This window comes from Sciurus carolinensis, chromosome 4 (assembly GCF_902686445.1).
Source record: "Sciurus carolinensis chromosome 4, mSciCar1.2, whole genome shotgun sequence".
Taxonomy (NCBI): domain Eukaryota; kingdom Metazoa; phylum Chordata; class Mammalia; order Rodentia; family Sciuridae; genus Sciurus; species Sciurus carolinensis.
In genome coordinates, this window is record NC_062216.1 from 173,567,252 (window position 1) to 173,818,469 (window position 251,218).

A 251,218-nucleotide genomic window follows, 5' to 3' on the forward strand; every position below is an offset into this window, starting at 1 on the left:
ACAGATAGGGCCACCGGCACTGTGGCCTGCAGCCACAGCCTGTCCTGGACCTCACACTAGCCCCACGGGACAGGGCACTTGTGGCTACAAGACCCTGAGGACGGGACGCAGCTCAGACACACCCTCCAGGGGCCTCGTGCCTGTTTCCTGCTCGCACAAACCAAACCACCCTGGCCAACAACGGGAGCTGGGTGGTTGGGTTGGCAGCGCCTGGCACCCAGGGCCACTGTCACCCTGTGACCTGAGCTTGCAGCACACACCAGTGCAGCCAGAGCTGAGCCTAACTGTCTGGAGTCCAGGCACACGCAGAGGCTGCCCTGGCTTCCGCCCATCACAGATCAGACCTATGGGGGAGGCAGCTGCACCTCACACGCCCCCGCCTCCCAGCAGGACGGCACAGAGTGGCACCTCCGACCCCTGCAGCTGAGCCGCGGGCTCCCCCGAGCACCGCCTGCCCTTGGCCCACGAGTCCTTGCGGAATCTGAGGAAGGCCCTGGATCCCACGAAGCATGTGTGATTGATGGGCCTGTGGGCACAGGGCCAGGTAAGCAGCACCTGGCCTCCAGCTAGTGGGGTGGGGGCTCCCTAGCCCAGCCCCGACGGGGGTGGGCAGGACAGGAGCAGGTGCCACCTTGCACTGTGGGTTTGGGAGTCATGGGCAGAGGTCGCATGGAGCTTCTCAGAACCTTCTCCTGCTGGGGGGTGCTGCAGACCTGAGTGGGGGGCAGTGGGGTCAATGCCAGCCCTTCTGGTTCACCTTCCTGAAGAGGGTCAAGGGTTTCTAACGTGAGGGTACCAACTTAATAAAGTGCTGCTGCAGACCAAGTTACCTGCTTAAAACCCACCAGCACCAGCAACTGGTATGATGAAAGGGTGGGGCGAGGGCACCATGCCCATGACAGGGTCCGGTCGGCCAGCAGCGGGCTGGAGGGGTGTCCTGGGGCAGGCCCCCACGTCCTCCTGCCCCCATGCAGCCCTGTGCGGAGCTGGGCCCAGACCCCAGGCTCCAACCTCACCCTGGGCCCCTTGGGGCTCATACCTCTGCAGCTCCCCGGGGCCGCCCTGGGGGGTATGGATGGCGCCAGGCCTCACCTTGCTCACAGTTCTTCCCCCCGTAGCGGAGCGGACACTTGCACAGGTACGTGCTCCACCTGTTGACACAGGTGCCCCCGTTCTGGCACCAGGTCCCGTCACAGAAGTTCCTCTGAGCAGCACAGCCTGGCAACAGAGCACACGGCCTGGCCTCAGCCGGGACGGAGCGGAGTGGAGCCCGAGGAGCCAGCTGGTCTCCCGCACCAAGCCATGCAGACAGAAAAGGCCAGAGAGCCAGGCCTGGCCAGGACCGCTGGCCATGGAGAGCTCTGTCCTTGTCCAACCACGTACCCGCCCTGGTGCCGTTGTTGGCGATGAACCCAGCCATGTCCACACTGCTGCCGTCGATGGACAGGTTCTGCATGCAGCCCACGAACTGCCGGTTGTGCACGGGGAAGGCCTCGGGCAGGTTAGGGACACCTCCCAGCAGCAGAGGGCCCGTCAGGTCCAGTGACCTGGGGGGGTAAAGCCGTCCTGTGATGTCAGAGAGCGAGAGGCAGCCACAGCCTCGGGCTCTGCTGCAAAGTCACTGTGGCCTCTGCCTCCAGAACTGCTTCCAGGGTGGACGGTGCAGGCAGGAGTCCAGAGGAGGTGACCAGAGGTGAGAACCTGCAGGCGGAGACTGCCCGGGGCCACCTGGCTCTTCCCGCCTCTCGGGGCCCGTTTCCTCTCGGTCACACCCAGGCAAGCTGGCTGCTTCAGGCTCTCCGTGACTACCCACTGGTCCATGCACAGGGCCGGGGGAGGTGGGCCGGTGAGGCGACTCTACGTCCCCCGCCCCAAGACCCTCCAGGAGACAGAAGCCCGGCCCCACCAGTGCAGCCGTGTGCCCTCGGGCCAGGACACTAACTTCCAGGACACAGCCGTTGGGGCTGGGGGAACTGGCCATTCTGGGCCTGCATCAATCAGATCCTTAGTCCACACCAGGTTCACCTAAATGCAACTCCAGAGGTCCCAGGGTCCACCTGCACATGGCCAGCAACAGGTCCAGAGGGGCCCCTGCTCACCTGTGGGGCTGGCGTTACCAAGCATGGGGATGGCCGTAGTGTCCCGGAGTTAAAGGGAGTCCTACGAAGCCTCCAGGATCTATAAGGCCACTTCCAGCTAATGGTGGCTCGGAGTCTAGGGACAAGTGCTGGCCAGGGTAAAGCCAGGGATCCAGTGGAGACAGGGCAGGGTGGGCCTCAGATACACTGAGGGGCCTTATTCTAGAAGGTTCTGATTTCTCAGAGGGAAGGTGCCCTAACCAGGGGGTCAAGGTGATGCCAGGCTGGACTGGGCCCAGGGTGACCGGTGTTTGCAGCAGCAGCAGCCGGGGCCGGGACACCCAGGGTGCCCCCAGGACTCACTTCTTGGAGCCGCTCTGAGTGCCCTGGGCAGCACAGCTGTAGTTCCCCACGTAGCTCCCGAAGTGCACAGCCACGGCCGCGTCACAGCTGTCCACGGTCACCACGGCCACCTTCTCTCCGGACGGCCCGTGGGGCAGGCCCAGGTGGCCGATGTTGGGCTGCAGGTAGAGAAGGCACAGACTGGGTCAGCGCTGCCACCTGGAACCTTCTGCAGGTCCCCAGCCTGGCACCACCGCGGAGGGAGGAGGGCCTGCAGGGCCCGTGGGCACCAGGGCCGGAGCCCCAGCCTGTTCTAGGCGAGTTCCCCAAACCTGGGACACAGGCGCAAAGAGCCCGCGTCCAGGCCCTGCACGGAGCCTCGGAACGTGAAGCCTGGGAAGCAGGGCTGTGGCAGTGGCTAAGAGCCGCAGCAGGGCCCCTGCGAGGTGGCTGGGGTCTGCGCAGAACAGACACACCGGAGGTCGCCAGGTGAGGCAGAGGCTGGAGGGTTTCTCTGTGTGCGAGATAAGGACTTGATACCAGAAAACCAGCCCTCTTTGTGTTACAGGGACTTTGAGGGTGAGGGCAACATGAGACACGTGAAAGTCCTGGGTAAATCCAGGAAGGCTTTGATGCCTCAGGGGAGGAAACACCAGGTCCGCTGAGCCACTGGGAGCGTCTGCCTGTGCATTCCGCGGGTCCCACCAGCCGGCAGAAGCTCTGCCCCCGCTGGCCAACCCGGGCTGCCTGGCTGTGCAGACACGAGGCCCTCGGGGAGGGAGAGCCCCCCGCGGGGCGAGCCCCATGTCGCCTCCGGAGCTTGTAATTTGCGTGTTTGGGGATGGGCGTGAGGCTTCTGTCGGCGGGACACAACCAGCATTTACCCTTGGGAGGCTCTGATGAGCCGAGGCTGCTGGTTACCAAACTGCAACTGCGGCAAACGGCTGCTTGTAATCAGCACCCGGGACCCGCGCCAGGGCGGGGAGCACCGCGGGGGAGGCCAAATAACCACGTCTGGATCGGCAGGCCGCTGACAGGGCGTCCCGCTGCCGACACCTGACTGCAGGTCTGTGGTCAGCACAGCACAGGGCGCAGGCGTAGGGAGCCACCTCCGAGAGCCACGGCCCGCCCCTGCTTGATGCCCCTCCAGGAAAGGGATGGGTGGAGCCTCTGGTCCAAGAACTGGGCATTGGGGGTCATAAGTGGGACAGCCCAAGGGTGGCGTGGGCTGAGGGCAGAGGGAACCTGCAGGGTCAGGGGCCTGGCCCGGCTCCGCGGGGCCGCAAGCTAGGTGTCCTGCTCAACCCCTCCTCATGCTGCCCCAGGACAGCAGCTGGGGACAGCAATCCAAATGTCCCACATTTGCATCTCTGTCCAGCACAGACTGACCACCCAGCGTGTGGTTGAACCAGCAAGCACGGAGGGCAAAGGTGGCAGGAAGCCACGGGACAGGTGACACAGGACCACACAGGGGCTGCCCAGGGCTGACCTGGCCACCGTCAGTCCCAGATACATGCCAGGGAGCTGGACACAGGATGCAAATGGGACCTGGCTCATGCTGGACACAGCACCACGCAACCGTGTGCCCATCAGCAGGAGTATGGGGCCAAGGCTGTGGCCCAGCCACACGGGGGGTGGTCACTCAGTCACAAGCAGGAACATGGCACCAGCACACAGTGGAATGTGGACAAACCAAGACAGTGCTGAGTGAAAGGGACAGTCACACAGGCCCAAGACCCCTCCACAAAACGCCCTGAGCAGACACATTCAGAGGCACAGGCAGACCGAGGCAGGCAGGAGCTAGGGGCGGGCGTGTCCTGCCAGCATTTGTCCTGGACCCTGAGGGAGCAGCCGCAGCACCACATGCCGAGAGCCACTTTGAAAACAGACCTTTGGTTATGGGCCACGTACATTTCACCTCAACGGGGAACATGGTTCCTGAAGGGGCCCTGCACCTGCAGGCTGCCTGGTCACTTTGCCTGGACGACCTTGGGAGGATGCAGCCCCATGTTTGCCTGTGACATGTGGTAAAGCACGTCAAGTGACCTCCCTGCCTGGGCTGCCCAGTGACAAGACGCAGCGTGAGACAAATGTCCCCTGTGAGGGCTGTGGCGTGTGGACGATGTGCCAGCAGCCTGATGGGGAAGGAGACGGAGATGTAGCGGGGTTCCAGGCTGGGCTCAGGCTGGACTCGGGCTGGACTTGGGCTGGACTCGGGCTGGACTGGGCTGGACTCGGGCTGGGCTCAGGGCTGGACTTGGGCTGGACTCGGGCTGGGCTCAGGGCTGGACTTGGGCTGGGCTCGGGCTGGGCTCAGGCTGGGCTTGGGTTGGGCTCAGGACTCCAAGGTGGTCTTGGGATGCCTGCCTTTGTCAAAGGGACACAGAAAGAAGCCAGGATGCAGCTCAGTCGCAGAGCACTTGTCTGGCGTGTGTGAGGCCTGGGCTCAGGCTCCAGGACACAATGGCAAAAAAACCCAGTTCTTAAAAACAAAAGCAAGCCACGGTGCGTGGCACTGGTGGGCCAGGGGAAAGGACACGCGCAGCACCGGCTGCTCCCCCACAGAAGCACTTCCAGCGGCTCCCCCAGCAGTTCAGCCAGAGGGCATGCTGGGTGGTGCGCTGGCCCAGAGCAGGAGGGGACGAAGACCAAGCCAGAGACCCGCTTTCCAGCTCTCAGGAAGCAGTCTCGAAGGTGACACACGCCTGCACGGAGAAGGAGCGAGCCTGTCTCTCTTGTTCCGAAGTAGAAGGGTGCCGGGCACAGGATCTGCCCTCCTGGGGCTCGGCTGTCAGGCGAGGCAGGTGCCTGGGCCTGGAGGACCAGCCCAGGCCCACACTGCCCGTCAGGGGACTCATCAGCCCTGGGCCTCGTGCCAGGGACAGACGATCCAGAAGCCAGACCAGGATGCTCAGGGGCTGAGCAAAGCAGGGGTCGCCCCAACGGAGGTGGGAAGCAGCTGAGGAGGAGCACGTGGAGTGAGGAGGGGCATGTGGAGCAGCCCCTGGGGCCAGGCCCTCGAGGTGCCACCTGCCCACACAGGCTGCCCTGAGCAGGACACTTCACGGGGCCAGTGGAAACCGGCCAGCGAGACTGACCGCCCCGCTGCTCCTTCCTCCACCCAAGAAGGCCTGAGGGCCACTGCGCGGGTCAAGCAGAGTCCTGAGAGGTCGAGCCTCAGATCTGCCCAGGGCGGGATTCCTGGCGCAGGCGGTCACTCCGCCTGGCCCCTGGTCATCTCTGCCAGCGTATTTTCTTCCCCGTGTGGCCCACCCCCCGCTGGTGCCCACTCAGACGCCCAGGCGGCCACAGGGGGTTTTTGTGTGCGCACAAAAGCTTGGGTCCTCGCCGGGCGCTCACATTTCTGCCGCCTTTTAACCTGCTGCAGACAATTCCACGTCGGGAGGCGGACGGGGTACGGTTTCAGTGCAGGGAGGGGGCACAGGGTGCCCGGGAAACCAGACACCAGCAGGGCGAGCCCCAGGACGTGAGTGGATTCACGCTCGGTGTCAGGGGCGATTAGCTGGCGCTCACGTCGCAGAACTCACAGAGGGCTGGACCTCGTGAGGGACGCCCGTGAAGAGTGGAGGCCTGGTGCTGGCACCGAATGGGCTGTCATGTACAGAGGTCAACCTGGGAAGCGGGCAAGACCCTGGGCCGGCCCTGGCACGAGAGGACAGGCTCCAGAGGCAGCTGGGCTGGTGGGAAACTGGTGGGCCTCCCAAGGAGAAAGCCCCTCCTCAGGCCTGCAGGGCCCCAACCTACTCCCAGGCCTCTGGCTGGCCTTCACTGGAACACAGACTCCCGAGCCCAGGAGGCCTGGCCAGGAGCCCCACACTCGGTCAGTGTCTCTCGCCAGGTAGGGTGGTCCACCCCAAACCACACACGACTGGGGTAGAGGAGGAGGCAGGAGAGGGAGGGCCGGACATGCAGGTGTACCCTGACCCTGATACCCCAGCCCTGCCACCACCTGCTCCTGGTTCTTCTACAGGCACTTCCTCAATACTCCCTGTCTCTCCTTGGTCTCCCCACCAGAACACAAGTCCCACAGCAGGGCTGTCACCTGCTCCCACCACAGAATCCCCAGGGTCTGGGACAGGGCTGGCAGAGCCAGGGGAGGATGAACAGGCACCAGCACTCAGGGAACGTCAGGGGGACGAAGAGCCATGGGCCTAGGCCAGTGTCTCAAGGGGGAGAGACAGCCAGAGCTTCCCGGCACTCAGCGCAGCGCTGGCTTCTCACCAGGATGGAAGGTGCTTCGCCCAGTACTGTGCTGGCCGAGGACCTGGAGGTGGGTGGACCAGACCCCAAGTCCACCTGGGCTGCCTCTGCCACCCTTGGGTGGACCTGCTTCTGCCTCCTCCGGTCAACCAGGCCACCAGCGCACACCTGGGGTCCTCAAAAACTAAGTCACGCGTGAGGCACAAAATGAAAGGCAGGTGCTGACGATGCAGCTCAGAGGCAGACACACAGAGCCGGAGCAGCATGAGGGCCGGGCTCCCTCAGCAGGCCCCACGCTCCGAGGGCCCGGGGCTCCACACAGCGACCTTTGCTCTGCACCAGACCCAACAGGCCCAGCACCAGGCCCGCCGAGCCTGACCCAAATTTCAAAAAGAAGCCCCAGGGTCCATGTGGGGGCTGGGCCCCTGGAGCACAGCAGGCTCTTGGCTCGGCTAGAGCCTCACTCCCCACAAACAAGGCCCAGTCGGGTCTTGGACTAGACACAGCACCATCTTGGGAGGTCAAGACAACACGGTCCCTCTCCTGGGGTTGTGTAGACAGAGTTGCTTGGTCCACACTGGGGACCCTTAGGTACCCCATAAAAGAAGACCCACCACATGTGGGAGACACGAACCTCAGTGTCGGTTCCTCCAGCAGAGGAACGAAGCAGAGGGGGCCCTCCTGGGCAGCAGCCCCCAGGGCCACCATCAGGGCACCGGCCAGGGCTGGACCCTGAGCTCAGTTGCACAGGCTGGCCGCCCAGTGTCTGGGAGGGGGGCGGAGCTTGGGGAGGAGGATGCACAGGTCAGTTCAGCTTCCCAAAAGCTACCACCCGGCTCAGAAGTGTGCACACACTCCGCACACTCACTGAACACGCGTGCTTTGTTACACTGGCTGCACATGCACACTCCTTCACGCTCACTGCACACAGATCTCCTTCACACTGGCTGCACACGCACACTCCTTCACACTGGTTGCACACGCACACTCCTTCACGCTGGCTGCACACGCACACTCCTTCACACTGGTTGCACACGCACACTCCTTCACACTTGCTGCACACGCACACTCCTTTACACTCGCTGCATGCAGCTCTCCTTCACATTGGCTGCACACGCCCACTCCTTCACACTGGTTGCACACGCACACTCCTTCACGCTGGCTGCACATGCACACTCCTTCACACTCGCTGCACACAGTTCTCCTTCACGCTGGCTGCACACACACACTCCATACTCGCTGCACACGCACACTCCTTCACACTGCCTGCACATGCACACGTCTTCACGCTCACTGCACACAGCTCTCCTTCATACTCACTGCACACGCACACTCCTTCATGCTGGCTGCACACGCACACTCCTTCACACTCGCTGCACGCAGCTCTCCTTCACATTGGCTGCACACGCCCACTCCTTCACACTGGTTGCACACGCACACTCCTTCACGCTGGCTGCACACGCACACTCCTTCACGCTGGCTGCACACGCACACTCCTTCACGCTGGCTGCACACGCACACTCCTTCACACTCGCTGCACACAGCTCTCCTTCACAATCACTGCACATGCACACGCCTTCACGCTGGCTGCACATGCACACTCCACACTTGCTAACACTTACACAAGTATATGCACACTCACTAGGAGACACACTGTACACGCACAGATTCATGCACACTTACATGCACACACTCTGACAAAGTTCTGGCCTGCTGCTAGGGCCTCAGGCCCCTCTCTGTCCCCCTCTGGGCAGTGACCCCTGAACCTCCCATCTCGGTCACCTCTCTGAGCCGCCCCTTCCTCCCCGTCTGTGGGTCACTGAGACCTATGTGGTGGCATGTTGAGGGCTGGCAGCAAGTGTGGCTGGAAGAGCAGAGAGGAGAGGAGATGGGAGAGGGCAGGGGCACCTCCAGCCCAGGGTGCTCCACGAGAGCCCGGCACCTGCGAGCGAACCTGGCCTGTGCCCCCTCCTCCAGCAGTGCTGTGTGGGCTGAGGCCCATGGCCTGGCCTGGGTGGGCATCCATCAGGGCACGCTGCCCAGTGCCTGGTGGCAGGGGCCTGGGGAGGGTACGAGTGGAGGGGGTGGGCTGGGAAGGGCGAGAGGCGGCGCGGGGAGGAAAAGCGGCCACTGGCCAGGCGGGAAGACCCAGCGAAGGGTTGCCCAGCCCCGGCAACTTTCCACAACAGGGTTTGGGCCACAGGCCACGGGTGGGGCTGCTCTCCTCCCAGGGGACCATCACGTTTCCACGGCAGGTGGCTTTTCACCATCTGACGAGGTCTTGTTTAGGAAAGGAAGCCGGGGCAAGAAGGGGGTGTCCGCCTGGCACTGCGGGGCAGGATCCCCACGCTCTCACAGGGCGCCTGGCCCCTTGGGGCCCGCGGCTGGCTTTCATTACCCGCCGTGCTCGGCTTCAAGGGACGCATTTAGCATTCCAAGCCTGAGATGAACGATAAGGGTGTTTCAGACACCACCCGGAGACCGCTGGGATTCGGTGGAATGTCACCCGTATGGAAATGTCGATACTCGATATTTATGGGATCCCCTGGCCCAGAGGAGACATGCTGCACGGCAGGAAGCACAGCTGGAAGGGACGGAGAGCCATCCTGTGGTCACTGAACCGGGGCGTGCTCCCACGCACTCCCACTAAGCACGCTGCGCCCCCTCTGCTGCCTATGCAGGTGGCAAGGTGAAGAGCCCCCACCTGGGGGCTTCCTGAAGCTCAGCGAGCTTCTCTACCCAGCAGTCTTCAAACCTGGCAGCTTGAGGACACAAACGTCAAAACGGAAACGGCTTGCACATGCGTGACCCGGTGGCAAACGTCAAAACGGAAACAGCTCGCACATGCGTGACCCGGTGGCTCCTGCCCCACTGGCAGCTCGGGCACCTCCATCCACTCCGTAGCCTTGGGACTCAGGGCTCCTCCAGGGAGCCCATCACTCAGCCCTGGAAGCCGGTGTGGCCTCAGGACTCAGACACTGACCTGAGCAGATGCGACACGCAAGCCCTGGAAAGTGCCAGTGCACTTGGCAGCCACAGGGAGAGCCCGGCCAGCCTGCAGGAGGACAGGACCCCGGCAGCCACCTCGACACCCTGGGCACAGGGGCGAGGCTACCAGGACAGCCCAGCTGAACCACGCAGACCGGAAGCACGGCTGACTGAGCTGCCGCGCCACGTGGGTTGACAGGAGCAGCGGCGAGACGCCGCACCGTGGGGGCTGTGGCCAGCAGAGGCCACCTGGAAGGTGCCATTAACGGGCTCAGGTTTGTGGAGAGGGCAGGAAGATCTTCAAAGGACAATTCGCACACACCTGCGTGCGTCCTGTATCTTTTCATCTAGAGATTTGAGGTCACTCTCAGTCCACCCAACTACAAAGAGGACCAGAACTCCACGCCCGGCACCCGATTCCAAACCAAGTGGCACCAAGCCCAGACACGAGGCTGATGTCCAGGGCGTCCCCTCCCGAGCCCCCTGCCCAGCCCGGGGGGACGGCTTTCTCAGGAGGCTGTCTGGAGACGCCAGGTCTCCAGCACTCGGCTGCCCCTCCTTCCCAACCCAGGGTGGTCAAACCTGCTGTTTCACCTGTCACCACTTGAGGCCACCTGTCCCCAGTTGGAGCCGTTATGAGTCCAGATGCTCTAAACACACGTGTGGGCTTCTGCGAGAACAAGAGTCATGTCGGAAGGGTCACTGGTCTGAAGGAGTTTTTGTTTCTTCCTTTGATTTTTGGTACCGGGGATTGAACCCAGGGCTGCTCTGAGCTACATTCCCAGCCCTTGAGATGGGGTCTCACTGAGTTGCTTAGGGCTCACTCGGTTGCTGAGGCTGGTCTTGAACTTGCAATCCTCCTGCCTCAGCCTCCCGAGCTGCTGGGATTGCAGGAATGCGCCACCATACCCAGTGGGTAACAGGTTTTTAACGCCAGGAAAGTGCCTGGCATGCAGCAGGCACACCATAAATGTTTGATGGAGCAAGGACAGGAGGAAGTGAGGGGGGAGGGGCAGGGCTGGGGGCAGGACTGCAGTGAGTCACCAGGGAGGCCACTCAGCCCTGACGGTGGCGAACCTGCAGGAACCAGGAAGACTGTCCAGTGTCTGTGTGGAGACCCAGTGTTTCCTGGAACACAGGACGTGCCCTGCCCCAGGTGCCATGGGGCTGGGGTCACAAGCGGCCCTCCTGGGGACCTTGGGATGTCACATGCAGCATGAACAAGGTGGACAGCAGAAGGTTTGCACCCCGGCCAGGGCGAGCAGTTCCCAAGGACACTGTCTAGAGCGCACCCTGCGGTCATGGAAACCTTGTGCCCCACGCCATCCGGAATCGCCTGGACCCAGAGAAACCATGCTGGGTAAGGGGGCAAGCACCCTGCAGAGAGCGGGCCTCTAGCTGTGCATGGCCACTATGGGAACCATGGCACTGCAGTGATGTCCCCAGGCAGGGGCCCCTCTCCAAATGCCTCCTGCCCTGGAGGACAACCTGCCGCCAAAACGCCCAAGCTGCCTTCACGCCTTGACCACCCCTGATCCCGTCTTCTGAGCCTCCTGCCCGCTGACTCTGCTCTCCAGCCCAGCACTTCTCCAGCAGGACAAATGTCCCTCATGGGACTTTGGCCAGTGACTGGGGATATTCTGTTTTTCACTCTAACTGGTGTCTAGCAGCTAGTGGCCAGGGACACCACCCAGGACAGGCCTTCCAAAAAAAAGATCATCCCCCAGCACCCAAAAAAAAAAAAAAATCATCCAACACCAAACACCGATAGTGCGGGGGCGGAGACACCAGCTCTGCCCGTCCTCCTACGTCCCTTCTTCGCGCAAGCCCCCCGGGCCGCCCCTGCCCACACACCCCAAGCACACCCCAGGCCCCTGGGGGCCGCGCTGCCCAAGTCTCAGCCAGGCACACGCCTTGCCCGGCATGCCCTCACTTCCAAGCAGGCCAGGCACAGCTGACTCTGGGGGACACTCCATGGCACCTGGCCAAGGCAGGCAGGCACTGTCCTTTCCCCAGGATCCTGTTAGATAGCTTGTGCCCCCGAAGGCTCCCGGCGAGGGGTGTGGACGCAAGTCCTCAGACGGCCAGCAGACGTCCTCAGGGAGGAAGGCGGCCCTGGGATGGTCCAGCCGGGCTGTCCAGTCCAGGAAGGGCAGAGAGACACTCGCCAGAGCTGTTTCCACCAGGCCAGCCCTTCTCCGGGGCCACACACACCCTGGATGCTGAAGGGTGAAGCAGCAAGCGCTGAGAAGACCCGAGTTCCAAGTGTGAAGAAATGATTTTCAATGCTTTACACCAACTGTCTCCTGGTGGCTGAAGTTCTTAACTGTCTTTCACAGAAGACTCAGGGACAGTGTTCATCAGCCAAGGGGCGATGGCCACAAACACTCCGGATCACCTCCCTGGTGGCCGCAGGTACAGGTGGGGAGGGGCTCAATGGGCAGTCAGAGCTCTGCCTCTGAAAAGGTCCTCCGGGAACAGGGTCCAACGCCACCGCTTGGGTCTTGGTGAAGGTGAATGAGTGGATAGGTCTTCTCGTTGAAAATGTCATCAGGCAGAAAGAAAAAGTACACAGTGCCTACTCCCAGCCAGGGAGGAATGGGGAGGGGTTACCTGGCCTCTGCTTCCAGATGACCTCAGCCAATGGGAGCCAGCAGGAGGCTAGAGGGAGGGAGGCCGCCAGGGGCCCCAGCTGGCCACATCCCTCACTGGTGATGGTCACGGCCCTTCTCAAATGGCTTCAGGCCACCACCCTTTCCTTCCAGGTCCCATCCTGTCCGCTCTCCTTGTTCCTCCAGGACTGAGGGTCATTACGCCTACACGGCCCCTGCCATCAGCCCTAGGTCCACACTGTCCCTTGTCGATGCCATGCCCTGCCCACCCCTTTGTAAATAACCCTGTAGGGACCATCCTGTTCACGTGCTCCATCTGTTTCCCACGGGAACCCCGACCACTAAGCCAGCCTGGAGGATACCAGGCCCCTGACACCAGCAGGCACAGGGAGGGTCCCTGAAGCTGCCCAGCAGGACACGGGTGGCCCTGGAGATGGAGCTCGCTCCCTACACCAGCACGTCCAGGATGGAGCCCAAGCACAGCCGACGTGAGTCGGGAGAAGTGTGCTGGGGAGGGCGGGTCAGTGCGAGGGCAGGGAGAGCGGCCTGGACGCCCCTGCCCAGCGTTCCTCCCACAGCCTTTGACCGCCCACAACAAACACAGCCGCAGCGACAGTGGTAAGAGCCGCAGCTCTGAGAACCACACAGGAGCAGCGCGGCCCCACAGACAGCGGCTCCCAAGCCCTACTCGGCTTCCTGGTGGGACCCACCCAGGCACAGAGCGGAGGCCCAACAGCGTCTGGGAAATGGGCTGCTTTCCTACCTAGAACGACCTCCAGCCAGAGGGGATGGGCCAGGCCAGGGCTGCGCTCGGGAGCCGCCGACAGGACCCGGCCCTGCACAGGGACGCCTGGACCCCGTGATCCACTTCCACCTGTCGATCCTCCTGCCTGGCGAGCCCCTCTTCCCTCGGGGACGCCCTGGGGCCCCCTGAGATGGCAAGCTCACTCCTCTGAGCTGCCTAGAGGCTGAGAAGGCAGGCGGGTGCCTGGCTGACGCCCCTGGTGTTCCACAGGGCCAAAGATGGTGAATGGACCCTGGGCAGAGGTGCCGGCTCGAGTCCTACCAGGCCACAGGACACGCGGCTGCCTTGGTCGCTACCAGACGGTGTCCAGCAGCGCTCTGAGGGGCAGCGGAGGCTGATCAGCCTCCCCACTCAGCCCACCCTGGATCTGCTCCTGATCCGAGCAGGAAGGAAAGCGCCCCGTGCAAAGTGCCTGCTGGACTCCTGACGTGGGACTCAGTCCCCACCATCCCTCTAGTCCCGATGAGCTTACGCCTGCTGGAAGCACACGTGGGTGTGAATGTCCTTCAGGAGCAGGCCTGACGGGCAGGCTGTGCCCACAGGAAGGGCAGGGCTGAGGTGGGCACACCGGGTGGCCCAGCAGATGCTCTGAAACTCGTCAGCTATCTGCCCTGGAGCAGGGGGCCAGCGAGGGGCTTGTGCAGGACAAACGCCAGGACCCATGTGGGCGGGAATGCAGACCCCTCGTCTTCACCCTGGGCCAGGTGTGCCTGGCCTCGGGAGCTCTGCTGCCTGCTGGGCACACGGATTCTGCCAGACCCGGGGAAGCTGCCTGGGTGACACGGACAGAAAATGGAGGCCCCACCTATCTGGGCTGCTCGTTGGAACAGACCCGGGCCTGGCACCAGGCTGAGTAGTCACTGAGCTCAGGGGATGCTCGGGGGGTGCCAGTGTCCCGAGACGGAATCATCTGTCACCCTGTGCCCATGGAGGAGCCTGTCCTTTAGGCCAGAGGACAGACCTCCTGGGGTGGGGGAGCAGGTCCCCCCCTTCCCTTGGGGGTCCCACGGATGCTGTGGAAAGCCAGGAGCTCACTCTCAGGGCAGTGCCAATGGGAAGCAGAGCCTCGGGATGGCCGCTGGGGAGGATGGTCCTGCATGGACACCATGGACGAAACACCCAGACCAGGCTTTCCACCCGAGCCTGGGAGAGGCCGCAGGAAGAGCCGGGCTCCGCATCCCTGCCTCCCCCAGCCACCCACGCCCCTGGGCACCGGGCAGGCGTCCTTCATGCAGCTCTGCCTGTCCCAGTCTCGAGAGCCTTCAGTCCTGAAACAGGACACGGAGGCCAGACGGACGGCACAGGCGGAGGAGCCCGCCTCCCCCACCAGGAGCCACGCTGCGCCTCAGGAGGCCACGGCCTGCCCACGCCACGGCCCCTGGTGGGAAGAGAGCAGGAGCTCCTGGGCCTGCGGGAGCCAGACCCACCCAGGCACTGCCACTTCCTGCTCCTCAATGTCCCCAGCACACACAGCCCCAGGTCCCAGCAGACCGTCCCCTACGCCCCCGTCCTGGAGGAGGCTGCAGAACCTGCCCTGCACCACCACACCAAGTGGCAGGCAGCCAGGGACAGACGAGAGCTGTGGCCACCACGCAGGTGACCCCTTCTGGGAACCTGCCTGGGGTCACTGGAACCAGATGGGATGTCCAGGACAGATGCAAGGGGCAGCCTTAGGAGGTGGAGAGACAGCAATGACCAGCAGAAGAAAGAGCAAGAGGCAGGGTCAAGGGAGGGGGACACCACCCCAGGGGTGTCAAGGCCTGAAATGCAGCGGATGGGATGCCCCGAAGTGACCTCTCAGGAGGGAGGCGCCCCAGCACCCCAGGAACATTCCTGCTCGGCAGCTGCGTCCAGCAGCCTGGAATCTTACACAGCGATGGCTCCAGCTGGCTCTGGTCCCTACCCAGGTGCAGTGTTTCCAGGTGGCTGTCACTTGCTGCTGCCCTAGCGCAGGGCTTGGGTGGGCTCACCAGACCCTCCAGGGACGCTTACGCCCTCAATCAGTCCCCACAGCACGTGCTGTTAAGTTTCAGAGAACAGATGTCCCGGGCAGAGATGGCGCCCGGGCCTCGTCAGCCCTGCCGCGGTGCCTCCTACCTTGTTGTAGTACTGCACCTGCACCGAGTGCCAGCGCCCGTCGCTCACGCCTCCAGGGACTTGCGGCGCCACCGTGGTGGTGGTCTCACCTGCACAGAGGGCGACCAGAGAGAAGGCAGGTTAGCAGGGTCCCGCGGGAACCTCGCGCGGAGCGTCCAGCTGCTGGACAGACACACACGCACCCTCCCTGGGGCACCTGCCGAGGGGGCGCCGCCCCCACCCCCGAGGCCCCGCACGCTCCATACGCAGGCACACGGCCCTCCCGCCATCATGCCTCCCATGGCCCACTGCTGTGCTCCCTTCCAATTGTGATTCTGTGCCTTTTCTACGTAGGGGAAATGGAAGGCAGCGTGCAGAAGGGCCGAGTCCCCAGACGCACACCAGCAGCCGGCACAGGGCCTCCCCTCCCGCACCGCGCTCTGCAGCCGCCAGCACCGAGGCCCACACAGCTGTCCCCTCCGCCATAGTAACTACGGCCAGCACCTTCCCAGCCACAGGACGCTCCCTGAGGTCCTGAGCACTTCCCCTACGCACCCTGGTCCTGGGGCACTTAGGACACCCCCTCCCACAAGACCCGGCCTTGGTGGGGCCCGTGGTGCTCGGCAGTGCCTCTCTGGGCCTCTCGGGTCTGGCGCACAGTCCTAGCTAAGCAGCAGCTGGGAGGAAGGAGTACGGCTTGCACAAAAGGACAGGGTGGGCGAGGTCAGGCCCCCACCCCCACAGGGACGCCACGCCCAGAGAACCACAGGACATTCTGGAAGGGCCTGGCAGGGGCCTGTGGAGAGCCGCGGCAGCCCCTCCCGGAGCCTGCGGGGCCATGGCCGTCTCTCCTACTGCGGGCGACTGCGACATGGGTGTTCCGCTTGGTCACTCCAACATCTACGCCTGAAATCTCAGGGCCAGGGCTCCAGGCAGCCGCACCTCTGGGCTGGCCTGGTGGACCTCCAGGCAGAGGAAGAGCAGCCACGACTCGCCCCGAAGATCATCTGCTAAGGTCTGGACCTGGACTGTCCCCCAAAGGCACTCGTGTGCACGGCTTCCAGCCATTGGGATACTGGAAAGTGGTGGAGTCCTCTGGAGGGGGGCCTTGTGGGTGGAGGCTGGGTCACTGGGGTTGTGCCTTCGAAGGGAAAGGCGGGGCCCACCCTTTCCTTGGTTTCCTGTGCCAGGAGGCAGGCACTTCCTCTGCCAGGTGCTCCTGCCATGAGGTGCAGCCTTGCCACAGGCCTGAAGCAATGGGTTCGATTAACCATGACCAAACTAAACCTCTCCCCTTTGTAAGTTGTTCATCTCAGGTGCTGTGTCACAATGATGGAAAGCAGGCTAACACGTCACCTGTGCCAGAAAAACACAGTCCTTCAGACTGTTGGGCTAAACAGCCACCTGCAAAAGGACACCTCTTTAAAGTCTGGGTCAGCTTTTAATCTGCAGGCTGGGGTCAGCTCAGGGGTGCTTGCCTAGCACCCGGGTACAATCCCCAGCACCACACCCACGTTCTCCTCTGCAGACGCGGCGCACGTGATTGAATGAGTCCTCGATTTGGGAGGCAGCAGCTGTGCCCTCCTGGGAAGGACAGCTTTGTGCCTCTGGACTGCTTCTGTAGGACGGTCCCTGGCAGAGTCGGGCTGGCGCAGTGAGCAGCCAGGGCGCCGGGGACGAGGGGCCTACCTGCGGAGAAGGTGAGCTGCACCTGCTCGTCCACGACCTCCAGGGCGATGAAGTCGTGCCTCTCGTTGAAGCGGCCGTTGTACAGCAGCAGGGCGTTCTTGTCCTGGGTGGCGAACCTGCCGGCAAGCGAAAGCACATCACGTGACAAGGCCCCGGGGCCAATGGGCCACTGAGGAGTGGCCAGGCTAGCCGAGTGGGGGAGACCCTGGCACCAGCTCCGCCTTCACATCAGCAGCTGACAGCCCATCAAACCTGACTAGTAAACAAACTCGGGGACCCTGGTGAGCACAGCGTGCAGAACGTGGGCCGTCACGTGCACACCCGTGCTAGAGGGAGACACGTGGCCAGCACACCAGCCACAGGCGGGACAGAGAACGCACACACATCTTCCACCACTGGAAACAGATCCCCAGGTGCACAGGGCGCAGGGCATGGCCCTGCTCACACAAGGACGCGGCAGCTGAAGGAGCGCCACAGGGCTTCCCCTGGGTCCCATCACCTCTCCCAAGTCACACTGGTGTCTATGCTCCCAAATGTAGGTTAAAAGGACTCCAGGGCCTTTGCACCTGCAGCTCCCTCTGCCAGTTACAATCCTCCCCAGCTATGCAGGTCCCTGAGGGGGTTGGTCCACCTGCATCTTCTTTACCAGTTTTAGCAGGATTTCACCCCTGCCCATCAGTCCATCGCTTCGTTCACTGCTGCTGTTTGTGCATAAGAACGCGTGATCCTGAAGAGGGAGGACTGTGACGCTCCCCACGGCCACGCCTGGGCCCCAGGGCCCCACTGTGCCGTGGAGAACTCACCAATCAACAAATGGGCGAGGGCGTGAGTGGACGAAGGGACGTGTCCCGTGGCAGACCCCAGAGCCAGGGCTTCCACACAGCAGGGGCCAAGCAGCACGGCCCCTCCCGGGGAGCACCCTCCCACCGCTGTGGGGCACAGACCAGGCCCCAGCCCTCCCCTGGCCCGAGGTTGTACCATCTGTCCTGCAGCGTAGCCTGCACCTGCCTCCTGCCTGGCTGTTCCATGAACACGCTGCCCAGCCCACCCACACCAGCTCGGCCACCGGCCAGCACAGAGGACAAGCCTGCAGGGCAAGGCCCACAGCACACTGGACACTCGGCCACAGGAATGGGCGGGCACCATGCTGCCCGGGCCGTGGCAGACCGGCCAAGGGGCCACCTGGTTCTGCAGGCTTGACTGTGCCATCCAGCGCTGGCCAGCAGCGTGGGCCATGGCCCCCCAGTAGCCACAGTGCTGGGGACGAGGAGGGGGACAGAGCCAGGGAGGGAGCAGAAACTGAGGCTCCAAGGGGCCGGGGAGGAAAGAGTCACACCTTGGCCAGAAGGCTGAAACGAAGGCTGGACCTGGCCAGCCCCTAGCAGCGCCCAGCTCAGGATCAAGAGGGGCCCAGCAGCCTGCCCAGGACCACGGCCCCGCATGGGGTTCCGGGCGGTCCTGGCCTTTGAGCTTCCACGGCTGAAGTCAGGCATGTACGAAGGCCCACAGTCGACCCTCCACATCTCTCGTAGGGAAGCTCCACGTGAGGGCGACTGGGCCTCCCCTGGGGCCAGCGGGGGCACTTAGCTACACACCGGAACTCTTCACTTGCTCTCTGCCAACGGACATCCTGGGTCGGCTTCCAGCACTTTCCTGGCACCCACGTCCCCCTCTGGCACCAGGACCTCTGGTCACCTGTGAGGTCAGCCTCCAGTGGGGTCATCGTCCTACAGCTCACCATGTACCAGTGGTCACTGAGGGCTGCTGGCCACACCCGGGGGACAGGAGGCCACAACTATAGGTCCAAACCACATGCCCCAAACTCACAAGTCCCAGACCACAGTCCTCTGCCAGAGGCACGGGGCCCGACGTGGGGGCGTCACAGAGCCCCTTTTAACCACCGCACAGGAGGGAGCGGTGGGGACCCCACGGCAGGGCCCTCTGAGAGGCTGTGCCGTGGGGATGGCCTTCTGGGCAGATGGCAGGGACTCCGTCTTCAGAGCAGGCAGAGGCGTGGCCCCCGCCAGGACCTTGTGAGCCCAGCTTGCTGGGCACAGAGGAGGCACAGGGTGACGTCATGTCCATCAGGTGGTACCAGCTGCACTGCACACCTCCATCCAGGGAGGACCCGAGCGACCCCCGCTGCCCACCCCAGGGGCCTGGTCCTCAGCAGCTGCAGGGAAGAGCCGGCTGTGGGCGGGGTCCCAGTGGGGTCCCACCCAAGAGGAGGAGACTGCACCCTGCTCAGGAGACAGGCCCTGGGGACGCGTCTGAGGACGCGCCCTGCTCTACAGAGGACACCTCAGAGCCTTTAAAACAGAAAGGAAGGATTTCTTAAAATGCACCTGAATCTAAACACCCCGGGGAAGAAAACCAGAACAGAGTGACGGCCACAGCGCCCCCGCTGCGGGCCAGGCAGGGTGCAAGCGAGCAGGCCGTCCGGCTACGCAGCCTGGGCCTGGCTGCTCCGCGGCCGTCCCTCACATCTGGACACCTGGACGTCAGGTGGGTGGGAGGGAACGGCCGGGCCAGCTTCCAGGCTGCCGTCGCTGCTGGATCTCCTGTTGTGGACACTGGCCCAGGCCCTGTGCTGCAGCCAGCGCTGACCAGAGCCGCTCACCCGCAGACCCAGGTTCTAGCAGAGGAGACGCCCCGAGCCCTCGCCCAGGCGCAGGGCGGCACTCACGCGAGGGAGATGGTGAAGTGGAAGCGCTGCCGCAGGCCCCGGAAGGTGACGAAGGACCGCGGCGGGAAGCTCCTGGCGCTGACCTCGCAGTAGGGCCGCTGGTACTCGCCAGGGGGGCACACACAGTGGAAGCCGCCGATGAGCAGGTTCACGCAGGTGCCCCCGTTTTTGCACACGCCGTTGGCACAGCGGCCCGAGCGGGCGTTCACCTGGCAGTGGTCTCCTGGGGACAAGAGGCAGGGGAGAGGAGGTCACGTGGAGGCCGAGGGACAGCAGCAGGCCACAGGGGCTCACAGAGCCACAGAATCGGGAAGACGAGCTGGAGGAGAGGAGCGCTCCCCCAGGGCGAGTGCCCAGTGCCCAGGCCTTGGGGCAGCTCACTGCCCAGGGCCTCGCCCTGCGGGACCGACTCCTCACGCCACGGCAGCACCTGGCTCCCAGGTGGCCTGGGAGTGCAGGGCCATCAGGCTTTCTAAGTGCAGCCAGGAGGTCTCCACTGAGGGGGTCAGGAGGGAGGCCTGCGGGGCCCTGGAGTGCAGTGTGATGGACAGGCAGCACGGAACCCCAGGCGCTCTGCGGGCGAGTCGACTGCCCACTGCAGAGGCGCCTAGCCCCCCGCTGCACTGTGCCTGGGCAGTGCTGACCACGAGTGCTGACCCGAGTCCTTGCCAGGACTGGAGGCATGCCACAAGCTCTGGGCCCCGGGCCCCTCCTGAGGGGCTTCCTGCCGCCCGCCCTCCCTGCAGCTCTCAGACCCCTGGCCAGACCGGCCAACACCGGGTTCCAACTTGGCGATCACATCTGTCTCTCCCACCAGCTCATGGCTTCCCTGAGGGTGGGCGCCACCCCAACAGCCTAATCTCCCCACTTCAGGAAGGTTCCGGAAGTTTTTCCCGGGGAACCTGCAGCTGATCACCTGTCTTTCCAAGGCCCAACCAGAAGGGTTCTGGTCTCAGCAGGGCAGCCACCTCAGCACAGGTGGCATCTGGACCCGTGGCCACATCGTGGGCCAGCAGCTGGGTGGTGCTCCCTCGTCAGTGGAGGTGACGACCCCACTGCACCTGCCTCCTTCACCCCTGCCAGGGCGGGGACGTTGATCAGAGACCCCTCACCTCACAACAGGAAATTACCCAGCAGGCTTCTTCCCAGGTAATTGATTTTTAAATGAATTCGTTTTAAAATAAAAGTGTTCTATTCACCTACAAAGTCAGTGCACAAGATCTGGCACGAGGAGCAGGAGTCTCCAGCGGCTTCTAGTGCATCCTCCAGGGAAAAACAGGGGAAAACAGCAGGGACCCCACCCCAGCACGGGTCCTTGGGATCTGACCCTTAAGGGCTGCTGGTACTGGGTTACATCAAAACTCAAGCCACCCATTCCCGCCGATGGCCATGCAGGCGATTTGTGACTTTCTTTAATGGCAAATATCCTTTTCTTTCCAATAACCTCCTTGTTCATAAACTTCCATGTTCTGAGTCTCCAGACAAAATCCCCCGCAGTGCTGGGTCACAGGGCATGTTTGATGACATTTTGGCAGACATTTTGGCAGACATTTCTAAACCGCCCTCTTTAAGAGGCTGCATAAGCTTACATGCCCACCCATAGGAAGGAGGCCTGGTAGGCGGTGATGGAGTCGCTGGGCAGCACCCAGAAGGGCCGAGTGCTGGGCTATGGAGAGGGTTGCTATCAAGCAAGTTTGGCTTCCCCCGTTCACTCTTGCTGTGTGGCTGCTCACTCTTGGTCCACATGATGCCATCTGCCATGTTGTGACATGCCCAGCATCTCACGAGAAGTCAAACACATGGGGCCACCAAGCTTGGGCTTTCAAGCCCCAGAACTATGCATTTTCTTTTTGAAGTACCAGCCTCAGTTTTGTTATAGCAACAAACTTGATCTTGGACTGGTCAGATGTCTCAGTCTGCGAGGGCAGATGCCACAGACTGGGCCACTTGAACGACAGAGTTTACCTCACCGTCTGGAGGCTGGAAGTCCAAGATCAAGGTGCTGGCCAGCTGGGCTCCTGGTGAGGACTCTGGCTTGCAAATGGCAGCAGTGTCCTCATGTGGCAGAGAGGGAGGGAAGGAGGGACACAGGGCACACTCTCTGCCTGTCTCTTCTCATGAGGACACTAATCCCATCTTGAGAACCCCGCCCTTGTGACCCCATTTAACCTTAATTAACCCTTCAAGTGGAGTGGAACCAGGATCAGGGGAGCCGGCTGGGCCACGAGCATCCACTCCACAGTGGACAAATGCAAGACAACAGGAACCGGACAGGATGGCAGAGGACTTCATGATCCGTTCTTATGAACAGAAATCAGGCTGAGGGAGAGTACCGTGGGGACCCCGATGTCCCCCAGGACCAAGGCTGGGGCACTGTGTGGACGGCTCTCCACTGGGATCCTGCCCTCAGACGCCTTCCAACAGGCCTCAGCTTACAAAGCTGCCCCACCCAAGGCAACAGTGCCCACGCCGTGAGACCCTCACCCAAGAGCTGCTCGGGGCACACACAGTGACCACAGGCCCAGTGCAGGCCATCGCTGAAGGGCTGACCCGGGCAGCTGACCTCTGTTCAGCCCAGTCCAGTCTGCCCCTCACCCAGGCCCACGAGTAGTTCCCGAGAAGGTTCCAGCACACACCTGCCACCTTAGATCCCGGAGGCCAAGCTCAGCCAATGTGGAGTCCCAACCACAATGTAAGGATCACCCCAAGAGCGGAAGGCGCTAGTCTGCAATCGGGACAGTCACAGGGACAAGCAGCACTTCCCACAGCTCTGTGCCCTCTCCTCTCCTGAAACTGCCCCTCTTCGTGAGCAGGTCATGACCCCAACAATGTACAGCTGGTCTGAGCCTCCTAAAGCCAGGAGGCAGCTGGGCGTGGTGGCACACACCAGTAACCTCAGGGACTGGGGAGCTGAGGCAGGGGCTCATGGCCAGCCTAGGCAACTTAGTCAGACCCTGTCCCAAAAATAAAAAGGGCTGGGGAAGTGGCTCAGAGGTAGGTAGAGCACCCCGGGGTTCAATCCCTAGTACCAAAAAACAAACTGCCCACCAAGGGGAGAGCTGGGGCTGCTGACCTGCCGAATTTCACGACCATGCAGGGGCCACCGTGCCAAGACCTCAGGGCTGCAGGCTGCTGTCAGGCCCAGGCCAGGTGGGCGCTTTCTCCCCACCAGCAAGCAGGGCAGGGCCCCACCAGGGGACAGGAGCAGACAGCTGCCCACCCTGCAGGGCTGAAGCGAAAGGGAAGCAGCCGGGGGCCAGTCCTGGGGCCTCACCTGGGCTCTGCCGTCCACGGACCGCCCCTCCTCCAGCCACCGCTGGCAACGGGGCTCTGCTCTCAAGGGTGCTGGGCCCAGGCACGCACTCACACACGTGCACCCTGCAGCCTCCCACAGCCCACACACACACCCAGAGCTTTGCACATGCACACACACGCTTACACACGTGACCCGTTTCACAGGTGCTAGTCTCTACCCTCAGTCATGCACCTGCTCACACCTACACTCATGCTGACCCATCTGCACACCCTGTGTCTCTTCCTCACATGCACAACCATTCACCACAACTGCACATTCACCCTGGCAGACCCTGCCACACACCACTCACGCACACTCACGTACACACTTTCACACACTCAAATGCACACACTCGTGCATACATGTGCACACTTGCACACCCACACATGCACACTTGTGCACATGCACTCGTGTATACACATGCTGCACTCACACAGGAATTTGCTTACGCATATACACACACATGCACACACAGGCACACACTCAAGCATACACAGCAGCACACTCACACACACTTGCAGACAGTCATGCATACGCACATGCACACATGCACACAGGCACACACACTCACACACACACATTCATGAATACACACATGCACACTGGCACACAGGCACACACACGCTCACACACACACACACACACTCATGAATACACATGTGCACACTGGCACACAGGCACACACACACACACACTCATGCATACACACATGCACACAGGCACACACACACTCACACACACACACACACTCATGCATACGCACATGCACACATGCACACAGACACACACACACACTCATGAATACACACATGCACACATGCACATAGGCACACACACACTCTCACACACACACACACCCATGAATACACACATGCACACAGGCGCACACACACACACACACACACTCATGCATACACACATGCACACTGGCACACAGGCACACACACGCTCACACACATACACACACTCATGCATACGCACATGCACACATGCACACAGGCACACTCCGGTCCCCCTCAGGTGGGCAGTCTGCAGCCTTAGCATGTTCCGTGCTTTGGTCTCAGCTTCGGGCTTCAGACACTTGAAACTCTCAATTCTACTGACAAACGCGAGACACTGGGAGGGTCTGCTTTGCGGCATTCCACGTGAGCCCTTTGGTGGCCACGCATGGCACTTTCTGGAAAACAAGCCTGCCCTCCAAGGACAGGCAGACTGTGTCCACTGAGCCCTGAGGACACACAGGGCCTCAGGGCCCCTCACCTGCCAGGTCAGAGCCCTCAGGATCCAGGCTGGGGACCTTCAACGTACCCAGGAAAAGAAGGCCAGCCCTTGACGCCCAGCCCCTTGGCCTCCAGTCCTGCCCAGTCTCTGATCACACATGGAACCCCATGGTCTTCCGGCTGGAGCACCTGGGGAGTGCTCCCTCTCCAAAGGCCAGGATCTCCTCCACACAGCAGGAAGGATGGTGGCCGGGGACACAGTTGTCCTTCATGGGCTGGAACTCAAGACTGGCGGTCCTGCTTCCAGACTAGGGTCTCGGCAGCAATGGGGCCACATGTTCTCAGACTGTCCCTGTGGGGTCACATGTAGGGACACTAGATCCCCAGCTGCCTGTAAAGCTGGTGTCCAACAGAAAGGCCACAGTGAACCCAGGGGAGCACTCCGTCCCCCACGTAGGCAGTCTTGCCGTTTTGAATGTGTGGCCGAGAACTCCAGGTCTCCACGAAGGGGCCGGGCTGGTTCCAGGATCGAGTCTTCTACTCGTTTCTCTCACTTCTAGTCTAGAGAGCTCGGGCGTCGCCGAGGGCTGCGTGACACAGGCCAGGAACTGAACACCACAGACACGCACTGTCACAGGTCCGGAGTCCAAGGCCAGCTGTGGGCAGTGACGGGCCCGCACGAGGACGCTGCTGGCTCTCCCAGCTTCAGGTGGGGCTTCTGGCATCTCTCCGGTCTCCACCTCCGAGAGCACGGCCATTGTCCCGTGTCAGATCCCCTCTCCTTCCTCTTACAAAGACATCGGCCATTCAGCCGAGGGGTCAGCCCAAGTTCTGATGATTTCATCTTGGGTCAGTGCTCATTCCGTCTGGAAAGACGCTGTTTCCAAATGGGGCCACATTCCAAATGAGGTGTGGACACAGGCTCTGGGGGCCTTCTGCGTTGGTCCCAGACTTGCAACAGCGGCCAACGCAGTGGCCAGAGACACTGCTGGGCCCTTCCCCGAGGAAGGAAGGCGGCCAGGGACACAGCTGTCCTTCACGCTGTGGTGACGGGCTGGAACTCGAGACTACCTGAGTCTGAGTCCCCAGGCTGTGGTTCCTCTCCTCAGGGAATGGCCTCCCCAGCCAGCAGCCCTTGCCACTGAGCACCCCAACTCCTTCTCCCCTTGGACCTGGGGCACCTTGAACCCAGACTTTCCTCCCCAAGCTGGTTCTCCTAGGGGCCCACATCTGAGGTGGGGTTCCCTGGTCCATCCAGGAGGCAGGTCCTGGGCCTCAGAGCCATCTGCCTGCCCCCGGCCCGGTCCCCGACGGTGCTCCCTGTGGACTCCCAGCCCTCACCCACCCTGCACCTTCAACCTGCACCCTGGCCCACATGCCCTCCTCGCGGATCCTGCACCCGGCCACCTTACCGATCTGCTTGCTCTGCCCAGGACGTGGGGACAGCCCTCGGAATGCCAGTCTCGTTTCAGTCCCACTGGCTTAGACCCACACTCAGAGCCCCCGACGCACCACCCACCCCACGCCAGCCTCACTGCCTCCCTCTGCCAGGCCATGGGGACCCCCAAGTTAGCACCAGTGGCCCTGCAGCACCCTGGGCTGTCCACTGGTATCAGCGATGGGAACCCAGCCAACCGCACCCACCCCGAGTCCTCTCCCCTGGTCTCTGCACGTGGCTGCCCAGGACCTGAAGGCCACCCTGTGTCCCCTCCCCACCCCTGTCCTCATCTGGGGCATGCCCCTTCGGAGAGCCTCAGGGCCTCCTGAGCGGGTGCCAGGCGCCAGGACACAGGGCCCAGGACGGCTCCTTTCTGCAGGACGTGCGTCCTACCCTGCCCACTTCCCTGGGCCTCCTCTGCTGGTCTCCCCAGGCCCTGTGGAGGCAGCTGCAGTGTCTGTTCAGGGACAGATCTAAGAATGTGGAGCACACAGTGGGCACCTGGTGTGTGCTGGACGGGTGCCCAGGGGGAGGGGGCGGCTGGGGAGAGCCAGACCTGCAGCAGGCCCTGGAGTGCTGGGGGGGTGAGGTCACGGAACGCCCCAGTTCCGAGGCGGGGAATGCTGGACTGGCATCGAAGCCACGAGATCGCGAGACCTACCTGACCCAGACACTGGAATCACACAGCACAGGAAGACGCTGGTGTGAAGAGCAGCTGGCTGCATGGTAACCCCGCCCACTTCACCAAGGGCAGCGCGACCGGAGCCTCCAGACTTGAGGTGAGCCGGACCAGCCTCATCTCTGGGTCCTGGTACCTTCATCAGGCAGAATGCAGGTCCCCAGGGGCCCTCGGTGGGGCCTGCTACAGAGTCCACTCCAGTGGCCGTGCATGGGGACCCCTCCGACGGCAGCCACTCCGGCTGACCTGTGTCAACGCTCCTCCCTGAGCACAGCCTACGGGCAGCAGGGCGCTTCGCCTGGCCCCCAGGACCTGACCCACTGCCTTTGTGAGCACGTCCCCACGGTCAACCTCAAAGCGCCAGCCCGATGGCGCAGCTCAGAGTTGAGGAGAGATGCACCAGGACAGCCGCCTGGGTCGACCCGGTGCGCCGAGCTCTCTCGTTTCCCACGCGGACGTGAAGTTAAGGAAACAACGAAGCCTCCCAGCCTTGCTTACGACGGAGATGTGCTCACTGTCCAATTCCAGGACTTCTCGTTCAAACCGAAGCCCGCGTGCCCTGCACCCTGCGTGCTGTGGACCACTCACAGCCTCCCGCCAGCGGCACCCCCGTTACAGCTGCACCCCAAGCCCAGGTCGTGTGCACTGTCACTGGGCACCTGCTTCACACCAGGTTTGGGGCAAGTGGTGAGGGAGGGGACTCTTCTCCCTGCCAGAGACGGGGCTGGAATGCCAGAGCCACCACTTTCCACCTAAGGAATCTGGGGTCTGGTCACGCCCAGCCCCTCGGGGCTCGAGCAGCTGCTGGGTGTGCGCCTGGTCTGGTCTGTGGTGAGGAGGAGGCGCCCCGATGGCTTGGCCTTGTTCTGGAGGCGGGGGCAGAGGGCAGGGCAGGGGAGCCAGGCGGCATGCCGGGGACGGGCACATCAGGTCCAGGAGCGGACAGGGAGGGCCTGAGCTGGGCAGGCGCTGGTGTGTGCTGAGTGAGGAAAGCACTTGGGACTTGCTCCCAGGGCTGCTCCAGAGCAGGCAGAGGAGCAGGCCCAGCACAGCCGCGGGACACAGCCGTCCAGACGTCGGGACTGGACGCACCCCAGGAGGGGGAGGGCAGCTGTGCCCACCTAAGACCTTAAGTAAATAGAAAGACAATTCCCTTCCAGTCCAGGAAAGAGCTGAAGGCTCTGAACTAGAAAAACCAGAATTTCCAACAGCAGAAGGAATAAGATGTGGGCACGAGGCATAAGAGGACCGGGAAGCCTGAAGCTCAGGCAAGGAAGGAGCAGGGACCAGGCACAGGCGAGGATTTGGATCAGGTGACCAAGGAGACCCGCAAAACCCGGAGTGGGTGGGAGCCCAAGAGCCCAGTCCTCACGCAGGACTTAAGGACACAGATCGGACTCCCAGGTTCACACAGGTTACGGCCGGCAGAGCAGCAGGAGGCAGAAGCCTCGCTGCCACAGGAAGCATGGAGGTGGCGAGGCCAGGGAAGAGCACAGAGCCTGTGAGTGTCCGCCAGAATGACTGACTGCCCACGCTGTCCACCCACCACCTGCTGGACTGCCCAGCGTGGGCGCCGGGGCTACGAGAGAGAGCGAACCAGACCACTGCCCCGCAGAGCGCCCATCTGGGCAAAAATGTCACTTTCAGGAGAAGTGAAAATACAGGCGAGGAGTCTTACAGCAGCCGGGAAGAGTGGAGGGGAGCAGGCAGGCTGCGGGGCTGGGGTCCCTCAGGGCCCATCCACATCAGAGGCCCCTCGAGCACAGCTGAGGCGGAATTCGAACCCAGAACTCCTGCCCACCACAGCGGACTGGACCAGCTGAGGAAGCGCCTCCAGTCGCCTAGCAGGCACCCGTCCCCGGCAGGCACACACTCCCGCACCCCTGCGGGCACACACGGGCGGCGGTTCCGCTGCACAGCAGGCCAAGCCCCAGCCCCGGCCCCCATCCTGCCAACCGCAGCCCACACCTGCAAGCCCGCCCCACACAGGGGCTGATGGCAAAGTCCCAGTGGCTATGACCTGGGCAAGGCCACCTGAGCCACAGAAGAGGAGGGGAGCCGGCTGCTCCATGGGCAGGCTGACCTAGGACGGCAGACAGGCAGAAAGGATAGGGCCGTGCCCGCCATCCATGGCCGTCACCAGGACTGCACATGGAGCTAAGAATGGTCGAGGCCACTCCAGGGTCCAGGCCTCACTCCCTGGTTGTGGAGATGTGGGAATGCAGCCTCCAAGACGTCGGAGGCCACACAGCCACAGGGCCAGGAGCGTGCATGGAACCCAGCCCTGCCTCAGCATCCACACCGGGGCCAGCACAAGGTGCCGTGCAGGGGACGCAGGAGGCCGATCACAGGGCCTCAGCTCCCCTTCCACCCAACCCCTGAAGCCCCACTGCAGGGACAGAGGCTTCCTGAACAGGCTCCCGACCAGTGCCTCAGATTCCCTGGCTGTAAATCATCCCCTTGGCAGAATCCTGGCCCTCTGCCTGCAGGCCAGGGTGAGGGAGCATAGCCCCAGAGGTCAGAGGCTGCCCTCAGCCCCCGTCCTCTCCTCTTCCTGCCCCTGAGTTTCCAGCTGTGTTTGACTTTCTCACCTCCTGGGGACCTGAGGCACCTGCTCCTGAGGCTCCTGCCTGAAGCACACCCTGGGCCACCTGGCCCTCCCCACCCAGGAAGGCAGCCAGGAGAGGCCAGGTGAGGACCCAGCGCCTGCCCGCTCCCACCCCACACCCCTGGAAGACGAGGCTGTGGCTTGGCCAAGGCCAGCCTCCTCCGATGACTTCATCTTCCTCTTTGAAGCAAATTCCCAGAACTTCAGACACACCCGTTTTTCAAAATGCCTTCCAGAGGCAGAGTCCTGCTTCCACCACAGACTGCGTCCCTGACTCACAGGGGACACCTGTGTAGTTGAGGGTGGAGGCCCTGCCGAATCCCATGACTGGGGATTTTAACTCTCCTGGTGCTCAAAGCAGTGCCCGATCAGAAAATTCCAGAACATGCTCAGCCATTCCCAACCTGGCATCCCACTGGGGACACAGCTTCTCAGGGAAGGGCACTGTTCCCAACCTCCATCCTCTGATGCCACTGTGAGGTGGGAACAGCCAAAGGTGGCCCCAAAGACACTGCCACATCCCCTCCCCTAGAGTCTGGGGACAAGAACTGATCAAATTAGGATCTGGAGAAGGGAAGCCTGGTGACCAGGGGCCTCTGAAGGCACAGGGAACTTTCTAAGATCTGAATGAAAGTGTTAGTGCAATGTTAAATGGCAGCTCTTATCAGTCAGGATCCCACCAGAGAAACAGGCTGAGGAACATGTGTGTACGCAGAGACAGACAGAGATAAGGAGAGAGACACAGAGAGAAAGAGAGATAGGGAAAGACAGACAGAGACAGACAGGAAGAGAGAGACAGAAATAGAGATAAAGAGAGACAGAGAGGGAGAGACAGAAGGAGGGAAAGGAACAGAGACAGAAAGGGGACAAAGAGAGAAACAGAGACACAGAGCAATGTGTCTCTGGGGCTGGCTGCAGTCTGGCACGCAGGGCAGGTCAGGAGGTGATGCTGCAGCCCATGGAGGGAATTTCTGGGTGGCTGCCAGGCCTGGCTGCCGGGGGGAGGGGTGGGCACAGGATAAGACCACACCAGGGAGCAGCCAGGCAGCAGCATGGGGGCCTGGACAGGGCTGTCCAGCTGCTATCCGTGTGTCTAGACCCAGCATCACCCCAGAACGGCAGCTCAGGACCCAGGGCCCCGCCCACCGGGGAGAAGGAAGGAGAGCCAACCCTGGGGACAGGGTGCCTGCGGCAAAGGCAGCGAGAGTTCTTAGCAGCCCAGGAGCAGCCACCTGCCCTCGTCACATGGGGGGCACACGCCCCAGAGGGTCTTGCTAGCCCTGCCCAGTGGACCGGACGGGAACTGGGCAGGACAGAGGACTTGTCCACACCAGGGAGAGGGCTCAGGAGGGGCAACGGGCCAAAAGAGAACTGTGTCCCCGAGGTCCTCTGGTGTCACCATTCTCGGGTCAGAGGTTTAAACTGGACTTCCCCAGAAACCCAGTGGCCAGAGCTCCATGCAGTGGCCGGAGAAACAGCAAGGACAGCCAGGCCCCTGCACAGCCCTAAGGAAGAGGCCTGTGACACTCTGCTTCCATCAGCAGATACTCACTGAGCACTGAGTACCCGGCAGGCGTCAGTGGGTCAGCAAAATGACGGACCCCTGAAGATGTCCCCGCCCTAAGCCTGGTGGCCTGAGTACATGGGACCTTGCTGCAAAAGGCCCCCTGCAGATGGGACCATGCTAAGGCTGTCCTGGGTGATGGGTGGGCTCAGGCCAGCAGGAGGGCCTGGGGGGTCAGAGACATGAGGACAGAGACGGAGTGACCTGAGGAAAGGGCACAGGACCTCAGGTGGCCTCTGGAGGCCAGAAAGGAAACAGAGGGGCCCCAGAGGCTTCAGAAGGAAGCAGGCCTGCGGACACCTGGCTCCTGGACGTGCGCTCAGGCCAGAGGGAAGCACCTGTGCAGTTTTAAACCACTCATCTGTGGAAACTTGTTCCGGCAGCTAGGGGACAGCAGGTGGAGGGACAGAACCCCAGAATCCGCTCGGTGGCTCTCCAGAGACTCTGCAGACACCCACCAGCTGCAGCCAGGCCCCCCGGGCAGGGAGCCCCAGCAGCCGCCTCTCTCCATCCTGGTGCCATCAGTGAACATGGGGCCCAAGCAGCTCCACAGCGGGGCCTTCGTGGCCCAGGTCTGTGCTCCACCCCTACTAGCACCATCCCACACGAGGTTGCAGTCCTGGTCCTTGCTGAGTGCTAGTCACACGCCCCTGCAGGCCAGCATGGTGGCCCTGGGAATCCTCCTGCCCTGGGTTTAAATCCCTCATAAGAGAGCAAAGTTCAGGAACCTGTCTTCCAGCAGACCATCAAGACGGAGCCCCAGGGCCCTGAGGTGGGATGGATTATGTTCCCCAGAAGGACGAATGCAAGTCCTGCTAACTCCCTATACCTGGGAGTGGACCTCGTGTGGACGGGCTCTTGCAGGTAAAATCAAGTTGAGATGACGCCACACTGGATTTGGGGGGGCTTTACTCCAATAGCTGGTGTCCTCTTAAGAAGAGGGGAACTGGGACACCGTCAAAGAGAAGGCACCAGGAGGTCCGTGGCAGAGGTGGGCCCAGGGACACCTGGGGCCACCAGGAGCCGAGCAGAGGCAGGAGGCATCCTCCCCAGGAGCCTTGAGAGGGACCGTGTCCCACATTGATCTTGGACTTCTGGCCCCAGACTGCACGAAGCCACAGTCCAGGTGTCTGAGCCCCGTAGGCAGCAGCACAGGGCAAGTAGCCTTGTTCAAAATATTTGGGACCAGAAGCACCTCTACTTCAGATTTCGAGATTTTGGAGTATTGTCACGTACATGATGCGACATCTTGGGGCTGGGACCCAAGTCTCAACAGGAAACTCATTTATATTACACAGGGTGTTGGCACTGCCATGTTGTGCCTGTGACCAGTCACGTGAGGTCAGGCATGGAAGCGCCCACTGTGGCATCGTGTCAGTACCCGAGAGGTTCTGGGGTTTGGATCAGGGTGCTCTGCCTGGACTTGGTCGCGGCAGCCACAGCAAGTTAACAAGAGTACCGAGGGGAGGCCAGTCGGCATGGGGCTCAGGGTTGATGCAAAGCCCAGCTGTGGGAAGTAAGCCAGGGAGAGAACGGGAGCCACCTGCCAGGCCCGTCTACCCTCCATCGCTCAGTCCGTGACAGCGGAAAGCCAAGTTGCCCAGGAACACAGTAACAGAGCACCAGGGACAGCGCAGCCTGGCCTCTGGAATGAGCCGGAAATAAAGCAGGTGACAGGCGCCAAGGAGGGAACCTTGAAGTAACCCCAAAGAGCCAGCACCACTGGGACTCCCACGCATTGACCCACAGCGGTTAGATCCCGCCTGCCAAGTCCCAGCACTGTGGGTCACAAGCCCAGGGACAGCCGATGGCAGGCTCTGCTCGGCGGCTCTTCTGTTCCCAGGATTTGCGGAAACTCTCTGAATGCAGATAAGCAGCCCAGGGATCCTAAAAGCAGTGGTGAAGAACAAACTTGACCCTAACCAAGAAGACCTGGCCCACAAGTGCCCCCAGGAGAAGCCCCACGGCCACCTCTACCCAGATTCAGGGTGAAAGACAGGGACAGGCTGGCCACCACTCCCTTCCCGGATCTGAATGCCAGCTGGGCCGAGTCTGCGGGAAACCCAGCCTCCCCAGTGATACCAGAGCTGCCACTCAGGAATGCGCCCCACGGGGATGTGACTGGTGATTAGTCACCTTCCACTCAGCCTCAGGAGGTGAGAGGGGGGCGGTCCTGTTGGGCGGGGGTTCCAGCTCACAGCCCAGCCTGGCCAGTCACGTGCCTACAGTGTAGTCAGAAGGGCCCCAGTGTCCCAGGGAGGGACACAGGAGACAGTCTCTCCTTCCAGCTCAGGGACAAAAGCAGCAAAGGTGCCACTGACCACAGCACAAAATGATGGCGAACCTGACGACATGTCTTTGGCCTGCACGGGGAATGGGGCAGTTCCCTGGGGACACGGTGTCCACCCTGCACCTCATACTGTGCACAGGTGCCGGCAGCCTGAAGACCAGGGTCTGTCCTCAGGAAGCATCCAGTGCAGACGGAAGGGACAGGGACCAGAGGGAACCCGGGGAAGCCCTGGGGGAGAGTGCACGGGAAGTGCAGGGTCCTGCAGAAGGTCGGCGTGAGCTGAGGGGAAAGCCAGGGGCAGCGGGATCACGGTGGGGCTGGACCTGAGTGCCACAGCCCCAGAGGGCTGACTGGACTTCAAACCAGAGCACGGGGTGTCGGGAAGCTTGTGCATGGCCCTGGCGGGGCCTGAGCAGGTCTCGGGGGCACACTCTGGGCTCTGTGAAGACAGATCAGAGGGGCAGCAGGAGGCCAGTCAGGAGGTGACAAGGCAAATGCATGTGGACTCAAGGGGCTGACTGTAAACAGAATCACCAGGACCAGGCGACAGACCAAACACGGGGTCAGCACAAGTGAGCCGAAATGAGGGACTGGAGGGGAAGCCTTAGGATCAGAGCAAGGAACACATAGACCCTGCGCTGCAGACGCCTGCTGGACACCAGGAGGCAGACACAGGAGGCTGGATCCCAAGGAGGCCAGCCTCGCAGAGCAGCGTGTGAAGCTGACCAGCAGGCAGAGGGATGAGAGACCCTGGGTCATCTGCAGCCTGGCATTGGTAAAAGCCACCCCAGGGCTGTCAAAGGCCCCCACCCCAAGGGCTGTCACAGACATGTGGGAAAGGCAGAGAGCACTGCCCAAAGGGTCAGGTGCCCTCAGAGACCACTGGAGTCTCCAACGTTAGAGGGAGAGATCAAGTTGTGTAGCTGGGGACAGTGTGCCCAGAGCAAAACCAGACCTCACCAAGGCCCCAGGCTGGTCTGGACGTGAGGAGTGAGTGCCTGCGGGCAGGAGTCGTTTCCTCACCACCCCTGGCTGCCCGCTGGCCATGGCTCTTCCCTGGTGAGGCCTGGTGTCCAGTGCAGAGCAGCCACCTCCACAGAGTGCTGCCAAACAAAGGAAGCAAGAGACAGGCGGCAACGGAAGTCCCACCACTCGCCCTCAAGGAACCCGGTGCTGACCATCGTCACTCAGCCTTGGGGTCAGCAGCACAAGGCCTGGCCACGTGGACACTGGACGGGATTGCTCTCTTGTGGAGGGCACCCTGTGCATTGTGGGGTGCCGAGCAGCAACCCTACCACAGCACCGACCTCTAACAACCCAAGTCTTCATGTCAAATGTCCCTGAGGAGCAAAATCTCCCCCAGCCAGGAGCCTCTGGGCAAAATACGTTCATGTTCTAGACCTCAGTTTCTCCATTTCTGAAATGGGGCACTGGGCGGACGTGAGAGTGGTGTAGAAAACTCACGTAGAATCTTCTAGAATAGCCAGCAACACCACCACACACCCAAGGAACACTGGCTGCAAGTCACACCACACGGAGACACTGACATGAAGACAAGCAAATCCCCCAGGAGCAAAGGTGGCACTCAGGAGGCCAGGGGAGGCCTCCAGAGGGTGGAGAGACCCTCTAGAACCTTCCAGAGCAGGGACAGACCCCACACACATCTGGAAGGGGGCACATGATGGACGAGGCAGAAGGAACAGTTTTTAGACAGATGGAGGGCAGAGGGGAAGCCGGGAGACAGGAAGAACACGTCCAGGTCCGGATCAAGAGAAGGCCAGTGGGAGGCCATGGCCTTCCTAAGGGACTCAGTGAAATCAAAACACCAAGACTGCAGGCAGAGGATGAAGGGAACAGGCGTGCACCTGCCACTCGGTTGTTCCGGGACAGCAGCAGACCAAGAAATGGGGAAAGTGTCCCTATAAGTCCAAACTGCCCACACCTAAGTGTGCTTGATCCTGCTCCTTCCAAAGAGTGGGACCATTGCTGACCCGGCCGCCAGCCCAGCAGAGCTTCATTCACCGAGACACCTCAAGGTGACTGGCAGTCCTCTTCCCCTGCAAAGTCCAGGGGTCTGGGAATGTCCCTAAGGCCAAGATGGACCCAGAAACTCAGGAGGGCTGTCAGGAGCATCTTCTCCAATGGGAAACGCATGGCGCTCCTCCCGGGGTTAACTGACGCCTTCCTTCTACCGCCCCTGCTGGGTCTCCCGTCCTGCAACACAGGAAGCTGACGCTTTCAGAGCCCTTTGGGCTGATTCCAACCACAGCCGCAAGGCCCGGCGCTCAGCTTCCAGGGAGAGAGTAATGGAAGCCCTCGACGACAGCCTGGCTTTCATCACACGCGCAGGAGTGCAATTACCTCAGCCCAGAAAACCAGCGCTTCAAAGGCAGAAGGAGGAGAGGAGGAAGAGGCCGAGGAAAAAGAACCGGCCTTAATTAGTCTTATCTCGGGGGAAACACGGACCATGCTCTCAGCACCCAAGAGAGTCAAATGAGCCTCCTGCCAATCGCTGTGCGTCACGGGTCTCACTGGTGATGACAGGCTTGGCCAGTCCCTCGCGATTCTTCCAGAAATGACTCCCAAGATGGAAAGGAAACTTGAGAACATCTAAGCCAATCGACTCCGCCCCGCAGGCCAAGCCGTCTGCCGAGGGGACCCCGGGTCCACGGGTCCCTGGCGGCCTCCGCTCGCCCGTGTGGCCACATCCTGTGCATCTCCAGCAGGCCTGTCTTAACACAGTGAGACGCAACTCCCTACAGATGGGGGGCTGCCTGAGGGGTTCCCTCGACCAACAAAAGTGCAGAAAGCACAGATCAACGGGGTCACCCACTCCAAAGGGCAGGGCAAGGTCTGAGGCATACAGCAGGCACCCCGTACCTAGTTGTGGCACAGAGAAAGGCCACGTAGTGGCTGACCCCCTGGAGGCCAGCGCTTTCTCAGGCACAGTGGCCACGGCTTCTCGTCTGAAACAGGACAGTCCGTGAAGTGCCCCTCTCTGGCTCTCAGGGTGGAAGGAAAGGGAGTACAGGGGCGCCGGCCCCCAGCGGCTTCCCAATCAGAGGAGGCTAGTCACACAAGCTGGCTCGGGCATCCTGTTGGGCACTCTGGAAGAGGCGGAGATGGCCTGCATGTCCACGGGGCAGGAGGGGCCGAAGGGATACCCCACCATGTCCTGAAGGTGGCAGGAAACGGGCTGCCCCACGCTCCGAGCAGAGGAGCCTCCACTCTGGAGCGGGATGCGGGGCGTCTCTGCCTGCCTTCCCGCTCACTGCAAGCTGGGAATCGAGGATCAGCACACGGTGGGACGGGCAGGAGATGTCTGGGCCGTGCTGGCAGCCGTCCAGCCAGGCAGGGGTGCAGAGAACACAGGACGCAAGCCGTCCTCCCTCCCCATGTCGCCACATCACAACCAACCCGGTGCAGACGCGCCAGCCCCCAGCCCCATCCTGCCAGGCTCCAGGGCTGGTTTTCCCTCCTGGCCTGACGCACAGACCTCAGGCGCTGGTCCTTCCTCTCCCTTTACACTCTTCCTGCTCCCTAAGTACCTGCTAATACCTCCAGCCCTCGGCATATGCTCCATAAACTCCAGCTATGCGCCTGGTAAAACCCCCAGCCCTGGCGGGCAACGACTTCCCCTGTGTTCACACCAAACTGGTTAACCACGGATACAGCCACAGAAGGGGCTGGAAGTCACCTCTGGTGCAGATCAAGTCCCACGTATCCCCAGGAGTCTCCCAAAGAGACAGACCAACCAACGTCAGAAACACCAAAATCCCCTTTTTCAAACAGGCAGTGATTTTACATGAACCCCGAAGCCCAGAGCGCACCGTGAAGGACCTGCTTTGTGGCCTCTGAGGCAGGCTGTTTGGTTCAAGAGCAACCGCTGGCTGCCTGGGGAGCAGCTGGCCTTTGCATGAGTCAGGAGGCACTGAGTTGTGCCCTTCAGAGGTGGGGAAGGCGAGTCATTTTGCCCCATGACAAGGAGGCATGAAGACCGCGGGAGCCTCCCTCGGGACCCGCGTGGCGGGGGCTCAGGACTTCCACCTGGTTCCACGCTGCACTCACCAACCACACCCCAAACCTGGAATGACGTGTTTGGGACACTCAGAAGCAGTGCATGGCCTCCTGCCCCCGGTATCTCGGGGGGACCTTGCAGTGTGGCCTGTCCCCATCCTCCTGAAGGGGCAGCCTCGGGCTCGCGGGGAGTGGATGAGACCTCAGCGTCGGGCAGAAGGGCCTTTGTGCCCACTGCAGACTGAGCCGGAGCCACTCCTCGGCCACCTCCAGGCGCCCGAGGCCCCACCTGGGCCTAGCCCCTGTCCTGTGACCAGGTCCCCAAGAGGGAAGCGGACAGAGGAGCCTCGGAACCCCCACAGGGAGCCAGGAACGTGTGCAGAGCAAGCGGGCCCCCGGACACCTACCCGTGAAGTCCTCGAAGCACTCACAGGTGTAGCCGCCCTCGCGGCTCCGGCAGCGGCCGTTGGCGCCGCACGGGCTGGAGTAGCAGAGGTCGATCTCAGTCTCGCAGTAGTCGCCGGTGAAGCCGGACGGGCAGCGGCAGCGCAGGCCGTTGACGGGGTGGATGGGCCGGAAGAGCACGGTGCGGGAGCTGATGAAGGGGGCCGAGCTATCGAAGCGCAGCACGGACACGCACTTCATGTAGTTCTCACAGGGCTCGCGCAGGCAGATGTTGTCGTCGAAGGGCAGCACGCGCTGCGCCGAGATGGTGGTCAGCAGCGTCCGGTTCAGGTAGATCTGCTCCTGCAGGTCCTCGGAGGGGAAGAACCTCCCCCGCACGCCCCCGGGCAGCAGCGCCGAGAAGGTCACGTTGAGGATGTTGGCGCTGACGTCCGTGTCGTTCTGGATGTTGAAGACAAAGATGTCGTCCTTGGTGGTGGACAGCACCGTGGCCACCCCTTCCACAAACAGGGACAGCAGCGGGGAGAGGAACTTCTCCTGGGACATGTTCTCCAGGCGGACGGTGATGCTGTTGGTCAGCATGTCGTCCGTGATGATGGTGACGCGCAGGGTGCAGAGGGCCGTGACGCTGTGGATGCCATCTGTGGGACACAAGGAAGCCAGCGGTCACACGACGCCTGGGGGCAGAGCTCCTGCTGGCCGCCCTGGGAACAGCCAAGAGCACTCAGCAGAGGAGAGGCCCCGTTCCGCCCCGACCTCCTGCTTCCCCAGCCCCTCCTTCCTTGCCCTGACACCCACACCGCCAAGGGCACAGCCCACCACGTCCCTCCTCTGCTCAGAAGCCCTCAGTGGCCCCCAAACTGTGAAGTGGGGCATCCCAGGGACCACCCTGATTCGGGGATCTGGGGGTTCACAGGCCTCACTCCGATCACAGGAAGACACAGACCCTGGCCACCAGGCCCTCCCACCCCACCCAACCTGCCCTCTGCCCGCATTTCTGCCCTTCCTCCCCAGCCAGCTCCAACCCCGCGGTGTGCTGCCAGCCTGCACGGGTGCCAGGAACAGTCCCACCCAGACGCACCATCGGGCCCACCCCACAGGCGGGGACGCTCGGCCAACACTGCTCTGGAAAGGCACACAAGGCCACGCTGAGACTCGGCCGGCACGGGAACCAACCACAGAGACAGAGCTTGGCACTCAGACCAAGAGGGAAGACGGCTCTGGTTATGGAGCCGCACAACACAGTTCCAAGCCCAGAACCAGCCTCCAGGGTGGCCATGCTGTCTGTGGGCTCCCAGGCGCAGGGCAGCGGAGGTGAGCCTGCCCCAGCGGCCTGTGCCTGTCCCAGGCCCGCCTGGCACCTGAGAAAACCTGCAGGCTCACATCGAGGGGGTGCAGCCTCCACACTGTGCTGCCTGAGCCCCCCTGCCTGAGGCCCGAGCCCCTGCCGGAGTCCTCTCAGCCTCCAAGAGGCAGAGCCAGGCGGGAACTGAGGAGGGCAGAGTCTCTGCCACTTGTTTCCAGGAAGCAGCGGGAGAGACTTGGAGCATTCGGAGGATCCGCCAGGTGACAACCCTGTGAGGCCCATCACCGCGGCATGTCCCTGCGAGGCATGCAGCACGCCAGGAGGGAGGAGAGGGCCTTCTGCGTCCACGGGGCCTGCAGCCACGGCTGATGCTGCGCCACAAGGGATCCCAAGTCCCACAACTTGTCCACACAGCGAAGAAACATCAGTACCCCAGTCACGACTGTGTCCAGGAGCTTTGTCACAGGAAACCTGAGATTCTAGGAGACCCCCACAGGAGCCACCTCGTCCCCCTCTGTGCCTGGGCAGTGGCCACACCTTCATCCCAGCAACTCAGGAGCCGAAGAGGAGGATGGCACGTTCCAGGCCAGCCTCAGTGACTCAGCCTCCCTGTCTGTCAGTAAGCGTCTGGCTCCGTGGTTAAGCGTCCCCGGGTTCAATCCCCAGCGCCAAAAATACCAACAGAAACAGGTGGCAACTGAGATGCAGAGAAGCCACGGGTCCAAGACGCATGGCCGGCTGGAGGGGTGCCCGGCATCCTCCCCAGTATCAACACCGCTGCTTGGTGAGCCCCCGCTCAGGTCCCCACTGCTGCTTGGGAAGAAAATAGCTGCGGAGGGGGTGGCGGCCACGGTCACAGCGGCCCTTCACACGGGCAGGCTGGAAAACGTCACCTTATGTGTATCCAGTGCATTTCTTAAAAGAAAATCGACAGCCTGGTGCAACCCGCTGGAACACACGGGCATGGCGTGGGTCTATCAGCCTCGGTTTCCCTCCACCACATCCTCACACCACGGCACAGTCCTCGGGTGGCCCCTGGAGACACCTAGAATAAAGCCCACACGCCTTGCCCCGTATTGTGGTCCTTCTTGGTATGTTTCATCACCCGTCTCAGCTAACAGCCCTCCTCGGGGGTCCTCTCGCACCAGCACCCCGTCCACCCTGTGTGTCCCCACTTCCTGCACAGGAGCCGCCACCTGACCTCACTCTTATTTGTCTACACCTGTTTCTCCCCCGAGTCCCTAAGGACTGAACACCTGTAGGGCTCACTCCTGCCGCTGTCCTGTCTAGACTGTTCCGGCTGCAGAGCTGCTGGATGGGCACGCTGGGCGGAGGCGCGGCTCCCACGCAGCTCTTCCACCCGATGCGTTGGGCACAGAGCCCAAGAGGCGCCATTTTTCCAAGGGCTATTTTCACTTTCTGGCAGCTGCTGGGTTCCCTTTGCAGACGCCCATGACAACAGCACAGGCAGGTGACCGCCTGCTCCTGGTGACGGCTCGACAGACCCCTCTCCGGAAGCCACCTGTGGGTCTGTTTGCTCTGGCCCAGGATGCAGAGGCCACAGGGGTAAGCTCAAAGTCCAGGCCTCCTCGGCCACACTGGGCTTTCCTGCCCAGGGATGGGGGCTGCAGGACTCGGCCACCCACCGGTGGGCAGCCCAGGGAGGCACAGCGTGGAGGAGACCCCACAGCAAGGAGCCGCCTTCTAAGGACTCGTGCTCGCTGGGGACCCGGGGATTGGCATTAAACATTAACTGCCATCATTGGGCTGGGGACATGACAGGCATCACCCCACCCAGTGTCGCTCGAGACGACACACTGTCCTGGACACCCGGACACCGGAGGACAGCGAGCCTGCCCCCTGCCTCCTCCGGTGGGCTCCTGAACCACCTGCAGCTCACAAGCCCCTGGGACACACACAAAATGCCCATCAGCCAGGGGCCACCAGAGCGACACAGAGGCCACCCCCACGACGGAGCATGAAGCTGTGCCCATAGAGCAGCAGCAGCCATGCAGGGGACAGGGCAGCCGACAGCACCCAGGAGGGAAGGTGGCACCGTTCGCCAGCAGGAAGGCATCTGCAGGAGAGCACAGCCGTCCACGGCGCAGGCCGCAGCGGCTCCGGCTGGGTCGGAGGTTCTGCTCCACTCCACCTTCGCTTTAGAGCTGCTCTCGACTCACTGAACCCCATGAAGAGAGCGACCTTCCGGGACCACACACCCAGGCTCCCCAGCCACATGCCACCGAAGCCCACCGCCTTCAGTTTCCCCAGTCTACCCACCGTCCCTCTACCCCAGGACCCAGTCAGGACTGTATGTGACATTCAGCCACCCCGTCACCTCCGGGCTGTGGCAGTCGGACCTGGCAGCCTGAGGGAAGAAGGCCTGGGGGAGCGGGAGGCAGAGGTGACCTGCACTCTGCCCTCAGGACCTCCCTCCCCACAGGAGCCAGGACCAGGCTCACAGGCAGGGGCCCATTCAGCTCAGGACAGCGGGCCCCTGGGCACCCCCCAGCTGGCGTCCAGGTGTTTTCCCCACAGCTGGAAGGCCAGCATCCCGTCAGCTCCGCACACCCCAAAAGCAGTCCAGGGCAACTTGCGCTGCCTCCCCTGGGAAGACGAGCCACGGCACTGACCCTGGAGCGTGGGCGGAAACAGAAGGTGGCACAGCCCGCGGGCAGGCGCTTTCTGCATCTCCCGGAACCAGGTCAGCAAGAACCATCCAGGTCTGGGGGTCAGGACCCTCTCGTGTGGGGAGAAACGTGGCAGGAGGCTGATGCCATCCAGTTGTGACCCGAGTGGACTGAGGTGCCCTGTGACACCATGGCCTCCACAGAGCTGACGGCCCCAGAGTGCAGCTGGAGAGGGACAGGGACCCTTGAGGCCTGGAGGCCGGTGACCTCACTGCGAAAGACTGGCAGAGTGGCCAGTGCTGGATGACCCCAGGAGGGCCGGCCCCTGAAAACAGACGAGTAGGGCCCCCATGTGTTAAACGCAGGAACAGGTGGCAAGCCAGGGCAGACGGGCAGCCACCTCCTGAGCAGCACCATGACCAAGTGGCCAGCAGCAGCAGACACTTAACCTCTTGTCCTGGGGACAAGCAGTACGGAGTCTGGGTGTCAGCAGGCTGGTCCTACAGAGGCCCTGAGGAAAGCCTGCTCCAGGCCCCCAGCATCTGGTGTCACCCAACCCTAGAGTCCCTTGGCCTGTGGACACACCTCTGCAGTCTGCTCCTGGCCTCAGGTGGCCTCCTTCCCTCTAGAGGTCTGGTTTCTCTTAAAAGGATGCCTGTCCCTGGATGGGACAGCATAGCGTCATCTTGATGCTCACCTTGGTGACACACCTGAAGAGCCTATCTCCAATGACGCCGATTGTGGTTCCAGGTGGATGTGGACTTGGGGACACCATTCAGCCCAGGACAGGTGGGGGTGTGGGGGAGAGGGAGACGGGGCCACAAGCAGGAGAGGGGCCTCCTGTCTGCTGCTGGGCCCGAGGTGTAAAGCACAGGGGGAGGTGGCCACAGGAGAGGGACCTCATGGGCATGCATGGGACCTGGGCACACGAGGGCCCACTGCTGAGGACAAAGGACAGAAGAGGCTCTGGCCAGAGAGGACACTCAGGCTGCAGGCAGCAGGACCCAGACTCAACCTGGCCCCAGGCCCCACCACAGATGGTCTGGTGGATGGAGATGGCCCAAGAGGGTCATGTCCTGCCTGCTGAGGACAGCCAGGGACACTTGCTCATGTGTCCCCGTCACTCCACGCCATGCCTGGGCGCCTCCTCTGCTGGATCGTCTCTGCTAAGAGGCTGCCCCCACCCAGTTCAGAGCTGTCCACAGCCACAGGGCACAGTGGTGCCGTCAGCAGGCCTGAGGCAAAGGCTGTGCTCCCTCCCGTGCTCCTGTCCCCACCCTGTCCCCGCTCCTGTCCCCTCCCAAGGCTTCCCAACATGAGGCAAGGAGGGCTGCTGGAGGTCCCTCTCAGCCAGGTGACCTCAGAGTGGCCTCCTGCACCTCTCTCCACGGCGCTTGTCTGTCACACCAGACAGCAGGTGTGACTGTGGCTCCGGCTCCGAGGGCATTTCCCTTGTTTCAGGGCAACTGAGGCCGAATCTCAAACCTGCATCTCCTGGATCCAGACTCACACCTCAGGGACAAGCTGCCAGGAGACAGCAGGGTAGGGCTGGGCGGGCACTCCTGCTGCCAAAGGCCTGCTGCTCCTGCCTCAGCCAGGGGCGTGGGCCAGCTGGAGGGTGACCGGCGCACCAGGCACTGTGTGGGGCCCAGGGCAGCCAGCCCACTGGGCTGCAGCTCTGCCTGGCGCAAGGGAGGGTCCCGCCTAAGCCACAGCCCACACCTGTCTCCTCTCATTTGGGACCCAGGTCCATACCTTACAACTCCCACCTCCGCTGCCCCTCAAGCTGCTGGCCCTCTCCTGCTGATCCCAGTGGATCATGGGACACACCAAGCACCAGAGCCCAGGCTGCTGGCAAGAGCCCCCAGCCCCATCCAGTGCCCGGTCCAGGCCCCAGACCCCAAGCCCTCTCTGCACCCTCTGCCTCTAAGACACTCACACCAAGCACCCTTCCTCCCCTCTGAACTGTGAAGCCCTAGAAATGCCCAGGACTGCTGCCTCGGGAGACTTGGGGCAGTCTGTGGAGAAACGACAGCCCCCAACGGTCAGCAACGGAGGGGTTGGGCGGACACCACACGTCCTAGAAAGGACCCGACTAGAAAGGGCAGCAAAGAAACAACATGCACACAGGAGGCAAGTGCTGCTGTTACCTCCACAGCGAGAGGGGACCTTGAGGACACTGTGCTTGGGGACAGAAACCTAACCAAGAAGGCAGATCCCACGTGAGGCCCCTGGGCGAGGCGCCTGCAGGGTCAAGTTCAGAGACAGAAGTGGATGTGCCCAGGGGGTGGGGGCAGGGAGAGTATCCATTGTAGGAGGTGGAGGTGAGCATTCTGGAGAGGCTGGTGAATGAACGTGATACCACTGAGCTGTCCCTGTGAAGTGGCAGGTTCCATGTCACCTAAAGTATCCCACCAGTAAAAGTAAACACAGGAAGAAAGAAGCGAGCTGAAGGAAGCCAAGACCCCGAGCCCTGGTTCTCGACGTCACTGAGTCACAGTTCATCTGGATGTCCCCAGAAAGCTCGAGTGTGGGAAGTCTGGCACCCGGCACAGGACGGCCCGGAGGTGGGCTCCAGGAGTGACCACAACAGAGTGAGGCTCTGACCACATCAGTGGACGAACCCCGGGTGGCCGGAGGGACTCCTGGGAGCAGGGTCCTAGCGGGAGGGGGCCGGTCACTGGGGAGCACCCTGGGGAGTTGACCCATCCCAGCCTCTGCCTCTCTCGCCGCCGCTTCCCACCAGTGCCAGGATCAGAGAAGCTCTTCCCACCGCACCCTCCCGCCATGATGGTCTGCCTTGGAGCCAGCATGGACTGAAGCTCTGAAACCACAAGCCAAAATAAATCCTTCCTCCTTAAGCAGTTTTTTCAGGTATTTTGTCACAGTTATGAAAGGCTGAGAACACGCACTACATCATCGTCTCCAGTAAAGTCACACCAGTTCAGAACCAGTCTCTCCTGAACTTGTGTATTAAATAAAGCTCCTATCCCAAGGTGGAAGTTAACATCTAATTCATAACTTATGCCATTAATTACCCCATGAGAAACACAGCTAGTCTTGTCTGTACTTTATGGAACCTTCTAGAAGCCTGAAATCACAACAGGGCTCCCTACCCACAGTGGCCAGTACAACCCCAGCTACAGGAGCTGAGGGATGAGACTCGGAGCAAGCGCCTTCTGGCCAAGAGACAGAACTTCCAGGCCAGAGCTAGTGCTGGCTCCTCAAGAAGTGAGACGTAGATTAACGTATGACCCAGAATTCCATCCTTATGTAACTTAAAAAACTAAAGACACGTGGACACAGGAAGTGGCACATGAACGCCAGGAGCAGCAACGTTCCTGACGGCCAGAACGTAGCGACCAAAGTGTCCATCAACCGACCCAGGGACCAGCAGTCTGGTCCACACCGGAGGGGATGCTAGTCCACCATAAGCAGCAAAGACGTGCTGACATCCGCGGCCGCGTGGAGAAACGGGCGGGCGTTCTGAATGGAAGAAGCCAGACACAACGGCCACGTTCCGCGTGACCCCACTGGCACAGAATGTTCACAGAGGTGATGCCACAGAGGCAGAGGCACACTGCTGGCTGCCAGAGCAAGGAGAAGGGGGCGGGAGCCAGCAACCGAGGGGCAGGGGTCTGCAGTACCCACCCTGCGGGATGGCCAGGCGGAGGGGTGTCCCTGGGGGCGTCCCAGTGCTGATGAGCCCTTGCCTTTGAAGGCTGGGCTTCTCGTTAGGGAATTCCCTGCCCCTTTTTAAGAGAGAGCCTTGTGGCCCTGAACGTGCTGCTTTCGCATGAGGGGACTCACGAGGAGAACACCATTTTAAAAGGCACTTCAAGAGAGACCCCCTTACAGTCGGCTGGCGAATGAAGTCAGAGGAGGACAGAGGCTGGGAAGGCAAAGCCGCCATCCAACCTCGGAGGCACCACTCACTGGCCGTGAAGACCTAGGTTCCCTCCCAGGTATGGACCCAAGGCCCCCACGGTGCGTTCATGCCGTCGACCAGACACTGGGAAAGAAACCCGGCACGGTCCCTCGCCCCAGGAGCAGGCCGGCCACGCCCAGAGACCCTCAGGAAGCGCTGCTCGCCCTGTTTTGTTTCAAGTGCACGAACAATGCGCAGAAATCACGTGAACAGGAATCTAAGCCTCACCGCGCTACACCCTCTGCTCGGGACGCCAGGTGAGCAGCAAGCCTGAAACAAAGGCCACCGTAAGATCCCGAGGAGTGGCAGTCGCGGGAGCAAGGGCCTCGGCTTCTGGTGCGGGCGGCTGGGCGGGCACCCCCGAGGGGCGCCTCCCTGCGCGACACCAGCCAGCCTTGCTGACACGCTGTCCCTCTTCCCACGCTGCCGAGCACAACTGCACCCGCTGACAGCCCCGCCCTCAGAAAACAACGCGAACATCCTGGACTCCCCAGCCTGAGACGCAGGCAGCACCAGTCTCCTGGGCAGCCGCCCGGCATGAGCTCCTGGTTTGGCACTCCCGCCGCTGCCAGGCCACCCAGGGCCTCCACACCTCCGGCAGCGCTGTCTGAGGCTTCCCTTGCCAGCTGGACCCCAAATGTGGTGCGGCGGAGCCAGCAGGGAGCCCATCCAGCCTCCTCTTCCCTGTCAGCGCCAGAGAGCCCACCTTTCTGCCCCCTCCCAGGAAGAAGGGCCAAGTCCCCCCGGGCAAAGATTAGGCAACAATACAGGCTTCAGAGAACAGTGAGCGCCTGGTTCTGAGCCCAGTGACGCCATCCGGCATGACAATGTGGCCCCGGAGCACCTGCCAAGGGGCAGCCCATATGTCCTGCACCCCAGACAAGCCGCAGAGCTGCTTCAGCCCAAAGGGGGAGGAGAAAAGATGGGGGCTAACGAAACGCCAGCCAGCCCACCCCTGCTGGCCACGGGGCCCCCAGGCTCTGGGAGTCTGTGGGTCTCTGTTCACTGTGTGCGGAGCCCACTGGGACACGCTGGGTCTCCCATGCAGCCTCAGACAGGTCCAGAGTCCCTCACCTGAAACCCGTGGGACCAGGAGGCAGTGGGACTGAGAGTGCTCAGAGACTGGGACAGAATGGGTACAATCCGACACCGCAGCAGGGCCCAGGTGGTGAGATGCCCGCCTCCCTGCAGCAACGTGATCGAGCGCGGTATCATTTGGTGTGGGTCTTAACCCAGGGGTGCTTAACCACGGAGCCACATCCCCAGCCCCTTTTATTTTTTGAGACAGGGTCTCACTAGGTTGCTTACAGTCTTGCTAAGTTGCTGAGGCTGGTCCTGAACTTGCAATCCTCCCGACTCAGGCTCCCAAGCCACTGGGATGACAGGCGTGCGCCACCATGCCAGGTTGCTGTGGGTCATGTGTGGCTGTCAATGAACTTGTGCAAAACCCCCTCAGGGTTTCAGGGCATTTGGACTAGGAGTAGCGGATGGGGCTGTGGACCAGCGTCTCCTCAGAACGTGCCAGGCAGCCAGGATGAAAAGCAAAGGAAAATAAACAAAATCCCCTGGGCAGTAGGGGAGGCCAGGACGGGGCGCAGGGCGGCCACAGGCAGGGGAGGGCCCACAGCACCCGCCGGGCGGCACCCATCTGCTGCGTTCTCTCTCCCACACGTGTGGGGCTTATGATCTCACGTAGCTGAATTATTTCAAAACAACAATAAAAATTCTTGAGGTGAAATGGAGAGTGGATGGGAGGATGAGGAATGGCGGAAAGAGGTGGGGACCAGCTTCTGGCTTGGACGGGGGATGCTGTCCCAGCCGCCCACCTGGAGGGACATGAGGAGTCTAAAGGATGAGTGGCTTTAAAAAAACACACCACAGCGGCTGGGGCACCCTCCTGCCTGCAGGTGAGAGCTGTGTCCCCTTCCCTGCATCTGGGTGGGCTTGGGGAAGCCACCAACAGAGGAAGGCCGGGCGAGACCCCCAAAGCTAGGTCAGAAAGGGCGGCTGGGCTTCCACCGGGCTCTCCTGACTCTGGCCCCTGGTGCACTCCCTCTCAGGACCCAATGGCCAGGCTGTGAGAGACCCAGGCCCAGGGAGGCCCCAGGAGCCGCCGGCCAAGGCAGGCTTAAGTCCCCAGCCCAAGCTCCAGACATGAGCCAGGGAGACTAGATGGGGCAGGGGGATGTTTCTGTACAGAACCAAAGAGAAAAGCGTTGTTGGGGCTACGCAGGCCACACAAACGGCCTAGTCCTGGACAAGTTCCTGGACGGGCGTGGCCGTGATATAACGTAGGAAAACAGGCCAGAGTTCAACCCCTGTCCGGATGACTCTGCCCCAGCCACTCTACCCTGCCTGCCATTCAAGTCACCCCCAGAGAAGACCCCAAATACCGGCAGAAGCAGGCCGTCCCCACTGACCCCAGGCAGAACGGAACGGCAGGGCCCCATGCCCCGTGAAGGGACAGCTGTGGCGCAGGGAGAGCCCACCAGCAAGAGGCGACTGGACAAGGCGCCCTCCAGGGTCCTGGTGGAGACAGCCCTGGGGCGTCAGGTCTGTGCCCAGAGCCTGACCAGGCAGAGCCGTCCAGTCGGGGACCCAGGGCTGTGGCAGAGGGCGAGACCACCCAGGAAGAGGGAGGGCAGCAGAGGAGCCCAGGCGGGGAGGCCAGGGAGGCCACCAGCCCAGTGGGGCCCTGAGGGGCTGCTGGGGGAGAGGGCGGGAGCCGGGAGAGCCTGAAGACGGGAAGGCAGGGAGGAGACGCCGGGCCCAAGAGCTGCCCCATCTCAGGCCTCAGGGAGGGGCAGGGCAGCCCACCCCTTCCGCCATGAGTGCCTGTTCCCCACCAGCAAGGGGACGACTGGCCTCCCGCTCCTGGGGCTGTGAGGAGCCCCGGCATTTCACTCCTTCAACCCAGAGAGCAGGACAGAGCAGATTCTGCTACCACAGTGACGAGGGCCTGGGGCCCAGAGAGGCTCAGGGACTGTGTCCAGGACACACAGCTGCTGGGGATACAGACCTGGATCTTCCCGCCTCGGCCACATCAGGCTGGGCAGCTTCCAGGTGTCTACTGGGCCGCTTCACACAAATGCTTTCAAGGGAGGATGATTATTAACTGCACAGGCCCGGGGAGGGTGGGCAGTGAGAAAGCGTCCTAAAACCAGCGATTGGCACCTCCGGAAGAGCAAGCGCAGCCACCAGGGCCACCTGCCCCACAGCAGCATGCACCCGAGCCCGTCTCCAGGTGAGCACATGCAACTGCCAACCCCCGGAGCACAGGGCGTCCCAGGCCCTGTCCTGCCCTGGCTCTCAGACTCACCAACGGGGAGTAAGGCCCAGGGTCTCAGGTCAGAGGCCATGGGAGGGAGCTGCCAGGGGAACCGGCTGTGAAGGTGGGGACAGGGCTGAGGTCGGGATGGGGCACCAGTGGCATGGCAGCCACGCAGCCTACCAGGCCTGGCTTCTGGCCCCCAGCAAGGCCCCCAGAGGGCAATTCCCTCCCTCCCACCCTGCCCAGCCCATGGCGGCCACTTCTGCAGGCCCAGTTCTCCTCCGGCGATGGAGGGCCCGCCCCTCCTAGATGCCAATGGCCCCCGGCAGGGAGTCTTCACGTTGCTTCCAGAATAATTTCACTGCGACCTCTTTGAAATGCAAATTGCACAGGGAGGCTGTAGGAGGCCACTGACCCTTGGGGGACCACGCCTAGAGTCTGGGGAGCTGGAGCAGACGGACTCCCAGTGCAGGGCCCCTCTCCAGCTCCCCTGCAGCTCCCCAGAGGTCCTGCAGCCATCAGAGACCCTGGGGTGACCACTCCCAGGGACTCCACCGGGTGCCAAACACCCAGTCCAGCCCTGCCCCTCCAGGGCAGGGGACAGCCACCCCCAGGGCTCGCAGATCATCTCTGTTACTCCAGGGGCTCCTCCCCCAATCCTGGGAAGAGTCCACACACGGTTTGCTTCTGGGGCACAGATCAAACATGGGCCCAGTCCTCCACCAACCCGCGCCTGCGCTGTTAACCCCCGCGCACGGAAAAGCAGGAATTGTTCTCCTAGTTAAATATTTGCTAAGAAAATTCCAGTCCTAAATTTCAAGAGACCGATTTAGCATGACATTCGTAGAGTAAGACGCAAGTAGTTTTGGATCATTAATCGGAGACACCTGTGGAAGAAACGTGAGGAGAACCCCACCCCCGCCGGGAACTGGGCCCTCCAGCCAAGGTGAACGTGGGACCCCGGCTTGTCTTCACAGGGCCGCCCGGGCTTTGTGACTGCCAGGCCACTATCTCCCCCTCCAGATGGCGGGATGGTTTCCAGAACTCAAAGGTGGGAACAAAACCCTCTCCCACCTCGCATGGTCTTGGCCCCACGCGCCCAGCGAGGGCTCTGTGGTTCTGGGCTCCCGTCCCAGGCCTTTGTCCAGCAGCTCCCTTCCCCTGAAACTGACAGCCCGCCTCCCCAGGTCGCCCAGCAGGCTGGCCCCCTTCACACGGGGAGGGGCTGCCCGGGCTGGTGGGCAGCTCTGAGGGCTCAGCCGGGCGCCAGGAAGGGAGGGGATCCACCAGCCAGGAGAAAACAGGAGCTGGCCGCTGACAGGCCCCTCGCTCGGCCCACCGGCCCAGGAGTGCTGGGTCTGGAAGACGGCCTGCCTGCGGGCCTTCCCGCTGCCCAGCTGCAGGCGGCCTCTCCCCTGCACAGCCGAGCACCTGCTGTTTACCACCAAGAGTGCCACTGTGCCCCCAGTGTGGCCAGGCCTCCCTGCCCTTCCCCCACTCACACACCCCACGCCACGCACCCCGAGGGCCCCAGGAGAAGACCAGCTCCAGATCCTCCCAGGCTGGAGCCTGGGTCTGAAGAGACAGGTCACCGGACCCTGAGACGAGGTGCTGGGGGACAGACTCACAGTAACAAGCGGGCCCCTCCCAGCACCCAGGGTCCTGAAATCAGTACGCAAAGCCCTCTCCCCAGTACGGGGCTGACTGCACGCACAAGTCAGTTATGACTTAAAATTACTTGGTGCAGAGTCCTCTTAAAGATCCTAATCTGCAACCTAAACTCAAAGGAACTCTAAATCAAAGTGTCGTCACTCGTTAATTCAACAAATACGTGCAGCCCGCGTGTGCCAGGAGGCGTGCCCAGGATCCAACGGGGAAAGGCAGTCTTGCCCCCAGGGTGTCCTTGTCCTGGTGGGGACGACAGATGAGCACCACGAGGTCCCAGTGTGGAAATGCCACGGGGGAGGGTGTCCAGAGTGGGGGAGGGGCGTCAGGGTGGGACAGTTGCTGGGTGAAGATGGGAACCCACTGGGCCTGGAGATCCATTCCTCTCTCTCAGCCCCTCGTGACACTGGAGCTATGGGCCCCCCAGATGGCACGCAGAGACTGCTCCATGGGAAGCCCAGACCCCCTCCTGGGCTTCTCAGGGACACAGGCGTGGCACAGGGTGCGAGCCCCACAAGGCAGCCAAGCCTTCCTGCTCCAGAGCGCGGGGTCGCAGGCTGGTGAGGTACACCAAGGAAGCATGTGTGCACACAGGCATGCAGGTCCCCTGGTGAGCGTGCATGCGTGTGTATGTGTGCACACGCGTGTGCAGGTACTCAGGCGTGCATGTATGCAAGAGAGAGTGAGCTGGGGCCCCATTTGGTGGGACCATGGCTTGAGTCACTGCCCCAGGGTCATGACTCAGTGCAGGCCTGGGAGAAGGCAACTAGGCAGGCCCGCCTGGGCCTAGACAAGGGACACAGGGAACAGCGTCCCTGACCCATGGTGGACACTCTCCAGAAACAACACTTCCTGCACAACAGCAGCGAGGTGCTCCTGGCCGCCGCTCTTAGCGCACAGCACTCAGGAAGGGTGAGTCGGCAGGTCCCAGAGAGCACCCACACGCCTGGACAGGCTGGGCCCCTTCCTGCCGGGTACAGTGACCTCAAGAGTAACTGCCAGGACTTCAGCTCTTCCACAGTGATGATTACACTCAGTCTGTGACCAGCCCTGGGGATGCTCGGAATCTTACACGAACAAATAGTTGATATCCCCAATTCCAGCCCAAAATGCTGACTGGTACTTACCTTGAGGCCGCTTATCCCTGGGCACCTGCTTTCTGAGCGAGAGCCAGGCTCCTGCACCCTGTGCTCTGGGTGGGGAAATTTGCCAGCGCCATGTACATTTGCTAAAGCCAGGGGAGGAGGCCTTGAGCGCCCAAGCCTCTGCCAGGTGCCCCTTCCCTCCATGGCTGAGAGGGCCCCAGACTGCCCCTGAGATGGGGTGGGGCTGGCCCAGCCTCTGCTGGGAAAACCCCTTTCCTCTCTGGGGCCTCCAGGTTCCAAGAACAGGGAGCCCTGGGGCCTAAGCACTGCCAGCTGGTCGGTGGAGGCTGGCCCTTCCCTGGTCTGGTTCCCTCACTCTGCAGTGGGAACCCATTGCTCCTACCACTTAAGACTCAGCCCAAGCTGAGCATTGTAAATGCAAAGATCTTCAGGAGCCCATGGCACGTCCATCCTCTGTGCTGTCAGAGGCCCTGGTCTCCTCAGGCCAGAAGACGCCCTTGAACTCACAGGACCTGCACCCTAATTTACACCTGAAGCAACAGAGCAGAGAAAGGGTTCTCCAGGTCACCTGGAGAGGCGACAGCAGGTCTGGGGAGAAACCAGGGCTCCTGCAAGGCCCACCTGCAGCCTCCTGGTCTCAGTGTCGTCCATTAGATGGGAACAGAAAAGACACCTGTGCACTTGAGGGCCGCAGGTACTGCACTCAAAAAGTCCTTTAAACATGAGTGAGGAGGGCGGAGTGGAGACCCTTCTAGGTACTCGGTGATAAAGGTGATTCACTTTCGCGTTCACAAACATGATGCCTGGGAACTAGCTAGGAAAGACGAACTCTACCCCAAGGAGTGAGCCTCTGAGCAGCCACCATGGAGCTGCATCGTGGTGGAGGGGCACACAGCCCAGCAGCCAGGCCACAAAGAGCACGCCAGGCAGAGGCCAAGCCATGCCCCCGCCAGGGCAGCCCACAGCCTCACATGGTACGCTGTGCCCAATGGCCAGTGCCAAGCAGAGAGGCGGGAATCTGCTGGCCACAGCGTGTCTCCAAACCATAAGGCAACTGCTGAGGCACTGACTGTTCAGCTCTTAACATCCTAAATTCTTGGCTGTTAAAATAAGGCTGCACAGTGACAGGCTGACACTCCAGCGGATCTTCCTGTGTCAGGAGCTGGAAGATCCTACACGACTGGAAAATGTCTTAGGCCCCTGGCTGTTTGACTGGCTCATAGGTGTCAAGGTGAGTGACTTCCAGATATACCGCATTTGCTTCCCCAGAACACGTGTGCAGGAAGCTGCCACTCAAACAGGTTGTAAAATTTTGCAGCTCAGACCACAGTGACCACGGAAACCAAGGGCTCAACCATGTTGTGTGCACCACTAAGCTGCAGCATGTCTTCTTGTGGAGCAGTCCATGGAGAACTTACATAATCCTGGACCGCCCACAGAAGGGATGCACACCAAGGGCCAGTGCTGAGAAGCCAGGCCAGAGATGAGAGCTGTTAGCTGGTATAGAAACAGTGGTGGGTCCCCAGAGAGAATGGTGACCCCAGATGGCGAGCACCTCTGGCACCTGCCAGAACCCAACAGGGACCTCCCTAGAGGAAGATGAGAGCATCCTAGGCTTCCCACTAGTTCTACAAGTACGGAAATACAATGTCTAGCACAAAAACACTACCAGGCACACAAGGAGACAAGACCTGAATACAATCAACTGACACAGAGACGGCCAGAAACAGACCACAGGAGCTATAAAACATCAAACTGGTGCAGGAACCGTTGTACTCACAGTGTTGAAAGAGGTGGGAGGACTGACAACATCCTAAGACCAGGTGACCACAGAAAAGAACAGGGTAGATCAGAAAAACAACCAAAGGAAACTAGCATCAAAAACCACAACAGCCAAAATAAAAAACTCAACTGCTAAGAAAATTAGTAAACTGGAAAAAAAGTCAAAAGAGAATCTTCAGACCAAGCAAAGTCAGAAGAAGGGGAACACACAGCACTGACCCCCACTGAGCTTCACCCAGTCCTAGGAGTCCCTTAGTGATGAACTACTACTCGACTGACCATGCTTTCAAACACACCGAGCCTGTCCCCTGGGCTCCCTGTTCTGTCCACTTGCCTAACCATCCTTGGCTACTCTCTTAATCACAACAGCTCCATGGTAAGCCTGGGTGTCCAGCCAACCAAGGGCTTGCCCTCACTCTCTCTTCAAGGTTGCCTGAGCTGCTCTTGGCTGATTTTACTTATATGTCAGTGTTAAAAATCAGCTTATTAATTTTTTTAATTTTCCCTCAAAATCCTGCAGGTTTTGATTAATAGTGCATTGAACATATACACTAATCTGGGAGAAATAACATCTTTACATGGTGAGTCTTCTAAGCCACGAACATGGCTAAGTCCTCCATTTATTTAGGTCTTCTTGAATTTCTCTCAATTATGTTTTACTGCATTTTTTTCAAACCTTTTATTGAATTTGCTCCTTAATTCTCATTATTTGATATGTTTATACTATTACAAATAAAATATTTCATTTCATTTTCCATTTACTGTGACAGTAAACAGAATTGCACTTGGTTTTATGGAGTAAGTATCCAGCAATCTTGCTGAACATACTTCCATCTGCATCACTCATTTACTTATTCCTTGGATTTTCACTGTATGTAACCATATCATCTGTGAATAGTAGCAGTATGTCAATGTTTATAACTTTTTTTCTTGTCTTACTTCATTGGTTAAGATTTCAAAACAATGTTATATACCTAGAATTTAATACAAAGTCTGGCAAATACAAGACAGTAAATGAGTATTACCTGAGTAAGTGAATAACTTAAATGATCACATTGTGCCAGAAATGAGCTAACTCGTTACCAAGAGCAAGTTAGTCACCTCAAGTCTCTGGGCAACATTTAGTTCTTGGACTTCATGCCAGGAGATCCTAATCCTGCTTGGAAGCAAATGAGCAAGGGCTATACAAGACCTGAGAGTTGGGGAAAAAAGACACTTGGCTACAAATAACAGAAGAAAACAGGGGAAAGATAAAGTAATTGAAAGGAAGAAATAAAACCTACATTATTTGGAATCAGTATGGCACCTCTCCTGGAGAAATCAATGGGGAAATCGCTTTAACACCAAGAGCCTGATAAGGTAGTTGGGTGCAAAATCATTAGGTAAAATATCAATACTTTTCAACACTCAGCAAGAGTCAGGTAAAAAAATGTGATGAGAAAAAAACCCTTTTATGACAGCAGTGTAACCCATAAGATTCCTAGAAATGAGCCTAAAACGCAACCTGAATGTGAGGAACATGATTATTCTGAAGTCCCTAAAAGATGACACCAAGGAGAGAAGAAACAAACATACCATGTTTCTAAACAGAAAACAACATGACATCTGCGGAAATACGTCACTTCTTCTCACAGGGCATTAGTTTCTTATGGCTGCTGTAACAAACTACCAGAAACTTGGTGGGTTAGGACAGTAAGAAGTTATGCTCACGGTTGTGCAAGTCAGCAGCTCACAATCAAGGTGTCGGCAAAAATGGATCCTTCCAGAGCCACTGAGGGAGAACCCGCCCAAGCCCCTCTCCCAGCAACCCCTGGTGCTCCTTGGCTTGGGGTCTAGGGCACCCCACCCAACCCCATCTCACCCCATCTTCACACATTCCCCTCCTCTCCTGTGTTTCTCTGCCTTCTCTTCTCTTAAAAGGACTTGCCATGGGGTTTACAGCCCACCCCATACAGGATGATCTCATCCCCAGACCCTCAGCTTACATATATCTACAAAGATCCTTTTCCCAAATGAGGTCAGATTTACAGGTTCCAGGTGGGCGTACCTTGGAGGGGCACTGGTCGACCCACTACACAAAGTAATCCATAAGCCCAATGTTATTCTCACCAAAATTCCTGCAGGATCTTCTTTTTGAACTAAACAGACATCTATACTCTATTTATTAAATTCACATAGACAAGAGTAGCCATAAGAAAAAAGCAAGAAAACTGGAAAGAACAACAGGAGGACTTGAACTCCACTGGCTTCTAGAAAGTGCTAGACTGTGAAAGTGCAAGGAAGAGCAGCGTGTGCGGTAGGACAAACAGCAGCACCAAGAGGTGGTGTGCAATGCAGGCTGTGGTAATGGTGGCATTGTGGGGTGCTCTTCAAACAAAAGAGGTCAAAACAAGTGGAGAAACCCTTCACCCATGCCCCTCCCCAAACGACCCGGAAACACATTAACATAAGACAGGAAAGAGTTCAATACTAAATGCTAAACCCCAAACTAGAAACCAGGAAGGAAGATTAAGGCAGGGTGGGAGTTGGCAAGCCCCAGAGGAAATAGGAACAGCCAATCAAAGAAGCCCACCCTGGGAATTGGAGACAGGCGGGAAATTAAGAACTGGCTACTTTTGCCCATCAGATTGGCAAAAAGTTCAGAGGATGATAATGTCAAACTTGGGGAAAATGCAGACTGATGAGCTTAGTACCAGGGGCAAGACAGTCTTAGAAGGAACTTTGATAATTTGATCCAAAATTAAACATGACATATCCATTGATGCAGCAAGTCCACTTCTAGAAATCTATTCTCAGGAAGCTTTAGCATGACTATGCCGAGTCTTCGTCTCAAGGATAGTCACTGCCTTCTTACGACAGAAGCCTCAGCCTCCCCAGTCCATGGGAAAGCTGGCCCTGTCTCCAGGCAGCCGGCCTGCGTGCCCCGGGCATTCCCAGCATCTCTGCTTTCACATCTGAGAACCCCAGCGCCAGGTACTAAGGACCCTGCCAGGTGCTGGAGCAGGCCAGCCCCCGCTGGATTCTTCTGGACTGCAGGACTTGACACCCTCCACTGCCTGAAATCCCCTCTCCCAGAACCCAAAGCTCTGCCCCTTGGTTCCTCCAAACACACCAGTTCCCACAGATGACCATGGTCACCTCAGCGGCCCCCTCTGCCACCCTGAACATCCACCTCCACCCCACTCCTGACTCAGCAGTGACCTCTCCCACCAGCCCAGGAACAGAGGCTCCGTCTTCCTGGTCAACCAGCAGGAACGCTGACCTCACGGGAAAGACCCGAACATTGCAGGGAACCTGGTGCTCGCCTGAACTGCCTGCTGAAAATGACCTTTTCTGCGTAGCCGCTGACAGTCCCCTTCCCCCAAGGCCTGAGATTACATTTACAGAGGTGGTGGTAACCATGGAAACTGGCAGCCCAGCACAGGCTGCGGATGGTTGATGGGTAACCAGGGGGACAATGACAGTGCCTCTGTGCTCATTCAGATGATGGGGGCGGGCTGAATGGGAGGCCAGCACAAAGGCCACTGGCAAAATGATGCAGGCTCCAGAAGCTTCTAAGGGGGTGTAAATGACACCATAACCTCTCACAAAAGGACAGAGGCACACTGGCCCACACCTGTGCTTTTTGATCTCCTGGGGAATTTACAACAGGCCTTTTGTCTGATGTCACTTTTCTTAAAAAGTACTTTATAAGGACTCTCTGGTCGATATTCTGGGCCTCAAATCTGGTCTCAAAAGGAAACTCGCCAGTGGGTCCCGCAAGCCCTGGTTTTCAGGGGTCGATTGGAACTCTGCCTGGAAGCCAGTGGCTGGCCACTTGGCCACTGCAACTCACTGCCGAGTGGGCCGAGCTGTCCTGGGGTACACCTGTGCTGTGGGCACGCCTCGGCACGCTGCCCAGGGAGAGCTGGAGATCAGCTGCAAGTGCCACTCGCTCAGGTCACATGGCCTAAGACTGGCTACCCCGGGGAACTAAGATGCTACGTTTTTAAAAGACCAAACAAGACCTCCATTGATATTTGAACACCTCAGATGAGAAATAACTAAACAATCTTTCCATGAACTTGGAGAGTAGCTCCCCCAAAGAAACTTCCAGGCATCTGTGACCCCCTCTGGCATAGCCATGAGCTCTCTTGTCTTGAAGACAAAATGAAGAAAGATCAGGAAGGGCAGGGGAGGGAGGCCTGCAGGTGGGAGCCACGGTCCTCACGCATCCTGAGGAGCAAGAGGGCTCTTCCACTTTCCCCGACTCGGCAGCCTGTCTGCAGAAAACTACGTTTTACTGGAAACTGGCAATGGAAGTCACAGGGACCCAGGGCATGCTTCCCAAGTCCTGAGCCCCTGCTCTGCACACACCTGTGGAACGGGTCCCACAGGTCACATCAGGGAACCAAGGTTCCCAGAAGCTGACAAGCCGCAGGTCACCAGGCAAGTGACACCCAAAGCCCACAATCATATCTCCACGATCTCCTATCTCTCTCTGCCTTTTCCTTTAAATATCCGCCAGACCATGCCTGTTTCTAAAGAACGTGTATGTGCTCCCTAAGAGGCAGCGCGGGCATCCCTGTCGGGGGAACCCCAACTCTGAATGCTGGAAACTCCTGCAGTGTCAGGTCGGCGCTCAAGAAGGGTTGGATTTGGGAGCATTTCGTATTTTCAGATTAGGGTTGAGCAACAGATAAATATTTTGAAGTCTGGAAAACTCCAAATCTGAAACACTGGCCCCAAGCATTCTGGGTAAGGGATGCACGGCCTGTGCAGGGATGACTGACTGCACCCCGGGCACCTGCTTGGCATCTGAACGCTCTGGCGGAAAGGGCCCACTCCAGGTCCCTACCAGGGCAGCCCCATCTCTGTCCCACTCTCTCCGGTAGCACAAGTGGCCTCTCAGGGATGAGCCTCAGCTCAGGGGACAGCTGGAGCCCGTGCCTCGAGAGCAGAGGGGTGCTCCCTGCCACCCTCTCCTCCCAGACACTACTAGGGCCACAGAAGGTCACGGCCACAGAGTGGAAGCCAGGGTGAGCCCTCTGTGCTCCTAAGGAGTCTGTCTGAGTGAGTCCCTCAAGGTGCACAGGACGTAGGAGGACCCAAGAGATGTCCCGGCCCTCGACAACTGGAGGCTCCCGAACCTGCCAGAAAGAACAAAACTGACTGTGACCCAACAGACCAGAGGCTGGGCCGGGTTAGTCCTCTAGGGACCTATGAGGCAGCACTACAGTCCCCGACAGAGCAGACTGAGGGCTCAAAGAAGTCAAGGGCTCTCCAAGGACACAGCACGAGTGGAAAAGACCATCTTCCCAACACAGAAAATACCTAAGCCTGACCCGGTGAGGAACAAAAGAGTGTTTTCAATAAGTTAACACGTTGAACAAACACGCCACAGCAGAGATGACAGGACGGGAGGGAGGAACCTGGCTGGGAAGTGGGTGGTGAGTCACAGAAAGAGCAGAAACAGCCCGGGAGCCAGTAACACCTGTGGGCTGGGCAGCTCAGTGGTACACGCTTGCCTGGCCTGGCCCTGGGTCTCATACTCAGCACCACATGTAAATAAAATAAAAAGATCCACTGACAACTAAAAAACACATTAAAAAAAACTGAGTAGTCTAACCAGTCGATTCTTCATAAATTTAAAAAAAAAACCTATGCACTATCCCTAAAGAGAAGACCAAAAAAAGGAAGTCATCTATTTATAGGTTGATGATGAGAAAAGATGAAAACAATTTCTCCATCCTACAATGAAGAAAATATTGGGGGAGGGGTCTGCTGGTCCTAGAATCAATCACTACAAACGTCCATGGCCCCTTGGCCAGGTCATCAGATGCAAGGTGTGCGAGCCCTCGATGGCAACCCTCCCACCGCCAGACCCTGTTCCTCAGAACAGTCTGGAAGCTCACACACACACACACACACACACACACACACACACCACTTTGAGGTTCACAATGCCCTACACAGAAGAAACTGGAAACAAACCTGGGTCCTGACTGAGCACACAGCATCCATGCCAGGGACAATGACGAGAGCAAGAGAGAGATTTCCTAGGCCAGGAAGGGACATCCATGGTGATGCACTTGTACAAGCAAGTCGCACCCGTGGCAGACGGACACCAAGAACAAGTGCGAACACCCAAGGGATGCGGGGAAGTGTTGGGGTTCTGCTTTAAGCACATCTAGGTTTGGAACTTTTACAGAACTGCTTTGGGTTTTTGATTAACAAAAACCTTAAGATTTTTTAAAAATAAATCTATTCCACCCAGTCTTGCACCTCTCAAAAAAAAAAAAAAAAAAAAAAAAAGAATCGCGGAGGACACTGGTTTCTGGAAGGCTCTGTCTGCCAAGCACCCAGGGCAGCACCAAGCATGGCGCCCACTTGGCACCTGGCCCGCAGCAGCCCCGCCAGCCCAGTGACGTGCCTCCTTCCTCCTCATGCCCTCTCCAGACCTCCACGCAATCCCTCCCACACCAGCACCCCACATGGCCACCCCAACTCCGTGAGCCGCAGCTCCTCTGACCTCCAAGGTGCTGCCTTGGCCCCAGGGTCAACTCCTGGGCAGCATTTTGGGCCACACCAGTCTGAGGCCCTGGTCCTGCCACCTGCCTGGCCCAGCGTCCCAGGGCCCTGTCCTCCATCAGGAAGTCCTGCACCACATCTCCCGTCCCCGAGAAGGCAGCGCTAGGGTCAGGTCCTCGTCCTGGGTCCGGACATGCAGCACCCAGCAGGTGGTCCACAGGCATTTGTGGAGGTGCAGTCCTGACTACAAGAAGCTTCTCGACCCCCTCGACCAGACCCCTGGCTCCTGCTCTGGCCTGCACGTGACCCCATAGCCCCGGCCACAGTGGCAACTGACCTGGGTGCTGGCAAGCAGGCCAGCTCTGGTTTTGAGGACGCCGGGTCTGCAGGGTCAGGAGTGGGGGCGGGGGAGGGGCGCCAGGCTTGCTGGCTCTGCTCCCTCCCCGCCCCTGGGCCCTGCTGCCCTCCCTGCCCTCCTGAGAGCCCTTTTGTTGTCTGGCATTTCTCACAAGAAATGTCCGGCCCCCTCCCCACTGAAGGACCTTGCTTACTTGCCAAATTCCAACCGTCCTGTGGGCCCCTTAGAAGTGGCCTTCCAGGCTCTTCTCTCCTCTCTGCCTTGGGCATCCCTCTGAGACCACCCCACGTGGCCACCCCAACTCCAGGAGCCGCAGCTCCTCTGGCTTCCAAGCTCTGCAGGATCCCCAGGAGGAGGGGATTTAGAAACGTCAGGTTTCTAAGACGAGCCGGCCCAGTGGTTTGTCGTACCTGAGCCCGTGGGATGCACCGCGGCAGCGAGAGCTTTCCACGCCTGAGAACCCGGGACAGATGAGCAGTCGGCCGGCTGTGCTCGCCCGGCCAGTGCTGAGACTTTCACGGCCACCTCCCCTCCTGTGCCTGGGCCCCTCCTCGGGTTCTGGCCCAGGCGGGACACCGCAGTGCTCAGCTGCTCTCTGCTCCTCGGAGCCCCTCTACCTGGTGCCCCGGTCCTGGCCAGTCAATAGTATCCCCCACCTGCTCCTGGATAAAGGGCTGGAAGGATGTGGACATCCTGCTGTCCCCATGACCAAGTCCTAGAGGGGACTGGAGTCAGCCAGGGTCACAGTTGCCATGGGAAGAGGGTAGAGCTGCAGCCTTCGGGTGGGCATTCCAATGACCCTGGTACCGTGTCAGGTGGCTCCCATGGTGCCCTTCCACAGGTGAGGAGGGGGCTGGTGACAGGGTGGTGCGCACCCCAGCCACACAGCCAAGTGGGGTTTGGCCAAGCAAGCCTCCTGCCTACCAGGAACCCGCAGGCTCCAGGTCGCTCTGGCCACGATCACTCTGTGCTATGATAGTGCCCTGGGCCAACCCCACTGGCCATCTGTACTGGGCGCCCCAGAGATCTCCTCAAGGCCTTCCAGGTGCTGGGGACTGCGCCAGGCCCAGGAAGGGGCTGTCCTCAGAGTACACCCCAGCTCTGGGGTAGCTGTAACCATGGGGAAGGAGGGCCCAGAGACACTGGGCAACATCTGGAAAGATTCTGGGTTGTCCCTGTGGGGTGGCAGGTACTACTGGCCTCTACAGTAGACGGAGGCAGGAACACTACTGAGCAACCTGCTGTGCCCAGGAGGCTCCGCCACAGAGAACCACTCAGCATGCACAGTGCTGAGGGCACCCTGCTCTGGACAGAGGGTACACAGTGGGTCCTTTACTGACTGTGTTGTGGCCCCAGTGGTGAGGAAGCAAGGACCCAGGGCACCCTCCACACCTCCACGCAGGCCGATGAGCTGGGGCTTCATGCCTCCTCAGACAGAGCTGCCCCCGACCAGCACAGACAAGCACCTCTTGGCTGTGGGCAAGGGCTGGAGGAGAGGCCCCCACACTCCCACCATGGGCTGGAGACAGTGCGGGGGGGCAGGGGGACCGTCCCTTTCCAAGGTGAGTGGGGACAGAAAAAGAGAGAGGCACAGAACACTGGCTCTAAAACCAGCAAGCTGGCCAGCTCTGAATCCTCTGCATCCAGCAGCTGAGTATAGCCCATGTAGTACGCTCAGGGTCTCTCAAGCCATTAAGATGAAGTCATACAGGGAAGGACTTCCGCTGTGAAATCCGTGACTTCTCACGAAGGGCTCCGCACTTCAGGAACAAACAAAGCTGCTCGGGTCCTGGCGAGAGGCTGAGCACCCTGGCCAGGCCTTCTCCTGGAGGGCATCAAAGCCAGCCTGACCACGAACAGTCCCTGAGGGCCCTGTCGTCCCTGGACAAAGGGCAGGCTCTTCAATGGAGGGTTCCAGAGGGGCCCCAATGAGCTCAGGGCCGCCACTGCCACAGCAACCCTGTGCCCACCAGGGCCTGCAGAGCAGCAGATTTTGGGGGCAGCCCAGGTGCTGCCAACACCAACTGGCCACACAGGGGCCGCCTCCATCCTGGCAGACACGTGGCCCACCAAAGCCAAAGGCACAGCGTGGAAGAAGAGTCACTTAGAGACCAAAGGCCAACGCAGACTGTCTCTGGCTGGGGACTCCTTGCTTTCTGCCTTTGGTATTACAGAATACTCTAAAGTGAGCACATTAATCTTTGTGAACAGAATAGACAAACTGTTTTTATTCTGAAAAGCAACTTCAAGCACACAAAATAAAGCTCGAAAAAATTAAAAACACAGGCCGGGCACAGTGACACACACTTGTAATCCCAATGGCTCTGGAGGCTGAGGCAGGAGGATGGCAAGTTCTAAGCCAGCCTCGGCAACTTAGCGAGGCACTAAGCAACTCAGAGAGACCCTGTCTCTAAATAAAATATGAAAAGGGGCTGGGGATGTGACTTATTGGTTAAGAACTCCTGGGTTCAATTCCTGGTACCACAAAAAAAAAAAAAAATTAAAGACAAAGTGCTGGTTTTCAGTTGGTGCTTCCGGTTCTGTTCTTACGTAGATGGACACAGCACAGCCAGAGCTGGCCACATGCTCCCCAGGCCAAGGGCAATCCCACCACGCTGGCCCGGCCCTACAGTGCACACACTTAGCAGACTTAGACCAGCTCCAGCCAGCTGCTTGGTGGCCCAGGGCTCCTGCCACACCCACTCCCCCAAGGCTCTGAGACACCAGCTGAGACCAGCAGTGTGTCAAAGCACCTGGCTCTCCCAACAGCACAACATGCAGCAAATCTCTTTGCACTATGCTCGCATGATAATAACCAGGCTGAGGGTCTCAAGCATGCTGTCAATCACTCAGTCAACAAACTGAGAGCACCCGATGTTGGGCCAGGCTCCTGCAGCGCAGGCCCTGAGAGCCCAGGTCGTGAGTGACTCCGGGCAGTGGGGCTGACAGTCCACAGCGCTGTGCACCCCTGGGGGCTGCAGGTATTGTGGGGCTTCCCAGGGGCCTATGCGGAGGGCAGGAGGAGGGTCAGGGTTGGTGAGGCCCCCCAGGCACAGGCAGCTCCAGGACGAGCAGCCTTTGCAGCTGCCGCGTGCCACCAGGTCTGAGCACTCTGGTCTAGGTGCTCAGACACGATGACCACCTGTGCTCACTGCTCAGCTGGGTGCTACACAGGAACGTCCCATGCCGGCCGTGTAACCGAGGATGCTGGCCTTTCATTTCCCCCAGCGCCAGCTCCTTCACCAGCCCTTCCAGTTCATCCCCTGCCTCCAGCACAGCCGTCGGGACCTGGGGTCCCCAGCTGCCAGGAGCCTTGCCTCACTCAGCCCAGGGCCCCTGGTGCCCGGGCTCAGAGTGGGATGACTGGACAGCAGTGAGATCGCAGTGCTCTTGCCCCACCGTCATCTCCCCTGTCCAGCATCCCAGTGACCAGCAGAGGACTGGGAGGCACCTCCCTGAGCTGCACCTCCACAGCGGCCTCCCAGGATCCCACCACCTGGGCCAGTGTGAGGCCGCAGACAGAGGCCGCCAAGGGGAGCCACGCCAGAGAGGGCACCCAGGCAGCAGGGGACTGCCGCCCTCTGACACAGATGGCGGCGCGGAAGAGTGTCTGGGATGGCCGCGAGCAAAAGAGGCTGCAAATCTGCGAGCCACCACGTCCCCTCATGGGGTCTTGGGTCTCAGTTCGCTCTGAGCAACCCATGGCCAGGCACCCGGACACAGGACGTGGAGGTCTGCATGGACGCAGAGAGCAGCAGGCCTCGAGCTCCGCAGAGCCGCAGCCGAGCTTGTGGCCCGGTTCTCCTCTGCCAGGAAGCCTCAGAGACGAAGGTGAGCCGGAGCCTCAGCGGCCCAGGTGGGAACTCCCTGTGGGCAGTAGTCGGCCTCACTGGACCCCAGGGTGTGCAGGCCACCCCAGGGCCTCCCAGGAAGTGCCTGAGATCTAGCAGCCCCGGGGAGCTGGGACACACTCCTGGAACAACAGACACTGCACAACCGTCCTACATGTCACTTGTCAGAGCTCCTTGCTGGCATGTCCACACTGCCCTCCCTACAAGGCCCCCTGGCGGGAAAGGGCCCTGAGGCCCAGCCTGCCACGCTGCCCAGAGTGCGTCTGCAGAGTCCACTCCCCGGCTCCAGAGGGACCAATGGCAGGTACAGGAGCATCCCTGGGGTGCAGGGCTCCGAGGGATGAGGGATCAAGGGCCAGAGGAGGGAGGCTGTGGATGGAGAGCTGGGGCTGCTCGCCTGGCTCACCTCAGCCTCGCCTCCACGGGCGGCCTGGATGCTCAACCCTGGGACCCAGTATGTAACGAGCAGGCCCCGGCTCCAGGCCCACCCTGCCCCTGGCTCTGGCTGCCTGATATCACTCGACTCATCCTGAGGACAGAGCCTGGCGGGACAAAGACATGGCCTGAGGACACCACAACAGCCTCTGTGCGTCCTCCACAGCCCCCGCTGGAAGGAGGAGGCGGCAATGGCACCACTCACAGCTCCCCAGACCAGTCTGACTCCATGGGCCCTCCTCCCTCATCAAAGATCAGCCAAACCTGGAGCCAGGGCCTCTGCTGAAGCAGCACCTGCCCGGCCCTGCCCTGCTGAGTCACTCCACGCCTCCAGGAGCACAAGCCCCTGCAAGAAGAGGCCTGGGGCTCCCGCTCTGCCCCAGGAAGCCTGCCTGCACCCATCAGCCCAGCCCAGGCCTAGGGGAGCACCCCAGACCCACCTGGTCCACTCCAAACTCACAGCCGCCCACAGAGGTGGCCGCATCCTACGCCCCAGCCCCTCAGGTGTGGGCAGCAGCCTGACTCTGGCCAGCCCCTCCTGGACAGCACACCTCAGCTGCAGCCTGGACACTGACAGGTTCATGGGGCTAATAAATCAGCTCTTCTCACCCTGGTGCCTGGGAGCCCAGGTCTAGGAAGGTGACAGGTGCCAGGAGCCCCAGGAAGTAGGAGGCTGGTGCTGGGGCCAGGCGCACAGCAGGACCTCCACGGGACACCCAAGGAGCAGCGGGACGTGACCGGTGCAGAGTTCACTTCCACAAGGTGGCATTTATCCTCTGGGCAAGCCAGGCCCTGGTGACCCGGCAGGCTGCAGTCCCGGGGCCTGCAGGGATGGCGCTCAGAGCTGGGCTGGACCGGCCTCCACTGCGGGTGCTCTCAGAGCTGGGCTGATGCTCTGGGAGGGGACAGGGTGGCAGATAGGAGCAGGAAGCCAGGACTGAATGAAGGCCTGGGCCCAGAACCACCTGCTGCGTGCAGGGCGAGAGGGCAGTGCGGGTCCAGCCCCGAGGGTAGCAGGCCCAGCGGCGCTCCCAGACCCAGGTGAGACAGCACACAGCAGTGCTGGGGCGGGTCAGGCCTGGGCCCTTGGGCTCCCACCACAGGCCCGAGCGAGGGTTACAAGGCCAGAGCCGTGGGGGCAACCATGCAAGAGGTTTCACAGGCAACAGAAAGGGTGACCTACAGTGTGGGTTTGCCCAGGATTTTCCATTTTAGCACGGAAAGTCCCAGGTGCTAAAACCCCTCAGCCTGGGCAAGCAGGGGACCCCAACCAGCCTGCAGAAGGTAGGGGAAGGCCAAGGCCAGGGGCTACCCAGACAGCCCTGGGCTTCACCCAGACAGGCAGGTGGGGCAAGGACTTGACCCTGGGCCACAGTTGCCCCAGTCGCTCCAGCACAGCGCAGTCCTAGCTCCCTCCTGCCAGCCGTCCCCACCAAAACCAGCAGTCCCTATTTGGAGAGATCAGTACTTGAGGTGACTTCTCAGTATCCTTCCAAGTCATCAACAAAACAGACCAAAAGTGACATTCAGCTCGAAAATGACCACCTGACTTAAAAAAAATTAATATAAAATCTAAGGGTGTCAAAAATGTCACGGAACCAGTCAGCGGAGACAGGACATGATGCTGCCCACACACTCAGCACCTGGGGCTGGACACACTGAAAAGGCGGAGCCTCACATGCTGGCAGTGCCACAGGGCCCTGTGAGGACACATCGACCCAACCAGGGACACTGGGAAAGACACACTTTTAAAAGCTCATCTCCGCCACCGCGACACCCACGGCACTTCACTTGGCCGCTCAGCCCACCTGACCAGAGTCAGCCTGCCGCACCGCACAGGGGCCTTGTCTGACCACCACCTCGGGCCCTGGGCACCCCTGAGGTGGGGCAAGAAGCAGAGGCTGCTCACAGTGGCCAGCAGGGGGCTCGGCAGGAAAGGCAGGCAGCTGGGCTGACCCCTCACAGCTTCCACCCCCACCCCAGACCCCTGCAGCCCACGCCCACTCACAAATGCTACGTGAGCCCTGTGCCAGGGCTGGCTAAATCATGAGGTGCCCTTCTGTTTTTTAAGCAGGTTAGGAAGGAAAGTCAGATCAAGAGGCTGGGCTCAGCCTCGTCGGGTGAGAGACTCACTGGAGGAACGGAATAAAAATCCAGAGTATCCTGGCATCTGGCAAGGCAGGCTTTCCCCCCAGGAGTCACTGCACAGAGGGATAAAATGCCTTTCTCAGCCCCACTGCCTCAGTCCCCCCTGCAGAGAGTGGAGCCACCACATAGGAAGCTGGTCCCTGAGGCTGGGGGCTGCCTGTAATCTCAGTGATTCGGGAGGCTGAGGCAGGAGGATCTCAAGTTCGAGGCCAGCCTCAGCAACTTAGTGTGACTCTAAGCAACTTAATGAGACCCTGTCTCAAAATAAAAACAAAAAGGCTGGGGATGCGGCTCAGTGGTTAAATGCCCCTGGGTACAGGCCCTGGTACAAAAAAAACCAAAAATCTGGCCCTGAACACCTGGCCCAGTTTTATACCATCCCATGTTCCCTTCTAGCTCAAAACATGTCAGACCAAAGAGCAAGACAAAAACACAGCAGGGAAACAGCCCCGCATCAGGCACGAGGGGCTCCCAGGCCAACCAGGAACCCAACGGCGGTCCCAGCTAAGCCACTGGTTTCCTGCTACGGGGCCAGTCTCACCCCGCAGACTCCACCAGGCCTCCACATTTTCCTTTTGGCACAAGGCCGCATCCAGGAGGCAGAACAGAGTCACAGACAGCAGGCCTCACGGACACGCCCGCTCACAGCCAGGTGCCCGAGCAGTTGCCATAGCTCATGCCTGGACTTCCTGTCCTGCACACATGCCCTCCTGACCTCTGAGGGCCACGTGCTGGGCGGACAGGAAGCCTCTCAGAACAATAAACCTTAATATTTTCCATCCTCTCTTCTTTGAAGATACGGGGCATTTTCAATGACACGCTAGAATTTTCCACGCTTAAGAGAACTCAGTTGGAGAGGCAACGGGCGCTGCTGAGACCTTGGCCTGGAGACCCGGGGAGAGAGGGAGCACCATCGTCCTGAAACACGCTCCACACAGCGCTGGTCACCAGCCCCACGGCGCATGCACGGTGCCCGCCGCAGCCCGCGCCCCGATCATTCAGCAGTTATTGAGGGAGTGGGAAGCCCATGGGACACATCAACAGGGGCCCGTTCCTGAGCGACACTCGATCTATTCAGAGGACAAAGGAGCAGGGTCCCTGTGCACCACGTGGCTTTGTAACCAGGGAGACGGTGCTACGTTTCGGGTGCTCAGAGAACTGGGCATCTGATCTAGGCGCGTGCTCCTCTTCCTGCGCCCGGGAACTCCCTCTCCACCTTCACCCTCTAAGAGTCGGTAAGCCAAACCGCTGGAATGCATCAAGTGCAAAAGCAGCACACACCCGGTGGTCTGGACCCCAGACCCAGTCCCGGGGGACGGAGCTGGGTCAGCAGCCACACGGAGCAGAGGGTCCTGACACAGCAGCTGCAGGCCACCTCCGCTCCCTTCTCCCCAGGTGGTGGATTCAGGGGAGTCGGCCAGCGCCAGGCCTGAATCCCTGACTCTTCTCCCCTCTGGGGCTGGGTGGCGAGACTTGGGGCCCCCGAGGGTCCAGGAACTCCTGCCCCTAAGACAGGGGGTCCCAGACACTGCAGCAAACCCAGGGGCCCCTCACCCACACAGGTGCCTCCAATGGGGTCCCTCCTCTCTCCCAGACTTTCAAGAAGCACACGTATCCGGGAGCCCCTCGCACACAGCTGAACACCCAGAGGTCCTACCGTGGACCAGACGCAAAAGAACCTACAGTGAAGGGCGGGTCCTCTGCTATTTACAACACCAGCAAGCGGCTCAAGCATTTGGAAGACTGTGCAGGATGCAGGGACCTGAGCCCCGGAGAGGACCCCAAGGACGGCAGGGCCCCCAGGACAGGACGATGGGGGCTCTCGGCCACTCCTGCTCTGGTCCACACAGCAGAGGACCTGCTCCCGCAGTCCCACCACCTGAGGGGCGGCAATGATGTGGCCCCCCAGCCCCCAGCCCCACCCTGCTGCTCTCTCACCACCGAGTCCACACGTTGCAAAGGCGGGCTCCCAGACACGTCCGTCTCAACCGTGCAGAATGTCCTTGAGGCTCGCCCAAGTCACGCCGGCTGTGAGCGTTCCTTCCTGTTCTGGCTTGGACGTGAGGTGTCCCCCAAAAAGCTCAGTGTTGGGCAATGCAGAAAAGTCCAGCCGCAAACTGATTAGATTAGGACAGCTGTGACCTCATCAGTGGATTGACCCATACGATGGGTTAATGATTTGAATGGACTACCGGGTGGCAACGGTAGGCAGATGGGGCATAGCCGGAGGAAACAGGTTCATTACGGGTGTGGCCTTGGACTATGTCTGGTCCCTGGCTTCTCCCCGCTTGCTTACCAGCTGCTGCGCTGAGAAGGTCTTCTACCATGAGTTCTGCCTTACCTCAAAGCAATGGCATCGGTCAGCCATGCACGCGACATCTTAAAATGTGAGCCCAAAATAAACCTTTCCTCCTCTAATCACTTCTTGTCAGGTATTTTGGCCACAGAGAGGAAAAGCTAACTAACACACTTGCTTTTCAAGGCACAGCATGGATGGACCACATTGTTTATCCACTCCTCTGCGATGGACACTGAGTTGTTTCCATCTTTATATATATATACGTATATTTTAAGTTGTCGATGGACCTTTATTTTATTTTTTTTAAGTGATGCAGAGAATCGCACCCAGTGCCTCCCACATGCCTGGCAAGCACTCCACTCGAGCCACAGCCCAGCCCGGGCTTCGGCCTTTGAGGATGATGTGAGCAATGCTGCCGTGGACTTGGGTACATAAGTACCTCCTCAAAACCTGCTGGTGATTCTTTGGGGACAGGCCCAGAAGGGGGCTTCCAGTCGCAGGGCGATTCTGTCTTTGATCTGTGCTCCTCGGCAGCAGCACCATTTCGCATTCCCACGAACAGCACACAAACAGCACATGAGGCTCCAGATTCCCTGGGCCTTCACCCGCTCTTGCTGTTCTCTGGGGGTTTTGATCACTGCCATCCTTGTGGGCATGGGCTGGCACCTCCCAGTGGTTTTGATCTGCATTTCCCTAAAGAGGAGCAGGACTGGACACCTTCACATGTGCTCTTGGGACATTGGTGTTTCTCAGGGAAACATCTATTCGAGCCATTACCCATTTTTGAATTTCAGGGTGTCTTCTTGTTGGACTGTGCACGTTCTCTATTTACTCTAGATGTGAATCTGTTAGCACACACACAATTTACAAATGTGTCCTAACAGTTTGGGGCTTTTTTTCAGCACCAGGAACTCTACCACGGAGTGACATCCCCAGCCCTTTTTATTTACTGTTTTTCCTTTTTATTTTGAGACAGGGTCTAAGTTGCAGGCCGGTCCCACACTTGCAATCCTCCTGCCTCAGTCTCCAAGTGGCTGGGATTACAGGCAAGTGCCACCACACTCAGATTCATAACCATTTTTAAATGATTCGGTTTCTCGTCACCTACAATGTACGTGGGCTCAAGGAACAGAGTACCCCAAACCACAGCTATCCCCTGCTGCACTTCCGTTTTCCCAATCCCTTGACCTTAGAAAAGGCAAAAACTGGGGAAGTGAAGAGAGGTCCTGGGAGAAGCTGGTCCTTCCCCATGAGGCCCTGAGGGGGCTGGACTTGCCTGGAGTCAGGCAATGAGCAGGGGGCAGCTAGGAGGGCCCAATCCAGGCCAAGTCCTGGGGAAATCTCATGCTCTCTGAGAACCAGGGGCCATCCCTGTCAGCATCACAGGGCACAAAGGACAGCTGCTGGGACCGTGGCCACACAGAGGTGTCCGGCAGTGGAACCGCACAGCAGCTGGACAACTTCACACTGAATGTGGGCAATCGCCTGACTGATCAGTGGTTATTGCCCTGCGAGAGAGTTCTTATCTCCTAATGCTAACACAGAGCATGATTTTATTTGAATTGGAGGCTATAAGTTTACCTTAACTGAGTGTCATTTAGATTAGATATGAAAAGTTTTGAAACTGTAAAAACAAACAGAACTCGGAGTGAAAACAGACCATGAGAAAGAGAGAGAATTCCTGATGGATGGATAGGTGGACAGAGGGAGGGTGGGAGGACGGGGGCGGCTCCCTGTCCGGGGAACCTGCACTCTCCTGCTGGACGGGCCTCAGGAGGCGGGGCCATCACTGCTCAGTCCTGGCTCCTCACCTGGCATCTGCCTTCCCTGCCCCCAGAAGCAGCCCCGCTGACCCCTGAACACCACCCCACACAGGAAAGGAGCACCTGGTGCCCACCTGCCCTGCACCCCACAGCATCTACAACAGCACCACACAAGAAACCCACAGGGACAGGAGACAACTCCCCTGGTCCCCAACCCAGAGTTACACGCCCCCCACATCACAGCCACACCCTGGAGCAGCCGGCATGGAACCAGGCAGGGGTGCCAGGGCAGCTGGCAGCGTGGCTGCAAGGGGCAGTGGGGCTGGGACCAGGCCGGCTCTCGGCCCTCCTGCTTCCTGTTCCATGGCAGCTCACACTGGGCTCCACGCCCAGAATCCCTGAGCCTGTATCCAAGGCCTGGGCTGTCACAGCAGCCCCTGTGGGGCCTGGCCATCAGTGGGCAGTGGGCATTATGGTTAGAGCACTAGGCACACAGGTCTGGGCCTGGCTCTGCCTGGCTCACAAACCTTCCAACCTCAGTTTCTGTACCTGTCAAATGGGTTTCTGTGAAATGATTCAGGCAGACCCTGAGTGGGGGCCCAAGTAGTGGGCAGACCACAAGCCCAGGCAGGCAGGAAGAGCCCTGCGAGGGGCCCACCTCCCCACGGTGCCTGGCCGGAACATCCCGCCTGGTGGGAGCCAGGAACAACCCAAAGCCTACAGAGCAGCTCCAGGATACAGGGAAGCAGGACCAGGATCCAGACAGAGGGGCAAGACGGAGGCCAGGCGTGGCTGCTGGCCCTTGCCGGGCACCAGTGACCTGGGCACCACTGGTTCCCTCAGAGCCCCCCTTCCTGGTCTGGAAATAGGGGAGCCACCACCTGGATGGAAAAGCGCAGGAGTTTAGGGTCACCTGCTCGCCCAAAGTTCACCTGTGTCAACGGTGTCCCAGGAAAGGCAGCAGCAAAGCCCCCTGCACCACCCCCATGGTGACGAACCACTGCTCCAGCAGCTCGCAGCTGTGACGGCCACAGGTGTGCACACCTCTGACACCCTGACCTTTGCAGGACAGCCCCACAAGCCAAGGGCCAGCAGCCCTCCCCCTTCCAGGTGAGCCAGGCTACAGAGTACACTCCCAGCCCCCCAAGGGCCCCGCTCTCCAGGGCCCTCTGTCCCCAGCACACTCCCTGCTCCCACGCCCCCGCGGGGTTGGAACGTGTTGGGGTGGGTGGAGGGAGGTGCTCCCCTGCAAAATCGGCCCTTAAAGCAGAGGTGCGTGTGTGAAGAAGCCTGGCCTCCATCCAGGACCTCAGGAGATCAGACACTGGAGTGACAGCAGAGACGCGGCTGGGGCGGGGCCTCTCCCAGCTGTGGACACCACACCCGATGGTCGCAGGTACACACAGGTTCTTACCGGGAGCAAAAGCCGAGATTTCCTGAGCAAGGCCCCTCCCCTTCCCCAGGGCCACGTCCCCTGACATGGCAGGGAGGGACTGCAGATGGCTCTTTGGGGTGACTTTGGATCCCCTGGTAGGGGCCCCATGCCTCTGCAGGTGACCCCACCCAGCTCATTCCAGAAATAATCTACAAATATTTGCCAAGCGCTACCGGGAGCCAGGCCCCACCCATGGTGAGGCAGAGGGGCCGTCCTGCAGGCAGGAGCAGCCGCTGGCACAAGTTTGTCCCTCGGACCCTCACAGGCTAGGACCCGACCCTCCCGTCTTTCCTGGGGTGAACCCAGCACCCTTCCCAAGAACACAGACAGCACCAGGAAGGCCAGGGAGGCTGACCTAGAGAGGCCCCTGCCGAGCCGCCTCCCACACTCCGGACCTGACTCTGGACACGGGCGTGAACCTGTTCGGGTTGGAGGACCGCGAGGAAAACCAGAGGAAACCATTCCCCGGGCTGCGAACGGCCACACCTGCCAAACTTGTGAGTTTTCCATACGCTCTGCCCCACGAGATAACATCTACCTCTGTTTGAATCTCGGTGCTGGCAGCGACGGAGGCCGGGGCACCCGGCCATACACCACGCCTTCCACCTATCCCGCTCCTCAACGGCTTTCTGCCATCCAGGTTCAAGATGGACAGGCCTATACGTCAGCCCAAACCAAGCGGGCTCTTTAGATGGTGACACCGGTCCTCCACAGAGCTCTAGAGTCACCAAGAGCACAGGCCACCACCTAGGAGTGACTTCAGCAGCCCCCTCCTGCCCAGGGCCTCGAGGGACTCCGAGTCCCACCTGTCCCACTCCACCTGGTGCTGCTGGGTGCCCTGCCATGGTACATCAGGTCCCCCGACCTGCACCCTTCCTGCCTCCCAGGGCCCTGTTCCTGTGGCCTCTACTGCCCATCCCTCTCCAGGTCCAAAGACTCAAGAGATGCGGTTACCAGCAGCAACCCCAGCTTCACCAAGCGTGGCCACAGCGGGCCCAAGAGATCCTGGGATGATGCCCGCCCGGCTCCGAACAGCCCGAGGTTCTGGTTTCCAGCTGGAAGACCCTTGCGGGGCAGGCAGCGTCTCGGGGGGGCCAGGGTGCTCCCACACACCCACCCCGCCCACCACCTTCTACTCCCAGTGGGCCCCAGCTCCCCGCCCCCACCTCACAGAGGCACCCAGGACCGGTCCTCAGGCTCCCTGACCTCAGGGCCTCCTTCAGGCCCCCCTTGGACTCTTCCCCGTGTGCTCAGCCCTGTTCAGTCGACCACCCAGGGGGGCCAGGGCTCCTCAGGGTGGGCCTGGGCCATCCTAACTGCCCACGCCCTATGAACGGGAGCACGGTTGCCACCACTAGCAGGAGTCCCGTGTGCTTCCTCAGTTTACCCAGCTCAGATGGGCATGAAGCCAGGACCATCCATGTCAGGAGGTGGCAGCCGGCAAACTGAATGCGGCCTAAGTAACCCTACCACTGCCACCAAATATGACCACCTAGCCTGGCAAGTGCTTCCTCTGTCCACCCATGCTCTGCAGCCACCCCCATGAGGAGCCAAGCCTACCCTCTGGCGTCCCGCCCTTTCCGCTCTCTGAGCCCGAAGACCAGCCATCAGCAGGCTGACACTTATCCCCAACCTCCGGACAGGGCCTGCGGAACATGGCCAGCCCTCTCCAAGCCCAAGGGATCCTGCCACCTCTGGTCTCCCTGCAAGCTGCACACCTCACGCCCCCATGTTGGCACAGACCCCCACCCCCGCCCCCGCCCTTGAACTCAGCTATGTGTGGGGCCTCACCAGCTCCCAGGGGCCTGGTGCATGATGGGTCTCCGTTAAGTTACAAACCACCCCTGTTCCTGAGACACATGAGCAAGGGACCATTCTCCAGAGCCTTTAAATGGTTAACCAGTCGCCAGGAGTGGCCGATGGTTTCTGTCCTTCAGAGAATGCAGCTCAGCCACTGAGGTGATTTAAGACCACCCAACCTTTGCCAACTGCGAGTTTCGGGCGAAATGTAATACCTCCCAACCAGGCAACGTGGCACAGGGGCCAGCCCGACTTCCTTGTTTGTAACCTTCTATTTAAAAGTCACTGTGATCTCCTGCAAACACTTTTAAAACTTTATCAAACCTACAGGACTTCACGCCATTCACTCCCCACCGAAGCAAATAGCACAGATTCCGACCTTACTATTTCGGTGACTTCCAACATTTTCTGACACATGTGAATGACTCACCAACCAATCGTTTCTGCCCATGGCACAGCCACACACCTGCGCCACGGGGGTCACAGGGACGTTACCTTCCACGGCTGCCAAGTTCTATGAGGCACAGTTTAAGAACCCACCCACAGGACAGTTCCAGGGGAATTAAAAACGTCAACTCAGTAAAAGACCAGCATCTGGAAGGGGCCCCGTGCTTGAGTTTCCCATCGGGTTCTCAAGTTCTGAGGCACACAACTTTGAAAAATGCACACAGCTTTTATAAATGTTCATGAGGGAAAAACCCCAATCACAGCATGGAAAACCTCATTCAAAAACCGTCACCTATGAAATGAACATCTTAACGGTTCATGGCATTAAAAAAACAGCAGCTATTTGAATTTCACTGTATTCAGACTTCAGAATTTTTTCAAGGTGGGGGATGGGGGTGTCGCTCAGCAGAAGAGCGCTCGCCTAGCATGAGCGAGGCCTTAGGTTTCATCCCGAGTAGCAAGAAAAAATTTATATTTTTTCCCAAAAAGTGTTTTGTGCTCGCGGGGCTACCCAACACTATCAGTACTATCCACACAGAATGAGGGTAACCTCCAGGCCAGGCTGCCAGCAGCTGCCTCCCTCCTGTGCCTTCCTGTGCACAGCCTCCAGGGCAGTAATACTGCATCAAAGACTTTAGGGCAGGCTGTAAAGCCTGGCGCCAATTACTCATTGAAAGTCCTGTTCAGTTTGAATCAACAGCCTCCCCACAGCGAGTCCGCCTCCAGCTAACGCAGGTGTCTTGGAATTAGCTCGGTTGCACACAGGGCTCTGCTGTTGGGACCTGCAGGTCTCAGTCTCCAGTGAGTGGCTTCTTGGGGGCGGAAAGCAGTGTCCATGACCTGAGGGTCACGTAGCATCCCAACATGACTACCTCATGCAGAGTTCTGATCTGGCCCTAGAGTCATCCAGCTTAGTTAGCAACGGATTCCCCCAAACTGTACCCTCGGGCAGGAGAGGGGGCCTGAGGGGCAGGCTCGTTTCATCCCAAGCCAGTGCCCATCACTGAGTGCAGCCCTGAGAAGGTCACTCAGCACCCGGGCACTTCAGTTTCACCAAGGAACAAATGACACTGTGAGAGTATAGAAAGCTCCTTACAGCCAGAGACCAAGAGCCTAAGGTAACCGTCATGTGGGGTGTCAATGCACCAGGCCCCAGACTTCCTCAAAGGCCAGTCGGCCAAGGATCTGCAGCCAGAAGTGGCCTCGGAGACAACTGCTAAGCAGCACTGAGCCTCCAACCTCCCTTCAGCTGTGACCAGGGTGGAGGGCCCACCAGCTGAGAGCCCTCAGTAACCAGTATCTACCTGAACCCTGCTGTCCGCTCACACAGGGCCCACACGATGGACACCACACACACACCCTGCCCCAGATGCACCTGCTCCCACTAATGTACCATGTCCCCCAAAAAACCTAAACCCTACTATCTCGCCAAGTTGTTTCTACACAGGCCCAATTTTCCATTCTATCAGATGAAGGGGTACGCACCCCTCCGCAGGGCACACTAGGAGTGCACACAATCTGGTGAACTATCTGACCCCAACAGCCTGTCCCAGATCCTTTACACATTTTCACAACATCACAAAACCTGAAGTAGTCCCCAACAGGGAGACTTCGTGGCCAGAACCTATGCTGACGCGTCACATGACTTCAAAATCAACCCCGCGAGACCCAGATCCTAGAAGGAACCAGAACCTGTCTGATGACACCTCTCTCGGGACAAACAGCCAGCTTCGGAAACTCTGAAAAGTGCTTTTCAGTTCTTCCAGAGCGCCCACGATATTGTATCACAGTCCTCATTCAGTCGACTCGTGGGGAGCATGGACCCACAGGCCCATAAGGAGCCTTCTGGGCAGCATCTTGGTCTCATAAATAAGGCCACCTGCCTGTGCCAGGCAGCTGCATTCACAGGCAGGTGGGCAGACAGGTCACCTCACAGAGCCACCGGGGGCCCCTTCCTTGTCCCTTACCCCCTGCCCAATCCTGTCTTCCCATGAATCCGATTCCCACACCCAAGCTGTGGTCCTCCTATCCTCAGCACCAGAGGCGAGGGCCCTGCACGCACAGGGTCAGCGGCACACAGGCACTGGCGAGGCACTGGCGGCTGAGCTGAGACTCCTCTCCCTTCTGAGCGGGCAAGCAGGGTTCTCATACCAGCTCCACCGCTAAGCTGGGCGGCCTCTGAAATAACTCCCAAATTATAAGTCCGAGTCCAGAGCAGGAGCCAAGATCAAACGGAGTTACACGTTTCAAAGAGCTACACAGAGACTGGCACACACACGTGAGCCGAGCTGTTATTATCTGGAGGAGACAGGAAAGCAGACCAAGGGAACTCCAGCCGTATTACAGGGTGACTCAGGGACCATCGGCAATTTCCAACGGTCCCACCCGGGGAATAATTGGCACATGGAGCAGGCAGTGACCTTTGATCCCTCAGACAGCCCTGCCTGCAGCAGGCTGACTCAAGGACATCACTCAACACACCAGACGACCCAGATAACCCTGAGGCCAGGTTTTAATAGCACAACTGGGGAAAGCCCTGAGAAAACCTGCACTTGAACTTGAAGAAGCCCAGGCCTGCTCCCTGAACTGCTGAGGAAAGGGGGGTGGTGACTCTCCCCCGTGCTTGGCCTGGGGGGCAGCATGCCCCCAACATGCAACTGGAGGCAGCAAAGGCCCCAAGAATTGCCCAGGCCCTGCCTGAATATGCCCCAGCATGCCCAGCGGGGGCCCTGGGCGGGGCCCTGCAGCTCTCTAGGCAGCCCACGGGAAGCCCCTCCTTCCTCCCCGGGCCACTCACCCGACACAGACACCTCCATGAGTGCCTCCAGTGGCCGGTTGTTGTCCAGGTCCCGACTGAGCTGCAGCTCACCGGTGGCAGGGTCCAGCAGCAGCAGGCTCAGCTCGTTGCCCTGCAGGAAGGTGTAGTTGAGGCTGTCTGACAGGTCAGGGTCGTGGGCCGGGATGCGGCCGATCACACCAGTGGGGAAGCTGTTGGACTTGTTGGTTACGTAGTTGTTGAAGAGAATCTGGAAGTCCGGCAGCTCGGGCGGATTGTCATTCTGGTCCAGGAGGTGGACTCGCACCGTGGCCCGGCTCACCAGTGGGGCTGACGTGGCCTGCACCACCAGCAGGTAGTCCCTCTGGACCTCAAAGTCCAGCTCGACCAGGGCTCGCAGGTCCCCACTCAGCAGGTCCAACTGGAAGACTTCTGGCACGTTGCCCTCCACAATCTGATACATGATCTGGGCATTGGGGCCTTCGTCAGGATCACTGGCCCGAATCCTGGCCACCACCGACCCTACTGGGCTGTTCTCTTCTACAAACAGCTCCAGTTCATCCCTCTCAAACACAGGAGGGTTGTCATTAATGTCGAGGACAGTCACCTGGATTTCCACAGAGGCACTAAGGGGAGCTGGGCTGCCCCGATCCACAGCCAGAGCCCGAAGATTATACATGGCCACATTCTCACGGTCCAGCCGGCGCTGGGTGCGGATCACGCCTGACGTTGGCTCAATGTAGAAGTCCCCATCACCATCATCCCCACCCTGGAAGGTGTATAACAGGCGGCTGTTGGGGCCCGAGTCCCGGTCAGTAGCAGAGACCTGGAGGACGCTGGTAGACGGGGGAGCATCCTCGAAGACCGAACCCTGGTAGGAATCTCGCAGAAACCTGGGTGCGTTGTCATTGGCGTCCAAGATGAGGATCTCCAGGGAGGTGGTGTCCGATTTCTGAGGGATGCCATTGTCCTTGGCAGTGATGGCTAAGGTGTAGGCAGCCTGGTCCTCATAGTCCAGCTCTGTCATGGTGTAGATGGTGCCAGTGTCGGGGTCAATGCGGAACTGGGGCACTGGGTCCTCCAGCACATAAGTGATGCGGGCATTCTCCCCCGTGTCTTCATCGGTGGCACTGATGGTGGCAATGGAGGTGCCCACCGGCCGGTCCTCACTGACACTCACAGTGTAGTGGGAGCTCTGGAAGACCGGCCTGTGCGTGTTGGCGTCGGTGACGTTGATGAAGACCTGTGCAGTGTGCGAACGCGTGCCGTCAGACGCGGTCACCGCCAGCACGTACTGCCGCTCCTGCTTATAGTCCAGCGGCAGCGCTAGGGTGATAAGGCCACCGCCGCTCTGACTGCTGAGCGCAAAGCGGTTCCGGGTGTTTCCACCTGTGAGCTGGTAGGTGATCACACTGTTGGCGTCCCGATCGCGGGCCCGCAGAGTCAGCACGCTGCTCCCCACAGCCGCATCTTCATTCAAACGCAGCTCATAAGTGGGCTGGGTGAACATGGGGTCGTTGTCATTGACATCCAGCACGGTGATGGACACGCTGGCGGAGGAGCTCATGGGCGGTGAGCCGTGGTCCACTGCCTCCACACCAAAGCTATAATGCTCCACCTCCTCCCGGTCCAGCTCGGCGCACACCGTGATCCAACCCGAGCTGTTGTGGATCTGGAAAGGAAAGTCCCGGGTGGAGGTGGGGTCCTCAGAACCAGCACTGCTGCCCCCCAAGGCAGCAGAGGCTGTGTCCACCAGGCGATAGCGCAGGCGGGCATTCTCACCAGCATCTGCATCCACCGCCTGAATGTGCAGCACTGAGTGGCCCAGAGGCACATTCTCCAGCACCGCAGCCTGGAAGGGGCTGCTCACAAAGATGGGCGCATTGTCATTAATGTCCAGCACCTGCACAGAGACCAGCCCGGAGGAATTAATGAGGGGAGGCCGGCCCCCATCCTGGGCCTTGATTCGAAGGGTATACTCCCGGATGGTCTCAAAATCCAGTGGGTTGATCACATCCAGGCTCCCGCTCAGAGAATGCAGGTAGAACTGCCCCTTCAGGTTCCCACTAACAATGCTGTAGTGTATGGCTGCGTTCTGACCCTGGTCCCGATCAGTGGCCTGCACCCGCAGCACAGGTGTGTTCACAGCCACGTCTTCAGGCACCTGGACCACATAACGCTTCTCACTGAATTGAGGATAGTTGTCATTCTCGTCCTCCACTAAGATGTGCACCGTGGCCGTAGCGCTGAGCGGGCCTGGATTGCGTCCCTGGTCATTGGCCTCCACCAGCAATTGGTACTCAGCTGCCTCCTCCCGATCCACCACTGCCCGGGTGCGCACCACGCCCGAGCGTGCGTCAATTTCGAAGACGCCACCAGCACCCTGCAACAGGCGGTAGCGCATATTGGCATTGGAGGGCGCATCGCCGTCTGTGGCGCGAATGGTCAGCACCTCGTAGCCCACTTCAAGGTTCTCGCGCACACGCTCGCGGTACTCAGACTGCTCGAAAACCGGGCTATGGTCGTTGGTATCGCTGACTGTAACGGTGAGGTAGGTGGCGGCTGAGCGCCGCGGTGAGCCATGGTCCATGGCGCTAACCTTGAGCACGTGAGTGTCCTTGGTCTCTCGGTCCAGCGCACGGGCTGTGCTCACCGCGCCGGTGGCAGAGTCGATGAGGAAGTAGCCATTGGAGCGCTCATCGAACAGCGCCTCCATCTGGTAGCTCAGGCGCCCCGCCTCACCTTCGTCAGGGTCGTGCGCTCGCAGTTCGATGACTGCAGTGCCCGCTGGCTCGTTCTCAGGCACTGACACCTGGTAGCTGGGCAGCGGGAACTGCGGACTCGTGCTACTGCCTGCGCCCCGCCGGGCCCGCCGCGCCGCTCCCGCCCGGGCCTGGGGCCGGCTTGGAGACGACGGCTGCGGTGAGGGCGTCCCCGCGACCGTCTCCAAACCCTGCTCAACCCCGACAGCGCGGGCTGCGCCCCGCAGGGCACACAGGAAGCGCAGGTGGGCCGAGTCGCTGTGCAGCAGGCAGAGAAAGCGGCGCGGGCAGCGGGACCCAGGATGCGGCAGGCAGCTGCAGGCCGGGAAGGTTGTAAGGACTGTAAGCGCTGAGTGCAACGAAGCCGCGCTGCCGCCAGGGTCCGGGAAGCATACAGACCCCCTGAGCCCAGACACCCAGAGCACTGTCCACGCTCGAAGCTCCGCACCCGGGACCGATCGGCGCCGCAGCCGGGAGCCGCAGCCCGGGCCGGGGGTGCTCGTCAGCAGCGGCAGACTCTGCGGCGTCTGGGCGCCGGAGATGGCCAGACGGACCTGCAGCGGCAGCGACCGGCCCCCCAAGCGCGCGCATCCCCGGAGTCCCGCGCCCGGCCCACGCCTCCGTGCGGTCAGCAGCCCATCGCGGCTCACGTCCAGTAGTTCCCTCAACGCCCGGGGCGTGCGTGCAGCTTCAAAGGCGTAGGTCCAGCCGTACCCGAGGGCGAAGGCGCGGGCCCTGCCGGGCACGCGCAGCTCCCAGGCGGCCGCTGGTAGCCCCAGAGCCGGTAAGGCGGCGGCGGCCAGGAGCACCAGCGCGGGCAACACGGGCGGTGGCGACGGCGCCATAGCCCGGAGCCCAAGCCGGGCGCCCGAGCACAATCCATGCACCCGGCGCACCTCCGCATCCACCCGGCGCGGCCGGGGGACGGCTCTCTCGCGCCGGGTGCCGGGCCCTCGGAGCGACCCGCGCCCTGCCTCCCCGGGGGCCCAGACCCGGACAGCGGAGCCCACGCGCCCGGCCTTCCCCGCAGCTTCCACTTCGAAAGCACTTTGCGAAAGTTTGCGAAGTTGGTTTCAAGATGGCTCCTCCGGCGTCCCGGGAGGGCGCCGCGCATCAACCTGCGGCAGCAGCGGCTCCAGGCGGCTCCAGGTGGCCCCGGCGCGGGCTCGGCCGGGCGGGCGTGGGAAGCGGGGCGGGCCCAGGCGGGGCGGGGGCTGAGCTCTGGAGCGGTCCGGGCCGCGCCGCTCCGCGCCGCGCAGACCCTGGCGGCCGGCTGCTGCCTGGGCGGTGCGCTGCGCCCGCGCCCCTCCGCCCGCGTTCTCTCCGCCCCCGGCCCGGCCCCGCCCCGCCCCCGGCCCAGCCGCTTATTGTTCCGCCCCGGGGGGAGCCGGCCCCGAGGTGCGAGCCGGGATGATCGCTATGGAGACGCGGGGGCGCGGCCGGGTCGGGGCGGGGGACCCGGCCCACTCCCCCGCGGCCTCCCCACCCGGCCTCCCCAGGGGCGGGGCCGAGGACGCCGCGCGCAGAAAGGCGGGGCCGGGACCCCTGGCTCTACTCTCCGGGCGCGCGGGAGCGGTGCAGAGCCTCGCACCCCACCCGGGTAGGGCTGATCCACGGAGACCGCGGCCCCCAGCGCCGCGCGGGCTGGACCCGGAGCGGACAGTGACTGAGGTGCCCGGAGCCCCCATTAAGAGCCGCGACCGCGGCGGGGGGACGGTCAGTTACACATTTACGACGCTGCGCGGACCGAGGCTGAAATGCTTGACCCACACACGAAGTTCTCTGTTCTTTGAACCCCAAAGTGCAGCTAACCGGATTCAGTCCCCTTGGTTTAAATACCTTTAAAAGAAAAGAAAAATAACCTGTGTTAACTTTGGGGATTTGGAGGGGACAGCGGAGGCGAGCTCGTTGCGTTCGCGGACTCGGCGTCCAGTCCCCAAGTTACTGGTTACTTCTGAAACTCAACGCCGGGGAGTGAAGGCCCTGGAGGCGGGCCGCCACCTGGCGAGGTAGGTAGGTGGAACTGCGACAACCCCCACCAGTCCCTGCGGAGAAGAGCGGTGAGAGAGGTAGGCCTTAGAACTTGGAGAGCCAGGAGACACACCGCCCGACTCCCACGGGGATCAGCGGGAAGGGAGGCTTAGCTCTGTGAGACTTCCCACCCCGGACTCCTTGGAGGCAGGCGCCTGGCTGGGAGGTGTGGGCTTTAGGACTTTGCACCCCCTCAGGGGCGTGGCTTTACAACATTACCCCTGCTGTGGGGCTTTGGGACTGTGCCATCACCCTGTGGTGTCAGAAGCCACTGCTCCCCACCCTAGGCCTCCCGGTCGTGGGGATGTAGGGGAGGACCTCGCGCCTGGAGAGGCCTCCTCCTGGGATCAGTCAAAGCAGGTGTGGAGCTTTGTGCTGTGAGGGTCCCTTGGCTGCAGCTCAGGAAGAGAGGTCGCTTAGTGCCTGGGCAGGGTGTCTCTTCCTCATTTCATGTGAGATACATATGTATCTCATGTGCTCAAGCAGTTTTACTCAATTGAAAACTGTCTTTTCTTCCCATGGGCAACAATTTAAAGACATTGTGTTGACCCAAGGTACACTTGCTTGGGACTTCTGGGAGTTTCCACTGGCAAGTCCTTCCTGGAAATGTGTGCATGGAGCAGGGAGGAAAGGCCATTCCCTAAATGTGACAGGTCCAGGGACCCCAGCCTGCCCTGGGACTGGAATTTGGACTGCCCTGGGCAGGAGCCTCGGTTTCAGGTGGAGGAGGCAGCATGGACCCCTGGGCCTGGGGCTCCAGGGTGGAAGACTCCGGGACGGGGTTGAAGGGGGTGGGGAGGAGGGAAGCCAGAGAACGCAGGAGTGCATATTTTGTAATCGGGTTTTCAACAGGGTGGGGTGGGTTTAAATAAACAGAATTCAGATACAGCAAGTGGGTTCGGGTGTGGGCATGCTTTCCTTGGAACAGGACACCTGCAGCCTGAAAGGTAACCACAGGGACAACCCAAAACCGTTTCCTGGTCTTGAGGGCCAAACAGGAACACATGGCCGAATCTCACAGGATATCTGCAAAGGGTAGGGACAGAAGAGGCTTCCATTCACACACAGGCTACAAGCATGCCCATGTCCACCCTGTGTCCACCGTATTAAGGAGTGCACATGTGTGCTTCACGCATTTCCCCTCTGCACGCATACTCGGGTTCACAGTGTTAAAGGAAGGAGGGGGTGGTATAGAAAGGTGGGCTGCAGTGCATGGTGGGGCCGCAGGGTGGTTCAGTTGCACCAGAGGACAGTGAGCTCAATGAGAGAGAGCCTAGTGCATGCAGGGCCCCGGGTTCTTTCTTTACTTTGTGTGGGTGTGGGTGTGGAACTGGAGGTGAACTCAGGGGTGTTTTACTACTGAGCCAAGTCCCCAGTCCTCTGTTTTTTCTTCTTAGACAGGGTCTTGCTGAATTGTCCAGGCTGGCCTGGAACTTGCAACTTTCCATCCTCCTGCCTCAGCCTCCCAAATTGCTGGGATTATAGGCATGCACCACCCTGCCCAACAAGGCCCTGGTTTTCCTCCCCAGCACAAAAAATAAAATAAAATTACAAATCTGAAATGGCTGGCATCATTTGAACACATGTGAACTTCACCCAACCCTACCTCCTCATTCTAACTGATGAAAGTCCTGGAGTCTGTGTCGGTGAGGACTGAAGACACACTGTGTGAGGGGTCGGCGCAGGTCTGGCTTGTGTGGATCCACCAGACCCGCCTTTCCTGCCATCTCTGCTGCGGCTGTTACCTAGCACAGCAGCGATTTCAAGTAAACAGCTCGCTTATTTGTTCTTCTCGGGGAGTGGCCGGGCTGTAGCTTTTATCCAGTGGCCCAAGGGGTCTGGGCTGGGCACTGATCCAGTCCACCCAGCAGGCTTTCACAAAGTGGAGCTGAGGCCCAGAGCGGGAAAGGACACAATGGGGCTCCGTCAAGGGATGTGGCACGCAAGTGGCCCCGTCCAGCACAGCCCTAGGGCCGTTGCCTGTGTCTGCGGTTCCCATGAGCTACCACCCTGCTTCTTAGGGGCCCCATGGCGTGGCTCCAAACGTGACATGACTACCACCTCTGAGGGCCAGGGCCCACTCACTCACTGACTGTCCGCTGGGGGACCATGCTAGGTTGAGGGGACTTACGGCAGCCCCACCTGGACCACCCATCTCATGGTTTTATTTATTTATTTTTTTTGTACCAAGGATTGAACCCAGGGTTGCTTTACTACTGAGCCACAACCCCAGCCCTTTTTATTTTTTATTTTGAGTTAGGGTCTCACTACATTGCTCAGGGCCTCACTTAGTTGCTGAGCCTGACCTTGAATTTGAGATCATCCCGCCTCAGCCTCCAAGTCACTGGGATTACAAGCGTGCACCACCACACCTGTCTCATGGTGTTCGGTGTGCCTGGCCTCACTGCTACTGCCATTCCCAGGGGCTCAGGGAAGTGGGTCTGGTATTTCTATTTTGCAAGCACCCTGAGGTGTTTCAAATGAACTTGAGTGTTTTTAAAAATAGAAACAGAATCTTTGTTTAATAACACAGAAGCTCTAGATTTCTAGTGTCATGTGTGAGCTCAGAGTGCTTTTTCTCAGGGGCTCAAACCAGAACCCAAGTGAATTGTAGAATTTGCTGGGTACACAGCTCATTCCTGGGCTAGGTTTTAAACGGCAAGGAGCCCTAAGAAACCACCCAGCAGGGCAGGTCCAGGCGGGGCTCCACTCTGCCCCCTTTTAGAAGATCCCCCAGGGAATAGAGTTGATGCGCCACACCCCGCAAAGTCCCCCGTCTTTGGTAGGGCTCAGCTCATGGAAAGTCATGAAGTTAAAACATGGAATAAAAGCAGAGGCTTGAATTAATTAGGCTGTTAATAGAAGCAAGAGGCCAGGGGATTTAGATCTCATCAAGTCCCTCTTCTGCACCATCACTCCCTGAAGGACCAGGGCAGCGTGATGACAAGAAAGGAAACTATTCTCCAGCTTGAAAGGTGCCAGAACCCATCCAGAAACAAATAATGCTGCAATTTCTGCCCCTGTGCAGAGTGTTTCTACCCTGCGCCCTGGCGAAGTCCCTCCCTGGGGCTCAGCTCCCTCAGGTGCCCCTGAGTCACCAGTATCAGACCCACCTGTACCCACCACTGGGGAGGCCTAAGCTCCAGGAAGGTTCTGGAAGGTTCCAGGACCCATGGCTTGCACAGGAGCTGGAGCGTCAACCTCTAGGCAGACTGGAAATGGGGTGAATGCAGATAATGGACGCCAGTCTCATGTTCAGAACCTCCCTGTGTCTCTGTGGGCAGCCTGGTGGGGAGGGAAGACAAGGTGCCCCTCGCCGTACAGCACCCACCTTGCGCCCCTCACCCCCACCAGCACCCAGGACCTGCCGTGCACCAGGCCCAGCTTGGGGCTACACTGACCCCTAGTGGTTGAGCGCCATCTGTACCCCGGCCCGAGTGCCCTGAAGTCTGTGCCCAACCCTGGTCTTGAGCAGGTGGCAGAGACCGGTGGCCCTGGCGCTGAGAGGGGTATACCCTGTCAGGGTGGGCACTGAGCTCACAGCCCCGCAGGCCCTGGGCAGTGCCAGCCATGCACTTATGAGCATGCTGCCCATGTTCCTAGGACCTCTCAGCCCCTCGCTGCCTGCAGGGTGAGGGTACTCAGTTCCACTGGGGACTTGACAACAAACCAAGACTGGGAGTGCACAGCACAGGGGCATCCGGATCCCAGCCCCCCCAAGGAGAACCAAATCCAACACAAACGCCCGGAGGGCTTGGCCGCTGAATTTGGGGCGGCAGCTGGTGGGCCAAGAGGAAGGTAACAGGACCAAGTGGAAACGGCTCCCTGTGCTGGGGAAACAGGGATGGGAGGCTCGCCTGGAAGAGGACTCACGCTCCCCAAGGCCACCGTGCTGGGCATTGTCCTTGTTTCCGTCATGTTACCGCTGTTATTTCATGACCCCTACACACTCTCATGAAGCCAATCTGGGGGACACCACTAACATGATCCCTTCTCTCCTTCCACATCGTCTCCCTTTCTGCATGAAGACGTACACTTCATGTACCGTGAAAGTCACCCTTCCTAAAAGGCGTGGCTCAGGGTTTCCAGTAGATACCTGGAGTTGTGCAAGAATCATCATCAAATTCCAGAACATTTTCATCACTGAAAAGAAACCCGAGTCATCTCCCACCCCCTCCACCCTGTCCTGACCCCTTGGCTTCCAGAAACCACTGATCCACCCTCTGCCTCTGTGGCTGCGCCTCTTCTGGAACTTTCAGGATCGCAGGCTTGTCCTCTGTACCTGGCTGCTTGGTTGGCATACTGCCCGATTCACAAGCCTCCACTGTTGGGCCTGAAATCACACTTCCCTCCTTTCCTAGGCTGAGTAATGTTCCGTGCTCTGGATACACCCCAGTTTTTTTTTTACACCCCAGTTTTTTTATCCAACCCTCAGTCAATGGATTTGGGGCTTGATTCCACTTTTTTGATGATTTTGAAAAACCTCTCTTCCTTCTGAGAGGAGGAAAAGGCAAGACGGTATTCTCTGCACCTTGTTTGAAGTCATTCTTTATTTTCATATTTTGGCATTGTAGCTACAACTATGCTGCCATCAACTACTTGCAGGGGACTTTCCTTGGACCTCATAGGGAGGGACACTAAGACTGCCCTGAGTCAGGTTGACCAAGGGAGGCGGAGGGGCCGGTGGCCTCTGCTTTCAGGCCTGCTCCTGACACTGTCCACCATCTCCTGAGTCTCCTGGCTGGACAGGGGCCACTCGCTGGGTGTGTCAGGGAGCCCTGGTGGCAAACTAACCACAGTCCCTCCTCCTGACTCTCACCTCCACACTTTCCTTCTTTCCTTCAAAAAAGTGCTCCTCACTTTCCTTCATCACTCCACATTCACGACCAAGGTGCACACAGACAGCACCCACAGGCTCCAGAGTGCTTACTGTCCTGGGGGAGCACGGACACTGGGCGAGGAGATACCCCACAGGAGAAGACGAGGGAGAGCACAGGGACAGCCTGGCCCTGTGCACACACCTGTAATCCCAGTGCTTCGGGAGGCTGAGGCAGGAGGATAGAGACCACTCTCAGCAAGTTAGCAAAATAGAAATTTTAAAAAAAAGGGCTGGGAGTGTGGCTCAGTGGTAAAGTGTCCCTGGGTTCAATCCTGGTACCAAAAAGAAAAGCACAGAGAGGCAGGAGGACTGCTGGGTGGGTGCTCGGGGAAGGCCTTTGGCCAGGCGACAGAGGCAAGGGACCGAGGGCGACATCTGGGAAAGCACAGTCCTTGCAAAGGCCGGTGGGCAGGAGGATGAGTGCAGAGTGCGTGTGAGGGCCCAGGGACCAGGCAGGACCGTCTCTTCTGGAGCATGTGATGAGAGGGCTGAGGACAGAGTGTGGCACAAGGCCTATGCACCCTGGCTTCTGGAGGTGGCAGAGGCTGGGGAAGACACGCTCGGACATTCTCGGCAGGCGGAGCAATGGGGGGTGGAGAAATGGTTGCAGTGGGACTGGAGTTTGGGAGCAAGCCAGCAGGACTAGAGGGGGAAAAAGAAACAGGGGCAAGGGTGGCCCAGACACGGCCCGCCCGCGATGCAGGCAACCTGTGGGATGGCGAGTCCCTGTCTCTTCCTCCGCCTCCACAGTCATTGACCCGGATGCTTCCACCATGAAGCCTCCACTCCAAGCCTGCGTGCGTCAGATCAAAATCCAACTGGGGAGCCGTTGAGGAGACCTACTGCGTGCAGCACCCAGGAGGCACATGGAGGAGGTGGAGATGGAAAGGTCAGGGTCCCTCCAGCAGCCCCCGCCTGTCTGCTTCCCTTCCGGAGGGATGTGCCTGCTCCCTGCTGACGTCTTGCTCCATGTTCAAACCCTTCCTGTGGGGGGGGCAGGGGCAGGTGCTCACGGACAGGGATGATCATCCTACTGAGTCTACAGACCCCAAGACTCAGACCAGGTAAAGACCATGCCCGAACCCCAATATCTTCACAAAGTTAGAAATAAAGAAACCAGGGCTGGGGAGATAGCTCAGTAAGTAGAGTGCTGGCCTTACAAGCACAAAGCCCTGGGTTCGATCCCCAGCACCGCAAAAAAAAAAAAAAAAGAAAAAAGAAACCAACCACAGCACCAGGGTCGCCAAGTTTGCCAGCCAGTACTCATGCCTCTGCCTCCTCTTTTCCCAGAGTCCCCTCCCAGAACCGTGACGTCCACCGCAGGGGACAACAGAGAGGGCAAATACCCGTGAAGAGTCCAAATCCAGTGAGGGAGTTTGTGCCTCTGCTAGAATGGAATGTCCACTCCCCCCGGCCACTCTCACGCTTAACCCCAGAGTCCAGCCACCCTACATGGACGTGTCAGAGACAGAACGCAGGCCTCCTGGCTCTGGTCACCCGGAGGGAGTGGGGAGGGGCACCTGCCAGGATGCTGGGGCAGGGCATGGAACAACATCCAACAGGAGAGGCCCGGCCCTGATCCTGAAGACCCTGGCCACCTCTGTGCCTGCCCCAGGGCCTGGGGGCAGGGGTCCTCTGAAGAAGGGAATCCCGAACTCCAGGGAGCGTGGGAACTTTGGACTTTTGGCAGCTGGTGGGGAAAGGTGGGGGGCACCCAGCATGCGGGACCTGAGTGGCTTCCCACAAGAGGAGCCAGGCCCCAGGGCGACAGGTGCCAAGATTGCTGGTTGCCAGTGTTGCCAGGGATAAGGGGCCGCTAAGGCAGTGCCGTTCCCCGAGGACCCTCCCTGCAGGTCAGCCCCAGGTAGCCGAGGCCATCTGCAACACGTGGGGTGCTCTGCCAGCCCCAGCGCTGGCTCCACCCGGCTGCAGGGGAGCCCCAGGGCCCACCAGCCCTGCTGGCAAAGGCAGCCTCTCCAGCAGCAGGAGCTGGTGAGTCATGGGCTGCTGGAATGTGTGGAGCTTGCTGAGATCTGCAGCTCCTCTGAGGAGCCCAGACCCTGCCCTGATCAAAGGGAGGAAGATGGATGAGAACACTCTAAACAGGCCCGGTCGCCGGCGGGCTCCGGGAGGCAGAAGGCGCGTGTGCTGGGCGCTCACGAAGCCAAGGCACTGTGAGTCCAGGCTGACACTGCGGCATGCCGCCACTGCGTTCAGGGACCTGGGGGACCACAGGGAGCTATTGGCAGGGCATTCGTTGCTTGCAAGTCCCAACGTCTGCTAGATTGCCTAATGGGTTCCTTGGCATGTGTCAGGGCACATAGGCTTCCCTGCCTCCAAGCCTGCTCGGAGCACTTCCCTGTGCCCGCAGTGACGGGCTCGGCTTGTTTGGCCAACTTCTGGCAACTTGCTGGTGCCTCTGTCCTGTCCTTCAAGGAGGCTGGTCAGGGCAGGGAGTCCTAGGCGGTGACCAGGAGGCCTGGAGGTAAGCTGGGCAGGACCTTCTCTCTGGGAGTTGGTCTCCCCTGGAGAGACACGGTGTCCTTGTTCCCTGTTCCGATGTAACAAAATCCCGCATTGGCTATCGTTTGGTCCTGGGGTCAGAGGTCGGTCTGCCGCGGGTCTCTCTACGTGGGCTAAAGTCGGTGTTGGCAGTGCCATGTTCCTTCATGGAGGTTCTTAGGGATGCTTTCCTCTTCCTATTTTGCAGGGGCTGCTGTGTCCTCCGCCGGGGGCACTCTCTGCCTGCTGTGTGCAAGCTGGTTGTGCTGAGAAGCCAGAGCACACGCAGTCGGCCAGAGCCCGGAGGCCGGTGTTGTCCCCGGAAGCAAGGTGCCTGGGCTCATCCAGTCACCCCCGCCCCACCCGTTGTTCTTCGAGGAAAAGGGCCTTTGTTCCAGGGTGGAGGCTGGGAGCGTTGCCAAGGCTGACCCTCTGGGGGGGTCCACTGTGACCCCCAGACCTTCACCAGGCTTCCTGACAGATGCTCCCTGGAGTCGGGTGGGGAGAGGCTGCTGTTTCATGGAGGCCACACACCAAGCTCGCCTGCTCTTCCTGAGTTCTGTTTATGAGGGAGACATGCACACACACTAGTGAAAATCTTGTGGGACAAAACCAAGGCATTGGTTTCCCTGAAGGGGAAGTGTGGTCTCCCCTGGTGAGGAAGGAAGATATCTGACAAAGCTTTCCACTGTAACTGGGTTTTGAGGGGTGAATAGGAGTTCACCGGACTCGTGGAAAGGCCTGGAGGAGTGAGTGTCGGGGAGGGGTGCAGGCGACAGCAGTGGGCATTACAGAGGGAAATGGAAGAGCGGGCGCTAGGGCTCAGTGGGGAGGGCGGGGCTGGAGGCAGGAGTCGGGGCTGCAGCAGCTGGTGTAAGGCTGCGGGGAGTCCTGGTCAGCTGTGCAGTCAGAGCAGGGCGGGCAGGAGACAGACTGCCCACTGTGGGTCCAGAAGCTGCTCTCCCCTGAAGACCTCAGCCCACAGCCACCCAGTGCTCCAGAGTGGACAGAGGCCCAAGCAGGGTTCCTGGGGGCCGGTGTCCCACCGGGGACCGAGGTCCTGGAGACCTGCTGTCTCACAGGGATCCAACTCCCACCTCACTCTAGCTCATCTGGCCCCACTGGGGGCTCAGCAGTGAGGAACCAGCGTGGAGAGCTGTGCTCGGTGGAAGCTCTGGCTCTGCGTTCCAGTTCTGCCACTGTAGCTGTGCCGCTGAGGAGCGCACGGAGACTTGATGCCTGTTCCCACCTGTGTGGACGCGGAGGGCAGTGACCTCACTGGGAACCCCCCACCTGCCCAGCTCCCTTATCATGGCGGCATCCCAGGTGGGGGAGCCCCACTGGTGTGGAAAAGGGGCTCAGAGTGCCTGAGTGGCTTGCTGAGGGTCACACAGCAAGAACTGATTCCAAGCCCCTTTCCTCGGCAGGATCTGCTGCCCACGGCCCACCCTTGTGGGTTCCACATGTGCCAGGCTCCATGTTGGCCACCATTTGTGACTCTGGCCAGGAGCCTCAACTCTGGTCTCCTGTAAAGGTGGGGAATCTTCTAGTGAGCCACAGTGACTCCAAGTCCCCATCCCCCCACTAGTGTGGATGGTGGGTCCGTCTGTGGAGGAGGAAGCCGATTGCGGCCTGTGAGCAGAGCTGGAGAGCTGACCACCTCTGCTGCAGAAGGAGCAGCCCCAAGAGGCTGGGCAGGGCCCCTCTGGCTGAGCCTGGAGGGCTGTTTGACTCTCCTCTGGGCAGGAAGGCCAAGGCGGAGGACGGGGGAGGCTGCATCCGTTGGAATCTGTGGAAGCCGCATGGAACCAGGCAGGGAAGGGGCAGTGGGGAGGGACCAGCAGGGCCTGGACCCCAGAGCCTCCAGGCAGTTCCTAAGGGCCCCGTGTGAGGGGAGGGGGTGTCCTGGGGTAGTGCCACCACCTACTGAGCCCCAGGCGTGGGAATCCCCGTGGACTCCAGCGGCCTCTCCTGCCCATGGAGCCCGCCTGCAGCCCTGCGTGTGGCAGCTACGAGAAACAGCTCCAGCAAGGCCCCCCACTGCCTGCCCCTTCAGCAAGGAGCGGGAACCCCAGGGCGACCCCTTGCCGCCATCTGGTTTCAGGAGCGTCAGCGGAGGCAGCCTCCCAGGCTGAGTCCACAGGCAGGACGGGGCAGCCAAGCAGCCCAGCCCAGCCCGGCAGGTCCTCGGGAGGTCCCGGTGCACCCTCCGCCTTGGGGACATGTGCTGAATTATCCAGGCGTTTTTGCTGCTGTGACTACAAGACCCGACCAGCACAGTTGTAGAGAGGAAAAGTTTATCTGGGGCTCACAGTTTCAGAGGTCTCCGTCCACAGACAGCAGGCCCCATTCCTCAGGGGTCGAGGTGGGGCAGGACATCATGGTGGAAGAATGTGGCAGAGGGAGGCCGCTCACTATGACCAGGGAGCAGAGAGACTCCACTCGCCAGATACAAATATGCACCCCAAAGCCTCGCCCCAACGCCCACCTCCTCCAGCCTCACCCCTCCTGCCTCCAGTCTCCGCTCCGTTAATCCCATCAGGGATTAGTTCATGGATGGCTCACATCATTTCCCCTTGGAACCCTCTGGCATCTTCTCACACATGAGCTTTTGGGGGACACCTCACATCCAAACCATAACACCAGTTCTCAGGTGATTTCTGTTCTCCAGAGTGGTCGTGTCCAAGTTGGGCAGAGCAGTTAGGGCCAGTCCAAATGGCAGGTGAGGGCTTAAGAGATGGGCCTGGAGCTGGGTGTCCCAGCCGCAGGAGAGATGCGCCTCCTCGGGGGTCCCCTTGACACCTCCTACACTCAGGGCAGGGTTGTTGTTCCCACTACCCCATGCCCATCAGGGAGTCTGTCTCAGCATAGCCCCCGAGGGGTTCCTCAGCTCCTCCCACCACGACGCCCTGAGCAGAGGCAGCCCAGAGGAAAGATCAGTGGACGCTCTTGGGAGAACAGGCCAGGCTGCCTCCGGGGAGGAGGCTTCTCCCACGGACACAGACACACAGGTCCAAGCAAGGCTGGGCCAGGGTCAACTGGGTGTGGGCTGTGTGGGGCTGTGTGCCAGAGATGGGAGGGGAGGCCCAAGTGGCCAGAGCGCCCTCAGGAGCAGAGCTGGCCACACCCCACCACCCGCAGGACTCCCTGCATGTCCACCCAGGCGCCCACCATACTTTCTGCTCTGCATCCGGCTGCATTTCAGTCCCTGGCCTCCCCCAGTCCTCAGAAGTGCCCAGGGGCCACAGCAAGGGGTGCTGCTGAGGGGCCCAAAGCTTAGAGAAGGGCTCTCCTCAGCCTGAGAGCTCAGGGGAGGCAGATGCAGGCCAGCCCCATCCCCAGTGCTGGCCACAGAACACGCTTCTGGCCTGAGTCCTCGTGGGACACCTGCCCGAGCCCAGGGGAGCAGGTCAGCACAAGGACACCATGCCAGAGCCAGTGACAAGCTGACGCTTCTGGCAGCGTGGTGAGCAGACACCTAAAACGCCGTCCTGCTCAGTACCTGACCGCAGGCAGACTTGTACACACGAACACCATCCCATTGCCCAGCTCGGAAGCCCCTTCCAAACACACACAACTAACCAGAGAACCAGCTGGAACCAGAGAAATGGGCAGCCGGCATTTCCTTCAGGCAGCAAAGAATGCCCAGCAGACGGTATTGGGAGACTGGACCTAAGAATTGTGCAGCAAGCTGAGGTCCTCACAGGGGCCACCCCATAAGGAGGAGGGGTCTGTCAATCTGCCTGCCCACATAGGGAGCCCCACGGGAAATTCAGGTGTCTGCTCAGAGCTCCGGTGGAGGCAATAACAAGAATAATTTCTCCTGAGAATTCGCAAGCATAGACCTGCTCGTGTAATCTCAGTCCTAAATTAAAATGGTCCCCGATTAAGAGCATTCCCTTGTCACCAGCAGAAGCAAATGGAAAGTCCCTTCTGGAGGATAGCAACCCACTGAGGCCTTCAGGATTCCCACAGATGAAATGCAACCAAATATGAACTCACAAAAAAAAAAAAAAAAAAAAAAAGGAAATAATCAAATACAAAGAAATGAGCCACCCTGAGATACAATAGAAATGACAAATACATTTGGACCCCTGAGAAATTCATATATTTGAATATTTGAAATAAAAGAATGAGAGACAGAATTAGAAAGAATGATCTTCCTCTAAAGACGAGTCTGCTAAAGAAAGATTATATTTGAAAAAGAACCACAGAGACTTTACAAATAAAAGGTAAATGTTGAAACTATAAACTCCATGAATTAAACAGTTGAAGAGAGAATCAGTGAATTGGAGAATAGATCTGAAGAATTTCCCCAGGGTGCAGTGTAGAAAGATAAAAAGAAAATAAGAGAGAAAGGAGGAATGGAGGATGGAATAAGAGTCTAATGTGTATCTAAACAGAATTACTGGGATTCCAGTCCTACAGAAGCAGGCAGTTCTAGGAGGTGGGAAGTAGTGCCAGCTGCATGGGCTGTTCCAAGTAGGGGGATAGCACGTGCCAATGCCCTGAGAAGCTCAAAGTCTGTCTGCTATGACTCTTGCTGTGTGCTGGGCTTTGCGGGATAATGCTAGGGTGCAGATGCCCTGGGCTCCACCCCACGAAGCAGGCCAGCGACAGCGAGATGGCCAGCTGTGTTGCCCACTGGCCAGCTCCATTTCCTCTTCCACTCTAACTGCACCCCTCATCCCCACTCTCATTCCATGTAGCCCAGGCAGAGCTAAGCCCAGGTCTTCATGTTTCAAGGATGGACATGTGACCTGAATCAGGTCAACCACAGCTGGTGAGACCTGCTTTTGAAACTTTGGTTGAAAGTGTTGTACAGAGAAAACCTCAGATTCTGCCACAGTTGCTATGGGGAAGATGCTGGCCCAGACCTGCTATGAGGTAGAATTGAAGCAAAGAGACGCTGCACTCTTTGTGCCCTGCCTGGATCCAGCCATGCCTGAAGGACACCCTGGACTTAGCAGTTACAAGAATTAATACATTTCCTTTTCTGCTTGGGCTAATCTGAAGTGGTTTTCAGTCATCTACAACTCCTCACTCCACCCATGAAACAATGGGAAGCCCCAGGCTGGAGATGCTACAGGACCTCACCGCCCAGGGTCAGGGAGGCTTCCTGGAGAAGGAAATAGCTGGGTGGGGTCTCGGTAGCTATGCCATAGTTAGCTGGGGGAGGACGGTGTGCTGAGCCGGCCGGTGAGGGTGTTGGCTGTCTTCCCGGGAGCTGGCATGGCATGCTGACTCCTGGGCACCCTCTCTGCCCAGGCAGGCCCCAGCTCCCCGGGCAGCTCTCAGAACAGCTTCTGGTAGCCTCAGGCCTTGGCAGAGGCTGGAGGCCTGCTGAGGGGTGACATCTCAGGAGCAGTTCGTGGGGATGCAGGCCAGACCCCCAAGGGTGTTGCCTCGCAAGTCACGTTGGTGTCAGGACCCCAACCTCAGGATTCACACGTTGGGGGGTCATGAGACCATGCTGCTCCCTCCCTGAACCCTGCTTGACCAGCGCCATGGAAGCCCCTTAGAAGTGCTGTCTGGCAGGTGCTTGTACAAGTCACCCAGTCCAGTGGGCTCAGGGTCCACTCAGCTCTAGATCCCGGGTCCCTGCTGACTTGGCACCCACCAATGTCCAGGCTTCTGAAGAGTTAGGGCTGCACAGGCCACAGGCTGCTCTGTCCCCCTAGAGCAGGGCCCATGCAATAGCCACTGCCAGGACACCTCTAAGGAGGCCCCCTGACCACAGGTCAGCTCTGGGAAGCTGCCCTGCTGATGTGGTGGCTGGCTGGGCCTCTGGTTTTTCTGACCCATTTCTGTGGCCTGTGATTGGTCAAGAGCTGCAGAGTGGCAAAGGGTCTGTCCAGTGAGACACAAGGGGAGGTCTGCTGGGGCCTCCAGAGGGTTCCCTTCCTCCAGAATGAAGCAGACAGCTGGACGGCACCTCCCTTCTCCCTGGACACTGTCCCTCAGGAGTGCGGAGTACTGGGCCCCCATCTGCTCCGGGATGATGGGGGCCAGGAGCGGCCGGACCGCTCCAAGCACCGCTCTAGGGGCTCCACAGAAGCATGAGTCGGACGCGGCTGTTTCCTTCCCATTCAGCTAAGAAGCCGAGGCACCGGGGAAGGGCTGTGTCCCTGCCCTGTTGGAGGATGGAGGCAGATGCAGCCTGGGGCTCTGCACCCTGGGCTGTGCGAAGATCACCACAGCGTCAGCCTCCAAGGCCCCCGGGAGCCCCCAGGAGGCTGCTGCTCCCCGTGGTGGGGCCCAGGCTCTCGTGGCTGCCTCTCCCCAACTGCCCTGAGCCTTTCAGCTCCTGAGCCTCTGGCCCACGGCTGGGGCTCTTCCTGTTGCTTGGAACCCTCTTCTCATGTGACCAATTGTCTTGTGATGGGTCTCAGCCCAAAGGTCCCCTTCCCGAGGGCCCTGTGAGGGAGGTTCCGCTGGATGTGTTTTGTGCCTTGTGGGTTCTGAACTACCTGAGTGTATCACCCACCATCTTTGCAAGTTCAGCTGCCAGGATGGAAGACCATGGAGGGCGGCCTAAGCAACAGAAGTTTATTTTTTCACAGTCTTGGAGGCTGGAAGCTCAGGATCATGGAGCTGGCCCCCTTGGTTCTTGGTGAGGACTCCCCGGGTGGAGATGGGACTCCTAGCTGCGTCCTCACTCCCAGCTTCCCCACCCACGACCCTCTTTCTCTTGCCACCGGCCACCAACCCCTGCACGAGATCCCCCCTTGCAACCATCCTGCCCCTCCCGGAGGCCCCATCTCCAATACCACCACATGCGTGGCCAGGGCTGCAACCTAGAAATGGGGGGACACAACCTTCGGTCCTTGTCACTTCCTCAAAAAATAAAATAAAATCGTAAGAAAAGTTAAAAGGCACGCCAATTCCCACCAAACAGAACGACCTTCCACTGGAGAAGACAGGGAGAGATGAGTCCTCCTGCATCGCTGGTGGAACGTGAGATGGTGGCCCTGGTGGAAAGCTGTCCAGCTCTTCCTCAAAAAGCCAGAGCCACCACGTGAGCCTGCAGCTCCCCTTTAGGCGTGGACCCTGAAGAATTGACTTTTGGATTTAAAACAAGTACTTGTCACGGCTGCATGGGTGGGAACAACCCAGATGTCCACAGATGGATAGATGGGTGGACAAGACGTGGTCCATACACCCAGGGGATTGCTGAGCCACAGAGGAAGGAAATGCTGACCTGCAGGCCACTGAGCGGGAAGGCCAGCGCTGCGCTCTCCCAGTCCCGGGCCACGGTTGAGCTCACGGAGACAGAGCTAACGGTTGGCAGGGGTGGGGCGGGAGAAGGAGGCCGTTTTGTGGGTGCGGGACTTTTGTTCTGCAAGGTGAAAAGCGTTCTGGATGGACGTGGTTTGGTAGCGGGCTTCACATTACCTTCAAGTGGTCGTGACGGCCAGCTTCACGCTGCGAGTATTTTACCAAGATGTATAAATACGAGGAAATCCAAGTAAGTCTGTGCCGCGGAAAATCACGTGATCAATTTCCCATGGTGATATATATGTCAGGCACACATCTATGGATTTTCTAAATGGACAGACATCGCCATCCTGACGTCCTTCCCCAGGGCTGGGAAGGGAGGGGAGAGTCACAGAGCACAGTCCTGGCAGGTGTGCCACAGCCAGGTCGTTGGGTCACCCCACAATGGCAAGTCCTGCTGTGGCAGGTGACCCGGACAGGATGTGGTCAGAAGGGCTCTGCAGTCCTCCTCCCTGGAGCCCATAGCGTCAGTCTGACCCTGAGGAAAACGGGGCACAGATGGCCATGGAGGGACATCTATAAAATTCAGACCGTCACTCCTCAAAAAACTTTGAAGGTTATCAAAATCAAGGACAAAGTCTAAGAAACGGTCACAGCCAGGAGGAGCCTAAGGAGACGAGCCGACCCAACGTCATGCGAGATCCTGGGACAGCAGAATCGTCCTAGGTAAGGAGGAGGGAGGAATGGAGTCGGCGGTCAGGTCCGTGCTGGAGGTAACGCGGTATCCGCGCCGCCTGTAACAAACGCTCCACGGCCACAGAGGGCGCACCGCAGAGCTCACGTGGGACAACATGGCCGCTCAGAGGTAAAGCGACTGGCTTATGAGAGCCTGAACCCTGTCAGGGCACTGATCCCTGAGAGGGTGACCCGGGCAGTCATGCGGGCAGCAGGCGTGGGCAGCAGGCGTGGCTGGGGGCTGGGTCACCAGGCCTTGCCTTTGGAGTTTGCATTTTGTCCCTGGTCTGAGGGTTCTGGCTGCTCCCTGGTGGCCACGTCCTGAGCCCCTTTCCCCACCACACTCTTCCACCATGCTCGCCTCCCCTCGGTTCCAGGATGGTGGCGCTAGCTGTCTGTGGACTGAGACCTCGGAAACCATGAGCCCCAGATGAGCCTTTCCCTCTCGAAGCTCTTGCCAGGTCTTTTGGTCACAGCAGTGAAGAGCTGCCTGAAACCCCGGGGACACTAGATGTGGAGCAAAAGGGACTTGGAACTATCGTTCTGATTTTCCTGGCGATCCAAAATTTCTCTAAAATAAACAATCTATTAAAAAAACAAGTCACTGTCCCAACAGGCCCTCCCCACCAGGAGGAGCCCCCTTGCTCTGGGCCCGTTGCCGCTCACTCGCTGTCTCCCTCCAGGGCTTTGGTGGCCTGGGGCTGCAGGGTTTTCTCTGTTTGTTCACGGCCTGTCCCTGCCTGGAGTGAGCGGCCAGGGGCTGGCCCCGTGTGGGTCCTGCTGCCCAACACAGCGCCCACACCCAGGAGGCAGGAGAGCAGGTGCTGTAGAAAGGGCTGTGTGAGCAAGATGGGACAGTCACCCCAGGGGTGGAGGGGACACTCCAGGGAGGGGCTGCCACCCCACCCCCTCATCCCACCATCTCCCTGGGGGCTTGTGGCCTCTGTCGGAGCTGGTCTCTCAGGGGGCAGTCCCCCTGGGTCCCTCCCCAGCCTGCCCTCTGCAGGCCAAATGCATATGGAGTGATTTTCCTGTCCCGACTGCTGAGGACTCTGCTGGGTGTAGGTGGTGTGTGTCCCCGAGGCTGGGTAGGGCCAGAAAGGGGCAGAGAGCAAGGCTGTCCCCTGTGAGCCCTGCCCCGCCTCCTCTGATCATAGGAAGTGTCAAGGGAACCCAGGGCACACCCCACTCCACCTTGGCCATCTTGCTTCCCCGAGCGGAGCCCACACGAACTTCTGGATTACAGGTGGACTCCAGCTTGGCTGAAGTACAGCTCACGGACTTCATGACACGGGAGAGCAATGCACATTCAGTAGAAGCCGCGCTGAGTCTCAACCTTGGTTCTTTCCTGGGCTAGCCATATGCAATACGACACCCCCCCAGTGCCGGGCAGCCCCTCAGTGCTGACGGCGGCTCCCGGTCAGCCCTGCAATCAACCGCAGAGGAAGCCCCCGTGCTGTGCGGTTACTGTGTGGCGGAGCAGGGCATTCAGCAGGCCAGGGTCAGGGGCTGGGGGTGTCCAGTGCATCTTCCGCAGTACAAATTTTCAAGTTGTGGTGAGTTTATTGCATGTGGCCTGAGGTCCGCATCATGGAGCAGATCCCAGGTGCCATGGACATCTGTGGACACTTGGTGTGCAGCCAAAAGACGTGGCTGCCCTTTGAAAACATGGAAGCGATGCTTCCACCCAAGACAGCCCCTCGCTGCCACAAGGTGGTCCCTGCACACAGCTGTGCCAGTGGGGCTCGACGCCGGTGGACCCCCGTGTGTCTCCGAGGCCTCCGGACCCACGTGCTCCTCTCCAGCTTCTTTTTCTGACCTTTGCTTGTTTTTATGAGTCTGGGCTGTATGTGTTGGCCCGTGCCCATGGGACGCCACCGTGCCTCTGTTTCCCCACTGCTGTCGAGTGGCCACCAGCACGAAGGTGGTCCTGTCCCATGGAAAGAGCTTCCTGGGAGGATCCTCCTGGCTGTCCAGCCTGGGCACCGGCCATGGTTGGCCATGGCCCAGGGGGAGTGTGGCTTAACTGATGCGGATGGGATCTTACTTGTTCTGATGAGTTTTACATGTAAGTTGCCAGGTGGGACAGGTGGCCACCATGCTGGGTGGGGCCCTTTCCAGTTTTGTCAGGTTCAGGTTCAGTGCTGTTTGACAGGACGCCTCCTGGGTGTGGCGAGCATTCTGCTGGAGTGGCCACATGTTGCAGGTTTAGGATAAACTGTCCCCTAACCCTCAAGGAGTGCAAACTGGAGATATCCAGGTTCCATTCATCAGCTGAAACTTCCCCTGGTTGACCGTTTGGGCGCCCTGAGTTTCTGTCCATGTAGGAAGGGGAGGAGAAACGCCCCATCTCCTCACTTTACTGTTGGTTTCAAAATGTCGAGCCTCTTCCCTCTTCCTGTGACTGCGATCTTTCCAGCAGCATGGTGAACTCATGACAAACCCCGGGATGCTGCGTTCAAAGTTTGCAAATTCCCACAGCAAAAGTTCCAGAAATGAAGCCCCAAGTAATGGCAGCTTCTCTGCAGCCTTGACTTCAATGGCGGGTCTGTGTTCGGGTCTATGTTCTGGTCTGTGTTCTGGGTCTGAAGTTCTGGGTCTGTGTTCTGGGTGAAAATCTGTTTCATATGTTTGGTATGATATGCTGGGTCAAACACGCTGCATCTAAAGTTCTAGATCCAATGCTCTGGGTCCACTATGCTGGTCCTGATATGTGGGTCTTATGTTCTGTGTCTCATGCTCTGGATGTGATACGCTGGGTCAGATATTCTTTGTCTAATGTCCTGTATCTGTTTTTCTGTGTCTAATGTTCTTGATCTGTTTTTCTGGGTGTGAACTCTGGGTCTGACCTCCAGTCTAAAGTTCTGAGTCTTATATATTTGGTCTAAAATGTTGGGTTTAATGTTCTGGATCTCTAGTTCTGTTTCTAATGTTCTGGTTCTAATATTCTGTGTTTAATGTTCTGGGTCTGAAGTTCTGAGCCTCATATTCTGGGTCTTGTGCTCTGGGTCTCGTGTTCTGGGTCTGAAGTTCTGGTCTGAAGTTCTGGGTCTTGTGTTCTGGGTCTCATGTTCTGGCCTGAAGTTCTGGGTCTCGTGTTCTGGGTCTGAAGTTCTGGTCTGAAGTTCTGGGTCTTGTGTTCTGGGTCTCACGCTTTGGTCTGAAGTTCTGGGCCTCATATTCTGGGTCTTGTGCTCTGGGTCTTGTGTTCTGGTCTGAAGTTCTGGGTCTCATATTCTGGGTCTTGTGCTCTGGGTCTCGTGTTCTGGGTCTTGTGTTCTGGTCTGAAGTTCTGGGTCTCATGCTCTGCGTCTTGTGCTCTGGGTCTCGTGTTCTGGGTCTGAAGTTCTGATCTGAAGTTCTGGGTCTCAGTTCTGGTCCCATGCTTTCTCTCAAGGATGGGCTGTTGTAGGGTGAGGCAGTCCACAGCCCTGTGTCCACCTTCTCCTTTTTCTCTTTAATACTCGGCCTTCTGGCCTGGCTGTCTGAAGGGTCCACTCTTCCCTGTGAAGCCTGCCAGCTCCCCGACAGTGTCAGCTCAGCCCCAGGTGGCGGTCCATAGCTTTAGAGTTCAGGAGCTTCACCTCCACGCTGGTTGCCTGTTGGTTCTGGCTGGTCGATGTGTCTCTTTTCCTTCAGTGACTTCTCTAATCAACCATGGCTTAGGTCCTTTGGCCAGTCTTGCATGTCACTCACTGTCTCTCCAATCCCTTTCTCGTTTCTCCTTCCTGCCTTCTTTTTACCCAAGCGGTGATCCGATCTGTCTGTGTGACTTTGTGCCTCCTTTAGTTTTGTCTGGATATCTTTTTCCAACACTAGGGACTGAACCCGGGCTTCCCGTGTGCTAAGGAAGCGCTTCACCACCGAGCTGCCCCTACCCAGCCCTTTACATTTTTTATTTTGAGAGGAGATCTTGCCGAATTGCCCAGGCTGGCCTCAAATATGTGCCTGGTGATCCTCCACCCTGCCGCCCTTCCTTTACCCCCACTGTCCCTGTACCACTCAAGGTGGGCTCTATGCCCAGGAGTTATCCTCAGGTCAGGGGTATGTATGAAGGAAGGGGCCTTGTCTGAGGGTCCTCTAGGCCCAGGTCCCCAGACCATCTGTCCTGCCAGATCTGTGGCCCCAGTACACCCATCAAGAAGTGGGGGCCCGGAAGTCCCCGCCCAGATCTTTGCTGCTCTCAGAGAGAACACGAAGCTTTCCAGTGGGACCGGCACAGGTGACTGGTCGTCCAGGACCTCAAGCTGTCCAGCCAGGCACTCGCTCTGTGGCCCACCCCATTCTGTCTCTCACATCGTCCTACCTGCTGTCCCCATCCTTTGGGCACTGCTTGTGCACCAGCTGTCTTGGTCCATTTCCTGTTGCTAAGACCCAAAACCATAGGCCGAGAAACCAGGAAAGAAAGGAGGCCTCTGTGCATGCCTGTGGAGCAAGCGAGGGCAGGAGGAAGGACGCAGCTGCCCCCACCCTGCACACAAAGGAAACCGAGGCTCAGAGAGGTGCAGGGACTGGCCAAGGTGACCCAGCAGGTAAGACTCAGAGCTTAGACTAGAACCCGGGCCAGCAGTCTGCCCCCAAGGGAACAAGAAGGAAGGCCTTGCCCCTGTGGTCCCAAGTGGTGCCCACCCGTTGCCACTATTGCAAGGAGAGGCACAGGGGTGGGGATGGGCTCCTGGCATGTGGCCCCTGTGCTGTGTCCTCGCCTGCGGCCACAAGGTGGCGCACGCATGGTCTCCAGTTGGCCCGCCTCTCTCATCCCTGGTGTCTCTGAGGGTGGAAGAAGCCCTGCCCAGAAGCCCTTCTTTCCGGCAGGGCTCCACCTGCGCCCTGCTGGGCACCGTCTCTGGGGGCCACAGCTGGGAAGAGCCCTCATCTCACGATGTCCCTGCAGCCCACTTGACATTTCTGAGATGCCACCATAGCGCAGGACAGGGTGGGCCTCCAGGGTGCTTCAGGTTTCCCTGGAAAGCAGTTAAGTCCCGGAGTGGGTGGGGGCATTTTTAAGTCTAGCAAAGGTGCAAAGGAGGTTTCTGGTCCCATGCTTACTGCTCACTGTGGCCATGCCTCCAGGTGCTGCCATGCAGACACTTGCCGATCTGCAGGAACACAGGACTGTTGGACGACAGCCCTGGACTGACCCTCCTGGGAGGGCAGCTTGCAGGTCCTGGCCTGCCCCGTGGGCTGCTGCTGGCCTCCTCAGTGGGAACAGAGGCCAAGGCGCAGCCCTGGCCATCTCCTCCCACACGGTACAGACGGGAAGCTGAGGCTCAGGTGGCTAGATGGTGTATCCAAGTCCTGCAGCCACCACCATAGGCCCAGCCCTGCCCTCCAAAGGCAAAGAGCATAGCAAGGGGGCCTGACCTTCACTGAGCAGCTCCCTCCTGGCCCACTGGGCTGGCACCATGGTCACAAGGGCTTGAACCGCTGGGCACAGTGGGACACCTGTTGTCTCACTCCTCGAGGCTTTGCAGGGGGTTGCAAAGTCCAAGGCCAGCCAGGGCAACATAACAAGATCCAGTCTCAAATAAAATTAAAAAGTTAAAGGCCTAGGGACAGAGCTCAGGAGTAGAGCACCCCTGGGTTCAATTCCTAGTACTGGGGGCAAATAAAAACAGCCAGGACCAGCAGCTGGCAGGGAGAGAGCTGGTTCCCAAGAGAGATGTCCAAGGATAGGACTGCAGCTTTGAAGACAGTGCCCAAGTCCAAAGGGCGGGACAGCCGTGGCTCTGGCCAGAGCCAAGGTGAAAGAGGAAGCCCCCGTGGCAGTGGACTCTGGCTGGGAGGGACCTGGGGGCAGGCCGGCTCTTCTGAGGCAGCGGGGAGGGGCTGCTGGCCTTGCCGGAGCCAGGCAGAGACAGGTGCCTGGAGCCAGTGGGGTCGGGAGGGCACTCCAGGCTATGGCCTCAGGCTGAGCAAAGGCCTGGCAGCTCTTGTGGCACCTCCACGTGGGAACTGGGGCAGGTGGACGGTAAGTGCTGGGACAGCAGGGAGAGGGAAGAGCCCTGCCCAGGAAGTGTGTGGAACGCCCGAGGGCGGGGCAGAGCCACTGCCGTAGCAAGTCACTACAGACTCAGTGGCTTCAGAACACAGATCTATCCTCTTACTGTTCCGGAGGTCAGAAGCCTCGACTGGGCTCCCTGGGCTTAGAGCTGAGTATCAGCAGGACCAGTTCCTTCTGGAGGCTGCAGGAGGAGCCCCATCCCTGACTGTCCCGCTTCTAAGGCACCTGCACTCTGGCCGCGGCCCCCCTCTGTCTCTAGGTCAGCAGTGAAGCATCTCCAAGTCTCTCTCCCTCCGTCTTTCCAGTGTGGCTTCCATCACTTCTCCTCCTCCGGCTCTGCCTCCCTCTTGTGATCACATTGGGATCCACTGGATAATCTGGAATAATCTCTCTATTTCAAGATCTTAGTTTAATCGCACCAGCAAGGTCCCTTTTCCAGGTAAGGTCACATAGTCACAGGTCCAGGGAAGAAGTGGTTGAGGTCTTGAGGGCCAAGATTCTGCCTGGAATGCCCTGTCATAGAGGGGAGCAGCAGGCAGGAGAGGAGGGCAGGAGAGCTGGGTACAGGAGTGCTTTCCAAGAAGGAGCCAGGGTGGACCTCAGAGGGAGGGTAGCACTTGAGTGGACCAATGGAGGGCAGGGCGGAGCCTGCAGACATTGCAGGACAGCGGGAAGGTCAGAGAGATAGCAGGGACAAGGCCCTGGAGCAGGATTGCCCCAGGTGTGTCCAAGGACACAGGGAGGCTGTGGACCTGGAGGTGGCCCATCGAGGAAGTAAGCAGGAGGCCAGGTGGCCAGAGGAGCAGGCGCGGCCCCAGGGAGGGCAGAGTGTGGATGGGGGTCCAGGCAGGGCGGCATTCATCACTGGGAGACTTCGGGGAGCAGGGAGGGAGAGTGGCCTGCAGGACAGGCGTCTTGCATTCACAGGCCCCTTGCAAGGATTTGGGGACCAGGAAGCTGCCTGGAGAAAGCTTGGGAAGTTCCAGCAGAGCCAGTGGAGGGATGGCTGGGGCGGGAGCTCAGGGTGGCGGACTCTGGAGGCAGACAGAGACCCAGGGGAGGCTGGGAAGGGATGGGAAGAGAAGGCTGGAGTGGGTGGCGTGGGGCCTGGGATGGCAGCTTGGGTGGACTGAACCTGTCTCCCCCGGTATGTGCAGGGCTTCTTGACTCCTGCACCCCATTGGCAGACACTGTACTGGCCCCTGTGTCCTCGGTGACCACTGCCAAGCAGACAGCAGTCCTTGCTGCCGGGCCGTCCCCGTCCACATCCGCCTGCCCCTGGGCTTGTGGGCTTCACTCTGTCCCAGTGGACTTTCTTGTCCACCAGCCTTCACCTGTGTCCCTTGACTCCCCTGGAGGCTGCTGTGACCTATCCTTCAAAGCAAATGGGACCACGTACCCTCAGCACGCACCCTGGCTGTGTGTGGCTCTCTCAGGGCTCCGCGAAGCTCCTGGGGTTATCTTTTGCCGTGAGGCGTGTCACTTTGTCCCTGTCCCTGTCTGTCCTGGTTGAGGAAGTGTTGGTGCATAGCTGCTGTGGGCCCACAGGGCAGCCCCGATTCAGCCTGAACTGGTCATGTGACGGCCTTTCCAAGCACACTGCATCTCGGGACTCAGCTTCTCCGCCTGCTGAGTGGCACAGTACCTCACTCCCTCCTTCCCAAGCAGGGCAGCCCCAGGCTGTCCCTGCATCTTCCCAAGGCTGGGTCCCAGGTCAAGGGTGCTGGCTCCAGGGCTGGCCCCACTGCCCAGGTGGAGTCTGGGTGGGCCTCTGTGGCAGGGCAGAGAACTTAGACCCTCCTGGCCTGCCTACCTCTGAGCTCTGAGCAGTACCCCATGGCTTAGTAGTTCCTTCGAGTCCTCACCCCGCTCTGTCAATGACCACAAGTTCAAGGCCAGCCTTGGCAACTTAGCAAGACACTGTCTCAAAATAAAAATAAAAAGGACTGGGGATGTAGCTCAGTGGTAGAGCCACTTGGGTTCAGTCCTCAGTACTGAGAAAAAGAAAAAGCCCTGCTGGGGCAGGGATAGTCCTGGCTGTCCCCTGCCCTCCCCACATGTCCCCAGCACAGGCCTGGCACTTACGTGCTTGCCAAGGGCTGCTCGCCGCTTTAGCTCCTTCCTCTGACAGGGCTGGGCTGTCCCGAGTCCTTCCTCCCGCCACGACCGCTCACCAGTGCCTCCTGCGGGAGTAGCCCAGAGGCCCTGCCACGCGGGGTGGGGACCTGCGTGTGTCTGAGTGTTGAGCCGCTTTCTACCTCCTGACGTCCAGCCTTCCTAGGGGGCACTGAGAGCCCGTTGTCTAGTCAGGTGCGATGCCTGTGCCATGTGGGCACAGTGACAGCAGAAGGGGCCGCTGCCTGTGCTCTGGGGCTGGGAGAGGCCAGGACAGCCTCCGCCCCTCCCAAGGAAGCAGGTCCTGGGCAGGCCCTGCCCGACTCTTCTCGGACCTCCCAGGGGAGTAGGAGTACTCTTTCCAGACGCCACAGGAACTGTCTCGTCCGCTGGTGGGCAGTGGCTGGGTTTGGGAAGTGAGTTTGGACCCCAGGGGCAGACACTCCCAGGCTCGGCATCCCAGAGGAAGGGGACCATGCCTGTGGCCTCTCCTCTGGAGGCGGGAACTGAGCTCTGCTTCCTATCTGGCCCGGAAGGTGCTGGAGTCCTGGCTTCCAAGCCCTCCCTCTTCACCTCCATCCAGGGGTGTGGAAGCCAGGGGGACCTTGGATTTCAAATGTACCCCAGAATCATGGGCTGCCTCACAGAGTCCAGGCTTGCCCCTGCCCCCTGTGTGTCGTGGGTGCCCACAACCTGGTGGCCTGGGGAGCAGGGTCAGCTCAGGAGGGGATGGGCTGGACGGCGTGGGCTCCAGGGTATTGGTAGCAAAGGTGAGGGGGAGGCCAGCTCTGGGGCCGGCCCCTCCATCTCTGCACCAGAGCTCCAAGGGCCTGCAGCTGCCCCTCAGGGTCCCATTGGGAGTCTACCCTGATGCCTGGCCTGGGTTCTTCCCCCAAACCTCCTGGCCGCCTCCACTCTTCCGTCCCTTCCATCCTGGGTGCCTTCCTGGCCCTGGCTCCGCCTTTCTCCCCTAATCAGGATGAAAATAGAAGGCACAGCCACTTCCCGGGGCCATTTGGTGCCAGGTGCTGCCGTCCCCTGGGATGAGGTGACGTAGAACAGGGCTGGAATCTGGAGCTGGCAGGCCCGAGTCCTGTTCCACCCCTCCTTGGTGGCCTCAGGTAGCTTCGGAGCCGTCTGTGCCCTGGTGACCCTTGTGGCATGGGGCTTCATGCATGTGGAAGGACAGCGTGGATACTTATGTGCTGAGGTCAGTTTAAGGAACCTTCCCGGGTCATGGGTGGGTGCTGGGTTGGGTCTCAGAAAGTGAGGGAGGGGCCAACTGGGCCACGCTGGCCTGACCCCTGGTTGCAGGCCCCATGCTGACTCCTTCCTGCACTTGGCCACCCATGCCCTGCTGTCACTGTCACCTGCGTTTCTGTTGAGTCTAGTCTTCTTGCCCCTTTGGGGCTCGAGGGGAGGACGAGGGGCTTGAGGGCTCAGTTGCACCCCTTCCAGGTGTGAGCAGGCTCCAGCACCTTCCAGGCCCAGAACTTGGCAGTGCCCACTTGGTGCACTGTCCTCTGCCACTCCAGTGTCTAGCTTGGCTTCCAGCAGGGGAGGTGGGGAGCGGGGCTGGCCTGGCTGCATGGCCCCGGCCTCAGGCAGCTCTGCCCCTGTGTCCTCCCATGAGTTTGCTTGGGCTGGTGTAATGACAGACGCGCTCCTCATACCTCTGGAGGCTGGTGTGGGTGAGGTCACTGTGTGGACAGGGCTGGTCCTTCTAAGCCTCTCTCCTGGGTGTGCAGGGGGCCGTGCCTGCTGTGTCTTCATGTGGTCTTCCCTCTGTCTGTATCCTAGTCACCGCCTTCTAATTAATTTATTTTTTTGTGGTACTAGGAATTGAAACCAGGGGTGCTTTTGCCATTGAGTCACACCCCAAGCTCTTTGGGGTGTGTGTGTGTGTGTGTGTGTGTGTGTGTGTGCATGGAGTGCACATTACTAGGAATTTAACCTAGGCGAGCTTAATCACCAAGCTACACCCTAGCACTTTTGAGACAGGGTCTTACTAAGTTGACCAGGTTGACCTCAAATGTACGATCTTCCTGTCTCAGCCTCCAGAGTCAGGAGGATTATAGCCATGTGCCACTGTGCCTGGCCCTAATCTCCTCTTCCTGTAAGGACACTAGCCCTATTGCATTAGGGACCACCCTATGATCTCATTCAACTAACTCTCCATGTAGAGATGCTGACTCCAAAAACAGTCATTCTGAAGTCCTGGGGTCAGAGCTCCAGCATATGGGTTTGGGGGGACACAGTCCAGGCCCCATTGGCCCTGCTCTATAAATGGGCCAACAGGATGGCTGTGAGGAGTCCCTGAGCAGGGTGGTGGGTGCCTTGTCATCAAGTCGCTTCTCGGGGGAGGGGTTATTTGGTCCAGTTCTGTCCTCCAGGAGGGGCTGTGTCTCACCTTGTCTGCAGTGTCTGGCTGGAGTGGGCACCTGGTGGTGTTCATGAAGTGGACTGAATGTGAGAGTTGGGATCCTGTGGGCCTGGCACCTGGTTCCCTCCTGCTCCCTCCTCATCCTGACCTTCATGTGAAGAACATTCCTTGGGCCCCTGCTCTGTGTCATGCTAGGTGCAGAGCTGCCCATTTGTCTGCTGTGCCCCGTTTCTGTTGGGGTGCCACCTGCCAGCCAGGTGGTTCAGCTGGCACTGACAGTCATGGTGCCCTCAATCTCCCCCAGGTGCCATCATGGCTCAGCTGTGGCATGTGACCACACAGAGCCAAGCAGAACCCTTCCAAGAGATGTGCTGCAGGGACACCGCCAGGAAGGAGGTCTCTCCCTGGGATGGGAGCTGAGGGTGAAGCTTCCATCTCCAGAGGGAGATGCAGGGAGGCACAGAGATGAAGGAGCGAGACAGTGCTCAGGGACACCTCAGGGGCTGTGCTTCCCAACCTGATGAGCAAACAGGTTGCCTGGGCTTGGTTGAGGCAGGTTTCTGTTATGTGTGAACAGAAGTGCGTTATCAGCTCCTCGGACGGTTACAAGAGCCTGGCCGAGGTCCTCGTGCTGGGGGAGTGGGGAACATCTTAGTCCAGTGTGTGTTGCTGTAAGGTAATACCTGAGACTGGGCAACTGGTAAAGAAAAGATTTATTTTCTACCGTTCTGGAGGCCAGGGAGACCAAGTCTAGGGCCCACAGCTGGTGAGGGCCTTCTTGCTGCCTCATCCCCTGGGGGAAAGCACAGTGAGAGAAATGGCAGGGAAGACAAGCTCATCCTCTCAACCGGAACCTGCTCCTGCCATCACTCATCAGGGCCACGTCCTCAACAGGCCCTACCTCGCAGTACTGTTGCCTTGGGGGACACATTTGCAACCTGGACTCCGGCACGTTTAAACCCTCGCGGGGGTTACACACATGAATGCTCTGGTTTTTTTTTTTTTTTTTTTTCTTTTGTTGTAGGAGCTGCCCAGCTGGGTTGACAGGGAGAAAAGACAAGAACCCAATCACAACAACAAAAACAATTAAAGGTGGTCAATGTCTTGGGGACACGAGGGCAGGTGCCACATGGGTCGCAAGAGCTCTGGCTGCAGGGGAGGCTGAGACTGTTTCTGGCCAGGCTGGTCAAGTGGGGACTTGGTGGAGCTGATGGCTTTGGGGCTGGCCACACAGTCTGGGTAGTCAGAGTAGGGAAGGTGGCCCTGGAGGACGTGCCCAGAGCAATGACCTGGAGGCAGGAAAGGAGAGCCTGTGTTGGAAAAACACAGTCCTGTTTCCTTGGAGGACAAAGAGCTAAAAGCAGGAAAGCCTTCATTAGGAGGAACTAGTGAGGTTGAGCAGCGAGGCCTCATGCGGGGTGGGGGCCGGCACAAATGTGACTCAGATGTGGTTCCTGCCCAAAGAGCCCTCAACCTGCAGAAGACAGTCCTGCGTGCAGCTCACAGTAATGCCCACGCTGCCTGCTGAGGGCCACAGAACGGCCCCCACATTGGGCAGCACAGGTGCATACCTGACTTCTTTCCTGGAAACCTTTTGCCCCTCATTGGGCAGAAGGGAAACTGAGTTCCAGAAAGGTACAGGTTCCTCTGGAAGATGGTCCCAATGCGGACCACCACCCAGGTCCAAAGGACTATGGGGAAGGTGGGAGATGCTGGAGGAGGATCACAGAGACTGGAATATCACCCCAGGGAGCTTTAGAGGCTCTTGAGCTGGGGGCTTGACAGGAAGGCCGGGGGTCAATTCTGTATCCACGGGGTTGATGTGACTGCAGGACTCCCACGGTCGGGTCGTGGGTTGGGAGCAGAGCAGCCGGCTGGGCTGGAGACACACGTGGCAGACAGGAAAGGCAGGGCAGAGCATGCAGGATCCAGCTGGGGAGGGCAGCAGAGAAGGTTGGGCAAAGAAAGCCTCCAGCCTTCTGTCTTTTCTTCCTTCAGTCCTTTCCACCCTTCACCCCAACACCAGCAGCCCTCCTCCTGGGTCAGAGCTGGGTACTGACAGGGTTCCCCCAGTCCCCACCTCCGGTGCGGGCTTGGGATTCCAGAAGCACTCCCTTCCACCGGTCTGGAGAACTAGTGAACCTTGGCCCGGAAGCCCCTGTGGAGGGGGTGGGTTTCTACCAAAGGACCCCGGCTCCTAGGCACAGGTGGCTTGGATCCTGCGGAGATGCACGGGGAGCGGGTGAGGTGGGCAATGGTCGTGGGGGTCCCTTGAATGACTGAGTGAGCTTCAGAGAAAGCTGTGTGTGGGGAGGGCAAGGGGCCCGGGGACCAGAGTCCTTCTCAGCTAGATATCGGGTGAGCCCCGAGTGAGGTGGTGCCCACCTTCCCGCCACCCCCGTAGCGGGCTCCAAGGCCTGTTCCGGGAGGAGCTGCGCTCTGGGCGCCCAGCGGCGGTCAGCGGACAGGTATCGCTGCCCGCGATGTCCGCCGTCACAGGCAGGGAAGTCACCGAGCCACCTCCAACCCCACAGGCCCGCAGGGGGCGACAGCGGCGCGCGTGCGTGTGCGAGGCTGTGTCCGTGGCGCCCGTGGCCGCGACTGGCGGGCGGCCGCGACCCACGTGGGCCACCCAAACAAAGGCGGCGCCGCGTGACCGGCGGGCGCGCGCGGAGCCGGCAGGGCGGGCGCGCGCGCGGCGGGCGGGGCGCGGCGCGCGGGGCGGGGCGGCGGCTGCGCAGGCCGGGCCGGGGGCGCGCAGGCTCCGCGCAGCGGGACGCGAGCGCGCGACCTGGCGCCGCCGCCTCCGCGCTCGAGGCCGGGACCGCGGGGCCGCCTCCTCCCGGCTCCCCCGCGCCGCTGGGCTCCGGGGCGGGCGGCAGGTGCAGCGCGGCCGGCGAGGGGGGCGCCGCGGCGGCGGGTGGATGAGAGTTGGCCCCGATCTCCGCGCAGGGTAAGCGGCGCGCGCGGACACCCCCTCGCACCCGCGACACTCGCCCTGCTCGGCCCGGGCTGGCGGGCGGCGACCCGGCGCGCTCCGTGGCGCTCCCGCGGGGCCGGGGCGGAGACCCCCGTGCAGGGCCCGCGCGGGCGCGCCCCGCACTCACGCCGGGTCCCGCGCGCAGGCGCCGGCGCCGGCTGGTAGGGTCCTGGGGGACGAGAGGAGGACGTTCCGCGGGCATGGGGCCCAGGCTGGGCGGGGGGCATTGCGCTGGGGTCACGGGGGCTAGGACGCTGGAGGCGGACAGGAAGAGCCACGGCAAATGTCGGCCCACTGACCCACTCCTCGGGGACAGGAGAGGAGGAGGGCTCCCAGGCCCCTGCGACCCCAGAAGTGGCCCCACCAAAAGTTGTGGAGTGTCCCACCTCTCTGTACTCCCTTTTCTGCTCTGTTTCCCCGCCCTTTGTTGGACACTATCCTGGGGCTCTCTGGAGCCACTTGGCACCCTGACTAGAACCTGTGTGTGTGCTTATCAGTCAGAAGGCCTGGGGCCCGTGGCAGCCCCCACGCTGAGGTGCCCACCTGTCCCGAACAGGACAGCACCCCTGCCCCGCAGAGAAGGGCAGGAGCAGGTCTGGCCTGGGACCGGTGCTCCTGTGTCTGCTGGTGGCTCTGGCAGGAGGAATAGTAGGCCCCCAGGTTCAGAGGCCCTAGTGTGACACCCCACCACCCACGCTATCCACCTTTGGGGCCGATTGACTTTGGGGGCACTTCCTTGTGCAGGATGGGGTTCCTTCTTGCCTTCCTGTGCAGGCTGGGGAGGAGATCCAGAGTTGTGAGTCTCCCCTACACACCAAAAACAAGGCCCTCCCTGGGGCTGGGCCAGGACGGGTTCAGAAGCAGAGAGCGTTGACTATGTGTGTGGCTTCCTCAGGCACCTGCACCATGACCTTGGGCAAGGCAGTGAGCTGCTGGGTACTCGGTTTCCTCAGCGCCTGTTGCGGGGGCTCTCCCTGGGTCAGGGGTCAGAACAGGCTGTTGAACAGGCCAGTAGTGTCCTTTGCCCCAGGTGGCTGTGACTGGCCTGTGGAGCTCTGTGGAGAATCTCCTGTTGTTTCTTGGCCACTGGCCCCTGTGTTAGGGGACCCTTTGGGCACTTGCAGTGTGACTGGCCAGGCAGGTGTGTTTTCGTTGCTCTCCTTGCCCTGTGCTGGGGTGAAACCATGTCCCACAGTTGTCGGGGTCACCCTTCAGGGCCCTCAGTAAGCTGTCCTTGCTGAAGACCCCACTGGAGACCCTTGGTTGACCTTAAGTAGGGCTCTGTGACCCCAGGGCAGGGACTTTGAGCCCCCATGGCACAGACATGCTAGACTCATGGTGGATGTGGGCTTGGTCCTGGTGTCTGGGGGCTCGGTGCCTAGGGTCTTATTTTTGGTGGCCACCCCCTGGCCCCCGCCCCGCCCGTCTTTCTTCAGTGCCCTGGCTGACGATGGTGGGGAGTGTGACTGACCCCCCATCCCCGTGATGCCTATCTGCTTGCACGCCGAGAGCCATTTCCTGGAAGTGCCCCGGAGAGTCTCAAAGTTGAGAGTTTCCACCGGCCCTGGGCTCCTGCTTCTCCTACGCCTGCTGTGGAGCTGGGCGGTGGCCCTCCCCTACCAAGAACCAGGTGGCCTCTCTCCACACCCCCTCAGTGTCCTCTTATCTGTAGAGTCCAGCCTGGAGTGGGCGCCAGGGGACGGCTCGGTCACCAATGCTGGCACCATCTCCGGTTCCTCACTTGTGCCGCTTCTCACCTTTGCCACCTAGAAAGCGGGAGGAGCGTCAGGCTGGTTTCCTGTCACCATTCTTGCTGTACAGTTGAAGAGAATAGAACAGTGGCCAGGCACAGTGGACCTGCCATTGGATTCTGTGGACAGTGTGGCTGGGCCTCCTTCTCTCTGTAAGGGCTCTGGAGTGATGGTGGCCCGGGACCACCTGCACCGCGTGGAATCCACGCGGCAGACCCTGGGAATCGTGTTGCGCACATGCTGCGACCCCTTAGGGTTGTGTCCGCGGACGCCCTCCCCTCCTCACGCTCCTGCCTGGTGTCCCTGTAGAGGCCGGTCTGCGGAGCTTCATGCAGGAGTGGGTGCCTGTCCTAGAGTAGCGTGGCTCTGGCCAGGGCTCACTTCTGCGGCTGCCCTCTCCTGGGGAGCTGGGCAGGTTTTCCCCTCGTGGTCCTCGCACCTTGTCTCTGGTGCTGGACCACTGTGTCAGGCTGGGGGCTCCCGACTCGTGGCCATGGTGCCTGCTAATGTGAGGGGCATGCTGGTCAGGAGAGGAGACAGTGGTGACACCCCACTGAGTTTCTGCTTCCTTCCCTGCCAGAGGCCGCGAGGTCCTGTTAGCAGGCCAGGGGCCATCGCTTTGGAGAGCCTGCGGCATGTGTCTGTCCGGTGGCAGCAGCCACTGGCATTGGGTGTGGGGCAGAGCATCCCTGCTCTGAAAGAAAGTAGTGTCCACTTACGGGGCTGCAGAAGGCCTTTGGTTTGGGTGCCCTGCGGGGTGACTGGGGGCTCTGGCACCACGGTGGGCTTCTGCTTTTCCCTTGGCTTTTGCTGGCAGAGCAGTGAGACTCTTGTTAGGTCTCTGTTCTGGGCAGAACCTAGAAAACACTGCTTGTGAGAGGGGTCTGTCTGCGTAGTCAGGTGCCTGCTGGCTCGTGTGGGAGGAGGCCTGGGTCCCTGAGGGTGACCGTGCTGGCCCAGGTGGGTGGGTCCAGGACAGCCGGCCTCTGCTGGGAGCCTTGCTGGTGGAGTATGTGACGGCTGCCTTGAGCGTGTGTAGGCAGGGCGCTCAGACGTCCCTTACAGACAGGTGTGGAGGAAGAAAACGAGGTTTCCCTAGGTGGAGACAGCCACCTGTGCGTCTGTGGGACCCGTGCAGAAGGCTGGGAGGGACGGGGGGTGTAAGTCACCACTAGTGGCATTCGCCACCTCAGGCCTCTGTGAGGAGTTGTGGCAGTGGAGTTATTACCAGGGCTCTGTTATGCTTGATCCCTGTGATTAAAGTCCCCTGTGGTTGCACAGGAAGGCAGGAAGTGTTGGCCTGTTAAAAAAATAATAATGGCAAGAGGGTTCACTCGGTCTGCATACCAGGCCTGTGCCGCGTGCCTTACATGATTCTCCAAGTCCCCACGCAGACGCTTCGCCCTGTTCTCCAGGCGAGGACACCGAGGCACGGCAGGTGGGGCAGCTTGCCTATGTGCCTGAGCTGGAGTTTGAATCTGGGCCTTTGGGTCCCTGGTGACCTCTCTGGGATGTTCATCTGTGTGTCAGGGTCCTGGAGAGATTCAGGCGGCACGTCAGTCCTGCTGGGTGCACTCTGCTCTCACCCGCGGTGGTAGCAAGCAGTGACAGCGTCTGTCACCCAGGGCGCGATGGCATGCGGCATTGGCATGATTCATGATTATCTTCTTAACACCAAGGGGGTGCCCTGGGGGCTCCATTTCATAAATAAGGATGCCCCTTGTTTGGGTCACTTCCCTAGGCACAGGTTGGCAGGGTTGAGCTGAATCTGGTCTGGTCAGCTCTGCTCCTGATTCGGGCCCCACAAGCAGGGGGGTGGTCAGGGGGAAAGGTCTTTGTCTTGCTGCTGTTTCTTTCCCAACATGCTTAACCTCTCTGGGTCTCAGTTCAGTCACTTGGGAAAGAGGACCTGGGCTAGACTGGGAGCCAAGCCAGAGGGCTGGCCCCTGGGCCATGGTGACCCGTCTGCATCGCCCCCACTGGAAGAGGAAGTCTGGTGAGGAGCCACCTGTCCCCAGTGTGTGGTCTCAGCGGGTGCTGAGCCGGGCAGCATCAGCTGCCCATAGAGCGGGCTTCTGGGATGACACCTGTCCCTAACCACAGTGTCCTGCCCTCTGTGACATGGGACCCAGGCATGGAGGCACCAGGAAAGTGAAGCACGGTGCTCTGTGGGCTGTTCCTGCCTCTTGGGGGTGGCTAGGAAGGGAGACCCTGTCCAGCTCCCTGTGCCACCAGTGGTGAGGAAACCGAATGTGCTTGGAGACTGTCCCGGGCCACGTGGAGGAGGGCTCGGCAGGACACTCCCCTGGTGGGTTCCTCCGTATGGAGGACTGGGCCTCTGCTTCTGCCTGTGCCCTGGCGGGGCTGGCTCTCTAGGAGTGGCTCTCCTTCAGGGCGTGGAGCACAGGACTGGGCACGGGGTCCCCAGCCCCGCCGGGGTCCCTTCCTGTGCGGTCCTCCTGCCTTGGCCTTACGGGCACTCTCAGAGGCCAGGCTCCCTCCTGTCTGTTGAGTGTCACTTCTCTGTGGCCAGAGCAGCCTCGGGTGACCTGAAGTGGCATTGTGTGGGCACTTTGCTCTACCCTCGCTGGGTCGCTGCAGCCCTGACCGCAGGAACTGCAGCTTCAGGTCCAGGGACCCTGGCTTTGGAGTCCACCTGGAGCTGAGCTGGGCGGTGGGCTGGGAGGGCCAGGCGCTCTGGCAGGTGCTGTGCCACTGAGCACGTCCCCAGCCCTTTTTCCTTTTTAGGTGGAGATGGGGTCTTACTAAGTTCCTTGGCTCTTGCTGAGTTGCGGGACTGGCCTCAAGCCAGTCTCTGGGATCACAGGTGCTTGCGGCCACCACATCCAGTGAGTTTGTTCCTTTGAAACAGCTTTGGGAGGGGCCACCTGCCTGCAGCCTGCACACTTGACATGTCCCGTTCACTGCCTCAGACGCCAGGGCTGTGGTCTGACTTTAGGATGTTTCCACCACCCCAAAGAGAAACCTTTGTGCGCTGCCTGCCCCTCCCCCAGCGCACGGCGACCACGTTCTAGTTCCCGCCTGCGATTTGCCTGTTCTGGACGTTTGGCATAGCCGAGGCCACGCTGGTGGCCTTTTGTGCCAGTTCCTCACATGGATGCTGCAGCAGTGGTGACGGGGTTGTGCTCTTGTGAAGAGTGGCCCTGGACCACCTTCCCTGGCCCGGGGGCCGGCTGTCTGCCTTGGCGTGGCCGTGCGGGCTCACTGAGACACAGGCACTGGGAGCCACGTGCCTTGCCAGCCCCCGCCTGCCGTCTGTTTGTGTTGCCTCCTCCAGGAAGCCCTCCCTGCCCTCCCAGCCCCACGCTCCTTCAGCTCTGATGCCTGGAGTCGTTGGGGACGGCATCTGGCAGGTGTGCCCGGCCCAGTGTCTGCACCTGGGGGAGGGTACCTGTGGAGGGTCCCCTGGGTCCGTCCTTTCACCGCTGCCCCAGAGTGTGTCCTTCAGCCCACTCTTTCTATCCCTTGGTGTCCTCCCTTTATTGCACAGATCTGTGTCTTGACCAGCTGTATCCCTGGGGCCTCAGGACAGGTCCAGGGTCCACCCACCCGCCCTGCGCTGTGTGCCCTGGGCTTTTGCTTGAGTAGGCTGCAGTTCCTAAAGAGGATCTTGGTCACAGGTGCGCTTCAAGCTAGCACAGAGCGCTCCCTCGTCCCCTCTGCCCACGCCCCTCGCCCTACACACACTCTGTGGTGCTGTTAGCACCTCACCTCTGTGTTCTGTGGTCACAACTCGTGACCATATTGATCTGTTATTAACAGAATCCGGAGTTCATTCAGATTTCCTGAGGCTTGCCCTAATGTCCTTTGTCCCTGGAGCCCACCCGGTCCCACGTGACATCAGTCCCTGCACACCCTTAGTTTTCCCTTGGCTTGATAGTGTCTTGGCGTCTTGCTTTTTCTTTTTCTTTTCTTTTCTCGTAGTGCTGGGCTGGACCTGGGCTCACGTGTGCTAGCAAGCGCTCCACCACTGGGCTGTGCCCGGCCTTTCTGTCGTTTTTCTTTTGAGACAGGGCCTCTAGGTTGCTGAGGCTGAGCTGGAACGTGCGCTCCTCCTGCCTTGGCCTCACAGGTATGGCCCTGCACCTGACAGACCTTTCTTACTTGTAATGACCCTGACGTTGGGGCCCCCTCTGCTGGAGTTGTCGGGACCATTGGGGTTCCTCTGTTGGAGTCTGGGTGTTTTCTCAGGTTGGTCTGGGGTGGTGGGTTTGCAGGGAGACCATAGAGGGCCAGGCAGGTCACCTGCTGTCACTGTGACTCATCACTGTGATGCCATGTGGTCCTCCCTGCAGTCCCCCCTTTCCTCCGTTTCTACTTCTTTTTGTACCAGTGATTGAACTCGGGGTGCTTAACCACTGAGCCACATCCCCAGCCCTTTTTCATATTTTATTTAGAGACAGAGTCTCACTGAGTTGCTTAGTGCCTCACTGAGTTGCTGAGGCTGGCCTTGAACTTGTGATCCTCCTGTCTCAGCCTCCTGAGCTGTTGGGATTGCAGGTGTGTGCCACCCCACCTGACTCGGTTTCTGCTCTTAGGAGGGAAGTCCCTGCAGTGGGTGAGCGGTGGGTTCTGCTCTGTCTCCTGGGCCGAGTAGCTGAACTCTTTGGAATTTTGCACTTGGGTGATTTGTTCCTGCTCCGAGTTTTCAGTTTATCACAGTGATCCCTTTTGCTGTGGATTCACTGACACTTAGTTTGCACTTCAAGTTACAAAACAGTTGCCATTTATTTTGTTGCCTATTCTTCTGGCCCCTGGGTCCCTTTGATTTCCTGTCACTGAGGGTGCCTGAACACTTCTATGCTCCCTGGCCCTACAAGACACTCCAGGCTGCTGCCCAGGGACCAGCCACTTCTCCAGGGAGCCTGGGTTCCTTGGGCTGGAGAAGAGTATCAGACACTCAGACCTGGGTGGGGAGTTGGCGGCTTCTGGACCCTCAACTGGCAGAGCAAGGGGACCACCGAGCCCCACATGCCTGCTAGTGTCCATAGCCACTTCCACACGTGACATCTGTATCTGGGGTCAGGGAATGTGAGCTCATGTGATGCGGGACTCAGATCTGGTCACCCAGGGATCATTCTTGTACCCTCCCCTTGCTGGACAGTCCATTTCCCTCCCAGCAGCAGGGAAGCAGTCTCCCTCCACTGGCCGCCCATTTATTGACTTAATTGTTCGATGCCAATGTCCATGCAGCGGGAAGCAGCTTTGCTGACTGGGCTGTAGTGGGCACATGTGGCCCCTTTGCCCCAGGCTCCTGCACACGTGACCACAGGGTCCTGCAGAGCCTGGGGAGGGGCTGCTGCATCCCCTGCGATGGTTCCGAGGTGGAGGGAGAGGAACGGGGTGGGGGCATAGAGGCAGGGACTTCCCGCTGTGCCGTTTGCCTGGCTGTGGGATGGCACTGACCCCGCATCCCTTTGAACCTTGCAAGTGGCTGACTTTGAAGCCTCCCAGCAGTCTGGCCTCCACGGGCAGGGAGGAGCCAGGCTGCAGCAGGGTGCTTTGGAGCTCAGAGCATCTGATCCTGGCAGGGTCTGTCTCCCCTCTGCCTCTGAACTTGCCCCCTTAGCAGGGCAGTCTGAAATGTTTTACAGCGTGGGAAGGTGGCTCCCCTGCTTGCCTTTCTGGGAAATGTCATTTGTGCCTGGAATGGTTTCAGAGGCTGTGTGAGAAAAGGGAGCTGGGCGGGCACCCCCTCTGCTGCCCTGGGCTCTGCATCGGGCTTCTGCTCCTGTGAGGGGGCACAGTGGCATGGGCTCTGTCCCAGGCTGTGTGGGTCCTTGGCAGCTGGGCTGCTGTGGGGAGGGCTGCAGGGACTCCGGAGCAGGCTGATCCAGCCAGGTGGGAACTGAGCCTGGCAGAGTGGTGGAGCTGGGCGCAGGGAGACCCTGTGGTGTAGTGGGTGGCGGGGCAGCCGGTGTGAGGAGGTGGTGCCGAGTCCTCAGTGAGCGGCCACCTGAGCAGCTGGGGAGGGCAGCTGGTGGGCACTGGTTCTCTGTGCTGCTGCCCCTGTTCAGACGAGGTGAGGCGGGATGGTGGAGGGGTGCCAGCGGAGCTCAGCAGGCGGGTTCAGCACCATGGCTCCTGTTGGCTGTGTTACACGGGAAGATCTCTGAGAGCCTTGGTGGGTGGCATCACCCTCGTGTGCTGGAGAGTGATGGGGGCACGGTGGGCGTGCACTGACCGCCCTGCTGTGGGCACATCGGTCCACTCCTTCAGGGGTGTCGGGATCCCAGGAGCCCCTTGTTCTTCCGGCTGTTGGGTGAACTGCTGTGGAGTGGGAGGACTTCTGCCAAAGTGCAGGACACTTTTGCCCAAGGACCCTCGCTCTGCCTGCACACCCACCCGGCCCTTCAGCTGCCCGCAGCCTGGGTCTCATCGTGTTTACTGAGGACCTGCTGAGGGCTGCTGGATGTCCCTGCTGCCCTCAGGGAACCTGGGGTGGGAGGGACACCTGGTCAGGTGGGTAGTTGAGAGAGGCCTGGGCTATGGCAAGGGGTGTCCCTGGCCCAGTAGGGCAGGGAGGACTCCCTGAGGGGTGTGAGAGAGCCACAGGATCCAAGAGTGGGGCTGGCCAGGTTGGGTGAGGCCTCCCTGGGACCAGGCTTGGGCCGTTGTGGGCTGTAAGGCCAGCCGCTGTCCCTGGTTCCTGGAGACCCAGTTAGCTGGCAAGTGCTTACTGCTCCGCTTCTTCTTTTTTTAAATATGTTTTTAGTTGTCTGTAGATCTTTATTTTATTTATTTGTTTGCAGTGCTGAGGATCCAACACATGCTAGGCACACGCTCTGCCCCTGGACCACACCCCACTCTGTGGTTGGGGTGTTAGGGCGTGTGGAACTCTGGCTTCCAGTGTGCCCCTGGCTGCCCGTCTCCAAGCTCCTCGACTCTGTGCTGTGGGCCGGGGCTTCGTATGACCCCGGACTTCCCTTGTCCCTGTGTGTGTGTCTCCGGAAACAGGTGGAACTGCCAGGAGCGGCAAGGGCAGGGCCTGGAGCAGGGACAGTGAGCTGGCCCACGCCGAGAACGAGGGGGAAGGTCAGGCTACCCACCCTCCACACCCTGGGGCCAGCCTGCCGTGGCCGGTGGTTGGTCCTGGCCTCCCCTGCCCGGGGAGCCCCTTCCGGTCCCTGCTGGCCACCCGGGCCCTCCGTGCTCTCTGGGTTCAGATTCGCGAGCCTGCACATCCGTGCGGTGGTCATAGGCAGTTGCAGGGTGATGCTGGCCTGGAGAGTTTCTGTCCCTTTTTCTGGTCACAGCGCTCATGACCGAATCATTTGTGGGGTCCCAGCTTCCCAAGGCAGCGACCTGGTGACTGCACAGGGCATGTGGAGTGGGGCACTCCTGCCTGGCTCCCTGAGAAAGCAGCCCAGGTGAGTGTGGCTGGACAGGTGAGGCCTGCAGTCCCCCTTCCTCCTGCCCTGCAGCCAGGGAGGGCATGGAGCCTGCAGCTCAGGGGCACTTGGGATCCACAGCTCAGGAGGGTGTGCACCAGCCATGGCCCTGGTGGCAGTGTGGCATTTACAATTCTGAAGCGACCTGATTGGTTGGAAGAACACACACACCTTCAGTGTCACAAAGCCCAGACCCCTCTAGAAGAGCTGACCCCTCGAGAACAGCTGACCGCCCAAGAGCCGCCACCAAGACCACGTGCTGCTGCTGGTGAGCTTCTTGGCTTGTTCTGATCCGCTTGCTCCTGTTCTGTGCGCAGTCCTAACAGGGCGGGTCAGGGCCCTGCCCGGGAGGGGATCTCAGTGGAGCCAGAGCAGACCAGCGCGTGTGTGGGCATTCCACACGGCCCCGTCCAGAAGTGGGGCTCAGGCTGAAGTGTGTGGGGGCAGAGGTTGGGAGGCCTTGCGGGAAGCCCAGCGTCCAGGGGGTCTCCTGCCGGGAGCTCAGGAGCTGCCTGTGCAGTCTGTGCCTTTGGGGGCCCTCTGCACGTGTCCTCTGGGGTCCTGTGCTGACTTCATGGTTTGTTTCTGTATCACCGCTCTTGTTTGACACAAGGGGAGGGTCAGAGCCAGGCAAGGGAGAAAGGAGAAAGGAGTCGGTAGGGTCCACATCACCCCACACCGACACTGGCCGCCAGGATTGAGGCGGGGCGGGTCATGGGGCTTGCGGGGACTCCGTCCTGGCCTGGAGTCGCGTCGGCAAGCTCATCAGATCTGGGCCGGAAGAAAGGCTCATTTTGTTGAGCAGCGGCTGCTCAAGAACTCAGGGAGGGTGGATCACTGCACAGCGCTCCAGCAGGAGCGGGCAGAGAGTGAGCGACGGGGACGGGCGCGAGGAGGGGTCGGCCAGCTGTGCGGGGCGGTGGGAGAGTCAGATCACGTTGCTGGAGGCTGCCACTGCTGCAGGGCCCGGCTGCCCCAGGGTCGGCACCCATGTGGCCTTGTGCTGTGTTCGCAGAGGGGAAATGAAACTGGTCTGCCAGCAGCTCAGTGCCGTGGTGGTGGTGGTAGCAGCCAGGTGGGTGGGGCGAGGGTCACACCCTGCAGCAGCCTCACTCCCCTCATAGGAGGGGGCAGAGGCCCCGGGCAAGGAGAGGGCCTGGTGAGTGGGGCCTGAGGACAGAGCGGGACGGAGTACGTGGTGTCCAGTCAGCCAGTGGAACCAGGGCTCGGAGGGCTGGCGGCTGGCTCCTCTTGGTCCACTCCCTCTAAGCCAGACAGTGAGGGGCAGGACTGGACAGTCCTGGTGGCCGTCCAGTGTCCCCACCTGCACTCAACCACGAGGAGCCTCCGGTCAGTCAGCAGGTGACATCCTGCACCGTCCCCTCCCCCTGTCCTGCGTCTGTCCGTCGTGGCTGGGGTTGAAGGCTTGGGGCTGGGCAGGCATGCAGGCTGGGCCCTGGGGCAAGGGCAGGGCCTGCAGGCTCCGGAGGTCAGAGTGTGCCAGGTGGATGAGGGACGGCCAGCTGGCTCTCAGGACAGAGGTGGGCAAGTGCCCTCTTTATACTGACGTCCGTGGGGCTGGGTGGGCTGGCCGGCTGTTTCAGTCAAGAGCATGGGAACGTGGCTTCTGGCCAGCCACCCCTGAAGCTTTTAAGGCCCCACGCCTGGTCTTCTGTGGCCACTTAGGCGCAGCTGCCCTTGGAGAAGGGCTGTCTTGAGGTGGGCCGGGGGCAGGCGTCCTCCGCTGCAGGCTGCCCGCCCTCTCCTCTGGATGCCCACTCCTCTGGATGCCCACTGGGTCTGCCTTGGGCCCTCGTAGCTCCCTTCTCCCACCCAGGGCCCCACGTCACTTGGACCAGCCTTGTCGTCCCGGTGGGCGTGGATTGAGCACATGAGCTGGTGCTGGACGGGTGCTGGTTGGGCTGCGGCAGGGCCCTCCTACCTTGGGTCAGGTCCCTGTGGAGCCTGGGCTGGTGACGGAGCTCCCCAGCATCTCTCCTCCCCTCCAGAGCGAGGTCCATGCCCAGTGTGCTCGAGACGTTGTGTATGAAGGGCCCATCCTGACGGTGACCAGTTAGTGGCAGTTTTGCCACAGGCGGCTGTGTCTGTGGATCAGTGTGGATCAGAGGCAGCCCCTGGGGGCTGCTGGGTGGAGCAGGACCCTTCGGGGGAGACCCTTCCAGAGCCGGCAGGCTTTGTCCACACGTCCTTGTCCCTCAAGCTGCAAGCCATGGCGATTCCTGGGAGGAAGGGAGCTCTAGGTGTTGGGGGAGCCCTGGATGTCAGGTCTCTGTCTCAGGGGTCCAGGGCAGGTGGTGTGGTGGGGCTGGGCTGGCAGGGGGCACTGGGAGGGCTGCCTGAAGTTGGCCTGGGGGAGTGAGTGGCGGGCCCATGAACACCTGATGGGGGACAGGGAACGTCGAGGGTGGCACAGGGCGCTGTCCCCACTTTGCAAATGAGGAAGTGGGTGTCTGAGGCCCCCATTCAGCTTCCTGCCAGGCTGTGCCCTTATCCACGCCCCTGGACCCACCCTGGGTGTGTGTATTTCAAAAGGCCAGTGCTGTGTTCTCTCAGTTACCCCCTGAGGGGCCTTGGGTGGACCCCTAACTCTGCTCATGACCCACTGCTCAGGTTTCTGGTGACCACCCCATGCCGTCTGTACCCCTGAGGTCCCCCCTGCATCTTGGGGACCAGGATGCCATGTGCAGCCTGGATGCCCCCACCTCTGCCGGCCCTCTCAGGGACCTCCAGTCAGCACCCCCTCTGTACTGCCATTGGGCCCCCCACCTGATCCCACAAGTCTCCCTAGAACCCTTCCAAGGTACTTCCCGGCATGTGGCAACAGGGTACATGTGCTGATGGGGAAGGTAATGTCCTTGGTGTTAGGGAGACTGGCTCAGAGAGGGGAGGTACCTTCCCTGAGGCCACTCAGCCAGAGGACTGTGAGACTAGTGATTTCGAAGCCCTGTGCCTACCCTGCTGAACTGGGTGGCTGAGCTGTGGGCATTGAGAACAGCCTCGGGTAGGGAGGCTGGAGACCTCTGGGTGAGTGCGTCACGCCCATGACTCCTTGATGTGTTTCCTGGGGCCCCTGGGGACACACACAGGTGGTCCTGGGGCCTGATTCTTCCTGGTGGGAAGAATTCCATGGTGCCTTTCCCTGCTTGCCCTCCTGTGTCCTCCATGGCAGGAGACCTGGTCTTTGGCAGAGAGCCCTGAAGGTGCAGGGTGGGCAAGACCTCTGCTGACCTGAGGCTGGGTGGACCAGGAGCGCCATCTCCAGGAGGGGTGACCCTCATCAGGTGTGTGTGACCCAGGCCTAGGGCCGCTGCGCTGTGTGCCTGGCCCTTCTGTCTGCTGGTTCCTGGCAGACAGGTGCCAGGTGCTGCACCTGGTGGCTTGGTGGGGGCGTGGGGAACCACAGGGCTGGGACCAAGCGAGAAGCAGTAGCCAGTGCGCGGGATGGACCTGGAGAGGATGGGCATGAGCGGGGCTGGAGGCCGAGCCTCCCTGGGCTCCCTGGGGCCAGGCACAGAAGTCAAGGGCTCCAGGGTGTGTCCGAGAGGGCCTGGTGGTGCCATCCGCTGGGTCCATTCCTGACCCCCAAGCCCAGCTCAGCAAACCTCCAGGCTCCTCCAGGCTGCACGACAGGTGGGGTCCCGCCTCTGCAGTAGCCCGTTCCCCAGGAGAACGGGGCCGACTTCCCTGCCACCAGCCCAGCTGACTTAATTGATAAATAAGTATTGTTCCTTTAAGTTAGGCGAGTGTGTACTTTTAATAATTGACTGCTTAATTGTAGGATTAAAAATAGCCCAGCGAGTTGCCTGCCCTGGTTCGCAGGGAGACGACTCATCTGCGCTGTTGGGGGACCGGCCTTGGCGGCTGGGGTGGGCCTCGTTCAGCCTCTGTGGTGTTCTTGCCCCTCAGACTGCGGCAGGCCCGGCGGCCCTGCGGCCCTCCGCACCTGCTGAAGCAGGATTCTGTCCCGCGTCTTTGAATTCTGTGGCTCGGGTTGATGGGGACCGATGATCCCTGCAGTTGGCTTGAAAAAACCCTGGTGTCAAGCAGGCGTCTTGGCGGGGCCCCCGTCCCACGCTCCAGGGCAGCGTGGGCTGCCTGCTTGTGGCCGGCCTGCGTGGAGTGTTGCCTCTGCCGTGTGGCATGTAAGGAATTTTGGCAACTGAAAGAGCCTATTGTGACCTATTTATGAAGTATTTTGGAATCACATGAATATTTTGTCCTAAATTCTGTATAATTAGAAGATAGAGACTCCACGATCGTTTTTCTTCACCAACGTAACCTAAATTACGACTATTTCCATGTGGGTTTTCAAAAAGAAAGCATTTGAATTCCTCCGTAAAGATGCCTTGACTGTCTGCTCTGTGCTCAGAGGTTGGAGAGCCGCGCGACGCTTGCGTCGCCCAAGACTTAACGGCCACTTGACTTGCAGGGCTCTCCTCTGCCAGCGGCAAAGAGACCTCTTACTGAAACCTGGTCAATGGGGCTGGAGGCCGGTGGACTGTTGCTGGCCTCTCCTCTGCCAGTCCCTTCTCCCTCGCCCTCTGGCTGGCGGGGGCTTCTTCCTGCCCTGTGCTTTGCCGTGGGCCATCTCAGTGTAAGGGGACGGTGGCTCTCGTCACTCATGGGTGTTCCCCAGGCTCCTGCTGGGCCCGCCCTGCTGGCGGTGCGGAGAGACACTTGCAGGCTGAGTCTTTTCCTCTTGTTGTGGTTTGGACCTCAGGTGCGTAGCACAGGATACGTCACCATCCTGGGTCACGGCGTGCTGCCATGGTTGGTCCAGCATGGCCCTCTTGTCTGTTCGTGGAGTCATTTTTGAGAGAAAGGACAGCCCAGAGCTCGCCAGCAGGACAGGCACGGCCCTGACGATGCCACCCGCTGCCCAGGGGTCCTCCTGCCTTCTGCACCCAGGGCTCCCTCTCAGCCGATGGGTTCTCATGTCCCTGCCTTCCCTGGGGCCCGGTGCTCTTCCAGCTCGCGGAGCTGCCTGGGACCCTGCTGCTCCTTTTGCAGAATGACTGGCGGCGGTGGTCTCATCAGACTGGGCGGGTGGGCGAGGTGGGAAGCACTCCTAGGCCGAGCAGGTGTGGAAGCTCACAGGTGGGGGCTGGGCAGGGTCAGAATGCTGGGGTGTGGTGCCAGGGGAGGCCAGTGGCCCCCCTGGGGCAGAGGAAGGGGCATCGCCATGGTAGGCAGGGAGCTGCAGTAGCCCAGGTAGGGCAGGTGGCTGGGGAAGCGTCAGGTGTGGGTGTTCAGAGGACAAGCAGAACTTGGACTTGGGATGCCTGCCCTGGCCGGGGACAGGAGTCCAGGCTGGAGTTGGAGGCTGTGGCTGGCCCGGGCCTGGCGAGCAGCGATCCCGGGAGTGAAGGGGAGGTCGGGAGCCTGAAGAGGCAGGGCTGCGAGGGGCCCAGGAGCAGGCGGCTGGGCCGTCTCCACTCCTGCCCCGGGCTGGCCCTGTGGCCTGTGCACCAGGGCCTGGAGCCCTCAGGCTCATTTCAGTGGCTCCCAGGGAAACGCCAACTCACTGTGGACTCTCCTGTGCCCACCGCCCGCAGACCCCCGGGTCCAGCTGTGAGGCCGGGCAGGGGGGGCAGTGGGCTGCACACCCCTAGCATATGGCCACAGACTGCCCTGAGAATGGCCTCTATGGCTCAGAGACACCTGGGCACCTGGGGATAGATGGGCATTTCCTCCGACACCAGGGCAGGCCCAGAAACTAACCAGGGAGAGAGAGAGGCTGGTCCCACGTCCCCCAGGACCTGTGAGAACCTGCCTCAGGTGTCTTACGGCCTTGGGCAGTCCACAGGTGACGGGGACCTGGCCATCGAGGCAGGGTTTGATTTGGCAGCTTTTCATGGTAGGTGTCTCTTCCTGCCTGGGTTTCCTGGTTCCCAGTCTCCAGGACGGGCCCTGCCCACAGGACCCCAGCTTGTAGCCCCTGAGCAGACTGTGCATCTGGAGGTGGGATGTTCTGGGCCGCGTGGTCATTAAGGGCACCAGGTCCTCGGGTGCGAGGACTCAGTACTGAGAGGAACAGGGGCTCCGTGGAGGCACTGGGCTGTTGTCAGGCTTGGCCCTGGGCGTAGCGTGGGGGCCTCTCTTCCTGCCCTGGCACTCCTGACCCCCTCCCCCAGCCACCGGGGAAATAGCTTTTGGGTTAGCTCTACGGTGAGTCATTGTGGGCACCCTGTGACCTGTCGGGGGTGGGGCTGCGGTGTGCAGAGAAGTCCCAACCCTGGGCCCACCGCTCGCAGGCACAGGATGATATGAACCTTGTCCAGGATCCCGTGGCTGCACCCAGCTGGGTCCTCCAGGTCCCTGGCTTCCAACCCAGCCCGCTTCCCTACCTTGGCTCCCTTCTGGCTCATCCAGGGAGGCTGAGGAGGTGGGGGCTTCGGGGTGGGGCCGGGATCAAGGGAGGTATACAGAACCACTGGCCTGGGGGGCCCCGCCCCCCACTGTCCTTCTGGAAGTGTCGGCCCAGCATGTTAGACTGGTCTCCTTTCTCGAAATCCACTTTGTGGACACGTTGTTGGAATCACTTGTCGTAGTTCGAGATTGGTGCCGTGGGGGAGGCCTGACTCTGCAGTTCACTCTGGTGCTTCTGCCTGGGCCAAGCTCGGGGACACACACTAGCTGGGCCCAGTGGCTGCTCTCTGAGGAGGGACTCTGGCCGCCAACTGGTGCCGTCCAGGGCTTGGAGCCTTGTCTGGTTAATGGCACTTAGGAGGCAGATAGCCATCAGTTTCCACAGGTGTGTGTGTGGCCAGGATGACAGATGTCACCTGGCCCTGCCTGCAGTGAGGCCATTAGATGCAAGACTACGTGAAGCCTGACCTGGGCGGCTCCCCTCCCTCCTCTCTGTGGGTGGAGGCTGGTGTCTCCTGGCCTCCCCTGGAGTGTGTCCCTGGCCAGGGCTTCCGGTCTTTCTCTGACCTGGAGTGGACTTTGCTTCCTCCTGGAATTTGGAGACAAGGCCCTCCCTGGGGCAGCATTCCTTTGTCACCTTGGGCCCTTGAGATGCCCCCCTTCTTGGTGTGACTTTAATAGCCTAGATGGCCTCAGCCGCACCTCCAGGAGGCTGGCACCTCTCTTCCCAGCCCTGCCTGTCAACCTGCTAGTCTGGTTGTGCGGGGCCCCACGCCTGCTTGTTGGGCCCTGCCCTCCTGGGAGGCCACAGCCAGGCTCCTGGGCTCGGGCCCCCTTGCTGGAAGGGCTGTGTGCGCCCAGCAAGGAGCCCAGCAAGGAGCAGAGCGAGCCGGCTGGAGCAGGGCAGCCCCGCGGGGTCTGGGCTCGGATTGTGGGCTCGGATCGCGCAGGGGGCCCTGGTGCTCTGCTTGGGGACATTCTGGCAGGAGAGTGCCATGAAGAGAGCTGGCATAAGGAACCCTCTGCGTCCCTGTGCAAGACTGGGTTTTCCTAAGAGAGATGGGTCTGAAGCCTGAGACCTGTGGGGGTGAGAGGACGTGGTGAGTCGGGCCTTGGATCGGAGGGACTTTGGGGAGAGCTCACCCTCCCTCCTCCTTTTCCTCCCCCACCCCCGTCTGTCTGTCTGTCTCTCTCTCCTTGCAGGTGGTTTTCCAGCATGGCTTTGATTAGGACAGACACAGAGCAGGTTTATCTGCAGGTCCTGCTCTGGGCAGGGTTGGGGGTCTTCGCTCTTCACCTGTCTTCAGGAGGCAGTTTTTCCGGTTACATTTTTCTAGTGCTTTAGTTTGGCCGTATTTCAGGTGAGACTTTGGTGAAGATTCTAGCGAGATATGTGGGTGTCTTGTGGCTCAGGCGAGGAGCCAGGGGTCAGGGCCACTGGGGGGAGACAGGGAGGCGTGGATGTCAACGCCTGGGCTCACGTGCTGGAGACTCCAGTTTAGGGAAGCAGAGGACGTGGTCCAGGGCAGTCCTGCCTGCGAGCCTCTGGGTTGCCTTCTCTCCTCCTTTTTGAGACTTTGACCCCCTGTCATTGGTTTGATTGCTCATCAGTGGGTCTGGTTGCAGATCAAGGTGTCGGGGTCCTATGGGACAGGAGCCCATTCTGAAGGCGGCACCAGCACCCAGCTGAGGGCAAATGCTGGGGACAGGAGCCACTGCCTCATCCAGTGGCTGCTGCGGTGCCACTGACCTGGGCTTTGCAGCCCCCGGAGGAGGCCGGGGTGCTGGGTAGGATGGGGTCCCTGGAAACAGCCTTCACAGAGGCAGAGCCTGTGCTCCAGGGCCAGGTCAGGAGGTGGTGAGACTGAGAATCCCTCACACATAGCAGCTGACCTCGGGACCTGTGTCCAGTGAGCTGCCTAGCCGTGCGCAGGCCTGGCTGTGCAGCTGCACTGATCACACAGGACCCGGGTGGCTCTTGGGCCAGCCCAGCATTTCCATAGTGACACTTGGGGATTTTATTATTACTTTGGAAAATTCAAGTACCTAGTGCAGAATCAACTAGAACCTGCATTCACCATGTGAGCTCGAGTCTCCTGCGGGAGGTCTCAGTGCCGCAGGGAAGCTGGAGGCTAAGACACTGCCAAAGATCAGCCCTAACGGCTCGGCAGCCCCACACGCCCGTGGGCTCTGCCACGTTCGCCATGGCTGGAGACGGTGCGTGCATTGATGTCTGGCTCTTTGCAGGGTGACCGGCCGGGGCTTCTCCTGTGGGCCTCCCCTTGCTGGTGAGTTAATGGAGTGTCCTGAGTCTGGCGAGAGGGGCCTTTCTCCCTGCTGCATGCCTGGGAGGTGGATGGTTACAGGTCTGATCTTATCTTGAAGCCACCAGGAAGGCTTGCTCTTCACAAAACGAGTGGCCAGAGGGTCTTGTGGAGGGTGGGAGCCCATTTCGGTCACAAAATGACCCCTCCCGCGGTGTCTGTTGGGGAGCTGTTGGAGCTTTGATTTCTCAGGCTGGTGACACCCGTGGCTTTTGTTGAGAGAGTGCTACCAGCAGCTTCTAACCATTCCTGCATCTCCTGGAGCTGTCACCCTCTTCTGGTGGCAAGATGATGAACCATTGTCCAGGGTCTCTCCAGAGCCTGTCGTGAGGGCTGCAAGGAGGAGGGGCCCCAGCACACACTGTTGAGCTTGGGCCCTGCCTGGGGCATGGAGCTGTGTGGGTCTCAGGCCAGGGTCTGGTCCCCTCATCTTCCTTCTGGTGTCCTCCTGCCTGTCACATTTCCCTTCTGCTTCTCCTGTGTCTGCATCCTGGGCAGGCTGGGGTCCAGGGTGGCCACAGCTCTTAGGGATCACAAGGTCCCTTTTGCATGAAGGCTATGGTTTGTCCTGCAGAGTATGGTCAGTGCTGTCCTCGCAGCGGGGCTGTTATTACTGAAAGGGGAAGGAGGGATGTTGGTGTGGAGCCACAGAGGTCACCTCTGGGTGTCAGGCTGCAGAGACATCTGTGGAGGGACTGCCGAGCAGGGTGGCAGGTGCATCCAGGTGTGGAAGCCCAGAGTGCCTGAGCCAATGCATTTTGGGGACTGAGATCGTGGACTGTGGGATCAGGGTGGCTCCCTGGATATGGGGCCTCGGGTACCTCTGGGAGGGAAGCGGGTGGGGGAGGGTGCTGGTGGGCGGCTGGGTCTGGGCAGGTGGTGCGTTTGGGAGACTGAGGGTTTCTAGGGGCCTTGGAGGGTCGTGGGATGTTCTGCCCTTGTGTGAAGACACGTGACGCTGACACTGACCGCAGACTGCCAGGAGGGCCCCTGGCCCGAGTGAGAGGTGGGTGAGGGAGGCGTGGCTGTGTCCTGGGAGGGTGGAGCTTCAGGTCACAGGTGGGGCGCACGGCCTCCTGGGGCGCTGGTCTGGAGCAGGGCACTACCTTGTCTTGCTGCCATGTCTCTGTGCCTGTCCCCTGTTCGTGATGGATGTAGCAGTGACTTCCTCTTTTGGAGGCGTGACAGTTAAGCTAGGTGTCCAAGCCCCCACGGCACCCACGCTGTGTCCCTCCAGCCTCAGCCGCCTTTGCTTGCGATGGCCTCCATGGGTGTGGTCCTCAACCAGGTGGGGCCTGGCACCTGGCCTCCTTTCCTTGACCCCTTGTCTCCCCTGTTGACCACACCCATTCTGGTTCAGGGATGCTTACTTGTCTCCAGGCCAGTGCCCCGATGTGCTGGTGCCTCGACCCTGGGGTCCCCGGCCCTCCCAGGCTCAACCTTCGCGGTGGTGCCGTGGAGCCTCGAACCCAGTGGTTGACCCTCCCCTGAGCCCACCCTGCTTGACCTTCCATGCGATGTCCACTGAGGGTGAGCCAGGGTGAACTGTGGATCTTCCCTGAGGACCCGCCCCTGCCAGCCCTGGACCGAGGCTGTGGCCTGCTCAGTGCTGCATGGGAGGTCAGGCCGTGCACGGTGGACTCAGACCCCCCACGGGTCCCCTAGAGCCAGTCGGGCCGTGAAGGGCTGCGGTCTGGAGGAAGGGGAGCCCCAGCCGCCTCTGACAGGTCTGCTACCCTCGCCTTGCCGGCCCCGGCCCCAGCCTCACATGCTGTCTCAGGTGTGCCTGGTGGACACAGCTCCCCACCAGCTTCAGCCTGGAGGCCTGCAGGCCTGGGCCGTGGCCTGAGGTCACGGGTAGGCTGACCAGGGGTGCCCTGAGGGCCGAGTGTCCCATTGCCAGGCCTCTGAGCCTGTCCCCACCGTTCCTTGGAACTACCCTGTGGTCTGTCCTCAGACCCTCCAGAGCCCCAGAGCGCTGCCTGCCGGCATGTGTTCACTGCTATTTATTGTATTAGAAATTAAAGCTGAAGGATTAAAATTTGAATCTATTGAAGAACGTCAACATAAGCAGCTCATTTTTAGTATTTAAAGAAACTACTATTAGAAAAAAGACCGATGAGGGACTTGCATTTCCATAGTCAGTTCTAGCTCTGGTTTTGACAAAGTCTCCAGGTGACACCTGCAGCCAGGCAGCCACAGTGGCACCTGGAGAAGGCGAACAGCATCCTAGATTATTACTTGTCTAGTCCTGACCTGTGGGTCCCCCAAGAGGATCCCCGGCCACACTTTGAGAACTACTGGCTTAGGCATTAGCTGAGGTTCTCTGTGAGAGAGGAAGTGGTGTATTTTTCATTTCACTTACATCCTTATTTCTTTTATTTTAAACATTTAGTTTAGAAGTTCCATTTCTTTATTGAATTAATTGTTTTGGGGGGCTTGAACCCAGGGGTGCTTTACCACCAAGCAATATCCCCAGACCTTTAAGATTTTTAGACAGGACCTCCCTGTGTTGCTGAGACTGGCCTTGAACTTGTGATCCTCTTGCCTCAGCCTCCCGAGTTGCTGGGATTGCAGGTGTGGCTGCCGTGCCCGGCAGGAAATTGTCTTCAACGTGACCTTTCTCTGTGTTCCACGTCTCTCTTGGGAAGCCATGGGCTTCCAGGGTCACAGTGCGTTGCCACCCACCTCCCACCTTGTTCTGGTGTTTTCGTTATTCTCCATGCAAGTCTTGGGTCCATGCTGAATTTATCTGGTGCAGGTGTGAGGTGTGGGGCCAGCTGTCCTTTCTGGAGGCTTCTCGGTGTCCTGGTGCCACTTGCTGAGCCGCATCCCTCCCTCCTGGTTTAAAATGCCCTGACAACAGCTGGGCCTGGCCTGACCTGTGTGCTGTGCCCTGTCCTGTGGTGCTGTGGCCCTGCCCTAGGCCTGGTCTCCCTGTGGCACTCTGGCCTTTGAGGTTTCCCCTACCTATTTAACCTGTTTTTCTTACAGATCTTGCTCTTAGCCTGTGTGGCTTCCTCTAGAACCTTCCTGTGGCTTGTCGAGGGGACTCATGATGAATTTACAGATGACCTTTGTATTAGTCAGGGTTCTCTAGAGCACAACTGGATTTGTGTATATATATATATGTAGGTATAATTATAAAAGGGGTTTAAGATTGGCTTATGCCCCAGATGCTGGACAGTCCACAGTGGCTGTCTGCGGGCCACAGAGCTGGGGGAACCAGTAACTGTGCAGTCCAAGCAGCTGGAGCCTTAGAACCAGAGGGATCAGCGATGCCACCCCAGTCCAGGATGGGAGGCCTGGACACTTGCTGGAGAGTTGTTGGAAGAGTTGAGGAGCCGGAGTCTGAGGCTCAGGAGACCAGGACAGCTGTCGAGAGCCCGCTGCAGAAGAGCGGAGCTTGCGTCTGCGCGTCCTCCTCCTTCAGTTGTTATCTGGTCCAGGCCCCCAACCTATTGGACAGTGCTGCCCACGCTTGGGGAAGGTCTCTGCTTCATTCACTGTTCCACCTGCCAGTCATGCCTGGAACACCCTCGCTAAGACACTCAGAAGCCTCTTAATCTTAGGCATCTCTTAATCCAATCAAGTTGACGATTCCGGTCAACCACACTGCCGCGGAGCACACAGGCCAGTGTGTGCAGGGTTGTGATAAAGCACACGGCCCAGAGTTCCATCTCACCGTTTCTAAACGTGCCATCAAGCACGTGCACATTGTCCTGTAGCCGTCACCAGTGTCCCCTCCAGCACTTCCTCTTCCCAACCTGAAGCTCTGGCCCCATGACACAGGAGCTCCTGCCCCCTGTCCGTCATTCCTGGCCCCGAGTTCTCCATGCACACTGCAGCAGGTGTCTGAGTCCCCGTCTTCTCAGGCCTAGTGGCTGTTCCATTGCCCGTGTGCCCCTGGTGGTGCTTGACCCCTGCAGGTGGACGCCCAGCTGTCTGCGCCGGGCTGCTGTGGACGGCTGCCGTGTGTGTGACGTGCAGCTATCGGAGCACCCGTGTTTGGTTCTTCAGGGTGGAGATCCAGAGGCGGGAGAAGTCCAGTTTGATTCTTTGAGGACCCCCGCACTGTCCCCGTGACTGTGGCTTGCCCCTGTGCGAGGGCTGGAAAGCAGGCCGGAGCCTGCCGAACGGTACCGCACTCCCGAAGCTCCGCTGCGCCCCCTGCCCTACGGGTCCTTGCTGGTGACTGGACTCCATCCTGCATCTGGCAGTGGCTTCATCCTCTGCCCCGATCCTCTGAGGCCTCCTGTGCTCAGAAAGGAGGACTCCAGTGACCACTATGAGAGTGACCGTGTTTTCAGTGCAGCCAGGCCAGGTGATGTGAGCAGGGGCCAGGGGCCAGCAGCCTGCAGGCCGGTGTGAGCGAGCCCAGGGAGGCCAGGTGCTTGTCCCCTGGGCAGCTCGGCTCCTGGCAGAGCACTGAGGGGTGGGCGGCAGATTGGACAACACGCTGCTGCCCTGCCCTCCCTCCCCAGTCCCTGCCTCCCAGATGAATGAATGCCCAGTGTGGTGCCTTCACCCCCGCACCCGGGTCCTGGCACCCCCCTCTCTCCTCTCCAGGTGGGGGGTTGGTTGGGCCATGCTGACCTTGTACCGGGACAGAGTTCCTCAGCGAGGCCTCTCCTGCTCCCCCATTTGCTTTCTGGTTTGTTCTGGCAGAAGGATTGCCTTCCTCTGTGGTCCCTGGCCGACTCCTTCATGCCATTAGTCTGTGGCGTGGCCATCTCCACAGGGTGGTCCCCAGGTGCTGTGTGCTTCTCTGTGCGTAGAGCAACGCTTGCTGCATAGAAGGAAACTTTGTGGGTGTATCAGCCTCGCCCTGTCTGCTCCCCGGTTCTGAGTCAAGGCGTGCCTGGCATGCAGTAGGTGCTCATTAAACCCTTGTTAGGTGACTGGTCATCGGTCATTGTTTCTCAGCGTCCACCATGCCAGTGTGGCTCCTTGCTCTGTGACTCTCTCTTCCCTCTTCCCTGCTGGATGGGGTGCAGCCTGGGCACCAGCATGTGGCGGGCACTTGCAGGCTGTGTGCCACCCCTCGGGTAGTCAGGAGCCTGGTGGAAGACTGAGCTCTCCCACCACACGGGACCTGGCATCTAGCCAGGTGCCAAGTGGACCTGGAGGGATTTTGTTTTTGCTTTTCCCCGTAACTTGTTCACGGGACTTCACGTTTTGCAACAGAGGTGTGAATGCAGGGCTGTGGAGTTGCCGGCCAGGCCCTGGGCTGGGGTCATCTGCCAGCCAGGTAGGAGCTTCGTCTCGCCGAGTGCTGCTCTAAACGCCGGGAGCATTTACGGCAGCCCATGTTGGGCTCGTGAGTATCCGGGGCGTGGCCTGTGAGTGAGCGGCCCGGCAGGCCTGTGGGAGCCCCTGGCCGCCACTGGGCCTCGTTGAGGTGACTGGAAGCTGCCGGAAGAAGGAGATCAAGGCTGAGTTACTTGGGTGCTGGATTTGCCTGGGACCAGGAGCTCCTCTGGAATCTGCCTGGTGCTGGGCTGTGTTGTGGGCCAGGGGTGCCTCCAGGGCTGCACAAAGGCCTCCCAGACCCCTCGCATCCCCAGGCTGGCCCGCCAGGCCACTCGATTGGTCACCATGGGCCTGGAGGACCATCAGGGTGCATCGTGTCCTGGGCGCCCACACGGGGACTGGTGCCAAGTGGATTTCAGAGACGTCCCCACCCTGTGAGACCCAGCCCCTGGGTGCGCCTCTCGCCCGGCTGGTTCTGGTCGGGCTGCTCTGGTTTCTGGGGTCGTTTGGAGCATGCAAGGCCCTTCCCTGACACGGAGGGGCACCTGGCTGCTGGGAGGTGTGGCTGGGCTGGTGGCTGTCCCCAGCTGGCTGTCCTTTGTCCTCTGGGATCCACCTCCCTTGCTGGCTGGCTGCCTCAGGTGGCATGTGGGTGGGAGGAGCAACCCGGCTCTCAGCCTGGGTGGGACAGGAGTGTGCAGGGCGGCGTGGGGGACGCCTCTCCGAGATTCTTCTGTCTCTGGGTCCTGGCCTCACAGCGACCCCGCCTGGCCCGCCCCGTCCTTAAGAGCACCCCACAGGTGGCAAGGCCCATGCCAGGTGTGACACTCAGGCCCCCGAGAGTGGGACCCAGGGCTTCTGGGCGGGCCGGGGTCTCCTGGCTGCTGATCCGTGGTTCAGTGACTTAGCTTTCTTGGAGGCTTTTATCACCCAGGATGGGAGGGTCACGTGACCGCCCCTCCCCCAGCCTGCCCGCTGCCGCCTGTTTCTGTGACTGTTTCCCCAGCACGGCAGTGCCCACTGGGCTCTGCAGCAGGGCTGGGCTTTGCACGACGTGGCTGTGCCACCAAGCCTGCAGGGCTCACCACCTGCCTCCCACAGGTGAGCTGCTCTCTGGGAGCTGCTTCCCGCCCTGTGGGCGGCGCCACCTGTGTGCACCCCTGACCTGGAGAAGGGCCTGTCTCAGGTGACTGTAGGCTGGCACCTGCTTCCTGTGGTCAGGAGCACGGGCACGGGCAACTGCAGGGAGAGGGACGAACCCAGGGCGCCAGAAGCTGCTTCCTTCCAGCTCTCTGCCTGCCTCTCCCAAGTTCTGGCTGCCCGGAGCGCTGGAGAGAGTTGGAGGAAGAGTGCCTGGGTGCAGGAAGGACTTCTGCGGGTTTCCTCAGGTCTCACTGATTGGCGTATGCAGCAGAGGTTTTCGCCGGCTCCCTGCTCCTGAGATTTAGGCTTTCTTGCTGGTTTTGTTTTTGTTAAAGTCATGACCCCTCTGCCACACAGTCCTACAGGCAGAGGGGCCTGGGATCTGTCAGTGTGAGGGTTGCATTAATAGAGGCACCTGCCGATGGCCAACAGGAAGTTCTGGAGCTCTCCAGAGCCTGGTTGTTTCTGCTCCCCACCATGTGGCTCTCTTACCTTGCCTCCCAAACTCAGTTTTCCGCGTGTCAGTTGGTTTAACAGTAGCTCCTCCCTCTTGGCCTTGTGACCAGGACAGAGGGAGACTGGGTGTGGGGAGATGGCCGTTGCAGGAGCTTGTCACCCTCGCCCTTTTGTCCTGTCCTCCTGTGGGTGGAGTGTCCGTGTCGTCGTTGTGACCTTGACTTTCTTGCTTTGCCGAGGACCAAGATTCAGATGTGTCCTTAGCACGCTGGGAACAGGTTCTCTCTCCCTGGCATCAGGTATTTTGGGCCCTGAGCAGGCTCTGGGGTGCACAGCGGTCTGCAGGGAGTGAGGGTGCTGGGTGGGTCCCCAGGAAGCCCAGTGGCAGCACTGGGCCCCCGTCCTCCAGGGGCTTCCTCTCGGGCCTGTGCTGTGTGAGCTGGACCGTGGCCTGGCTGCCCCGAGTTGTCCTCAGGCCGACAGGCATGCCTGTGCCAGGTGCTCCCTTCCCTCCGCGTCAGGCCAGGGCACAGGCTCAGGGAGGGCGGCTGGAGCCTGCAGCGGCCTGGAAGCCTCACGCTCAGCTAGCTGGGGCCAGTTGAGGGATCGGGTCAGGGGGCATGGCCTGGCATGTCCAGAACTTTGGGGACTGGTGGCTGACCAGAGGGTGCTGTGCACTTCCTGAAGTGGCCTCTTGCTTCCCGGGGCTTCCGGCCTGAAGCTCTGCTTGTGCTTTGGGTGTTGGGGTCCTCGCTTCCTGCTGCCTGCAGCTCCCTCACCTGCAGGCCCTTCCTGTCCCGCCCGAGGACCTGGGGGTCTGCTGGAAGCATCAATGAGGGGCCATGGTGGTCTTGGAAGCTCCCCCTGCTTCTCTCACCTGTCGCTGATGCCGGCATGGTGCCCGGGTTCTGTGACAAGGCCCGTGGGCACTGGGAGCAGCGTTGACTGACTCTGTCACCAAGCTGCCAGGCGCACTGCTGGGTCCTTCTGGCCCATTTCCTGTCACACTCTGACCACCTCAGCAACCCAGTTACCTCCTGCGTCCAGGGACCCTGGGCCATGGAGAAAGGTCACGGCATGTCATGCAGCCGCGGTCACGTGGCCAGGGCTGCCCGTCCACCTTTGACCACAACTGAAGTGACGTACGCAGAGCCCCATGGGTTCTTTGCCCACTGTGATCCTCAACAAGTGGAAGCAGGTGCTGCTCCAGCCCCGCACAGCGTGGGCGCCATGAGGGTCAGGTGCCCGACCCTGGGCGGGCGAGGCCACGTGTGGTGGTGGCTGTGGGTCCCCCTGGCAGGGTGACATGACTGCAGGTGGCAGGTGGTGGTGAACACAGGTGGAAGAAGGAGCAGGTTACCCAGTGACCGGGAGACGTCTGGACAGAGGCAGTGGCCAGGTAGCCTCCTGGAGGCCCGGAGGTCTGGCGCCTCCTGTGAGGAGCAGTGAGAGCCAAGGATGGTCCCGGCGCTCCTGGTCCCTCCACTGGGCCTGGTGGTCCCTGCTCCCCAGGGCTGCTTTGCGTTCTACCGGCCACGTGGGAACCCCATTGTGCACTTGGATCCTAGCTTCTGCCTCCGGATCTGCCCCGAGCCTGCTGTGGGGAGGGCTGGTGGTGCGTGGCTGAGTCCTGCTCCCCATGCGGCCGCCACAGCCTGAGCAGGCTTCCCAGGGTGGTGCCTGACTGAGCTGAACTCTCAGGAGCTCTGTGAGCTGGCTGTCCATCAACATCAAAGTAGGCAACTTAAATTTAGATAAGATCAAAAGCAAGCAAGGTGTGGAACACCCGAGACGCCTTTCTGTGTCATGTCAACTCTGTCTGCTGTGGCACGCGCTCCCACTTTGTTCAGGTCCCTATGCTGTGGACGTATAGGGCGCACAGCGAAGGCCCCTGGCCAGGGCACTCCCTTTTGTCGAGCACCCAGACTTGGAAGGCGATGGGGATGATGTGAGTGTGTAGTGGGGTGCAGGTGGGGAGGCCAGGCGGGCGTGGAGCGCAGAGCGTATAACATCCGGGTCTCCCCCCTGCCCAGCCTGCAGGACCAGGTGCACCCTGGCGGGGAGGTGGCTGCTGGGCACCAGCAGGTGTGAACCAGCGCCCAACAGTGGCCAGGGCAGAGGGTGGGCTAAGGGCCAGTCCATAGGCCACAGGGCCTCTGGGATCAGACTGGCCTGGGAGACAGGCTGGCCGGCGGGAGCTGTGTGCATGTTGACTTGGGTGCTGGGCCTGTCCCGTGGGCCATTGGGGGCACAGGTGGGTGTGGGAACACGGGTTTTGGACAGTACCGGCCCGCGTCCTGCTGCTCCCTGGTCCTCTTGTTCACCTTGCAGAGCCACAGACTCTGCCAGTTGCTTGGTCCTCATGCCCTCTCTGGCTGTCCCAGTTGACTGTCCTTCTAGGGGTCTAACTGTGATCCCAGGCCTCTCTGACCTTGAGCTTTAGGGCCACCTTCTCCAGAGGACCTCGACTTGGAAGAGGGCCAAGCAGTTGGGTCTTGCTGGCATCCGTGAGCCCCAGGCATGTTTAGGAGAGCAAACTGGTGCCTGTGGGCGTTTTCTAGGATCAGCGGGCGAGGTACCCGTGGCGAGGGCTGTGTGGCTGGAGGGCGCGGGTCCAGAACTGAGGTCAGCCGTGGTGGGACGTGGTGTGGCAGGGCCAGACTCAGGCAGGCTCTGGGGACGAGTGACCTTTGTTTTCAGTCCTGGCTCGGGAAGGGAAGCAAAGCCCGTGGTTTCCAAGCCCGGACCCCAGACACTGCCTCCTTTGTGTGGGAAGCCGTTCAGCGGGTCCAGTGCTGCGTGCCTTTGTGCTCCTCTGATGGTGCTGGGAACCTGGCAGGGTGCCGCCTGAGCTGGGGCAGGCTGGCCACTGAGCTCCCACCTCCCCGGCCGGCCCACTGCAGTGTCCTGGAGGCCCGGCAGCAGGCACCCCTCCCTGGGCCTGTGGTGTCGAGCGGGTGACAGGCATGAGGTCCCTGGGAGCACGTCCGCATGGCCGCAGCTAAGGAGGGTTCCAGGCTTCCAGATGAAGGTACGGGGTGGTGGCCTGGGGCGGGTGGACCCTGCTCAGAGGAGCTGCTGTTCCCTGTGGGCAGCAGGCGTCAACCCTGAAAGAAAGGCACACTCCCCTCCAGGCCGGTCGGTCAGATCCCGGTGCAGCCCAGGGAGGGGTCTGAGGAGGGAGGAGACGGGGCGGGGGCCACCCGAGAGTCCAGTGGCACCCAAGGAGCCAGCAAGGGAAGGAACTGGTTCCCTCAGGTAGCATTTGGCGTCAGTGCCCAAGTGGAGCTTGGCGGGACAGGAGGAGGGGAGGCCGGGTGGGCCTGCGAGGGCATGGGGAGGCCAGTGGGTGAGGGACGTTGCTTCCTCCCAGGGACTCTGGGGCTGTGGGCAGCTGGGTGGGGGAGGGCAGTGCAGGACACAGGGCAGCCACCACAGATGCAGCTGTGTGCTTGGGAGTGGGTCATGGCCGGTGTCGGGACGAGGTCGTCTGGTGTGGGTGGGACACTGGTGCCCGGCACAGGGGTGCTGATGTGGCTGTGGGGTCGTCTCTCCCTGGGGGGCGAGGGGCCCTGTGCTGGACCAGGCGTGGGCGGAAGCACAGCCTGGACCCGTCCCTGGTTGGCGGCCTGGACTCGGGCCTTCTAGACTGCAGCGTGAGGAGTCCATCCTTTTGAGGAGCCTGAGGGATTTGGGCTGGGAGGGGTCCGGAGGGCGTCTGCATGTCAGTGTCCCCCCCAGGCCAGGTGTGGGGCTGAGAGACGGCGCAAAGTGGGCGGCAGGCGTGTTTGGCTCGGATGGCAGGAGCGCTTGCCGCCTCTGTCCCCTTCTGCTGCAGCCGCCTCCTTGGCTTGCCCAAGCCAAGTGGGGAGGCAGCCCTGTCCAGTTCCCAGACAAGGGATTTCTAAATGACCCCTGTAGGGTCTGCGGTCACAGGCCTGGGTGGGACGTGGCCTTCAGGGTTTCGGCTTTACGAGGTGAAGCGTTCTGAACGTACGCGACCTTACTGAGCTCTAGAACCCCTGAGGGTGGCCGCGCTGGTAAATGTTACCATCCACGATGGGTTAGAACCGCAGCTCGGGCCTGAGCGCAGCCTGGAGCGCCGGCCTGGGCTGGACCCGGCTCTGCAGGAGGAAAAAGCTGTTAGGACCTCCTCGCTGACATCCCATGGGGCCATTGCCGGCGTCTCCTCCACACCTGTTTGCAGGACGCCACCAGCAGTTTGTATCTGGTAACCTGCTTGTGGTGGGCGGTGGTGTGGGTGACACTCAGGGTCGCCATTTGCCACTGTACCCGAGGGGCCTTTCCACGCCTGAGATGCGTCTTGGGCCAGATGCGGGATTCTCTTTGGGAGGCGGACCCCACGGTCCGGGTCCTGACAGGCAGCCCGGCAAGCATGGCTCTTCTGTGGGGTGGTGTGTTGGGAGGTGGCCTTGTCACGGCCCCAGCTCCCTCAGGCTCTCGTGACAAGGACGGTTGTCCTGTGTGCCACCCCAGCTGCTCCTGGGCTTACCTCACTGTGCATTTTTTCATTTTCTTTTTAGCAAAGGTGTGCTTTTTACATTTGTCCACTTTGTTTCTACTTTGTAATTTCATTTTTCGGGCTCTTAATAGAGACGGTTATTTTCCCCCTAGGAATTTGCTGAGGACAGAGTTCTCTTCTTTGGCTGGTGTGTTTTTAAGTGTACTGTCCCTCGGTCCCCCGGGATCCTCAGTTCCGGGATATTTGTCCGCATGGCCAGCATGAGCCCCACCCCGAGCTGTGGCCACCCGCTCCACCCCCAGCACTGCCCATGCGTGGGCTCCCCCGGCTCCCAGGGTTCTGTTTCCTTTGTCCTGCACCAGCGTCAGCAGCAAGCTGCCCGTTGTGCCCAGTGGACTGGTCTGCTTGGGAGCAGCCCCGGCCCCTTCCCTGCCAGGTACCTCAACAGCCCTGTGGCTCTGCAAGTTCTGGTACATCCGGGCTGGGTCATGGGGTCCCCACAGTTAACTCTGGCCTGAGCTGTGATGCCAGGGGCCAGGAGGAGCTTAGGCTGGTCAGGGCTGTGGACGGCCTCCCCGTGCAGTGACAGCCCTGCGAGGACTTCCTGCTGCTGCCCCAAACAGGAAGCTCTTCCCACCTCTGTGCTCCATGGAGTCCAGCCTGCGCACGCTCAGCCCTCTCTCCCGTGTGGAAACCGCCTGTTTAGCTGGCCCGGGCCCAGGGTCAGGCCCTCAGTGTGTGTCATCTCGAGTTCCCAGAACACTTCTGCCTTGTCAGGATCATTCCTCTCTCAGAAGGAAAACCTGGGCTCAGAGGTGGCGAGCAGCGGGACAGGCTGGGAGCCCAAGTGTCAGAGCCCTGCGCTCCTGGGGGACACAGGGCCTCTTGCTGCAGTCGGGGCCAGAGCAGCCTGTGGGCCTGAACCCCAGCACTGGCCCTGGAGCTGGTGACTGGCCTGGGATTAGAGCTGAGGAGGCTTCCCTGCCTGGCCAGCCCTGCTGCAGGCCTGGGAGTGAGGCTGGCTGGATGCTGGGGAAGAATAGTCACCCTGCTGCCCCTGGGGTTGCCTTGGCTTCCTGGTTCTGTTGGGCCAGAGGTGTGGACTTACACATGTCCTTCATGTGGCCTAGCAGGCGCTGTGACATGCACTAGGCTTCTGCCAGCCCTGTGTCTGAGGGCCAAGGGGACTCCTGGCCCAGCCGGCTCCTGACCCGGCCTCCTCTGGGAGGGCTTCTCTAAGGAGGTAGGACCCGAGCCGAGTCTCCAAGTGGGCATGGCTGGAGGAGGAAGGTTCAGGCGGAGGAGAGACTTGGGCAGCGTCTGCTGCAGCCGTAGATCCACCCTGTTCTTGATGGTTCTTAGAATTTTGGAGAGAGGTCAGCCCTCCTGCTCTCTCAGTGCCGAGTCCTCGCCTTGCCCTTGAGTCTGGGGGCTACTGTGTGGGCCAGGCTGGCTCATCTGGACAGGAACGTTCCCTGGCTTTCCTTCTGCCCTGCTCAGGCCAGGGGTCCTTGCTGTGCTAGAGGTGGCCAGAGGTGCTCAGCTGTCAACTGGGCTGGCCTGGGTGGGTGATGGGCCACCCATCCTGCTGGGAGCAAGGTGGGGGTCTGCAGGTTGGACCGTCTACTCGGGGACAGGGGCTTCTTGAGAGCCCAGGGCACAGGGGGTTGGAAGGTGGTGAGCAGGTGTGACCATGCCCCCTCTCTTCCAGGGAGCCCGCCCGTCATGTCCAGGTGAGGCAGAGGCACTCGGTGCTGAACATGCTCAGGAGGCTGGACAAAATCAGGTTCAGAGGTCACAAGAGAGAGGACTTCCTTGACCTAGCAGAGTCTCCAAATGCCTCAGACACCGAGTGTGGAGATGAGCTCCCCCTGAAGATACCGCGGACCTCGCCCCGCGACAGTGAGGAGCTCAGGGATCCTGTGAGTACGCTGGCCCTGAGCGTCCTTGTGGGTTCCTGGGAGCGGGCTGGGTTGTCTCCGTCCTCAGGTGGCTGAGGGTGGCTGTGCGCAGACTCCCATCCTGCCCTGGCAGCTAGAGACGGAAGCCCAGCCTGATTCCCCAGTGCACGACTTGCTGCCCCCACTGCTGCCCTGTGGGCCACACAGGGCCGGGGCTTGGCCTGGGTCACTGTCCTGCACCAAGGTTTGTCCCGCAGCTGGGCTTCTTGCTTCCTTGTTGACTTTCCGGGTGGTGGGCACACATCTCATGCTGAGCTTCCGCCTGGCCCCTGGGTGCAGCCATGTGGGCAGGGCAGGGCCCCTCTGGAAGCTGCTGGTGCCTGGCTGGACTGCCTGGCCATGCCAGGGTGTGTCACCGACCCCTACCGCCATCTGGTCCCTTGTCCGCCTCTGCACTTGCCCAGTCATGGGGTGCCCTTCATCGGGCAGCAGGTAGCCCCTGAGCGCCTCAGCTGGGCCTGTGGCTGGGGTGGGAACAGCGCTGCGTCGCTCTGCCCTCCAGGAGCTTGTGTTTCATGGGGTGGGGTGAGCGCTCTGGGGCTTCTTCTCTCCCCCGCCACTGTGGAGCCCGCCTCGGCCTGAGTCCTCCCGTCAGCCCAGAGACAGCTGTGGACGCCCCAGATGTACACAATCTGGTGTGTTTTTCTTCCAGCCCTGAGCCTGGGTTCCTTTCCAGATGTGGCGGGTGATCTCCGCCTTCCCTGGCTCCTTGTATTATTAATGCTTCATAATAGGACGGTGACAGTGCATTGCTCCTGGACAGGATTAATAATTTACCGGCACCGCCTCCCGAGAGCCTGGCTGCCCGCCTGTGCTGCCTGTCCTGGGAGTGTGATGCTGTCCCCAGCCTTCAGAGGCCGTGGTTGGTCCTCTGGGTTTTGGATGGGGGTGGCCTGGCCCTGGCTTGATTCATCGCGGTGCGCAGGGGGGTGTCACAGTGCAGTGGGGGTGCATCCTGTCTGACGGAGTTGTCTTGTCTCGCGCTGGCACGGAGGGCCGTGGCCACGATTTTGGACTGGTAGCCTTTGACTAAGCACCTCAGGAATAAGAATCTGTCCCCCTGAGTTTGTGCTTCTGAGTTCAGTGGGGAGGGGAGACAGGGACCCCACATGGAAGCTGAAGCTGGGCCAGTCCGTCCATCCACCTATCTGTCCGGCCAGGGCTGTGACAGCTGCCTTGCCCCAGGTATGGTCTAGACAGAGGCCTGGACTGCACCTGGCCTGCCAGCTGGGGGTGTGTGCACTGGGGTGAGTGTGAGGCAGCGTCGGAAGAGACGGTGGCCTGGGGTCTCCAGGGCCTGCCACCCTGCGCTTGGCTGCGCCCTGAGGCTGTGGGCAGGCATCAGTGTAACTGCACACCGGGCCCGCAGGCCACGGCACAGTCACCGCAGAGCAGTGAGCCCGCCCAGCCAAGCGCCTTCTCCCTCAGGTGGTCTCTGCATGTGGCCCCTGGGCCGCCAGAGGCTCTGAGGTTGTGATCAGCATGGGGCCACGTGCAGGCAGGAAGCCTCCAGCCGGCCGTGCTTCCGTGTTGGTGATGGTGGGCTTCAGGCATGGGTGGCGCTGGGGTGGGAGCTGTGCCCCTGGACCATGCTTCAGCCACTGTGCTGGACCAGGGTTCTGGCCACGGTGGGGAACACCTAGGTGGAGGCCTGGACGGTCCAGCTCGGGCCCTCCCGTGAGCAGAGGAGGAGAGCCCGTGAGCGTGAGTTGTGGCTTTGAGCCCAGGTCCTGCCTTCAGGTACTGCACTGGCCAAGGCCCTTACAGGAAGTAAGGTGGTACGGGGGTGTGGTGGTGGGCGAGTGGGAGGGTCAGGCAGACAGCGGCTGGTCCAGGGGTGTCAGGTGCAGGTCTGGTTTGGGAGCAGGAGGTGAGGATGCAGGAACATGGCCTGGGCAGAGCATCTGGGTTTGGGGGCACTGGGAGTCCCATAGGGGAAGGTCAGTGTTGGGACTGACCATTCTAGATCAGTTAGTTAAAGAGTGGCCTGGAGAATGTGGGTTCCTGGGGCAGCAAAGGGAGGGACACTGCCAGGGCATGGGGCTGGCTGGACGGTGGGTCAGTCACAGGAAAGGCAGGCTGTGGTCTAGACCAGCTCTGACGTGCCAGCCGTTCATGAGGCAGGAAGTGTCCCAGGTGGCATGTTGTTTTGGGAAGGGGCGTGGCACCCGGGGTGTGGCTGGGGGGTGCCAGTGCTGAAGAGGCTTGGGCACAGCCAGACTGTGGGCCTGGGGTCCTCTCCTTGGAGCAGGGGTGCTGGCAGGGAAATCCCCACCCTGAGTTCAACCCTGACAGAGAAGCAGGCCCAGGGGCCTCCAGAGAGACAAGGCCAGGCTGTTTGGCTTTTTTTAAAGATATTTTTTAGTTGTCAATGGATTTTTTATTTTATTTATTTTATGCGGTGCTGAGGATCAAACCCAGGGCCTCACACATGGCAGGCAAGCGCTCTACCACTGAGCCATGACCCCAGCCCTGTTTGGTTTTAATCTGAGACTCTGCCACAGGGTTTTTGTGGTACTGGGGATTGAACTCAGGGGCTCTCTGTCACTGAGCTGTACCCCCAACCCTTTTTATTTTTTATTTTGAGACAGGGTCTCACTAAGTTGCCCAGGCTGGCCTCAGATTTGTGAGCCTCCTGCTGTAGCCTCCAGGTCACTGGGACTACAGTTGTGCTGTGTGCCTGGCAGTGCCCTTACCCTTAAACAGGGGCAGTAACAGCATCTGCCTCCTGGGTTCTGCTTTTAAGAATGAGGTGAGAAAATGCAGAGATGTGTCTGGCCAGCCTCTTGCTTGTTGTTAGCATTCAGGTAGTTTAACTGTTAATGACCGTGAAATATTAATTCAGAACTCCCCAGTTTTGGGCTCCCTTTGGGAAGCCTCATTCCTGAGGTCATGCTCCCAAGGGCCTGGGGTGGGCGTGCCGTGGTGGCTTGGCCAGGCCTGGGGTCACCTTGCTTTGCCCTTCTTGAGGGTGACGGGAATTCGCACAGGTGCTTTCTGGCGTGCCTCAACCTGAGCCGGAGTCTGGCCACCCTCAGCGGGAGTGCTAGGCGGGGGTCTCCATGTGCATCCTCCCGAGGGCCGCTGTGGGCTTCTTCCTGTGGGCTGTGCAGCCGGTCCTCACGCCCACCCAGGTTCCCGCGTGCCCTCCCCCAGCCTGGTGCCTGCAGGCTCCTCTCTGCTAACCGGTGGGCAGCAGTGGCAACTCCGAGCAGCTTCAACGCGCATGGCTTGTCAGGAGGGCTGTGGGCCATCTCTGCACGCAGTCTGGCTTCTTTCATTTTATTTTATTCTGATAAAATAAAGTGGCAAATGTGGTAAAACACATGACATAAAATTTGTCACTTTCATATTGGGTCACAGCTCAGTGGCCTGAAGCCAGTACGACGCTCACTCTTCTCTGCCCTCCCACCAGACAGCCCCGCTCCCCTCCCTCCCGGCTCTCCATGCTACCTTCTGTCTGGACGGTGCTCAGGGACATCGGTCCTTCTGCAGGACGTTTCCCCTGCAGGGTCCTCTGGGTCCCTCCATGCCCTGGCAGGGTAGGCTCCACCCCGCCTCCTGGGAATCTGTGTTCCGTGTGCTCCCGTTAAGAGGGAGCCTGGGTGGAGGCCCAGGAGGTGGGTGGGCGTGAAGACCCAGGGTGGGTCGTGCCTGGGGCAGTGCCAGCCCTGTGAGGGGATGAGGAGAAAGTGGGCTCCGGAGTCCACAGAGCTGGGGGCAGGCCAGGGCAGCCCCGCCCATGAGGAGGCAGAGGGGCAAATCGAAGGGTCCCCAGAAGGTCCCGTGCCCCCCTTGTGCTGGGGCACCTCCCAGCTTCCTTGTCCCCTACCCAGAGAGCTGCGAGGATGGCCTCTTCGGTTCAAAAAATAGCTCTAGGAAACAGAAGAATGGAGGAGTGCCCTCCCCCCGCCTGCGGGGCTGTGCCAGCTGCCCTGTCCTCTGTGCCCCGTCCAGGCTCCTGGCTCCATCAGGGTTGCTCCTCTTACGTCTGAGAAGGGCCGGCTGGGGGCCCCACGGGGCTTGCAGAGGGGTCAGGCCCCAGCATTTCAGAGCAGCACCCAGGGGTCTTGTCATCCTATTGGGGGCCCTGACCAGCTGGTCAGCTCCCCCAGAACCTTCCTTACTGCCCCTGGTGCCCAGGGGAATCCCAGCTAAACTGTTACTCCTTCTGAACTAAGGCTGCCAGAGTCCTCAGGACTGGGCAGCACCCAAGGCCCAAGCAGGCCTTCCTGGGCCCAGGTGCCAGGGACACCCATCGAGGGCCATGGAGTGGCATGCTTGAGTGTGACCAGTGGGCTGCGGGCACGGCTGGCTTTGGTGGAGGTTGCTGGGTGTAGCAGCAACCTCGGGGCGGAGGCAGGGCTGAGGCAGGTCAGGGGCCAAGGAGGGCAGAGCTGGCCTCCCCACGGCCTCCCATCTGCTCTGTGCCTGGCATGTGACCATGCCATGCCCTTTGAGGCACACTGGTTGGCAGGGTGCACCTCCAGCTTCCTTGCCCCTCAGTCGCCTGGAACCGGCCCTACCGGGCAGCGTGCTAAAAACAGGGTGGCATCACCAGCTGGTTTGCTTGGCTGTCCCGGAAACGTGACTTGGGCCTTAGGCCCCAGGAAGCCAGGGTGGGACCAACCCCGTCCAGTCTGCCTGCCGGCCTTGCTGCTGGAGGGACAGCGCCTGCGTCCAGGCTGTTGGGGGTGCTGGTTTGCTACTCTGTAGGCTGGCAGCTCCTTTCTGAGGCTGTCACCCCCGTTGGACAGATCAGGAAGCCGAGGCCCTGGTGTTTGTCACAGCAGAGCCCAGCTGCCCCAGGCACAGGCCCCAGGGGCCCGGCTTAGCCACAGCTTGCTCCCTCCCAGCCTGACCCCCACCCTTTGTCCGCACTCCTCCTCTCCCTAGAAGCCTTCACCTGTCTCCTGGTCACAGGTGAGCACTGATTTGGGGCACTGGGACATTTCCTGGGGGAACAGTCACTTCAAGGGCAGTTTGCTCCTTCCTCCCTGGGGAGCCCCCAGTAGTAAGGCTGGACTGGGGGGCGTGGATGCACATCCTGGCCTTGGCCCCGGTTACCCGCTGACTCTGCCTCGTGGCCTTCCTCTCTCCTGGGTGGGCGTGGGTTAGGCCCCGTGGGCTGAGCGCACAGGGCTGTGCCCACTTGCAGAGCTGGCCGACGTCCCCACCTTCCGCAGCCTCTCGCGGGCCTGGGGTCCTTGCTGTCGACTGCAGTCCCCAGGAGGTACGGTCCAGGCCACTGGCAAGCCCCACCTCCAGGCAGGTGGGTGGCTGTTTTCTGTGGGGCTGCACCTGGGGATCCTTGCTTCTCATTCCTGAGTCCTCTGGTCTAGAATATTCATAATGATGACCTCACCTCTAGAAGTCCCCCAAGCAGGGTGACCTCTGCGCCCCTGCCCATTCCTGGAACAGCCTCTGCACCGGTCACCTGCGGCAGGGCCTCTGGGCAGTAGGGAGCAGCGGACAGACCCGCTAAGCCCAGTGTGGCGCTCTTTCTGTGTGCAAGGTTTCTTAAACACACAGAGTAAGTGAAACTCGGAGAACTGGCAGGGAGGGGCAAGCCACAGCAGGAGGCGGAGGGAGGGCAGGGCGGAGCTGGAGGAGCTGCTGGGCCGGCTGGGTCACATTTCCATTCAACATTTATCACCGCCTTGTCCTTGAGACTTGCCTTGACACAGGGTTTCAGGGAAGGGGAGATGGAGACAGAGATCAGTGTTCCTGTCCCAGAGCTGGCCTGAGGTGGGGCAGGGAACAGGGTGTGCTTACCTGCTTGGGACAGGCGAGAGGGCAAAGGCAGGAGCCCGGGACCAGCCAGAGTCAGCTCAGGGGCCCCGAGCTGCCCAGGGTCCCTTGGGGTGAGCAGGTTGCATGTGGCTCAGCATCTGTTTGGGGGATTAAAAAGGAGTGGGTTTTTTTGTATTTTGTTTTTGTAATAGAAAATGTCTCAAGCACCCAGCGCGCTGGAAACTTGAACTGAAGGGAGTGTACGTGAAGCCCCCCAGTGTCCTTCACGTACAGCGGTCACTGCCTGCCCTCACCCTCTGGGTGATTCTAGATCAGATGCCAGGCCTTTGGCCCTTCTGCCCGTCTCTAAGGCATGAAGAGTTCGTCTGCATGCTCGGGGCTGAGCAAGGCCATGGCGGGCTCCCGCAGGGGGCAGCGGCCCACCCTGGGCTCGGTGTCTTCTCCAGGCTTTGTGACTTGTCAGGGCTGGCTGTGTGGAGCCACCCGTGGACGGGCGACCTGTGGTTCTGAGCTGATGCCTGCCTGCCTGCCTGCCTGCCTGCCTCGTGAGCTCCCGCGCGCTCTGCCTGGGTGCAGACTGAGGTCTGCCGCACCGTCGCTGGGGCACGGGTTACCTGTCCTTGGGGTCCTTCTGGATCATCTGTCCTCTGGACGGTGTTTTGGGGTGCTGCAGCGCTTGGACTCCCAGCACCCAGAGCCTCTGGTGCCCTGGAGCCCCTTCTTCCTGGCTGTGGCCTGCAGGTGGCAGGTGGCAGGTGGCAGGTGAACTGTGCTGCTCCTGGCCATCCTGTTCAAGCACACGCTCCTTTACCATTGCCCAGCCCTGGAGGTCTGGGGACCAGGTGGGGCAGTCGGTCTGCCGTCACTGGCTGGGCACTCAGGTCAGCAGCAGGATGCGTCCGTGGCAGTGACTGTGTGAGGGTCCGTGTGTCCCAGGCAGGCCTGGCTGTTGATGGGCCTCTCCCTTCCCTGGGAAGGGAGCAGGGTGCAGAGCAGCTGCTTGCTCGGGTGCGTGGCAGGGGGTGGCAGTGGCCGTAGCTGGAGCCTGCCCTCGCCTGCTGGGACAGGACGTGTTCGCCTCAGCCCTCCTGCAGCTGGCGGATGAGGCCCCGGAGTGGACTTCACTCACCCTCGTCCCCCACAGGCCTCGTCCTGCCTGGAGCCCAGCTCTCCGCCTTGCTGCATGTGGTGTCGACGTGGCCCTGGGCCCAACCCCACCGTGAGGGTGACTCCTGGCCAGGCCACAGCCCAGCTCCCGGGTTTCTTCCTCTGCTGCTGAGACCAGTGTCAGGACCATCTGGAGACTGGGCACCTTGCTTAGAGTTGAGTTTTGGTGTCTTAGAGTTGAGCTTGCGTTGGCTCCGCGGGTGTCCTTGTGGTCCGAGAGACCGAGCTGTGCTGGCATGGACCTTATGGTGCAGGCCTGTCTCCTGGCCTCATGGATCAGGCACATAGGACCCTGTGGGCCTCCGTGCGACCTCGTGTCCAGGAGGCTGTGGCTCCCGTCCCTCGCAGGGCTGCTGCTGCTGGCCTGAGGCCTCGGGCCCTGTGGAATTGACTAGGAGAGGGGCTTCTGTGCAGGGCCCTCTGAGCTCTGGATGTTTTTCTTCCAGGCTGGTCCAGGGACCCTCATCATGGCCTCAGGGGTCCAGGACTTCAACCGGACAGAGTTTGATCGGCTGAATGAAATCAAGGGCCACCTGGAAATCGCCTTACTGGAAAAGCACTTCCTACGTGAGTACCGGCCAGCTCTTGTAGAGAATGGGCCGTTCCAGGGTTGGGGGCTGAGCTGGGGACGTGGTCTTGCTGACGTGTGCCAGGGGCTCTGCCGTGGACGTGGGGCTGGGAACCGGCACGGCCCGCGTGGCTTTTGGGGCTTGGGAGTCCCTGCCTGGCCCTTTGCCTCTGAGCCTGAGGCTTTGTCTATTGCTTCTCCAAGCCTTTCACCTTTGCTCAGTGTGTGGGGTAAGAGAAGCTCTCACGGGGAAGGGATAGAATGTTCCATGAGAACTTGGATCGCTTCAGTCTGGCACGGTGCATTTCTAACGATTCAGAATTTATCCAGGGTTTTGTAGGAGTCGAGTTTTGCATCCTGTGAGTTACAGATTGGGGATGGTTTCCTGGTTTCTTGGCCTGTCCTGGGCAGCCCCTGCTCACTGGGGCCTGGCCTCTGGGGCAGTAAGACTAGAGATCATCTGGAGGGGCCTGCCGGGGTCCTGGCAGCAGAGTCCCTGGTGGCTCACTTTAGATCCTCTCTCCTCACCTCCACATCCCCCAGGTACTACGGGTGAGGTAAGGAAGCAGGGAGCACCACGTCACCCTATGCTGGGTGGAGCCCCTGACTAGTAAGGGCCTGGACCAGGCAGACCAGCCCAGAGCCCATGCACGTGACCCCGCTGAGGGCTCGTGATCACAGATGGCACCATGGCTGAAGCTCTGCCGTTGGGAAGAAAGTGCAGGAAGGAGCAGCCTCAGCCCCGCGTGCCCAGACCTGGGCACTGTGACCTGCGCAGAGTGAGTCCCAGGAAGGCCCACTCTGATGGGCAGCCCTGGGCAGAAGGCAGGGCTTAGGCTGACGGGCAGGTCCCTCCATTCTGGGAGTCCTCATGGCTGCGGTCTCCTCGAGGCTCTGAGCTGCTGGTGCCTGTCCTGGTTCTGTCCTGTGCTGACTGGTCATGGGCTGGTCCGCGGTCTCTCTGTCTCTCCTCTTCCTGGCCCAGGGCCTGCATTGGGAGCCCTCAGTGGATCCGAGAAGATGCAGACATGCTTACACTGATGTCCCAGGGGACCAGGTTCTTTCATTTGTTATATTGTCCTCGGCTCCGCTCTGGAGGACCCTGTGGTGCTGTGCTTCAGGCTCCAGCTGTGAGGCTAGAGGGGACGACCAAGGTGTCCTCTCCTGAGCTCCCACCTGCCATCCTGCAGGAGGGGCCTGGCTTGGGAGATCTGCACACTCACCTGGTGGAAAGGGGCCAGAATCGCACAGGGGGCTCTGTGGGTTCACCTGGCGACTGGCTGGAGCCATTTGTGTGTGTGTGTGTGTGTGTGTGTGCGCAGCCAGGTGCCTGTACGCATGTGAGTTGCTCATCACGGCTGTAGTTACCCACGTGCGTATCCAGCCGTGGTGGACCGTGGTGGTAGTTGGCCCTGTGTGCGTGTGAGTGATGGAGTGTTTGCCCGCACCTTCCTGCCCATATGCCAGCGGCCGCCCTGGGCCTCTAGCCGTGGAGCAAGAGTGGTTCTGAGGCGCTGGTGGCACTGTGGCCGTGTTGTAGAGTGACGCCATTTCCCTGAATCTGAGGTTGCCCTCAAGCCCGCTTGGCTGGAGAGGGGCCGGGTGGTCAGCCCTGTTGGTTACAGTCCTGGGGACCTGCCATCTCTGGCCCTGGCCAGCTCTACTGGGTTGGCACGAACCGTCCTTGCTGTGGAGGTGGCCTCTTCCCTGGCTGAGCTTGTCACAGTGCCTTTGTGTGGGCCAGAACTGTCCGGCGTCGGCTGTTTCATGGGGCTGGATAAACCTGCGTGGCCCTCAGTGAAGGGAGTGGGCCTGTGGGAGCATCCACAGGGGGCTTGTGGGGCAGAGTGTCCAGGAGAAGCCATCCAGGGAGGGTCCACAGGACGCTGTCTGCTCCCATTCACATTCACTTTGAGGCAGGTCAGGATGAAGTTGGAGAATGGAATGGCCCAGGGTTGTGCTTTGGGGCTGCCCGGGTCTGAGGAAGAGTGCAAAAGAGGCTGCCCACCACCAGACGTCGTCCTTGCGTCCCAGGACTGCTCTCAGGTTCTGCCCTCAGTGCTGCCTAAGAAGTTGATTGTACTACTGGGTGGCTCTTGAAGAGGCAGTTGGAGTTCCACCTGAGCCGTGGGCTGGCTCCTTATGGAGAGATTCCAAACGCGCACCGTTTGAGCAGATGCCTCAGCACTGTGGGTCTGTGCCCACCGTCGGCTGGGGAGGGGTGATTCCCGGCAGCCTGGCGCCCTCCACCCTCCTCCCGGGTGCTTGGGACCCATCCCAGCCAGCACCTGCTGTCTCATCTGTGGCAGCAGGTAGCCCGGCGTGTTCTAGACACGCCCTGGGCCCAGCGCGCGACCAGGAGCAGCTTCGCTTCCCTGTGTCCGGGTTGGTTCTGTGATATTTGGCCCCCGCGCTGGCCGCGCCAGGCACTTCTGTTCTTGCTCCACTCGTCGGCCAGCACGATTCTGAGCACACACTGCTTTGTGTCTTCCGGTGGCCCAAGGTTCTCCTGGGAAAGGCAGGGTCCTGCGTGACTCTCCCCCTCCGTTTTCCAGGTGTGAAAGAATGAGCTCGTCCTCCCCGAGACCAGCGGGGGTGGTGGGCTCCTGCGTGGCCTTATCCTGAGGTCACCGCTCTGGGCACGTCGGGCTTGTTCACCACGAGCTTGCCTGAGGGGGCCTGGTCAGTGGCTTGTGGCCTCTTCACCATGTAGCAGAATGACTCCAGGCTCAGTGCAGACGTCCCCTGTCCGGTCCTGGAACTGACCGCCTTTTAGTTGGCCCTCATTCATTGGTGGAAAGGCACTTAGGGACGAGGGATCCCAGGATGTGCGCTGCAGCCTGTTGGTCATGGTGTCGGGACCTCCTCGGTGGGCACGGCCAGGGCATCGTGAATCCACGCAGCTAGTCCAGTGGGAACCCACTTCCAGGACCCCTGGGTGTCTGTTCACCTCATCAGATTCTTACTGGGTCTCTCTTGTGCCAGAAATCCTGGTTCTCAGAGAGCGACACCACATGGCTCCCTAGTTTTATCCCACAATAATATGCACACACTTCAGAATAAAACGCCAGCGCTGCCTGGCCAGCGTAGGTGCTGAGCCAGCTGGTATTTGCTCCTAGGCCTTTGGCTCTCGGGCTGCTCCTCCGCAGAGGTATGAAGTACTCTGGTTGAAAGTCGCTCGCCCTGGGCGAGTTAGCAAGTTAGCACAGCGCTGGCTTCCTTGTTTCTTATCTCTTTAGGTTTTTAGAGATTGCCTTTGTTTTCTTGTAACTTTTAATTTTGACACAATTTCAATTTCAGATTTATAGAAAAGTTACAGAAATAGTACAAATGATCCCTATGTGTTCTTCATCCAGTCATTCCTCAAAGGTTAGCATTTTATCCCATTTGTCTTATCTCATTTATCTGCCTGTCCGCTGCAGACCCATCTGTCCATCCATCCATGTATGTGTGCATACATACACCCATCCAAGCCTCCATTCATCTGTCCATCCATCCGTTCAATAATTCAGTCATCCATCCATCCATCCATCCATCCATCCATCCATCCACCCATCCACCCATCCTTCCATCCCTCTACCCGCTTGCCTACCTATCCATCCATCCATTCATCCATCCATCCATTCCTTTACTACTTGCCCACCTATTCATCCATCCATCCATCCACCCATCCATCCATTCCTCTACCCACTTGCCCACCCACTCATTTGTCAATTCATCCATTTCTCCACCTACTTGCCCACCCACCTCCATTCATCCATTCACACTTGCACACCTACCCACCCATCCATTTTTCTACCCACTTGCTCACCTACCCATCCATCCATCCATCCATTCCTCTACCCACTTGCCCATCCATCTGTCCATCCATCCATCCATTCCTCCACCCACTTGCCCATCCATCTATCTATCCATTCATCCATCCACCCACTTTTCTACCCATCCATCCATCCATTCCTCCACCACTTGTCCACCTATCCATCCACCCATCCATCCATCCATCCATTCTTCCACCCACTTGTCCATCCATCCATCTATCCATCTGTCCATCCATCCATCCATCCATCCATCCGTCCATCCATCCCTTCACCCACTTGCCCATCCATCTATCCATTCATCCATCCACCCACTTTCCCACCCATCCATTCATTCATCCATCCATTCCTCTACCACTTGACCACCTGTCCATCCATCCATCCATTCCTCTACCCACTTGTCCATCTATCCATCTGTCTATCCATCCATCCATCCATCCATCCATTTCCCTCCATCAGATACTCTGATGTGGTTCTAAAAGCAGGGATGTTCTCTTACCTAACCACAGTTCAGTTATCGGAATCATGAAATTGACAGTGATATGATACTACTGTGTGGAGTGAGACCTTATTCCAGGTCCCCTGGGGATGTTCTGGGTGTGAGTTGTGTTCATTTGTCATGCCTCTTTGGACTCCTTTTCCTTGGACAGTAGCTCAGCCTTTCTCTCTGTTTCCTGGTTTGGTGTTTTCGAGGTGTGCTGGTCAGTTACTTTAGAATGTCCTCCATTTCTGTTTGTGTGCCATTGCCCTGTGGAGAGACTCAGGGTGTGCCGCCTCGTCCAGAGCATTAGAGAAGTGGTGCTATGGCCCCTGATGCCGTCTCACTCCATTGCACGTGGGGTCAAGAGCTTTTTCAAATATTAAGCTCTTGGGGCTGTGGCTGTGGCTCAGTGGTAGAGCGCTTGCCTGGCATGTGTGAGGCACTGGGCTCGATCCTCATATAAATAGATGAATAAAACAAAGGTATGTGTCCATCTACAACTAAAAAAAAATTTTTTTAAAGTTCTTATAGTTGCTAAAACCGTTTGCTGTGGGTACACCTGTGGTCCCAGCTGCTTGGGAGGCTGAGGCAGGAGGATCACTTGAGCCTAGGAGTTCAAGGTCAGCCTGGGCAACATAGTGAGACCCGCCCCCCATCTCAAAAATGACTGAATTAATTTATTTATATGGATCCAAAGTTGGGGTGTATTCAGAGAACTAGACAGCCACCTCCACATCCACTCTCCCTCCCCCATTGATGACCAATTTTTAACTCCTTCCTTCTACTGATATTTGTTTGTTTGTTTGTTTTGGTGCTGAGAATTGAAGCCAGGGGCACTCTTCCACTGACCTACACCCCCAGCCCCTGTTTCTGTTTATTTTAGGACAGTTTTGCTAAGTTACTGAGGGCCTGTTGAATTGCTAAGGCTAGCCTCAAACTTAGGATCCTCCTGTCTCAGCCCCTCAAGTCACTGGGCTCGGCACTTTCCACTGAGTTATTTTCCTCCTCCTTTCTTCCCTCATCATAGTTGAACATTGTAGTCGGGTTCATCCCACAAAGCTGCATGTGCCTGGGATTCCCTTTCGACCCCGCTTCTCTCCCGGCCCCCTTCCTCTACTCCGCTGGCCTTTCTCCCCTCACCTCTGTGTTTGTTTGTTTAATTCCTTAGTCGTAGGCGGGCATGATACCTTTATTGTGCTCCTTGCTGAGGATGGAGCCCAGCGCCTCACACACACTAGGCAGGCGCTCTACCACTGAGCCCCAGCCCCAGGCCCTGTATTTGTTTTTGATTGGTTCTTTCTACGTATACAAGAAGGCGAAAGTCCCTGTGCTGTATTTAGATGTGTGCCCAGCATGGTATTTAAAGTTCATTCCACCTTTCCTCCCCTCCCTGCCCCCTCCTCTCCCTCTCCATCTCCTGCTCCGTTGATCCTCCCTGTATCGCTACCTATCGCCCGGTCCTCCCTCTTCCTTCCCTTGCTGTGCTTTAGTTCGGTGTGTAAGGGAAAACATCCGACCTTGACTTTCCGGGTCTGGCTTATTTCACGCAGCATGCTAGTCTCCACTTCCATCTGTTCACCAGCAAATGCCATGATTTCATTCTTCTTGGCTGAATAGAACTCCATTGTATATGTGAACCACATTTTCTTGATCCGTTCATCCATTGACAGGCATCTGGGCTGACTCCATAACTGGGCTATTGTGAATTGTGCCGCTGTAAACTTTGAAGTGGCTGTGTCACTGTAGTGTGCTGAGTTTAGTTCTTTTGGATAAATACCTAGGAGAATAGCTGGGGCCTATGGTGGCTCCATTTTGAGGAGTCTCCACACTGGTTTCCAGAGTGGTACTAATGTGCAGTCCCACCAAAAATATAGGAGTCTGCCTTTTTCTCTGCCTCCTCACCAGCATTCCTTATGTATACTCTTGATAATCGCCGTTCTGACTGGAGTGAGATCAAGTCGTGGTGCCGTTTGGATCTGCATTTCCCTTTGTTGGCCGCTTGTGTGTCTTCTTTTGGGAAACGTGTTTTTCTTTTGCCCGTTTATTGAGTGGGCTCTTTGTTTTCTTCCACTGGGGTTTTTAATAGAAGCAAAGACGTGTCTTTGTTCTTCTCTTATCCCTTAGGTAACTATAGCACATCCACACTTAGATTATATCCTGGCCGTCACTCCAGAATGATACTGAGATCGTCCCTGGTCGTCTGTAGCAGCGCCAGTGTGACTGGGGTGTGGTTTAACCCTCCTCTTCCCCTCCCTGACTGTCACACAGTCTGCGACCTTGAGTCCTTAAGCCGACCCTGCCCTCCTGGTGCACTGGGGATGGAGTTTCCAAGCAGGGCCGGGACCCAGGCTTCTGGTTCTTGTCCCTGCCACTTGTTAGCGGGCAGTTGAACAGAGTCACCGCTGAGGACCTCAGCTCCCTGTCCATGAGCACCTAAGTGGCCGTGATGTGTTGAAATCCCATTCAGTTATCTTCAGCCCTTTCTCAGAAAGGAGCCCTTACCCTTTGCGGGGGAGAGGAAGTGGCCGAGTGCGCGCGCTCCGTTATTGACTGGACGCAGGCCGCGTTCCCGTGGGAGCATGGCCCCGCTGGGAGGCGGGGTGAGCTGCGCTGGGCTCAGACTCTTGCGTTCCAGCCGCACAGGGCGCGCTGCAGTCTGCTGTCCGTGCCCGCATGTCCTTCACCGACCTCTGGCTGGTGCAGGCTCTGGAAAGTGAGCACACACCGCCTCTGCTCAGAGCAGGGTGGTGTGGCGTTGGATCCGAGGGGCAGGCGCCTCCGGGCCCCTCCAGGCCTCGAGGCTTCCCGCTTGCTGGGCTGTTCTGCCGAGGCCCTGGGGATCCAGGTTCCTTCCTCCTTGTTGACACACAGGCCTGCAGAGGCTCCCCTAGGGTGCCGCACCCCATCTCTGGGCCACTGGTACCCACAGTGAGTGGAGCCCGCCACTGGGAGAGAGGGTGCTTGTGCTCCTGAGCCCCCATGCTGCTGGAGGCTGCCTTGCTGCTGGAGGGTCAGAGGGGCCGGCCCCCACCTGCAGGAGGGCTTCTCCGGGAAACTGGCTGGGAGGAGCAGGTGGGTGGGCCCGCTGCCCCCACAGACTGAAGCACCCTCCCTGGATGGAGCCTTGAGGAGTTCCCGCCGGCTGAGTTTTGGCATGGGCAGCCTGGGTGGTCCGAGTTGAGGAGGACTTGCTCACCATACTCGAAGACAGAAGGGTCTTGGGAGCCAGTGCCATGAGGCCTGCTGGAGCTGGGCCTGCCCAGCTGCGTCTGGACCCGCCCTGCACTCCTGGGCCTGGGGATGGCTCGTGAGGGCCCTGGCCTCTCTTATCTCCTCCTCCCGTTAGTTCAGTGGTGTTGAGCTGAAGAGGTGACCCTCCAGGGACAGAGGATCGGTGACTCTGGTTCTGTCCCCGGGGTGCCTGCAGCGGGCAGCAGATGGGAACCGGCTGGGTTTGCAGGTGAGGACAGATAGCTAAGATGGGACTGGACATCCAGATTCTGTGGAATTGTTTAGGAAGGTAGAAGTCTGGTTGGGGAAGAGCAGGTTGTAAAGGCATCTCAGGGTGGGTGCTTCTATGAGAGAAGAACAAAAAGACATGAGTACTGAAATGAGATTAGTACAAAATAAATGTTGCAGAATCTGGAACATGTCAGTGAATATCATGAAGAAATCAGCCCCTAAGAAAATTAAAAGTTTGCTCCACTGGACACAGGATTTCCTATTTCTGGCGCTGGGACAGGGCTCAGTGGTGAAGCCCTTGCCTGTCATCATTGTAAGAACCCAGAAACCACTCTGGATGTGGGAACTCACATAAGAGAGTTTATTAAGCAGATAGGCAGAGTGTCTCCCTGCAGTGTAAGAGAGAAAATGAGAGGAAAAGAGAGAGAGAGAGAGACAGCACAAGACAGAGAGAGCGCAAGAGAGAGAGAGTGAAAGCCAGGAGGAGAAAGCATGAAAGTGAGGAGGAGAGAGAGAAAATGGCGGGGGAGCCATTCTTAAGCAGTGGAATTCCGCGGGCTAATGGGACCATAACGGACAAGGGGACTCGCAGGCCGACTGGTGAACCAATGACTGGCTAGGATATCCACAGACTGACAAGCCAGGTCGTAAGCTGGGAGGCGGATAAATGACTACAGCGTAAAGGGCGGGGGGGGGGGGGCAGCTTCATATTATATTATATTCCCCCGTTTTTGTTTTTATAAGATCTTTTGTTCTGCAGTTCTCTCTCCCCTTATCTCTCCTTCCTGCCTACTTGACTAGGCCTGGCTTTGCAGGTGAGATGTAAAAAGTAAGAAGCGGATGGGGCAGGGGGAGGGCCAACGTGATTCGGCCAGGCAAGGGCCCAGGGGGCATTAATTAGCAGCTCCTTGCTTGCAGTTCTTGATAAGACCAGGGGAATTTGGTAATCCATGGGCTCGGAAGATCCTTACAATTCCATTCTCCTGAGGCAGTCTCCAACTTCCAGGCTTCCAGAGGCAAATGGCTTTCATGGACTTCATTTTCCCAATTTGACCGATCCCCTATTTCTATACTAACTGCCTGTCCCCAATTCTGGCTTCATTCCCGCCTCTAGTTTTAGGAACTCCTTTGCTATAGGGAAAGGGGGCAACAACCGCTCTGGCTTCTTCGAGCTGGAAGTGGGCAGCGAGGGGCAAGCAGTTTGGAGTTCCCTTTTAGAAATCGGGTCAGTTGAGGGGTCCAAGGTAGAAATCTGGTTGGGGAAGAGCAGGTTGTAAAGGCATCTCAGGGTGGGTGCTTCTATGAGAGAAGAACAAAAAGACATGAGTACTGAAATGAGATTAGTACAAAATAAATGTTGCAGAATCTGGAACATGTCAGTGAATATCATGAAGATGACAGAAGTCAATCTTTCACCAGGAGGTGGAAGAGCTGAGAAGTTGTTCCCATAACAAGGCCTAACAAAGGCTGGAGAGGACAAGGCCTTTATTTGGGGACTTTAACATTGTCCAGGTTATCAGGAATGTAAGCACCACATTTAACTCTTAATGTCATTGATGTCCCCAGAAAATATAGCTAAGCTACTTAATGTCATCTGATTTTTGTAAAATAACCTTTTATTGGTATAACCTGTGTTTAGTAGAGATCTCTATATTTCTGCTCATACTAGCAAACATAGATTAAACCTACCTGTGTAGCTTTGGAAGGTCTGTAGGCCCTAAACTGACTAAAAACTTCTGACTCTGGCAGTTTCTCTTGATAGTTATCAGGCACGTTAGCCTAAGAATTTCTATTTTGTAGCTTCTAGTCTTTATTCTAGTGGGCTAACACAAGTGTACATTTTAAGTTACATTTAACTATGGTTTCTTCTAAATGCCTAAGAATGGCTGTATTTTGGTTTTAACTGTTTTGCTAGGTGTCTAAGATCAAGCTGGTCAAATTGACCTGTTCCTGTCTCTTAAGAGTCCGCTGAGTTCCTACAGGGGTGAACTTGAGTAGCTTCTTAGCTCCTTAGTACCATTCACCAGGTAGGGTCTCCTTGGTGAAGTGGCTTCCCCTGGAAGAACCAGGGATGTCTCCCTTTTTTCTTGACCCTCCTCTGCAACAGGTGCACTAATTGGCTTTTCATCCTCTAGTGGCCTCATCAATCTCTCTGCTCGGGAGGTCGTGTGCCCCAGAGTTGGAAAGCTCCTTAGAGAAGTCCTCTTGTTCCCTGGGTTCAGACTGACTTTGAGGGCAAGATACTGGTTTTTCTTGACCTCTGTATTTAATTTCAATCTCTAAGTTTGATCTTACCCATCCAGCAAGCCAGTCTCACCAGTCATAAAGTAAGAGTGCTGGGCTTTAACTTCAATGTCTATAACTTTACAGTTATTTACCCTTTTATTTAACTGGAGTCTGTATTTGTCCTGGAAGTTACCATTATATACTGTCTGTTCTGTAGGTGATAGCTTATTATCATGTTACCTAGGTTCTGTGTTCTTGAAGCAGTACCTCTGCAAAACAGGTAACAGTTTTACAAAGTGAAATTAGCAAGAGTAAAAATATATTCAGCTTGTATAGTAGCTATCTTGAATTTTTGGCTGAGCTCTATATTCTGTTTGAGATCACAGTAGTTTTACAACAAGAACCAATCTTTTGAATATAACTTTAAAGAAGCTGGAGTCTGGCTTATTTTGGAGCCACTCTTACATGCTGTAAGGTGGCAGGGGAGGCAGAGCCTCATCTCAAGTAAGGTGTGGCTCTTTACAAATCTTAAGTGTTCTAATTCTGATGTTGAGCTTTACTTCTTTCTTAAATGTCATTTTAAGAAGTTTACATATATTGATTCCTGATTCTATATGAACTTTAGTTAACACAATTTAGCATTATATCTAAAACATGAATTAAAGAAAGGCTGAGAGAGCTTTTGACTTTCCTCTTGTGTGACAAAGTGGCAAAATGCTTTCATGTTTCACGATATTAACCTTTAAACAAATCAGGCTCTCACTAACTTTTAGAAATACATTTACATTTAAATTTTTTATCTCAATGTAGAAAGTAGTAAATTTTATATATACCCTATTTTTTAAATTTATTTTTATTGTAAACAAATGGGATACATCTTGTTTCTCTGTTTGTATATGAAGTAAAGGCATACCATAGTGTAATCTTACATTTACATAGGGTAATGGTGTTTGATTCATTCTGTTATTTTTTTCTCCCCCCACCCCTCCCACCCCTCTTTTCCCTCTATACAGTCCCTCCTTCCTCCATTCTTGCCTCCCTCCCACCCCCCATTATGTGTCATCATCTGTTTATCAGCGAAATCATTTGTCCTTTGGTTTTTTGAGATTGGCTTATCTCACTTAGCACGATATTCTCCAGTTTCATCCATTTGCCTGCAAATGCCATAATTTTATTATTCTTTGTGGCTGAGTAATGTTCCATTGTATGTATATACCACAGTTTCTTTATCCATTCATCAGTTGAAGGGCATCTAGGTTGGTTCCACATTCTGACTATTGTGAATTGAGCAGCTATGAACATTGATGTGGCTGCATCACTCTAGTAGGCTGATTTTAAGTCCTTTGGGTATAGGCCAAGGAGTGGGATAGCTGGGTCAAATGGTGGTTCCATTCCAAGTTTTCTAAGGAATCTCCACACTGCTTTCCAGAGTGGCTGCACTAATTTGCAGCCCCACCAGCAATGTATGAGTGTACCTTTTTCCCCACATCCTCGCCAACACCTTTTGTTGCTTGTATTCTTGATAATCGCCATTCTAATTGGGGTGAAATAGAATCTTAGGGTAGTTTTGATTTGCAGTCTCTTATTACTAGAGATGTTGAACATTTTTTCATATATCTGTTGATTGCTTGTAGATATATACCCTATTGATAACAGGTCCTAAAACAACATTAGAAATAAATCCTAATAAAATTTATTCTTTATAAGTTTAAAATTACCATTACAGACAAGTTTAATTTGGAGAATAGCAGCTTGATAAATTTTCTGCTTTAAAGGCTTATATACCTGGAAAATATGAACACATTTAATATACAAAGAATGACCATTCCAAATTTAGTTTTTAAAGAAAAATTTAAACTCTGTAACATAGTACAATTCTCTAACAGTTGTTGCTTAACCATAATTGTATAAGCCCCAACTAAGACTAATTGTTCTTAGTCATAATATTAAGACATAATATTAAGAGTAAATTAGTGTTTTTAAGAAATCTTTGTCATTTTAACATACAGATTAAACTTTGGTTTATATCAGTACATTAGTATTTGACCTTAGGAAAAACCTTAAATAGATTTAACTGATTGTCTCACATACTTGTAACCAACTTACAAACAAAATTGTTACACACAAAATTGTTGAAGTTTGCCCTTTACTTACAAATACTTTCTTAAAAAAAAAAAACAAGATATCAGACAAGTGTACTAACAGTATTTGCCTTCTCTTTCCTGTTGAAGAAAAGTCCTAGAAAAAATTGATGTTAGACATTTTATAAACATTAACATTTTATTGGTTTGATCACTTAGAGACTGGTGGTTAATTTTAAAGACATTTTACTTTTATTAGTTTACTTAATTTAAATTTTAAATCACGTGAATTAAAAGTATTTGGATCCATTTTCTTAAATTTTAATTTTATGCACGCTTATATTTAGTTGTACACAGACAGCACATAACACAAAAGCAAAGGCCTTGTAATGTTATCTCCATTGCAATGTAACAGATGTTCAAAAATAACTCTAGAGTTGGATAAAAAGAACTGATCAAAAATCATTATCTAGGTATGTAGGATCAAAATTGTGAGCTTGAAAAAATATAGCATTTAAGAAAAACAAAACAAGAATCCTAGAAGAAAAGTGATAATGTCCAGTAATTATAGCAGGAGAGAGTGAGAAAGAGAAGGGCAGGGAGAAGAGGGAGAGGGAGAGGGAGAGTGCTCTGTGTTGCAGCCCAGGAGAAATTTAAAATGGACACTTTTTTTCCTGTTCAGTCTTAGGTTGATCCCTCACTGAGCCAGTTGCAGTCTACATTCCAATGCAGGCTTCAGCAAGGCTAGGCAGGGGAATTGCCTAGGGCTTTTAAACTTTTTCCTGGTTGGGAATCAGGTCAGGTTTGGATGCAGAAAATTATGAAACATTATCTCCCGCAACTTTTGAGGAATGGGGCTGCTATATCATACTCCTTACTGTGACATGCCACTGGCTGTTGGGCTGGTTAGGGTTACTCCCTCCACACCAGCCACCTCCCGTCGGGGGCACGTGACCTCATAGCAGGAGGACTGGGTGGGCTGGGCAGGAGAACGGAAGCAGAAGCAGAACGGGGCAAAGGAGATGGAGAAGCAGTGGCCGGAGGGGCCCTCCGCAGTGGACTGGTATGGGGGTGGTTTGTTAGCTGAGTAGAAGTTGGAGAAGGAGGAGGGATTAGAGGGGGAGAAGAAGCCAAAAGGAGGCATTCAAGTTTGCAGGAAGAGCAAAGAAGTGCAAGAAAGAAAAGACTTGAAGATAAGGACTCCCTTTGCATCTGTCCGCTCGCTCACAGAAGCTGTGCCATTACGTGGCCATTTTGGATTGATAACCTAGGCCAGGGGTCAGGTAAAGGGGTTCAAGATTGTCTAGTAGACACCCCAGGGGTGAATCTGCCAGAATGGAGAACCCAGATCCCATGGTGGAGACTGATACAGCCGAGCCAGCGTCCAGGGCGTCCCGAGGTCAGACTAGTCGGCTGGAGATGAGAAGGCAGCACAGTCATGCGGTCGTCACACAAGCATCAGTGTGTGCCGGGCAAAAGCCGAGAGAGTTGAGGACCTGACCTCAGGATTTTCAAGAGCGAGCGCGAAGAGGAGCCTCAACCCTGAGAGAGAAACGCCACCATAAAGCTCAGGGCCCCACCATCAGATAAGGTCAACTAAGGGGGCAGCTGTAACTGCAAAAGTCGTGGCTGGGGAGCCCCCATCCTCAACCACCTCGAGGGTGCCGGACCATCAGCCGTCACGTCTCAGGTCAGCAGAGGAGTGCTGAAGCTGACCAGGGGAAAACTCACCCATCTGAAGCCAGAGGTGGATGTGGAGAGCGTCTGGGCGAGTGGAAGGTGAGCCCAGCGCCTGGGGGTCTGGGCGACGGATGGGAGTCCACCCACCTCGGCGATGGTAGAAGAGCCCATCCGAGTCACGGCACCAAGGTAAGCACCCAGAGACCAGGCCGGACGCGGAGCTCACGCAAGAGGGTTTATTAAGCCTCAGACAGAGCGTCTCCCTGCAGGGCGAGAGAGCAAATGAGAGGAAGAGAGAGAGAGAGTGAAACCCAGGAGGAAGGAGAGAGAGAATGGCAGGGAGCAGTGACTTAAGCAGTGGAATTCCGCGGGCTAACGGGACCAATAATGGAGGAGGAGACTCACAGGCCGACTGATGAACCAGTGGCTGGCTAGGATGTCCACAGACTGACGAGCTAGGTCGTGAGCTGGGAGGGGAAATGGCTGCAGCATAAAGGGTGGTGGGACAGCTTCGTATTGTATCATGATCGTGAGTCCCGGGCTCACCCCAGCGCCACAGAAAGGAAGACCCTGCTGCATCTCCAGCTCTCTTCTCTTGCCCGGTGGCCATCTACTCCAGCTCTCTGTTGTGGTCCTGACCCCTCGAGGCCCCGCTCGGGAGCTGCGCGAGCACCCAGCCCGCTGAACCCACTCTGGCGCCTCTGGGTCCTCCCTGCTGCTCCCCCAGCCTGCAGCCGAGGGGTGGAGTCAGGAGGCGGCTTGTGCCATGCTCGCTGGCTACGTTGTCGGGGCTCGTGTCCTGGGTCGGGCAACACACCACTGGATGGGTGCCTTTCAGTCCTTGCGGAGTGTTGAGTGGGGAGCCCCCGCCCATCTCTGGGACGTCTCTCACCGACTGTCCTGTCCCACGGGGCACATCATGAGCCCCTAGGCTGCGAGGGGCTGAGCACTTGTGCCGGCTTCCAGATGGCACCGCCGTGGGGTGTGCAGGGGGCAGGGGAGTTGCCTGGTCAGTGGCCTCCCTCCTCTGCTACCTCCCTGTGGTCCCTGTTGAAGCTGTTGTCTGCACAAGTGAGGCCACCCTGGCAGGCAGGGTGTCCGTGGGGTGCCAGGGTAGCACTGGGTGTGTCCAGTGTGCGACTCTGGGGGGCACCCTTGTTCCACATTCGTGTCTGCCACAGACTGGATGCACGGGCAGTGAAGATAGCCATTCCCCACCCGTGAGCTCCGCAGGCGTGGACACAGAGCCTGGCAGCGCTGGTGCTCAGTGCACTCTGGGTGTGTGTGTGTGCATGTGCGTGGTGCGTGCAGGGATGGAAGATGGGTGGGCGGCTGGCTGGATCAGCGAGCTCCTGAGCAAGTGGGTGAACCGGGTGTGCGAGTGGATGGGCGGGTGAATCGGAGAGGAGGATGGGCAGAGGGTGGGGGACGGTCCCTCCGTGGGGCGTGCCCCTCTGCGTGCCTCCCAGAGCCCTCGATCTCTGGCTCCTCCACTCCTCCCTCTGCCCCCATGCTGTCCCAGACCTGGGTGTCCTCTGTCATTTTGCTCCCTGCCAGCCCACCCACTCGGAGCCCTGGGGCTGACCTCACCTAGTGGGGGCAGAGTGTCCCTGCCTGTCCAGGCCCACGCTGAGCAGGGGGGCACGTTTAGCAAGAGCCTGTCGCCTTGGGACAGGACTGGCTAGCTGAGTATTGTCTGGAGGGTATCTGAACCGTCGCCAGCTCAGTGCCGGGCCCTGGAGTCTGACACCCTGTGCAGTCTTGGGCTGAGAGGCCGTTATGGGTTCCTGATAGTCAGTCCTTGGGGTGGAAGCGGCGGGCGGGATCTCACTTCTTGGTTTTTACCTGGCAAGATCCCAGAGCGCTGTGTGTCCACCCTAACTCCACGGTCTGTTTCCTAAAGTGCAGTGCTAGGCGGGCGTGCCCGGTAGCCAGGAGGTCGGAACTGCAGCAGGAGAGCCCGGCAGTGTGTGTGCAGCGTCCGTGGCTCGTTGGTGCCTCTGCCTGGAGCCCTGACCATGCACAGTGAGCCTGTGAGGGGACATGGGCAGAGAAGGGGGTAGTTCTGTGGTGAACTGTTTCCCCCAAGCAGAGTGAGTCGCCTGGGCACAGACGGGAGGGGAGCTGCCTCCTCCTGATGCCGAGGGTGCAGGGGTGCCCCCGGCTCAGGGGTCCCCTTGCACCTGTGTGCGGGAGGACCCGGCTTTGTCTTCTAGAAAGGTCCCTGGTGGTGCGGGGAGGAGCAGTGGGTCTGGGCGAGGTGCTGGCCAGCTGCAGGGTGCACAGCCCCGCCTGGCAGGAGCTGCCTTCTCTTTCTGGGGGCTTGTGCTTTGGCCGGTGGGAAGGAGTTTTATTTAAGGATCATCACTTGATTTTTATTTCTGGCTGAGGCTGGGGCTGTGGAGTAGTGTGCGGCGAGGACTCCTGCTGCAGAGTTCTACTTTTGCAGATTTAAAAATAGCCTGGAAGCTGCTTTCCTTCCTCCCACAAGCTTCCCTGTGGGCTGGGTGTTGCGGAGGCCAGGGTGGTGGGTACAGCTGCCGCTGTGCTGCCCGGGCTGTGCTGGTCATGGGCTGAGGGGTCTCCTCTGCGTCCGCTGAGATCAGAATATTGTGGGCAGGGAGGGGTGCTCCGGAGTCCCAGTCAGCTGGTCACCAGACCCTGGGGTGAGGCCTGAAGCGTGGACCAAGTGGCAGCCTGACAGCCCAGCTGCCTGGGGCTTCCTGTAGCTTCCATCCCGCGAGCTCGGCGTGAAACGCGTTGCTGGGCGTCTCCCCTGTCTCAGGGTCTCTGAGTCTGCAGCTCGTTTGGCTTCACCCTTCAGAGGCAGGAGCTGTGGTCTCCATAAATAAAGTAGCCTCTGTATAGGACTGGACATCGCTCTCATTAGTGGCCCTGAAAACTGCCACCAGAGCTTGACCTGGCTTGCTGACCACTGCAAGACCTGTGGGCACAAGGCTGTCTCAGGCCTCCAGACCGTCCTTGGCCCCGTCCCTCCTCCTCCCACCGGTCACACTGTGCCCCCTGATGCTCCTTGTACCCTCAGGGACTGTCCTGGTTTCCTTCGGGGCCACGCACCGGGGTGGTCTTCCTGGCCTTCCTGACGAGTGGATTGGGTTGCTGGAGTGGGTGTCGGGTTGAGCTGAAGCCTGGTCCTGAGCTGTGCCTCATCTTTTCTCTGTGGGGTGCACCCTTGGGAGGTAGGTGTCGTGGCTGCCCTGGCCTCCTGCAGCTGCCTGGCTGTCCTGGGCTGACTGTAACCAGGTCAGCGGAGTGCTCGGAGCCCACCGTGGCCAGCAGCAGGCCTGGGGGTGGAGCAGGCCCCTGGCCTCGGAGCTGCCCGTGTGATCTACAGCCTGTGGTGCGGCAGCGACGCAGCCCAGGGTTCTGGGACTTTGGGGCTAGAGTGCTGGTGGCAGTCTTTGCCCCAGGTCCCTGCCTGAGGCTGAGCTGCTGGCCGGCGGGGAGCAGTGTCCACCTCTGCAGCTTCCCGGCACGGTGTGGCCTGCGTGAGGAGTGGGGTCAGGCACTCGGAGCCTGGGCTCTGCTCCAGGACGCGTGGCAGAGGGTCTCGGGAGATCAGGCGTCGCCCGCCTCACGGGGCCTCTGAGTATATAGGCCTAGCCGGGAGTGTCCCCTTGGCTGGGGCTTCTCCACCCTGGCGTCGGAAGAAGGTCATCAGGCCCCCCGGTGCAGTCCTGGTGGGTCCTGCTTCAGGAACGTCTGGGCCCACCTGTCAGTGGGGAGAAAGGGACCAGCTGGTGTCTGTAAACCCCAGGAGGGGCAGCCAGCCTGCTGAGGGAGGCTCCTTGCTTGTGACCCCAGAATACCAGGGGTTGAAGGGCAGAAGGTCTGCTGTGGGCTAGGGGAGGGAAGAGACCCCCATCCCTGGCTACTGGGGACTCTCCAACCTGCATCGTGTCTCACGAGGGAGTCGTAGCAGCAGAGTGGCCCCCGTCAGTGTCTGCATGCTAATTGCTGAAACATGAATGCGACCTTCCCTGGCGGAGGGACGAGCCGAGGTGACAGAGTTGCTGATCTGAGACAGAGATGATCCGGGATTATCCATGAACTCAAAGTCATCCCAAGGGTCCTTAAATGGAGGCAGGAAGGTTCGAAGAGGAGAGGTGGCAGTGGAGTCAGAAGCCAGTGACGTCATTGGTGCCTGGGGTCATGAGCTCTAGGTGCCTGTGACACTGGAAAACACCAGGACAGAGGTCCTCCTGCGGAGCGGCCCCACGCTCGCCTTGAGCCCAGCCAGACCCCTTTTGGGCCCCTGACCTCTGGAGCTATAAGAGAAGAGCTGTTGCCTTAAGCCACTAAGGTCATGGTGACTCTCCAGCAGCCGCAGGAAGCCGCTGCCTGTGCGCGAGGGTTTGCTCTGCGGGAGCCCTCACTCCTGAGTGCGGGCGCCAGAGCAGAGTCTGTGGCGGGCCCCGCATCCTGGGTAGGCCACCCTGGGTCATTGGGGCATCTGTGAGCATTCGAGGACACACAGAGACCTTGAGCTGAAGCCGGCGGAGCCCTGGACCCTGGCAGCAGCAGATTCACAGGACCTGGGTCCAGGCCCCCAGAGGAGGAGGCGGGGACACTGTCAGAGCCACAGTCCGCTTCTGGTTGGGGGTGTCCCAAGCACAGAACCCTGGGGGCTGGTCCAGGGAGGCCGAGTGAGCCCAGGGGCCTTTGGCGTGACCAGCACAGCCCTTTCCACTTGGCAGGAAACCTTGTTTCCTCCTCAGGAGGAGAAAGAAAAACCGAGGATGGGGGTTTGTGTCGCCTTTGTCCTGCGGAAAGACAGCGGAACCCTGCACTGCATTTGACCTAAATGTGTCACTGGTGGGCAGCAGGCGGCCCGCAGTACCCAGGCCTCCAGTCTGCCCATTGTTTGAGTCTGGGGAGGGAGACACTGGGCCTTGCAGGGGCCATTGGCTCAAGGGGAGAGAGAGCGAGTGAGCACGCACGTGAGAGAGAGGTGGTCAGAAAGCCTGCTGGTTTTATTTATGTGGCTCTGTGGCACCAGGAAAAGGCAGGAAGCATTCTCTGCTCTGCTGGCAAAGGAAAGCTGATTTTCCAGGCTGGGTAGGAGGGGGCGTGCCCGCAGGGCTGCCCAGCCGCCCTGCTGGCCAGGCCAGAGCTCGGGCGAGGTGGAAGGAGGCAGCTTGGAGGTGGCGGCTGAGCTTCCTGTGCTCAGGGACGGCGAGGGCCGAGGCCAGTGTGCAGGGGATGCAGACGAGAGGCCCTGGGCTCCTCTCTGAGTCCCCTGGGGTACGAGGCACCCTTTCACTCCCACCGGCCAGTCTCGGGAAGGGACCACTGTCCACAACCGTCCTCCTCTGTCCCTGGGGCTGGCATGGCCACCCTGGCTCAGGCTTTCGCTGACGTTCCATTACTTGGTGAATCATGAGCTGGCCTTTTCTGATTTAGTGATGCCAGGAAGGGGTGTTCAGGGGTGGCCTGTAAGGAAAGTGTGCTTTCCTGTTCCCCGTGCTGGGGCAGCCGAAGCATCTGCTCCTGTGCGTGTGGCTGGAGGTGTCTGGCGGCCTCGAGGCCACGGGTGTGTGGGGGCGTTGGGCGTTGAGACCTACAGAAGGGAAGGTCCAAACCCTCCAGCCTCCACCCTCCTCCTCCCAGGCACCTGCCGGAAGCAGGGCTCACCTGTGGAGTGTGGCCCTCTGGCCCTCACGGGTGGAGGCTCCGTCAGCCTGGGATGGAGAAGCTCTGTGCTGTGTCCCAGGCCTGGCTTGGCGGCTGCCTGAGTGCACGTGTCCCAGGTGGCTGCTGACCTTTGCAGAAGCGCCCGCCCAGGGTTCTCTGCAGAGGCCGAGGGGAGAGGATTGGTCCACCAGCTCCTGCAGTGAACCTCAATCGAGCCCCTGCTGAATGTCAGACTGCAGGAGGGGCCTGGTGGCTGAGAATAGGAGAATAGGAGGTGACCTCGGAGAGACCTGGGTGCCCATCTCAGATGGGTGGAGACTCTTCACAAAGCAGGGAGGCTCAGGCCCTCCTTGCTGTCATCTGGTGTGTGACCTTCCCAGAGGAAGGCCCCAAGGTGTCAGGGTCTCTTCCCGTTGGGGACTTGGCCCTGCCCACTGAGAGATCCAGAGCCAGGCAGGACCTGCATAAGATCTCGCTCAGGGGCCACTCATTCACCTGATGCTGTTCCCCAGGTCCCACCTGGACATCTGCTCTGCGCAGGGTATTGTCCCCTCTGTTCCTGGCCATGTCCATGCACAGAGCCGGGTACACAGTGTTTCCCAGTGAAAGCGAACCTCAGTGGGCATCACACAGTGTCAGGGGATGCCACGTGCAGGACTCTTCAGTGCTCTTGAGTCCTCCAGGGCAGTGTTCCCTGGAACTCTGATATGAGGCCAGACCAGGTGCTGGGGTCCCGTCACCGCATCCCTGACTGTGGCATCCTCTGGACTGGCCAGCACTGGCGCAGCCCGGCCACCCCAAGGTCCGCATGTCCTCCCTGTCCCTGACATGCTGTGTGGGCATGTGTTGAGCCATCCCACCCTCTGTCCCTTCCCCTTGTTCTTATCACCTTCTTGAGCCAGGCTGGGTCCTGGGGCCAGAGCCAACAGTGACAGGGTGGGGGTCCTCCCTCGGGACCTGCAGAGATTTGGCTCAGCTCAGAGTGGACACAGACTTGGAAACCTGATATGCTTGCTGGAGCCCTGCTTGCTGTCCCCTTCTCTGTGGACCTGCGTTGCCTCGGGATCCCCATCTCCACCCAGACAACCCCCGGGTGGCGGCAAGGGTGGCCGTGGGGGGCCTGGGTCCTCGTTCCCAGGACTGACGGGGCCTGCCAGTGCCTGCCCATGGAATTGGCCAGCCTCCTCAGGCCACCTTGGGCAGGGTCTTCCTGAGCTTGCCCAGCTGCCCTGTGGTCTGCAGGCACCAGAGGGGAGGGACTGTGGAGAGTTCTGCTCACTCCAGATGTTCCCCAGCGAGTGGACGCCAACACTCAGCAAGCCTAAATGTTTTCAGAAGGTTCGCTGACCTGTGGCCTCTCCCCCTGTGCCCTGAGGCCATGCTCGTCCTGACAGCTGTTCCCGGAGGACAACCGGGGCTGTTGTATTGACCTCGGCCTGAGCTTCAGGGTCTCAGTGTGGTCGTGTGTGTCCAACTCTGGTGAGGTGGTCAGGAAAGGTACCAAGAAGATTCTGGGCTGGTGAGGGTCTCACCTTGACCACCAGCAAGGGAGCTGCTACCTCTCACCAGGGATCCTCTGTCCCCAGTCACAGAGCAGGTGATGCGACAGTCAGAGCTCTGGGCTCAGGAATGGCTCACGTGGCTTAGGTAAATGCGGCCAGTCCTTTGGGGATTTCCCTCCTGAACAGGCTCAGCCTTCCAGCCCTGGCATTGGGTGGCCTGTGCCATTGAGACTGAGGCTGCCCAGTCACCTGGACCCATGCCTGCCCTCTGCCTGGTTCTGTTTTGTATTTTTTTTTTTTTTTTTTTTTTGTATTTGCGGTACTGGGGATCGAACTCAGGGCCTTGTGCTTGCGAGACAAGCACTCTACCAGCTGAGCTATCTTCCCAGCCCTCTGCTTGATTCTGTTGGGGGACCAGGTTGGTCCCTGCCTCCACAGGAGGACGTCTCTGGAGGGGCCTGCCAAGTTGTCCCAGGAAGATGGCGCTCCATCTGCGCTGTCCTCCTCACGGTGGCCGCAGGGCACCCTGTGCTTGTGGTCCACAGGGTTCACTGTGTGCACCTGCCCTGTTTTCTGTGGCCGGGGTCCTGGCTTCCTCCTGCCATCGGCCCTGTCCTGGCAGGAGGCCTCCCTCCCTGGGAGGCCCCAGGCTTTGAGTCAGTTGCGGCTCTGCCTGGTGAGGGTCCCTGCAATCCGGGTGCTGTTGGGACCTCGAGGAGCGTCTTCCTCCTGTGTTGGCCTTTGTCCTTGTGCAGGTGACTCTGGGGATCTGAGTCTCAGGGAAAGGCTCAGAGTGGGAGAAGGGGGCCTGGCTGAGCTCCGGGGGGTCCTGCCTAGCCGGGCATGGGCAGGGGTTGAAGCTCTGCCCTGCAGTGGCTCCTGGTGTTTCTCAGGTCTGCAGGACTCAAGGGGGCTGTCCCTTTAGCCTGGATGCCCCTGCCTGGTACCCCAGTACCAGTGGCGAGTGGGCCCCTTCCCACTGTGTCCTCAAGCTGGAGAGACGGGAGCCCCTTCCCAGGGGCCTGCTGCCAGTGGATGGCGGTTGGCTCTGGGGGCCGCCACCTCCGTGAATGCAGTGTGGGCCTGCCGACTGTCTCCCTGGCAGCAAAGTCAATCACCACGGTATTTCGGTCCCGTAAGAGGAAGGGGACCATGAGGCATCCTGAAGCCATCGTCCTGATGCCCCCTTCTTCTGCGTCTCCACGTCACACCCCCACAGCCCAGCGGGAGCTGGTGTGTGAGAATGTCCCCAGACTCACTGGGTGCAGGATCGGGCAGGAGAGGCCTCAGAGTCCGGGCTCCCAGAAAGCCAGCCTGCAGGCTGAGGCCAAGCTGCCAGTGTGCCAAGCATGGCATCAAGCATGGCGGCTGCTGCCCAGGGCCGCCCTTCCTGTAAGGTGCTACGGGCACTGGGCCCTGGCATGCTTCTGTGTGCCAGCCCAGCACCCAGTGGTGTGGGGATGCCCACGTGGCTGTGCAGGGCTGACCTGAGTCTTCTTGGGTGAGCTCAGCAGAGGTGGGTATGGTCAGGGAGGTGCCAGCCTCTGCCCTCCTCACGGCTGCAGGTGGACGGCTTCAGGTTCTGGGCTTCAGGGCAGCCCCGGGGCCTTGGAACCTCTTGCCGGCAGCTCTGGGAGTGCAGCTCAGGTGTGCTTCAGGTGCTGCTCACAGGGTGGCTCCGGCAGGTGTGTCGCAGGCTCCTGGCACACGCCTTCTCCATCAGGCGGGTGTGGCTGGGCAGGACATCCTGGAGGCGCTTCTGGGGCTGCCGGGCCCTGTGCACATCCCCATGCCGGGGCGCCTGGTCTCCCCGCCCTCCCCGTGTTCTGGTGGTGGCAAGGGAAGCAGAGCAGCCGGGCGTGCTGGTGGCCTCTTCATGCCTTCTTGGTCCTTCCCAGCGGCCACATGCCAGGCAGCGTTTGGTGCTCTGCACAGGCTGCACCCGGGGGCAGTGGCTGGGCTCGTGGGCCTCGGGTGTCCACAGGCACCCTGACCAGGCCAGCAGCACAGGGCGCAGTGACAGCAGGCTCACGAATGGCCCCAGGCACCTGCATAGCTGCGTGGGAAAGGACCTGCCCGCAAAGCACAGGCCGCACTTCCCCGTGGCAGGGCGCGTCGGATGAGCAGCACAGTGGGCAGAGGTGCGGCGAGCAGGAATAGGGACCCGGGCGGCTGCAGGCGGCAGGCTCGGCCTCCGAGCTCTTCCATCTCGTGTTTCAAGCATCGCCTGCACCAGAGCCGTGAGGGCGGCAGGGAGCATGTGGGACTGCCGTCACCTGAGCGCCAGTGTTGGTGCAGGAGGGAAGCCAGACAGGGGCGAGGAGCGCGAGGGGAGGTGCGAGGAGCGCGAGGGCTGAGGGGCAGGGGGAAGCTGTCGTCCAGACACATGGACCTCGGCCCGTGTCTGTGTGCGGCCCCAGACTGAAGCCCCCTGCACTCTGCTCCTCAGCGGCAGCTCTGGGCCCTGGGTCCCGGCTGCAAGCTCGTCTCTACCACCCATGCTGAGCTGGGCTGAGCCCTCGGCCCACCGTACTGGCCTGCAGCTCCCGCTCTGTCCTCTCCGCCAAGGGCCGTCTCGTCCCCGCCCAGCCCCCTTCTCCTGGAGGACTGCTTCTGCCCTGGTCTGCTTTCCTGCCGTGATTTGGGGGCGAGCCGGGGCAGGGGATGATTTCCTGTCTCTCAAGGCTGCGGTCCTGGCTGAGCCTTAGCACTCGGTGGGATCCACCAGCGGACTGAGCGCACGAGCAGTCATTCACTCGTCTTCCCGCCCGTGCCTCTGCGTCCGTCCACCCATCCGCCCTCCATCATCCGCCCAGCCTCTGCTGGTCATCCACACCAGCAGCTCCGTCTCCTAGCACTGTGTCTGCAGCCCGCGGACCCCTTCCTGCTACATCTTCATGAACATGTGGTCGCTGATTGGCACCCGTCATCCCTTGGCTGCGGAACAGGAAGACGCTCTGCTCCACGCTGTGCCTCCGTGTCTGCTGGCCTGCTTCTCTCCCCGCCCCCATTTCCTTCAGGACTCAGATTCCACTTCTTGGGAGGCCTTTTCCCCAAAGCACACCTGTCCCCAGACCTCAGATGGCTCTCAGGTCTCTCCACACAGAGTGGCCCAAGCGGTTGCTCTGCTGCACCAACCCAGGGCCTCTGCATGGAGGCGTTAGGCGTGTGGGCGGGCTGGCCATGGCCCCGTGTCCTGTGGGTGTGGCAATGCTTCGCTGAAATGCGCCCGTGGTTCTGATTGGCATGTCAAGCATAGTAAAGAAGGCCGTGGCTGTGCAGGAGGAGTCCCAGGTAATGGCTCCTTTCCACGCGTGCACCCCAGAGAAAAGCTGCTGCCCTGTCGGGTGACAGCCGGTGGGGACTGGGGCCCATCCCTCTACCCAAGCACTCTGCATACACGAGAAAGTGTAAGCACTCGGGTCTGTTACAGAGTCGGAACCCGTCTGCTGTTTCTGAGTTGGGCAGCCATGCCTCAGTATCTCCAGGTTGGGGGCATGAGTGCTAGTCACCTGGTTGCTCTCTCCCCCACAGAGGAAGAGCTCCGGAAGCTGCGAGAAGAAACCAACTCAGAGATGCTGCGGCAGGAGCTGGAGCGGGAGCGGCAACGGCGAATTGAGCTGGAACAGAAAGTGCAGGAGGTGTTGAAGGCCAGGTAATGCTTGCATTAGTCCGTTTCTGTTGCTGTAATGAAATACCTGAGGCTAGGTACTTATAAAGAAAAGAGGTTTCCTGGGCTCATGGCTCTGGAAGTTCAAGGACATGGTGCTGGCATCAGCTTAGTTCTGGTGAGGACCTTATGGTAATGCTATATGGTGGGTACATGCCGGGGAAAGATCCTATCACAAGACAGGAAGTCAGAAAGCCTTGTTCTTTTGTAACAACTCTCTTGGGAGAACCACTAGAGTTGCCATCCTCCCTTCTGAGAGCAGCCCCCCAGACCTGAGGTGCGCCCACCAGGCCCAACTCTTAAATGTGCCCAGTCCCTGTCCAAAGATCAGGCCTCTAGCACATGGGCCCTTGGGGGACAGATCAGTCCAAACCCTAGTGGTGCCCTCTCCTCAGTGGGCAGGGTCCTGGAGCTGAGCCCCTGAGCAGAGGTCTCCACCCTCTCCCGCTGGAACCAGGGCTTCTCAGAGCATTGTCCTTGGTCTTGGGGGAAGTAGAGAACTGAGCATGGGGGGTCCTGTCACCACCCAGGCTGGGCAGGATGGGAGGGGCAGGACTGAGAGACAATGGGTAGGGCCCTCAGAGACGCCAGCACCTCTCATGTCCTGGTCTGGGCCAGCAGGTGTGCCATCCGTGGGGCCTGGCCCCAGAGGCTGGCCCCAGGAGGCTGGCCGGGCCTCTTAGGACCTCCCAGGACCTGACTCTGCACATCCCCACTCTGCCTGTTTCCCTGATAGCTGCCCCTCCCAGGCCCTGCCACCCACTCGGACACTTCCCTGCCTCTGGGGCCCCAAGATGGGGTCCTGGGCACCCCTGCCTCCCCAACACCCCCACTGTGTGTGGAGCCTCAGCCTGCCTGCCGTGGTCCACCCCGTGGGAGTCTGCGCCACTCCAGTGACCTTCACCTCTGGCAGGGTCGAGCTGCCCGGGGTGCTCATGGTCTCCTTGTGCACACATCTGTGCCCACCCACGAGAGCGCAGCCAGAGCAAGGCTGCGAGTTAGGAAATGGTGGGCACCTGTCTTGACAGACCCCGTGTGCCTCTGGACACCTCCCAGAAGGAGGCAGAGGGTGAGGCTGGAGACCCAGGCCAGTCACCGACCCAGCCTCCTGCACCCGCATCCTCCGCACTGCCCACCCCACCTTTGCCCACAGCCCTGCCCCACCTGAGGGACCTGCTCCCAGGGGATGGGGCACACCCTCTGCCTCCGAGACACCCATGCAGACTCTGCTTCCCATGGGGGCCAGTGTCTTCTGCATAACCACACTGGGCAGCAGTGCCTTGGGTCGGTCTGTGTGCTGGACGCTGGCTTCCGCTCAGGGCTTCCAGGTGGCATCCGCTCTGAGGAGCTGCAGCTGGGAGGAGAGTCCCCTTGTTCTGCCGCCTCCCCCACGCCCCATTCCCAGAGACTCCTTTGTGCTTTTGGGGTGCTGCTGATCAGGTCATGTTCCCCTGTAGTCCAGGGTCCTTGGCGCCTCCTACAGGTCACTGAGGCCTGCCTGGGGAGTGACCCAGCCTTGCTTGACCATGGCTGCGAGGTCAGCGCCTCCCCAAACCAGACCGGTGCACAGGCCACATCTAGCGTTGTGCTGCTGCTGACCCGTGAGCATCCACGGGAGTTCAGATTAGGTTACAGTCAACTCTGCACAGGGACGTGGCAGGGACCTGTCCACACTGGGAGATCCAGGGGCAGATGGCTGGGCGTGGGCGTGTATTCTCACCCACTGGTGAAGGGGCTGCAGCCCCCACCAGGACAGAGCTCCCTGATGCAGAGCCCTCCTACCCAGCTCCGCCTGGGGGCCGAGCGCCCCCTGGTGGCTTGGGGTGACTTTCAGCTGATCTGTGTCCCTGCTCCCCACAGCAGCACCAGCTGCCCACCTGCCATCCACCCAGCCCCTCTCTGGGGTCCACCAGCACCCCTGAGTGGTGAGTGTTCCTGACCTGGGTCACTTCTGAGGCCACCCCATCTAGGGTGGGTAGTAAAGGAACATCCAGATCATGACCCTGGAGGCAAAACTTGAGGGTCCCAGAAGTACTAAGGGGCCCTCCCCTGCTTTACATGAGACTGGGATTCAGGATCCTTCCGGAAACCTGAAGTAGGGCGTGGAGGGGGAGCAGGTCTGGGGGAGCAGCCTGTCCTCTCCCTTCATGCTCGTGCGGGGGGAGGGCAGGCGTCCAGGTGGAGCCTGTGGAGGGCCCTTGACAAGCTCAGGCAGGCTGCAGCATTAGCCCAGTGACGACGTGCATATGGACCTCTGCTTTAGTTGTTAAGAAAATTCCCGAGAAATTGCCTCCCTCTGTGCCCACTTGTTAGTGGACAAGGACCGTCCTGTTACGGTCCCAAACCTCCTGGAAGTGTTACCCTTTGCTTCTGGCTAGTCTGTGGTCTGGCCCCGCCCCCTGCCCCACCTGAGCCTCCCTGGAGAGGACCCTTAGCTCCTGGCCCCTGCTCCTGGACAGCCCAGAAATGGGAAGGTGGGGGACCAGGCGGCTCACAGTGGCAGGTGGAGGGCAGAAAGACGTGTAGGGGGAGGACGTGAGGCCTGTGACCAAGCTGGTGCCTACCTAGGCCAGGTCAGCGGGAGAAGGGGCGACTCCAGGCCTGGCACCCTCACCTTGAGCCAGCTTAGGTCGCCGCAGGAAGGAAGTGCTAGGCTTTAAAAATTCCGTCACATTCCACCCAGACTCGTTTGGTTCATTGTCGAATGTCCGTGCAGATCATTTTTGAAGAATCAGTAGTTAGAAATCCTGCAGTCCTTTCCCCCAACAAGGTCACGTGCATATGTGGCTTCGAGGGTGCCTGTGCCCTGCCACGCCTCAGCGTCTGCAAGAGCACCGCTTGCCGGGATGCTTGGGCGGCTGTCCTGGCACTCCACCCTCTGCTTCCTTTCTGCTGGTGAAAGCTGTGCTTCTCAGCAGTGTCCTGCTCAGCCTGCTCCTGACCTTGTGCCACATGCCCCACTGGCAGGCCCTCGGCAGATCCTTGCTGGCATCCTGTGAAGCGGGTAGAGTCCCTGCTGCTGGACATCTGCCCAGGTGCCAGCCTTCTGCCCAAGGGCAGTCTGTAATGCGCCGTGAGCTAAATGCCTGTTTCTCCCTAGCGGGTCATTGTGTGGGAACGGTTGCCTGGGCAGTGACCTGCGTTATTATTAGAGGTGAAAAAGTACTGGCCACAGCCCCTGGGGAAGCCTCACTGGCCTCTCTGATGCCTCCCGGGCCCCCAGGGCCATCGATGCTTGGACGAGGTCCTGTTCATCCTTTGGATCTTATGGTGCATGTTGGCAAAAGTGCTTCCTGGTAGAATTGCTTTTCCAGAACCCCTGGCTCCCTCATTGCTCCTGAGACTGTAGCCCTCACCCAGCACCAGTGCTGCCTGACCCGCCCCTTACAGAAGTCCAGGTCATCCTCTGTGCCCCCATCCTTGCATGACGTGGCAGTTACAGATCAGTGGGGACACTGGTTCGTGGCACTGTTGGTATGTCACCGTGTGATGTGAATGGAGCAGAAGGCACCTCTCACTCCACCAGATGTGGAAGGGTGCACCTGCGGAGACCCCGGCCCTGGAGGAGCCCCTCTGCGCCCTCCCACCCACTGCCCAGGTTCAGCCAGGGCCTGAGCCACCAGAGCATCTTCAGTGCGTCTGCAACCAAGACTAGTGCAGGGTGAGGTGGCCTGAGTACACTGAGGGTCCAGCAGGCCGGAGAGCCAGGACAGAGATACCACCAAGGGACCAGACCAGGCCACCCAGCTCCCTCAGGGATTGCATTTGGGAGATAGTTGGGGTCCATGGGTGGACAGAGCCCAAGGGGCTGTGAGAATAACTGGTCAGGAGGCTGGGCGGGGGAACAGGAAGCCAGGCAGGGGCAGGTGGCTCACGTGGTGGAGCTGGGGCCTGGCAGGCGGTGACGTGGCCTCACCCTGGCCGGGGTCTCAAACGTGCATGTTGAGTACACGTACACTGGCAGGTGTCCTCGTGAGCAGAGCTGTTCGTATTGAGCGTAACGATGGAAGAAGCAACAGTGTTAAAGGCAGCAGGAAAGAAAGGAGTTGTCCTTAGAGGTGCTGTGTGCTTGGTTATTTAAAAGCAGAACCCCTGCGCTTCAGGAGCGCAGCTCGGCTGCCCATGTGCTGTAGGAACCTGCCCATGAGCGCTCGGGGTTCCCAGTGATGCCGCGGGCCTCCTGTGGCCCGGTTCCGCGTGAGCGCTGGAGTGGGTTTGCACTAATGGACATTTGATCTTCTCCCCTCTTCTCCTTAAGAGCTGAGGAGCAGCCGCAGGCTCAGCCGCAGCCCAAAGGACAGAGCCAGGCCAACCACGGAGCAGGTAGGCCCAGCGAGTGTTCCCCAGACATCCAGCAGTCTCCCACCAGCTCTGGACTAGTGCTTCTCACGGGGACCTGGCCAGTCGTCACAGCAGACTGCAGGTGTGAGGCCAGCCTGAGACGTGGTTTCTCATAGAAATGCCGTGTGCTGTCTGAGCTGGCCCTGCCTAAAGGCCGCGAGTCACAATGCTCTGCATTGACCTGGTGGCTTCCCTGAGGCTGGTCCTTGCAACGAGGGTATGAGTGGGCAGCAGGGCCTGTGGCGGATGGGCCCCAGCCCCGGGTCAAGGACAGCCCTTTCTCCTCCCCCTGCCTTCCTGCCCTGAGCACATGTTCTGTCTCTTATTCCACCCCTGGCTTTCTAAAGTTGTCCTTTGGGGGCAGGATGGGGAGCTGTGCTCTGTTTGCCTGCCCTGGGCCCTGGCCAGTGTGCCCTATGGGCAGAGCCCTCCCTGCCTGCACCGTGAGCCCAGTATGGGGCTAGATCTCGGGTCAGGAGGAGACCAGGGCCTCTGTGCTTACTGCTGGAGGGGAAGCTGTCCACCCCCTTTCCAGGGTTGCCAGGGCCAGACCCACCACGGGCAGCCCAGGCTGGGCTTGGCTGCTGTACCCTGGGTGGTGGCCTCCTGTGGCTCTTGACTCTGTGGCCAGTGGTCCAGGCGGGAAGTCCTTGGCCTGTGCATCTTGGTGAGCAAACCAGAGGCAGTACAAGAGACCCCAAGCCCCTGACGCTGGGTGGTAGTGAGGATCAGAGAGGGTGGGGGGAAAGACCCCAGTGCCCTGGTCCTGCCCAGGGCCAGGGAGCCCTGTCCTTCTGTCCAGCAGAGGTCTTTCTGGACTGCTGCAGGGTCAAGGGGTGGTGGGCTCTTTGTGGGACAGGTGGTCGGGGAGGAAGTGCTGGCCCTCCACAGTGGCCGTGCCACCCTCCAGGAGGTGGGGACAGTCACTCTGTTGCTGCACCCCGGCAAGTGGAAGGGGAGCTCCAGGAGCTGAGCAGCAGCCAGGCATTGGCGTCAGTGTGACACCTGAGGCAGGGAGCCACTGGACTGGCGTCCTCGGGAGCCAGCCCTGAGGGGCCTGGCCAGAAAAGCCGCTGGTCCTGGGCCCCAGGCCTGCCGTGTACACCTGGGCCTCACAGTCTACAGTCTGTTTGGTTTTACCTTTTGTAATGCCTTCTATGATTTTAAGTGGTGGAAATAAATCAAAGGAAGGTTGCTTCTTGAGCAGCAGAACCCCTGGGAATCTGGAATCTCTGTGTCCACAAACAGCTCTCCAGCCTCAGGCCCCCCTGCCCTCCACCCCGAGCTGTTCTCCTGCCTTTTCCTGAAGAGCCCTGCTCTGCTCTAGTGGGACAGGGAAGCTCCCAGGATGCTGCCCCCACCTCGTCCTCCCTGGGGACTGGGCTTCCTCCCCTGCGTAGGTGTCCCTGGGGGCACTAACCCCAGCCTGTCGGCCTACGGCCCTGTGGCTTCTGCCCTGAGTCAGGCACCTGGGGTGTGCTGACCATCAGTCACCTGCCCTGAGCCCACAGCACACCTGGTTGTCTTTGATCTTAATGGACACATCCTATTCCTACATGTTCATGGCACAGTGGTGTCCAGTGACCACCTGCTCATCATTCCCACTCCCTTAAATCATGGCAGGACAGCACCCCCTGCAGGCGACCCCCGTAAGGGGGTCTGGTCTGCCTCACTGTGCGCTCCCAGCGGGATTCTGCCTGCTGTGCTGCCATGCGGGAGCTTTCTAAGGACTTAGCTTTTGATGGACAGTGTAAGCCATCCGCACTGAATCCCTGAACGCAGCCTGGGGCAGTGAGCCCACCCAGTCACCTCCCAAACGGGAGGCAGAGAGGAAGGGTGTGGGTCCTGGTATGAGCAGCAGACCCCCACCGTGGCCTTTGCCATGAGCTGCCACCCCACGCTTGCTGGTTTGCACCGTGTCTTCAGAGTGCCGCGCCCATTAGAGACCCCCGTCATCATCCATCTGCTCTGTTGGGAAGCCCCCACGGTCTAGGTACTTCCTGGACCCCTGCTGTGCAGTCCCCTCCCTGCCCCAGATCTGGGGATGGACCCCAAAATAGGCTGCCCAGACCCGTGGTGCCCCTCACCACCTCTGCCCCTTCCCGCAGACCGGCGCAGCCAGGGACTGTCCTCCCGCCTGCAGAAGTGGTTCTACGAGAGGTTTGGGGAGTATGTGGAGGACTTCCGCTTTCAGCCAGAGGAGAGCACCGTGGAGACGGAGGAGCCCCTCAGTGCCCGGAGGTAGCGCCTTGCGCCTGCGGGGCTGCACCGAGGTCCATGATGACATGGTGACGGGTCCTTGTTCTGGGGGATGTGTTCAGCTGGGGCCTTTGAATCAGCTCAAGAGCTGAACCCTGTCACATCCATACGGTTCCTCTTGGGTTTGTGAAGCTGTGTGTGGGGACGCTGTGTGCAGGGTCATGTGCCCCTGCCAGTGTGGCTGGACCCTCTGTAAGCCTGGTTGCCGCACCTCAGCCATCCTTGCTAGGAGAAAGAGACCCCTGCTCTCCAGGGGCGTGGCATGGGGCGGAGCTGGGAGATGCTCTCCAGGGGCGTGGCATGGGGCGGAGCTGGGAGATGCTCTCCAGGGGCGTGGCATGGGGCGGAACTGGGACATGCTCTCCAGGGGCGTGGCATGGGGCGGAGCTGGGACATGCTCTCCAGGGGCGTGGCATGGGGCGGAGCTGGGACTTGCTCTCCAGGGGCCTGGCGCAGACACTGGGTCTGTCTGCGTTGAGTTCCCGCCTTCAGCACCCAGGGAGCAGCTCTAGGTGCGGTGCTGCTGCCACCGCTCTGCATGAGCAGCCCTGGTGCCCCTCAGCTGGGCACTCGCACGTCCCCAACCCGAGTGCCAGCAGGGAGTGACCGGGGCGGGGCGAACCAGCTGAGAAGCTGACCCTGTCCTCTCTCTCCCCTTCTCACAGGTTGACTGAGAACATGAGGCGGCTGAGTGAGTGTGGGTGACTTTTGGGGGGCCTGGGCATCTCTCCAGAAAGATGTTCTTTGGGAGGGAGACCCCCTCCCACCCTCCTGGGGAAGAGGCTCTCGGTGGAGGTGTTTGGAGGGTGATAGAGGGCAGAGCCTGCTGGGGCCACCTGGTAGCATTTCTCCAGCGCTTCCCAGGCCCTAGGAGGGCAAGGGTGTTCTCCCAGCTCTGTCCCTTCCCCTTCTCCTGCCCAACAACCAGCTTGGGTGTGGGGGCAGATGGCATTTCCCCAGTGACCCCTGAGCCCGGTAGCCCGGGAGACCACTGGCCAGCATCAGGCCTGCCAGGTGCCTGTGGCAGTTTGGGCCTGGGGTTGGGTGTGGCTTGGGCTGGGAAATGGGCTGACTGCGTGCATGCTGAGAGCAGCCTGTGCTGGCTGCCTGTTGGTCCCCAGAGCGCGGTGCCAAGCCTGTCACTAGCTTTGTGAAGAACCTCTCTGCCTTGTCCGACTGGTACTCCGTCTACACCTCCGCCATCGCCTTCACTGTGAGTGGCTCCTTGCAGGGTGGGTGGGAGCGTGTCCCAGGCCCTCCCCAGCAGCTCTTCCTGGGGCCCGGGGGTGCTCGGCCTTAGTCTCTCTTCTGTAAAGTGGGCACACAGTGGACCTGGGTCAGTTGGAAGGGGAGGGCTTTAGTGGACGCACCTCATGTGGCGTTCTCAGGAGAGGCCTCTCGGTGTGCTCGCCCTTTGGTTCACCAGAGCGATCGGGGAGGGCTGTGGCCACAGAGCGTCAGCCTGCTGGGGCTCTGAAGCCTGTCCTCCCCCGAGCACCTGGTGCTGGGGACCAGGGAGGCTGCTGACAAGCACATGGTAACCTGGGGAACAGGGGTATCTGAGCCACCTGTCGTGGGAGGGCTTTGGAGAAAATGGACCCAGAGCCCTGCCTGGAATTACCCTGCAGCGGCTGCCCTGGCACCCACGGGAAGACCCTCCCTCCGGTCCCGGGCACTTGGTTCTCCACAGGAGCTCATGACTGTAGTGGGGACCAGTGTGCTGACTGCCCCTCACCTGCCAAGGCCTCCAGGTCAGAGCGGGGGACCATAGCCTCAGGGCACCTTCCAGAGTACTGGAAGGTAGCACTGTCCTGTCAAGTGGTCACCCAGATGGCCTCAGACTGGAAAGGTTCCCAGGTCCACTGTGGTCCTGGGGCAGGACCTCTGAGCAGGTCCCTGAGAGGCCTAGTGCCCCCCCACACCAGCCCCAGGGACTCACTGTCTGCCTGAGAGACTAGCACTTTGCACACTCAAGATGAAGCTTGCAGGGGAGGACACCCCTCCCTGGGGCCCTGGGACCCTTGCCCTGCTACCCTCCCACCTGCCACCTCACAACACACACTCTGCAAGGCCTCCCTCCTGGGGTCCAGATGTCCTTGTCCTACGTCCTGTTGCTGAGAGATGCTCCCTTGATCCAGGCCCACCTTCCAGACTCACTTGGTGCCCACAGGCCTGTGGGGACCGGGGGCTCCTATGCCTCCTCACCAGCCAGGCTGCGTCGGGTGTGGGAGCAACCCCTGGGCCGGCTGGGCCTCCTGCACGGGGCTCTTGTCCTCTTGTGATCCTGCCCAGTTCAGCAGCTGCTTGCTCAGACCTGCCACCTCCCGAGCACCCCAACCCACCACCTGCCTGCATGGCTTCCCTTAACCAGGAAGCCACCTTTCCCCTGCAGCCCTCTTCCCCAAGAGTTTGGAATCCGCTCGGCCCGCCTGATTGGTCAGGGGAGGAGGCCTGTGCTGACCCGCCTCCTCTCACCTGCAGGTGTACATGAATGCCGTGTGGCACGGCTGGGCCATCCCCATGTTCCTGTTCCTGGCAATCTTGAGGTTGTCCCTCAACTACCTCATCGCCAGGTAGGTGCACTGAGTGGTTGCGTGGTCCCATCGCATGTGCCAGGTGCCTACCTCACAGCTGTGACCTGACGTGAGTCACGCTGGCATTCAGGATGGTCCTCTGAGAGGCTGCTGGCCCCCAGCAGGATGGCCACCTTCCTGGGCTTGCTGGAGCTGGCACACTCCCCAGCTCTTCCCTAGACAGACGCCGCAGGGTCCCTTGCCTCCCATCAGGCTGCATGCGCATCTGGAAGGAGCTTCTCCCCAACCCGGGGTGGGTTGGTGAAGTCGTGGGGCCTGCACCCCACAAGGCTGCTGATGTTGTCTGTGGTGACGGGAGTGCTAAGCGGGGCCTGGGGCTCATAGTGAGCGTGCGTAGTGTGCACACGGAGGGGCCTGGGGCTCATAGTGAGCGTGCGTAGTGTGCACACGGAGGGGCCTGGGGCTCATAGTGAGCGTGCGTAGTGTGCACACGGAGGGGCCTGGGGCTCATAGTGAGCGTGCGTAGTGTGCACACAGAGGGGCCTGGGGCTCATAGTGAGCATGCGTAGTGTGCACACAGAGGGGCCTGGGGCTCATAGTGAGCGTGCGTACTGTGCACACAGAGGGGCCTGGAGCTCATAGTGAGCGTGCGTAGTGTGCACACAGAGGGGCCTGGGGCTCATAGTGAGCGTGCGTAGTGTTCACACAGAGGGGCCTGGAGCTCATAGTGAGCATGCGTAGTGTGCACACGGAGGGGCCTGGGGTTCATAGTGAGCGTGAGTAGTGTGCACACGGAGGGTCCTGGGGCTCATAGTGAGCATGAGTAGTGTGCACACAGAGGGGCCTGGGGCTCATAGTGAGCATGAGTAGTGTGCACACGGAGGGGCCTTGGGCTCATAGTGAGCATGAGTAGTGTGCACACAGAGGGGCCTGGGGTTCATAGTGAGCATGTGTGGCGTGCACACAGAGGGGCCTGGGGCTCATAGTGAGCGTGCATAGTGTGCACACAGAGGGTACTGGGGCTCATAGTGAGCGTGTGTAGCGTGCACACGGAGGGGCCTGGGGCTCATAGTGAGCGTGCATAGTGTGCACACAGAGGGGACTGGGGTTCATGGTGAGCGTGCGTAGTGTGTACACAGAGGGGCCTGGGATTCATGGTGAGCATGTGTGACGTGCACACAGAGGGGCCTTGGGCTCATAGTGAGCATGAGTAGTGTGCACACAGAGGGGCCTGGAGTTCATAGTGAGCATGCGTGGCATGCACACAGAGGGGCCCGGGGTTCATAGTGAGCCGTGCATGGCATGCACACATGGGTTCTTAGTGATGGTGCATGGTGTGCACACAGGGGCCTGGGATTCATAGTGAGCATGTGTGATGTGCACACAGGGGTTCTTAGTGTGCGTGGTGTGCACACAGAGGGGCCTGGGATTCATAGTGAGCATGCGTGGTGTGCACACAGAGGGGCCTGGGATTCATAGTGAGCATGTGTGGCGTGTACACAAGGACCTGGGGTTCTTAGTGAGCATGCGTGGTGTGCACACAGGGGTTCTTAGTGAGCGTGTGTAGCGTGTACACGGCACTCTCGTGGCAGGCCCCTGACTCCAGCTGCCAGCCTCCCCGAGTGTGAGACCGGGCCTCATTCACGCCTGTGTCCTCTCTTGAGGACCCCTCTCTGGGGAGGCTGTTGGAGGGGCTTTGAGGAGGCTGGCACCCTGAGGCCCACCCTTGTCCCTTCGCTCTACGTCATGGGACAGGCCTACCCTGTGACTGCCCAAGGAGTGAACCTGGGCCCCGGCCAGCTGGGCAGAGGGCCCTTCAGAAGCGGGTTGGACACAGCAGTCTGTCTGTCCTCTCTGTGCCGACTTCTGTTAGCTCTCTCTTTTCTGGAGAAAAGAAAACCTTGACATCCTCTTCACGGAGCCCCTCGCCCTCAGTTGAGGCCCCTGGCTCCAGCAGATGCCGCAGCTGCTTCAGCCAATCACCTGTCGCCCTCTCTACCCGCTGCTGGCTGCTGTTAAATTCACCCCCCAGACAGCCAGTCGGGGTGGCCAGCATTGAGGGCAGAGGACCACTTACCCCAGCTGGGAGCTCAGTGCTGACAGTCCAAGGTTGTCCCCTGACTCTGCCACTTGCTGGTGACACCATTTTAAAGATTGTGGTGGCTTCTCTTTGCCAGGGGCTGGAGGATACAATGGAGCATTGTGCCAGAAGTGTCTGAAGCCGTGGTGAGTCCTGGTGGGCAAAGGGTCCCTCCACCTCTCTGCACGGGTCAGCCTCAAACCCTGCGGGCACTGTGGGGAGGCCACAGATGAGTCCGGCTGTGGTGGGGGAGGTGAGGGGAGAAAGCCAGTGCCCAGCAGGAGCCTGGGAAGCCACCCACTCTGACCCCATCTGGGCCTGACTGGGAATGATGGGGGGGGGGGCGTGAGGGGGCTGTGCAGCCCCCGGACCCTGCGGGTGGGGAGGCGGACAGGGGGTGAGATAAGTAGACCCGGCCCCGCCTAGGACCGTGGAACCCACCCCCGGGCCACTGCCTGGTACGCCGAGAGTCCCTGGCAGCCACGCCCACCCACGCACACACTTGGCGATGCGCTTGGGCCACAGTGCAGCAGCTGCAAGGGCCGCGGGCCTGGTAGCAGAAGGTGTTCTCAGGGTTTGCTCCAGAAGGGGGCACTGTGGGCATCTCCCTGGGCCTGCCCAGTATGTGAGCACCTCCTGTGTGCATGGAACACAGGGTCACGGAGGTGTCCACGGGGCGGTGTGCCTGTACCTACCTGGCCCCGGGGCCCCGCGGGCCTTGGGAGGGTCTCACTGGATCAACGGGAGACATGTGAACTCCGAGCAGTGGGACAGGGCCAGGCCCCATTTGCCTGGGTCCCGGTGTCCTGCCTGTTATAGCGCCTAGGGCCAGGTGGTCACTGGAGGCACTGTTGAGGTGGTGAGCTGCGAGAGGAGGCCACTGGGCCCTGCACCGTGGGCTGCTCTGCCCGCCCCCTCCCACACCTGGGTGAGGCAGCCTGTGTGCCGGGGCTTCCTCCAGCAGCCAGAGGGCGTCCTCCTCCTGCTGGGGCCTTGCTGGGGCCCCAGGGGATGCTCCATCCCCTTCGACTTTGTGGGGACAGCAGAGTGACCTGCAGGTGCTGGGGCGGGAGCCTCGTGCTATCTCGTCAGAGGCGTGTTTCTGGACTGTTCTCTTCCCCTTTGCCTGAAGGAACCTCCGAAGGAAGACCTGACCGTGTCCGAGAAGTTCCAGCTGGTGCTGGACGTTGCTCAGAAGGCCCAGGTGAGCGCCAGGCTTGGCGGGTATGGGTAGCACCCGACCCAGGCCTGGCTTGTCTGCTGCCCGCTGACCTGCAGCCGACCCGTCCCATCCCCTGTGGTCTTCCTGGTCTCTGCCAGGGTCTGGCATCACGTGTGGGGCCCTCGTGGTGGCTGGGTTGTGCTCCCAGGAGGCAGACTCGCTGCCCTCGGGTCCTTGTGGGGAGTGCACACTCATCCTTGATCAGACCAGATTCCCAGGCCTGGCGTGGCTGGGCAGCCCAGGGGGCTGTGCTCAGGGGCCCTGCGTCTTGGGGCCCTCCGGGGTTCTCAGTGTGACTGATGGACACAGGGTCTGTCGTCATCACCGTTTCTTCTTCACACAGAATCTCTTTGGCAAGATGGCTGACATCCTGGAAAAGATCAAAAAGTAGGTTGCCATCCCTCAGGGACAGTGACAGTGGCACCTGCCGCCCCGCCTGACCCCTGTCTCCCTTCCAGCTTGTTCATGTGGGTCCAGCCCGAGATCACGCAGAAGCTCTACATTGCGCTGTGGGCCGCCTTCCTGGCCTCCTGCTTCTTCCCCTACCGCCTGGTGGGGCTGGCCGTGGGTAAGGGCAGAGCCGCCTCGGCCTGAGAGGCGGGGCTGGTGGGAGTGTCACATCACGGGGGACTTCCCGTCCGAGTGTCTGCTGGTGTCTCTGCGCCTCCGAGAGCAAGGCTGGCCTTGAAGTCATGTTGCATTCCTTCTGCTTCTTGTCACAAATGTCTATGTTGGGGACACAAGGCCACCTGAAATCCCGAGGCAGGCAGGCGGCCTCAGTCAAGCTCTGCTCCTCAGGGGCCCAGCTTCTTGCCATGTGGAGGGCTTCTGTGCTGGCCGCCTGGGCGCCACTGGGGAGCCCCGGAGCCCGTTGGAGGTGCAGTAAGCCGGGCAGCAGCCGAGGAGGTGGGCGACGTGGCATGCAGCCATGGGCCGCGTCTACCTGGAATGTGGTATTCTGAGTCGGGCGGGATCCGTGGTGTGGGCAGCGGGCGTAGCTGTGGCAGCAGCCTCTGCAGAGCACCCCAGCCCCCTTTCTTTCTGCCTTTCCCTCATTATCAATAATCGATCTCTGATGTGACCAGGTCCCCGCACACAGAAGGACCCACGGGCCTGGGCAGGCGAGTCTCAGCCTGCACTGGGTGGTTGCTTGAGTCATGAGAGCAGTGAGGGTCGGGGGAAGAGGGTGGAGCTGGGAGGTTGGGCCTGGTCCCCCTCACGCTGTCCAAAGCTGGGTGGCCACTTAGGAAAGCAACCAGGTAACCGTGCTGTGCTCACACACAGCTGGCATTCCTCCTTTGTGCTTTGCCGTCTGGGGTGGTCACCAGGAGGGATGCCTGTCATGGAAGTGTGGGTCCGCTTCTCCTGCCAGCAGCCACCGGGCAGCTCACTGGGAGCTCTGTAGGACCTAATCTGCCTCTGTGGCTCCCAGATGCTGGGCGCGTTCCTCTGGAGAGCTGCACCTGAGCATGTCCATTCTGCCCAGAGGGTCTGGCTGATCCCCATGCTGTCAATTTGCTCATTTTTCATAGCATCTGTCATGACCTACCATGGTTTGGACGAGTGGCTCCCCAGACCACTGCCTGGGCAAGAGTGGGTGTGGCCTATGGTGGAGGGTGTGGTCTGCAGTGGGAGGGGTGTGACCTGTGGAGAAGGGTGTGGCCTGTAGTAGAGTGGGGTCTTATTTCTCAGGGTGGGTACCCTGTGGCAGAGGATGTGGACTGTGGCAGGAGGTGTGGCCTATGGTGGGAGAGTGGGCCCTATGGTGGGATGATGTGGCCTGTAGTAGAATGGGGTCTGTGATGGGGTGTGGCCTGTGGTGGAGACTGGACTGTGGTGGGAGGGTGAGGCCTATGATGGGAGGGTGTGGCCTATGGTGGGGGTATGGCCTATGAGAGGGTGTGGCCTATGGTGGGAGGGTGTGGCCTATGGTGGGGGTATGGCCTATGATGGGAGGGTGTGGCCTATGGTGGGGGTATGGCCTATGGTGGGAGGGTGTGGCCTATGGTGGGGGTATGGCCTATGAGAGGGTGTGGCCTATGGTGGGAGGGTGTGGCCTGTGATGGGGAGAGCTGGCCTGGGCAGGCGTGGCCCCAGTCCTGGCAGTGGGCCATGGGTCCTGGCTCGTACCACTGGGAAGGCAGAGCTAGGGGTTAGCAAGCAGAGGGTGAGGTTTGGGAGGGAGACAGGGAGCTGAGGACTTTCTCCTTCCTGCTGGGTAGGTGAAGGTGCCCACATCCAGTGCCACAGAGCAAGTGAGGGAGGGGGCGGAGTAGCCCTTTGATTCTGGCGTGGGAAGGTGGGCAGAATATGGTCATCTGGCCACAGGTCAGAGTGCGCGGGACACAGCCCCAATGGGGTTTTAGACCACAGGACGGATGCATCTCCAGGAGAGTGAGGCTGGGGGCAGTGAGGGCTGGAGTCAGAGTTCTGGGTGGACTCAGTCCTGGGAGCTGCTTGGTCTGGCCTGGCCTGGGCTGGGCTGGGCTACACTATGCTGGACTTGGAACAGGCCAGGTCTGGGAGGGGTGGGAATGGGCAGGAGTGGCCTGCAGGGAAGCAGGCCAGTGTGGGAAGCCACCCTGAGGCCGTTGGGAAGCTGGGGAGGGGACGTAGGCAGAGGGTACTTGGGGTGAGTGTGGGACATTCATAGCCCCCAGAGTCACACTCAAGCAGGTGACGGCTGAGCTTGGGGGAGTCTGACTGGGAGGGTGTCCGTGTGTTCCTGGGTAGGAGGGTTCCTGGAACCCCAGCCTAGGACCTCCACAGAGCAGGACGGAAGAGGGATGGCCCTGCTCAGATGGGAAGGTGGAAGGGCCACCCCCAGCCTACGATCATGGTTCTGAGGCTGCTGGGGACCCGGCACCTGGACCACTCAGCTCACTTCCTCCTGGGGAGATTACCCTCCCCTCCCCCGGGCAGACCCTGAGTCCTGGTCCCCTGGGCCCCGGGTCCTCGCAGCACAGGCCTGTCCACTGTGAGGAGCGGAGGCTGCAGGAACAGGCTGGGGTGATGGCCATGCGGCCTGGGGCCTCACAGTCCATGGCCACCAGCCCCCTCCCGCCGCGGGTTTGGAGCGGGACCCTGCCTGGCCACACAGCGCCCTCCTCTGAGCTGCAGGTGGCTCCGGCCAGGCAGATGCCTGCACTGTCGTCCTGCTGGGCAGTGTCAGGGCTCTGGGTGACGCGGACCTCTCCCCCTCTCAGGGCTGTATGCTGGCATCAAGTTCTTCCTCATCGATTTCGTCTTCAAGCGCTGCCCCCGACTGCGAGCCAAGTACGACACGCCCTACATTGTCTGGCGGAGCCTCCCCACGGACCCCCAGCTCAAGGAGCGGGCCAGTGCCACTGTGTCGCGGAGGGTGAGTCCACCCTGTGGGGGACAGCACCAGTGGGCCCAGGCTGCTTTCCAGACAGGCCTCAGCTCGTTTGGCGGCTGATCTTCGCCAGATCTTTTGGGCCCACAAGACAGCAACTGAAAGCATCCCGAGGTTTTCCTCTGCCACTCAGCCCTCCTGTTCCTGTGGCCTGTCCGTCCCTGTCTTCTCCTTTGGGGCCAGCAGCCCAATGGTCCTTGAGGATCTTCTCTCAGAGATGTTCTAGGAGCTGGGTCTCCTGAGCCAGGCCTGGGGCGTTGGCCATGCCTGCTGAGCCTGGGGCCTGGGACGAGGGGACCTTGGGGTTCAGCACCGTCCCTGACTGAGACGGCGTGCAGTCAAGCAGCACCCGAGCAGAGCCCATCTTGTGCTGGCAGGCTAGTGCCGGCCCCTATCGCAGGCCCCGTGGTTCTTGGGCACGGGGTCCTGAGCTGGGACCACGTGGAGGATGAGTGAACCTAGGGGGGTCTCAGAAGGGTGGGGAGGGTCCAGGCCGGCAGGACTCCCAGCGAGGTCTCAGAGGGCTTGCTGAGAAGGCACAGTGGAGCATGGTCTCTGAGGACAGAGTAGTCCAGTGACCCACTGACACCTCTGTCTGTGGCAGCGAGGCTTTTGGCTGGGTGTGGATTGTGCTCCCAGGTTCCAGAATAGCAAAGCTCGCTGGAACCCTGAGCTCAGCCCCAGGTGGCCCAGCCCAGCACAGAGCGACCTGCCGCTGACCCAGCCAGCCTGATGGCTCTGTCCTGCAGGTGGAGGTTGCTCCAGGAGCACAGAGGCAGGAAACCTGGGCCCTGGGGACAAGATGAGGACCCACCTTGTTTCTGGGATGGCAGAGTGGGGGCCTCCCTGGGGCTCAAGACAGCTCAGTGCTGACCACACAGGAGAAATCCGAGGGATCATGGGTCGGGGTATCCAGGATAGAAACCAGACCCAGGTGTCCTGCGGCCCTTGGTCTGTGTTCAGCTGTGCTCCACATGTTAATGACCTTGTGTCACCAGCACTGTGTCCTTTTGTGATGGTCACATGTGCCTGCGGTCTCCTTTCTGGCCAACTGTCAGGGCATGACAAAGCGTCCCTGCAGAAGTCCCCTGACCTGCTGTGATCCGATGCAGTGTCTAATTTTCTTAAGTTGCCGTTGGTGGCCAGTCCTGGTTTCTGAAATGTGGGCTTCGACTGCCTCTGTGCAGACATGACAGGCAGCCGTGTCCTTGGACTCTGTGTCCAGGCTTGGCCCCAGCACCGTGGGCTGGGGAAGGTTGCAGGCTGTCAGCAGGAGAGGAGAAGGTCTCCCACCCAGCTGAGGAGTGGCATCTGTGCAGCACTGGACAGGCGCACAGGGGCCCGTGGGGGTGTGTGCCCACCTTCGGAGCGGAGCTTGCAGGAGGGGTAGGGCCTGTTAGCTGGTCGGTCTGCATCTGGGTGCAGGCAAGGAAAGCCCGTGTATTGTGAGTCACCCGCAGGGCCAGCTGCCTCTGCCCAGAGCCTGACAGGCCCCCGTGTGCTGTTGGCAGCTACAAACAGCCTCGTCGCGGAGCTACGTCTCCAGCACACCCACTGGCCTGAGCAAGGACGAAGACGCTGGTCGCTTCCACAGCACCAAGAAGGGGAACTTCCATGAAATCTTCAACCTGACTGAAAACGAGCGTCCACTGGCGGGTATGTGCACGGGAAGTCCCTGACCCAGCCCGGCACAGATGCCACTGGGAGACGGGGTGGAGGCTCAACTAAAGCCAGCGAACTGGCCTCCCGCCCAAGGCAGGCTGATGGCACCTGTGGGAGGGTGGCAGGGTGGAGCCGGGTCTCGTGGCATGTCCCAGGCAGCGGGCATGGTGCACCCTGGAGAGGCAGCCTCTGCTACCCACACGCTAGTGGTGGAAAGCCAAGGCGGCCTGCTCCCTCACAGCAGGCATTCCGGGGGGCTCGGCTGTGCCCACTGGCCGCCGGAGCCCATGTGAACGTGGGGGTGCACAGGGGACAAGCCGTAAAGCTGAACGGCACAGCCCAGCCTCAGAGCGCCGAGTGTCCTGTCTCTCCGGCGCTCCTCGTTCTGCGTTGGACGCTGGTCTGCAGCAGCAAGTGCTGAGCATGGCTTCTTCGCTGTGCCGTCAGCCTGGGTGCTTGTGCCATAAACCTGTGTTCGTGTGCAGAAGGAAGCGGGTGCTTGCCAGACGCACAGACGCCACCTCCTTCCTGGCCGTCCACCCTCCTCTCACTGTGGACTTTCTCTGGTGCTGGGGATGGAACCCAGGCCTCGTACTGGGCACGGAGCCATGCCCGGCTCACGCCGAAGGGACTTGCCTCTTGGAGGAATCACTGCCGATGGGTGGCAGCGTCCCATCGGAGGACTGTCTTTGCAGCAGGAGGAAATTTCAGGTGGTTTTCTCCCCATTAGTGTGTGAGAACGGCTGGCGCTGCTGCCTGATCAACAGAGACCGGAAGATGCCCACGGACTACATCAGGAACGGGGTTCTCTACGTGACCGAAAAGTGAGTGAGGCCACGCGCTGCCCTCGACTGCCCAGCGGGACCTGGCGTGCGACCCTGCTGGCAGAGGCAGACGAGGGTCCCGGGGCAGGCCCAGCAGGTGGACCCAGCCCCACTGCACTGCTCGGCCTGGCCCCAGCTCCCAGGGACAGGACTGCCGCCTCTGCGAGCTCGCCAGAGGCAGCCCTGTCTTCTCAGCCCTGGTGCGCACCTCCTTGGGACGCTCTCGCCAGGGCGAGGCCGCTCAGGGTGGCGAGGGGCAGTCTCCCGGGAAGGGACTGTGTGGTGCCCTGCTGAGCCGAGGCCCCCAGTCTTGCCACTGTCTGGACACAGCAGTCGCAGGTAGCTTTGCCTCTTCTCTGCCAGGCAAGACTGTGCCCGCTCATCCTGGCTGTCTCAACCCCAGGCGTGGGAGGCGGGAGTGCAGGGATTCAGTGTCACCTTGTCCCCACGCCTGCAGCAGCAGCCAAGGCTCGGCTCCCTCTAGCCCCTGATGACGGGTCTGGGAATCCCATAGGAAGGGTTTAGCGCGGAACCCGGGCTATTTGCTGGAGCAGGGGGCGGGGGGCACTGCCGTCCCACTGGGGCTGTGGACACTGCAGCCAGGGGAGCACAGCCCCAGGGGGAGACCCACACATCACGAGCCCTCGGGTGCTGGTGTAGACGGTGCCTCTCGGTCTCCCCCATGTAGTTACCTGTGCTTCGAAAGCTCCAAATCCGGGTCTTCAAAGAGGAACAAAGTCATCAGGCTGGTGGACATCACAGACATCCAGAAGGTGGGACACCCTGCCCGCTCCTTTCAGTTAGGGCCAGAGAACTGGGGGTCTTACTGTATACACGTGCAGCACTGGAGTTTGCCACCAGAGACTTCCTGGGCCCAGATAGGCCAGCCTGCTGTGGGGTGGACCCACGCAGTCTGCTGGGCCGGGTCCCTTCCTTCCCACCGTTGGCCAGGCCTTGGGACAGCCGTGCTGTTGTGGCCACGCCCTCTCTAGGTGTACTGTTGGGTAGCAGAGGCACAGTCAGGGCTGGGGCCCTCCCAGCCTGGCCTCTGGGTTGTCAGTGCTGACAGATGCCCTTCTGGTGTCAGGCCCTGGGAGTCAGGTCTGGGGCCTGTTCCCCTACGCAGTGTCCTCTGGGAAGCTGGTCTGGCTTCTCAGTCACAGAGTGAGCAGGCACTCACAGGTCCCTGTCCTCTTGTGGCTGGGACGGCCATGCCTGTGGAGGGCCAGCTGCAGCCCCACCCCCGGAGAGGCTCCTAATGATGCCCATGCTGTGTCCTTTCAGTACAAGGTCCTGTCCGTCCTCCCGGGCTCGGGCATGGGGATTGCTGTGTCAACGCCATCAACTCAGAAAGTAAGTGCCAGGCAGCTGCGGGGTTGGGTGTGGCAGGGGCTTGGCGCCAAGCACCCTGGGAACGCTCAGAGCTGTGGACCAGCTGTGGCTTCAGCGAGGGCGGAGGGCCCTCCTCTCGACAGCAGGAAATGGTGTGGAGCTTGGGCCCAGCAATCTCAGCCCTTGGTGGGGTCAGAGTCACGGGCTGGTGTCGAGGCCACAGAGAGGCACTCAGGGAGGGTGGGGCTGAGCCTGCAGCAGGTACCCTGCCTCTCCCTCGCTTTTTCTGAAGGCGGGGGCCTTTGGGCAGGAGGACGGCTGGCCCTTCTGCTCCTGGACCCCGTGTGGCCCTGGCCCCAGCCTGGCAGCGCTCAGCCGCGGCGCCTTGCTCACGGGTGCCTCCTCCACCAGCCGCTGGTGTTCGGGGCCATGGTGCATAGGGACGAGGCCTTCGAGACCATCTTCAGCCAGTACGTGAAGATCACCTCGGCAGCAGCCTCGGGCGGCGACAGCTAGTGCCGACCCAGCGTCACGGGGACCTGCACGGGCAGACGGACGTCTGCACGCTCTTCCTCGGCCTGTGGTTGCTGTGGCCTTGACCATGCTCCATAGACCCCTTGGCTGAGGGGCTGCAGCTCACGAGGACAGCACTGGATGCACCTCAGTGGACACCTGTGGACACAGGTGGCAGAGGATCCTCAAGGCCTGTTGAAGACGGGAAGGACCCTCGCCGCCCCATCACCAGGCACAGCTCCTCCTCCATCCCAGCCTGGGCAGAGACCTGGCCCCAGCCCCCCGGCGGCTCTCGAGGCCCCGAGTCCCAGTCTCCAGAAGCCAGAGGCCTCCCCCAAAGCCATAGCTGAGCACATCCGTGGGCCCTCTTGCTGGGGTTAGAGTGTCACCAGGGCGCGGAGCTCCTCCCCACCCCCAGTGTGCTAGTCCTCCAAGTGCAGGGCTGGGGCGGGGCCTCCCTCCCCAGCCGCCACTGCACCTGCCACCTTGGCCCCGTGGCGGGTGACGGCCAGGGTGTGGGCGTGAACGAAGGCACACCTTTCCACACTGCTCCCTGGGGAGCCCAGGAGGACACTGCTGAGCTCCGAGTCTCGGCTGGTCTGGTGAAGGTCAGCCACAGCCTGGCGAGGCTCGGCCTCCCTCCACAGCCACGGGGTCGGGAGGGGTCAGGGCAGCCTGAGTTTCCTGGCCCACGTGCTGTCAGGAGGCCCCGTGGGCGGAGGCCTGCCCAGGGGTCTGACAGTGTTTCCCTTCTATGTGCCCAAGTGCTCCTCTGGGCACAGGCCACTCCCAGTGCCCACCCGCCCCAGAGCAGCAAGTTCTGGTGTGGATGAGAGACGTGTTGCCTGGGGCTCCGCGGCTCACGGGCGGGCGCACGTCACCTGGGACGTCTGCCTTTGGTTGAAGTGAGAAGCCGTGTGGAGTCCGGGGGCAGGCCGGGGCCTCGGAAGGAAGTGGCCGTCCCGTCTGCACGCTTTCCGGGAGGCACTGCACCTCCCTCGGTTTGTCCTGAGTCCTTCGGGTGTCAGTCACTGCGATTGTTGTTTTTTGAAGAAACAGAAGATTATATTTTTTACAGAGAGCAAGCTGTTTTTCTTATTTTTGTATCGTTTTTCAGATGTCATTTTTACCTTTGCTCTGATCCTCATTTGCTGGTTTGGGTGTGAGACCTGGTGGCGTGGACTCTGGACGCCCCTCTCAGGGGCTGCCGGGTCACACCCTGGTGCGTGGGCCGAGCACACCGACCAGCCAGGTCAAGCACACATCCCACCCAGAGGGTGGGGGCTGCCACCCGGGCACCACGGGTGCCAGCTGCTGGATGGCCCGGCTCCTCAGCCTCCGTCGATGAAGGCAGACCCCACCCTGGGCTGGGGCATTAGCCCCCTCAGGGGCAACGCTCGCCAGTGCATGAGGTGAAGTGGGGGCAGCAGGACCCCAAGGTGCCTGAGGGGAGGCAGGGTGGGCCCCACCTGTCCCCAGGGATGGCTGTGGGGCAGCTCCTCTGGGTGGTGGTTAGACCTCTCCTGGGCCTCGGCAGTGCCCCAGGCGAGGTCCTGGGGTCCAGGGTCAGTGAGTCCTCCTGTGGGTACGCTGGGTGCTCTCCCAAGCACAGTGGGGAGGGTCCCTGAGTGGAGGGGGCCTCTTGGAGCGAGTGGGTTAGTTCGAGTCCCTTTCACAGAGGAAGGGAGATGCAGACTGACCTGCCCTGCCGTGTGGCCGGGCTCCCTGGAGGGAGGGCCTGAGGCCTGTCGGGGAGACGAGGGTCCACAGTCCAGGGCTGGCCAGTAGTGGGTGTTCTGGAGCCTGCGGGGCCGGCCAAGGGGCCTGCGGGGCTCTGAGCTCCCTGTCGGGGACCAGCAGGGTTTCGCTGAAGTGCATAAATCTGGGCAGATATTTAATTTCTGTGACTAATCACTGAACTAGAATGAATGTTGAATTTTGTATGTCCGGAGCTTGAGTCTATTTTGGATCTGTAAATAATCACTACTGGTGTAACTTTGGTTCTACAAAAGGATTGTACTGTATGAAGAACTGATGAAAAAAATCCCACCACATTTTTAAGAAAAAAAAAAAAACATTTAAAGAAAAAGTCTTGTATAAATTATAATTTTTATTTAAATAAATTAAAATGCTTTGTGCTAAGGTCTGGGTCGTCGGCTCTCTTGGCAGGGCCTGCGGCTGTGTGGCCCTCCATCACTCCCGGGGCCCTGCAGCCACCTCTGCCACAGGGTTTGGGCTGCCTGGTGAAGGAAGGCTTCAGGGAGGGATGGGTGGGTAGCAGTTGTGCTGGGCTGTGGGCATCAGGAGGCAGGCCTGGGCCTCAGAAGATGGAGGCCAGAAAGCAGGGGACACCTGCTTGGGGAGGGATGGTGACTGAGACCGGGAAGTGCCTTGGGATTGGGGTGCAGGCCCTGACCCCACCCAGCTTCCTAGGGGTCCTGGGCAGAAGGGTCCCAGGTGACATGACTTGGTTGAGACACGAATGTTGACAGAGGGACCCAGGATCCCACGTGGCTTCTAAAACCACTGAGGTCCAGCGGAGACCTGTGTGGGACACTGACGGTGCCTGGCCTCCCCGCCCCAGCCCACACAAGTGCGAGGAGCAGCGGCCCAGCTCCCCAGGAGGGGGCAGCAGCCAGGTGGAAACCTGGGGAGTGTGCAGGGGGTCAGATGCCCGTGCCCCGCTCCCCCCCGTCCACTCAGCCACTGCAGGCACCATCCTGGGTCCTGGGTGCCGGAGACAGCGGAAGGGACAGCGCTCCCTGGGAACCTGCAGGCACCCACAGCCCGGCCTGAGCACGCTCTTCCATGGCCACCCGAGCCCCAGCTGCACCGCTGACCCAAGGCCAGTCCAGCTTGATCTTCCTCAGACGACACAGCCCCTCACCCAGCTGCGGAAGGCAGGTGGAGCAAGGAGGGCCCAGGGTGGGGCTGTGGCATCACTGCACCCCACCCGAAGGAGCAGGGGTCTCCAGAGGCTCCCGAGTGGCCTGTGCAGTCCGACCAGCACCATCATGCTGGTTGGAGGTCAGCTGCCCCAGCAGGGGCAGCGAGTGTCAGCCCAGCCCCGCATTCTCCAGGCAAACGGATGCCCACACTGAGCACTCTGCCTTGGAGAAGCAGGAAGTGGCGCCTGGAGTCCCATGCGCAGGGAGGCCGCCTCGGGGATAGCCCAGGGCTGAGAGGCCCTTTGGTCTCGGGCACAGGCACAGCTACGCGTCTTCCTTCATTTGTTCCTCTTCTTTGCACCTGTGTATTTTCATGAAAATACTCTGCTTTGAAAAGAAATTTGTAAAAGAAAATGCCAGATTCTGCCCAAAGTAACTTTATTTTTGTCTTCTCAAACGTATCAGATCAAATATGCCATTTCCTAATCTTGAAACCAGCAAGATCAGGCAGAACATCAAGCCCTCTCCTCCCGGCGTTCCCGGGCAGTGCTCTGCCTAGGCACCCGCCAGCCAGAGGAAGCCGACAGACCAGCTCCGCCAGAGCCCACGTGTCCACAAGCGACCATCACTTGGGATACTTTCCTCTGAACCTCCTGAGCGCAGGGCTCAGGTTGCTACGAGGCCTCCCGGAGCCGGCCCATCGTGGGAAGGGCAGAGGCCCCCGCAGCTGTCCCAGGCTGCAGGATCAGCCTCCTCAGGACCCTCCACCTGGGCTGCCCAGAGGGAAATGGGAGTCAGGTGCCGTCCCAGGTGGGACCTTCCGGGAGCACCCTGGTCCGAGGGTGCCCCCAGCCCGCCCAGCTGCTGGGCACAGCGGTCACCGCCCTCTCAAACAGCTGCCACTCTGACCCTTTGGTTTCTTCCCAACCAGGAGCAAACATGGACAGGAACAGCACGGTCTGCTCACTGTCACGCAGCCTTCGTTTGCGGAACCATTCAGCCACAGCTGCCTTTGCCAGCACAGCCCATTCACGAAAAGCTGTGCACAGAAAAATCTGCCCCTTGCCTGGGTGGCACTGAATGGCAAACAGGAGGTTTTGTGTATGCCTCCATATAAATCAATGCAAAAATCCCAAAATAGATGCTCTGCCACACGCTGCCGAGACCTGGGGACCTGGGGACCTGGGGAGGAGCGACACAGCCGCAGCAGAGCCCTGGTCTCGTAGCAGTGACAGCGGTCAGGCACCACGTCCTGCCGTCCACCCGTCAGACACACGTGGGTCTGAGAACAGCAAGGCCGGGCACAGTTGGGAGCCCAGTGCAGGGAGGCCTGCGGGGAGGCCCCTGGTCCCTGGCTCCAGGGCCTCAGCAGGAAGCATGGCTGGCTGCTGGAGGAGACGGCGGACACCCAGAGGGCGTGAGGGGAGACACAGCGGACCAGCCCAGGCCTTCGGGCCTGCACCAGGCGAGCCTCCCCGCTGAGCGCTGTTTTGCCTTTCTAAGAGGAACAGCCCTGCCAGTGCCTCACCAGCGTGTCCACAGCCACCACGGAGCGCAGGCACCCAAGCACAGCTGCAGGCCGAGGGCAGGGGGCTTGCAAGCTGCGACGTCGCCCTCAGGGGCTCCTGGCACCACACGGATGGCAAGCGTCACACAGCAGCGCGCCGACCGTAAGGGAGGGTGGATGTAAAATGAAGGCAAAGAGAAACAGCTACTTTCCAGAGCCTGCTCACAAACAATTCCAGAAGAAATCTTGCAAAGCTGATCGGGGTGACCCAGCAGCTGCCCTGCGTCCAGCAGGTGGGCCTGATTCCTGGAAAGTTCTAGTACGTCCCTAAAATTATTGCGTTGGAGCCACTAGGGGCCGACCTTAGGTCTGTGCGTTGTTGCCCCCTGAGCCGGGCCCCACGTCAGCAGTGCCACTCGCTGAGACTCGGTTGTGCGCAGTGCCACTCGGCTCCCAGGGGACTTAAACGCCAAGTATGCGCAAAATTGTTGACAAAAGGTATTTTTTCTAAAATCAAGATTCAACTATCAAAAATAAATTTCTAAATGTAAATGTAAATATCAACATAATTGGTCTGTGGTAATTTTCTTAAATAATCTTCATACTTCCCGAGCACGAGGTGGACGTGGGTGCTCCTCAGCCGCAGGGCTCCTGCTGAGGCGTCTCTTCGATTCCTCTTGCAAAGAGTTGAATCAGCTGGCAGTGGACCCTGCAGAGACAAAGGGCCACACTGTAACGCTTTGTGTCCCTGCCTGGACAGGGCAGGGGGCGTCACCAGGAGCACCATGTCGTTGTGGACTACCAAGTCCAGCCCTGCACACAGGCCACAGGTGCAGTGGCCCCTTGAACTCTAGAGTCTTGCCCTGTAGACATGTTGATGGCCACATGGAAGGGCCAGGGCACCGGCAGACCCAGTTCTAATTCCAACACCCACTCAGTGGGTGTAGACACCTCGGGTGACAATCCCCAGTGCCTCCACTCTGCGTGCCGCGGCTTCCTCTTCCCACATAGCCTGTCCCCAGCAAGAGCCCGGGAGTGGAGCAGACCAGGGTCCTGGAGGTGCCCTGCCAGCAGCTTGTAGGTCCTGGGTCCCAGCTGACAGGGCCACCTTCCACGCAGGACAGCCCTGTTGGCTCCATTCACTGCGGTTACTGAAACCGCAGATGTACTTTAGCAACTAAGACCCCAAGATTAAGTGGCACGTGTCAGGTCGCAGCTCAGTTGGGCTGCATGTCAAGAACACCTTCCTAATTTTGAAAGCATTCCTTTTTATCTTTCTTTATGTATTTGTGTGTGGTGCTGAGGATCGGACCCAGTGCCTCGCAAGGCTAGGTAAGTGCTACCGCTGGGTCACCCGAGTTCTTTAACGAATGCTTAAGTCAGTGTTCACAAGGACCCTTCTCCTGAACTTGCAGCAGAAGCCAGTCCCGCCTGCATGGCTGGCTGTTGTGGTGGGTCTCCTGGGACCTTGGCCGGCCCTCGTGCTCAGGCAGGAGCTGGCTAACCACCAACTGCCACATGTGCCAGAAGGAACTGGAGCCTGGGCCCAGGGCTTGGGACATCTGGAGACATCCTGGCCACTCCCTCGTTTAGACGAGTGGTGAAAACCCTTGATCCTGGAGGGGAAGGTCCCAGAGCTGGTGCCGAGGGTCCCCGGGAGCCCTGCGGCTGCTGGCCTCCACAGCCGGAGCTACCCCTGCTCCCGCCTCTGCCTGCCAGCCTCGGGCTCCTCCCAGCCCCCTCTGCCTCCTGCAGGTGCAGCCACCCCTCCTGCACTCGGCGTGGCCCTGTAAGGACATGTCTCCCGTGGGTTCAGGGACCCAGGACTTAAGCAGCACCTGTGAAGGCAGTCTCATTTGTTTGTTTTTAAATTATTTGGCAAAAAAGAAAGACTACCAGGCAGAAGCCAGTGCCAGCCGGTGTAAGGTGTCGCAGGGAAAAGGAACAGAGAGGGCTTCGCGGCCCTGGAGGCGGCCCTGCAGAAGGCCGGCCCCACCGCCTCCTGTGCTCAGCATCTGACCGCACAGAGAAAGGGCTGGAACCAACCCGGAGCTCCTGGCGGCACCCACGGCCTCGGGTGTGCCCCAGGGGCTGTCCTGACTGCGGGCAGCTGGCCTCCACTCACCTGACCTCAATGGCAGAGTTGTGCAGAATCTCCCCGTCACAGTTCCAGGAGCTGCGGGAGGCCGAGCAGCAGCAGGCGGGGCTGTCGCTGCAGATCTGCCCAAACGGCTGCTTCCCCCCGTCCTTGAGGTCGCTGTCCTCGTCATCCTGGTGCTTGGACGTGAACTGGAATTTCTTGACGCGGTAGACTTCAACAAAACTGAAGTCGAACTACCGAGAGAGGGCGGGAGGGAGGTGACGCGTGGCGGGCGAGCCTCCTGCTCTGCACCCTTGGCCAGCAGGCTCCAGTCCCCGCGAGGTCCTGGTCAGGGCTCGGCCGGCAGTCGCTCTGAGCCACCCCTTTCAGCGAGTCCTACGACTGAGACAGCGACCCGGAGCTGCCCTCCCCGGGCACTGGTCAAGCAACCCCAAACCGCAGCCCTTCTCAGAGCCCTGGTAGTTAACGAGCAGTGCTTTGTAGACTCTTCCATCCTCTTTTTAATAAGCTCTACTTAAAAAAGTCGTGTAAAAACTACCACTGGACTACACCTTAAATACAATTTAAGCAAAAAAACAAAAGTTTACTAAAATTAAAAGCTGTGACAGAAAACTCCAGGTCTGCCCCTGACTAGACCCAGGCCTTCCCTCTGCAGATTGCAAGGGTGCTGGTGCCGGGCGGCCGGGCAGGGTCGAGCAGAGTCCACTCCGGAGCCTGGACCTGGAGGGCCTCCAGGGTGGCCCAGGAAGAGCCTGAGCGGGGCAGGCTGGGACGCGTCAGCTCCTCGCCTCTGTGCTCCGAGAATCACGTTCCAGATGACCTTCACGAGGAGGAACTGACGAGCTTCGAGTCAGTGACAAACAAACCAAAACACCTGCCCTTCCTTCCTGGAGTTGCGTGATGGACTCCCGCGACGGGGAGACCAGGACTGCCCTCGGGGACGCGCCTCGCCCTGGCTGCCACGTGCCCGCCCGTCCACTGACCTGATCGTACTGGTTGGTGTGCCTGAGCAGGAATCTCAGGAAGTTGAACCTGGAGCACTTCCGGATGAGGATGAGGTCAAAAGTCCCATCTCCCAGGTGGGCGGCTGGGGACAGGCCTCTGGGGCTCCTGGGACAAGCACAGCACATGTTCGTGGCATTGATGGCCAGAAACTTGCCGCAGATGACCTGCCATGCCTCCACCTTCTCTGAAGCAGAAAGAACAGGGCAGATGTCACAGTGCAGCGTGGCTCAGAGTGGTCGCCGCAGCCTCAGCCTTCATCCTGGCTGACCTCCAGCACATTCCCCTCCCGGCCACCACCAGAGCCAGGAACATCCAACTTGCCGCAGATGACCTGCCATGCCTCCACCTTCTCTGAAGCAGAAAGAACAGGGCAGATGTCACAGTGCAGCGTGGCTCAGAGTGGTCGCCGCAGCCTCAGCCTTCATCCTGGCTGACCTCCAGCACATTCCCCTCCCGGCCACCACCAGAGCCAGGAACATCCACACGGACTGCCCACCTGCCTCAGGAAGCTGCACTGAGTGCTGGGCCCAAGCGTCACCAGCGACTTGTGACAGTGATCTAGAGCATGGATCAGCAAACCACCGCCTGGACCAAGTCCAGCCCACCATGTGCTTTTGGCCTTTGAACTAGGAGTGGTTTCCATGCATTTGAATGGTTGGAGAAAGGCAAAGAATAATAACATGGGTTCTGCTGGAAGAGCTGGGCAGCACTGGCGAGTCCTTGGTGCTGGCGGGGCCCAGGACGTGTGCAGCATGGCCTCCCAAGATGGAGCAGGGGACCGAGCACGCTAGGCAAGCGCTCTACCACCAAGCCACACGCCCAGCCTAAAACGTGTTGAGTACAGGACGACAGATCCAATGCTCAGCCACAGGTAACTGAGTGACGAGGCCACTCGTCCACAAGATGGACCCTGCCCTGCTCTGCCTGGGCCTCCATGCTGACGACTGGCTGGGCAAGCACAGGGGCTCCTGCTGGGCCCAGGCTGCAGTGCTGGCAAGGTGCCTGCCTCCCTCAGCTCAAGGTCTCCACCAAACAGCCCACCAATCATTTTGTAGAAACAGTCTGATCAGCAGGTGCAAAAGGCTTGACAGAAGTTGCAGACTAAACAGGCCACCATGGAGGAGTCTGGGAGCTAAGAAATGGTGAGCAGGCAGGAGATACGGAAGGAAGACACACGCACGGACAGCAGAGTGCATAGTTGTGTTTCCTCCTTGTCTCAGCAGGAAGCCACAAGCACTTTAAAGAAGCAGGTGATCAAAAGGGAAGTGACCACCCAAGATGCATGGGCAGCCCAGAAATGAAAACGGCAAGGCCAGAAGCCAAAGTGGAAGAGAACGTCAGGAGTGTCGGAAGAAACAGCCGCTGCGGGGATGCCGTTGCTGCCACGCCAGTGACTGGGTGTGCAGTCAGAGAAACTTCTGGAAGGCAGTCTTACTGCCGTCCGTGAGGAAAGATGAAGAGAGTGGAGATGAGCCTGAGGCAGTGACGTGGCCCAGACTGGTTCCAGTGGGCTCCTGGGGACATCTCATGATACCGAAAGCATAGGAGATAAAACATAGGCAGTGAAGCCAAACCTGGAAAGGACGGGGCAGCTTCCCACAGTGGAGAGAAGTGGAGCCGAGGGCGTGGCTGCGGGCAGGGTGCACGCTCGGGACGCGAGGGCCCCTGGTGCAACCCAGCAGCAAAGGAAAACACCCTGGCTCTCTATCTGCTTTGTCCAACACGAACGAGAAGGCAGGCAGTGTTTTTGAACAAAGGCGATAATAATAATAATAATAGTAATAATCATATAATAATAATGATATGTTGTGACATGAAACCTCGGCGTCCGAGCACAAGCAAGCTTAGCATCTGCGTGGTCTGAGGCAGCTGTGACACCGGCCCCGGGCACTCCCCGCCCCGCCCAGCAGTGCCTCTGCTGGGCCTGACCTTTGGAGCCATCAGGGCCTCAGTGTCTGTCGGCGGACGACGAGCTCCTGCCCCCCAGGCCTGCTGCTGCTAAAGCCAGAGAGGGATGGACCACATGCGTCCGGGAGTGAGGAAAGGGAGAGCTGGCGGGGGAAGCGGCAGGACTGGGGCAGTGAGTGGGACTGACCGGAGTCTGGCGCGCCGTGCTGAGCTTGCTCCTGCTCCAGCTGCTGCCGGCTCTGCCTGCACACCAGGCACCTGAAAGACAGAGCATGGTCACCAGTCTCAGCGGGCAGCTGTGGCAACGAAGCGGGGTGCCCGGCACACGTGAACGTGTCTAAATTCTCTTACGAGATTAACAGTACAGCTTCCAAGGCTTGACTCAAACACTTCCTTAGCATTCTAACTTGAACTCTCACAATCAGATCTCCTAGAGTCACACCTCTCAGTGCTGACCAGTGGCCCTCGAGCACAGGCCGCCTGCAGCCGCCTGAGACAAGCCTTCAAGCCCGGCTCCAGCTGGAGGGCGGGCTGGCCGGGAGCGCCTCTGCTCTCACGTGAGCCTGCAAGGGGCGTTCGTGCCAGCCACGCGACAAACAGACCTCGCAGAGCCCTCAGCCGGGACGCGGTCACCGCTGAGGTGTGCTCTTGGTCTGGTGCTGCCGGGGCCACATGCCCCCAGGGGGGCTGTGTCAACACCCATGGAATCAAATTAGCAAGGCAGCAACTAAATGTTCTGACTCGATGGCCTCGAACTCCCCACTCACAGGCGAGGACGTGGAATGGTCCTCAGCAAGGCAAGGACTGCGTGCTTCCGAGCATCACCCGTTTCCTGGCCTCCAGCAGCCACAAGTGGCTGGGTGGACAGACACTGTGCTGTCACTGACGTGGCCACACGGCCCGGGCGGCTAAATCAAGGTTTCCCTGTGGTTCTGTTTCAGCCTGTATAGACATGGCTGGACGCACTTGGGGACACACTGGGCAGTAGGGAAGGGCTGCTTGTTGATGTGGGAGCGTGTGGCTGGGGCAGAGTACACGCAGCCACGGGGTAGCCTGCTTCTCCCACCCTCCTCGCTCCCGTCTGGGTTCTTCTCTCACGGAGCTGCCTGGTCCACCCACTTGGCTGGCACCTGGGCTCTTGCTGTGGCTGCTCCCTGCCTTCTGAGGGGCTCAGGGGACTGGCCAGGGCTCTCGATCATGGGTGAGCTCCCATCGTGGAGCCGGGCAAAGTGTGTCGACAAGGGTCTCTGCCAGGGGTGGGGACGAGGCTGCTGAGTCACAGGTTCCATCAGACTGGCCTTGCGAGTAGCCCTCCCTGTGCCGGAGCCACGCACGCACAGCTGTGGATTAGACGGCTGCCCTGGCGTCCTTTCTCGCCTGCACTGCTCATCTCCAGCCGCAGGAGGGGCCAGGGAACCCCAGCAGGAGCAGACAACGTGGGCAGGAGCCTCGGTCCTGTACCACAGTGGGACCTGTCCTGTGTCCTTACGGCCAGGTGCCCCGGTGCACACTGCCAGGTGCAGCCGCGAGCCAGCCCTGCACAAGCCCAGGGAAACCAGTGTCCTCCCGTGTGTCTGCCTCCACCAGGATCAAGCCCCAGACCAGGCCCCATTTCATGTCAGTGCAACGGACAGACCCAGAGGTGTGCTTACCCCGCCCGGCAGGGCTTCTGGTCCCGTGGAGACCCCATGGTGTGCCGGGCTGGGAGGAAAGACACCGTTCCTTCGTAGCAGTGATGTGAGAGGAAGGTCTTCACACCTGGGGACAGAGCGTGGCCGAGAGAGAGCACTGCAGGTCACTGCGCAGCTGCCACTGCGTCACAGCTACAGGGAGGAAAGGGAGCTCCTGGTGGCCACCAAAGGGAGCTGCAGGGGCTCTGCCCTCCACGTCTGGGCACAGTGACAGCAGAGGCCAGGGCTGTGGCTCTTCCATGCTGGCAAAGCAGGGTCTTCTCCGTCACTGCCCCACATGGCCTTGGTGATGAGGCCTGCATGTCCCGGTGGCTTGGGGTCCTGGCCTCCTCACTTGAAGGTGGTCAGCAGTGCGCCCTCCCCCAGGGCTTGGTCCCTGCCAGAGGCCCCCCGCCGCACACCTGTGGCAGCCTGGGAGGGCTCAGGACAAGGGCCAGGGCAACTCTGCCTCCCTAAGGGCAAACTGCGGGTGCTGTCCATGGTGCTGGCTGTGGGGCTGGCACCCAGCCCTGGGGCAAAGCCACTGGAGCCAGCCTGGGAGAAAGCTGTCAGGAAAGCAGGTGCCGGACAGCAGGGAGAGGGCAGTGGGCACCAGGGAACTGGAGGAGGACAGCCAGGCAGGCTCAGGGGTGCTCTGCAAGCATAAGGGGGACGTCACAGCTCCTTCTCTGCTGCTGAGCCCAGTACAGGCCTGCATGTTCCCAGTGTCCAGCCCACATCTGCTGCGGTGTGATGCTGGCCTCGGGGGCCAACGGGGGACCCACCTCCCCTGGCCGCCAGCACACCGAGGCCTCCCAGCCTCCACACAGAGCCCAGGCCCCACTGTCCATGAGCTCTCGCCACCAGAGGACACGCGCCGGCCAGCTGTGGAGGCGCAGTCCCGCGGCCTCAGCAGCCTGGTGGCTGCACCGCTGCCACTGCCCTTTCTGCTTGTCCCGTGCAGCGTGGCAACTGGCAGGATTGGACTCGGGGGCATCTGCTCTGTGGAAACGGCTCCCAAGGTCCTGGGGCTCCCGCCACCTCTTTCTGCGTGGTGGTGGCTCTGGCTTCTCTCCCCACCCCTGTGGGCCCATGAGGTGTCCAGCACCCAGGGCCTTGAGGGGGCTGCCCGTGGTGAGCACTGACACGCGTGGCCATTTCTGAGGCACGGAGGCAGGTGCTGCGGGGCCGGCGCCTACTGTAGCAGCCACCTCCAGGGCGGCCTCCTGGAGCCTCGGTGTCCCTGCGTCCCCACACTAACCCTCCAGGGGTGGGACGGCACCTGCCTGCTCAGCCCCACCTGCTCTACCCTCCGCTCGCTCTGCCAGGCGACGGGGCTGCTACCTCACAGCCGCTGGACGCAAAGCCACTTACTCCAGACTCCTGGGGTTGAAGCAGTGCTGTGGAGTGGGACGTGGACAGGGAGGCGTCTGGCCTGAGGGCCAGGGTCAGGGTCAGGGCCGAGTCAGCCTGGCAGGACTCGATGGCCAAATGCGTTTGTGGGAGCTGAAGGGCACTGTGCCCAAAGGACAGGCTCCCACACGGGTGCAGGCCGCCCTCACTGGCAGGTTCCTGCCCCTGTGGCCACTGTGCTTGGGTGATGGCAAACGGCTCTCTCCTCCTGGAACTCACGCTGCAGCCGCCCGAGGGCCGGCTGCCCTGTGCAGACACCCCTGCGTCTCGGAGTCTACAATTTACCTGTGCTGGGTCACAGAATCCGGGCTCACGTCCAGCCCCACTGCTCCCAGCCACAGGAAGCCACGGCCCACAGGCCCATCTGCAGGGGCTGCCTCGCTCGGAGGGCCCGGGACTGGTCGGCGCAGCACCCGGCGTGCCCGCCACCACGCAGCGCCCTCTTACCTGAGAAGTCGTATCTGGCGGGGCCCATCCACCGCTTCTTCTCACTGTCCTTGATCAAGTCCCCATAGAAGCCATAGCCCAGCAGGGACACCGAGTACCGCAGCAGCATGTTGTTGTGGTGCACAGAGGACACGTCCATGGCCAGCGAGTCCCCTGCAGGAGAGGGCAGGTGTGCTCAGGGCCAGGCGCCAGCCCTACCTGAGCTCAGAGGAGGTGCGCATGCAAGACACACTGACGGAGCAGGCCCAGCGCAGGGTCCCTCTTTTGATTCCCTGTTTTTGATTCAAATGACACTTGTCTCAAATTCCCTGGGAAGCTATCACTGGGGACAGGATAAGCATGTACCCACAAAACTCATCCATGTCACTGAGAGGGTGGAGGGTTTGAGACTGAAGGGAAGTAACCACAATGAAAATACAAGTCCGAAGTGGCCACTTTAAAACACGAGGTCTCTGTGACTCCGGGTCAGACAGTCACCATGAACGGGAGCTCACAGAGGTTCCACGACCCTCTTCTCCCTGCCAGGGGCGGGGCCCTGTCACCTGAAGGCGTGAACCATCCTGCAGCCCTGTGGGTGCTTCACAGGGAGGTTAGAGGCGGCCACATCCACAGCCACCCATGAACACGGCCCTCCTGCCCAGGCAGAGTGGGCACCCAGGGGCATCCCAAGAGCATGCGTGAAAGCAGTGGGGTGTGGCGGCAGGACAGAGCCCAGGGACAGGCCCGGCGCTGCTGGCTGTGGGAGCCAGGCTGAGTGGAGATGAGGGGCAGAGTGACAGCTCGGGTCAGAGCGAGCGAGGCAGGGTTCCAGGGCAAAGCAGGGTGGGCCCCAGAGCAGGGACAGCATGTGGTGGCAGCCTGTCCCCATCCCCTAGCAGGGCCCGCGGGCGGGCCTGGGAAGTGGGAGGGCAGTGTGGCAGAGGTGAAGGGTCGCCACCTGGACGCTGGTGTGCGAGCAGGGCTATGGGGACACGAGGGAGCAGGGCCACCACGAAGGCAGCGGGGCTGGTGCCCGGCGGGGAGGAGACTCACCAAGGATGATGTGCAGGGCCGACGTCTCCGCGTCATTAGTGCCCACGGTGGAGTAGCACACGCAGTCTGTCGACCCTGTGGGGAGGGCTCAGTGTGACGCGGGCACAGGTCGGGCCCACCCTGCCTCTCCTCCAGGCCAGCAGAGGAGGAGCACAGAGCTCGGCTGAAGGACGGAGGCCGGGAGACGAACGGGTCCCTGCAGTGGCATCCAGCGACTCCTCTCTGGCCGGATGCGCCCTGCGGCCTCCGAGGCTCCTGGGCCTCACAGAGCCCTGGGGAGGCCTGCGGGGAGCAGTGGGCCCCCCCTGCACAGCTGTGTGTGGTGCATGACACTCGCCCACCTCTGCACGGCTGCCGGCAGCACCTTGCAACCCAGGCCTGGACAGCAACAGGAGTCTGCACTGAGCATTGCCACGGTCGACTGTGAGGGTCACGGGACACACGCTAAGGAAACCGCCACACCAAGACGCCATCTCAGTGGCAGGGTGAATTTCGAGGAAGCAGCCGGGCCCTCCCACAGGGGCCTGTCTGCACAGCGCTGACCCCTGAGCACACACTCCTGCCTGTGGCCAGGGGTCACGCCCTCGTCTGCCCAGAGTGTGGCTCTGAGGATGGGAGCGGGCACCTGCTCAGGAGGCACCACTGCACAGAGGCCCTGCCAGCCAGTGACCCTGCACCATGGCAGGGAGGCCACAGGCCTCCCTCTAACCGGGTCACAGTCAAGCCCTGCTCTGTGCTCAGCTGTGGGCAGAGGAGACCCCATGGCACTTATAATAGCCCCAGCCAGACTCAGTGACTTGGTGACTTGGTGGGGCTGCACGGTGTGAGCGTGAAACAGGGACACCCTGGCCTTGGTCTCCTGGGACACCCGCGAGGCAGCATCCTACAGAGCGCCGCCACCGTCACATAAGCACTCCTGAGGAGGGCCACAGGGTGACAGGCACAGAGTGCCACCAGAGCCACAGACCCGCATGCTCAGCCTGGGCCCAGAGAGGTGCTCGGGTCTCGTGGTGAGCGATCTGTCCTGGGTCTCTCCTGTCAGGTGCTGACCTGGTCGGGACAGAGACGCAGCACAGGCCCTCAGTGACCTCAGCGCACCGGAGGCCTCCACGGTTGATGTCCCTGGGTGTGCTCACAGGCACACAGACCCACGCTCCCGCACACTCACGATCCAGGGTGTGCTCGTCTCCTTCGGGATCTTAAAGACTTGAGCTTGAGTATCATCTTCTTTCAAATATGAGTCAACACTATCAATGTTAAGTGAACCCTTAGGGTCACAGGAATCGCTGATTCTTAAATGTGATTAACAGAACCTGAGGAGACGAGGCCCCTCAGACTCCCCATCTTCATGCCGCACAGAGCCTGAGCGACAAGCATCAGCATTCCTGAGAACCCTCGGGAAAAGCCGCGCGCAGACTCCAGTCCTGGCCCGGGGCAGCCCTGCATTCCACCAGCCACGCTCGGAGCTGTGGCCTTCAGCGGGCAGACACGCAGCCTCGTTCTCAGCTGGAATGAAGAAGCAGGACCCAGGGCCTCTGGAGGCCTCCGCTGTGTCCAGGTGCCTCAGAGCTGACTGGTCTGCGTCACAAACCCAAGGGGAAAACCGAAACAGGAACTTCATGGAGGGCTTTGAACTTCCAACTTTGCCACGGCAGGCGGTCCTAACAGGAAGGGGCCCTCATCATGGCCGAGTGCAGTGCTCCATCCACTAGCAGCGTGCTGGACAGAGGGCAGGTGTGCCAGGCAAGGCCCAGGACCTCGAGGGCTCAGGATGAATGAGACCCAGCTCCGGGGTGCCCGCATCACTCCCAGGGACTGACCGAATGCTTCCTACTGGACTAACAGGTGTGAGGCGCACAGAACACAGGGAGCCTGAATTCTGGAGGGACAGAGGGCTTCCTGGGACCTGCTCTACATGTCTTGGTCCCAGCGGCAATGACCACGTGCTAGGCTGAGTCCTCCGATAGGTCTGCAGGTCATTCTGCTGAAGCGTTAGGTTTTGAGACACAGGAGGTGATTCCTGCCCAGGCCGCTGGTGGGCTCCCAGCAAGTCCATCATGTTCCCGGAAACCTGAACCCAATCTGACACTGAGCCCAGAGAACCTCTCCGCCCAGCTCAGACCTGATTCTTCACCCTTCAGGTCTTTCTGCTTCAGAAACAGCTGGCTGCTCGCTGCCCTGATTTAGTGCCTGTCCAGAGCTTGGAGCAAACTCCTGAGCTCCGTGGGACCAGAAGCCACCTCCCAGATGCTGGTGGTCCTGCCTCGGTTCCAGCACCAGCACCCTCGCAGGCCTCCCGACCCCAAGGCTGAGGGTACAGATCTTCAGAGCCCCTGCCCGTCCCCACACCTGGTACCTATGCTGGGGTGGAAGATGCCCTGGGGCCCAGACAGAGTCAGCACCTCGCCATAAAGAAATGTCCAACCCAGAATCTTGGGGGTTTGGGTACTGGGGTGGAACCACTGAGCTACATCCCAGCCTTTTAAGTGTTATTTTGAGACAGGGTCTCACTAAGTTGCCCAGGCTGGCCTCAAACTTGCAATCCTCCTGCCTCTGTCTCCAGAGTCACTGGGATGAAAGGTGTGCACCACTGTGCAGCCACAGGGAAGGCTGAGAACACTGGATGGGGTTCCCTGCCCTCCAGTGCTGTACTTTCCACCCCAAGGGACACAACACAGGTGGAACCTGCCCCCAGGGCGAGCACGGAGTCAGGTAGAGCCCCACTCCCCAGGGAGGCTCCAAAAGGCCAGGTGAAAGGAGAGGGTCTTTCGCAAAGGAGAGAAATACAAAGATGGCAAACCGGACACCGAGCGCCCTCAGACTCCAGGACGGCCAAGCACAGAGCTCCCTGTGGGTGGGCACATGGCCACCCTGGGCCCAGGGCGGGGTCCAGATGGGTGTGACCTTCAGAGGAGACCCGCATCAGTGACGTCCACAAGGAAGACATCTCCTGCCTGGAGCCTCACGGGCCACCACCACCAGCACCAGAGTCCTTAGAGAGTGTGGTGGCCAGGGCAGACAGAGGGAAGGGCGGGTGAGGTTGGAGACGGCGGGCTGTCCTCAGGGACATGTGGCCTTACAGTGAGAGTCCAGGTCACTAGGAGGATTAGAACTGCCCTCGAACAGCAAAGACAGCAAGACAAGAGGCCACCTCTGGCCTCCAAGGGCAAACCCTGGCCAGTGACTGTCAACTTGGAGCTTGAACAGCGTGCTCAGTCAGCCGCGACCCTGCCTTCCCGGAGGGCTCCTGTGCTGGGCCATGGGGAAGTTTGAGTCCCCACTGTGGGGCAGGCAGACACCGGCTCCTAAGGCCTTGTATGAACAGAGGGATCCACGGGGCCTGGGAAGGGATAGGGACATCGGGGGCCCTGCTGCCATCCCACAGTACAGTTTGCTGATGGCCAGGCCAGTGCAGGGATCTGATATGGAATGGGGCCTGCGTGCTTTTCCTATTTATCCTCAGTGGGAGGATCAAGTCAGCTGGGGTCTCCCTGCTGCACTGTTTCCATCACATACAACCATCTGGTGAGCCGCCCACCAAGTCAGCAACGCCCTCAACACGCCACAGAGGCAAGTAACCACTCCGTCCGATCGAGGCATCTCAGATGATGACCCTTCAGAATACGACTGAAGCACAATCCTAATCGGCCCAAGATGTGATGCTAAGGCAACCCCAGAAGAGAGGTTGGTCCTGAGGACAGCTATGGGCTGCCACCTGCAGGCACGTCCTTGGTGCAGAATGGGGATTCACGGGTTAAGATGACGGGTGACGTCCCTGTCAGTCAGAGCTGAGGGGCAGAGGCTGGTGCAGTGACCGCGACAGGACAGCTTCCGCTGTGGGAGCACAGTGTCGCTCCGGGGCGGACACTTGGGTGCAGCGAGGGCTTGAGCTCCATCTCCTGACCTGCCCGATGAGTGTGTGACCGCACCCCAGTACCTCCTATCTGCATCCTCAGAACGGGGACGCTCACCGTACTACTTCAAGAGCCACTTGGGGAAGTCACATGTGTGGGCAGAGGCCGTGTGGGGTCAGCCTGCAGCCAGGAGGCACAGGATGGGGAAGCTGCTGCCACGTGGGGAGAAACACGCGTGGGCAGAGGCCGTGTGGGGTCAGCCTGCAGCCAGAAGGCACAGAGGCTGTGTGGGGTCAGCCTGCAGCCAGGAGGCACAGGACGGGGAAGCTGCTGCCACGTGGGGAGTCACACGCGTGGGCAGAGGCCGTGTGGGGTCAGCCTGCAGCCAGAAGGCACAGAGGCTGTGTGGGGTCAGCTTGCAGCCGGGAGGCACAGGACGGGGACGCTGCTGCCTGCTGTGGTGTTGCAGGCCAGCAGTCACTCTGCCTGGCTCTGATGTTTCTAAGGAGGAGCTGCTTCCTAGAAAGATGGCAAATACACTGAGCCCAACAGACGCCTTGGGAACAGAGGCCACCGGCCAGCAGTGGGGAGGTCACCTCCTTCCTCCTGCCTGCCCACTCCCACTCCCTACTCCTCCAGGTCAGCTAGAGCCATCTCTTGCTGAAGACCCCTTGACCGCCTCACCTGCCCCAGGCCCCAGGCGTCCCGACTCCAGGGCTGCAGCCCCCACCCAGCGCCGACCACCAGCTCTCGAAGAGCAGACACGCCCACGGCCGCTGGTTCCTGGGCCCTGCACGCGGCTGGTACTCCCGGAGCAGATGTCCCTTACGAACACGCGTAGGTGTTCATTTTATTGGTCACACACTATCTTTCAAAGAAGGAGGCGACCAGGGGCCAGGTGACTCAATGGTAGACCACTTACCTGGCATGTGTGAGGCCCTGGGTTCCGTCCCCAGCACCAAAAAAAAAAAAAAAAGAAAAAGAAAAAGAAAAAAATATCGAACAAACAAACAAAAAGCCCAGAGAACACAGTCCCTGTAAGGGGGTAAAGTCACAGTCTGAGCAATGAACCTGGAGGACCCAAGAAGGGTCCCTCCCGAGAGCACCTGGGGGCAGGACAGGTGTGCGCGCAGCGGAGTACGGAGGCGGGGCGTCGGGAGCGCCGGGGCCCTACCTGCGGGGATGATGCCGATCCTGAGGGGGCTGGGTACCAGCCTGGCGCGGGACTGGTTCTGGTCCACGCCGGCGCTCCTCTGGGTCCTCCCGATGAGACCGTGCAGCACCTCGCTGAACATGCCGTCGCCGCCCACACACACGATGCTGCGGGGAGCGGCGGTCAGGGCGCCGGCCAGGGAGAAGCCCTGGCTGGTGTCCTGGTGAGAAGCTGTGCCTCCCTGCCAGCCCAACAGGGCACAGCCTAGGCCGGCTTTCCCTCCGGGGCCTGGGACTTGAGTGGTTGCCAGGCAGAGAGTGGCTATGTGACCAGCTCCTGCCAGCCCGCCTGAGACCCTGAACTCAGGCTGGGGATGTAGCCCAGGGGTAGAGCTTGTGCCCAGCACGTGAAAGGTCCTGAGTTCAACCCCCAGCACCAAGGAAAAAATCCATTTCTAGGAATTTACTTTGAAAAAACCAGAATATGCCGAGAGATGCATATACAAGAATGCTCTCTTACTTCAAGAGCAAAAAGTGGAAAGAGCCCAAATGGGTAATAGTGGGAGACCAGTTAAGTCACGGTGCATCTGTGTAACAACGTGATGTGGGCATTAAAATAAAATGGTTGGGACATGGGAAATTGCTCATAGCACAACCGAAACAAAAGCAGGATCCAAAACCATAAAAACACCATGGCCTCAACTTCACGTGACCATGTCCTTGGCCGGGTCACTGCCCGCAGGGCTGTGCAAGTGTCCTGGGAGACTGAAAGGCAAACAGAGCCTCCAAGCCAGGGTGGGCCCAGGGGGCACGTGGGACCCTTTCCCAGCCCTGTGCTGACGCTCTGTGGATGCATGTTTACTTGCAGGGTCAGGAGGACATGAGGGAAGGCACCTGGGGTGCGAGGTGGCACTGCCCGCTGCTCTGCCGGTGCCACTCACCCATCATACTTGTCCGTGTTGACCTCGTACAGAGTCTCCTTGGCCTGGTTCGCACGCTCGGTCACTGTGGGGACAACATTGCACGGTAGTTTACGCTCACGCCTGTGAGCTGTGTCTCACGCAGACGGCGAGGGCAGTGGCCAGGGCCCTGAGGAGCCTCCCAGCACCACCCCCAGGAGGGGACAGGGTGGCCTGGGTGAGCAGTCCCCTCTACGGGGTCAGGTCTGACTTTCTCGGAACCTGATCATCTGCCCTCCTTGACAGCGATCACATCCAGCCTCCACGTTACGCTTCTCCCTACTGTTCGGGTCACCTTTGCAATTTTAGAACACATGGATATGTAGAGAGGAAATGTTCGTCCACAGTCTGACCCAAGGTAGAAGGTCTCAGAGCTGAGATTCCACTGTGTGCAGAGTTCTGAGTGTTTATTTTCCCACAGTCACTTTTTTATCATTAGAATTTTTTGTAAATACCCTTCCCCTCCCCAGTCCTGGGGAGGGAACTCAGGTGCTCTACCACTGAGCTGCACCCCCAGCCCTTTTAATTTTAAGGGTCTCACTAAGTTGCTAAGGCGGGCCTCAGACTTGTGATCCTCCTGCCTTGGCCTCCTGAATCCTGGGACTGCGTCATGTTTACTAAATGCCCTTAGGGAAAACGATGCCTAGACATGAGCCATGTATCTCTTCTTGCAGGATGTCCTGCCTGTCCACGCCCTCTGTCTTCTCAGTGCCCGATTCGCTGAGACTTGGGGAGAAGAGATGACACTATTGATTTTGTGCTCTTCCATTCTGGTGTGTAAACAAAGTCCTATTTTGTTGAAAATGGTCTTATGGGACAAAAACCTCCTGCACTGACTACGTCTGCTTCCTCCCGTGCACCAGCTGGACCCGCCTTACCGATGACCTCGGTGGTGACGGAGGCCAGCAGGAACAGCGGCGCCACTTTCCTTTCATAGATCCGCTTGCCTCGGCCTTTCCCTCCAAATGGGTTGATGAACACCAGCAAGTGCTTGGGTCTGGATGCTGCAGAACCACATCACCAGAACACAAGGAATGCGACAAATGTAAAACCAGGAATGTGGGCCAGGGGCGGGGGCGGGGGCTCAGTGCTGAGCGCTTGCCCTGCACGTGTGAGGCACTGGGTTCCACCCTCAGCACCACGTAAAAATAAATAAATCAATAAATAATTTATAATTTTTTTTTAAAAGAACATGGGCAAATCAAACCTCAAAATTCTGCTTCCTGTTGTCCGATTAAAAAGTACACATAGAGCTTAAAGAACAAAGATAACACATTTTCCCACTTTGGTAAGGGAAAGCCAGTCTAACCATTGGCTGGCAGGAGTGTGCTTCCGCCTGGGGCAAGGAAGGCTCCAGACTCCGGAATCCTGCCTGGGAACTTTCCCTGACCACGTCAGGGGGTCTGGGCACTGGAGGACACACTGGTCAAGTCAGCAGAGACCAAGAAGAATGAGACAGATGTGCAAAAAGGAACACGTGGAGAGAAAGACTCCAAGTTTGGTGCTGAAGTGAACACAGGGCAGGGCAGAGAAGCAGATGGCCGAGACCTGGCTGAATGCGGCCCGGGTTTCCTGTGACACCCGGTTTTCTTAAGACCACTTCCACATGTCTGTTCTGGTCAGCTCAAGAAGAACCGGTCAGTTCTGCAATTTAAAAACACAAACTGGGGGCTGGGTTGTGACTTAGTGGTAGAGCGCTCGTCTAGCACATGTGAGGCCCTGGGTTCCATCCTCAGCACCACACAAGAATAAAATAAAGGTGCTGTGTCCAGCTACCACTGAAAATATATACGTTAAACACACACACACAACAAATTGAACTAACAAATCAAGAGGAAAAAGAAGGTATGCACCCAAGAAAACAGAACTTTGAAAGTCCACAGCAAAACTGGAACTTAAATGCCTATCGCAGCACGACTCATGATAGCCAGCATGGGGTGACCAGGGTCCCTTGGTGGGCGACTGGACAAACAAGAAGAGTGTCCTTCACTTACAAAAGGGAGTGGGCCATAGAACACCACCAACAAGAAAAAACGCCGAGACCAAACAGGCCATGCTCAGAGAAGCCCGGGCCAGCCGCTCGCACCCTGCGAGGCCAATCGCCAGGTTCCAGAACGGGAGGAACAGGCAAGGCCAGCCTGACCACCACAGAGGGGCCTACTGGACAGGGCTCCAGGGTCAGAGCGAGGTGTGTGTGATCCAAGACCCAGAAATCAGAGGCAAGACCAGTGTCACCAGGCTCACCGTCTCTGGAGAGCAAGGGGGCACGGTGCCACCACCCAGAGAGACCAATGGACACTCTGTGACCTGGACAAGAAGGGGGCACGGTGCCACCACCCAGAGAAACCTCTGGACACTCTGTGACCTGGAAAGCAAGAGGGCACGGTGCCACAACCCAGAGAGACCTCTGGACACTCTGTGACCTGGACAGCAAGAGGGCACAGTGCCACCACCCAGAGAGACCTCTGGACACTCTGTGACCTGGACAGCAAGAGGGCATGGTGCCCCCACCCAGAGAGAACTCTGGACACTCTGTGACCTAGAGAGCAAGCGGGCACGGTGCCAACACCCAGAGAGACCTCTGGACACTCTGTGACCTGGACAGCAAGAGGGCACAGTGCCACCACCCAGAGAGACCTCTGGACACTCTGTGGCCTGGACAGCAAGAGGGCACCGTGCCAAACACCCAGAGAGACCTCTGGACACTCTGTGACCTGGACAGCAAGAGGGCACGGTGCCACCACCCAAAGAAACCTCTGGACACTCTGTGACCTGGACAGGAAGAGGGCACGGTGCCACCACCCAGAGAGACCTCTGGACACTCTGTGACCTGGACAGCAAGCGGGCACGGTGCCACCACCCAGAGAGACCTCTGGACACTCTGTGACCTAGAGAGCAAGCGGGCACGGTGCCACCACCCAGAGAAACCTCTGGACACTCTGTGACCTGGACAGCAAGAGGGCACGGTGCCACCACCCAGAGAGACCTCTGGACACTCTGAGACCTGGACAGCAAGAGGGCACGGTGCCACCACCCAGAGAGACCTCTGGACACTCTGTGACCTGGACAGCAAGAGGGCATGGTGCCCCCACCCAGAGAGACCTCTGGACACTCTGTGACCTAGAGAGCAAGCGGGCACAGTGCCACCACCCAGAGAGACCTCTGGACACTCTGTGACCTAGAGAGCAAGCGGGCACGGTGCCACCACCCAGAGAAACCTCTGGACACTCTGTGACCTGGACAACAAGAGGGCATGGTGCCACCACCCAGAGAAACCTCTGGACACTCTGTGACCTGGACAGCAAGCGGGCACGGTGCCACCACCCAGAGAAACCTCTGGACACTCTGTGACCTGGACAGCAAGCGGGCACGGTGCCAGCACCCAAAGAAACCTCTGGACACTCTGTGACCTGGACAGGAAGAGGGCACGGTGCCACCACCCAGAGAGACCTCTGGACACTCTGTGACCTGGACAGCAAGCGGGCACGGTGCCACCACCCAGAGAGACCTCTGGACACTCTGTGACCTAGAGAGCAAGCGGGCACGGTGCCACCACCCAGAGAAACCTCTGGACACTCTGTGACCTGGACAGCAAGAGGGCACGGTGCCACCACCCAGAGAGACCTCTGGACACTCTGTGACCTGGACAGCAAGAGGGCACGGTGCCACCACCCAGAGAGACCTCTGGACACTCTGTGACCTGGACAGCAAGAGGGCATGGTGCCCCCACCCAGAGAGACCTCTGGACACTCTGTGACCTAGAGAGCAAGCGGGCACAGTGCCACCACCCAGAGAGACCTCTGGACACTCTGTGACCTGGACAGCAAGAGGGCACCGTGCGACCACCCAGAGAAACCTCTGGAAACTCTGTGACCTAAACACCAAGAGGCACGGTGCCACCACCCAGAGAAACCTCTGGACACTCTGTGACCTGGAAAGCAAGAGGGCACGGTGCCACCACCCAGAGAGACCTCTGGACACTCTGTGACCTGGACAGCAAGAGGGCACAGTGCCACCACCCAGAGAGACCTCTGGACACTCTGTGACCTGGACAGCAAGAGGGCATGGTGCCCCCACCCAGAGAGACCTCTGGACACTCTGTGACCTAGAGAGCAAGCGGGCACGGTGCCAACACCCAGAGAGACCTCTGGACAGTCTGTGACCTGGACAGAAAGAGGGCACGGTGCCACCACCCAGAGAGACCTCTGGACACTCTGTGACCTGGACAGCAAGAGGGCACCGTGCCAAACACCCAGAGAGACCTCTGGACACTCTGTGACCTGGACAGCAAGCGGGCACGGTGCCACCACCCAGAGAGACCTCTGGACACTCTGTGACCTAGAGAGCAAGCGGGCACGGTGCCACCACCCAGAGAAACCTCTGGACACTCTGTGACCTGGACAGCAAGAGGGCACGGTGCCACCACCCAGAGAGACCTCTGGACACTCTGTGACCTGGACAGCAAGAGGGCACGGTGCCACCACCCAGAGAGACCTCTGGACACTCTGTGACCTGGACAGCAAGAGGGCATGGTGCCCCCACCCAGAGAGACCTCTGGACACTCTGTGACCTAGAGAGCAAGCGGGCACAGTGCCACCACCCAGAGAGACCTCTGGACACTCTGTGACCTAGAGAGCAAGCGGGCACGGTGCCACCACCCAGAGAAACCTCTGGACACTCTGTGACCTGGACAACAAGAGGGCATGGTGCCACCACCCAGAGAAACCTCTGGACACTCTGTGACCTGGACAGCAAGCGGGCACGGTGCCACCACCCAGAGAGACCTCTGGACACTCTGTGACCTGGACAGCAAGAGGGCACCGTGCCAAACACCCAGAGAGACCTCTGGACACTCTGTTATCCGGACAGCAAGAGGCACGGTGCCACCACCCAGAGAGACCTCTGGACACTCTGTGACCTGGACAGCAAGAGGGCACGGTGCCACCACCCAGAGAGACCTCTGGACACTCTGTGACCTGGACAGCAAGAGGGCACGGTGCCACCACCCAGAGAGACCTCTGGACACTCTGTGACCTGGACAGCAAGAGGGCATGGTGCCCCCACCCAGAGAGACCTCTGGACACTCTGTGACCTAGAGAGCAAGCGGGCACGGTGCCACCACCCAGAGAAACCTCTGGACACTCTGTGACCTGGACAGCAAGGGGGCACGGTGCCACCACCCAGAGAAACCTCTGGACACTCTGTGACCTGGACAGCAAGAGGGCACCGTGCGACCACCCAGAGAAACCTCTGGAAACTCTGTGACCTAAACACCAAGAGGCACGGTGCCACCACCCAGAGAAACCTCTGGACACTCTGTGACCTGGAAAGCAAGAGGGCACGGTGCCCCCACCCAGAGAGACCTCTGGACACTCTGTGACCTGGACAGCAAGAGGGCACAGTGCCACCACCCAGAGAGACCTCTGGACACTCTGTGACCTGGACAGCAAGAGGGCATGGTGCCCCCACCCAGAGAGACCTCTGGACACTCTGTGACCTAGAGAGCAAGCGGGCACGGTGCCAACACCCAGAGAGACCTCTGGACACTCTGTGACCTGGACAGCAAGAGGGCACGGTGCCACCACCCAGAGAGACCTCTGGACACTCTGTGACCTGGACAGCAAGAGGGCACGGTGCCACCACCCAGAGAGACCTCTGGACACTCTGTGACCTGGACAGCAAGAGGGCACGGTGCCACCACCCAGAGAGACCTCTGGACACTCTGTGACCTGGACAGCAAGAGGGCATGGTGCCCCCACCCAGAGAGACCTCTGGACACTCTGTGACCTAGAGAGCAAGCGGGCACGGTGCCACCACCCAGAGAGACCTCTGGACACTCTGTGACCTAGAGAGCAAGCGGGCACGGTGCCACCACCCAGAGAAACCTCTGGACACTCTGTGACCTGGACAACAAGAGGGCATGGTGCCAACACCCAGAGAAACCTCTGGACACTCTGTGACCTGGACAGCAAGAGGGCACGGTGCCACCACCCAGAGAGACCTCTGGACACTCTGTGACCTGGACAGCAAGAGGGCACGGTGCCACCACCCAGAGAGACCTCTGGACACTCTGTGACCTGGACAGGAAGAGGGCATGGTGCCCCCACCCAGAGAGACCTCTGGACACTCTGTGACCTAGAGAGCAAGCGGGCACAGTGCCACCACCCAGAGAGACCTCTGGACACTCTGTGACCTAGAGAGCAAGCGGGCACGGTGCCACCACCCAGAGAAACCTCTGGACACTCTGTGACCTGGACAGCAAGAGGGCATGGTGCCACCACCCAGAGAAACCTCTGGACACTCTGTGACCTGGACAGCAAGCGGGCACGGTGCCACCACCCAGAGAGACCTCTGGACACTCTGTGACCTGGACAGCAAGAGGGCACTGTGCAAAACACCCAGAGAGACCTCTGGACACTCTGTTATCCGGACAGCAAGAGGCACGGTGCCACCACCCAGAGAGACCTCTGGACACTCTGTGACCTGGACAGCAAGAGGGCACCGTGCCAAACACCCAGAGAGACCTCTGGACACTCTGTTATCCGGACAGCAAGAGGCACGGTGCCACCACCCAGAGAGACCTCTGGACACTCTGTGACCTGGACAGCAAGAGGGCACGGTGCCACCACCCAGAGAGACCTCTGGACACTCTGTGACCTGGACAGCAAGAGGGCACGGTGCCACCACCCAGAGAGACCTCTGGACACTCTGTGACCTAGAGAGCAAGCGGGCACGGTGCCACCACCCAGAGAGACCTCTGGACACTCTGTGACCTGGACAGCAAGGGGGCACGGTGCCACCACCCAGAGAGACCTCTGGACACTCTGTGACCTAGAGAGCAAGCGGGCACGGTGCCACTACCCAGAGAAACCTCTGGACACTCTGTGACCTGGACAGCAAGAGGGCATGGTGCCACCACCCAGAGAAACCTCTGGACACTCTGTGACCTGGACAGCAAGCGGGCACGGTGCCACCACCCAGAGAGACCTCTGGACACTCTGTGACCTGGACAGCAAGAGGGCACTGTGCAAAACACCCAGAGAGACCTCTGGACACTCTGTTATCCGGACAGCAAGAGGCACGGTGCCACCACCCAGAGAGACCTCTGGACACTCTGTGACCTGGACAGCAAGAGGGCACGGTGCCACCACCCAGAGAGACCTCTGGACACTCTGTGACCTAGAGAGCAAGCGGGCACGGTGCCACCACCCAGAGAAACCTCTGGACACTCTGTGACCTGGACAGCAAGGGGGCACGGTGCCACCACCCAGAGAAACCTCTGGACACTCTGTGACCTGGACAGCAAGAGGGCACCGTGCGACCACCCAGAGAAACCTCTGGAAACTCTGTGACCTAAACACCAAGAGGCACGGTGCCACCACCCAGAGAAACCTCTGGACACTCTGTGACCTGGAAAGCAAGAGGGCACGGTGCCACCACCCAGAGAGACCTCTGGACACTCTGTGACCTGGACAGCAAGAGGGCACAGTGCCACCACCCAGAGAGACCTCTGGACACTCTGTGACCTGGACAGCAAGAGGGCATGGTGCCCCCACCCAGAGAGACCTCTGGACACTCTGTGACCTAGAGAGCAAGCGGGCACGGTGCCAACACCCAGAGAGACCTCTGGACACTCTGTGACCTGGACAGCAAGAGGGCACGGTGCCACCACCCAGAGAGACCTCTGGACACTCTGTGACCTGGACAGCAAGAGGGCACCGTGCCAAACACCCAGAGAGACCTCTGGACACTCTGTGACCTGGACAGCAAGAGGGCACGGTGCCACCACCCAAAGAAACCTCTGGACACTCTGTGACCTGGACAGGAAGAGGGCACGGTGCCACCACCCAGAGAGACCTCTGGACACTCTGTGACCTGGACAGCAAGAGGGCACGGTGCCACCACCCAAAGAAACCTCTGGACACTCTGTGACCTGGACAGGAAGAGGGCACGGTGCCACCACCCAGAGAGACCTCTGGACACTCTGTGACCTGGACAGCAAGAGGGCACGGTGCCACCACCCAGAGAGACCTCTGGACACTCTGTGACCTGGACAGCAAGAGGGCACGGTGCCACCACCCAAAGAAACCTCTGGACACTCTGTGACCTGGACAACAAGAGGGCATGGTGCCACCACCCAGAGAAACCTCTGGACACTCTGTGACCTGGACAGCAAGAGGGCACGGTGCCACCACCCAGAGAGACCTCTGGACACTCTGTGACCTGGACAGCAAGAGGGCACGGTGCCACCACCCAGAGAGACCTCTGGACACTCTGTGACCTGGACAGCAAGAGGGCACGGTGCCACCACCCAGAGAGACCTCTGGACACTCTGTGACCTGGACAGCAAGAGGGCATGGTGCCCCCACCCAGAGAGACCTCTGGACACTCTGTGACCTAGAGAGCAAGCGGGCACAGTGCCACCACCCAGAGAGACCTCTGGACACTCTGTGACCTAGAGAGCAAGCGGGCACAGTGCCACCACCCAGAGAAACCTCTGGACACTCTGTGACCTGGACAACAAGAGGGCATGGTGCCACCACCCAGAGAAACCTCTGGACACTCTGTGACCTGGACAGCAAGAGGGCACGGTGCCACCACCCAGAGAGACCTCTGGACACTCTGTGACCTGGACAGCAAGAGGGCACCGTGCCAAACACCCAGAGAGACCTCTGGACACCCTGTGACCTGGACAGCAAGGGGGCACGGTGCCCCACCCAGAGAAACCTCTGGACACTCTGTGACCTAGAGAGCAAGTGGGCACGGTGCCACCACCCAAAGAAACCTCTGGACACTCTGTGACCTGGACAGCAAGGGGGCACTGTGCCAACCACCCAGAGAAACCTCTGGACACTCTGTGACCTAGAGAGCAAGCAGGCACGGTGCCACCACCCAGAGAGACCTCTGGACACTCTGTGACCTAGAGAGCAAACGGGCACGGTGCCACCACCCAGAGAAACCTCTGGACACTCTGTGACTTAGAGAGCAAGCGGGCACGGTGCCACCACCCAGAGAGACCTCTGGACACTCTGTGACCTGGACAGCAAGTGGGCACAGTGCCACCACCCAGAGAGACCTCTGGACACTCTGTGACCTGGACACCAAGAGGCACGGTGCCACCACCCAGAGAAAACTCTGGACACTCTGTGACCTGGACAGCAAGAGGCACGGTGCCACCACCCAGAGAAAACTCTGGACACTCTGTGACCTGGACAGCAAGAGGCACGGTGCCACCACCCAGAGAGACCTCTGGACACTCTGTGACCTGGACAGCAAGCGGGCATGGTGCCCCCACCCAGAGAGACCTCTGGACACTTGTGACCTGGACAGCAAGAGAGCACAGTGCCACCACCCAGAGAGACCTCTGAACACTATGTGACTTGGACAGCAGTGGCACGGTGCCACCACTGTGGCATTCTGTTGTCATCCACACAGCCTCAGGAGGTGCCACGTGCACCTCTAGGGAGGGGCTCTGCTCCCCACACAGGGTCAGCAGTGGAGAGCCTTATTCAACAGTTTAGCTCCAAAGCCCCCGTCCCATCAACTGTGCAGAAAAAACATCTACCCAGGACCCGAGCATGAGTTAAAAACCAAAATTCTGCAAAAACTCTGACTTCAAAAGAATCTCCTTAAACTGAATTAAAAAACACCTTCCGAACCCTGAGAGGCTCCTTTGAAGGTGAATATTGGAAATGTTCCCAAGGTCAGGACGCAGGGTGTTGCTGTTGACCTGCACTGTGGTCCAAACCCGGGAAAACAAGGGAGGCCCAACACTGCCCTCGCTCAGTGGGCACCGTGGGGTCTGCTGGGAATCAGAGGATCAGCTTGCACAGAGCCAGGCGGGAGCCGGCACGGCTCTTACTGGTCCCACAGGAGCAGCAGGAGGCACCAGGGCCGCCGGCCTCCCACAGGTGACGGGGCCCCAGTCTATCTGGGGCCGCGGACCCTAGCTGTGGGCGCAGCAGCTCCCTGTGGTGCCACAGACCCAGGAGGCTGAGGCAGGAGGGTTGCAAGTCCCAGGCAGCCAATTACTTTCTCAAAAGTAATTAATTGGGACTGGAGTTGTGGCTCGGTGGTAGAGCACTTGCCTAGCATGTGTGAGGCACTGGGTTCGGTTCTCAGCACCGCATATAAATAAATGAATAAAATAAAGGTCTATCAACAGCTAAAAAAAATTTTTAAAAAGTAATTAATTAATTAAACAAAAAATGAAATAAAAATAAATAAGTAAATAAAATGGCTGGGGATGTGGAGCACACTCCTGGGTTCAATCTCCAGTACAGCAAGAATAATCCTAAATATAAGTAAGGAAAATGAACCTCCACCGCTTCCCTCAGAGCACACAACGTCCATTCCCGAAGGACCGAGCGCCAGCGTGAGAGGTGAGCAGCAGAGCGTGGGGAAGGCAGCACCTTCCTGACCGGGGGCACGCAGGGCTTCCCTGCAGGAAAGCTAGGAAGCTAGGAAGAAAAAGACAACCAACCTACGCTGAAGTCAAGAACATCTGTCCACCAAACGGCACTGAGGACGGACTCAGAGGCCCGCGCAGGTGGGAGGGTCAGTAACTCAGGTCCCTGACGCACTCCCACCCGCCCCTAAGGAAAGGAGACAACCAAACAGAAAATGGCAGGAGCCCTAACTGACCCCAGGAGGGTGTGCGAGTCCCCGTGAGACTCAACCGTGGGAGCAGCGCCAAGAAGAACATCATGCAAGCCACCTTATGGAGGCCAAGAGGAGGGCGTGGTCAGGACAGGGAGCAGCAGGAAGGCCCCCAGAGCAGGGCGTCGCGCTCCTGCACCTCAGGAAGCTGCGGGGTCGCCCTGCGCCTCCTGCGGGGGCACTGGCGTGCACAGGGGCCCCCGTAAGCCTTCCAGACGACCACCCTCAGCGCAGTGAGCAGACGTGTTGCGGAGGAACCCCAGGCACCAGGCAGGAGCCCCATCCAGACACCACGTGACAAGCGTCACACTCGACACTCAGTCGCATGCAGACGAGAAGAGTGCAGGTCACACCACCTGGCTAGGCAGAGAGCAAAAGGGATCTGGCTGTTTAGAAGGCAGGAAGCAGTGGCCCCTGGAGTAATGACCATGGGGCCCGGGCCTGGGTGGGCAGCACTTGGCTCCCGGGCCTGGGTGCTGTTGCCCAGGCGCCTGGCGCGAGAACTCACGAGCCCCACACTCAGCACTTCTCTGCATCTGAGTTTTGCTTCAGTGAGACACTAGAGAGGGTGACAGAATGGAAGGTAAGATTAGATCACTGGACAGTGGACCCTGCGCTCCTTTAGACGCCAGGAGACCACACCCCACACACAACTCCTAGGTTTTCCAAGAGCCACGCAGACATAAAATCCACACTGCTCAGGGGGAGTCTGTGCCCTCAGACTCAGGCCTGGACTCCGGCAGCTCAGTCTCAGGAGAGCAGACTTGGAGGAGGGCGGGAGGAGACTGGCATCAGACCAAGGCAGGAGGGGCGGCCCGGGACTGGGAGGGGCGCAGCGCTCACAGCAGGGCTGTCAGGATGGACAGAGGGCCGCAGGGGACAGAAGCAGGAACCCAGCCCTCCCAGCAGGGGGATCACAAGCGCGCTTCCCTCCTGAGGACGTCCTCTGAAGCGGCGTGCGGGAAGCCTTCCTCAGACGCGCTGTGACCCGCTTGTGGACAGAGGCGCCAGAGCTGTCCCCTAAGGCCAACGAACCCAGCACATGGCGTCGCTGCTCTGTGGCTGGAGCCCGAACAGAAAGCCTGACCACAGTACCGAGGTGTCAGGACTGCGCGCTGACCGAGCCAAACTCCATGGGATAAGGCTGCCGGCACAGAATGAGTACAGCCTGCCACTTTCAAGGTGACAGACGGACCTGCCACTCAGCACGCAGTCACGAAGGCCTTGGGCTCCCGCTCCACCACGAAGGCTCCAGCCAGGGGTGAGTCCTCCCCTGATGACCTGTTCCATCCCCACCTCCAGAGAAAGAAACTGAGGCCCAGGAGGTTAAGTCACGTGGGTCTCGCTGCCAGGCCATTATCCGGGCCTCGAGATCCCACCCACTTCCACGGCTCCACACTGTCCCCTAACTAGTGCACTTGACCCAAAAACCCACCCGCGGCACCCGGGGCACCAGATCTGCTCCCGCGCCCACCACCGCTGCCGGCACCAGCCTGGCGGTGCGCACGTACTCAGCCTCTCCAGCAGCTCCCGGAGGGTCTGCAGCCACAGGTGACACAGGTGCTCGTCAGTGCTCCAGAAGGTCACCCGCGCCCACTTCCAGCGGTGACGCCGAGCTCGCTTCACACAGTGAACTGCAAGAGATGGGCAGGCGCGGGTCAGGGCACAGCGGTGGCCCACTCAGAACGCCACCAGGGGCTCACTCGGCTAAGCAGCGGTGACGGTCACTGTGTATCAGGTAAAACGTGCCGCTTCTCAGATCCTTTAAGCCACGTTAAAAAGTAAAGAAAACAAGAAAAAAGACGATGGGCACAGAACTCAGGAGAGGTAGATCTTTGGGAAGGGATGTCAGGAAGCCGATAGGGAGCGACCAGACCACCGGGCTGGTCAAACTGGTGGTGGGGCGTCCCCTTCCCGCGTCACCTGCACGAGCTGAAGGAGAACCGGGAACGGGGAGCCCAGGCACCCTCACCTGTGAACGCGCAAGGCTGTCCCATCTTCTGCCATCGGCCGGCGTGCTGCTTCCTGCGAGTGTCTGCTTCCTCCACGGTGATGATCTCAGACACCGGCACCGAGATGGCATCTGCAGAGACGAACAGGCGTCAGCCACGCAGGAGACGGCCCACTCCAAAACGCTGAGGACGTCCTGGCTTGACCCCTCGTGAGAGACGAAGGAAGGAAGCCCGACGCCATGTCCTAGCTCAGGGCTGAGGCCGCAGGCGGCCGGGTGTCCCCAACGGTGGCGTTCGGCCTACACGCCCACCAAACACCGCTGCTCACACACCACCACTGCCACTCAAGCAGCAAACGCTGACCGTTTGGCCTGGTCACTATGATAAACTTGGTCTCTGTATGGAGGGGACACACAGGATGCAGGACACCAGGGCCACCAAATGTGTGAGAGCCAGGGTCCAATGTGGGGGCTCTGGAAAGTTGTGGGCCCCACAGGAGCAGGAGGAAGGGAGACTTGGCCCTCGGGCAGCACAGCACGGACATGCTCTATACCAGCCCAGGTAGCCGCGGACTGAGCCCCGCTCCCCAGCAGGCTGCCATCACAGAACGCAACGTAAAGGAAGAGTGGGCTGGGAGCAGGGCTGCCGGGGACGCAGGCTGGGAGAGGGGCGACAGGCCCGGAAGACGCTCCAGGGGGCACGGAGGGCTAGGGGCAGCAAGCTGGGCCCCTCGGAACAGGCTGGAGCCCAGAGCTTTTCCACGAATCACTGTTAGGAATTCACAACATATTTTTAGGTAGATGAACGTGACAGTTTTCAGTTGGCTTCGGGTTGGCGCAAGCCTGCGACAGCGAAAACACTGCATCTTTGCAAGAGGTGAGAGAAAACATCTGCTGCTGCCGCCTTCGGGTCATTTCGCATCTGCTTTAAAGCCACTGCCTGTGGGAATCAAGTCGTGAGGGCTCAGGACCCAGGGAGGTGGTCTGACTGGGCTCCTGGCTCCTCTGAGGCTCTGAGAGCTGACCGCAGGCAGGGCCCTTGGTCCCAGCGCACCACACCCTGGAATTCCCGTGTCCTCACCACTGTCTCTGAAATGCAGTCTCCGCCTGCTTCTTACCCTCCCCTCTCCCCCGTGAGTGAGCAGCACACAGGACCAACCCACTGGGCTCCAGGGCAGGCGTCCCGACACCCACGCCCGCACATCCAGTGGGCTCTCCTGCCTCCAGACGGCCCCCGCGTGGCTCCTCATCCCCACGGCTCCCTTCCCAACCTGTCCCGTTTCTGGAGGGCTGGCCTCGTGGAGCCCCTCCAAACCCTGCTTCACTGTGACCTCGCACTCAGACCCCACTGCCCTGACCTCTCTGTTCACGTCCCAGGAGACCAGGAGCTAACAGGAGGCCTCTGTGTGTCTCGGCAACGAGCTCAGGGCTGGCTGGGGCGGGTGTCAGGAACAGGGCAGAGCACGCCACACGTGGACTGTGGTCAAGCCATCTGTGCCGTGACCTCAGCGTCTCGCCGCTCCCCACGTGACCCTTGTGACTAAGATGGTTGAAGAAATGGCCAACAGAAGGGTCAAAGGCTGGGAGGCATGAGGTTGGAGCCAGGCAAGCTTCTCAATATCCAAACAACTGACAGCGTTGAGGCAAGAGTCAGTACAAGCCACTTAATGACTCAAAGTCACAAATGACTCACAGGATGACCCACTTAAAAGCGTCCACAAGTGAATAATTTCTAGTCCTGCAATTTAGATCAATAGACTTGAAAAACCAAAGGAGGAAGCAAGAGATTTTAAATGTGTCACATGCCACGTTGGCCAAACCCAGAGGCCAGACTTCTCCAGGACACAGGAGATGGTATCCAGAGGTGCTGGGCACCAGGGACCAATGGGGGTGCCAGTGGGGGCAGAAAATAAACCAAGAAGGCCACAGAGACTGCAGAAGCAGGGACCCAAGGCCTGGCAGGTGGGGCCTGGGCGGCCTCCTGGCCAGCCACGCAGTTCAGAGGGAGGGAGCAGGCCCAAGAGGCAGGCCAGGGAGGGGAGCAGAGGCCGAGGAAGGAGGACCGCAAGGCCAGAGCAGGCAGCGGCCTCGGCCTGAGATGGGAGCTCTGAGGAGAGCTGGGTGGTGACCCAGGTCTAGCAGCGAGTGACTGGGGGCTGGGGCGAGCTCCGTAGGGGAGGGCTTGCCGATCACCCATGAGGCCCTGGGTTTGATCCCAGTGGCACCAAAATGAAATTTTTTAAAAAGATGTGCGAGACAGCAAGAAGCAGGCGCCTTGGGCTGGGTCCAGGTGCCCGCTGCGCCGGCCATGCACTGCCCACAGAAAGCTTCGTCTGCTCCCCGGGTGAGCAAAAATGAAGTCCCGGGGTGCTCGCAGGCAGCTGCCTTGACCCCTCACGCGTGCACCAATGCGTGGAGTCCTTTTCTGAGGAGGGAGGGAAGCCCCGCGGAGCGCGACGCTGACCTAAGGAGCGCCAGAGATGGGCAGGCTGCCCGTGCCGTGGGCAGGGCTGTCCTCAGGGGCCCAGTGCGCAGCCAGGCCTGGAACTGAGCCAGGTCTGCCAGAACCAGGGGACGTGCAATGAAGGCCCAGCCTCCTGGTCAACGCTCCCCTCGCTGTGGACAGAAGGGGCGCGGCACTGCGTCACCTTGGGCAGGGTGGCTGGCCAGCCCAGGGTCCGAAGACGGGGCGAGAACGGTTCAAGCACACGAGAAAAGTCACAGAAAGGCGGCTAGAGAGGGGCTCTGCCTCCCGCAGGCCTGACCCATCCACCCAGGGCCACCTCTGCACCCGGCACCGGGCCCATGAGGCAGAAGCCTCCAGCGGGGCGGTTCCCACGGCGTCTGCACGTCCCCCGTTTCTGATTAGCAGCCGGCTAACAGGACAGGGACTCCGGAGGGACTCGGGGAGCTGGAGCTTCTGTTTGGTTGCAGAGCTGGGGTGGAACTGGGGCTGGTGCGCACTGGGCCAGCACTCTAGCCCCGGGCGGCCCCCGCCCTACGGTCACCCGCAAGTCACCAAGCGCTGAGGTCAGGTCCCAGGGGCAGCAGGAGAAGGGGGCACTGAGGCCTTCGAAACAGGAGACAGCAGCCTGTCCTCGAGGCAGAATGACCCCTGCCGGCCACTCCACAGGCACTGGCCCGGAGAGGCGCCCACACCGGCGTGTGCTGTGTGGACACCAAGGGCAGCCACCGTGAATAAGGGCTTGCGCTGGGGAAGACCTTGCAGGGATCAGGGGGAGACCAGCGCCTGCGGGTCCTGTGCTCTGTGCCCTGGTGCGCTGGGTCTTCCTGAGGAGAGCGACTGTCCAGACCAGCCTGAACCTGCCCGGCCAAGGCCCAGAGCCACATGCTGTGGGGAGCTCCATGAGGAGCAGCCATGGGGTCACCCTGAGCCTCGGGAGGAGGGAGGTGGGATGGGGGCTGGGACCCCAGCCGCTGCTCGTGGGTCCCAGTGGGTCCTAGCGCTGCCCTGAGGAGCTCAGCCCCGCCTGGCTCCACATGCGCGGACCCTCCCGCCTGCCTGGCCCTGGGGGGCTTCCCTTTGCAGTGAAAGCGACCACTCCCTCTGGGGCCAACGTTCTGGAACACAGGGAACTCTGACGCCTCCCTCCTGCTGCTCTCCCAGGCCTAAGGAAGGCCAGCCTGGGCACAGGTGTGCGCCCAGACGGACACCCCAGAGCCCAGGCAGCGCCATCTGCAAGGCCTCTGAGGGCCCCAAACTCAGCCTTCTAAATCCAAGTCCATCCTTGCTGCCCCCTGCCCCTTCCAGAAACTGCCCGCCTCCCACACCCAAGCCCGGTGAACACTGCCCCACCCACGTGCCGGCTTGCCACAAGCCAGGGTCCCTCTGGCTCCTCCCCATCTCCATCCCCGTCTCCACCTCCGACGTCACACCCCCTACCCCGAGTCTCCCAGAGTACCTGTCACGCCACAGCCACCCCTGGTGCCCACCCCCAGGCTTGTGCCCCGGAAGCACCCTCTTGCCTGCGGCCCGATGAGCACCCAGGACACAAGTCTGCCTGACAGACGCCGCCGCTCTGCCTGGTCTGCCAGTGGCTTCTCCCACAGCCCCAGACGTAACTCAGACCCTGTCCCCACCCAGCATCTGCCCCGAGTCATACAGGTAGCACCCCGACCTCAGGACGTCGGCACTGAGCCTGGCGGCCCTGAGCCCCTGGGTCCCGGGCAGTGGTCCCCGCCCAGCACGGCTCAGGACCTTCTCACCCTGACCCCGTGCCCACTGCACTCAGGCTGCGGGCGTCCCACTGCGTTGGCCTCCCAACACCCAGTCAGCCCGGCCCCTTGCTGCCAGCAAGTCTCACCTGGCTCTGCTGGCTTACTGGAGGCCTGTCCCAGGAGCGAGGGTCACCCTGAGTGTGACTGGGTGCCAGGGAGCAAGTGGCGGGTCCCCAAAACACCCAAAGCTAGGTGCCAAGGTCCTCATGGCAGACAAGGAAACCAGAGCTGAGGTCAGGTGACTCATCCAAGTCACAACCAGCAGCTTTGGAAATCTACTGGAAAATCCTTTCCTTCCATGGTCCAGAGCCCAGGGACCCGTCGCTCAGATGCCTGTCTTGCCCAGCCACACCGTCCAGGGTTGGCTCTGGCAGAGTCCCTTCTGGTCAGTCCTCGTCCCAGAGTGCCTTCCCACCACCACACTGGGGAGCAGGCCAGGGTCTCATGGGAACAGCGACTATGCCACTCAGGAGCTGGCTGGGGAGGGCACCCGGGCAGGCGGCAGCCAGGCCCTCCTCGTGCCGAGGGGCGCTGCTGGGTCTTGCACATTTTGCAAAGCCACGTTTTCAACAGCCTGCACTTCTTTCTGGAGTGGAGCAATGGAGCCGGCCGGCGGAGAGCAGCTGAGGCCCCAACAGCAAAGCTAACCCCGAATGCCGTCACCTCTGAGCGTGCGGGCTCGTCTCCCACCTCTCCTGTGACAAGGAAAGGACCCACCTCAAGGGCAGTCAGTGCTGGCTCAAATACCACAACTGCTACAAATTCAGAAGAACGTTCTCCTCCAGCAGTCCTTCCCCCAAACGGGAGGGACACTTGCAACCACCTCTTGGCTCTGACCACAGACAGCTCCCCTCGCCCTCCTGACTAGTGTGACTGCCTTGGTGTGCGGTGCCCGCCAGCGCCAGCCAAGGCACAGTCAGATGGCCGTCGCATTCCAGAAAGCCAGGCGCCTGTCAGCCAGGGGGGCTCCTGTTGTCGACCACCGCGCCCGTTTGCGGCTGCCCTCTCTGCAGACCAGTGCAGCACCACAGCCCCGGGGACCTCGTGGGCTGGGCCAGCGAGAGGACTCCAAGGTCCAGCACCTGCGTTTCCATCCTGTTCTGTTTCTCAGCTCTGACGTCAGGGTTCCTGGACGCCCCGGCAGCCCGTGGGCTTCCTGTGTACCTTGGGGCAGCCAGGTCTGTCCGTGACACAGGTGTGCGGCACCTGTGGGGGGCGGGCTGGGCGCAGTGACGTGCTCCTCTGCCAGGCCTCTGGCAGCCACCTGGGAGGCCAGGGTCTCAGGTCTCACAGGGACACGTGACAGAACAAAACCAGCTCGCAGCCGAGGGCACATTGCTGGCCCTGCTGTCCAAGGTGGGCACTCCACTGCGAGAGGGTAGGTCCCGAGCTCAGGCGAGGCTCCCCAGAGGAAGGACACCTGGGAGTCACATTTCCTGGCAGCAGCCACGCCCCCGCCTTTGCTGTGTGAGCGCCTGACCCTCATTAGATTGCAGGTGAGCATTCGCCTGTGAAGACCGCTGCCCAGCGCCACTGGGGACCCGCAAGTGCCCTGCAGGTAAGGACGCACCTGTGGGCTGCGTGTGCAGCTCAGCGGGACAGCACACGCCTCACGCTCCAGGCCTGGGTTGGATCCCCAGCACTGGCAGAAATAAAAACAAAACAAGCCCGTGCACTTTAGGGTGGTCAAGCAACCGCACCCCTCCCTGCCAGGCCTGCCCACCCGCCGCACAGACCAGGGAAAGGCCAAAGCTCCAGGTCGGGTGGAGCGGTTTCCTCCTTAGGCTGAGACCGGCCTCTGGGATGGAGCCTGCGGCTGGAAGCAGCTCTTCTTGCCGGGTCACGGTCGCGCCTGCGTTTGGAAAGGATTGCCAAGGAGAGAGTCCCCTGGCGACCTGAAGCGACTTCTACCCCGGGGTTGGATCCACCACTGCCCACAGAGGCCACCACGTGGCCACGGGTTCCAGAATAGACAAAAACAAAGTCCCAGACGGGCCCAACCCCAGGAGCTCTGCACGGATCTGCAGAGCTTGCACACGGCCCTGGCGGGGTGGTCCTGGCTCTGCTACAGGAGGAAGGGCCGCTGTGCCCTCAGCAGACGGAGCATGGGCTCACTGCTCTGGCTGTTTTCAGAACACATGGGTGGTCAGCTGCTGTCCTGTCTGGGCACTTCATGTCCTGAACCTCCGTGGCCCTTTGAGTAGACCCAATTATAACCCTATAGGACACGCAAGGACACAGAGACACCTGAAAGCAAGCTGGGACCCCTGCAAGGCCCAGCTGTCCCCAACCACGCTGTCGGCAGGACATCGGACAGCATCCCCGAGCACCAGCATGTGAGGTGCCCCTGAGACCCAGCCACAGTATGAGTGGGGGCAGAGGCTCCTGGACCTCCTGCCTGGGCCTCCTACCTGGACCTTCTACCTAGACCTCCTGCCTGGGTCTCCGGCCTGGGCCAGGTGAGTGGCAGCACCCAAAACTGTAGTGTGAACTCAGAACAGGACAAAGGCCACACCTGGGGCAGACTGAAGCCTCAAGAAACTGTGCCTCCACTGAGGACGGAGGCACTGTGAAGACACACCGATGCCGGGTCTCCATGCGCTTCCCACAGCATGAACGTCATTTAAGGTGACTTTCCGTTCCTAAAAACGCAGCCAGGACCTTGCTGAAGTCCTGCTGCTGAGGACCCAGCGTCCTGCGTTCACCTCCCCTGCTGTCCAGGGCGGCCTCCACCAGCTCCTCGGTGAGGCCTGGGGCCCAGGGTGGCCTCCTTCAGCTCCTCGGTGAGACCTGGGGTCCAGGGCGGTCCTCGCAGTTCTGCTGGCGGGGCCTGGGCAGTGGCACCAGCTCTGCGTGCTTGATTTTTATGTGAGATCTTTGGGTTTTAAAACGTTGGCTGCAGTGTCAGAAGGAACAGAAGAACTCACCATGCAGGTCAGACAGATCCCCGGTGCCACTTCAGCTGAGGCCCCGGAGCACCGTCCCCGTGAGGCTGACTGATGGTCCCAGCCCATGGGTGGCAGCAGGACCAGCAACCGAAACCCATTCCTCCAGGCTAGTCTGAAGGCAGCTTTCCACCCGCCCCACCTCGCTCCTCATCCCCACCAAAGTCAAGTTCATGCCCATCTTTTGCTCTCTGGCCCAAACCAGGGGGATGGATGAAGTCAGGATCAGGTTCTGAGGTTCAGTCCAGCCCTGGCGCCGCCCGGCTGTGTACCTTGGGCCCCTTGCTTCACTTCTCTGTGCTTCTGTCACTTCATCTGCAAAGTGGTGTCCATGAGAGTGGATGGGATCAGCACAGGGAGCATGCCTGGCCCGGTCAGGGCTGATGAGTGGTGGCGGTCTTTGCTGCTCACTCCTCTGACAGGAGAGGGGCCAGAGGCCACCAGGCCCGAGGACACCGACTCACACCTGGTCACAGCAGGTTCAACACCTGGGAAGGGGCAGGAGGGGTGGAGGGCACTGCAGGAAGGGGAGGCAGGGACAGGACTGAGCCAAAGAGGGACCCAGAGGGTGGAGGGTGTGGAGAGGGCAGGCGGAGGCCGCCCAGGTTCCCACTGCTCAGTCAGGCATGTGCCAGGCCCGGGGAGGGGTGCCAGCCGGGCACGGGTGACGTCCAGCCAGCTGTCCAGTCCTGCTCTAGCCTTTCGAGATCGTTCGAGGCACAAGTCTTTGGAATCCTGTGCTCGACAGCACCTCCAGCTGGGCTATTCTCTTGGAGGGCATTCAACTGTCAAGTGCATCAGTGGATCACACAGACCAAAGAAGACCACCAGCCCCAGTGGAGACACCAGCCTCCATTCACGGTGGGGTGTGCGGAGCCTCTACCCTGCAGCAGAGGTTGGTCTAGACAGGGAGGCACCAACAGGAAGCCCTACCCTCTGGCAGTGAGCATTCTTACCAGAGGACGTCCAACAAATAATACAACCATACAAACCAGTTCACCAATTCACCAACTTATCCAGTGCCCCATGCTATGGAAAGCAGGGCTGGCAGTATGGAGGGGCAGGTGAACGAACCTCACGCTGGGGGCACAGCTAGTGCAAAGGCCCTGAGGCCCCAAGAGATTGGCAGCATATAAGCAGATGAGTGAGAGGAAGGAGCCTGAAACCACAGGCTTGAGGCCACTGAACTACTTCTTTTAGGGGAACTGGGGACCCCTGAAGACTAAACTACCAGGACCTGAGTCCCCCAGTCCTCTAGCTCTGGGTGGGGACAGCTGTGCCTCTGGTCATGTCAGGCCCAGTGTCTGGACACTTACACCTCCACCAGAGGCCTGGGGCTGCCCCAGGAAGAAGCTCACGGAGGAGCAGAGGCTGCAGGGAGGCTGCTGGGGACGGAGTAGCGGGCCCAGGAATGGGAGGAGTGGCGGGGAGGCGCTCCACCTGGGGCTGTGGCCTGCTGGGCAAGGGACAGCAAGACAGGAGCTCAGGGCCCCACGGTCCCCAGACCCAAATCCTAGCCAAAATCATCTGGCGGAGCACCACTCTGGCTAAGGAGCAGACGGGTGGAGCACTCAGCACCTCCCCGGAAGGTTCCAGATGGCCACCCAGGACAGGCCCCGCCAGCAGGCGGTAAGCCCGGGGCTCCTCTCTCCCCCACTGAGGACCACGAGCAACTCTGACAAGGCTGAAGAAAAGGCAACTGACCAAGGACACACCAAGTCAGCGTCCAGCTGACCCTGCAGGAAGGAGCGAGCGGTGGTCTCCGGGTGCTCCCTCTCTTGTCCCGGCCGTGTGCCAGGGGCAGCTGAGCTGTGGGACAGCAGGGTGGGCAACTCAGTGAAAACCAGAAAGCACCAACTCCTGGCCAGAGAGCCAGAGCACGCAGGGTGGGCTCCTCGTCCAGGGGAGGGCAGGACAAAGGTGGTCTGTCTGGTCCTGTGAGTGGACAGAGTCCTGGCTCACCCAGCTGCCCACGTTCAGAGCCTACGGAGAAGCCCAGCTGCCATCCACCCTGGTGACAAAGGCCACGGCAAGGGCTAGAAGGCTGGGCTGGCGCCACACGGCCTCCTCTGCGAGAGACTTGCCCCTGTGCCCAGCAGGGCTGAGCACCAGTGTGAAGAAAGGAGGAGCCTCCAGAGCCGAGGCCAAGGGGAGCCACGGGGCCACCTGAGCACGGCGTCCTGACCCGACTAACCCTGATCAGCACTCTGAGCGCCAGGAAGGGCCGGTGCTCCAGGGGGCAGTCGCCAGATGCCGAGCCCGGGGACCTGGCGAGGGGGTCGCCAGATAAAACCGAGGTGGCGGGGGTCCCCACGCTCGCAGAGGCAAACCTGTGCCTCCTAGAGTGGCTGCAGAGAGGCTCCTAGAGGAACAGGGGACCCCGCAGGGGTTTAGGACAGGAGCAGAGTGGCCGAGTCACTAGGTGGATCAGCAGCAGACCGCAGGACGCAGGAGGGCGCGCGGAGAGACGGCTCTGTGGAAGCGTCCAGGTTTCCAGCAGTCAGCTGACTGAAAAGAGACCGGCAGGTGCCATGGCTGAGACCACCCCCTGGCAGAACCACTGACCAGGACGAGAAAGCAGACACAACACACTCACTCCCACAGACAGCTCTGCCTGCAGAGACCAAGGTCCAGGAAACCGGCGCTGCAGGGAAGAGGCTGGTGGGGGTCCAGAACTGAAAATCAGGGACCAAGACAAAGGCCTGGGAGCAGCTGGCCGGGCTCGGTGGAGCGCTCGCCCAGCACGCGGGAGGCCCTGGCTCCAGCCTCGGCGCCACACAGACATCAGACACAAGGTGCTGTGTCCACCTGCAACTAGGAAGGCGTCGAAACACTGAAAAGGAAGCTGGCTCTGGGAGCGCGCTCGGCAGGACGGGAGGCGAAACGGAGCAGCCCGTCCGACGGCCCAGAGACGATTCAGGGCACCGGAACAGAGAGGGCCGAGGGCAGACGAGGTCAGCAAGCATGTGGGACACCATGCGCCTCACTTCCTGCTTCCCTGGAGCGCTCCTGGCTGGGCTCCAGGGCTGGAGATGAAACCATAACACCGGCAGGCCGGGGAGGCAGCCGGCCGAGTCCCCGGGAGAGCCATGGGAAAGGCCTCCCAGCACTCAGTCCAAGGGTCCGCGCACCCCAGAGACCCAGGTGCACGGTGCACAGGGAGGGTGGGGTCCCGAGCGAGCCCAAACGGCCTCAGAGAGGCCGGGAAACAAGAAGGGGCATTGTGTCCACAGGGATTAAATGAATAAAATGTTTGAAGACACAGATAAATCAAAATAAAACTAAAAAGCACGTCAGGAGGTGCTCAGGCCGTGGGGAAGGGAGAGAGGAACAGAAACTCAGAAACTAATACCAGACGGCAGCTACATCCCCAGCACCCCGCTGTCTACACTGGGAAAAGCCCAGTTGGTCAGGGTAATTTCACATTCACGGGCCGGGCGGTCGGAGTAGACGCAAGTGCATGCTGTTCCAGAAATCACAGCAAAACTCAGGGCATGAGCAGCTGGAAGCCAACGGACAAGGCCAGGCACACCACGCCAACCTGGCCAGAAGGAGGCAGGCGCAGCCATGTTAGCATCAGACCAAGGACACGACCAGAGACCGAGAGGACCTTGAGGTGGACACCCACCATCAGCAGACACCACCCCAGCATTTTCTTCCTTATGCCAGCCGATGGAAGGAACTTCTTGATTTTCACTTAAACATCCTTTCTGGATTCCATCTTTTTCAGGAAGGCCTCACTCCTTTCCAAGCCTACGAATTGTCCTCTATTTTCTTGTGAGAATTTACTTTTACATGAAAATCTTTAAGAAAAAAATTTTTTTTTAGTTGTAGGAGGACAGGATACCTTTATTTATTCATTTTTATGTGGTGCTGAGAATCAAACCCAGTGCCTCGCACATGCTAGGCAAGCGCTCTACCACTGAGTCTATCCCAGCCCCTTACAGGAAAATCTTAAATCCACCAGATTCCGATTTCCAGAAACTTTCTATCTTTAAACAGTAAAAAATATTTTCATAATGATCGTGTAGTGAAACACCACGCAACATGTAAAAATCACAACTTGAAGAGTTGGGCTGCCCACCTGAACTCGCGCTGGAGGGAAAGGAGAGTAGAGGACACAGAACCCTTATGCACAGCCCCAAGCGGAGCCAGTTCAAGAGTCCATCACCAGGGAGCCGTGAATAGCACCACACAATGCAATGTTAACCACCAAAAGATGGGCCACTGACACAGGGCGGACCTCCAGACTGCACTCCTGAGACGCTGGCAGAGTGACGCCCACCCCGGGAAGGCAGCAGGGCAGAGACCAGCTGCATGGGGACACTTCTGGGGTGTGGCTACTGTTCTTGGGCTGGGGAAAGCTCACAAGGTTGCAGAGTTATCAAAACTCATTGAACTATGCTCTTAAAATATGGGGATTTCACTGCATGCACATTAGACCTCAATAATGTTGTTCTTTAAAAAATCATGTTTTAGCTGGGCACGATGGTGCACACCTCAGCTCCTTAGGAGGCTGGCGCAGGAGTAGCCCCAGTTTGAGGCCAGCCTCAGCAACTCAGCAAGACCTTGTCTCAAAACAAAGCCTAAAAAAGAGGCTGTGGATGTGGTTCAGCACATGTGGAAGGCCCCGGGCTCAGACCCTGGTACCGCAAAAGAGGGTTCAAGTGGTAGCAATGGTAGAGTGCCCAGCACCACAATGAATAAATGAATGAATAAATAAATAAACATGAAAATACAAATCATGTTTTAAAAGATCATACTTACCCAGTTTTCTTTCACATATATTTACATAAAGAGAAATACCAAGTATAATTGTTTTTCTTTTTTCGGTTGTACTCTAGGGATAAACTGAAGGTCTTACACATTCTAGGCAAATGCTCTGCCACTGAGCTACAACCCCAGCCTATCTCTCTCTCTCTCTCTCTCTCTATCTATCTATCTATCTATCTATCTATCTATCTAGAGATGGGGTCTTGCTAAGTTGCTGAGGCTGGTCTCAAAGTTGCAATCCTCCTGCCTCAGTCTCCCAAGGAGCTGGGCATACAGATACGCACCACTGCGCCCAGTTAATTACTTCTTAAGTTTAAGACTAAGGGAGACTTCCAATTTCTCTCTCTCTCTCTCTCTCTCTCTCTCTTTGCTTTCTAGATTGTATTAAATCAACTTTTATTTTTTCAGTGCTGAGGATAAGACCAGGGTTTCATGCAAACCAAACAGGTGCTCTACCACTCAGTTCCGTGAATCCACAGATTATTTCTTAAGGAGAAAAAAAATGTTTTAAATATCTGTGGCTTGCTTACAATTTGTTAGGTACTTGCTATGGAGTCCTGGGACACACTTTATAAAGACAATAGTGACCTGCCCAGGAAATGCCCCCAGCCTTGGGGCACCCTGGTGGGGGCTGGTGGAAGGCAAGAGAGGGTCCTCCCACAAAAGAGGGACCTGGGCACTGGCTCCACACTACCCTGGAGCCCCAGCACACAGATACACAGTCTTTCCAGTCCCAACTCCAGATGAATGAACGCAGTCTGTTTAAGTGCCCTTCTCTACAGCTGGGGGAACAGGCCAGAAACCATTTCAGTCTGCTTCAAGTTCAACTAGTCACCCACTTTGAGAAACCTCCCCACCCGGGTTTCCTGTTTTCAGTCTGCCCTACTTCCGACCAGGGCCTGGCCACTGGATCATTGCTGGCTCAGCCTTCTTAGTGGAGGCCCGGGGAGGGCTGAAGCCCCGCCCTCCGGGTTGCTAGTCCTTATCTCTGCTGCTGGGCCCGGGTCACTTGCCCAGCTGGGCCCTGGGGAAGATTATGTGCCTGCGTTTAGAGCCCACTCTGGGCTGAGCACCATGTGCAAACAATTTCCAGCTTCTGCTTTTCAATCTGAAATAGGAGAAAATGAAAGAGCAGATGAAAGACCTGGGTAGCCACCCAGCCTGGTGCCCTGTCCCAGCCTGTCCCTGGATTCCAGGACGGCCTCCTTTGTCCTCTCACACCCTCTAGCAGCCTGGTTTTGCCAGTCCCCACCTCCCATCGCCGACCCAGTCAATCCAGGTGTGTCCAGACACACCTGGGAAGGGGCAGGACTGGGAGTGCCACCCACTAACATTAATTAAGTGTCCTGTGAATTGGCTCATAGTCTGCCCTACTGACTCTACTGACCTCAGATTCCAAAGGGCCTGATTCCCTTTGGGGACTGCAAAGTCAGGAGGGAGAGACAAATAGTGGCTGCGTTGGGCATTTCCGACCACTGCCCCCCAGCTGGCTCTCATTTTCCTGGTGCTGGAGAGCACCCAACAGACTGCTTCCGGAGGCAGCCCAGGCCTCTGAGGGCTGCTGCTGGCACACCAGGAAGCTCGGTGACCCCACACAAAAGCCCTGCATGCTCAGCAGGAGTGAAGCAGCCACCTCTCCAGCAGAGGAAGGGCGGGTGTGTGGAAGCACTGGCCAGCAGAACCAGTCAACCAGCAGACTAAAAGCAGTCTGCCACCACACCAAACCCAGACCCTGGGACTGGAGACTGTAATAGTAGCTGGCCAAGTACGTCAACACAGACGATGGGCAAGGAGCTACTTTCCACCCACACATGCTACGTGGAGGAGTCTGTCCACGTCCACACAGCCACTCGGGCCCAAGGGAGGCCAGACTGCCCAGTGGTTAGGAGCACATTTGCTGGAGTTGGGTCAGAGAGCCTCGAACCCTGCTGGGCCAGGCACTTAAGTCCCCTGGGCTCAGTCTCTTCCTTACTGAAATGCAGGAGTGGCTCCCTCACAGAAGCCATGGAGTCTGGCATGGCAGAACAGAGGCCCTGGGGCTTGCACACAGTGGGCACTCTGTGAAACCATATCCTCCTCCAAAGCCAAAGGTTTACAGGGAAGTGCGGCCCTCTTGGGCCCCAGGCCAGGCGTCAGTGTCACTGAGGCAGAAACAGAGAAGTGGGCCTGGAAAGTGGGGCAGGAGGTTGGAGGGTGACTTTGAGCATGACACTCTCCCAGAGGGGACATCAGGAAGACACGGGACAGTCTGGTCTCAGCCACTCAGTCACAGATAGGCTCTCGAACACAATACTGCTGGAAACTGGGTGTGGTCGTAGGTCTGTGGCCACCCTCGACTGACCCCACCCAGTTCCACTGGTCCTCAGAGTCCCACAGCCTCTGAATGCCCACCAAAGACACCTGAGCTGGGCTGCAGCTGGGGTAGAGCGCCTGCCTAGCATGTTCAAGGCCCTGGATCTGAACCCCAGCGCTGCAAAATAAATTCTTAAAAGGCATCTCAAACTTAGAACAGCCACCAGAGACTCTTGACCCCCACTGTCACCCCATAATCAACAACAAAAGCAAAACTCTGCTTCTGCCGTGGGGGCCCTCTCTGGGTCTTGCGGGTCAATTCCTCCACACTAACCCTGTGGCCACCATCATTCCCACCTGAACTGGACCCAAAGCCTCCCAGGTCCCCTGCCTCGTCCCTCCTGTGTGTCCATTTTTCAGAGCTACAGGAATCCTTTGAAAAAGTTAAATTGATTACAACCCTCCAGGGTCCCCCCACTCACAGTGAAAGCCAGTCCCCACCTTGGCACTTGCCACTTGCTGCTCTGCCTGCCTGCTTGGATCCCTCCCCAACACAGAGTGTCCACCTCTCCAGGTCTCTAGAGAGAATGCATGTGTGTGAGGGCCGCCTGGCCACCCTGTCCCAGACGGCAACCATCCGCCTGGCTCAACCGGATGCTGTCTCTGAGGCTCTCCTCCTGGGGCCCAGCTCCATCAGACACACCTGTCCCTGCTTCTGTCTCTGCTGTGATGCAAAACACCCTACAACCCTGCCACACAGGATCCACCTGGCCCATCCTGACCGGGCACTTCCACTCAGCATGCCCAGGGCCCTGGGTTCCATCCCCAGCACCAGGAAGAAAAGGAAACAAAAACTTGCAGAAGAGGGAAGAGATGAACCTGAACACTCCACACTTGCCAGCCGGGATTCCTCTGCCTTCAACATTGCGCGCTCCCTGTCCAACCGCCCCCTTCTATAATCCGCCCTCCTCCCCAGGCCAAATGACCTCTCCTTTATCAGCCTCTTCCAATCCGTCTGCCACCAGACAGCTCTGCACAAGGGCCTCAGGGAGGGCAGCCTGTGTCCTCCTCCACCCCAGCCGCTGCACCAGGGCCCTCCAGGGTGGGGTGTCTTTTCATGTTTACCTAAATTAGGTTTCTCCAAATGCCCAGGTCCTCAAGGCGGCCAACCTGTTGTCCCCGAATCACCCCACCCCCAAGCAGGGAGCACACCCCTACAGGTCAAAAGCCCCTTCGGAACCATCTTCTCACTCGGGAAGTTCCTGCCCTGCCAAGGTGCCTCTCCTTTGAGATCCCTGCTAAACAGAAGCATCTACCCGGGGTTCAGCGGAGAGGGGGAGGGGCCCGGCAGCCCCTGGGGGCCCATCATAACCAGTCTCCGGGCCGCCCACGGCACCCAATCCACGGCTGGAGGGCCCCAAACGGGTCTCGCCCCGCGGGGGGCTACCGGCGCCGCCCTCCCACCCCCTCTGGCACCTCCCTGAGGCTCACAGTCCTGGTCCCTGGAGTGATGTGCCCTCCGCGCCGCACGTTTCCCCCGGCCCCCACCGCCAGGCGTCCCCTTCCCGGAGTCTCGGAGTCCCAGCCTTCCCCATCCCGTCCCCCGACCCGGGTCCCCCGGCCGGGTCCCCGGCCTCCCCATCCCGGCCGCCCGCCCTGCCCGGCGCGCTCGGGCGGCGCAGGCCCGGGGCGGACGCGGCGCCGGACCCCGCCGGACCCCGGGGGCCACACTCACCGGCGCCGGGCGCGTCGGGCCCGGGCCCCGGGCTCCGCCACCAGCGCAGCAGTGCCCGCGCGGGCTCCAGGCTCACGGCGCAGCGCTGCTGCTTCACCCACAGCACCGAGCGCAGCGGCTCCGCCGCCCCATCGCCCCAGCGCGGCCGGCGCGGCCTGGTCGCCGGGCCGGGGGCGCGCGGACGCGGGGGGCGCGGGACCGTTAGCGGCCCCTGCAGTCGCCGGGGCGGCGGCGCGGGCAGGCGGGGAGGCGGCGCTGCGTCACCCCGTACGCAGGCGGCGGGCGGCGGGGACCCGGGAGGGCGCCGGGAGGGCGCCGGGAGGGGACGCTGCGGACCAGGTGCCGGCTGGGAGCGGCTGGTGGGCGCGCGGGGCAGGGGCGCGGGGGGACCGAGGAGGGGGCGGGACGGGGGACCGAGGAGGGGCGGGGCGGGAGGAGGGCTTACGTGGGGATCAGGGGAAGGGGCCTGAGGACAGGGCCGGGAGGGGGCCGGACGGAGGGACGGGAGGGGCAGGGGTCAAGGGCAGGTCTGGGTGGGGGAGTGAAAGGGGCCTGGGCGAGGTGGGGGGTCTGAGGGGGCCTGGGCAGGGTCGCAGCGCCACCAGGTGCACTGGCAGCGGCCGGGGCTGCGGGCGCAGGCGACTCTCCTGTCCAGCTGGACGCCGGTGGAGCTCAGTAGCGTCTGCCTGGAGGGCGGTAATGACAGGCGGGGTGGGGGCGGCACAGCAGTGCAGCCTGGCAGCGGTGCGCGGGCGTCGGGGCCGCGGGCCTGGCTGTGGGGCCCCGCGGCGGTGACCTTGGGCGTCGATCTTCCTTGATCCCTGGTCTGCTGTGGGCTGGGGAGGGGCCTGCGGCTCGCCGGGGAAGGCTTGCAGGAGAAGGAGGTGCCCTTCCCGGGGCAGAGCTCTGGGGCCTGCCGCCCCTAAGAAGGCAGTGGAGGGTGACCAGGTATCAGCGAACCCCTTGCTCCTGAGCAGGCCCAAAGGACAGAAGCCACAGAGCCTGAGTGCTTTGTGGAGCCATCACCCCTGAGGCCCCAGAATCTCCTGTCTCATTATCCAGCTAGAGGAGCATCCCCTCCCCTGGGAGGTGACCCTTCGTCCCAGCTAAAGGGACCTCCAGCACTACACAGGCAGGATCTGTCCCTGCCTTCTGAGCATGTCTGTCCCTCTTCATGTCCATCTCTTTCCCCAGAGCCAGCACATAGCAAGCACTCAAATATTGGTTTAGTGGGTACATTTATTCCTAATTTATCATTGAGGGGTCCACAACTCAGGCATTGAAAAACGTGTCTGAGAGTATAGGATTTTTTGCTGGCACAGTGGCAGATACCTGTGATCCCAGTGACTCAGGAGTCTGAGGCAGTAGAATGGAGTATCACAAGTTTGAGACCATCCTTAAGAAAAGGGGGGGTGCTGAGGAAGTAGCTCTGTGGTAAAGCACCCTGGTTTAATCCTTAGTATGGAGGAAGATAAAGAGAGAGAGAGAGAGAGAGAATACGGGGTTCTGACCTGGCATACCCAGGACTTGCCTCAGGGTCTTGCTCCAGGGCTGACAGGAAAGCCTGCCTTACCCCCCTGAGCTGTCCCTGTCCAGCCCTGGTGCTGCAGATGTAGGTGGGTGGGCCAGGTGCTGGGCCCTGACGCCGTGCCTGGCACTGGGTGGTACATGTGCAGGTCTGGTCCTGCCAGCTCCCTGTGCCTGTCTGCAGAGTAGTTACAGCCATGAATCACTGCTCCCTAGGAGCCCAGCTCCCACTTGTGTCACTTGCAGCCAAAGCCCCAGGACAGTCCTGCAACGTGGGATGGGTCCAGAGTTTGAGCCACACCCTTGGGCAAGCCGGACCTGATCTCCCAAGGCAGTGGGTGGATGGCAGAGAGGCCCGCCTCGCTTCCTCCCTCCCACACTACTGCTCTGAGGCTTGGGAAATATGGATATGAAACTTCTTTGGAAATCTTGTGCCAGTTTGAGGCTGGTGCAAATACCACGGCTGGTATGTGTGGAGGGGTTTCCAGCAAGGGCAGAGTGGGCAGGGGCTTGGAAATGCCAGCCTCCCTTCTGGAACCTCTTCCTCTGCCTCCCTGTGGCCAGGGACTTTCTGCTTCTTCAAGTTTATTCATTCAGTGTCCTACCGATGCCACGCATAGGTCGTAAAATCTTGCAGCCAGCCAGGGAGGCCCAGAACCTCAGGCCTCCAGGAGCTACATCCAGGGAGATGGCCACATCAGTGCTCTAAGCAGCACCCTGGTATGAAGGGGCCCTAGGACAGACCCTGCCCTCTTCACCCGAGGACTCAGCCCACTGGCAGGTCCAGGGGCTTAGGCCAACGTGCCCTAAGTCCCAGTGCATCAGAGCATGACAATTTGGAGACTATTTGAGATGATTAAATGAGACCATTAGTGGACCCTATCCAATCCCATGTCCTCTTTAGAAGGGAAAATTTGTACACACACAGCGACTTCGGGACATGTGTATCCAAAAGAACATCCTTCTGAAGAGACAACAAGAGGATGGCCATCTGCAGGCCTCCGGGCACCAGCCTGCCAGCTCCTCGGCCTCGGGCCTCTAGTCTCTATGAGCTAGAACCACAGGGTGTAAACATCAGTCCTTTTAGCCGCGGAGCTTGAAAGTGTGCCATGGAACCCAGCTGATGGCGGCAAGGCCTTTCAGCCCAGGCACTGTCATCCGTGCACAGGGTGGAGAGGGGCCTAGCCAGCGCAGTACCCCTGCTGCTGCTGGGGAGCAGAGGGTGACCTCATGAAGGATGTTTTCAGAGGAGGCACTTCCTGCAGTTGAGGTGCTCGGATTAGACAGGATCGGGCCCTCTGTGAGGCCTTGGGGGTGGTTAAACACAGCACGGGGGTGGAAGGAAGGAGGCAGCTTGGCCCAGGGCGGCTGCCAGGCCTCTGCTGTGTTGGGTCCCCTGGGGCCATCCAGGAAGCAGGTGTGAAGTCAACTGGAGCAGCCAGTGGACAGCCAGTGGGCAGCCAATGGACAGGGTCGTCCCTGGGAGGCCTGCCTCGTGTTGGGATACACCCCAGCTGCCCTGAAGCCTCTTAGTCACCTGGCTCACCTCTTCCCTAGCAGGCATCCCTTCCCCATGCTGGGCTCTGGCCACGATGCCCTTCGCGCACGTCTGCCTGGGAGACCTCCATGCATGTCCTTTAGCCGCAGAGGCTGCTGGCAGTTTGCCCCATGGTGCCTCTACCCAGGTGCCACGGAGCCTCATCTTTGCCTGTGTCCCTGAAGCACAGCAAGTGCCCCAGCCTGTTGCTGGCCTGGTGTGGGTACGGCTGGGGCCTAGTCCTGCACAGGGTTAGCAGCTCTGAGCTGCCAGGTAGGCCAGCGGCATGGCTTTAGCCTCGTAGCCCACAGCCCTGATGAGTCAGACCCTGCCTTGCCCCTGCCCCTGTGACTTGTTCCGTCTAGAGACTGGGCATGCAGCTGTGGCCAGCACCCTTTGTCCCTAGTGTCCAGGGTCTCTCATGTGGTTTTCCTGGACCCTGAGGTCCTCTCTAGGGCTACACATTGCTCCCTGAGAGTCATTAGTGTCCCACCCATTGGGTCATCCACCCCAGAGGCCCCCTGGCCACCAGCAGCAGCAGCCAGCCCTGTCGCTTCAGTGGCCTCTGATCTCCTTTGCTCCTGCCCTCATGTCCTAGAATGGTACTGCTTGCTTAGCTCCCAGGCCTCCTCTCAGATGAAGTCAGAGGACCAGCTGACATCAGAAACTAGGGTACTTCTGGGAGGGGTCAGGGCGGCCTGGCTCACCTCTGCACCAGGCTGCCAGCCATGCTGCCCTCTGCCTCTGCCCTCCAGGTGGGGCCGTTAAGCACGGCCCATCAGAGCCCATGGCCTGGAAGGAATGTCCTGGGCCCAAAGAGACCCACATGTTTGGAGAGTGAACTGATCGTTACAAAATGCACATCCCTATGTTGCCTGGGTGAAGAGAGGAGAATCTGGAAATGGGCAGCTTTAGTCCGTCTCACAGAAGGAAAACCGACCTGCGAAACTAAGCTGACCTGCCCAGGTCGCACAGAAAGGAAAGTAGATAGGCGAGCACTGCAGCTGCCCCTGCCCAAAGCGGCAGAGATCACACTGCCACAGGACAGTCTGACCCCAGAGGGCAAAAGGTGGCACGGGCTTCACCAGTGCGCTCGGCAGGCCCTGCTAACTGGGGACTCTGTGGGACGTCCTGGTGCCCTCAAGGGCGTGCAGGACAGTCCCGCCTGGGCCACTGTCACAGGAGTAGCTGCCCACCCCATTGACTTAGCCTGTGCATCTGGGAAAGCCTGGATCCAGGCTGGGATGCAGGTGTCCCTCGTGGGGCAGTTGCCTGAGGGCAGATCTGAGCTGGAAGGGCCAGTGAGGCAGGGCTAGGTGAAAGTAAGACTGACGCTGTGGCCAGGGATCAGGGTTCTCATGCACCTGGGGAGCTGGGGGTGACGCCATGCCCAGGGCCCCAAAGGCCAGTCTTGGCTCAGGTTTGTGAGTTCCCCAGACCTGCCTCAGTTGGGCACATCAGGATGCTGCTACTCTGCTAAGCATTTGCTCATGCAGCCCTCAGGTTTTACTGCCCTCCAGGTAAGGAAACAGTCCCTAAAGATTAGGGGACTGGCCAGGGTTACCTGTGGGCAGGCACAGGACTGAGAAGGAGCAGAACTGTCAGATTCAAAGCCTGCCTCTGCACTACCCTGCCAGCCTGTTGGCTCCCATCTGGGTTTCATCCCTGAAGAAGGATGTCTGCCCTGTAGCAGCCTATCTTGGGGAAAAGGCCGCTTCCTATCGGGCGAACTTGGGGCAACTCAGGAAGTTCCTCCTCCCTGTCCCTGCAGCTGGAAGAAAGATGACCAGCTGCGTGGGTTCACAGTACATAGCACCATTAGGAGAGAAGAAAGACCAAAGATGCAGGCAGGCCCCTGGTGTGGAAAAGAGAAAACCTGCTTGAAACAAAGGCAAGAACTTGGAAATAAGTCCCTCCAGAAGGAGGACACTCTTAGAGCATACAAAATAACCTGTGTACAATCAACAAACTGCAAATGATAAGTATCGAATCCAAAAACGAAAGCAGAAACCAACAACAAAGTAAAAGCCAAACAAAAGATTAGGAAAAAAGCAAAGAGCAACAACAACCTCAAAAATGAATCCCAAGGTGATCTTAGAGATGTATGGAAATGGGCTCTGAAGAGGACCGAAGAAGGCAAGCTGTCCTGGCCCCAAGAAAAACAAACTCAAAATATCCCTGCAGGGTGGTGGTCTGGAGGACCCTGCAGAGAAAGACAGGTGCAAGGTGCTTCGAATGCTCCAAGGGCAAACTGCCCCCCAACTTACAGCTTGCCAGACGGCAGGGGAGGAGCCTGAGGAACAGGAGTCCTGCCTGAGAACTGCACCCACCCATCTCCGCTCGCACCACCTTCTGCACCTACGATGCGGCTCAGGGCACCACACTCCACATCTTCCCATCTTCCTGTCACTTACTTCCCATTGTCATTGAGCCTAGAAAGCCCTCCTGATGTCACCTTCCTGCATTTGTGCCTGCCTGTCCACCCATTGACCTTTCCCAGTGACTGTCTGAGTCTAGCAGGGGCTGGTGAGAGCCAGTTATGAGTTGATGGGTCCCAGGCACAGCTGTACGCTGTACTACGATCCTTCCCGGGCACCTGTGGGTCAGCCTCGGGGTTGGCCTCCCCAGCTCTGGTCCTCTGGCTCATGCCCCACCCCTGGGTGCTGAGTCCCTGCTCTTCTGTTTTAGCATCACAGAAGACCTTGTCCTTCCTGGTGCCACATGACTGCTGCTGGGGCAACGTGGGGACCGGTCGGCCTGTAGGAGTGGGCGAGGTGTGGAAGGGTGGAAGGTGATGGGTGCAGACCAGAAGGCCCAAGAGCCAGGGGCCTAGTCTTTCTCACTTCTGTGTGCCTGGTGCCAACACAGAGCCAGAATGGCAGACGTACAATAAATGATTGTTGAATGAATAGTAGAAGAAAATACAAGCACAGGCAGCCAGGGGAGCTTTTTGTCCCCTTTAGTCCTGGGCATTGAACCAGGACCTCGTGTAAGCTAGACAAGTGCTGCATGGGGGCTTCAGCGCCAGCCCTTTTCATTTTATTTATTTATTTATTTGGTACCAGGGATTGAGCCCAGGGGCGCTTAACCACTGAGCCACATCCCCAGCCCATTTTAATTTTTATTTTGAGACAGGGTCTTGCTAAGTTGCTTAGGGTCTTGGTGCTGGACCACAATGAAGCAATTTTGAGACCAAATTGAGTTTAAATCAGGGGGTTGCTTATAGAAACATTGTTGGGGACAGACAGTAGGACCCCGTGGGGGCAAGGCAGATCAGACAGCTCCTGTACACTGTGCAGGATGGAGCTGCTCCATGCAGGAACGTGGACCCTTGTCACCAGCTCATCATTGCTATCAAGAGAAGCCAGAAACCCTCATTTTTATGTGAGCTCTTGCGATTTTTGAGTATTGGCAATTAATATGATTCTAAAATAGAGACTATTTCTCAGGATAACATTGTGGGATGACAAAGCCCAGATGCAGGCCAGAGGAATTCAGAGGCCCACACGTTTGTGTCCTTGTCTTAACACTGCAAGGAGTTGAGCTGGACTGCAAGGCCGTTAGTGCTAATGGAGACCGGTGCGTGCATCCTGGTATCGTGTGTATGTATATGCCTCAAACAGCAAAGGCACAAAACTGCAAAGGAAAAGCTGTTGGAAGTACCGGAGGAAATCAGGACAAACACACTAGGTGGGAGTGGACTCAGCAGGCTGCTCCGGGGTGCTGGCACTGTGGCACCGGGAATAGCAGCCTCATGCACAGAGCCCTGAGGGCTGAGCTCATCCTAGAGAGGAGCAGGTAGGAGCACGTGGAGCCACAGCCCTGGGTGTAGTGGGGTGGGTGGGCAGTCTGGATCAAGGGAAGGACCAGGGTAACAGTGGCCCAGGCAAAGTCACCAGACAGTGGTGGCCAGACCCAGTAACAAATCCAAGCCCAGCCTCCAGCCTGCCTTTGTTGAGACATAGCGCATGCGCCATGTGATTCACTCGCTCAAGGGTATTCATTCGTTATCAGGGTATTCACGAAAAGTCATGCAACCACCAGCACGGGGGTTTCAGAACATTTTCTTCTCCCATGAAGGATGCCTGTGCCCAGTAGCAGTTGTCCCTATTCCGTCACTCCACCCTCCTGTGCAGACACTAGTCTGCTTTCTGCCTCTATGGGTTTGCCTGTTCTAGATATTTCACATGAATGGAATCATCACACCCCAGGCCCTGTGCAGACAAGGGTGGTGAGCCACATCACTGAGCCTCATCCCAACACGTGGCCTTTGCATCTGGCTTCTTCACCCAGTACCTTAATCGATTCCTGCTGCCATAATAAAATACCTGAGGCCAGATGATTTATAAGCAAGAGACGTTATTACTCTCAGTTCAGGAGGCTAGGAAGTCCCTGATAGAGGCAGCAGCAGGTTGGATGTCTTCGTGAAGTCCTGTTCCTTATAGATGGTGTGACTGGCTGTCTTCATGTGGCAGAAGCCTACTGGAGGTGAAATGCTCTCTCACTGTGGGTTTTTGTTTTCTGGTTTTGCAACACTATGGATCAAACCTAGGCCCTCGTGCATACTAGGCAAGTGCTCTACCTCTGAGCTGCATCCCCAGTCCTCACTGTGGTCTTCACTGACGTGTCCCCGGTTAACTAATGCTACGGAACGTCTCGTCATGTACTCTACAGTCATTTATACATCTTTGGCAAAATGTCAGCATTGGCATCATGCACATGGTTCTTTGCATGGTGGCTATTTCAGATCTCAACCCTGTCATGAGTATTACTATTTTGTAAAAATACTGCTATAGAATTGGAGGTCAGACTCTCTGAACTTGGAGCTTTCTGGGGCTCTGACCCAACACAGCCTCCACCGCTGGTTCTGTAGACCCCCACCATGTGTGCCGCTGCCACCCCCAACAGTACAGACATCACTAATCAACCATGGCACTCCAGTACACTCATCCACTGGGTCCCAGTGGATGGGCAACTGGACAAGCTTCAGTGTTGAGAGGTTCACTTACAGAGATGAGGAAAAGGCATGAATGGACCTCAGTTTTCAGGTGCTGCAATAGAGATCTGTACCTGCAGATCTGCATCCAAGAAGGGTGCATTAGCTCTCCCTGAAGGGTATATTCCACATGGAAGTGGCTGTTGAGATTTGGGGGTCTAATAACTAATAAATGCAGCCACCATGGAAAGCAGGGCGGCTCCTAAAAAACTGAGCGTAGAATCAGCAGTGGTCAGCCGTGAGCAGGGACGCAGGTACTTGTCAACGCTGTTCAGAGCATGCCAACTGCAGTAAGCAAAGGAGTGTCCCTCAGTGGATGAGTGGATAAATGAGATGCAGCCTGTCGTACACTGGAATGTCACTGGTCACCAAGGGGAACGAAGCTGATACACACTAAACAAAGCATCCCCGCCTGACTCCAAAACTCCTGAGTCTGGCTCTGAGTGTCTAGGGGCCCTGAGGAGTGAGATTCCATGACTGCCAGAAGTCCCCCACAGGGGAGGCACACCCAGATCTTCCGGGCGTCCAGGGTGACCAGCTCCTCCTGCTTTCAGGGCTTCAAGTCCCATGTTCAGGGAAACTTTCTGTTTCAGGCTCTTGGTCACCCTAGTTGTCCTGATTCCAGGCTTAGGGCCTTCCCAGCGTTGGAGCCAGGCTGGCTGGCCCTGGGCCACTGAGCTCTTTCTTCACTGGAATCATGTGGGGTGGCACCAGGTGGATGACCTCATTTAGGCTTAAGCTAAAGTAGAACAACGGTGCCAATTAGCAGCTGCCCAAGGCAGAGCCTGCAAATTGGCCACAGTCTCTGCTGACATGTTGGAATAAGGAAAATTCTTGGTGCAATCTTCTTCCACTGGTGGGTGCGGCTGTGAGGATGGCCCCGTCCCTGGGGACATATGCTTTTTCAGTAGGTCGGGGGCAGGGTGGGGACAAGAACCTGCAGGTTTTATTTGCTCCCTAGGTGATCTGGACATAACCAGCACAATAAGGGCCTGCCTTGCTCTGTCCCACCCAAGGTCAAGGCCCTGAACCTGCTTGTGGCCCCAGCCTCCAGGGGGCAACTGAGAGGCAGATGAAGCCTGACGGCGCTGCGTAAGCAGCCTTTGCCTCTTTCCCTTC

At 59.8% G+C, this 251,218-nt stretch overlaps 3 protein-coding genes across 6 annotated transcripts in view; 1 reads left to right on the forward strand and 2 right to left on the reverse strand.

Moving 5' to 3' along the window:
• The window catches only part of Celsr1 (cadherin EGF LAG seven-pass G-type receptor 1), a 125,094-nt gene extending 44,437 nt beyond the window's left edge, over positions 1-80,657 (reverse strand). For both annotated transcript variants that reach the window (XM_047550908.1, XM_047550907.1), the window contains exons 1-8: positions 76,545-80,657; positions 37,016-37,654; positions 19,498-19,720; positions 16,812-16,927; positions 15,144-15,232; positions 2,442-2,599; positions 1,384-1,547; positions 1,093-1,218 (exon numbers count right to left, since the gene is read on the reverse strand). In XM_047550908.1, coding sequence (XP_047406864.1) covers positions 1,093-1,218; positions 1,384-1,547; positions 2,442-2,599; positions 15,144-15,232; positions 16,812-16,927; positions 19,498-19,720; positions 37,016-37,654; positions 76,545-80,130 — 5,101 coding nt within the window. In that variant the 5' untranslated portion in view covers positions 80,131-80,657. The remainder of the gene's footprint in view (positions 1-1,092; positions 1,219-1,383; positions 1,548-2,441; positions 2,600-15,143; positions 15,233-16,811; positions 16,928-19,497; positions 19,721-37,015; positions 37,655-76,544) is intronic.
• A 29,268-nt stretch (positions 80,658-109,925) lies between these two features.
• Gramd4 (GRAM domain containing 4) lies at positions 109,926-195,638 on the forward strand. 3 transcript variants are annotated; one of them, XM_047550914.1, is made up of 19 exons: positions 109,926-110,105; positions 141,056-141,266; positions 148,673-148,793; positions 173,231-173,351; positions 177,625-177,689; positions 179,816-179,948; positions 180,632-180,657; positions 181,088-181,179; positions 182,448-182,539; positions 184,678-184,726; positions 185,713-185,784; positions 186,146-186,189; positions 186,261-186,370; positions 189,009-189,163; positions 190,690-190,834; positions 191,571-191,664; positions 192,353-192,437; positions 192,949-193,017; positions 193,408-195,638. In XM_047550914.1, exons 1-19 carry the CDS (start codon positions 110,077-110,079, stop codon positions 193,510-193,512), a joined length of 1,818 nt encoding a protein of 605 aa, XP_047406870.1. In that variant the 5' UTR covers positions 109,926-110,076; the 3' UTR covers positions 193,513-195,638. The 3 variants fall into 3 exon arrangements, with proteins under 3 accessions (XP_047406870.1, XP_047406869.1, XP_047406871.1); XM_047550913.1 differs by lacking the exon at positions 109,926-110,105 and adding an exon at positions 126,531-126,785; XM_047550915.1 differs by lacking the exon at positions 109,926-110,105 and adding an exon at positions 135,032-135,160.
• Positions 195,639-195,755: 117 nt separating this feature from the next.
• Cerk (ceramide kinase) lies at positions 195,756-242,532 on the reverse strand (the record flags this gene model as incomplete). Its single annotated transcript, XM_047549827.1, has 13 exons — positions 195,756-198,613; positions 200,030-200,238; positions 200,989-201,194; positions 203,106-203,176; positions 204,571-204,676; positions 206,449-206,601; positions 207,481-207,555; positions 212,509-212,654; positions 213,428-213,491; positions 214,324-214,449; positions 225,616-225,738; positions 226,077-226,187; positions 242,040-242,532. Coding segments are annotated over 13 exons (1,956 nt in total), but the record flags the coding sequence as incomplete, so codon positions are not given.
• Between the last annotated feature and the right edge of the window lie 8,686 nt (positions 242,533-251,218).

Coding starts and splice junctions, on each gene's coding strand:
- Gramd4 (XM_047550913.1), top strand. CDS start 126,745: ATGGGTCTGAAGCCTGAGACCTGTGGGGGTGAGAGGACGTG. Junction 186,190..186,260: donor ATCCTGGAAAAGATCAAAAA/GTAGGTTGCCAT, acceptor TCTCCCTTCCAG/CTTGTTCATGTGGGTCCAGC. Junction 192,438..192,948: donor ACATCACAGACATCCAGAAG/GTGGGACACCCT, acceptor GTGTCCTTTCAG/TACAAGGTCCTGTCCGTCCT.